The sequence below is a fragment of the Tympanuchus pallidicinctus genome, unplaced genomic scaffold (assembly GCF_026119805.1).
Source record: "Tympanuchus pallidicinctus isolate F22 unplaced genomic scaffold, pur_lepc_1.0 scaffold9, whole genome shotgun sequence".
Classification (NCBI taxonomy): Eukaryota; Metazoa; Chordata; class Aves; order Galliformes; family Phasianidae; genus Tympanuchus; species Tympanuchus pallidicinctus.
The window spans coordinates 22,271,387-22,557,769 of record NW_026294813.1 but is presented as its reverse complement, the minus strand read 5'-3'; the positions used below and the strand labels follow the sequence as shown (position 1 = coordinate 22,557,769).

General features: G+C 48.3%; 3 protein-coding genes and 2 long non-coding RNA genes across 7 annotated transcripts; 3 read left to right on the top strand and 2 right to left on the bottom strand.

Annotated features, from left to right (window-relative positions):
• Positions 1-12,944: 12,944 nt before the first annotated feature.
• On the bottom strand, positions 12,945-19,641 carry LOC128074344 (uncharacterized). Its single transcript, XR_008203165.1, has 3 exons — positions 19,400-19,641; positions 15,845-15,886; positions 12,945-13,025 (listed from the first exon to the last, which is right to left on the bottom strand). It is a non-coding gene; the product is annotated as an uncharacterized LOC128074344 (long non-coding RNA).
• LOC128074349 (uncharacterized) lies at positions 17,867-19,584 on the top strand. The gene is made up of 4 exons (XR_008203172.1): positions 17,867-17,910; positions 19,041-19,124; positions 19,407-19,490; positions 19,533-19,584. It is a non-coding gene; the product is annotated as an uncharacterized LOC128074349 (long non-coding RNA).
• A 3,557-nt stretch (positions 19,642-23,198) lies between the features above and the next one.
• Positions 23,199-56,905, bottom strand: LOC128074333 (CBP80/20-dependent translation initiation factor-like). Its single transcript, XM_052670096.1, has 8 exons — positions 56,800-56,905; positions 38,967-39,179; positions 36,379-36,462; positions 30,068-30,181; positions 26,957-27,030; positions 25,866-25,970; positions 25,415-25,490; positions 23,199-24,458 (listed from the first exon to the last, which is right to left on the bottom strand). The coding sequence occupies exons 2-8, from the start codon at positions 39,144-39,146 to the stop codon at positions 24,246-24,248; spliced, it is 846 nt and encodes a 281-aa protein (XP_052526056.1). The 5' UTR covers positions 39,147-39,179; positions 56,800-56,905; the 3' UTR covers positions 23,199-24,245.
• An 18,861-nt stretch (positions 56,906-75,766) lies between these two features.
• Positions 75,767-182,028, top strand: ZBTB7C (zinc finger and BTB domain containing 7C). Of its 2 annotated transcripts, XM_052670072.1 has the most exons (5): positions 75,767-75,893; positions 111,741-111,838; positions 164,582-164,698; positions 172,613-173,815; positions 177,704-182,028. In XM_052670072.1, exons 4-5 carry the CDS (start codon positions 172,629-172,631, stop codon positions 178,314-178,316), a joined length of 1,800 nt encoding a protein of 599 aa, XP_052526032.1. In that variant the 5' UTR covers positions 75,767-75,893; positions 111,741-111,838; positions 164,582-164,698; positions 172,613-172,628; the 3' UTR covers positions 178,317-182,028. The 2 variants fall into 2 exon arrangements, with proteins under 2 accessions (XP_052526032.1, XP_052526033.1); XM_052670073.1 differs by lacking the exons at positions 75,767-75,893; positions 111,741-111,838 and adding an exon at positions 145,660-145,750.
• Positions 182,029-200,454: 18,426 nt separating this feature from the next.
• Positions 200,455-240,944, top strand: SMAD2 (SMAD family member 2). 2 transcript variants are annotated; one of them, XM_052670084.1, is made up of 11 exons: positions 200,455-200,551; positions 208,687-208,972; positions 227,038-227,127; positions 228,253-228,446; positions 229,053-229,187; positions 232,853-232,927; positions 233,408-233,461; positions 234,034-234,246; positions 235,374-235,511; positions 235,684-235,828; positions 239,035-240,944. In XM_052670084.1, the coding sequence occupies exons 2-11, from the start codon at positions 208,740-208,742 to the stop codon at positions 239,156-239,158; spliced, it is 1,401 nt and encodes a 466-aa protein (XP_052526044.1). In that variant the 5' UTR covers positions 200,455-200,551; positions 208,687-208,739; the 3' UTR covers positions 239,159-240,944. The 2 variants fall into 2 exon arrangements, with proteins under 2 accessions (XP_052526044.1, XP_052526046.1); XM_052670086.1 differs by lacking the exons at positions 200,455-200,551; positions 227,038-227,127 and having other exon boundaries at positions 208,212-208,972.
• Positions 240,945-286,383: the final 45,439 nt, after the last annotated feature.

Below are 286,383 nucleotides of genomic sequence, written 5' to 3'. Positions count from 1 at the left end.
GTGGGCATGGTGGGTGGGTTGGTGATCTCTGAAGGCTTTTCCAACCTTAATGATTCTCTGATTCTAGAAAAACAAAAGCCAAAGAGAACAGCCGAACAGCTCAGGGTGCCCATGTGGGACGAAGGCTGCAAATGCAATTAAAGATTAGAATGATTCATTAGAGTAATTAATGAGCTGCCCAAGGAAGAGGTTGAGCCGCCCTCTCTGGAGGTGTTAAGAAACATTTTGGTTTTGTACTAAATGACACAGCTTAGGGGGACGTATTGGTGGGACGTGGATGGTTGACTGGATCATCTTGGAGATCTTTTCCAACGTTGGCAATTCTGCGATTCCATGATACTGCAAGTGAAATGCACCTTGAGCCTTCCTCAACACCTTCTGCCAGGGGCTGACAGTGAGCTTTCTGGGGTCTGTTCTTAATGCTCAGCCCCGTGGCTCCTGAGTTAAACGCAGTTCAGAGCTGATGAAACTTGAAAATCAGGGTGGAGATGCAGAACGCGCACAGAGCCAACAGTGCAAGGTGACACTGGAAGCATTGGAGCCAGGCACTCCAGATGCAGAGACACAGATATGTGGTGCCATAGGAAGAATATAAATAACAGACAAAAGAAATCCCCTTTGTTACCAGAATCCACAAACCCACCATCACTCACAATCTGACTTAGGAAACAGAGCTTTTTCCCAAGCAAAACGGGAACAATACTTTGTGACTGGAAGTAACTCTGATTGTTTTCACTGGTGTTATTTTAGTGTTGTTTAGGTTTATTGTTTATTTGTATGCATTTCCTCTAGCCCGGTCATGTTGAAAACAAGCCTTACTGTCAGCAGTAAGTCCCATCCAGAAATAAATACACGTATTCAGTAAATGCAGATACAAGTGCAGCACTGCTTGCGCCCTTGCATGCTGCAGCATCACCTTCAGCACTCAGTGACAGTCCCAGAGCAGATGGATTTAACTCACTGGACCCCTGTTCTTGCTCCCTTCAAATCTGGGGTTCAGCCATGGGACTCTCTCCAGCCCACTGCTGCCACCAACTGCGTTGCTGACTACCATCACACTGGGTGACGGTGACAAAGCTGCTGGAGGTTGGAAAGCTTGGGGCTACTCACAGGTAGCCCAGGCTGACTATAAGAAAGGACTGCACTGCTCCAAAAAGCCTTTCCTGCATTCTGTTTGGCTGCTGCTAATCTGGGGGTGAGGGAGGAATGGCTTTGGCCTGAACATACAGTGTTGTGACGTTGCCATGGGAATATTTGTAATTTCAGCTATTTTGGTCCCTTTGGGACCGTGCATTTCTTTTAAGTCTATTCTTCCTCTGAATGTTCCACATTCCCAAACCTAGCTTTCCCCATCTCTTGTCTCCTTCAAAGCCTATAGATCCCACTTTGCACACCCAGATATGATGACCTGCCTTCCTGGTGCACCAGTCAGCCTGTACCCTGCTGGCGTGTGGCACGAGCAAGGTCCCTCATAGGACCACAGGCAGAACATGGACTTCCCTGCTGAATTTTTGGTGGTCTCTCAATGGATTTCATTGGACTCCAGAGGGTTTTGGAGCAGAGGTTTCTGCCTAAGAGAGCTGGCTTATCTTGCTGTCATCCACACCCTGTGCTACTGAAGCCATGGGGACCCCAACTACAACAGGGTCACATTGATGGCTGTCCCTTCTAACAGACTTCTCACAGGCTCAGCAATGGCACCTTCCTGGCTGAAGCAAGCTGTGCAGAACAGCAATGTCCTTTCCTCCTTCAAGCCCCTCACATTGTGCTTGAAACATTCTCACACAATAAAGCAGGGCGGTTGGGGTTCGATGATCCTTGAAGTCCCTTCCAACCCAAGCCATTCTATGATTCTATGATATTCCTGTTTCCAGGCTCCCAAGACGCAGCCAACACATTTTCCCAGGGACCACACCACACAGAAATGTTTTTTTCTCCTTTCCTAAGTCTCTGCTTTGGCCAGCTCAGACCAGAGAGAACAAGAAAGGATCCCATGGCACTACCATAGCTCAGAACATACCAATATGTGCATACACATTGGTTTAATTCTGAAAAAAACCTCACTGTGCCCTTGGAAAAGTCTCACTCCATGCCCTGACTATCTCTTAGTAAAGTCACTTTGGATCTGTGTAGCAAGAAAAGCAAAACTGCTATCTGCTTCACAGCAGTCTCCAAATGTGACGTTTGTAAATGCATTTCCACACACACACACACACACACAGAATCCCCAAAAAACTGCTTTTTATCCAAAATCTACTACAGGACAGGTAGCAAGAGGGTAGAACCTGCTCTCCCACATCTTGTAATGGATGAACCTCAACCAAAGACACAACAGCTCCTACTCTCCAGGCACCAGTCACACAACAGCCTTTCTGCCAACCAAAACATGTGCTACGACAGCTTTCACGAGATGGCCAATGCTTGTCCAATTCATTTTGCATCTGATGAAGTGCCTTCAGGCTGACTTGTTAGAACCAAGAGGGGACAAAGAAGAATAGTAATAAAGTAATAAAGTAATAAAATACAACAAACGAAGCGCACCACAACTCCTAGCTAGGGCTTTTTTAGTTCTGTTGGGGGTAGGAGTCTTTCTTACAGGGATTTTTTTTAGCTCTGTTGGGGTTATGAGCCCTTCTTGTAGGGCTTTTTTAGCTCTGTTGGGGTTATGAGCCCTTCTTGTAGGGCTTTTTTAGCTCTGATGGGGTAGGAATCCTTGGTAGCAGGACTGGATATGTGGTGGTTGATATGGGAGCTCAGCTCTAAAGGTTGGGAGAGGTCTGAGCCATTGGTCTCAGAGAACTACAAAGAACTTAAATGAGGCTGCTGAGTGCTGCACCCAAAGTGGTTTTGAGCACCTTTGCTTCCATCCGGTTCCTTGCCCACCTGTTTCCAAAGGTGCAGGGAGGGCAGACAAGGCCACAAGCCCTTCCAAAATCAATTTATCAGGCGTCTTTGTGCTCGGCAGCCTCAGCCCTTATCAAGGCCAAAAAAATACGTGTAAGAGGTAAGATCCATGGCTCTTGGCCAGGAAGAACATGAAGAGAGGAGCACCACCGTCTCCAGCAAACCCAAGCAACAAAAGCGATCAGAAAGGAAACAAATAAACAAATGAATAAATAAGCAAAACAAACAAACCAAAAAAAAAAAATTCCCACCAGCTAAGAAAAGCTGGAGGTTAATATAAATTCCATGGGTTGGAGAGAGGGTGGGAGGGACTGGGGGGGGATATTGAGCTGCATTCAAAGACTCAGTGGCCGACCACGCTTCTTTCGTCTGGCAACTGTGCGCTCCCTGAGCAGAGTTATTGAGGAAGTGAGACGAGCGCTATATTTGTTCCAGCTGCAGACTTCCCTTAACCCCTGGTTGTGGTGCCTTCAAAAAACAAAACAAAACAAAAAAAAAACCAACTCTGCTTGTTTTCTGACTCTGTTCGTTTCCATGCACGCCGTGGTGGCAGCTGTTAGCTTTAGGGGTTGTGGTGCGTAGGTTAAAAACAACGGCAGGACCCTTGTGATAGCAAGGAGTGCAGGCTGGATGAGCAAAAGGGGGATGAAAGCAAGGAACGAGCTTGGGGTAGGAAAGAAAAAGATGGAGATGCCATAAAAGCTCGTGGTAACGCAGGAATCCTTTTGGTTGTGTTAGTGCAGCCATGCAAATGCCTGCAAAGATTGATTAGTTAGGACCTGTATCTTCCCGGCTTCCTCTACTGGTGATAAAACGAGGCTCTTCCATCCCACTACAGCTCTTCTTTCTCGTAATCAAGAGGAAAAAAAGCAATCTTGGAAATGATGCAAAAGGATTTCGCTGTGAGAGCAGCAAAACGCAGAGACACTGGAACTGAAATACCTGCTCAGGGATGAAATCGTTACCATTCTCCCCAAAAGGCGAGTGCACTGCTCCTGCAGGACCCAACGTGGAATCACCCATCAGCGCTGTGACATGCTGGAGGGTGCCAATGCCATCCCCCTCCATCACAGAGCAGCCCACCCCGGCGGGACATCGGCAGACCGCTTGCTTTGCCCAAATCTGCTCTTCAAGCCCGCTGTTTGCCTTGGCCGACAGCCAGCAGAGCACTTAGGTACATGCTTAAAGTTAAGCACAAGAGTAAACAGATTGAAGTCGGTGGGACTTAAAATTAAGCACACATTTGAAGGATTTGCTGGCTAAGGGCCTTAGCCCTGGTGTCTCGTGTCTAACTCGGATGATTCTAGGCTCATTGGCTCCTCCTGTCCTCACCTCCCCCCTGTCGGACCAGGCAACAAGCAGTTTTTGTTTTACCACTATGGGAGAGGTTGGCTTTTAAAGAAACCTCATCCACGGGCAAAGTATGCCTTTCATTAATTATACCTGCCTGTGAAATACCTTCCAGAAATCCCCACCCAAACAAAGCCTCAGGAAAGGAAATAACGGAAATTCTTGATGGTTTCCATGGGGAAAAACGATCCCAACTGGTGAGACGAGGAGCACGTAAGATGAGGCTGATGACTGCTCCTACTGTACACGGCTCCAGACCAGGGACAGTCCTTAAAGGACCAGGAAACAGTGCATTACCGTCCTGATTTCCCAAGCCTCCTTGAGGATGAGCCCTGGATGTTGGCTCTCTGTGCACGTTCAGATCGTGCCTCACCACTCCACAAAGCCTCTGGTGCATGACGGGTTGGAGCTGGGTGATCTCTGAGGTCCCTTCCAACCCAACCACACTGTGAAGCACTCCATGACCAATCTTCTGAGAGGCCACTGGGCTTCTAATGGTCTCCCCAGACTCCTGCTTGACTCTCTGTCTTCCATGTCCTTCCACAAGAGCTTTTTTCCAATTCCATCTACCCTTGCGAGAAGCTGCACAGGCAGGACACAAATATATAGGCAGAAAAGATGAGCAGAAGGCTGGAAACTTGGACACAGGAGACAGCAAAAGTTTGCTTTCGATTTCTCCAGAAAGAGGACTGATCCTGATCTCATCAAGAAGCAGTAACTTGCCTAGACCTGACAGAAGACTCGTGGAACACCACCAAGTCCTGACCGCCCAACCCACCCCCATCCAATCCGTTTTCAACTATCCTCTGCTCCGTTCCAATCTGCTCCTCAACAGTCAGTTCTTCCCAACACGACCACCTGATTTGACTGTGCTACTGCTACTGATGGCAGTAAACATCCAAGGAACTTTGGAAAAGCTCATGTGAAAGAAGCCTAGGTTACCCTACCCAAGTTCCAAGCTGCTCCAGATCTTCAATATCCTCCCACCTGGCCAAAAAACTTTTCACCCAGCCTTGTAATGGGCTGGATGAAGACCCCCAAACAGGGGAGGAGTTGTTACATTTGCCTGTCCTGACTCCAGCAGCCCTCAGGAGTTGAGGATGGACAGAAAAAATACAAACTTATTCTTGCGTATGCTTCTAACACTCGCAATACACTTTCATAGCCTGGCCGGCGATGGTCGGTCGCGCACTGTTTCCTCTTCCAGACGAGGAAGAGCAGCGCAAGAATTCCATCACCAGGATCGTGGTTGGGCGTTTGCAGAGGAGGAGGAGGAGAGCACATGTTGACACCACGGGGAAAAGAGTCACGGCGCTTTTCGGATCATGTCGGGTCGCACGTACGTCCACGGCCGGCCCCCGGTTCTCAGCACGGAGGTGCAATCTTGGAACGGCGACTTCCTCCAGCGCTTCAGGAAAGCTCTGGAGCGTGAGGAAATCCTGAGCATCGCCACCAACACGTTATCGACACAGCGAGGAGATAATAACGGCAGGAACTGCCTTGATGCGAAATCACCGTCATGATTCATGCGACTGCTCGGTGCCAAGGCCTGGCGAGCTGTCACACGTGCTGTCCACCAGTCATTGCAGAAGAAATAAAAATAAACAGAGGTGGGTTTCTACCCTCTAGCAAATGAATTAGCGCACCGTGCGGCTCATTGTCCTGACCTCACCTTCTCACGAAAGTCAACAGATCCCACCGTCTCCTTCGGGAAGGTCTGGCAGATGTCAAATGCCACGTGGCTGCCCTGCTGACATGTGGAAGAAGCACGGCTGTTTGTGATGGCAGAACACGGTGTGCTCTGCGATGGTACTCGGGGCTGCTGGGTGAGCGCTTTGAGTTCAGGAAAAAACTATAGTAGAGAACTGTAAGGGCTGCAAACGACCACTAAGATCACCAAGGTCAATCATCAAACCCGTCCCCACCATGCCTACTGACCACATCCCTCTGCATGACTACAGAAAGCACAGCAGTCCTGCAGCTCCTAGGCACCGAGGGATGCAGGTGCCTTGGTAACCACCCCATCGTTCTGGTGAGGAAGGGGGAAGGTGCTGCTGTGGCACGATGGAGGAGTGCCTGTGTCAAGGCTGGGGCACGGCAAGGGGACAGGGCGCTCCCCACGGTGTGAAGATAACACAAAATGCCAAGGGAGACAGCAGAGTCACCATCCCTGGAGGTGTTCGACAACTACAGAGATGTGGCACAGGGGGACATGGCGTGAGCATGGTGTCGGGGTGCTGGGGTTGAGATCTTGGGGGTCTTTTCCAACCTTCATGACTCCTTGAGATACTCCTGAGAACCTTCTCCACGAACGCCTTCTCCAACGTGCTAATGCTACGCCAGAAATAGAGGCTCCTACCTCAGAGAATCCACTTTTGTTTTTTTCTTCCTCCCTTTATTATTATTATTATTTTTTGCAGTGCGGCATTGCTAAACTCGCAGGGCTGCTCCAGAGTCTCTCTTTAATGTCACATGCACAGCTCGAGTCCCCAAGGCCCCAGCAGAAGCAGCCCGGGATATTTGCACATACCCCTCACAATGGAAGGAAGAGGGTGTAGGAGGGAGGATCAGGCTGCTGACCCCTTTATTGTTCTTGGGCCAGAAGAAAGCTTCCTCCTGGCTTAAGAACCACGGCGCTGAAAAAGTTTTCCAGCCAGAGCAAGTCGTATGGAGTCACTGGGTTTTCTTTTTTTTGTCTCTCTCCTTCCCCTGCCTCCCCCCTTCGGCCGAGCGACGGGGAGTCACAGGGTTGCGCTCCATTCACAAAATACCTGCTGCACATCACGTAGTCCTTCCCCTCGGCGGCGCAGAAAGGCGCTGGAGCTCGGGCAAACGAAAATAAACCATTTTTCTCTACAGACTTGAAGAAAATAAAAAATAAAAGAGGAAGAAAGGACCCCGCTCCCAGACTGACGCCTCCAGCGTGCGTGCGCCGGGGAAGGGGTGGGCGGGGGGAAGCGAGGCGACGATATGAAGGAAAACAAAACCAGCAAATTCTGCTCAGAAAGGATTAAATGGAGGTTTTCCAAAAAAACAGCCCGCCATTATATAATGAGGCTTAACTCAGAGTCACAGGGGTCACACGATGCAGCAGACTGGAAAAACCGAAGCGCGGCGCAGCCTTCTGGTTGTTAAGCCGGGCACGAAAAATTGGAAGAAAAAAAAAAAAAAAAATAATAAAAAAAAAAAGTGTACAAGGTGTGTGCTCACGTACTAAAGGATGTATTTCCCCTTCACACTTGGCTTTTTCTGCCTCAAGTGCATTTTGGCCCTTCTGATGGCCAGGCATGGAGCTGCTTGGCCTTACCCACATAGAGATAAGGCATAGCCTGGGACGACACTGTGCTGCTGGGATGGCAGCAGATCCCCAAAGCACACCTAGCAGTGCAAAGCCCGAGCTTTACAACCAACCAACTGACTTCCTAGATAAAAATGTGCACGCAAGGAGTTGACTTTTTGAAAACACGTTGGGTGCACTCCTGGTCGAACCCAACCTTGCCAATGGTGACGCTGTTGGTTGCATCCAACCTCGCCAAGGATGGCCAAGCACCAACGCTGCACGCAAACCCTCTTTGGTTCTCCATGACCTTTCTTGTTGTGCAACCACAGCCAACATCTTGACTCAAGCTCCGGCACAAAGGCACCACCTGGGCCTGATTCCGTCTCCCCAGAACCTTGCAGTGAGAGTGATTCGCCTCACCCAGCACCTTGCTTGGTGGAAATCTGCATGGCATCCCAGATCCTTGCTTTCTTCTGAACTGTAACAAATGCAAATTTATGAATCATTGGAGAACTGGCTTTGGTGAAAGTTATCATTGCAAGATGACCATTAAAGGCCAGCACAGGGCATTTCTATTATTCTCATCTACTTGGTAAAATCACATCCAGGCAATTGCTGACCCGAAACCTCAATATTCTTACTTAACAATATGCAGCAAGCCAAAGTTAAGGAAGTTGGATTTTTATATTTTATTTATCCATGGCAAAGCTGAAGCACAGGCAGCCCACCAGCTTTAACAACTACTGCCACTCAGATGCGGGTGCTGGGGTGTCAGGGATCCCTACCCAGGACCTCCAAGCTGAACTACTCAGTATCTGCTGCAATATCTGCTTCTTTTGCTAAGCCAAACGGAAACAAACTGCTCCTGCAAGCATACATATTTGCTTTCCGTTTGGAGGGGAACCTCAAAAGAATATACAATGAGAAATGAAATAATCAAGAGGGCCACAAAAGCAGGAAGAAATGAAGCTTTATCATTCTCCAGTGGTTCTGCTGTTCAAACACTACAGGAATTAAGAAAAAGAAGAGAGGGGAAGGGAGATGAGGAAGAGAAGGAGAAAGAAAAGAGAAACACAACAATGAGGAGTTCTCCATGGCAGTACCAGCAGGTGAAAGCAGGGCAGAGTAATCCTGCCTGCCCACAGGACCAAGAGCCACCAGGACAGCACTCTATGGCCAAGGGATGGCATTTCTGCAGATCTCTTAGCAGACCACAACTTCACCTTGCTTCTCCACACACGTGCTGCCAATGCACAGCACTGAAATCATACATACATTTGTATCACATTCATTCCACTATTTTTATTACACTAGACTAGAACCTTCAGCCCAGCAAATCAATAACAGGAATCTGAAGATGGTACACCTTTCTTTCCATTGGCTGTCCTAAATCCCAGTTGGTGACACTGCCACAGAACTGTGAGTGTCCACTACCAGATTGGGAGGCTTGGGAGGTGCCTATGAACATGCAACGGGCGTTGGGTTGACTGACCTGAAAATACACACGGCCCAAAGCCAGGGGGGGAGCTGGGGAGACCTTATGGTTACTTCCAAAACAAATATTCAGTGGCTCCGTGACCTTCAAGATCCCTTCCAACCCTAAATTTCATGCTTCTGTGACCTTCAAGGTCCCTTAAACCCTACATTCCATGCTTCTGTGAACTTCAAGGTCCCATCCAACCCTACATTCCATGCTTCTGTGACCAACAGGGTCGCTGCCAACCCTACATTTCATGCTACCCTGACCTTACAGGTCCCTGCCAACCCTACATTCCATGCTTCTGTGACCTTCAAGGTCCCTTAAAACCCTCCATTCCAATGTTCTGAGACCAACAAGGTCCCTTCCAACCCAACATTCCATGGTTCTCTGACCATCAAGGTCGCTTCCAACCATACATTCCATGCTTCTGTGACCTACAAGGTCCCTGAAAACCCTACATTCCACGTTCTGTGACAGGCAAGGTCCCTTCAAACCCTGAATTCCATGCATCTATGACCTTCAAGGTCCCATCTAACCCCAAATTCCATGCTTCTGTGACCTTCAAGCTCACTCCTTTCCCTACATTCCATGCTTTTGTGACCTTTAAGGTCCCTTCCTACCCCACATTCCATGGTTCTATGACCTAAAAGCTCCATTCCAACAATACATTCCATGCTACTGTGACCTTCAAGGTAGCTTCCAAACGTACATTCCATTGGTTCTGTGACCCAAAACGTAGCTTCCAACCCTACATTCCATTCTTCTGTGACCTTCAAGGTCCCTTCTAACCCTACATTCCATGCTTCTGCGACATTCAAGGTCCCTGCCAACCCTACATTCCATGGTTCTCTGACCTGCAAGGTCCCTTCCTACCCTACATTCCATGCCTCTGTGACCTTCCAAACCCTTCCAAACCTACATTCCATGCTTCTGTGACATGCAAGGTCCCTGACAATCCTACATTCCATGCATCTATAACCTTAAAGGTCCCATCCAACCCCAAATTCCATGCATCTGTGACCTTTAAGGTCCCTTCCTACCCCACATTCCATGGTTCTATGAACTAAAAGCTCCATTCCAACCCTACATTCCATGCTTCTGTGACCTTCAAGGTCCCCTCCAAATCTACATTCCATGCTTCTGAGACCTGCAAGGTCCCTGCCAACCATACATTCCATGGTTCTCTGACATTCAAAATCCCTGCCAACCCTACATTCCATGCTTCTGTGACCTTCAAAGTCCCATCCAAAACTACATTCCATGCATCTATGACCGTCAAGGTCCCATCCAACCCCAAATTCCAAGCTTCTGTGACCTTCAAGGTCCCTGCTAATCCTACATTCCATGCTTCAGTGACTTTTAAGGTCCCTTCCTACCCCACATTCCATGGTTCTATGACCTAAAAGCTTCATTCCAACCCTACATTCCATGCTACTGTGACCTTCAAGGTCCCTTCCAACCATACATTCCATCCTTCTGTGACCTACAAGGTGTCTTCCAATACTATATTCCATTCTGCTGTGACCTTCAAGGTCCCTTCCTATCCCACATTCCATGGTTCCATGACCTAAAAGCTCCATTCCAACCCTACATTCCATGCTACTGTGACCTTCAAGGTTGCTTCCAACCGCACATTCCATTGGTTCTGTGACCCAAAACGTCCCTTCCAACCCTACATTCCATGCTAATGTAACCTACAAGAGCCCTGTCAACCCTATATTCCATGCTTCTGTGACCTACATGGTCCATTTCAACCCTACATTCCATGCTTCTGAGACCTCACAGGTACCTTACAAACCTGCATTCCATGGTTCTGTGACCTTCAAGGTTCTTCCCTTCCATACATTCCATGCTTCGGAGACCTTCAAGGTTCCCTCCAACCCTACATTCCAATGTTCCGTGACTTTCAAGGTTCCATCCAATCCTACATTCCATGCTAATGTGACCTATAACATCCCTGCCAACCCTACATTTCATGCTTCGGTGACCGACAAGGTCCATTTCAACGCTACATGTCCAGGCTTCTGTTACCTACAAGGTCCCTTCCAACCCTACATTCCATGCTTCTGTGACCTTCAAGGTCAATTCCAACCTACATTCCATGCTTCTGTGACCTTCAAGGTCCCTTCCAACCCTACATTACATTGCTCGTGTGACCTTAAAGGTCTCTTCCAACAATACCTTCCATGCTTCTGCGAGAAACAAGGTCCCCTCCAACCCTACACTCCATGCTTCTGTGACTTAGAAAGTCCTTTCCAACTCAACCATTCCATGCTTCAGTGAACTACAAGGTCCCCTCCAACCCTACATTCCATGCTAATGTGACCTACAAGGTCCCTTCCAATCCCACATTCCACGCTTCTGTGACTTACAAGGTCAATTCCAACCCTACATTCCATGCTTCTGTGACCTACAACGTCCCCTCCAACCCTACATTCCATTGTTCTGTGACATAAATGATCCCTTCCAAACCTATACTCTATGCTTCTGTGACCTTGAAGGTCACTTCCAACCCTACATTCCATGCTTCTGCGACCTAGAAAGTCCTTTCCAACTCTACATTCCATGCTTCTGTGGCCTACAAGGTCAATTCCAACCCTACATTCCTTGCTTTGGTGACCTTCAAGGACCCTTCAAACCCCACACTCCATGCTTCCGTGACGTTCAAGGTCCCTTACAACCCTACATTCCATGCTTCTGTGACCTACATCGACCATTCCAACCCTACATTCCATGCTTCTGTGACCTACAAAGTCCATGACAACCCTACATTCCATGCGTCTGTGACCTACAAGGTCCCTTCCAACGATACACTGCATGCTTCTGTGACCTTTAAGGTCCCTTCCAACCCTACATTCCATGCTAATGTGACCTACAAGAGCCCTGCCAACCATACATTACAGTGCATTTGTGACCTTAAAGGTCTCTTACAACCATACTTCCATGGTTCTGTGACCAACACGGTCCCTTCCAATACTACATTCCATGCTTCTGTGACCTTCAAGGTCAACAGCCAACCCTGCATTCCATGCGTCTGTGACCTTCAAGCTCCCTTCCATCCCTACATTCCATGGTTCTCAGACCTTCAAGGACCCTTCCAATACTACATTCCATGCTTCTGTGACCTGCAAGCTCCATTCCAACCCTACATTCCATGCTTCTGTGACGTTCAAGGTCACTTCCAACCCCACATTCCGTACTTCTGTGACCTGCAAGGTAAACTGCCAAGCCTACGTTCCATGCTTCTGTGACCTACATGGCCCATTCCAAACCAACCATTCCACGCTTCTGTGACCTTCAAGGTCCCCAGGAAGCCTAAGTTCCAAGCCTCCGTGGCCCTCAAGGTCGCTTCTAATCCTACATTCCATGCTTCTGTGACCTTCAAGGTCCCTTCCAACACAACCATTCCATGCTAATGTGACCTACAGGGTCCCTTCTAATCCTACAGTCCATGCTTCTGTGACCTTCAAGGTCCCTTCCAACCCAACCATTCCATGATCCTGTGAGCTAGAAAGTCCTTTCCAACTCTACATTCCATGCTTCTGTGACCTACAAGGTCAATTCCAAGCCTACATTCCATGCTAATGGGACCTTCAGGGTCCCTTCCAATCCTACATTCCATGCTTCTGTGACCTTCAAGGTCCCTTCTAACCCTACATTCCATGCTTCTGTGACCTACATGGTCCATTCCAATCCTACATTCAATGCTTCTGAGACCTTCAAGGTGCCTTCCAACCCAACATTACATTGCTATTTTGACCTTGAAGGTCTCTTCCAACCATACTTCCATGGTTCTGTGACCAACAAGGTCACTTCCAACCCTACACTCCTTGCTTCTGTGACCAACAAGGTCACTTCCAACCCTACATTCCATGCTCCTGTGACCTAGAAAATCCTTTCCAACTCTACATTCCATTCTTCTGTGAACTGCAAAGTCCCTTTCAACTCTACATTCCATGCTTCTGTGACCTACAAGGTCAATTCCAACCCTACATTCCATGCTTCTGTGACCTACAAGGTCCATTCCAACACTACATTACATTGCTTGTGTGAATTTAAAGGTCCCTTCCAACCATACTTCCATGGTTCCGTGACCAACAAGGTCCCCTCCAACCCAACACTACATGCTTCTGTGACCTTCAAGGTCACTTCCATCTTTACATTGCATGCTTCTGCGACCAAGAAAGTTGTTTCCAATTCTACATTCCATGCTTCTGTGAACTGCAAAGTCCCTTTAACTCTACATTCCATGCTTCTGCGGCCTACAAGGTCAATTCCAACCCTACATTCCATGCTAATGTGACCTTCAAGGTTCCTTACAAACCTACATTGCATGCTTCTGTGACCTACAAGGTATCTTACAACCCTATATTCCATGCTTATGTGACCTTTAAGGTCCCCTCCAACCCTACATTCCATGCTAATGTGACCTACAAGACCCCTGCCAACCCTACATTCCATGCTTCTGAGACCTTCAAGGTCCATCCCAACCCTGCCTTCCATGCTTCTGTCACCTACAAGGTCCATCCCAACCCCACATTCCATGCTTCTGTGACCTTCAACGTCAACTGCCAACCCTACATTACATTCTTCTGTGACCTTCAAGGTCCCTTCCAACCCTGTATTCCATGCTTCTGGGACCTACAAGGTCCATTTCAACCTTACATTCCATGCTTCTGTGACCTACAAGGTCACTGCCTAGTATACAATCCATCCTCCTGTGACCTTCATGGTCCCTGCCAACCCTACACTCCATGCTTCTGTGACCTACAACGTCACTCCCTTCCCTACATTCCATGCTTCTGTGACCTACATGGTCCATTCCAACCCTAAATTCCATGCTTCTGTGACCTTCAAGGTCCCTTCCAACCCTATATTCCATGCTTCTGAGAACTTACAGGTACTTACAACAGTGCATTCCATGCTTCTGTGACCTACAACAGCCCTGCCAACCCTTTATTCCATGCCTCTGTGACATACAAGGTCCATTCCAACCACACATTCCATGCTTCTGTGACCTTCAAGGTCAACAGCCAACCCTACATTCCATGCCTCTATGACCTTCAAGGTCCCTTCCAACCCTACATTCCATGGTTCTCAGGCCTTCAAGGAACCTTCCAATACTACATTCCATGCTTCTGTGACCTAAAAGATCCATTCCAACCCCACATTCCATGGTTCTCAGACCTTCAAGGACCCATCCAACACTACATTCCATGCTTCCGTGACCTTCAAGGCCCATTTCAACCCTACATTCCATGCTTCTGTGACGTTCAAGGTCACTTCCAACTCCACGTTCCGTGCTTCTGTGACCTGCAAGGTCCCTTCCAACCCAATCATTCCATGCTTCTGTGACCTTCAAGGTCACTCCTTTCCCTACATTCCATGCATCTGTGACCTTCAAGGTAAACTGCCAAACCTACGTTCCATGCTTCTGTGATCTACACGGTCACTTCCAACCCAACCATTCCACGCTTCTGTGACCCTCAAGGTCCCCAGGAAGCCTAAGTTCCAAGCCTCCGTGGCCCTCAAGGTCCCTTCTAATCCTACAGTCCATGCTTCTGTTACCTTCAAGGTCCCTTCCAACACAACCATTCCATGCTAATGTGACCTACAGGGTCCCTTCCAAACCTACATTCCATGCTTCTGTGACCTTCAAGGTCCCTTCTAATCCTACAGTCCATGCTTCTGTGACCTTCAAGGTCCCTTCTAACCCTACATTCCATGCTTCTGTGACCTTCAAGGTCACACCCTTCCCTACATTCCATGCTTCTGTGACCTACAAGGTCCCTTCCAAGCCTACATTCCATGCTTCTGAGAACTTACAGGTACTTACAACAGTGCATTCCATGCTTCTGTGACCTACAACAGCCCTGCCAACCCTTTATTCCATGCCTCTGTGACCTACAAGGTCCATTCCAACCCCACATTCCATGCCTCTGTGACCTTCAAGGTCCCTTCCAAGCCTACATACCATGGTTCTCAGACCTTCAAGGTGCCTTCCAATACTACATTCCATGCTTCTGTGACGTTCAAGGTCACTTCCAACCTCACGTTCCGTGCTTCTGTGACCTGCAAGGTCCCTTCCAACCCATCGTTACATGATTTTGTGACCTTCATGGTCCATTCCAACCCCACATTCCATGCTTCTGTGACCGTCAAGATCCCTTCCACCCCCACATTGCATGCCTCTGTGACCTTCAAGGTAAACTGCCAAACCTACATTCCATGCTTCTGTGACCTACCTGGTCCATTCCAACTCAACCATTCCACGCTTCTGTGACCCTCAAGGTCCCCAGGAAGCCTAAGTTCCAAGCCTCCGTGGCCTTCAAGGTCTCTTCCAATCCTACAGTCCATGGTTCTGTGACCTACACGGTCACTTCCATCCCTACATTCCATGCTTCTGCGACCAAGAAAGTCGTTTCCAATTCTACATTCCATGCTTCTGTGAACTGCAAAGTCCCTTTAACTTTACATTCCATGCTTCTGCGGCCCACAAGGTCAATTCCAACCCTACATTCCATGCTAATATGACCTTCAAGGTCCCTTACAAACCTACACTGCATGCTTCTGTGACCTACAAGGTATCTTACAACCCTATATTCCATGCTTATGTGACCTTTAAGGTCCCCTCCAACCCTACATTCCATGCTAATGTGACCTACAAGACCCCTGCCAACCCTACATTCCATGCTTCTGAGACCTTCAAGGTCCATCCCAACCCTGCCTTCCATGCTTCTGTCACCTACAAGGTCCATCCCAACCCCACATTCCATGCTTCTGTGACCTTCAACGTCAACTGCCAACCCTACATTACATTCTTCTGTGACCTTCAAGGTCCCTGCCAACCCGACATTCCATGCTAATGTGACCTTACAGGTCCCTTCCAACCCGATATTCCATGCTTCTGTGACCTACAAGAGCCCTGCCAACCCGACATTCCATGCTTCTGGGACCTACAAGGTCCATTTCAACGCTACATTCCATGCTTTGGTGACCTACAAGGTCACCCCCTAGTATACATTCCATCCTTCTGGGACCTTCATGGTCCCTGCCAACCTTACACTCCATGCTTCTGTGACCTACAAGGTCCATTCCAACCCTACATTTCATGCCTCTGTGACCTTCAAGGTCCATTTCAACCCTACATTCCATGGTTGTCAGACCTTCAAGGTCCATTCCAACCCTACATTCCGGGCTTCTGTGACCTTCAAGGTCACTCCCTTCTCTACATTCCATGCATCTGTGACCTTCAAGGTCAACAGCCAAACCTACATTCCATGCTTCTGTGACCTACATGGTCCATTCCAACCCAACCATTCCACGCTTCTGTGACCTTCAAGGTCCCCAGGAAGCTTAAGTTCCAAACCTCTGTGGCCTTCAAGGTCCCTTCCAATCCTACAGTCCTTGCTTCTGTGACTTTCAAGGTCCCTTCTAACCCAATCATTCCATACTTCTGTGACCTACAAGGTCAATTCCAACCCTACATTCCATGCTACTGGGACCTTCAAGGTCCCTTCTAACCCTACATTCCATGCTTCTGTGACCTTCAAGGTCACACCCTTCCCTACATTCCATGCTTCTTTGACCTACATGGTCCATTCCAATCCTACATTCCATGCTTCTGTGGCCTTCAAGGTCCCTTCCAACCATACATTCCATTGCATTTGTGACCTTAAAGGTCTCTTCCAACCATACTTCCATGGTTCTGTGACCAACAAGGTCCCTTCAAACCCAACACTCCATGCTTCTGTGACCTTGAAGGTCACTTCCATCCCTACATTCCATTCTTCTGTGACCTAGGGAGTCCTTTCCAACTCTACATTCCATGCTTCTGTGACCTCAAAGTGCCCTGCCAACAAAACATTCCATGTTTCTGCGAACTTCAAGGTCCCTTCCAACCCTACATTCCATATTTCTGAGACTTTCAATGTCCTTTCTAAACCTAAACTCCATAGTTCTGTGACCTTCAAGGTCCCATCCTACCCTAAATTACATGTCTCTGTGACCTTCAAGATCTCTTCAAACCCAATATTCCATGTTTCTGCGACCTACAAGGTCCCTTCCAATCCTACATTCCATGCTTCTGTTACCTTTAAGGTCCCTTCCATTCCTACGTTCCATGCTTCTGTGACCTACAATGTTCCGGCCAACTTTACTTTCCATGCTTCTGTGACCTACAAGGTCACTTCCATCCCTACATTCCATGCTTCTGCGACCAAGAAAGTCGTTTCCAACTCTACATTCCATGCTTCTGTGAACTGCAAAGTCCCTTTCAACTCTTCATTCCATGCTTCTGTGACCTACATGGTCCATTCCAACCCTACATTCCATGCTTCTGTGACCTACAAGGTCCCCAGCAAGCCTAAGTTCCATGCTTCTGTGACCTTCAAGGTCCTTCCAATCCGACATTCCATGCTTCTGTGACCTTCAAGGTCTCTTACAACCCTGCATTCCATGCTTCTGTGACCTACAAGGACTCTTCCTACCCTAAATTCTAATGTTCTATGACCTTCAAGGTCAATTCCAACCCTACATTCCATGCATCTCAGACCTTCATGGTCCCTTCCAACTCTACATTCCATGCTTCTGTGACCTACAACGTCCCTTCCAATCCTATATTCCATGCTTCTGGGACCTACAAAGTCCATTCCAACCCTACATTCCATGCTTCTGTGACCTTTAAGGTCCTTGCCAACCCTATAATACTCACATCTGTGTCCTTCAAGGACCTTTCAGATCTACATTCCATGGTTCTGTGACGTCCAAGGTCCCTCCCAACACTGCATTCCATGCTTCTCTGACCTCAAAGAGCTCTGCTAATCCGACATTCCATGCTTCTATGACTTGCAAGGTCCCTTCCAACCCAGCATTCCATGCTTCTGTGAACTTCAAGGTCCCTTCCAACCCTACATTCCATACTTCTGAGACCTTCAAAGTCCCTTCAAAACCTATACTCTATAGCTCTGTGACCTTCAAGGACCCTGTCAACCCTATACTCCTCGTATTTGATACCTTAACGTCCCTTTCAGATCTACATTCCACGGTTCTGTGACGGACAAGGTCCCTCCCAACACTGCATTCCATGCTTCTGTGACCTTCAAGATCACTTCCAATCCTACATTCCATGCTTCTGTGACCTTAAAGTTCCCTTCAACCCCACATTCCATGCTTCTATGAGTTTATAGGTACCTGCCAACCCTACATTCCATGCTTCTGAGACCTTCAAGGACCCTTCCTACGCTAAATTCCAATGTTCTGTGACCTTCAAGGTCCCTTCGAACCCTACATTCCATGATTCTCTGACCTTCACGGTCAACTTCAAACCTACATTCCATAATTCTGTGACCTTAAAGTTCCCTTCAACCCCACATTCCATGCTTCTGTGACCTTACAGGTACCTTCCAACCCTACATTCCATGCTTCTGGGACCTACAAGGTCCCTTACAAGCCTACATTCCATGCTTCTGAAACATTCGATGTCCCTTCAAAACCTAAACTCCATAGTTCTGTGACCTTCAAGGTCCCATCGTACCCTACATTCCATGTCTCTGTGACCTTCAAGATCTCTTCCAACCCTACATTTCATGCTTCTGTGACCTTCAAGGTCCCTCCCAACACTACATTCCTTGCTTCTGGGACCTACAAGAGCCCTGCCAATCCGACATTCCATCCTTCTGTGAACTTCAAGGTCTCTTCCAACCCTACATTCCATACTTCTGAGACCTTAAAGGTCCCTTCTTACCCCACATTCCATGCTTCTGCGACCAGAAGGTCCATGCCAACCCTACATTCAATGGTTCTGTGACCTACAAGGTCCCTTACAACCCTACATTCCATTCTTCTGTGTCCTAAAAGACCCCTTCCTACCCTACTTTCCATGCTTATATCACCTACAAGGTCCCTTCCAACCCTACATTGCATTGGTTCTGTGACCTTAAAGGTCTCTTCCAATCATACTTCCATGGTTCTGTGACCAACAAGGTCCCCTCCAAGCCTACACTTCATGCTTCTGTGACCTTCAAGGTCACTTCCAACCCTATATTCCATGCTTCTGTGACCTTCAAGGTCACTCCCTTACCTACATTCCATGCTTCTGTGACCTACAAGGTCCTGCCAACCCTATATTCCATGCTAATGGGACCTACAAGGACTCTTCCTACCCTAAATTCCAATGTTCTATGACCTTTCAGATCTACATTCCATGGTTCTGTGACCTTCAAGGTCCCTCCCAACACTGCATTCCATGCTTCTGTGACCTCAAAGTTCCCTGCCAACAAAACATTCCATGTTTCTGTGACCTTCAACGTCCATTCCAACCCTACATTCCATACTTCTGAGACCTTCAACGTCCCTTCAAAACCTAAACTCCATAGTTCTGTGACCTTCAAGGTCCCATCCAACCCTACATTCCAGGCTTCTGTGACCTACAAGGTCCCTGCCAACCCTACATTCCATGCTTCTGTGACCTTCAAGGTCAATTCCAACCCTACTTTCCATGCTTCTGTGACATTCAAGGTCACCTCCAACCCTACATTCCATGGTTCTCTGACCTTCAAGGTCCCTTCCATTCCTACATTCCATGCTTCTGTGACCTACAAGGTTCCGGCCAACTTTACTTTCTATGCTTCTGTGACCTACAAGGTCAATTCCAACCCTACATTCCATGCTTCTGTGACCTTCAAGGTTCCTGCCAACCCTACATTCCATGCTTCTGTGACCTTCAAGGTCCCTTCCAACCCTGCATTCCATGCTAATGTGACCTTCAAGGACGCTTCGTACCCTGAATTCCAATGTTCTATGACCTTCAAGGTCCCTTCCAATCCTACATCACATTCTTCTGTGACCTACAAGGTCCCTTCAACCCTACATTCCAAGGTTCTGTGACCTTCAAGGTCCCTTCCAACCCTACATTCCATGCTTCTGTGACCTTCAAGGTCCCTGCCAATGCATCCATTCTATCATTCTATAGCACTATAGTTCTAGCACACAACCAACTATGCAGTTGCCATTTCTAGAGCTGGTAGACAAGTGCAAGGAGTGTCTTAGAAGAGAATACATCGCAGAATTCATTTTAAAAATCTTCATCTATGGATGAATTAGGCAGGAACAGTGCATGGGTTGCTGCTTACTGAGCTACGTCTGCTCCCAGCAGGAGCACAACGCGTAGTTCCCTGCAGAAACAATCTTTATTTTCCCATGAATGAGACACCGGGGCGTTGCATCCAGCGCTGAACTCCCTAGTTAAGGGACAGTCTTTGACCGAGTCACCTTGCATTTCAGCAAGCCCTCATCCTGCCACCAAATAGCCTATATTTACACCCCGGCTATATATACACACCTCCCCAGGCAGCACGTCCATGGCGCAGAAGGGGATGTGCTAACCTGCTGCCTGCAGACAGGAAGCCCCTTGCAGGAGCTTCTGGTCTCCTTCATTGTGCTGCCGCTATTTCCATCACAGCAGAGGAAAGGCAGCACATGGGGGAAGCATCTTCTGGACAAGGATAAACCTTCAATGTGGCAGGAAATATTTTGCTAGACATGGGCTGACGACAACCTCCATCGGTTGCTCTGATCAAGCTCCTCTGCCAGCAGGAATGCGTGCCCGTCCTTCTGCTTCTTGGACAGAAATCCTTCTTTTTCCCTGTATTTTATCAAAAATTATTTCACAGAGAATGGGGAAGGGGATTAAGATGTGGAAGTGTCCAAGAAATCTGCTTGGCCAAAGCTTTTGTTTGGGATCTTTATAAACTTGGATTTTTTTTTGTTGTTGTTGTTCTCCTTCTTTCAACAGCTTTTTAAACTTCATGCTGCTTCGCAAATGACTTTGGGAAAATACTCAGCAGAATTCAAGGCAGTGCTAGAAAAGACCTCTCGGGTTTCTAATGAATCCTCTGGGAAAACAGAGGAGATGTAACACCATTTAGAAGTTAAAGTTTGGGCAGGATTCTGGGGGCAGGGAGTAGTGTTATGGTATGTAGAAAGGACTGGGAAAGAACAAAACCTTTCAGGCTTTCCTTAGCTGCTACAGAGCTGCATGGAAACAAACCTTTTTGAAAGGAAAGTCAGCTAGAAGCCTGAGCAAAGCCTGGGCTGCTCTCTGCTGGGATTGAGCCAGAGTTCAATATGGCCATGTCTGAGAGCCTCAGATGTCCACAGCATTGCTCTTTACAATCCAGTCCCCATACAAAAACCAGCAAATTCCCTGGAAGACCAATTCTCAGGTCTAGAATTACCGGTGAGCTCTGAAAAATATAATAAATATCAGGAATTCTGTCCCTGTCCTGCAAGCACCACTGTCTCATCCTCTCTGTTCATGCCCAGGCAGCTGGCTGCAGTGTCCACAGCCCCTGCTCAGGAGATGCTGCATATTTTCCCTGTTTTTCTCTACATGTTTTTCCTTTCCACTCCTTCCTCTCACCAGAGCTTTAGTTGCCACTTGCTTACTGCCAGGCTCTTTTCTGCATCCCACCACAGCTCCTCCAAACCCCACCGATTCCCACTGGTAAGCCCAGCCTAGAGCTGCAGCTCCATCCTGTCCCAAATATAAGCTGTAAAACATCCAGAATTCCATCACTTTTCTTGTTCTTAGGGCAAAACAGCACCTGGACAACTGGGGTCTGTGAAGCAGCAGTGGTTCAGCAGTGGATGTCACTGAAGTCCCCACTGCCTCCTGCTGAGGTCGGCACAACCTTCTGCACGGGGCGGATAAAAGACAGAAGGTGGACAGGATGAGCCCCTGTAACCAACGGGCAGCAGCATCTTCCAAACAAGTGAGGACCTCCCAGCACAGGCATCACCGCTCTTCGGTGTGAGGAAAGCTGTACGGCACCAACTCTTGCACAACACTGCAAGTCCACACCTGCAGGAGCCCTGCAAAAGGGCCAAAAGGCACAAGAGGAGATGCCGGATTTCCAAGAAGAGTTGGTGTCGCTGTGGCTGCAGAGCACCTCCCACCCCTGGGCGCAGGATGGGCGCGAGACGCTGCATTTTGACGCTTGGAAAAAGCCCTTGGAATGAAGCCCCCGCTTCCTCTGCACGGAGGAGCCGTGCAGCGGTGCTGCGGTGCCCTCTAGTGCCGCACGGCGCACTGTGCCGGCGGTCACCGAGCAGCAATCCCGAGGCCAAGCTCCCTGCGCCGTTTGTTGGCTGCTCTGGTTCCCCATCGCACCGCAGCCGAGGCGTCACAGTGACTTCACCTTCCAGCTGCCAAAACGTGCAACCTTCAGGGCTGTGAGACCAGTCATCCTCAGCCCTTCCACCCCCTGAACAGGAATCCAGCCTGCCCACCCAGGGAACGGACGCACCCCACTTTCTCTCCTCCTGCCAGCATCTCGCTGTAGGTCTGAGACACAAAAGACCCTCAGAAAGCAAAAAACCCACTGGAAGATCTTCCCTTTTCAGCAGGTCTGACAGAAAGCATTGTTTTCATAACTGCTTTAGGGCTTCACAGCAGTATTGGCGCTACTGCCAGAACTGCGGTTTGTGCCCTTGCAAGGAGCCTTGAGCTGATGCACTGCACGCAGATGGCAACCTGCCTTCTGTGGTCAACCCTTGCTCTACCACCCACTGAAGGGCTACAGGCCACCATGTCTCCCCCAGCCCACTCCTTTTCCCAAGGAAACGGTCCTTGCCAGTTGGGTTCAACGCCACAGCAGAACGGATTGCAGGAAGATGAGATCTTACTGGAAATCACAGCAACGAAGGCTTTTTGCTCAGCAAGCAGGGGTGTGAGTCTCAGTGCGTTGTGACCTAAGATCAGCCATGGCTCTCTGCCAGGGGCTTTCCGCAGCGGCTGTAGCAGTTGCAGTATTGGAAAGACCCTTGGGAGATGGGAAGCTGGCTGGTGAGACTGAAACCTTCTCTGAAGGCGGTGCTGTGCCCACACGCTCAGCAGGAGCTGGGGAGGGAGGCAGGAGGAGAGAGATGCCTCCCCAGCTTGGAGCTCCCACTGAGACTCTTGTTTTTTACCCTCAGGGCAGCTCAGACATCTCTATAGACTACAGAAGAGAAACTAGCACTTGTATTCTGATTCCAAGCACACGATGGAAAGGTTCAAAAGATCAGAAAGAAAACTGAATTACATTAACATCACAGAATCGTTAAGGTTGGAAAAGACCTCCAAGATCCCCCACGTCCAACCCAACCCACCCACTGACCACGTCCCCAAATGTCACATCTCCATGGTTCTGGAACACCCCTGGGGACACAGACTCCACCACTCCCTGGGCAGCTGCGCCACTGCATCACTGCTCCCAAAGTCCAACCTGAACCCCCCTGGTGCAACACGAGGTCACCACCACTTGTCCTACTGCTGTGATTTAGGAGCAGAGGCTGACCCCCACTTCGCTCCTTGCTTTCAGGAGCTGCAGGAAGCGACGAGGTCACTCCCCTGAGCTCCTCTTCTCCAGACAGAACCATCCCAGTTCCCTCAGCTGCTTCCCATAAGACCTGTCCACCAGATCCTCCACAGCTCCACTGCCCCTCTCTGGGCACGCTTCAGGGCCCTGATGTCTTTCTTGTGATGAGAGGCCCAGCAGCGAACACAGCGCTCGGTGTGCAGGGCAGTGAGCCGCAAGGCAATAAAGATGTCAAACCAAAGGATGCCAACACTGTCTTCCACATTAATTCCCCTTGCCCTGCCACTACCTGCCCACGTGGCCAAGGGCTGCAGGCTGTACGTGCCCCCAGCACACACAGCCATGTCTGAAAGCCCTTCTGACTGCAGAACACTCATCTTCACATCTTCTTCCACTTTTTGGCAGCGCTTAGGCAAACGAGCGTCCAAATCCAACTGCAGATCCTACGAGCCAGGGGAGACAAAGAGGAGCGAGCAGGAGGGCTCTGCCTGCAGCTCCCACCAGATGGCAGAGCAGCTCCGAGCAGCGGAACACCTTCTGCAGCGCCGAAACAAAAGGCTGACGAGCATTTCTCGCTCGGTGGCGGAAAGAGCATTTGGAGGACGGTTAGTTTTTCCTATTGCTTTCTATTTTTTTTTTTTCTTTCCCTGATTCTTTTTGTTCCATATTTCTTTTCTCACCAAAAAGACACGGGTGTGCCTTGCAGCTTGCTGTTGAAATACTGCTGATAGGTTCTACCACCAAAACTCAGCTCTATGGATCAATGCCCCCATATCCAGAGTATTCTGCCCCACCCATCAAGCGGGTCAGTGAAAATAGGAGTAAAGATAGAGATATGAGGTTGAGTGTGTTCTGGAAATTAGCCCTAATTTCATGCTGTGCATGACACAGAATTTCCAAAGCAGCCTGTAAGACTCCCTGCCTCTCTGCAGTCTGGTGCTCTCATTGCTGGAGCTGCTGCAGAACACCCAGCAGAGCAGAACCTTTGTAGCAGAGTCGCACTGGAGGATGCTCGTTCTCCATCCACGAAGGGCATGGTGCTAAGGTGTGCCCAAAGAGCTGGGCCAGGAGCAACCCACGAGACCTTAAAGCACACACAGAACAAGGATTTGTGCACCTCCGTTGGAAAGAGACTGTTCTGGGGATAGGACACAGCGAGGCAAAGCCCCCCAAAGGGCAAACGATTTCCTTTCATATGCTCACACTGCATTTTCCCCAACACTCCCACACTGCATCCCAAATTGCTATCTAAAGCACCGAAAAGCAGCACGACCACCTCTCCACAATCACCTTCACATCCAGCACATGACACATCAGGATTAGAGCAGCTGCCAGAGAACATTTCACTCGTCAGTGCTGAACATGACAAATCCCCACCACTAACTGTATGGTTCCCATAGGCACACAGTGCACACCAGGGTGGCTGCATCTCCAAACCACGCCGTGTTTTACTAAAATACTGGATCAAAATAAAATACAAAGCACCAAACCAAGCATTTCACTGGGTCTTCCAGCTCGGAGCACATGGTACTGGGCACAGCTGGTGGCCCCACCAATGCAGTCCCAGTACATTGGGAAACTCCTTTTGATTCTTCCATTTTTCCAATGGTTCCCTGGGCAGAGCAGCCTCATTCTCCAGAGTCACTGGGTCATTATCAGCAGGCCCCAGTGCTTTTTCCCCTGTGACCTAAAGCCTAGAAAGATTAAGCATGTACGAGAAAACAGCTGCTTTCAGGACTGGGGCACTGGGAAATACTGAGACACAAACTGACCTCTTCGACAGCACTGCTTCCCCAGCGCTCACTGTGGTCATTTAACCACAAAAAGCAGCTGCAGGGACAGATCCAGAGAAGAATCAGGCCGAGAAAAGGAGCAAGTGCAGTGGTGCTACACACAAGGCACGTGCATGGCAGAGGAACACCTGGACCAGCACATGGTTGCTCCTGGGCAGCTCTTGGAGCCTGGTGCTTTCAGAAGCTCCTTTTTTGAGACCTGAGCCCTGTGTAGACATGGGTGACTTCTGCCCACATCAGCACCCACCTGCCACGCTGGGAGGACCTTCTCGATGTCGTTCAGATTGATGCTGTCACCATCCTCATATTTCCCTTTTCCAAGCCTATGGCAGAGAGAGAGCAAACAAAAACATGAGCAGTGAAGCCTCAGTGGAACCAACGTTAATTCTCTGTGACGGCACACAGGGATGAGCTTTCCCTGCAAAAGGCTCTCATAAAAAGGTCTCTGAAGTCATTGTGTTCGTTTCCAAAACATGGTGGGCACAAGGCCACTGACACCAAATGAAACGCTGCCTCGGCCCTGTCACCCTGCACCCCATCCACAGCACTACAGCACCCTTGGAAACAGTAGCAGGCTCTTCATATGCACCGTGCCATCATGTCAGCATTCCCACTGCAAAGAAGTTCCCTCCTTGCTGGAGGGCATCACCTCACTCATAGCTCTGGGGCTGGGAAAGCTGCACACACGTGGCACTCACCCTTCCCTGTCGATGTGGGGCAGTGGGTGTTTGGAGGTGTTCCGGAGCTTCCTGTGGAATTGGCTGAAATCTAGTTTTTCAGGCTGCAGGTCCCACGTCGCACCACTGGGGGAGGAAAACAAAGAGGGACAAAGAGAGTGAACGGTCTGCTAAGTCAATAAAACCATGCTAAGAGCACAGGAGCAAACTTGAGCCTGCAGACGAGGACAGCTGGTGCTTTGGATGCACCACCTGTGCACTGTGATGCCACAGGCCTCCAACTTCACACTGCAGTGCTGTGCTTTTTTTGTGCTGCTTGCACTGAGTCGCAGTTTTGATGCAGATGCATCATGAAGACCACATACCTCGTTACCTGTATTTGCTCTCTGTACCAGGAAGATACTGCAGCAGGGGCTGCCCCAGCCTGTGCAATGCAGATGCTCTCCCCACTCCAGCAACCTGGAGCAAGTATCAGTGAGAGCTTGACCCCTGCACAGCAGTGTGTATCACCGGACAGAAGGCACATTTCACTGCTTGACTTGTTGCTGCTTGAGCAGGGAAGCACCCTTGTTTTTTCTCATGCTGAAGCAGCAGCTCTGCTCAGCAGCTGCAGAGCAAACACACGAGCACAGCAGCAGTGAGTGAAAGAGAGAAGGCCAGGAGCAGAGCTCAGAGCTCAGCCTCGCCTGTGCAGCTCTCAGATGATTGCCAACAATCCTATCAGTGCCTTTCTGAGACGTTTGGTGGCAGGCCTCTCCTAAGCACACACCATGCTTTAAGTACATTCACAGAATCATTACGGTTGGATAAGACCCCTGAGATCCCCAAGCCCAATCCCAACCCACCATACCAATGACCACATCCCCCAGTGCCACATCTCCATGGCTCTTGGACACCTCCGGGGATGGGGAGTCCACCACCCCCCTGGGCAGCCTGTGCCACTGCATCAGGGCTCTTTCGAGAAGAAGTTTCTCCTAATATCCAACTAGAAAGTTGTTTGTCAGTGCTTCGTGCCATGGGCTATGTGAGGAGCAGCGATGGAGGCCACGTGGCAGCACACACCTGAGCACTAACAAGACGGCCCCATGCACAAATCTCTAACATCAGCTTACCTGAAGGAATCAAAGGTGTTGGCAGCCCAGATGTCAGTGCCCAGCATGTCAAGGGAGCCCTCCTTGTTGCCATTCTAGGAAGGATGGAGAGGTGGTTACACGGCGCAAGGCTCTGCTTTGCACCCAGCATTCCCCACTTCCACATCGAGAGGCCTTGCTATGACACACAGATCCCTTGCTAGCTACAAAAGTGCACTTCGAGGCAGGAAGAGGAGGTTTCAGCCTTTGGGACACAGAGCTATGGACAACACAGCGCAGACATGTGGGTTGATGTTGGCCCCATCCTCCTACCCAACATCCAATGTGGGACTGTGGACCCAAAGAAACGCAGACCCAGAGGGCAGGCTGGCATTCTGACCACAAAACTCCAGCTGGTTGATGTGGAGAGGCACTTCCAAGGTGACCTGTCCACCCAAGGTCAAGAAGGGCCACCAAGAGCCAGACGTCCAGGGCCACAGCCAGATGGCTCCTAACACCACCAATGGCTGTCACCAACAAGCACACGGACTCATTTAGTGAAGCACAAGGTGAAAAACCTCTGCATTTCATCACTGTGGTGACTGCTTCTTCAAAGAGCCATGGTGACACAGCTCCTCCTTGCTCTCCTAATGCCTCACAGTAGGACACAACCCCACACTGAAGCTCCAATTTTTTCCCAATGGAAAAGCATCCAAGCCAAAACATTGCTTCTCATCCTTCACAGCCCTTCTACAATCACCAGGCCCCACGTGTCCTCCCCACAAGCAGAGGGCTGCCCTCATCACCCTCCACAAGCAGATAACAGCAAAGAGTACAGCATGTTGGGTTTTGTCAGGGCCAGTCACGGAATCAGACTCGACTCAGACTCACGTGGGATGGATATGCTATTTCCTATTCACAACACACTTACTTATTACCAATACTTCCCAGCAAACAGGTTTGTCTCCTCGTAGACACAACACTCTTGCAACACAGGCACAACCACTTCTGTACTTACACCACCACACGAAGCTTTCCTGAGGAACTGCCGTTTTCCAGTAACACAGAAAATAATGAAAAAATAATTTAAGAAAAGACAATTTCTACATGAAGTTCCAGACTTCAAGGTCTTTCTCAAGACCAAAGATCTTTGGTCTTTATTCCTTCTTTGGTTAAAGGCATCTTTAAGCAATTCTTCTTGCAGACATACCTATCTCTCTTTCCACTTCCGATTAGCACAGGATGCTTAAACACCTGTCAATGAACCAATTGCAATGGGATGTCCCAAGAGCTAAGCGTTTGGGCTCAGGGGATAAGGATGGGAGCATGTAAGCAATTGCCATGAAAAAGAGGCCAATCAACAACCAAGATACTAAACAGCTACAATTTCTGACAAGGTGGGAATGGGTTCCTAACAGCACACTGCAGCCAGTTTGGACCCAGCTCCCAGCAATGAGTGGAAACTGCAGGTCTGCTTCACATGCAGGTACAGGAGGTCAGAGGGGGGTGAGTGCTCAAGCAGTATCTGGGCTGCAGCTCCTGGTCCTCCCAGCCCACGTCCCCACCTCCTCTCAGGGATGCTCCAGGTACCAACCCAACTCCGTGACAATGGTGACTGGGGCCCAGGGACAACGAAATCTGTCACTGACCTCATCACTGTGGTCATTCCAAGTCCCTGCTGATGACCTGACTTGGTAACCGGGATGTGCCTCAGGTCACCAGCAGCTCCCAGCATGCTGCTGAGACTGCCATAGGTCTGAAAAAGCCAATCCTCAATTCCAGGAGAAAAAATAAATTGTGTGTATTGAAAAGAAGCAGCTCCTTGCTCCCAGTTCCCCCAGGAACGCAATTACAGAGGCGAGCAGTTTTAATATGGAGCTCCCCGCGACACAACCCTCAGCCTTAGATACTAATTTTCACAGTGAAGGGGAACTGCTGCAAATTAATTGAGCCAACAGCAATGATGACTGAGTGACGCAGTGGTGAGAGTGTCATTAATGCTCAGAGACAGCAGAGATCCAGTAAAATGAGCCCTACCCCCCAGAATGGTTCAAATGCATTTTCATAGCATCTGTCCTCCAGATCTCATAAGCACACACTCAGGTGACCAAAGCCTACACCCAGAATACACAGTGATGGGGACAGAGCATGCCACCCGCCACGTGGACTCTGCCTGTTTACTTACACATGCAACCTCAGCAAATTCCCCACAAAGTCAGCATTTAGATGCAGGCTGCCCTTTCTTTTTTTTTCCAGCGTCACACCCGTTTCTCCTGCCACTCCTCATTACCATTCCCCAGCAAATCTCTGCAAGTGCCAAATCACGCTCCTCGTGGCACGATTGCAACAACATGTCTCATCGCCATGCTTTGCACTGATAGAGAGCAGCACCAAGTGATCTCAGTGCACTGATAGAGAGCAGCACCAAGTGATCTCAGTGCTGTGCGTGGTATAAACAGAGGGATTATCCTCTGGCACGTGCTACTGGAGCACAAGTCTCCTCCTCATTCAATCCTCAGCCCCAAACCACCGCCGCACCACTGATGTTTCTTCACGCTTTCCAGGATGCTTGAGATGCAAGGATGGACCAGGACTTTGAATGCTAGCCACGGCCTTTGGGACAACCAACACTCATGCATGCAGATGGAGGTCCCTGGACTGAGTTCAGGCAGAGAAAGGCCCTAAAACCACGTCAGCAGCCAACTACCAATGTTTTTTGCAAGGCAGGAAAGCTGCCCACCTAACCCTGGAAAGCTGCTGGACTCAGGGTCATAACGTTCAATCTTATGTCAACCTCTGACAGAGACTCACCAAAAAAATAATTACAGGCATCTCTTAACTTCCCAGATCAGAAGTACTCCGGGATTTCAAGGGGAAAAAAAAGCAAATCTCCTTTGCACTCAACCACCCGGCTACAAGCTTCTTGCCCAACATCGAGGCACACCTTAGCAGAACCCGAGGCCGAAGGACAGCTGCATTCCTCAGCAGTCAGGCGACGGGTTGGGCACAAGCAGGGCAGAAATTTGCACACCAGCACGCGCCACAGCCCACAGGGAGGCACACACACAGCGCGCACCACTGGAGGCCTCCGAAAGACAGCAAGCACAGCACACGATGCCAGTGCCCAGCTCTCCCCACGGCTACCAGGTGTACCTTGGTGGTGCGCCTCAACTGGCTGCTCCTCCCAGACCTCGATCCAGAGCCACACCTGGAGCCTGACCCCGGCCGCGATCCTGCGCTCCCGCCGCTGCTGTGATCCCCATCTTCCTGGAACAACAAACAGCTGGCTTGAGTCAATGTGCCACCCCGCACCCAGCAGAACCGCTCAGCCGGCCCAGGAGGAGCTCTGCTGCTCCTGAGCCACGCACGCCTGCGCCTCGAGAGCCGTGCCCACGCACCACGGCCCTGTCTGCCTTTTCTTGGAGCCCTTTTATGCGCCTGGATGGAACCTTCTCCCATTGCAAAGCGACAAAAAATGACCGTAAAGATTTCACTATAGTAAACCAGTTCGTGCACAGAGAAAAACAATGCCTCCTACGGCTCCACGACAATTCGCTACATACACCCTGCATCCTCTGAAACTGCAGATATATCCTTAATTCCTGCCAACCCAAACCCCATGCCCCAAATCAACCCTTCGTTTGCTTCTTGCCCTTGCTTAGCCTGCTCCCCTTACACCTGACCATACTTGGGCTTCAGCAGCCCAACGCTCCACCCCAGTCACTCCTGTCCCTTCAGGGCTTGTCCCTGATGTCCTCCTTTCTCCTCACACTTGTTCTGCAGTCAAACACCCCACAGCTTTCTTGTTCAGTCAGCGCCCCGTGGGACAAGATGAATAAGCCGAAACCAGAACAACCAACCCAACCACCTCTATTTACCCAAACAGCATAAGGTGCTTGGGGAGAAAAGGGTTTTTTGTCAGGGTAATTGCTCCTGAAGGTTTCCCAGAGGCTCCCAAAGGGCTTCATGAGTGACCTGAGATGATTAAAAATTCCCAAATCAAAGAGTGCAGAATATTCAACTCTTATTACGCCAAAAATTTGAAAGGTGAATAATTCCAGGCAAAGCCCATGTCCTGGCTGGGTCTCCTGTGCTCCTCCACCTGCTGCTGCTTTACTCAACACAAGGGACTGGAGGGAAGGTGCTGGATTTACCAAATACGAGGTAAAACACATCTGTGCCCATTTCTGCACGGCCCCACTGCATGCTGCCCATCCTCAAAGCCAGAAAGCACAAACACCTTGTGGCTGCCCTATCCCCAAGTCAACACTGACTCCAAAAGAGGGGAAGCCAACCAGTTTTTGAGCTGTGCACAGAGCAACCATAAGAAGCTGTGGTTGTTCCCACCAGCTGTAACACCGGCGGCAGGAAGCACCTTCTTTCCTCCTCAGCACGATGCAACCCGAGCGCGCCGGTGCTTTAAATGCTCCCATCCTTTTTCCCTTGGGACCCATGTCCCCAGAACACAAGGACTCTCCCAGCCTCCTCCAACACCCTGAAGATCTGCGAGCTCTCATCCCTGGCTCTCAGCAGGCTCCAGCTACCACTCCAGGTCTACATTCACCACCAGGACAGGGAATCTCCATCCCAAATTTTGGGGTTGGAGACCAACACCTCCTTGGGAGAGAGACTGCCAGCAGCTGCTTTTATCCATGCAAATCCTCCCGGCCAAACTCTGCATCCCCTTAGGAACAGCGAGGCTATATGCGTGTCAACCCTGCCAGCCACCCTCTGAGCTGTCACATCCAACACTTACATTTTAATTAGCAATAATCATATGTTTCACTCACACTGCAATTTTCACCTTCGCGGAGCTTTGCAGTGTGAACTAATTAATCCTGCTTCCTTTGCCAGCTCGAGAGTTATTTCTTCCTGGTGCTTCGGTGCACATTGGAAAATCTCATTCGCAGAAGGGGAAAACTTTCCCTGATGAGCATGCAGTAAATGGAAATTCTGCAGTCCCCAAGCAGTTGTCCTCACTGGAAAGGTGAAGTTTGGTCTGTTGGTGAAGCCACCAATGAAGACAGCAGTGGATCCCAAAGGGGATTCATGTTACAGAACATCTCCCACGCTCAAAGCACAGCCTAAGGCAGGGCAGAAAAAGGGTCTTTTTGGGACATGGGCCTCAAGCTGCAGATCTGAGATCTGCCACCAGCATCAACCTACAACCAACGCAGCACCTACAACCAAGCTGGACGGTGTCCTACAAGTCATCCAGGATTTCAGGCCCTTCTAGACAAATTCACAAGCGTGCATTCCAATTTTTTTTTTTCCCATGGAAAAAAAAAATTTACAATAGAAATAGTTATTTTAACGTTTTAAAACATGGGGAAAATGCTTCAGCTGGGACTAATTTCCAGCTTCTTTATACTCAATGCGTAAAGCTACAACAAAAGCAGAAAATCACCCCTGTGAAAAAACACCATGAAGGAAAAAACAAAAACAACCACGCACAGAAAGAGCAAGCAGTTACAACAAGAGAGATGAAGAAACAATTCCCTCTACAAATAACTTGTGTCTTGAGGGGGAGTGTTTCTTGACTGCTCGATGCCTGAGATAAGGGCACACTTACCATAGCTCCTGCCCTTAGCTTTGCAAGTCCTCTGTAAAACAGCTGCTCAACAGCTGGTTAAAGCAGGTCATAGAGTCACAGAAACACTAAGGTTGGAGAAGACCTCCAAGACCCCCAAGTTCAACCTCAACCCATCCTCCCCATGCCCAGCAGCCACGTCCCCAGCTGCCACATCTCCAGCACCTCGCTGGGCAGCCTGTACCAAGGCATCACTGCTCTTCAGAGAAGAAATTGCTCCTAATATCCAACTGAAATTTTCCCTGGTGCAAATTGAGGCCATTATCTCTCAGACTATTGCTGCTTTCCTGGAAGCATTTCTAGTCAGCTGGAAGCACCTCCAATATAACCAGGGATATGAAAGTCACATCATGCCCTCAATCTCAAATGTCTATTTTTTATAAAACGTGTTAAGCCAGCGCATAATCAAAAACCCAGAACAGTCCTGGAGCCAAACAGACTCCAACAGGGAAGGTGACAATGTCACTTGTGCCAGGACAGGCACAGACACGGATGTTCTGGACAGCAAAGATCACCCTCGAGGAGTTCTGGCTGTAGAGTGGCACCAATCTTCAAGTTACCATGGTAAACTTCCTAAATAGAGGAATGGCCACGAGAGACAAAAGGTCCATCTGCTTTCCCTCTGCAGCAGAAGCAGAATGCACAGAATTGAGGACCAAAGGCACCGGTGACATCCAACGCACCTCCTTTTAGCACACGCACGTCCCAGACAAACACTGATGTGCCAAAACCTGGAGGGAATGGAAAGTTATGGAGAGTGTAAGGAGTATGGAGGGGATAAATCAACCCACCCTTATAAAGGGTGCTGCCAGAAGCCCCAGAGCAAGCTGAACCTACACATGAGCTGAATGGTTTAATTCCTTCCTGGGCAGCTACATGGAGATCTGCATTCACTGCACAGAGGGAGCAGCAGCAGCAGCTCCAGAAGGAATGCCACTTAGTGACCGGTTCTGCCAGAGCTGCTCCTTCATCCCCTTTGAGGGCTGGTCACCTCACCGAGAGCCTTAATTGCTTCTTCCCGAGGCAGGGCTGCACCAACCTGTATTCCCTGGCAGAGCCTCAAAGTGACTCCCTGACTTTCGCCTTCTCTTTCTCTGTTGTGAGTGAGACAAAGCAAACAGCTGTGTCTGGCTGCACCCATTTGCCCCAACAGCCCTTCAACGTGACAGTCAAGCACAACCCAAAAAACGCCATAGAAACAGAGTCAATCATCTTCACATGTTAACACCACTTCCTACGGCTGGAAGCTTATCAGACAGGGGTTTTCATGTTCAAAAGTCATTGGGAAGCATCCCAAGGGATGACATGGGTCTGCTCCAACCCCAACGCACCCCCAGCACTCGCACACCCCCATGGCTGCATGTCCCCAGATGCCCCCTGCCTGCACAACGCAGGGACACGTCGTGCAGCACTTCCCATGAGCAGCATTTTGACACCAGCACAGCACTGAGCACCTCTTGAGTCGCTGAGGATTCACGTGGACGAGCTTTGGTTTTGTGGAGGCTTGGGAGCTCCTCCTACCTTTGGCATCATCAAGGCTTGGGTTCACGGACAGCACGACCCTCACTTGGAGAAGCCCCCAAGGCACCTGGTCATGCTACGAGTCCCCATGGCATGTGGAAGGACATGGAGACGGCCATGCAGCTGCTGCCAGGCTTCTCACATCCAAGAGCTCCATGGATCTCTCCAAACACAACACACCACAAAGCCTTTTGCTCAACGAACTGCCCTCAGGAGCAGATCAGAGCTTCGGCCCCACGAGGGGAACGCAAATAGTGTACGACATAAAATCTTCCCAGCGGGTGTTTTTAGATAAAACATAAAATCTAAGCATGAGAAGATTTGAAATGCTGCCACGATCCAACCTTCCCTCGTGCATCCTGGCACAAGAAGTACCTCGTATGTACCAACAGGGTATGTCTTCACCCCACAGACCATTGGTTTCCACCCCAAAGGACCCTCTGGGGGCACTGCCCAGCGCACTGCAGGATCACCACAGGGCTCAGTGCCATGCTGTGCAGCAAACCAAAGCGTTCTCAGGACAACTACAGCTGAGCAGAATGGAACTGTGAGACTGGGCTCCCCTCAGCACACCAGGACTTCATGCAGCCCATGTCAGGAGATGCCCCATGAGCACCAAGGCCTGGGCTTTCCTCCTCCCCGCAGCCTCACTGCACAATGTGGAACGCCCAGCTGGAAAGAAAATACAGAAATCAAAGAGTTCCCCTTTCCAATAAGAAAATCTCAAACCCCTCACAAATCGCAGTGAAAAACAAAAGGTAACATCATCCCTCGGGAAACGATTAGCTGGCTTCTAGTTCCCGAGCAGGTTTGAAGAGGGAGTGATAATTCGCATGCAAGACAAAAACCTCATTAATGTTTCTTTTCTTTCCACGCTACCAATGAGAAAAATAAGCATCCAGGAAGAGTAATGCACTGAGCCCCACTCTCACCAGCAGCGATTCGGCTGTATATCCATAGCAGAAAGAAGAAGGCTGCCTGGGCAGCAGAACAATAGCGTGTAGCTCCTCTCTGGTGCCAAGGAAAATTTGTTCCTCGCTGTTAAAGGAAGCCCAACACGGAGAGAGATAATTACGAGCTCTGCTGCAGGCTGGGAGAGAGCCCAGACGTGGGGAAAGCAGAGCACAGAGCGCAGCCAGGGCATACATGGATGTTAGCTGTGCTCTAGCTTCCCCTAGGGCAGCCATTGCCAACAGTTTGTGTGTATATATATATATATATATGGCCACGGTATGAAGGGATTGTGCAGATATCTTGCTGGCCACCAGTATCTGCTGGGGGTAATCCCAGGGCAGACAGTGGTCAGCCACCCCTAGTAACCACCTAGCTGCTAAACTGATGAACTGGAGCTCACCTTCGCATACGTTCTTTGGGATTGGTAAACCTTACGTAGAAGTACGGTGCTTTTGCATAACATATCTGGCAAGATGCTCATCTCCTTTTGGTGGCTTTTGGTGGCAGAGCAGAGGGAAAAGGTGTCTCAGAATGATGGGATGGTTGGGTTGGGAGGGTCCTTAAAGACCACAGAACTGGTCTGATCCCAGAATAGCTGGGTTTGAAGGGAACCCTAAGCATCCCCAACCTTGGGGATGGGCCTTGGACAGCTGTGGAGATGGGGCACCCACACTCCTCTGGGCAGCAGTGTCAGGGCCTCACTGCCATCTAACCTAAATTTCCCCTCTTTTTAAACCATTCTTCCTTGACCCATCACTATCTGCTGATGTGAAAAGGCAGTCCCTCTCCCTCAATGTACTGGAAGGTCTCCCCAGGACTCCCTCTTCTGCAGACCCCCAGCTTCCTCAGCCTGCCCTCAGGAGACTTGCTCCAGCCCTCCAAGTATCTTGGTGCTTCCTCTGGGGCCCGCTCTGGCAGCATTCCTGTGCTGGGGGTCATGATGCAGTGCTGCACTCACTGTAGCTCCTGAAGCACACTGCTGCTCCCCCAGGCTCACTGCTCCAGACAGCGCCGCTGGATTCGAGGTGAGTCTGAAGCCCAACAGGCGCCCCTCCAGTTCCCAGCACTAAACCTGGAGGTGTTTCATCCCAGAGTTTGAGGAGACACTGATAAACTGAGGTGTGCAACCACAAAAAAAAAAAAAAAAATGTAGCCATGAAAGAGAAAAGGATGAAGATGCAACCATGTCTGAGCCACAGCATCCCAAAACACTGCTCTTGAAGAATGCAAACGTAGAACCTGCATGCTTGGTTTCCACCAAGCCCAGTGCCTTCGCTGGGTCCTCCTGAAGGAGGAACCATCCCAACGCTGAGCTTGCAGTACGGGTTCAGCATTCCCAGCTTGTAGAATAAGGGCAAAAAGCAAAGCTCTGGAGAGGAAAAACTAAATGCTCCCCTACCTGCTTGTGCTGGTGGGACGACGAGCCCTTCCCTCTGGATGGGGAGCAGCTGCCATCGAGCTGCTCACTGCAATCCGCCGTCCACTGCAAAAGGGATAGAAAGGCATTGTGTAAAATAATAGCTAGGCTGGGGAAACTGCTGCATCAGCCCGCAGCAAGCATCACCCAGCAAACAGCACCGTGACTGTGCTGGGATGTGAAGCATCCACAGCTTTCTCTCTGCAGCACCAGCTCTGTTCCAGAACAACAGGGCTCCCTCTGACCAGCAGGGATGATCCCGAAGGCACTGGCTGGGAAATGCTCTGCCCGGCAATGGTCACAAGAGGAACAACAGCAGGAAGCTGGAGATGCTGCTGCAGCCATCACCGGGCTGCATCGTTACAGAGGGTTTTAAAGATGGGGGTGGGAAAAAAAAGCTGTGCCTTTCTGTTCTTTTTGTCGTTCTCTGCTTTCAAACGACAGAGAAGGCAGAGCTGCTGACTCAGCCAATGCATTAGAGAGGTGTCTGTACCAAAACAACTCAATTTGGGGTCACTGGTCACCGCTCCACAACGAGAAGAGGAGCCACAGCATAACGCTGGAAGTAATAATAACGATAAAGTAACTTTCCCTCTGTAAAGATGAAAGGTTCTGCTTCATCCTTAAGCCATTTCGATTCCCTGCCACAAGGAAGCAGACTGCGGAGCCTCAGCAGCTCGCCCAAAGTCAGCGATTAAGTGGCAGCAGAACCCTGCAGCTAACACAGCTCTCTTGGTCTCAGTCCAGTGCTTAGCCACAAACCCATCCTTCCTCCTGCAGCCCTCGTTAAAGGGAGCCTGCTGCCTTCAGCCTGGCTGACCAAACAGCTCGCCCGTGCATGCATGCCTACTGCTTTGATAGGAGCGCTCAGGAAGGAAAACAAACGATCCCTGGTTATTTCTTACAGAAGTCTGAGGTATGATGAAGGCAGGAAAGCGAGTATCTTTTGGACACAACAGATAATTCCTTCTTAGTGTACGCACAGCTTGATAGCAGCAGATGACACATGTAAATCAGCCTCGTTTCTTGTCCTACGGACAGCCAGCAGCTGCTTTCAGGTCATGCAGAAAAGCCACAGTCCCATTGCCACACACAGCAGGACACATTTGGCTGGAACAGCAGAGGTGTGGGCACACCACCCCCTTCCCAACAGCACTCGCACCTCTTGCTCAGGTGTAATGATGCCTTTTCACTGAGCACCACATCTCACAGACCCTGTTCTTTGTTGGAAAGGGCAAACTGTTCTACCAGTCCGTGCTGTGCCTCTTCTGAACCGCGAAGCAAAACTCTGCCTGTTCATTTATTTCTAATTCAATAGTATTTCTCAACTTGACACGCTGACAACAGCCTGTTTGGCCTGAAGCCCCTCCAAAGCATCACTTCAAACACAGCCATTTCCTGGCCTCGGGTTAAACAAATGCACTGCTAAAGTGCTTGGGATCATCTGAATTTTCTAATTCACCTCTAACGACTTTGATCCTCAATTTGCAGAAGTCCTCTACTGAGCAAAACCTACTTTCAAAGGTTCATCTGATAAGCAATATCTTTATGCCAGGGTTGGGCATGGCACAGGCTACCTAGGGCAGTGGGATGTCCCCGAGATGCCAGAGCTCACAGAGTGGTTTCCCACTACTCTCAGCCATAGGGTTTGGGTGGTGCTCCGTGAGGCCAGGGTTTGGATTCAGTGATTGTCACAGATCCCTTTAAATACAGGAGTTTCTAGGATTCTATCACAGAATCACACAATCGTGGAGGTTGGAAAAGACCTCCAAGCTCCCCAAGCCCACCATGCCCATTGACCATGTCCCCAAGTGCCACATCTCCATGGTTCTTCCCCATCCCTCCAGGGTCAGGGACCCCATCACCTCCCTGGGCAGCCTATGCCAGTGCCTGACAGCTCTTTGGAGAAGTTATTCCTAATACCCAACCTGATATGCTCATCCTACACTCATCTTATGACGAGATTGCTCACGTATCTCTGCAGAACAAGCACTGCCTTGCCATGGCACTTCTCTGCCACTGGGACAGAGGGATCCTGCTGCAGAACCGTGCACCCCGTCCACTATTACACATCTACCAGCACACCAAGACACCAGGACATTCCTTCAAACGCCACCACCAGCTCAAGAGTTAAATTTCTCCTTGGGTAGGACTTAAAAAGTCAATTTTTAAAGGGACACAACCGTTGTTATCTTTGCTCCTAATGAAACCACCGAATCACACCTGCTGTAAGCCATCCCTCTGTTTCCTGGATGTAGTCTGTGGGGGAAGAGGCATTCACCCAGTCCCAAGGGACACCCAAAGGGCACCCATCGCTTCCAGGCACACATGTCCGTGCTGTACACTGCATACAGCACACTGCACTCGAAGCAGAAAGCACAGAGTGGTCAAAAACCCTCAGGGCACATCCCAAGGCCACTTGGCGATAAGCACAAAACGCAGTCAGCAGACCTTTACCAACCGTTGGCACCCTCACACGCGGCTGCCCCGAATCCAACGTTTCCTTGCATTTCTAGGCTTGAAAAGACCCTTTCGCGTGGCTCAGCCGCACGGCTCACGTCCCCACCAACCTGAGAGATGTTGGACTGCGTCTTCTCGCTCTCGCCGTCGCCCTCAGTCTTGTCGCTGAGCAGCCCCTGCACCTGGTACTCCAGCACGTAGCTGTCGATGAAGCGCTCCAGCTCCTCGATCTCCTGCGAGCGGCTGCTGCCCGCCTCCGAGGAGGCCGAGGCCACTGACGAGTTCTCCATCCTTTCAGCTGTGAGCCTGCAGAGCGAGGGGACCTGGGGGAGGAAAAGGACGGAATGTGAGAGCTGCTCCTTGGCTGCTCCCTTCTCTCTTCTCCTCCAGGCACAGCCAACAGGCGTGTCTTCCGCTTTCCCTACACCTGCTAATTAGAGAAAGCAGCCAGCTTGGGCCTTGGCTGCTATTCTCCTATGGTTTACTGCAGGTTGGACGTGTTCTGCTGTATTTCTGCATTTCCAATTCATAGTAACCGGCCTGAAGATTCACTTCTCTCCAGACATCTCCAAGAGTTCCCCCTTGCAATGATGTTTAGTAAAAAACAGGACAGGGTTGGGTAAGATGCTCCATCCCGCCAAGTGCAGCAGGACACCACAGATACCAGCACACAGGTGTTCCAGCACCCAAAAGGTCCACCTCGATTACACTCTTATACCTAAGGACCACATCAGACATTCTGTCTGTCCTCCTCGCTACAGAAATATGACAAGTTTGCCCAGAGCAGCAGGGGTGCCTCATCCCCGGGCCATGGATGGACCCTGAGCAGCCTGAGCTGCCCATGGCAGGCGGTGGGGTTTGCAGGGCTGTGAGATCCCTTGTAATGCCACCATTCCTTCTGGTGGTTCTGTGATCTCTAATGCCCCTTCCAATCCAACCCTTCTGAGTCTCTCTGATCTTTAATGCCCATTCCAACCCAACCGTTCTATGGTTCCGTGGTCTTCAAGGTCCCTTCCAACCCAATCATTCCATGGTTCCGTGATCTTTAAAATCCCTTCCAAGCCAATCGCTCTGTGATGCTATGGTGTAATGAAAAGCTTCTCCAGCAGCAAGCCAGCATGACTGCAAGCAGTCCAGCGAGGAGGTTTGGGTGTGGAGGTGAAACAGCAATCACACCAGAATATATTTTTAACACTCGTTCAAAATGGATTAGGATAAAAAAGAGGGGAAAAATCCTGCAAAACAGCAAAGAATGCATCTGTGAGGAGACCTGCAGATAGCCTGGCCAAACCTCCAGAGAGCGACAGCAGCCAAGGTCACGGAGTGCAATGCATGCAGATTTTAGAAACGCTCATACTGATGCTCAATGAAAACAAAGAACAAAGGAGGACGAGGCTGAGCAAATACAACTGGATGCACGTACCAAAATCCAAACGCCTTTCTGCTCCCAGGAGAGGACCACCACCGCCCAGCCCACGTTCAGGACGCAGATTTCATCCCCTGCCCTCCCTTGCTCTGCACATGTAGGCTGGTTGGAGATGGGTATAAAATTACCCAGCAAAATCTGAGTGAGTCACGTGCCATCCGGATGGGAAGGAGAGAAATCTGTTCCCAGCTTGTGCAATTTGCAGCTCCCGAACTATTTCTCATCTGTCACTGCTGAACAATTGCAGCTTCATTTGGAAACCGCTGAGAACGAGCAGTTCTGGCCTAAGGATTTCGTCTGCTCAAGGAATTATTCCCAAATGTGCCCAGACTGTCAAAAAGGCTCATTATGGAGATCAACATCGCACATTAGCTCCTGAGCAAAATCATGTGGCATGTTAAGAAGGAGAAAAATATAGAAGAGGAGCCCCAGAGAGAGCATGGAGCCCCAGCGGAGGGCATGCCTCTCACCCCATAGCTAATTAGTGCCAATTAGCAAATGAAAAGCGCCAGTTATTAAATGGAAAGTGCTACAGAAGAAGAGGACATCCGGGACCAGTGCTCTGGTCCCCAAGGGCCACACGAGCATGGAGAGGTCCCCACGGCCCATCAGCGTTCTGCTCGTTAGCAACAGGAGAGGCGGTGGAATGAAAGGGACTGGATTTATCTGAAGCCAGCAAACAAGCACAAGGCTTTATATCCCAACCTAGCACAGCCCCTGCTTTGGGTGGTTGGCTGTTCTTGAGGTCTCCAGGCTCTCCACAAGCTGCCAGCAGCTCCAGCCTTCTGCTTTGGGGTGTCACGGGTAAGGAAACCTCTGTGGCTGGAGCAGGTTTCCCAGTCTCTCTTGGAAGAGAAGATCTCGGAGGTCCTTCCCAACCTCACTGACTCTATGATCTCACCTCGCCCTTGTACAAACCAGAGGCTTGGAAACAAAACCCCAAACTCACACAAGAGCAACAAAAGCATTGCAAACTGAGAAGATGACTGAGAGCTTTTTGGAGAGCAGCAAACCCTTGGACTTACGCCGGTGTAGCGCTTTCACCGGGGATTCCCAACCCAGATACACTCCTGTATGATAATTAATAGGAATCAACCTCAAATCTGGATTTTTTTTCCCCCACGTTTCTCCCTTCTGCCCCCCGTTCTGCCAAAGAACAAAGCCTGCAAGCTTTTGGGGTCTAAAAACTGCCCTCCAAACCTTTTCTACAAAGCCCGTGCACTGTTCCTTATTGCTATAAAATATGAAAGTCTACAGATGCGCAAAGCGATTATTACAAGTTAGCAGTGATTAATAATAATTACACATTACAACGACGTTAATAGCTATTATTGTAAAGAGTGATCTAAACGGGGCTCTTCCCCTAGCCCTCCACTTACGCAGTTTCACCCTTAATCAGCAAACAAGCATAATAAGAACGAGGATTTTTTTGACATCCATACGTGCATCCAACAGACAGCATTCACACAACAGCACCCAAAGGTGCTCCAGGCTGAGCTCCAGGAACCAAGAGGCGAACAGAACGAATGAACCCACACGAAGCAACGGTTGGAAAACCTGCATCTCTTGGTTACGTACTCTCCATTAAACCACTCCTGTGCTCATCCTCCAGTACTAAAACGTAGCTCGATGCAGCAGCGAGCTGCTCCTAGGCAGGCTGACAGCCTCCAGACCACGACAAACCTGTCTGCCATATGGGATCCGTCAGCCCATGCCTCGCTTGGAACGGGAGCTGCTTCCCATAAAAGGAAACTGCAGTGCAAATGCTTCACGTACCGCCGCAGCCACCTCTGTGCTGCTGGGAGCTGCTTCCACAGCCCCTTTCCACCCTCCTGGGTGGCTTTTCCCTGTTTCAGTAGCACTGGATAACCACATTTCAGCACTCTGCAGAAGACCCTCCTGTCTGCCATGCAGGGTTATCTCACACCCTGAAGATGCTGTGACTGAATCCTCAAAGTAAGCAATACAGCCCCAAAATCAATGTCTCCTTCCTTCCCATCAGCTTCCTCACCTGCCCACACTTCTTTCTGGCAAGGCAGGGCACTTGGTCAAAGCCTCCACCACCTCCCTCACCCTGGGTGTCCTGCCCAAGCCATATTTCTGTTTTCATGGCTCTCTTTGGCCTTCAATTTTCGGTTTGACATCTGGCTGCATTTCGGTCAGGCAGTAAAACCTGACCTTACCTCACCTGAAGAAACCCCTTCCTTTCTGCTGTCTTTTCACAATCGTGAAGTAAACGAGCCACAGTTCAGAGAGCGGTCCCAGACAGAGATCTGCTCCACCAGGCTCCAATCCACTGGATCCCAGTAAGGCTCTCCTCCATCAGATCCCAGCATGTCTCTCCACTACTGGATCCCAGAAGGGTTTCAGTCCACTAGGTCCCAAACAGGGCTCTGGATCCCTAACAGGTCTCCACTCCATCAGACTCCAGTTGGGCTCTCCTGCATCAGGTCCCATTAGAGCTCCCCTCCAGCAGACCCCAGTAGGGCTCCACTCCATCGGACTCCAATCAGGGCTCCACTCAGACCCCAACAGGGCTTCACTCCATCACTTCACAACTGGGCTCCCCTCTGTCAGATCTGAAATAAGGCTCCCCTCTATGGGATCCAAAGAGGACTCCACACCACTGGACCCAAGCAGGGCTCCCCTCCAGTGGAGGCTCCTCTCCATCATATCCCAAAGAGAGCTTTGCTTCACTGAAACCCAACAGCTCTCCTACATCAAATCCCAGCACAGCTCCGCTCCACTGGACCCCAACAGGGCTTTCCTCCACCAGATCTGAAACAGGGCTCTGCTCCATCAGATCCCAAACACAGCTCTGCTCCATCAAAACCCAACTGGGCTCCCCTCTGTTGCATCCCAGCGTAGCTGCCCTCCATCGAACCTCACCATGGCTCCACTCATCAAACCCCAAATAGGGCTCTCCTCCATTGGGCCCAAATTGCATGGTGTGTGCAGAAGGATCCCGTTTGGGATTGGAGCTCCTGTTCATTGCCACAGCCCTGGCTCGCTTCTCACCCCCTCCTTTCAATGAGCTCCTGCAGCAGCAATATTTTCTCTTTTAACGTGGCAGAATTCCATCAACAAGTAATTAGTGATATGCCTTCCTCCAACAGTGACAGCATAGTGATGAGTAAAGAGAGCAGCTCCGATGTGCGGAGTGGCAGCAGCGGTTACCATGGAGAAGTAGGAACACTGCACCCAGGTATCACCACATCTCAGACAACCATCACGTGCAGGCTTTGGATTTGCTGCTCCAATATCCTTCAGGATGACAGCACGTAAAGCACAGCACTGCCAACGGTTCCATCTCGGAGCTGATTCTTTTCTAATTAAGCCCCGAACACCTTGCAGCGAGCGGCTGCTGCTGGATCCGGCCTTGGGCTTTTCAGAATGGCTGCAGCCACGGCTGGCTGAGCATTTGCTATATTTCATCATCTCCCTTGGTTTTTGCTACCTGGCGATGCAGAAAAGCCCCACTGACAGCTGAGACGCCCAGCAGCTGCCACGTCTCGGTGCCATCGACGTGCCCGGCATGTCACCGAGCAGCCGGGTGCCACCGTGAATCAGGATGGAGCCATTCCCATTAAAATAAACACAAACAACGAGGAAGGAGGAGGGGGAGCTCCCTGCCCTGTGGGGCTCCAAAGCGCCAGCTCTGCTCCCAGGATACGAGGCAAGAATCCCCTTCTGCTGTGCCATAGGGTCCAGGTGCCACCGTGCAACCTCTGCGGTCTGAGAACGTCCCCACACGGCTGCAGACAGGAGGGGCTCACCTCACCTGACCTCCTCGCCACCCCCACCCCAATGCCACCGACCTTGGTAGCAGCAAGACAAAGCCAGGAGAGTGCCAAGTACAAAAGGGCACAGGATCTGACCCAAACCAGCTGCCGATGCAGCAACCCAGTGCAGAAGGGAGCACGGAGAGGCAGACAGCTGCTTGCTTCACTGCCGCAAGACATCTCCTGCAGCTGGGGGGTGGAGTGGATGTTTTCCCTTTGTTACACAAAACCAAACCCCTCTTCACCCTCACAAACAAAAAGCCTCGTGTTACGTCACATCTGCGTGCTCCACTATGTCAAATCCGTGCGCCTTCCTGCCTGCAGGGAGGATGGTACCTTTGGTGTGTGCTGGGTGCTGCGAGAAAAAGAAAGGGAAAACCCAACAAGGAATCAAAGCAGAGCAGACGTGGGATCACGGGCACATCAGGGAAGGTGCTCTTGCATGCATGGAGAGGGCATCTGCACCTCACAGTGCAAAATTCCTTGGCTGTCAGAGAGTGTGCCTCACATCCCAGTGCCACGCTGCTCCCAAAGTGTGTGTTAAACACCCCCGGCAGACTTATCCCATACATTCAACCACACATTCCTACCCCACGCTCATTCACCCTTGCACATAAGGTCTTTTGCAAATAACCCAAGGGGGACCATTATCAGAAAGCAAATCTTTTCTTTCTGGGCACTGAGGCAATATAATGGGCACTTGTGCAGTGAAAAGCCCCGTAATCCTAAAAGACACACATCCATCCCCCGTGGGGATGTCAGCACGGCATGGCGGGCCCTGCAGCAGCTCAGTGACCTCATGGAGGGCACCCATCCCATTACGACACACACAGTTTATGGCAGTGAGCATTCCTGTGCATCTCAGGGATGCAACTCACTCCAGAGCAGAGGAGAGCATCCCCTGCTCTGCCCCCCGAAGCTTTCCTGAGTCTTTTAAGTGCCTTCAGTGCTAAGAGATGACTGCAAGAAAGCGGCAGCCAGGACGCGTGTGTCCACAAGACCTTGCCAACATTTCAGTAGGAAAGAACAAGGATTGGGAAAACGGGCAGTTCTGTACAGACAGAATGAGGAAAGTCTCCTACGGACTTATTTCACCTGTCCCTGGGGTAGGACACGTGGCACAGTGTCTGACCCTTGCACACTGGAGCGCATCTGACCTGAGCTGGCTGCCAAATCCTTCCCTTCCCTGGGGCTGACGGTGTCCTCCATCGCTCCGTTCCCAATCTGTGCCATGGTCTGGATGTGCTCCAGACAGCAGGCTTCCACCCACAGAAGTGATAGCATTTCACAGAAGCGACTTTTATTCCAACCTGATGAATAATCCCAGCAAACCTGGCTCCCTGAGAATGAACCAGCCTGAAAGGCACAGCTTTGCCACAGCCCAGATTACTGGCGTCAATCCTCTGGGCCATTCTGTAGGAGACCGAGGGTTCGATTCACTGGTTCATTATTTTCTCCATCCCTACAGGGATCGGTCACACCTGCTCTGTTTCCCATAGATAACAAGCCGCCACCTGGCATTAACGACCTTCCACCATTAATGACCCTGTATCCATTTTTCAACCTGTGAGGAAGCCTGTGAAATGTCCTCCCAATGGATCTTCTGACAGCAATTCCAAGAGCGAACGTGAAGCTCAGCTGGGCCACCACACTGCTCCAATGATATCCTGGGAAGAGGCCACAGCTCACAGTGAGCAGCAGGTGCTGAGAACAGCAGGATGTCGTGGCCACACATCGCCAATCCCACAGCTCAGAACCTGCCCTACTGCACCCCACTGCGACATGTCCTCCTATGAACCAACCCAGTCCCTCAGCAACCCAGTGCCATCCTTCAATGAACCAGCCCCATCTTTCCACGAACCAGTCTTTAAGGAACCAACTCCATCCTTCAACGACCCGACCTCGTCCTTCAGCAACCCAACGCCATCTTTCAATGATCTGACACCATCCTTCAATGTCCCAACCCCATCCCTCAGTGAACTAACCCAGCCCTCAACAAACCGACCACATCCTCCAATCCCACAAATATCAAGCGGAGGAACTCCCTGGACAGGAATTTTAATGCAACACTGGCCAGCCACCAGCCTTTGTTTTGGGGCTGAAAGTGCATCTGCTTGTGCAGTCACTTCCAGATTGGCATAGCAGTCACCACGCGTGTCCCCAAAGCCCTGCTGGTCCCTGCAGTGCCACCTCCTGCTCATCCCAGCAGTGATGATGCTGCAAGCGTCAGTGCAGCCATGTGTATATCACCCCGGGGATCGCTGGGTTTGATTAACACAAGGTAAATGAAGCTCAGCTCAGAGAAGTCCCAGCAGATGGGTAAGGACAGGAAGGTTTTCATTAATGTGAAGCAAATGTAGGTGACAAACAGGATGAGTGCACTTTGCTTATCTGTGTCATTATTGCAAATAGCTGGTTAGAGGACACGTGTGTCTCTACAGCCACCTGTAAAACATACATCTGGGGCTCTTGGTCCACCTGCTGCAGTCCCTGCTCCTGGAAGGTGGTACCCCCAGGGAAGCAGCCATGTCACTGCTGTCCCAGCTACCCTGTCCCCAAGTGTTCTCTTCCTACAAAGCCTTACATCTCACCTTTCTCTCCAAGCCCCATTACTTTGGCATACGTGGGATGGGCTGAAACCCCAGCACCAGAACCAGAGAGCAACGCTGGGGCTGGGGATTGTTGTCACCTCTCCTAGCTGGGCTAACTCAAAGGGAAGTGTCACAGAAGATGTGAACCCACAGCTTTTTTGTCTTCAAACTCACAGGGATGTGGCTGATGGGAAGGAACAGGCACAACCAGCACTCTGACCTGGCACCCACGCCTTGTTTGCTTGCTTCTCATCCAAGGTCAAGCTTATTGAAGCAGCTCAGATAATCTCAAAGCAAACTTTAACTCTTGAGTGGAAAAGGGAGCGTTTGGGGAAACACGGAGCTGCCTGCAGGGAGAGCCCGACCAACCCATCCCAATACCAGGGGACTGTGCAAAGGACTGACCTGGGGGTCACCTACACGAACCCCAAACAGGGTGCGATGACTGCAAACACAGACTGGCCAGAGATACTTACTTGGTAAGTTTGTCTTGTAACTCGACCAGCTCACAGAAAGGACCATGAAAGCCGAAGTAGGCTTCCAAGATCCCCAAGCCCAACCTCAACCCGTACCCACCGTGCCCACTGGCCACAAGTGCCTCATCTCCATGATTTTGGAACACCTCCATGAATGGTGACTCCACCACACCCCGGACAGCCTGTGCCAACGCCTGGCAGCTCTTTGGAGAAGGAATTGTTCCTGTTTTCCTATTTACAGAGACAGCTGAGGATAGGGCCCACCTTTGAGGAACACTGCGCCCTGAGGAACCCAGACAAGGGCCCACCTTCAGGAAAAAAATATAAAAAAAAGGTAAAAGGGAATTTGCTTATTCAAGCAACTGTTAACAGCATACACACAGAGCCACAAATGAAGCAGTTAAGCTTACGAAGAGACTGAGAAAGGCACTTCTGGAATAAACCATACAGTACACTTGGCCAAGAAAACAAACCCTGCGTCCAACCTCGGCTTACTGTGAGCACTTTATAGGAAAGTGGGAGGAATGCAAACAAACAGCATTACTGACCCAGCACCTGGGTGCTGAGTGGCACAGGGAATGCTGGGGCTTGTTGCTGGGCTCTCCCAGTCCCACTGGAGTTTTATTCTGAGCAATTAATGGCAAAAGAGGGGAAAAAAAACCACACACACAAAAAGTCACATCACTTGTATTCCTGCAGCCAATTCGGCTCGGTGAGTTCTAAATAGCTTTGCTCAAGTCAAAGCGTTGGAAAGAGTTCTATTTGCAGGGTTTGGTCCTCTTAAATAAAGGATTTTTGCTTCTGTTTCTCCGCTGCTCTCCATTCAGCAGTGCAAAAATACCCGTCACATTCTGCTTTGGATTGGACGAGGCACCTCAACCTGATGCTACCTGCCACCGACCTTCCAATGAAATCAAACAGCTCCATCCTGAGTGAGCGCAGCTAAGGTCCCTCAAACCCTCCTTGGTCCTCACAGCTGCCTCTGTCAGAGCAATTCTTCCAAGGACCAATTAACAGAAAAAATACAGTGAAATTAAAAAAAAACAAAACCCACACTCACCACCAATTCCTTATTCTCATCCCCGATTCTCCTGTGTAGGAGAGCTCGGAGAATCACCCAGCACTGAGCATCAGCACAGTGCAGATCATTCCATGCACTGCTGTAACCCGTGCGTGTCAGCAGCTAGAAACACTCAGGAACTTCAGGCAAGTAACAAATGTGTCACTTTTTTTTTTTTTTTTTAAACTTAAATAAGAGGGAGATGGGAAGACCCCCATCCCACCCCTGCAGGGAGTGTGGGCTGCTGCAGCCCCAATTGCTTTTTCAGGCTCTCTGCTCAGCACGAGGAGCTCCTCCTGGGGCTGCACTGAAAATATTTACTCTGTCACAGATAGCAGCAAGGCCACAGAAACCCTGCTGCAGATACGGCCCAGCTAATGCCTGCACACTGCTCCCCTGTCCTGTTCCAGGTCAAACTGAGGATACTGAACAGAACAGAGAGGAAAAAAAAAAAGTCAGGTTTTGGGTGTGGTGCTGACTTGCTCTTTGCAGGCAGTGCTGTCAAGGAGCTGCTAACCTCGCTGATCCCATCAGGTGCTTTAGCACAGGGCTTATCACTAAGCTCTGCCCGGCATGGGGCACAGGGCTATAAACGGCTGCTGTCTGCCCAGCTGCCCTGCTGGGCCTCCCCAGATGTTGGGGACAAACAGCTGCTTGGGACTGAACTCACCCAAGATGCAAGGCTTTGCTGTTCTGCTCTCCATCTCCCAGGCTGGGCTCCATTTATCCGCGCTGATGGTGCTGTTAAATCCTGCCGACACACTGCAAATCCCTGTCCTGATGGAGGAGAACATGGCACCTTTTGGAGGTAACCAGCCCTGGTCAGTGCCCAAACCAACCCTTCTGTAAATGGGGTGCGCAGAGAGGGCAGGGCAGCGGGAGGACCACAGATGGTGCACAAAAACCCAACCCTGCAACCGTGAGCAGGGCAGGGAGCTCCAACACACCACTGCCACCCGTCACTGAGGCAGAGGGAGGACTTCATCCAGCACACGTGTGCTTGGGGAACAGAATGGGGCTCTGATGAAGGGTGGGACGATGTGGGGTCGGCGCCTTGGGGCTGCAGGGTCATGCAGTGAGGTGCCTAAAGGCCCAGAGAGACACAGTGGGGTGTCCAACCAGGCCAGGAGAGGTGATTCACAGCTGTGTCACAGACCAGGAGAGAAGTCCTGCACTTTGGCTTGCCTTGCTTGAGTGAATAGACAATATTTTCAAAGGAATGACAGGAGACCAAGCAGCAGCTTGGAGGAAGACTCGTGAGAACCCTGCACTAACAGGGGAAGAGCAAGATTATCATAATTAGGTCAGCTGGTGATAAGCTTTCTCAGAGGCACACATGCCCACGAACACTGCTGCACTACCATAAAGTGGCAACGTCCCCATGGAGCCAATAAAGCCAGACACAAGGCTTAACCCAGGGACAGCTGCCCCAGCCCAGCCTTCCACAACAAGGCACAAGGTCTCTCCTCCCCCTTCATCAAAGCCAGAAGGAACTTATTCCCAGAGGCAAGCAGCCAGGAGGTGTAGGCTGAGCTCTGGGAGAAGGGCTCGGGTCAGAAGCACAACAAGTGAAGGCTCAAGCTCTAGGAGGCAAGGAGCAAAGAGGATGACCTCACTATAGGTACGAACAAGCTTTTCCCTGTGCAAAGGGAGCTGGAGGTTTCATATCATCCATCTCTTCCTCCAGGCTGGATCGCACCAGCTCTGCCATCCCAGCAGCTTTAAGGCATGGCACAAGGAGATGAAAAGGCCCCGGCTACAGCCCTGGAGCAGGAATTTGGCTGAGCTCACCTCCAGATGTCTGACACTGGCCCAAGCAAACAGGAAAGGGAGACCAAAGGGGAGGATGTGCACGCTGTCCTGCCCCTCCTCTTGCTTCCTCACCATCTGTACCATGGCAGAGTCATCAGCTGTTCCCAACTTGGCTGTGCAACCCTGCAGCCCAACCTCCAGCCCCATGTGATGCTGTAGGAAGTGAACACTGTTGCTGCAAGAGCTCTCAACCCAGCACACAGCCTCCACCCTACACACCTACCTGCCCCAAGGATGCTTCATGCAACCATTACTTCCCCATGCAACCACTACAGTCACTACAGATCCCTGCCCAAAGAGCAAGAGAGCTCCTCAAAAACACACAGATGTTTCCCATACTACCCCTGGATTGTGCAGAAGACCCTCGTGCTCAAGGCTGATGTTCAGCCTGCCAATCCCTCCCTCACCTTCCCAAGCGATGCTCTGATGCTGTCCTGCGCCCCAACCTCTCTCCAGCAAACCACAATGCAACAGCTACCATTCCTCACACATTTGGAATCAAAGAGTTCGCTGCTTTTTTGTTAAAATAATTGCCTAATCAAATGCATCACTTCCAAGCTGACGCTCCCCCTAATGTTTTAATCAATAGATACAGATGCTCAGGAGAGAGCTGATGTGGCCTGAGTTACTGCAAGCACTGCAAGGACACGACCACGTCTTGTTGCTGGCATCACTGGGTGATGTGGAACCCAGGGGGAGCAGAGCAGAGTCAACAATGCCAAAACAGCTAAGCTGCTGAACAACACCACGCCAGGTAATGAACGGCCTCGGACATCTACGTGATTTGGTTGGAATTCTAAGGAGAACAAAAAAAACCAAACCCCAGCTGGCTTCCTGAAACACAGCCTGGTGATGGCCAGCCTCAGCTCCACAGCACAGCCTGCCACCTCCGTACAAATAGGTGCAAATTTCCAGTCCCACAGCCACCACCGGGGATCAACTTATCACCAAGCAGGCTGGAATCACAAAGCCACTGAACCATTAAGGTTGGATAAGATGTCAGAGATCCCCAGGCCCAACCCAGCCCCCCATGCCCACTGACCATATTCACAAGCACCACATCTCCATGGTTCTTGAACACCTCTAGGGATGGGGACCCCTCCACCCCCCTGGGCGGCCTGTGTCAACACCTGACAGCTCTTCAGAGAAGGATTTTCTTTTAGTATCCAACCTGAACCATTACCTCGTCTCCTATTGCTAGTTTCCTGGGAAACCAGATATTTATAAGCATCTCCCATTCGACTTGTGCATTACAGCCAGCACTGCCATCAGAAAGCCCCCCCTGTGTAACCTCCCTGGTACACGGGCTCATGAGAGGAAAACCACACAAGGAACAGGGGAAACGTGCCTCCTGCATGGCTACCACACCGTACCCAGAAACATCTGACAGAACCGGATGGGTCTGCTTCAACAGAGACCTCAGTGAAGGTGATGTGTAACTCATGTCCTCAGCTCTTTGCTCCTTACTGCGAGATCCTGGGGTCACCAAGGACCTCTTATGGGAAATCCAAAGAGATGCCTTTGCCACCTACAGGAGCTGCTCAGTATCAGAACTCTTATCAAAAACCTGCGAAAGCCTAAAATTCACCACTCCCCAGAATCCGGAGCTGTCAAAGCGGGGTCAAGTCCCCACAGTGTGCATCACAGACCAAAGGTGAGGACAAGCGAGGCAGCACCAGCCGCCCTCCTGCTAAAACCATCGAGAAACACAGGCACGCAAGCCACAGACAACCCAGGAGCTGAAAGTCACGAACAAAGGGGTGCCAGAATTTCCTAAGCAGGTCAAAAACGCCTCCTGGGTTTGAGTGTTTTGGTTTGGTGGGGAGAGGAAGGGCTCTGGGGAGGCTGGGTTTGTAGGTTCCCCTCAGAGCAAAGCGATGCTGCAGCCAGCTGTGCTAGCTTCCAGAAGACAGCAATTAACCTGAAACAAACGCACTCTTTTTCTTGAAATGCAGCACATGGCTTGCCATCAGTTCTCTCCAAACCACCCCAGATGAGCCCATTCCCATCTCTGCTGCTGTCGGGGCTCGCAGGTCCCCAGGCTGGCAGCTTGTTCTCCTCAAGCAGCGTGCTGTGAGGATACGCCTGGCACATCGTCCGCCCCCAAAAAGTGCCTTTTCTCACCCAAACATGGGGTGAGGAATCAGACAGGCTGCTATTGCATGGAGCGCTCATACGGAGCGGTGTGCGGGGAGCAGAGCCGAGCCGGCAGGGATGACTGTGCAGAGACAAGAGAGGAATGGCTGAGTCACTTCCTCCCCCACAGCCCTAAATAGAGTAAGGAAAATCGTTCTGCGAGCTGACAAGAAAGGAACAGAATCCCCAGAAAAAAAAAAAAAAAGAAAAAGTGCAAGCAGTGATGGCGGAAAGGGAAGGGCAGAGCAGGTGGCCCCAGGCTGCAGCTGTAGTAACAGCCATCACCAAGAAGGCAGCACAGGGCACGGCTTCCAACTCAGCTCTCATGAATCTGGCGTCCACCAAGAAGCTCCAAGCCCTGCACCCAGTGAAGATGACCACCAAGGGTCCGTGGTTGTGCAGGTCCCTTCCAACCCAACCATTCCACAGCTCTGCAGTTCCACAATCCCGTGTTGAAAAGCCACCTCCGTGAGAAGCCCCTACACCAAGATGCTCCCATTCCCCGTTAGCAGCCCACAGACAGCGAGGCAGTGCAGCCAGGCGCTGTCCTGTTCCGTAAATCCCGTCAAGGGCTTAAAACTTCTGCTCTGTGCAGCGCCAATCACGGCACATCCTCACCGCCTACTCAGATGGCAGGTGATGCAAAGGGGGTTAGACAAGGAAAATCCTATTGAATTCAGAGATTTGGGGCCATACCCTGGACTATCAGCTCTTTGGAGTGGACATTTTCAGTATCCGTTGGTTCAGTGCCCCAAAGTGCTGCCATAACAAGAGAGGCAATAACGAGGTGTCCCACAAGGCACGGAAAATCCCTGCTGCCAGCTGATGGAGGGGACCAGGTTCAGATCTCCAGCAGTCTCTCTACAGATGACTCCTTCTTTGGGCTCTGCCTGGATTTTTTGCTTAAAAAACATTTTGTGAGGCTTAGACCTGGCCCCACCATAAGCCTCAAATCCCACTGGGTGTCACCGAGGTAACCCACCTGCACCCAGCCAACATCACGGCTGCAGTCCCCCCCTGTGGCCAGGAAGAAATTGGGATTTCCTTCTTCCACCCATTTCCTTAAAGCACCTGATCTGCATTCCTCTGTTCAATCTGGCTGAAATCAATCCTGGGGTTGAAACATTTCTGGGGGAACAAGAAGCGAAATCCCATCTGATTGCATAAACCTCATCTCTGTAAACAAAATAATAACAGTGAAAAAAGCACAGAAATGGGAAAGAAGCCTCAGTTTGAAGTGGCTGCTGCCCCTCAATAAATAAATCTCTCACCTCACGTAACGCATACTAAGAAAAAAAGCCACTCAATGTTCTCCTTTGGGCTGATTCCTGGAAAGATGCTGCGTGCCCACCAATATTCAAAGCCTGGGAAGGACAGCCAGCACCTCAGGGTTTTAACAAAGCCCTGCATTGCTGGTGTGCTGCAGGATTTAGGGCTCAGTTAGGGGGTTTTCTTTGGCCAGGCCGCCACACCACTGCTGTGATGGTGCAAGCTTCCACCCTTCCCAAAGCTCCTATGGGTGAATGATGTCCCCCAAAGCGACATCCCCCAAAAGTGACATCCCCCATACAGACAACCCCCAAAACACTAACCCCATGTTCCCAACATTGCCATCCTCTAAAGCAACGCCCTCCAAACTGTCAGCCCTCAAACTGACGTCCCCCAGAGCGTCAGTCCTCAGTCTGACAGCCCAGACCTCTTGGCAGGGTGACCTCCATCCCCATGAGTGGAGGTGGCTGGACAGAAGCAGCTCCACGCTGCAGCCCTGACCCGACGTCACAACACCATGTGCGCAGGGCGAAAGACAAAAAATGCCATTCAGTGAAACAGGTACGAGCGCAAAGCCTCCAGCTGCCACCAAATCCATCAGCTGTAGCTAAGGACAAAGCACGGCGTACCTGGCTTGCTCCTGGTTGCAGGAAGCCGGGGGCAGCTGTGTGTCTGCTGTGCACGCCTGTCCCTGTGACAGCTCCAGAAGGAGAGGGAAGGCTCGTTTGCAATCAGGCCAATTAAAAGAGTTGGTGACGCCCTCCACAAATTGCTGCACGCTATGAGGCGCCCAGCAGCAGGCTCCTTGCGGAGCGGTGAGGCGGGATGTGGTCCTACAGAGACCTGAGCAAGAAGCTGAGATGGGACACCATGGGTCATCAACACAGCTCCTCCTGCCGTGGGGAAACCAGTTTGTTGGGTTCTGCCCTTTTGCTGTCTCTGCCCCCTGGGGGAAAGAGGCTGTGGGATGGAGGAGCAGAGAGAATGGAAGCGAAGCCTTTCCTAAAGCACAAAGAACGCTCCTGGTCACTGTGCGGTCCTTGGAGACTTGAATGGCTACCGATGACCCCAAGGAAGAACTGAAACCTGATGGAGCAGTGTGTGTCCCTGTTCACTGCAGGGAGTTGGACCTGACAGCCTTTAAAGCTCCCTTCCAACTCAAACCACCCTACAATTCTACTCTACAGTAACTGCTTTGTTTCAGCAGGAAAGTTGGTGGTTGGATGCAAAAATAGCTTAAAAATACCCAAGTGGCATCTCCGTCTCAGCCTGAAGTGAATTTCAATTCGGGTCAGCAGCAAGGCATCTATATTGTAAATGCCTGTCTGTACACACTCAAGCGACATTATTCTAATTTGTATAAAAATATAAATACAACGGCCAGTCTCCCCAGAGAACAGCAATTCCTGGCCAGCAGTGCTGGCCCTTCACTCCTGATGACTCGGTAATGACACTCGTGGAGCAGAACTTCTCCGAGGAGTTTCGCAAGGACAACCAGAAGTATTTATGGACGTCAGCTGCCCGTAAGCCCTAACAACAACACCACACATCTTTCAGACACAAAGCCCCAGCCTGAGCTGCCCCAAACGCACCAGCGGACGGCTAACTCTGAAACCTACTGATATCAGATGCAACGCCAATGTTTGGTTCTGCTAAACCAATGCCACAAGTCAGCCAAAGGCTCAGTCCAGCAGCAGGAACACAAACATACAGAGGTTTCAGAAGGGTCTGCCTGCAAGACTATGCAGAATACGGGCAGAAATGCAACTGGTGCTAACTGCTGCTAATCTCACCTTGCTCCTGTTAGTAAAAGAGAAGGGGAAAGGATAAGTGCTGTGAGGAACGGGGGACAAACCCCAAAACTGGGAACAGAGAAGAGGGTCACAGTGGCATAGCTATTGCCAGCAAAATTCAGAAAGCACGAGCAAGCGCAGAACGGCATCTCCCCATCTCCCTCCCACAGCCTGCGAGGGACAACAACCACAGAGAGTGTTTCCATGCTTTGCACATCACCGTGCAAAGGAGGAACCATCTGTGGACCATTCCCATCCCAGCAGCGTGCAGGGCTGACTCAGCTCCAGCAGCAAGTGTGAGAGCAAGGAGCCACTCCAGGCAGCTCCCTGCTCCCGCTGCCAGCACAGCACCGGGCTCAGCTCATCTATCTCAGGAAGGACTTCAGGAGCCCCGGGCGCTGGGCTTCCTCCTGCAGCTCCACTGAGATGTGCTGTTTTGCTGCACGTGGATGTGACGTGGCATCATTCTGCTTCTTAAAAGCAACGTTGGGTTTGAGAAAGGACAACAAATGGTACCGGGCAATGTTAAAACACCTTAAGTGTGGCACGGGGCATCTGCAGAGCCTTTGGGCGCAGGTGCTGCAGAAGGGCCTGTGCTCCAAACAGCCAGAGGGATGTGATTTAAATGCAAACACTGCCTGAGCTGCCCAGAACAAGGCAGAAGGAGCGTAGATCTGCACCAGACTGCGGTTTTCCCAACTCGGTCGAGCTCTGATAGGTTGCCGCGACAGCAGAAACCCACGCTAGGGCTGTGACTACGGCTGAGGGACACGGCCAGTGGGCACAGCGGGGTCGGACTGTGGATGCCGGAGCTTTTCTGCCTCATTCACAGTCACGCGGTTCTGCGACCACCCGGCCACGCCGCGACGCGTCTGTGCGGGGACAGGGCAGAGCCCGGCAGCTCGGCGCCCGCGCCACCACCGCACGTTTCTGTGCCGGCAGTGACCTCCAGCCGCGGCCCGGTGCCCACCCGAGCGGTGCTGGAAGGACGGCACGCGAGAAGGGAGGCAGCGCGGGCAAGACAAAGGGAAGCGAGCTCAGTCGGGGTGCAGCGGGGCGCGCCGGGCGCTCACGGCCTCCTCCCCGCACGTGCAGGGGCAGCCCGGCCCCGGCTGCGCAGCACCGCGGGGGGCTGCCGCTCCTGCAGCGGGAGCAGAACCGCACGGCCGCTGCCCTCGCGCACCCGCAGATGGGAAATAACGTCCCCGATGGAGCGATCCGTGCGGCACCGGGACCGCCCGGCCGCCGCGCACACCTCCCCCCAACGCCCTCCGTCCCCCTCCCCCGCTCCGGGCTCGGAGACGGCGACCTCGGACGGAGCCCGCGGCTGTCAGCCATCGTCGCGTCCTTACAGACGCGGCGGCACGGGGCCGGAGGGCGGCACGCCGCTCCGCGCACGTCACGGGAAGGGGAATCCGGGGCAGCGACGCCCCGAGCCGGGCGGGCGGCCCGCTGCACCCCGCCGCAGGGCACGGAGCCCGCGGCCACGCGCACAAAGCCCCGCCGGCCGCCGCCCCCCGCGACCCTCGGCCGCGCCGCCCCCAGCCCTCCGCGCGGCGCCCGATCCCCCCCGCGCGGCCGCGCCCGCCCCCCGTTACCGGATGGCAGCTCTCCAGGCCGGCGGGAGGGGCGCCGCCCGGCCGCCAGCAGCAGCTCCGCCGGAGGAGCCGGGCAGTGCCGGGCCCTGACGTACCGCCCGCCCCCCGCCCCGCCCCGCGCGGGCCCTGCCGGGAGCTGTAGGCAGCGGGGCCGCTCTGAGCGCCCGGATCTGAGCTGAGCGCCCGGCTCTGCCCTGCGGCCGCGCCCCGCATTCAGCAGCCGCCGTGCCTTGCCGTGCTGTGCCTTGCCGTGCTGTGCCTTGCCGTGCTGTGCCTTGCCGTGCTGTGCCGTGCCTTGCCGTGCCGTGCTGTGCCTTGCCGTGCTGTGCCGTGCCGTGCCTTGCCGTGCCTTGCCGTGCCTTGCCTTGCCGCGCCGTGCCTTGCCGCGCCGTGCTTCCCGCACAGCCGTCACGAGGAACTGACCGAATCAGATTCCAGTGTTGCTCTCTGCCTTATTTTTGGCTGGACGGGTTGCCGTGGCGACCTGACAATGATGGGAAGGGGGTGCCTGGGATTGTGAGAGCTCATCGCTGGTTTAGAGTTTTGGCTTTGTGTCGTATTCCTGTGTTGCATCCTGTGTGCTGTGCCCTGCCCTGCACAGGGTAAAAGAGGTTCCGAGAATGGACCTTATCCCTATGGAGACCTGAGAGGCAGGTATGAGAACCTGGACCTCATACCTGGCAGGTATGAGAACCAGGTATGAAGACCTGGAGGGCGGTATGAGAAAGAAAGGGACACTCTTTTAACAGGGTCTGCTGCGATAGGACAAGGGGAAGTAGTTTCAAACTGAAAGAGGGGAGATGTAGACTGGATACAAGGAAGAAGTTCTTTATAATAAGGGCAGTGAGGCCCTGGCACAGGCTGCACAGAAAGGCTGGTGTTGCCCCATCCCTGCAGACAGCTGAGGTCGGGCTGGATGGGCTCTGAGCACTGCTGCAGCTGCGGGTGTCCCTGTGCACTGCAGGGAGTGCGACCTGATGGCCTTTAGGGGTCCCTTCCCAACCAAACCGTTCTGTGGTTCTATGAAGAAGTGACTTGGGAGAAGCTGGAGGAGGAGAAGGAACATCCCTCTGAGGGAAAAGATGTGGCTGCTGTGCTGGGTGCCGTGTGCCAGGTAATAACAGAGGATGACTCAGTGTTTGGGAAACGGAATTGGCTCTTGATTAAAGCGTGTGTAGGGAGGTGTTGGGTGTCAGGAGTTTCTTAAGTGTTGTAAGAGAGAGCTGAAGTGGGCTGGCTGGCAGTGCAGCCGAGCATTACCAGCACTGTCCTTGTATATGGAGTACCAGCATTGGTGCACAAAGGGAGGGCAGCTGGTGTTGTCCACTTGAACTTCTGCAAGGCCTTTGCCATGGTCCTGCGCCACATCCCCATCTCTAGATCGGAGGGAGAAGGGTACGGAATGTTTACAGAGCTCCCCTGTGGAAGCTGGGATGTGCTGCTCACCTGCTCCTCCCTCAGCAGCTTCAAGCCTGCATCAGCTTCACAGCTCATTGCTGGAGGCAGCATTCAGCATCCTGTGTTCTGCTCACTCACAGCTCCCTGTGCAGGATGTTCGCTATACAAACTGGCACTGCTGACATAGGGGGGCTGCTTTGGCCTTCCCACAGTGCAGCCCAGCAAATGCCAAGTGCTCAGACTCCTACAGGAAGGGAAGCCCAACGACACTTGGGTCCACAGCCCCACTGCTGCCATCAGAGAGAGCATTATTCCATCTGGGTGCAGCCAGCTGCGAGCAAATAGACCGCCTTCAGCATGCAAATAATGGGCCCACTGTAGCAGCAAGGAGACAGATGAGGTCTTTATTCCTGCTCCCAGGCATTTCTGTTGCTGAGACCTCTGTCTGTCTGTCTGTCTACCTGCCCATCCCCCAGGAACGCTGCAGCATTTCTTTCTCTGACCCCCAGTGCAAATCCTGTGGAGTGAGAGGGGGAAACTGAGGCAGGGAGGCAATGGGAAGTGCAGGTGGGACAGATGGCCCCCTGTACCAAAGTCAAACTTTAGGGCAGGTGCAGAAATGTGATCCGAGGGTGCTGAGGGCAGGGACGGGCTCCCCACAGTCCTTTTCTTTTTCTACAAAAAAGACAGTGCCGTGGCTGTTTTCAATTCAAGGCTGAATTCCTTAAGGGCAGTGCCAAAGTGCAAGCATCTTGATTCTCTCATTGACTTTCTGTGCCTCCTGATAGGTAGCTAGTTCTAATACTGGGGCTTGGAACCAGGTGTTCTGTAAGGTCCCTTACAACCCAGCTATTCTGTAATTCCACAATTCTACGATTTCCTGAAACTCGACACAACTCAGCTGCATGATGAAGTACCCAGGCATAATTTATGCCTTTCCCATCCTGATGAAATCCGTGACAACATCTTTGTATTAAAGAGGCCGTAGAAATGCGAAGTCTGATGAGAACAAGTCACTGCTTTACAGGACTGCCACTATTACAGCCCCGTGAGCATCCACAAAGGTCAGGCTGCAAGGCGCAGTGCTGGTTGATGGCAGATCCCATCCACACCACCTCCCGCCTTCAGAGTGACAGTGATGGTCCTTGGTGGTGACATCTCTGATGCAGAGTGGATTGAGCCATCAGAGCAGCTCGGCTCTCTGCAGCGTGGTTGTGCCATGTCACTGGGCACAACCAATCCAATGCTCCGTGCCACTGATCGCTGGCAAAGCCTCACTGCTGCATCTCTCTTCCTCTGCTTGCACACAGGGATGTTTTTCCACAGTCCCTTATTGTGGCTGTTAATTGCATCAGAGGATTGCAATGCTGCTGGAAAGGGAGGAGGTGCAAAGGCTGACAGCGGGGAGGGGACTGCAAACTCATGGGCAGAAGGAGCTCTGGGTGCAGGGTGCAGCCATACAGCGTGTGAGAAACATCCACACAGAATGCAGTTGTGCAGGATGCAGCCTTGCAGGATGCATGCAGCCATGCAGGCTGCAGGATTCATAAGTGCAGGATGCAATCATTTGGGATGCAGCCTTGCAGGGTGCAGGATACAACTGTGCAGGATACATCTACGCAGGATGCAGCTGTACAGGATTCATCAAGGGATGGTGCTAGATACTTCCAGGCAGAACACAGCCATGCAGGGTGCAGGATACAGCTGTGTATGGTGCAGCCATGAAGAATGCAGCTGTGCGAGGTGCAGAATGTCACTCTGCAGGATGCAGCCATGCAGGATGTGGGATTCAGCCATGCAGGGTGCAAGACACATCTGTGCAGGATGTAGCCATGCAGGTTGCTGTACAGCTAAGCAGGGTGCAACTGTGAAGAAATGAGGCACAAGGGATGCAGCTGTGCAGGATGCAGCCATGCAGGGTGCGAAGTGCAGCCGTGCGGGGTGCAGGTTACAGCCCTGCAGGGCACAGCACTGCACAAGGCTGCTGGAAGACAGCCGTCAGGGTGGATGACACAGCACTGCTCTCCTGTCGGTGTGCAAAGGGCAGACACTTGGCTGGGCAGCGCTGGGCCTTCCATCGCTCTGTGTCGCATTACACACAGGCAGCCGTATCGACACTGCTGCCTTTTAAGAGCACTGTAAGCCCCGAAAGACCATCAGGAACGAAGTAACAGTGAGAGGGAGAATGAAGCCGTGAAGCTTTGAAGGGAATGCATGCTGCTGCAGAGCAGTTTGGAATAGCCCTGGTGCTGGGAATGCTGTGGGCTGGCTGAGCTGGGCAGTGCCCTGTGTGATGGCAGCATCAAACCATGCCCCAGTACAGACCCTACTGCCCCCCCAGTAAGGTCAGCGGGGAGGAAAGGGAAATGCCACTGCTGCTCGCTTGCTGCAAAACCTTTTCGAAGGAAAGGGCCGACACGTTCCTGCTTTCGATAGGGGACAAGGAGATAACAGTATCAAGTCACAAGTGTGCCGTGGGTGTTGTGTTTTATGAATCAGAGTGCTGCAGCTTTGTATTTACCGTGCCTGGGTATGATTGCTGTATCACTGAGCCTGCAGAAATCAGTACGTGCATATATACACTATGGATAACCTCTGTGTACACAGAGGATGGCATACGTACACCAAATGTAAACATACGGCCAAATAACCTTATGAAAGGATGTTTCCTGGTAGGAAGAGCCAGAAGAATCTTATTCTATTAAATTTCTGCAGGAGATGGCAATTGGGATTGACAAGAAATGGTCAAAAAGCGCTGAGGTTCATGGCAGGACACGGAAGATGGACTTCACTGCATTCAGTAGCAAAGATTTAACAACAACGGTAATGAAGGGTGTGGGACCTGGGGCTGCGGTGGATTCCTCATCATCCCAGGCCTTTAATCAGAGTTGTTTCTTTTTTTTTTTTTTTTCCTTCCTTAAGTATTTAATAGTGGGTTCTGCACTAGTGGTCTGGAGCCATCCTACAGGGGCTATAAGGTGTGGCTCCGTGGTTGCCGTTGCGGGACATGGGATGAGACATGAGCAGGTCTGTTCCTGCTCTGCCCTGAGAAAATCACCTGCAGAGCCCTTCTCTGCCCACCATCCCGATGTGTTTAGGGGACAGCCCTGCTTTTCTCTGCCCCCAGCAGCACCGTACCCACCGACAGCCCTGCGCTGTGCTGCGCTTCAGGGAAGGTGAAACTCAGTGTTTTGTCAGAGGGCTGTCAGAAAGAGGCAGGAGCTGAGCAGCTGGGATGTTCTCGGCTTTGTATGGTTTGTGCAATAGTCAGCCACGTGGAGAGCCAGCTCCATGAGAGCCGGGTCCCACCGCTGTGATCCTGACGTACCAGCAACCTCCCACCCCTTTTCTCAAACCTGCATCTCATACAGCAGCCGTATGAACCCCAAACAGATGTCTGGGCACACCAGAAACCAAGGAAACGTTGGCACATCAAATCTAATCCACATTACTGTGGGCGCATCCAGCAATCAAATGCATGGGATGCTGTGAGACTGTCACAGCGCTGCCCCTGCAAGGTCAGCAAGCTTTGGGATTTGGGATGCACAAAGTCAGCTCAATCCTTTGATGTCCAGGGCGCAGACCTTCGGTGGTGCTAATAACAGCACCATTGCATGGCTCACAAAGATGCAGTGAAAGCCCAAAGTCAAGGGGTTAGAAATGACTTTACCTTCAGGTATGAGGACAGAAAATCAGGAAAGGAGAAATAGAGAAAAAGTGTCAGTATTCAGGTCCTTAAGTTTTACACAAGGGCTCACAGGAGCTTCCTTTCTGCAGAGGTATCTTGGAAGTGAGTGGTATTTCTAGGGGAGACATCACACACTGCAGAGTCTTCAGATTTGAAATACAAAGTTTTCTCCTACGTCTGGCTATTTCACACGCTTAGCTTGAAAGTTTTTTGGGGGGGAAAGTTTTGTTACTCAGTGGGCACCAGGTGAGCACACAGTGTTTGCTTTGACTGCTACAGTCACAGCAGTGCCCCACCACAACATCCCACTGCAGCATCAGTAAGAGAAGGGTCGGCCACTCCCATAGCCCATCCCGTGTTCTTGCATCAGCCACCCAAAACCCCCTCCCTCCTGCACTCTGATTCTGCACCCCAGTGCCCTTGCACCTTGCCTCTCCCATGCCTCACCCCATTCCTGCTGCTCCCACATCCTGGTGATGAAGCTGTGCTGGGATGTCCCCTGCTGGTTACAGGGCTCCCTTCTGCACCTTGTCTTCTTGCTGCTCCCTGTCTGCACGCTGCCTATTACCTCTGCTGTGTGTTGCAACCCGCATCCATCCTGCTGTTCCCTGCAGCTCCCTGTCTGGGCCCTGCCTGCTACCTGCCTCCACCACGCTGCTCCCTGCAGGCGCCTTACAGCTCCCTGTCTGCCCCTGCCTGCCCCCTGCTGTTCTCTGCTGCTCCCTGCATCCACTTTTCCTGCTCCTTTCTGTTGCCTGCTCCATTCTTGCTGCACCGCACTTGCTCTCTGCATGCTCCTTTTTGCTTTTGCCCCGTTGCACCCTGATGCTGCCTGCCTGCTCCTTCCTGCTCCTTGCCTGCACCCTGCTAATCCCAGCCTTCTCCACCACTCCCTGCTGCATCCTGCTGTTCCTTGCCTACAACCTTCTGCTCCCTGCTGCACCTTGTACGTACCCAGCTGCACCCTGCCTGCAGCCTTTTGCTTGCTGCTGCTGTCTGCTTCGCCCTGCTGCGTCCTGCTGCTCTGTGCTGCTCCCTCCTGAGCTGCTCTGTGTTCACCCAGCTGCTCCCTGCTGGTCCCTGCTGCTCCATGCCTGTCCTCTGCTTCCACCCTGCTTCCACCCTGTTGCTCCAGGCCTGTCCTCTGCTTCCACTTTGCTGCTCCCTTCTGCCTGCTGCGCTGTGCTGCACCCCCACTGCACCTTTCCAGCACCCCCCTGTGTCTGTGGCACAGCCTGGCCCACACCCCCTGCACATCTGCTGTTCCTGTGTGCTTCACCACTTCTTGCACCGCCACTCTCTGCCCTCTGCAGCCATCCCTGTGCACACCCACCTGCCTGCAGCCAGGGGTGCATCCTCACCCCACACCCTGCCCTGTTCTCGTGCACATTGCACATTTTCCCTTGCACCGTGGAGCCTGCAGACAGACAGAATGGGGTGGTGCGTCCCCAGGATATGACCAGGGCCAAGCTGTGACAAAGGAGGTGTCCTTGCTCATAACGTGGGATCGAAACTGGGGGATCTCTGTGTCTTTTCAATCCAGAGTGTTCTCTTTATCCCAGACAGCCTGTGCTGGCGCTGGCAGCCACAAAGGGGTGCCAGAGACCGCTGCCTGCAAGCTGCCACCAAGACCATAAATAAAAGAGTAAACTTGTCCCTGAGGTGAAACTGGCTTGAAAGCGTTGTGTATAAGTTCATCGTATGTCGGCCAGAGGTGCCCTAGCTGCCGGTGTGGGGAGTTCTGTGCTCTGGAGAAAGCTGCTTGTCCTTCTCCCTGCTTCATTAAAGCTGAAATAAAGGAAAAACAGTGTTTTCGTAGGCAAAGTGTAGGCCCACACATCACAGAGCTGCTGCCAGCACCTTGACCTCCCGTGCTGGTGACAAGGCCAGATCTGCAGGCAATAAAATGAGGAGCTGAGAGCTGCCAAATCTGTGAAGTCTGTGGAAAGCCCTGCTCTGTGGATAGAGGGCATCGCCTCTCCTATTCCTTTCAGAAATGTCCCCCTCGACTGAGCAGCAGCACCGTTTCAGCCTTGCTACCAGGAGACGGGGGGATATGTAGGGAAAAACGTGGAAAATATGAGCCTGGCTTCAGCTCCCAGCACACCCAGAAAGGAAAGGAGCCCTGCAGGAGTCGGACAGGGGCTGACTCATGGTGTGTGAATGCTCGGGGCTGGCAGCGCTGCCTGTGGCATTTCTGCTCCAGTCCAGACCGTGAAATCCTGGAAGTTTTGCAAGACGCTGTTTGATGATTTCTAGACCAACACTCAGAGAGCCCTCCCAGCCCTGCCTCGTGACACTGGTCCTCAGTCTCTGCCTAGGGACCGAGTCAAAGGGATTTCTGGAGGCTATTCCTCTCTCTTTTGCTCCTCCATACCCGGTCTCTGCTCCATTTATAGTCCATTTATTCTCTGTTTCCCATGGAGAGAATCGCAGTGCCAGAGGGGCATTTCAATCCGTGCCCTGGGACGTGCCTTACCTCTAGTCCCTGGCCTTGCCTGAACATTCCCAGACCTTTCTTGTGGTGGAGGAGAGCTGTTCTTAGGATGCATCATCAAGAAATGTGGGTAAATCCGGATTGCAGTGGCTGTTTCCAGCACTGCAGGCTTCCCTGGAGCACTTGGCTGCATCCTAATGGGAAAACTGCCTGCTAGAGCCCAAAGCTCCGAGCACTTTGTCAAACATTGCCTCAGTCTACCTTCTGAGGCAGATAAATAGCCTTTACTTTTTGTTGTAGGAAAATAAGCCTTGCTGCAACACAGCATACCCACAGCGAAAGGTCAGATCTCCAGGCTTCTTGTTCTGTCCTCCTTCCCCATTTATTTCCATTGTGCTGCAAAAGCTCTGTGTGCAGCTGGGATACAGCTGGCAAGGAGGAGGCCATGTATAACATCCTCAGCACACCAGCTGTGTGTTTGGTTACAACCGAAAGCCATCCCAGACCTTTCTCCTTCCTTCATATAGGTAGAAGGCCGCACTGAGCCCAGCAGAGCAGCCACGTCCTGGGCAGCATTCCCAGGGCATTTTTAATATGGAAGAAAGAGCTCAGAGAGCTAAGCAGAGAAGCTTAATAATGTCCTATCCTACCCCAGACAAGCAGCAAAAAATCCAGGTCCCTATACATGCTCTGGGCCCACAACAGCTGTCAGGTGTTGCCCCATAAGAACCAGTGTCCACAATGGCTGCAGAGCTGATACAAATGGTGCTTCACTTCGTGTGTCTCAACATTCAGTCCTTCTTGACTATCAGAGAGATGTGCAAGCTTAGAATTATTCTCAGTGCCGTCTTCTTGGAGAGCCTCACCGATTCCTGCAAAGACTGTGCCTGTAGGCACTGGTGATAAATCGACTTGGAGGGCTCTCCACGGATGACTGGGACAAATGGGACAAGTGCGTTTCGTACAGTCATAAAATCATGGAGTTAGTAAGGCCAGAAAATACCTCCAAATCCCCAAGCCCAACCCCTATCCATCCCATGCCCACTGACCACATCCCCATGTGCCACGTCTGCACAGATCTTCAACACCTCCAGGGCTGGGGTCTCCACCATCTCCCTATGCAGAGGAGAATAACTTTTTTTCCTGAGAAGAACCATTTCAAAGTTCAAGGTGTTCATTTTCCCCACCAGCTTTGTTCCTTGGCTCTTTTTGCACAGAGACAAGCAAACATTAATCCCCAAACCCAAAGCACTCAGCATGTTCTCAGCCTGCTGCTGGCTCTGGCAAAGCAAAAACCCGGCCATGGTACAATCATTCTTTTAACTATCAGAGCTTGTCCAGATGCTGTTGTCTACTGGCTGGTTTTATGTGCTATCCTAGAGAACTCTACAGAATCATTAAAGTTGGAAAAGGCCGCTAAGAGCATCAAGTCAAACCCCCACCCACACTATGATCCATGTCACAGCATGCAACAGCATCCCTAGCTGGGATCTGGTTGTGCCGTGGCAATGCTACGTGCAGCTGCAGAGAAGCAGCAGTGAGAATGTGACACCAGTGCTAATGTGCTTTGCAATGAGTCATTAATAAAAAGAAAAGTGCTCCGAGGTGACAAGAGCTCCTATTAATCTTAACAGCATTAGGCTGTTTTGTTAAGTTTAAGAGATAATTGCTATAGTGACATGTTCACATTTCTGAAGTGCAAAAACAATAGTTCCATTCTGCAAATGTTAAGACATTTCTTTTGAAAAAAAAAAGAAGGAAGGCAAGAATGAATATCAGCTGGAGGAAATGAAGGCATATGCATCACTGAAGAACAAACACTGGAGGATTTTATCTTGAAGCACATTTAGAAATAGAAATAGGGAAAAAAAAGATCTTTGTATGAGGCAGTGCTGCTGCTGGAAGGCATTGCCTGGGAGTGCTTTGGCACCTGTTCTGCAGCGTTCTGTCACCTGGTGCAGGAGAAACACAAAATCACAGATGCCCCTTGCTAATGGCAGCAAAGATGTCATCTGTCGAGTCCCCCAGAGCATCATACGGACCCCTAGTGTCAATCCACCCTGCCAGCCACCTGCCAGAGCACTTAGGGCTGCCCTAGCCGACCACTCACCTCTGCCCACCTTCTGTCCCACTCTGTCCCTTGTAGGGCATCTCCTGGCACTGGGTGACCCCAATACTTCTGTGGCCTGAAGAAGGGTTTATGTGCCCGAGCGTTGGTCCCGTTTTTCTACCTCTACCAGTTGGCCTCACATAAGATAGAATCTCTGCACACACATGCCACTGACTTCAAGGGATGTTGCCTGAGATAAGCTGTCGCTCCCCAGGCTTTGTGCTTATCGGTGGGAACGGGGTGTGTATCCCTCCCTCTTCTGCACCTGAATGCTCTCATTGTTATTGCGCCTTTGTCTGTCAGAGGGAAAGAAGTTGGCCCGCAATGAATTGGGTTAAACAAGTTTTTCAGCTGTGCGCAGGTTAGGATAGGCCACAAGAAAAGAACCACAGCCCTTTGAAGTCAAGCTGCTCCTTTTCTTTTCATGGGCGGGTTTGTAACTCTGACAGTGAGTGATCCTTGCTCAGATGAAGATCAATTCACCAAACAGAAGAACAAAGGCTGGCGAAGCGCACCATGATCTGAGGGCTGGCGTTGTGATGGTGATGGTGTACTGTTGACAGAGGGCCAGGAGGCAGCTCTGCTAAGTCGCAGTGGTCATGAGGCAAGCCTACCTCCAGGGGTTCTCACCGAAAACACAAGAAATAGGCAAAAATGAGGCTATCCCTTCATTCCTAAGAAAGAAATCTGCCATCATAATAATAAGTAGGAAGAAAATGAGTTATCTCCTCGAACCCAATTGGGCTGGTGGCATGCCTTGCACTCAGACTCTTAGGGTTTGAGTCTGTATGTGAGAGATGTTGTGTCCTCTGATCCCTGGGCAATGCCATTTAGGAGGCCACTGTTGGGAACTCTCCCCTCCTCTCTCCTCTTGCTGTAACTTCTGCTTTCCTTTGGCTATAAAGAAGGTTCCTGGGCAGAGTCTGCAGTTACGCTGAGTTTTGTTTAACATAATCTGAAGAGCGGGGACTGGATCTTCCCCTTCTGGATGAATGCCTAAGCAATGAGCTGTAAACTCACAAGGCCTCTGTCTCTCTCTCTCCACCAGTTAATTATTTTATACAAAACAGAGAAAGAAGCCGAACGAGCCCCGCTACAGAGGAACTTGCCCAGTGGCTAATCTCCTCCAAGCTGGGAAGGGGTCTGCAAAGTCTCCTCCAGCACTTCCAGATGAGTGACCTGAGCCATGGGCACAATATATTGCAAGAAAAGGATTAACTCTATATTAATTATCAGGAGACTGTCCAGCCCTCACATCCCCAGAAGGAAGACTCAGTCACTCAACCCTGTGTGCTCAGCTGAGCACAATCCAAACTTGCTCTCAGGATGAACTTTGCCCACTGTCTTTGCTGCAAACGCTGAAGCTCAGACTGAGTGGCATCAGGCTGATCCCTGATACTCTTCTTGTGTACCTTGCTCAGAACTGAGGGTCACCTACAAATGTGGAGCAGCAATGCCAAGCTCTACCCATAACACATCTTCACGTTTACAAACGAGGCTCTGCTGTTGTACCTTGAGACAGGCTGAAATCATCAAAAAATGAGGATTTCTTCCAGCCTGCTACCAGGCCTCCCTGTGGACATTTTGGAAATGCCAGACCTCTTCCTTGGGGTTTTTAGAGCCTTTCTAGGATGAATGGCAGGATCTGCAGAAAGGTTAGCATCAAACAGCTGCAGAGCATGATCATCTGTAGGGGATGCATAGCCAGAGGTTTGGTGTCACAGCTCCTGTGCAGCTGTCCTATGGCTAATGGGAAAGGCTGTATTCTGAAAAGGTCAAAAAGGCAATTAATGAGGCGAAGCAGCAGCTCTTCCCAATGCCAGAGCAGGGGCTCAGCCAAAACATTTGACTGTATTTCCTTCAGGTTTATTAACCATTAAGTGTTATTAGGGATGGGAACATAAACATAATGAACTCAACTATGGGTATAGTCAGGAGCCCTTTTTTTCCCATCAAGAGCACATATTTTTCCCATTGGGCCGGGCAAGAGTGTAAAAAGCAACAGCAGGAGACCCCCAGCCTGCCCCTGGCAGCTCAACTCCACTTCATCTTGCTTTAAGCTGGGGAACTCGCTGTGATTCCACTTCGCTGTGAGCAAAGCCCATGCATGGCACCAGCAGCAGGATGCTCTGGAGGGATAGTCTGCAAAGGGTTTCTCCTCTGCAGCAAAGCCAACTTAAAAGAATTACTGATTCCTCCAGCACTGCCTGCTCACTACATCACCACGTGCTCCTCAGTTGTCCTGGCATTAAACCAGTGCAGTAATTCATCCAGGTTAAAAATAACCAGTGGGGGGTTTCGGGGTGGGGTAGAGGGAGAAACAGTTTTTTTTATCTTGGATCTGTTCACTGATCAGCAGTACAGCACAGCATGCAAGCAGTGGTTCCAGTACGAGGAGATGGAGCAGTGTGGGAAGTGGGAACAGACCTGGAAGCCCTTAGGTGGGAAGTGAGGCTGAGAAAATGGGATGTGGCACTGCATCAAGTCTGGCAACAAGTACAGTGTAAACTGTTTAAATGTTTGAAAACAGTTTGTAATCTAATTTTGCAATAGGAGTTTTGTTTGTTTGTTTGTTTTCATAACTAGGAGCTTAAAATACACTGATTTTCCAGCAATATATTAAATTTTGCTGCACTTTTGTTAGCAGGTGGGTATATGATCAAAGTAGAAACTGTGGCATACCTGTCCTTGGAGATCAGTAGTAACAGCAGGAAGTCACAGCCGACCTCTTCCTGGGTGCAGGGAGAGCTCAACATCCATCCCAACTCTAGTTTGCCATGATTCTAGGACAGAAACACATATTTAGATCACCATTTCTTTCACATACCCATTTTCCAATGTTTTAACTTAGATTTCTAAATGACAGAATAACGGATGTTGTGCATTTATTTACTCACTGCTTGTACCAAGTCGCAGAATTTGATGAAATGCAGTAGAAAAAAAACGAGTTATTATTGAGATAATTAAAACGACTTGAGGAGTTTCTGTATGTTAGGAAGCAGTCCAGGGAAAAGAGCAACCTGACTCACAGAAAATGACACAGCCAACCAGCCCTGCATTGAGCATCTGATGGGCCTGGGGCTGGCACGGAACTGAGAGCGATGTCCAGCAAGAGGTTTGTAGGGCTGCTCTGTTTTTAAAGCAGTGTAATGTATGGACATGGCCTGCACGAGCCAGAGCTCTCAGAGGTACAGCCTGCATGTCCTCTTCAGTGGTGATGGGATCCACACGTGCCATGGGATCCCGCTGCTGTTCCCAAGGGAAGAGACATGTCCTGGGCACAGAGTGGGCAGGGTGTAGGGTTGAGGGTCTTTGTGCTCAGATCCTTTGTGATCCATTTGAATGCTTGGCACCTGGAGGGGGATGAGGGCAGTACAGGCAAGCTTGGCATGTGGAGCACGGAGAGAGCAGTGCTAGTGTCTGCCTTCCCTTCCTCCCTGTTGGGATCATCTCATTCCATCATCTCTGGCAGCTTCACATGAGCAAATTCAGTCTGGGGGTCCCCACTTGTGTCCCCATATCTGTATCTCCCATTTGCACCTGCTAAGAGCAGCTCCTGCTGCATCTAGGGAAGGCAGCACCAGGCCCACCTGAGGAGCTGGCAGCTATCCCTCTGCGTGGATGAACTAGAGGGACTCTCAGCAAAGCTGTTCTAAACCCTTTTTCTCCTGGAGGCAAACTCCTCATTCCCAAAGTACACTGTAGCCAATTTACCCTGGCCCAGAGCCTGGGAACAAGAGACTGTTGCTACACTCAGACAGCCTCTTCAACTAGGGATGCTGCTCTGTGCCATTTCCCCCACAGGCACTTTGTGTCAACGCCTCCAATCCTAACAGCCTTGCCTCCCCTGGATGGCAAAACCGTGTTCTTGGCATCTGATTTGCAGCATTATAGAGCAAGGCAATCTTCTGGCCAGAACAAGAGAGAGTCAGATGCTATCTGCCCCCGAGCCCACCGGGCACGCCGTAGGGCACTGTACAGACATTCAGCACAACCTTCAGTGGTGGAGGTAGGGAGCTCAGCTTGCACAGCACCTCTGCCAACGGGTGGCACATGTGTCCAAGGGCCTCGGATCCCTCACCATCGTCTCCACTCCTGCATGGGAATAATGAGGGCAGGAGGTGACCTTAATGGCAGTGCAAAGGCCAGAGTTCCCTGCAGGAGCAGGGACATCTGGTTCCGTACCTCTCATTGGAGCTTCTCCCTTCCTATTCTTTCAATACAGCTTGTGGCATCCCATCCACAGCAAGAAACCCAGCACCTCCTCATTGCTGACCCCAACTCAGCACCTCCCAAGCTCACTCTTGAGCCCTTCTGCTCCCTCCAGCCCTCTCTACTTCCCCAGCTCCTATAGTGGGGCAACACCCAAACCTTTGCAGCCTGGTCTGGAGTATGTCTGCTGGAGACAGACTTTGGAGAGTAGAACTGAAACTCTGACCGGGTGTGCTGAGCCCATGCAAGCCACGATTTGCAGAGAGTTGTAACTAATTCAAAATTAAACAAACTTTCCTGGAAGTGGCAAATGGCACTTTTTGACAGCAAGGCCAAATTTCATGCTCTTTCTCCAAAACATGGAGACTTCTCTCTCTCAACAGCAGTTTCGTGGAATTATTTATTTCCAAAAGCTGGGCAAAACACTTGCTTTCCCCTCGTTCTTGGAAATGGTCAAAATAGTGTGGCTGAAACTTTCCAGAGAACTTCAGCCTTAGGCAGACATCTGGCATGGAAAAATGTGAGCCCAAGCAATTACAGCTTGGCAAAGCTATAAGCAGAATGACCAGGCCGCTGAGCATTCCTTTGCCTTGATAACTCTGGGTGCACAGGGGACTCACACCAGCGAAAGGCATCCTTGTAAATATGATGGGAGCTTTAGATCTTCTGCTCTAGGGAAAGCAGAGGAGAGCACAGCCACAGAGGGAGTCCATGCGCTCCTTCTCCTCGTGCACACCCCAATGCTGCCAAACACAGCAGCAGCCTCTGGCTAAGTACTGGTCTCCATCTGCGAATGGGTTCTGGTGCAGGCTCTGTGTGGGGAGAATTATGAAGAAAACCAATTAGGCACCATGGTATGTTGCTGTCACACCCAGCAAATGGCCTCCCCACATGCCAGGCTGTTTCAACATCGATCAGTTTGTCTCTAAAACCAAAAGCAGTAGGTGAAAAGTTCCACAGAGATTCAAAGAGGTCCCACAGCTGGATTGCAAGAGCCTGGATCTGAGCACATAAATGGGTTCTATGAGGACATGTCCCAGGTCCAAGGAAAAGGGCTCTTATCTCAAATGGCCACGTCAAGCAGCGTGGAATTCAGGCTGCAGTTGGCATCTCCGCAGACACTAGAGAACCAAGGGCTAGCCCAGGACACTCAGGTCCCCAGCCATGGCTCCCACACCTGCGTGGGCACTGAGCTCAGGCTCATTTTTGAATCATCCATCTTCATGAAATGAGAGCTGCAAGGCACTCTTTCCTGCATGAGAGACAGATAGGGCACCATGCAGGGGGGATCGCAGACTATCCTGAATTGGAAGAGACCCATAGGATCACTAAGTCCAGCTCTGAGCTCCGCGCATGCTGACCCTGTTCCTTCACAGCACCCAGCCACAACAGCTCAGCTGAGGAGTAGCTAACCCATGAAGCTACCGTATTCCACTGCTCCTGAAAACACACAGGCGAGCCTCAGCAGCTAGAGGCAGGAGATTTGCAGAACAAGCCACAAGAGGGGGATCGTAGTGAATGCAAGAGTTGCTGAAAGTCACCTGGAAAAGTATCAGAGGCCCAGACTTGGACGCACAGGTCTCCCTGCTCTGGCTGCTGGAAATCCCATTCACCAACGAGTGACACTAGCAACACTTCTCTTAAAGCTGTGGGTGCAGGAGGTCTGCACTTGGACTGCTGGGAACAGGAATCTGCTAAATTTATCCCCTCTGCTCCAGATGAACTGCACAGGCCGCGAAGGGTATTTTTAATAGTAGGTAAACCTCACCCACAAGCAGTCTCTCATTTCAGGCCTACAGATGAGATATTTTCCAGCCCAGTCTCACTCCGGTCCTGCCCCTTCCTTCCACAAGCCTCAAATGACTGTTTTCTCCTGATTTTTTGGTTATGGTGTAAGTGTGATATCCTCTGGAAGAGCCTAGGAAGGAGTGTGGGAGGAAGATGGCTCCTGCCTATTTGGCTCCTTGTAGGGTTAAAGCCAGGATGGCTTTTGTGCCTAAAGCAACATCCTTCACGCAAATGTCAGTGTAACATAAATTGTGCTGGGCTTTGAGGAGAAGCAAATGTCAAAAATTAAGTTATTCTTCTGCTCGAGACACAAATCCAAGTAGCATGCAAATAAAGAGGAGCCATCTGTTTGCTCCCAGGGCCATTTCAAGTCAAGCACCCAGCATCAGCTTCCAGAGACACCAGGTCACCCTGCTGGCTGGCCTCCACCCTGTGCTCAGAGTGCCCAGGACTGCACAAGTGCCTGTAACCCTTCATGCTCCTGCTGAGCAGCTTGGCCCTGACGCTGCTGACACACGTGGATGCAGATGTCTCTACTTCCAGGGAGCTTCACAAGCAGGATTTCAGGGCTTCTCTGTTTAGTGCCCTTCCCTGCACGCATCAGGATGGGCCCTTTTCTGGCCTTTGCTGAGAATCAGCACTTAAGCACTGGAGCGGTCAGCATGCAATGCTCCTACAGCCTTCTCACTGCAAACTCAAATTCACCAGTTCTGTGAATGTGGCACTCGGGGTCACGGTCAGCAGGCTTGGTGGGGATGGCTTGGGGTTGGACTTGGGGATCTCAGAGGTCTTCTCCAACCCTAATGATTCTGTGACTCTATGATCCTATGATTTCATGACATCTCAAGAGCCCCAGGCTGGTTGCTGTCCCTCTTCCGTGCTGCCCCTCCCCCTGTTGCTTCCCATCTATTTCCCAAGGCCTCACTTTGGGTCCCCAAACTGTCAGACAATCTAGGAGAAGAAGAGGAGCCAGATTGCTGTCAGACCAGCACAAAGGGAGAGCGGGAGTTACTAGTAAAGGAACTTTCCCTGCATCCTCAATGTGTAAATAAAGGAGAAAAAAAGACCATATCCAGCCCTGTCACTTGCTGAACAGGCAGCTCCAGACTAAAATAAATTACCTCTAATATCTGAGACATTGGAGAAAAGCAAATAATGTGACAAAGATACGAGAAGGACCTTTGGATTTCTTGGCAGAATCTCTCTTGCAAGCAGGAGCTTAGAATTTAAGTAGACACTTCAGAGGTGCTGATGGTCATCTGCGATGGATGTGGTAGCGCAAATACACAGAAGATGCTCTTCTTCAGCTAGGAATGGTGAGATGCCCTGTAAACATGGTGCAAGCAAGGAGCTGGGTTCGTTTCTTGGCCAAGATGCAGTGGGTAGCTGCAACAGGAACTTCCTGAGATGTGGGCTTAGTGCCCATGCTGCAGGCTATTAGCTTGGGGCTTCAGCATCCCAACGGGATCCCTGCAGGTGGAGAGAGCTGTGCCACCCTCTGCCTCATCCACCCTGGACCCAATCCAGCGCTGAGCGTCTAGACCCCAGCAAGAGCCCGACGCATGATTTCGTGCCATCCCTCCGAGGTCTGCACTCAGGGATTTTCCTACCAGGGCCTTGGGGGCTTACAGAGCTGGAGACCGGATTCAGACATGTTGAAGCAACCATGACACACTTGCCAAGAGGGAGCACCAGGAGCTACAGGAGAGCTTTTACAATGTGACTCACTTGCTGAGCTCTGTCTCACGGCACATTAAATCCTCCGAATCAAAGACTGAAATGCAGGGCATGTCTTGCCCTACAAAAACACCATCAGCCGCTTTACTTTTTAAGTACTGATTTGCTATTGATTATGTGTATGAAGATGAGGTAGCTCCCTGCCTCTCCTGCCAGTTCCCACACTCTCAATCACTTCATTAGCAAATGTCAGAGTGGAACAATCTCACAGAGCCAAGTTTTTGCTCTTAGAAGGGGATAAACTTGGCAAGTCAGAACCCTCTGCCTCAGCATGCTGGCGTTGACCAAATGGCTGCAGGAGTACAAGTGATAGGATGAGAGGCAGCGGCCTCAAAGTTGCACCAGGGGAGGTTGAGGGTGGATATTAGGGAAAAAAAATTTCTCCGAAGAGCAGTGAAGCAGTGGCACAGGCTGCATGGGGTGGGGGGGAGGGGGGAAGTCCCCAACCCTGGAGGCGTTCAGTAACCTTGGAGATGTGGCACTTGGGGATGTGGTCAGTGGGCATGGTGGGGTGATCTTGGAGGTCTTTTCCAACATTAACGATTCTGCAGTAAGTGGAAGAAGATGTAACAGTCAGACAGGGCTGCATGTACCTCCCCGACCCTGCAAATTGCGTAAGAAGCCTTCAGGAGTCCGGCGTGCCTCGGGGAGCTGAAGTGGGCTAAAAGTGGTCAGCAGACCCAGGGCGCTGCTGTGGCAGGGCGCTCCGGCGCTGTGATGCCACAAAGATCAGCACCCTTTCCTGGCAAGGAAGCCACTCTAGGGCTGACGACATGTGGATGAGGAATTCAAGGAAAGCCTGGGTTTTGTGCAGAGGGACATGGTTTAGCGAGAGCTCCTGGCGATAGGCGGGTGGTTGGACTGGATGATCTTGTGGGTCTTTTCCAACCTTGGTGTTTCTGCGATTCTGTGAGCGGGACGCGTGTCCATGGGGTCTGTGGGCGGCTGGCCAGTCGGTCAGGGCAATGAGGGCCAACGAGAAACGACCTGCAGGTGCCGAGGCTGTGCTGGATGGGATCGTGGGCAGCCTGATCCGATGGGGAGCAACCAGCCCGCGGCAGGGGTGGGTCTGAGGGAGCTTTAAGGTGCCTTCCAACCCAACCATTCCACGCTGCTGTGACCTTGACATTTACTCATTCTCCCCATTTTAATTGTGGGGAGTCAGCAGGACGACAGGAGAGGCCACGGCCTCACGTTGGATACGAGGAACAAATTCAGCCCTCAACGCAGCTCTCAACGCTCTCCTCACAGCGCTCTCTTCACAGCACCTCCTCTCCCGCTCCTCCGCCCCGCCGCGCCCCGATTGGCCGCCTCTCCCCCTCGCCCCGCCCCGCGATCCTTCCCCGCTCTCCCATTGGCCGCTCCCCCCGCCCGTTCCCCCGCTCTCCGGGCGCGTGGAGCTGTCACCCCGCCGAGGGAGGGGGGGGGGGGGCGGGGGGTGGAATCGGGGCGGCTCCCACGTGGCGCCCACGGGCGGCAGTGCTCTTCCCCCCCCCCCCCCCCCCCCCCCAACACACACAGAGCTCAGCGCGGGGCGGCACCGCCCCGGGCAGCGGCGGAGGGAGGGAGGGAGAGAACGGGCACACATCCGGGCCTCCGCCGCGCTCCGCACCGCCACAGCGCCCGCGGACGGACGGGGGGACCCGGAGCGCAGGTGGTGTGCCGTCCCGTCCCGTCCCGTTGGCGGAGAGGCGGAACTTCGGCCGAAGTTGCGCGGCGCGGAGGTACGGGGGAGCGGGGCGGGCTGCGATCGGCGCGGGGCTGCGGCTGAGCGGGCTCCGTCTGTCTGTCCCGGCTCTGTCTGTCCCGGCTCTGTGCCCGCTGAGCTGTCCCGCTTCCCCGCCCCACCTTTCCTCCGCTCCGTTACCCCTATCTATCCCGCTTACATCGCCTGCTCCCCCCGTTTCTTTTTCCCGTGTTCGCCCCGCTGCTCCATCCCAACTCCGTACCCCTGACCCGCCCCGTCTCTTTTCTGCACTTTTAGCCTGTATTCACCCTATTCCTTCATCCCATTTCTTCATTTATCCCATTTAACACCGCCCCCCCGTCTCGTTTCTTTGCCCTTACTCATCCCTCTCCTTCATCCTATTTCCTTATCCCTTATCTTTTCCATTTCTTCATCCCCGTTTATCCCTTCTTCACCCCATATTCTCCCATTCCTTTGCCCCGTTCCTTCATCCCCTTTGCTTGTCCCGTATCCATCCCTTTTCTTCATCCCGTATATTTATCCCATATTCATTCTGCTCGCTCGCCTCATAGCTTTATCCCATACCCATCTCGTTTCTTTTTCCCGTATTATCCCATATTCATTCCATTCCTTCTCCCCATTCCTCCATTCCATTTCTTTACCCCTGCTAATCCCCTGTTTATCATAGAATCTTAGAATTTTCTGCGTTGGAATGGAGCCACGAGGATCACCCAGTTCGTTCATCCCATTTCTTTACCCCGTATCCATTCCATTTCTTCATCCCTGTTAATCCCATATTCATCTTATTTCTTCACCCTGCTTCTTCATCCCATTTCTTTATCCCTGTTTATTCCTTCATCCCATTTCTACAGCCCATTCCCATCCCGTTTCTTTTTCCTGTATTTATCCCCAATTCATCCCATTTCTTCATTAGCCCATCCCTTTATCTGGGCACACCCCTCCCCAGGAACCTATGCCCCCTGTGTCACAGGGTCCCCCGTGTTTCCTCTGTTCCCCCAGGACGCAGTGCTGCCCTGCATATGCTGCTGCCTGTCTCTGTGCCTCCCCCTGTGTTTCCATGTCCCCCCATGTCGCCCCACATTACCCCATCACCCCCTGTCACCGTGTCCCTTCATGTCACCACATCCCCCCATGTCACAGCATCCCTCAGCAGAGTCCCCCTGTCCCAACATGTCCCTGCTGTCCCCGGCTGTCGGGAGGGGGAGGTATCAGGGCAGGACAAAGAAGCACCCAGGACCCCCCCCCCCCTCTCTCCTCCCTCCCCCCCGAGAAGCACGGGGTTTATTTAGGGTCGTGCAGCTCCATCTCCTCCCCCTGCTGTCTGCATTGTGCTATCCATTGCTCAGCCAAACCTCCCACCCCCCCCCCCCCCATCCCGCACGGGTAAAGCTCCCGAATGGATGGCCCTACAGAGCCTGTTGTGAGCCACATCACTTTTCTGCCTTTCTGTCCTCCTTTCTCCTATGTTCTCCAAAGCAGCATTGAAGGGCCGAGTGCGAGCTTGTGCTGTCTGCCAGCCCCATGCCATCCTGCACCCTATTATTTGTAGGGACATGGCATCCTGCTGGGGCAGGAGCTGGACAGGGGACCTTTGGGGACTCTGTGACCCCCTCAGGTCAGTGCATTTCAATAAAGGGGTGGATGGGGAAAGGAGAGAGAATAGTTCAAAGCTTTTGGGACATCCCTAGTGATTCATGGGTGATGTTGGGATGGTGCATCTGTACTCTTCCCATGCTGTGGCATTGCTTGATGCTGCCAGGGGATGGGGTATTGTGATGGACGAGCTCCAAGCAATGGGGTTTGTGCCATTTGGGGATGTTTTTTCCTTCTGTCATTGTCTGTGCCTTACAGGTGTAGCAGGAGCAGCCCTGCTGATCCTTTCATCTCATCAGTTTAATTAGATCCCGTTGTCAGAAGCAGAGGGATAACAACAGTGGGTCAGAAGCTGGAAGTGTAGGTGGAGTCATTAATCAGAAATAGTGCCCCAGCGTTCCACACACCTCTGTGGGCACACAGTGCTGCTCACAGTGCTGCAGTGGGGCTCTGCTCAGGCTCTGGGGCAGCAGGATGTTCTTTGGTAACAGAACTAAGTGATATTTCGGGGCCAGAATGCAGAATCACTGCCTCCATCTGGGGCTGTGGAGTGGTTCGGTCTGACAAATACGATGGACCCCACGGGAATCCATCCACGATGACTGTATGGAAATCCAGCCTCTGTGAGCATGGTGTGGGGATTTTGTGTGTGGCTGCCAGTGGCCAAGAGGAGAGGTTGCATGGCTGACATGAAAGTTCTGTGGCTTATCTGGAGCAATTCATGGGCAAGAGGAGTGGTTGTATGGATGACGTGAAAGTTCTATGGCTTATCTGGAGCAATTAATGGGCAAGAGGAGTGGTTGCATGGCTGACATGAAAGTTCTATGGCTTATCTGGAGCAATTAATGGTGTGGTGCAGGAACTGATGCACACCAATCTGCATTCATTTTCACTCACTCATGGTGGTTTTGCTCGCCTGTGCAGCCTGTTGCTGTCAGAGCAGCCCTTCTGCATGGCTGGGGTTATCCTAAACCTGTTGTCTCTACTCGGGCTGGAGCTGAAAAGCAAAGCACCTTCACAGCCCTGCTGCCCAGCGTACAACCCAGGGGTGTGGGGAGGCTTTGAAAAGAAGCAAATATCAGCCAATAAAATAAAGTGAAATAAATCAGCGGAGAAAATGAAAGCAACCTTCCAGTCCTGAGTGAGTTTCCTCTGGTGCATCTTTTTTTGACAAGAGCTGTCATGGTATTGGAAACCTGCGGGAACTTTCTGTGGTCACTGCCTGGGATGCAGGGGGGGATGGTGGGACCGGGGTGTTGGGAGCAATGATTTGGGGATGTAACGCTCTCCTTAGCCACAGTGTCTTTCCCCACACAGGGGAAAAGCAGTCCTTCACCCCTCCCCACATTTTGGCCTCGGTCCCTATTGTCTCTCGGTATGTCCTGGTTGCTTGGCAACCCCGATGCTGTGAAGGGGACTTCATCATCCCCGTGTCACCCTCCTCCCCGTGGCTGTCTGCAGAGAGAGGGAAATGGCCCTCTCGGGCTCCTGTCCCCTCCCCACATGGCTCTGCCTTCGGATCATCTCCCAGCTGCACCTTGAGCAGCGTGAGGGCTGTCCTCGTGGGTCAGAAGAACGTTTCCTCATCGCCGGCTGCGCCTGTGTCTTCCCTGTCCTCTGTGTATTTGTGAGTGCTTTGCACACGGGCACACAGACCTTCATTTGGGAACCTGTGCAGCTCAGCAGAGCGTCCACAGGACTCAAGGGGAGCTGTTCACTTGCTCTGAAATAAGCTGAAAATGAGGAAGGTGCTGTATGGCCTGCAGCTGTGGCTGGGAGGGTTGCAGAGCCTGGGAACAATAATGTGGAAGAAACCCAAGTTGGAACAGTCTGTGCTTTAAGGCACCATGCGTGCAAAGCCTCTCCTACTTGTTAGGCTTTAGTTGTGCTAGAGATAATTCCTTCTGTGGGAGGCACAGGGGTCTGGCTTGGGAGTTTTGTGTTTTCCTTAACAAAGTTGATAATGTTTGGGAAGCGATGAATGTTTTGGGGAACTCTGCAGGGAAACGGGTCCGCCTGCAAACTGTTGGTGAAAGCAGAGCTGCTCTCTTCCCACTGCCCTGTCCCGTGTGGGCCCATCGGTGCTGGGAATAGGGACATTGTTGTGCTCTCTGAGTTTTGGCAACCCCTAGGGTGGGTTGGCAGCTGGTTTTGCTCTTTTGCTGTGCTGGAGGGGCTTGGGATGAATCTTCAGCAGCAGGAAGAATAGAAAGGAGCTGTCTTTTGTCCATGCTGAGCAATGCAAAGCTGAAGCATACTCACAGTTCACTTGGAAACAAAATTTAAGCAGGAGATTTTGAATGTCGATGTGAGCAGAGGGCCAGGGAGTCCTCTTTGCTCTGCCAAATTTTTCTCACTCTATTTATTCTAATCACCTTCTCTATCCTTCCACCTCCTCTGTTGCTGCCGAGGGACACGGGTTGGGGTTGCTCTCCTGTTACTATGGGTGCAATCCCCAGCCCACCTTCTTGCTTAATCCAGTGGAGATTTTGATTCCTGTTCTCGGTTTGTTGGAAAGTGACCTTTGTGTCTTGCTTTTCTCGTTAGGTACTTTTGTTAGAGCTCAAGAGAGAAGAAGGAGAGGTGGCTGAGATGTGGAGATGGCTCTGCCTGGGGAGTAGTGAGAGTGCTCTTGTTCTGGTAGAGGGGAGGGCATGGTGGGCAAAATACCAAAGCAGTAGGTGTCCATCAACCCAGCGGGGCAATGGGACATGTTATGTTTCCAAGCTCTTCTTTGGAATCAGGGGAGTGATAAATTTATTTTTTTTTCAGTTGAGAGCAGCTGTGGATCTGCTGAGTGTAATAAAGTGTTCCTGCTTGGAGCTGGCTCCCTGTCTGCGTTTTCCCCCCACAACACTGGACAGCACAGGTCCTGCAGTGGTGCTAAAAGGACCTGATTCTGCTTGGTTCATGGTGCCTGTGGCTGGAAGGATGATGCAGGTGGGGAAGTGAGCCAGAATTGTTCATTTGTGTTTTTCTGCCCCGTTTTGGTCTCGAGCAAAGCAGGGCAGTGGTGTGTCATTTCCTCCCAGCAGTGCCACCACAGGCTCTGCGCACAGCTGCTCTGTGTCCCAGTGTTCCATACCACTCTGTGCTTCCTGTCCAAGGACACCCTATTGTCAGAGCCGTGCAGAGGGAGCCTTAATGCCAAAGGCTTGGGGTGCAGGAGGCAGGAAGGGATCTGCAATGGAGCTGTGCCATGGGGATGGGACTGGGATTCCCGGTGGTGCTCCATGTGGAGGTGGGACTCAGGGATGGAATCAGAAAGCTTGTCCTTTAGATAAGCTCTGCTTTCGTAGCTCAGAGGGCAGCTGACCATGCATGCATGTGCATCAGTGAGGCTTTAAACCAGCGAGCAGTTCCATTTCTCTTTTGGCTAATAGAATAAAGGAATTATTGAGGTTGGAAAAGACCTCCAAGATCCCCAGGTCCAAACCCAACCCATCCCCACCATGCCCACTCATAGAATCATGGAATCACTAGGATTGGAGAAGACTTCCAAGATCAGCAATCCAACCCCATCCCATCCCCCTGTGCTCACTGATCGTGTCCCCAGGTGCCACATACCATGCTGTGTGCAGCCCAGAATTACACTGGTTGCACTCCTTACGCCAACCAGGAGCTCATTTCAGGCTCCTTTGCTGGAATCTTACGGCCTGGCCACTGGATTGCTTCTGGAATGGTGGGGAGCACTCTTGTTAAACAGTCATTAGGCACTGAATTATTGAGCGGTGCAGTCCCTGCAGCAGCAAACAGCAAACACTCAACTTACAGTTGTCTCACCTGGGTAGCACGTGTGGGGCACTGCCGACCCAGTGGAGCCCAGAGGCAGGATAAATCTTCTGTCGGTGCCCTAAGAAAGAGTTATGGTTATTTGGTCATTGATGTCCTTGTGCAGTGAAGAGTGTATGCTGATTGCTCAGCTGCCCAAGAACAATGGGGTTTGGGCCACCTGTGCTCGGTGCACTTCCCACCTGCCCTTTTCATGCTCTGTGCCCGGCAGCAGGACCCAGCCTTGCCACTCAACTCTTTGCAGCTGCATCCATCTCTCTGGTGGGAGCCTGTGCTCTGCAACTTTCGGACCCCGCACTGCTTATGCATCAGAGGGTGCTGGGCATTGGATCTCTCCAATTTGTTCTGTGGTCTCTGTGGGGACAGCCTTGCTTCTCATGGCTCCTTTGTTGCTGGCTGGGAGGAGAGCTCTGAAACTCATCAGCCACGCAGACCAGACAGAGAGGCAGAGGAGTCATTTGGTTAAGTCATGGGATTCTCTTTTGTTGTTTTGAGACAGCCATGGGGCAGAGGAGCCCCTAGGGCTTAGAGCTCTGAGTGCAACAATTATAAGTTGGGGCTATTGAGCAAACTCTGCATAGCTGTTTTTCTTCTTTCGTAGTTTCAGCTATACCTTTTAATTAATTCCCTTTAATTGGTTTTAATTTCCTTGCCTGCCCCTTTCTCCCTCGGTATAAGCAGTGCTGTCATCCTCTCCGATTGCCTTTCATGTTGGAGGCTCCGCGTTTGATTTCACATCACCCACGTTGTGTCTCTCAGCTATTCAATTCCTGGAAAGCTCCAGCTCCAGAGATGCAATCTAAGTGGATTCACAGAACCTAAAGGGATCGCCTGCTTCATGGCTTATGTTGATATAGGAGATAAACCAAACATAACGAAAGATCCACCCTCCTTGGACAAGGTCTGTTTTCCATCACCTGTGCTTTTCCATCTTTGTGCTGGGGGCTGCTCCATTGGGATGAGCTCCTGGGCATCCTGTACCGCCCTGCAGGAAGGCAGCACATCTCATTCCCTTCTGGCTGCTGGCATTCCCTGCCAGCCAATGGGCTTAGAAAGGACTGCAGGACAAGATGTGCAGGTATGTGGCTGGGTGAGAGAGGCATCTTTCTACCAGCCCGTCGTTAGTCGTTAACACGTTGACATTTGTCTCTGATAACTCTTGGTTTTAATGTGCACGAAAGGGCACGGTGCCTTCTGGTGGAGGTACTTTCCAGCCCAGTCAAAAACAAAACCAGATGAAAATGCTGACAGACGTCTTGGGTCCAGCCGTCAGCAGTGGATGTCGGCGTCGTCGCTCCGTGGAGCCTGGCCAGCATGCTCCATCTGATGATGCCTCAGGGCTGGGAATTGGATATATAGGTTTTCTATACCATTGTTTTTCTTTAGAGTAGTCACTGTGCTGTCTAATCTACCCTCAATTCCTGCTGCTCCTCTCTTTAGAGTGGTGTTTAAGCACAGCACGCCCCTTTGCTTTCCATGCTTCAAAACTTCCTTGGCATCTTTCCTGAAGGACTGATGTTTCCAGAGCTATTGTTTAGTTGCCTCCAGGTGCTGCAGCGAGGAGCTACATTCCTACAGGGCTCCATGGTGGCTGATGTTGGGATCAGTGGGGAAGCTGATGGATTGGGGTTGGCCTAGATGATCTTCCAACCTTAATGATTCTTCAGAAGCTCTTGGCTGGGCTCCATCCGCTTGTGCTTGTGCTGGTAAAACCTGGGGGAGTTAAAGCTAGGAATGAATCTTGGTGGTGACATGCATCCCACCTGTGATAGGGCAGCGTATAGAGGCTGCTGGAGGAATTCATTTGGGCTAAACTAGATGCTAGAGTGGAAAGAAATGGCTGAGTTTGAGTGGAAACTGAGACAGTGGGATGATGGGTGTGAGAAGCATGGTCTTGGGGCCTCGGGGTGCCAAAATGAGCAGCCAAAATGAAAGCAAGCGTCTCCCACTGAGTGGACTGATTGCTGCTCAGAATGGGTTATTGCTGCCCCATTAACAGCCTAATTGACTAAAGGCGGTAGTAACACAGCCTTGACACATGCCCCCCCCCCCCCCCCCCCCCGCAGGAGCCTGTTCTGATGGGCAAGGCATGGTGGGACACAAGGAGGTGGGACACAGGGACGTGGTGGGACAGGAGGTGGTGGGAAATGGGGAGATGGGACAGAAGGTGATAGGACAGGAGGTGATGGGACACAGGTGAGACATGAGGCGATGGAACACAAGAGAGGTGGGACAGGAGGCGATGGGACACAGGTGAGACAGGAGGTGATGGGACACAAGAGAGGTGGGACAGGAGGTGATGGCAGATACTGGGTGCTGCTCTGGAAGGCACAGGCTCTGCACAACACGCAGCAGCTTAAGTCGTTTATGAGCTGGCTCATTTGGCTGCTGAGCATTCCCTTTTGTAGGGCAGGATTGGTGGCAGCTGGGCTACCTGGGGCTCTCCTGTCCCCCGTTTTGTATCCCCGTGCTGGAGCAGCTGTGGAGCAGATAGTCACCGATGCACAATTCCTGCTCCCATCTCAACAACTAAAATAAAGCCAGGACCGTGGGTTGCCAAGGTCTCCCTGTTGCTATAGCAAGAGGGGATGGGGCTGAGCGCTGCCTGAGCTCCGCTGCCGCACATTTCCCCGACCAACAGCTCCTAATTGCACCTGGAACGCGCTGCGTAGATCACCTAATTAATATTTCATGGCCTTAAAAAAAAAAAAAAAAATAATTATCCAGGCATTTTCCCCTCGAATCAACCGGAGGATCTCTCCGGCTGGAACGAGTTTGCAGCACGAGTGGCGAAGTTACAATATTTATCTCCATAAACGTGTCACCTGAGCCACACTCTTCCTCGTGGGTAATTAGCAAGAGGCCAATCAGCGCCGTGCCGGGCAGACACCGGTTTGCCTCTGGGCGTGCCGAGGAGGTGATTTATGAGAGGGATGGAAGAGCTGTGGGTCTGGCCAGAGCTCTGAGCGAAACCGCGGCGGAAAAAGGGTGGGAAAAAACAAACAAACAAACAACAACAACAACAAAAAAACCCAAAACACTCAAGAAAAATAGCCGAAACGTTTGCAGGGCTGTTGGCAGAAGTGCTGCCTGCCCCAGGAGCACCCACGGCAGGAGGCAGTGCTGGTAATTCCATCGCTGCGCCCGGGGACTTGGATGGGGTTGATGAGAATACAGGTGAGATGCAAACGTGTGGAGGGGTGATGGGAGGCAGGTAGGAGGGGGGGTGGTGGTGGTACATGCTGTCCCCTCCCCTTTTTTTTGTTTTAAGTGTTATTTTTGAAGTTTAACCCTGTGCTGAACGCACCCTGGAGAGGAGCCTGTGTGATGAGTGGGGTGGAGGGGAGCTTTGGGCAGGGCTGTGGCTTGAGCTCGGGGCTGCATTTTGCATGTCAGATGCTGGCCAATGCACAGATGCATTTTGTTGTTTGTTTGTTTTCCTTCTCCCCATCACAGAACCTCAGTTTTTAGGGAAAATCTTGAAAGCGGGTCTGCTGAGCAGCACTGCAAGTTCTGTGAGCAGGCAGGGCTGTCGTCTTCTGTAGGATAATGGTCCTTGGGGAGGTTTTCTCTCCATCCTTGTGCTCCCCTTGCCCCAGCACTGCTCACAGTTGGGATGGTGCTTTCCTTGAGCCGTCCTCACAGTGTCTGAGCTCTGCTATGCCTTCATCTGATCATCACTCAGCGGTGATGGCAGAACGGTGCGGAGCAGTCCGAAAGGTTACATCCTGCTGTAAATGTCACGTCCTCTGCTGTTCATTCAGGGCTGATACTGATGTGGTTGTTCTCCCCGTGCCCCTGGGAAGCAGGAGGAGGCAGCTCTTGTTCTGCAGCGTTGGTTCTGGCACTGTCCTTCCCCCTGCTCCTTCCTTCCCTTCCAAGAGGAATTCTATTTATTTCAGTCTAGTTCGTCTTCAAACCTCAGAGCTTCCTGCTGCAGGAAGGACCACTTTCTCATTTATTTATTTTTTATTTTTAAGACATGGGAGAGAAACATCAGGTCTGCAGTGAAATGCAGTTGCGCTCTCAGAACCTCTTTGATTGCAGCCTCTAGAACTGGCACAAAATGCATGCAAAGTTCAAAGCAGCAGATGGCTGAGGTTCTTCTTGAATGTAAGGGATACTGAAGTCTGTTGTTATGACCTTCACAAACTCTGTAGGAAGGGGTGATGGGTTTGCATGGGTGGCATGGAAGGAAATCAATGTCAGTGGATTTTGGAAGTGGAAAAGGGATGGGGAGGGGAGTGTAGGGCTCACCCCCATCTGCCAGGAGGGTTGAGCGAAGTGTTGTGCTCATGTTAATTCCTGTTAATGAGGAAGAGCGAGGAGATCCAGCTGCTTGGTGTTCGGCTGCAGAGCAGGTTTGGGTTATTGCAGAGCTGGAGCCCACAAGTTCTCTCATGCAGTGCAGTGTGTGAAGAACATCAGTCTGCTCACCGGATTCCCCTTCCCAGCTGGAGGAGCCGACAATGCTTTTCTCCCATGCTTTGGAAGAGTGGAGCTTCATGGCTTGAAGCTGCCAGGCAAAAATACAGGGGAATTTGCTACCTGCCCCTTGTGGATGGTTGTCTGTGCTCCTTATTTTGGATGGTGTGTGTCCTCCCCTCCTGGCAGCATCCCTCATTCGCACGGGTGCAGCTGGGCTCAGCGCTGCTGGGAGTGTCCCCTGTAAAGCAGCAGGCGGTGCTTTTCATCACTTCTTCCAAATGCAACTCCCAGCCCATCCTGAGTCATGTGCAGAAGTGCAAAACAGGGATCCTCCTGTTTTCTTCCAACTGGCAGAGCTGAGGGAGTGGGTGATGCAGTGATCTGTGCCCAGTTCTGCACACACTGCAGGAGAAACCCGGTGCACAGAGTGGGGCAAAGAGGTGTGAGGGGAAACGGGAGCAGTGTCAGCAGCTTGCTGAGCCAAGGGCCAGCTGGCAGCAACGGGGGTGAGTATGGCTTTTACAAATGTGCCTCAGGTGGGAGTGAGTTGCTGTGTGATGGAAAATAGGTGCAAACCCAGCAGTGTGGTGGGAGATTGCCTGGAGGCTGTGCCATCCCCTGTGCATTGGTGCAGAGTGAGTGCTCAGCTCCTGAGGGTGCTGTGCAGCTTAGCCTTGGTGCAGCAGTTGCTTAAAGCTTTTGCAAATGGGAAACTGCTGTGAGGATCACCTCCGTGCAAGAGGTGCTGGGAGCAAAGTCCCGGCAAAGAGAGGTGTCGATGGTGCAATGTATGGGTATGGTTGCTGGCCTCCAGGTTTGGGCTGGGAGAGATCATTGCCAGGTGTGACCATGCTCAAGAGAAGCTGCTTTTTTTCCATTCTGAAACTGCAAGTGGCAATCTCTGACACTGCCACCTCCAAAGGGTGCCCCGAAGTGGCACCCTTTAACTCACCCCAGGCTCGTGTCTGCAGACATCTGTCCAATTCAGCTGGTGGAAGCTGAGCTTGGCAGGGTGCCTCTGTCATTTCTGGAAAAATCCCCTCTTCCTACCGCCCTGGGAGTGCTGGGTTAACATCTCCCTGCTGCTGACCCACCAGGGAGACAAGGCTGTTCTTGTGTTTTATTTTATGTTGATATTAGAGACATCCTTTAAAGCAGTGTCAGCTCACAGGCCGTCACTTTTGTGATTGACAAAATGCTCACCATTTACCTGGGGTGTATTTGAGAGCAGCAAGGAAGAGGCTATTTTAAAGTAATAAGTGAGGGCTTAATTAATTTTCATTATTTGCCTAACAGCATCCCCTAATTAATTGGTTTTGGGCAGCCTTGGAGCTAGCACTGGAGTGGGGTCTCCGGTGATGCCCTGGGAGAGGGGTTTTATTGTTGGGAATGGCAGCTTTGCTCCATGTTTTGGTAAATCTAGCAGGCAGAGGATGTGTGAGGCAGTGCTATGGGGCAGAATGCACCTTTCCTGAATCAAGGATCTTCCTTGGGTTCCATCTCTGTTTCTCTCTCCTGTTCTATGCTGCAGTTACGCAGCATTTGCTATAACAGCAGCATCGGGTTGCATCAGGTGGCATGGGATACAGGGCTTGGTTCAAAGCAGAGGAGAATAGCTGCTACCTTTTGGAGTGGGAAGGAGATAGAAGGCTTCACTGCGCTCCCTGAGCTTCCCACAGCAATAACCTGCAGAGCTCTTGCAATGTGGCCTTGGGTCTGCGTTGGAATTCACACCCACTCATCCCAGCAGGGACCCTGGGGCTTTGCTTTCCTTCTGGTTAATCCAATCCTTCTCCACAAAGGAAAACTTCTGATGTCCGTCCTTGTATTCATTCGTTTTTCCACCAAACTCTTGTGAGGTTCAGTGTGCTTTGAGCTGCTGTAGGTATTTCTGGGAACTGAGAGGGTTTGGGGCTGTGCACTCAGGATAGCTCATGGGTGCCTGGGAGCCCACAGCTTGCAAACTTCCTTCAGGTGAGATAAACCTGATGAGCTGAGCGAGGCATCGCTGACAGACAGCAGCTGTTTTGGAAATAAATGACAAAGAAGCATGGGTTTCATAAGTTAAAATGTGTATTTTTGTTCCACGTGCCACAGTATCGCATTGCCAGTAGCAGCCTTCAGAGGAGGAAACGTGATTTGGCTAAAATTTCTGGGGTGAGGCAGTAAAATTAACCTCCTATGCAAGGAACTGGTATTCATGAAGCTCATTTGTTTGGATGCAAATCACTGCAGACCTTTCCCTGATACGGTGGGGAAAGGGGAGCTTTCATGAGCCTCGCATCCGCTCCACAATGGAGCTGCTGAGTGGATTAATTGTGATGCAAGAGCAAAATGCCCTATTAGAGACCATTTGTATTCCATTATATCTGCGGACTGCTGCTCTTTGGATGGAATCTTGACACAGCTCTTCAGATGCTGCTTACCAGAAAGTCCATTTCTGTAATACCTTCAAGAATGGCTCATGGCACACATACCCAGGAGCACTTTCCCAAAGCCCTGAACTTTTCTTTTCTTTCTTGCAGAAACAAGCCAAAGAAGCCTTTAATTAGCGCCTTTAATTAGAGGGTGGGACTCCCATTTTGTATCTTACCTAAGGGACTGCATGGGCACTTAGTCTTGCAGATGTCACCTTAGGGCATTGCTTCAGTGCTCACCAGTAGTGTCTTCTTCATTGTGTTGTTTTTTGGGTGGGGATTTTTTTGTTGTTGTTTTTTGGGTTTTTTTGGCTTTGGTTTGACGATTCTTACTGAATAAAAGCCTAGATCTGGTTTTTGTACCAACAGGTTCCCAGTTTAAGTTCCAAGAGAAAAAGAGCGGCTTCCTAAGGACTGTTGGAGGCTGGGATGTTGACTGAGCTTCCGGAACTGGGAGTCAAAACCCCACAGAAGGGCATGGTTAAAATGCAGAGCTGTATGTAGAGCGAAGAAAGAGCTGAACGCAAAGAGGCTTGTTGCTCTCCTATCCCTAACCTCAGAAAGTGAAGAGGTAAAGAGGTCCAGAGAAAGGACAATGAGAGAGAAAAGCAGAATAGAGATCGATGTTTTTCTATTGCAATCATTCTTTTCTGCAGCTGTCTCATAAAAGCAGTGGCGTTTTGTCATGTTTTGTGCTTTATGCCTTCAGTGACTGTGCTGGGATACCTGCCTTTATATAGTGGACAATGGCAGTGCTGTTGGCATTGAGCTGCATCCTGAGCCGTGCTGCACCTCATGTGGATTCACATTAAATAAATAGAAGGAGCATCCAGCCTACAAGAGCCATGCTGTGCAAGCAGGCGTATAAACATGTCAGTTATTCTTTGGTGTTCAGTTCAGTGCACGCTTCTCACTGGAGAGGAGTTGGTATTTCAGACCTCCTGTAGCCCTGTTTGGAGTCTTGGTGTAGGTGGCAAGGATACTTTGGGTTTGGGTTAGACCCTTTGGAAATCTGGGAGGGTAGAAAATAGTGTTAGATGCATTTTGCTTTGCTTTGTCACTGGTGCCAAGTGCTTTCAGTATGAGGAAGTCTCAGTGCTAAAAAGTGAGACAGAAAAACAAATCTCAGGTAGGATAATGAGGATGTGAGGGTGTTAAGTTGCAGTGCAATGGACCATGTAGTTGGGTTTGTGCCGTTGGACAGAATGGGTACGTTGCTGCTGATGCTCTGGGACAGATCCTTCTGCCCCTGGCTGGCTTACTGAGCAGCTCTTCACTCCATCTGTCACCCCTGAGAGGTCATGCTAGAATAGTGACAGTTAGGGACATGGCAGTGGGTTAGTGGGCATGGCAGGGGTGTGTTGGGGTTGGACTTGGTGAGCTTGGGAGTCTTCTCCAACTGCAGTGATTGTATGATTCTGTGAGCCAGGCTGGAAGCAGGTTGGAACAAAGTTGATAAGACAAGAGCTGATGGTCTGGTTGCACCAGAAAAGGTTCAGGTTGGTTATTGGGAACAATTTCTTCTCCAAAGAGCAGCGATGCATTGGCAAAGGCTGCCCAGGGAAGTGGTGGGGTGCTCATCCCTTCCAGAACCATGGAGATGTGGCATGTTGGGGACATGGTCAGTGGGCATGGTGCGATGGGTTGGTCTTGGGAATCTTGGAGGTCTTCTTCAACCTTCATGATTTGATGATTCTAAAGCTTGATGCTGCATTTTTTTCCTGTAGATTCTGTCTATCCCCATTGGCTTGAAGCCTGCGAGCACGGTGTCTTCTAGAAGCACGGCTGCAGGAGCTCCAGCCCTTTGGTGAGCACTGCAGCTCTCGCGCTGCGTCCCCCCGCCAGCTGATGGAAGCCGGCTGGAGCGCGGCTACAGCCGTGTCCCCAGATCCTTCACCAGGGCCTTGGGCTGACACGTGCACCCATCAGCACGGGTATTACTCATCTGAAGAGCAGTTCTAGACAATACCCTTGGCTGTCATTGCGGGCTGTTCTTCTCGTGCCCCCGAAGCCTTGCAAATCACTCACGGCTAGACATGGCCGTCTGCGGGTATGTGAGGAGAAACCTACTGAGAAGTTGTTTTAATTAGATGTTAGTGCTAGCAAATAAATAATGTTCCCTCTGCATTGTGCGTGGGGAGACGGTTTTCTCCCGTGCCTTCAAATCTGGTGATTAATTATTACCATTAATCCCCATGAATGACAGCAGCATATTAGGAGCAGAGCAAATGTTAAAGTAATTTGAGAGGCTGTTGTCAGGTCATCGGCTAACCTCTTCTTATATAGTATTTTCATAAGGTGTATGTATTTCTAGACTTGAGACGTTGGCTGGAGACAAAATTTGAAGATTGTACAGAGATGGATCATGTACAAGGGCAGTGTTGGGGTCTGAGTATCACAGCCCGGACCGAAAGCAAGTGGTAAAATCAGTGTAAAATCACTCAGAAGTTGGATTTAGGAAAAACCAAACTATTCATGAGCTGAAGCTGAATTTGGCAACTCGATATGTTTGAAATCCCCCGGGAGAGTTAATTTACTTTTAATGTCCAGACATTTCGTTTGAAATGCCAAAATGAAATGTGTCATCTTGGAAATGCCAGAGCGTTTCTTTCTGACATCTTCTCAATGGAGCTTTTCAACTCCTTTGTTTTGAAACGACGGTTTTCAGTTAGAAGGAAGAAAGGTTAAACAAGACGGTTAAATGACTTGACAGTGAATGAAGACATTTTATTTTGATTTACACAGAACGTGGAGGGGTGGCGCGCTCGTTTTTTCGTGTAGCTGATCCCCTTTCCCTTTCCTGAAATCTGTTTCCAATTGACCTCAGCCATTTTGATCCCTACTTTTAGCACAAATAGGAAATGTCAACGGATTAGAAAATAAAATCATTATTCCTCCTCTTCCAGTTCCTGGAAGGGCTTAGTTGGGAAATGATGAAAACCACTGATTGAAGACCCAAGAGGGAATACAGAACAGCCTTTCAGCATCTCATGCTCCTACATACAGGATTTCTTGGCTGGCTGAAGGAGGAAAATTGAAGCCAGTTCCTCACCTACTGGTAGGAGCAGCATCCCTGGCACGCTTCTCATAGCAGGGACACGGGCTGGGATCTCATCCGACTCATCCCTGGTGAGCTGAGGAGGACCTGTGGGAAGCTGTGCTTAATTTGATGCCAGTTGTCTTTGGTCCTTTTATCAGTGATGTGGACAAAGGAGTTGAGTGCAGGCTAACGAAGTTAACAAAGTATCATCTAATACTAAAACAGGAAGAGCCACTGATTCCCTCGAGTGTAGAGAGCCCTACGGAGAAATCTTGATAGCTTAGGGCACTGGGCAGTCACCAACCATACGAAATCCAACAGGGGCAAGAGGCAGATTAGGCACGTGGGTTGGTGTAACCCGGGAGGGATGTCTGTGCTGGGGGACAGGGAGCCGGAGTGCGGCCCTACAGAGAGGGGGTCTGTGGGGTTTGGCTGATGACAGGCTCAGTGTGCATCGACAGCATGCCAGCTGTGCCCTGGAATAAGGCATGTGAGGGGCTGCATGGAGCTCTGAGCTTCAGCCCTGGCTGGTTCCCTGGCTCTGCTCTCTGGAATCCCTTTACACGTCTCAGCTCTGCCATGGGCTGTGCCTGCCTTCTCTTGGCTTGCCTTTTTCCTCTGCGCTGTGTGGCCTGATGTGGGTTCCTTCCCATGGTAGTTGTGAGCCCCTGATAATTTCATTTAAGGTTCCGTAGGAAACTCTGCTGCCCTGGGGAGTGAGTAATGCTGAGCAGGAAGGAAACTGCTGAAATCCAAATAGAAATCCTAACAGGGTTGTGCAAAAATGACTCGGAAAGCACTGCTGGATTTCAAACCCAGAGCATGAAATCCTTTGCACCTTTTCTTTCCCCTGTCTAAGCCATTCTCTGGAAATCTGTGTTGAGGAGGCAGCGTTCTGTCCTGTTACCAGTCGCTGCAGAGGGGAGGTATAGCTTGCAGAAATACTGAGGGCATCTTGGAGGCTGCAGCAGCCTGTGCATTGACGGATGGAGATCATAGAACCACAGAATCATTCAGGTCAGAGAGAACCTCCAAGATCCCCAAGCCCAATCCCCAACCCGTCCCACTGTGTCCATCACCATGTCCCCAGGTGCCACATCTCCACGGTTCTTAAGCACCTCCAGTGTCAGCTTTGTGTCACCTCTAGGGGAGCAGACAGAAGTTTGCTGGGTGATCCTGAGCATCATTCCGTCTCGTGGGAGCTATGGGATGCCAACCTGCTGCTCACCACAGCTTTGGACAAGTTTTGGGGAGCCTCTGAGTGGTCCCAGATGTGGTGAGATGCCTTCAACAAGGTTGAGCCCAAAGCTGAACATGGAGCTGGAGTGTTGGGGTTTGTCTTTGCGCATGACTCCTGCCTGGCTTCCTTCACCCTTTGCAGCATGCTCGACTTTGAGCTTTTGGGCTTTAAACTAGTGCAAACACAAGGTTTTTCAAAGCTTATTTAGCAGGGAGGCTGACAGAAGGAAAGGCTGTAGGGCCCAATGCACAATTGATTCTCATTGCAGTGGCATCAACCAGTGTGGGATGTGGTTGATCCAGGTAGGTCACAATAAGGCTGGAACAAGAATAGATTGCCCAAGGAGGCTGTGGATGCCCCATCCCTGGAGGTATTCAAGACCAGGCTGGATGTGGCTCTGGGCAGCCTGGTCTGCTGGTTGGTGACCTGCACACAGCAGGGGGTTGGAACTGGATGAGCATCGTGGTCCTTTGCAACCTAGGCCATTCTATGATTTTATGATTCCAAGGCAGATCTTCACTACTATTCTTCTTTTGCTTTGTCTGCTGTGGCCCTAATTCTGCAGACGAGATGGATTGTCTCTTTGGGGTCAGTAGGGATGCTCTGGGCATCATGGCATGACTGGGCATGTGCACAGCCCCATGGTTTTAGGATGGTACATGGACTCCAGGAGGCTCTGTGCATCTGCAGGTCCTGCATCCTGCCCCTCAGTTCCATTCTCCAACCACAGCAGCCCAGCACTGGTGCTGAAGTAGTGCCAGCTTGTCCAGCTGCACAACACCCCCATATTTTGGGTGCCTCTGATTTTCCTTTATGCAGTGCCTGCATGGCTGTGCAAAGCAGGGGACGTGCTACGGAGCGTTGGCTGTTTTCATGTGGGCACAGCGGGGTTTTGGAGTGGCGAGCTGTCTGTTATGGCAGACATCTGCAGAGCAGAAGATCTGAATTTCTCTGTGCTCTGATATAGGCAGGTATGAGCACGGGGAGATCTGGTGGCGAGGCTCTGGCTCACACCCGTTATTTGTGGGATGCTTTTGTTATCTTTTGGAGATGAAAGGTGCCCCAGAAATGTAAACCACAGATGAGCCATGCTACTTCTAATGTAAAACAGTACTAATAAATGTTATCTTGCAGTCCCATTCATCCCTCGAGGTCACAGAGCACTCCATAAATTGCACTTCAGCCTGTCGCATTCCAGCTGCTGAGTGCACCGAGATGCAGCAGTGTGTGGGAACAGATGAAACGCTATCTTTGAGGCCACTGATTATGTTACCCACGGGTTAATGGGAGCGTTTCAGATTTCCCTCACTCCCCCTTGTCCCAGTCTGCATCGGTCTGGAGGCTGGGCTGTGCCTATCTGGCCTCCCCTCCTTCCCATCCTGAGCAGGCCAAGGACAAGACGAGCCTTTTGGAAGCGGGGCTGAGCGTGCCTGAGCTGAGCTATGTCTCTTTGGGGACATCCTTACTGCTCACACCACGCACCCTTTGCCCTCAGCCTCGTGCACGGGGCTTTTGGCAAGGAGGAAATGGGGAAGGTCGAACTGTTCTGGCCCACGCACAGCAGCCTAATTGATTTAGCAGTTTCTTCAACAATCCATCACACAGTCGAACAGGACCCTTCCTTAGCTCTGAGCCATCTGTACTTTTTTTCTGGTACTCCTCCAAGCTTCTATCCAAAAGCGGGGGAAAATAGTGCTCTGAAGGTGAGGTGATGAAGACGTGTCATAAATTATAGAATCATGGGATCACAGATTCATGGAATTATGAAAACCATAGCACCGTAGAATGGTTGGGTTAGAAGAGACATTGGAACAGCACAGAACTAAAAATGGTTGAGTTGGAAGGGTCCTTGAAGATCTTATAAACACAGAAGGATAGAATGGTTGGGATGGAAGGGACCTTGAAGAGCACAGAGCTGCAGAACAGTTGGATTGTCAGAGACCTTGATGGTCACACAGTCATAGAATGATTGGGTCAGAAGGTACTTTGAAGATCACAGAACCATGGAATGGTTGGGTTGAAGGGACTTTGAAGATCACAGAACCATGTAATGATTGGGTTGGAAGGGACCTTACAGCTCTCCACTCCTACAGGCTGTGGTCTGGCTGCTCTCCCACCAGCTCAGGCTGCCCGGAGCCCCATCCATGACATGGGACATGCCATTGATGGAGGAGCACCCACGCTTCTCTGCTCATGAGTCCCAGCATCTCACTCTCTCCATCTGGGAGACCCATGCTGACAGCTGAGGTTATTTTCAAGCAGCAGAAGAGCCCATGGAGAGAAGTGCTCAGGTTGTTGTGCTAACCCAAGCTGTGAGCCACCTTCTGCCACCGGAGCCATTTGGAAAACAATTTGCTGTCTGGCAGGGAGTGCGTGGCTCTGCTGCAGCCCGCTGACATGCCGGGTCCCCTTGGCACTCATTAGCATTCAGGTGGCAGCACGCTGCGTAAAGACAGAGACTGGTGCAGTTTTTCTGGGAAAGCCATTAGAAGAAATAAATTAAGGAGGAAAAAAAAAAAAAAAAAGAAAAAAAAAAAGCTAAAATCAGCATTAACGATAATTTCCTCTCATTAAATGGTAACAATAGTGCAGAACGCAGCCACAGCACTAGACTGGAGTGTAGCTGGCTCCTGGTTGGGCTCCCAAGGCGAGAAGCAGAGTATGCACTGCAGAGGTGGGGTGATGCTCAAACAGAACTGCAAATAGGGCTCTGCCTTGGTTTGTACTGCAATGGGAACAGTGCTGCTGAGGCGGGAGGTCAGAAGCCCTGCTGTGGTGGAAGGAGAGGAGCAGATGATATGAGGGGGCTGCAGGAGCTTCTCCATGTGCTCCATGTGCTTCTCCAGTGGTGGAAAACGATCCTGTTGGAGGCAGTCTCCTGTGTCTGCAGGTTCAGAGCTTGAAGGAGCAAGTCCTTGAGGATCTGCCCCCACGTACATGGGGTTGGCTGGGTGTGTGGCGCTCTGTGTGGAGTGTCAGGCTCACGTTGCAGCTTCTCTTTCAGCCGTGTCACTTGCTGGCTCTCTCTGGATACGCTTGCCTGTTTTCATGAAGACTTTATGAGCTTCCTAACCTCCTGCCATCATTCCCTTGAAACTGGAGTGAAAGTGATGATGTGAGAAGGTGATGTACTGAAAGATGTGGAGACACAGACCTACGTATGTGCAGTGAACCTTGCTTCTCTGAGGAGCCCAAAATGCATTGCTCAGCACTGCTGTGAGGCTGTCATTGTGCATCTGAGCAGCATCATCCTGAGCCTGCAGGCAGCCTGAGACAGTTGCAAGAAGTGTGAGCCTTTTGCTGCTTTGGAGCTCTGAGTTCTGCCATTTTCCCTTGCTTATCTAAACTCACTTTTTCCTGATTATTTTTTTTTTTTTTCTGTAATTGGACTGACTATGGGAAGTAAGGTCCAAAAGTACCATGCTTACTCATGTTTGCATTGGGTCTGCACCACTTGGCTTCTAAAGGACAAAATCTGAGACCTCCTCTGTTCCCTTGCCCACAGAAGTCTGTGGCTGAGGGTCAGAATTGATGCAGGGGTGTGCAGCATGTGAAACTCCTTGGTGTCTTGAAAACAGACCTCTTAGTGGACAGACCCTGTTAATGACCCCAGTGAGGAACCACCAGTGCTTTAGGCTCCTGCACGTGTGCCCCAGCACTTGGGAGGAGCCATCAACCAGAGTGTGAGCATTATGGAGAGCCTGTCCAGCAGCCAGAGCAGCTCTGAGGTGCAGCCCTGTGAGTCCCGGTGCTCCCAGTTCATCTGTCTTTACTACCTGGGGTTTGTGAGCTGCATGCATTCAGAGCACTGCAGATGCTCGTATACGGGTGGATGGTGCTTTTAGCAAATGAGTTCTAGAGGTGCCTGCAGTGTCTGTGCAGCCTAGGATAAATCTTGGACCTCGTTCAGAGCTGTCTGGCATCTCAGGGAGTCATCCCTGTCTGCAGAGCAGCCAGACTGATGTGTCCCTGCGAGGCACCTGGGGGACAGAACCTTTTGCATCTATCTGATGCATGCAGACGTACTGAATCAGATTGAAAACAAAACCTGCTAGTTCATGAGACATGACTCAGGGCTGTTTGGGTTAATGGAAAAGTTGAGCAAAGTGTAATTGTTGCTGCATAAAGAGCACACGGAGGAGTGATGGAGGTGGTGTGGGAAAGGTGTTACGGTGTGCTGCATCCTTACCCATGTGGGGAAGGGAAGGAGAGGAGGGACACCTTGAATATACTCAGAAGGGACAGAAATAGGCGGATTTGCAGCGTGGGTGCTCTGCTCATCAAGGTGGGAGGAGAGGGTGGGGAATTTCTGAGCTGCAGTTCGGGTGGTTCCATCCGTATTCCAAGCAAGGACTTCAGGAGAGTTCAGGAAGCGATGTGTTGGCACAGAAAGATGTCCTTGATGCAGCGCTGAGACGGAGTGCAAATCTGTGCATCCTCTCTTATCCCCTCCCACACGTCAAGCAGGCAGTGCTGCTGCCTGGTGGGGGCTGAGCCTGGTGCCCGGGGTCACCCTACAGCTGTTCCCACTGCTTTCAGGAAGCGCAGTGATGGAGACGCGGCTCCGTAGAGCTGGGCTTTAGATAACATCCTGCTGTGCTCCCCCGCATGCCTCTGCAGAACCATCCCGTAACCTCCAAGGAAGAAAAATATTTCCTTTCCATCTCGGCAGTGAAGCTGGAATTTGTGAAGGGTGCTGGTGTGCAGCGCTTGAATTCCACCTGGAGCCATCAGAACCAGGTGCTGTGTGCAGAGCTCCCAGCGCGTGCTGCTGCGGGGCTCCTGTTGGGTCGCGCGATGCACGGAGTGGGAGAATAAAATAGGAATAAAAGATGGTTTTGTCCCCCAGCATGGCAGTGCTAATGAAATTCTGCGGAGGGCAGAGTGAGGGCAAGGCAGCACCATCAGCAAAATGGATCCCGACGGCAGTAACATAAATATGGGGGGATGGATAGAGCTGGAGGCACTGCCCTGCGCCGTGCCGAGCACCACAGCATCAGACTGCAGTGCCCTACTTAGGAGAGCACACGCGCCCTCGTTTTGGCCAAACCTGGGGCTGGCAGTGGGGAAAGGGCAGAAGTGGCCTGACACTGCTGTGGGGTGACAGCTGGCTTTGTCCTGGGGAAACCCCAACCCCTCTGCGATGCCATTTTTGTGTGTCCCTCCCTGATTTTCCTCCTGCCCAACTCAGAGCTGCTCTATCTGGGCTGTGCTGCAGATGTTGTGGTCCTGTGGCTTTCCTGAGCTGTGGGTTTGGAGCAGAGTGGCTGTGAGTTCATCTGCTGCATGGAGATCATGGGCATCACCTGCACAGTTCAGAGCCAGCTGTGCACAGCCCCACAGCTGTTTGAATCAAAGATGTTTGATGGAAGGGAATGAATAATCCTGGGGTTTCTCATCAGAGAGGCTCCAAATGAGACGTGTGCAGTGTTGGGGAGTGTGCACTGTCCCAGGCCCTCTGGGTGTTGATAGGTGGTGAGTCCAAACTGGGAACAATGCCATCCCGGTCTGCTCTGTGTTAGGAGCTCCTTGTCAATGCAGAGCTCGGATGCAGCTCCAGCAGAATAAAATGTTCTGTCTGCAGCCTGGCCCTGAGTTTCTGGGTACCATAAGATTTCCATAGCAGCCTTCAGAGTCCAACCAATTCCCCAGGTTAGGTCCCCTCTCTGGTCCCTGGCTTTCAGAGTCTCTTTGTCGCAGGAGAGCTTTGGGCACAGCATTTCCCTGTCCATATTTATTCACCAGCACTCTCAGTGTTGTTATTCCTGGAATATCCAGAGAAGCCCAATCTCAGATCTCTCATCTGCTCTCTGTTGGTGCTCCTGGCAGTGATGGAGGCACAGCCCAGCTGAACACACAGAAACATTCTAGCTCCTGGCTGCTAGTAGGTCCAGGTGGGTGACTCAGCCTGGATTTTCTATGGCTGGAATGTGGGGGCTTTGCTTCTGCAGACGGCTGGCACTCAGTGCTTGGTTATGGGGTGTACACATGCAGAATTCCTCAAGGAGTGCACTTTACCAAAGCCTACTACCAAGGTGTTCAAGAGCCGTGGAGATGTGGCACTTTGGGGACATGGTCAGTGGTTATGGTGGGCTGGGTTGGAGATGGACTTGGGGATCTTGGAGGTCTTCTCTGACTCTAATGGTCCTATGGTTCCACTTAGGGTCATCATCAGTGTGCATGGCGGGGATGAGCTGGGGCTGAGCTTTGGGATCTTGAGGGTCTTTTCCAGCCCTCATGATTCTGTTATTCTATGATTCTTTGACAGTGTTGGGTGTCTGTAAGGCTGTTTCTATAAAACAAGGGAAGTTGCTTGTTGCAGAAGTGGAAGAAGCAGCTCAGAAGGTAAAACACAGGTGAAGTGGAAGCTGTTGAGTGATACGCTGTTAAAAACTCCAAAAATATATCCTAACTCTGAAATCCCATTTACTGCCCAAGAACCCAAGTATAATTAAACAGTAAATCAAAGGAAATAATTAGGAGGAATTGAATTGCCATCCAGTTGAGGAATAGCAGGAAAAAAAACCAAAAACACTTGAAAATATAAGAAATAGGAACCTATTTGTAAAACTGTCACAATGCCAAAAGTGCTGAGGGACAGCTTGGCAAAAATGTAGAGAGCACCAACAGAATATTTCCAAATGTAAGAGCAGCAGGAAGCCAGGTGAGAGGTCTGTAGATGGCAGGAAGAAAGGGAGCGGTGAATAACAACAAGGCTGTGGCTGAAATGTTATATTAATTATTTGCATCACTTTGTAGCTTGGGAGGAGCCCTTTTTTTTTGCTGCCAGCAAGAATAGTGAAGTATCTTTCAGAACAGTTTTAGTGGGGGAGATTCTAGAACAAATCAGTGCAATGAAGAGTAACTGCAAACAAAAGCTCTTTTAATTTACTCAAGAGCTTTAAGAAAATTCAGGCTTGAATTTTCCAGCTGCCACTCGGCTGCATAAATAGAGGTGGGAAGAGGAGGACACAGAGGTGAGGCAGTGCTGGATGCAGGCAGGACCGGCGGTGGTCGTTGTTTTTATTTCCACACCAGACAGCTTTGTTGAATCTCTGGAGCTGCATTCATGGGCAGATGAATAAATGTGATATACAGAGGAAGAGTCAGCCTGAGTTTTATGGAGTGAAGTCATTCCTCATCAATCTGTTTGAGTTCTGAGGAGGAGACAGGAATGGGGAGGAAAATGGCCCACTCAGGAGAGTGTCCTTGAGTTTCCCCAACACTTTGGCACTGTCCTTTGCCAAAGACTCCTGAAGAACTTAAGCTGTCACGGGATGAGATTTTCTGGTGGATTAATAACAGTGCAAAAGACAGAAAACAGAGGAAAGGAGGAAATGTTCTTTTTTGGTACCACGGGTATCCTACAGGTGCCTGAGCGGTGCCATCAATTCATGAATGATGTGGAAGTGGGGAGAAGGCAATGTTCACTGATGTACTGAATTATTTCAGCCACTTAAAACTGGAGGGAGGCGTGGGAAGGTCTGCTGATGGCTTGACTGCGTTAGGAAACAGCAAATGAAATACAAATATGCTGATGAAAGCCAAGGGGTGCCATCAAAGAGATGATCCCCTTCTGCTCCTGCGCAGCAGTGGGCTCTCAGTGTGCCTGTACTATCCATTCTCAGAGTGGATGCTTCTTTGAGATGTCGGAGTCCCAGCTGATAAGGACTGGGAATCACTTAGAATCACAAAATATCCCAAGTTGGAAGGGACCCATAAGCAGCATCAAGTCCAACTCCTGGCTCCAGGCAGCGCCACCCAAAAGTCAGACCACACTGAGGGCACAGAGAGGCCAGCATGATGTTTCACCTTAGCAAAGAATTTCTGAGGGCATTCACCATTGTTCCAGTGCTTTCATTCTTGTGTTGTTGTGTGTTTTTTCTTTAAAAAAACAAAACAAAAAACCAACAGTGGGTAGCATTTTGCCAGTGTGCATTTTCTGTTCCATTCATTGGAAGCAGAATTAGCTCAACGCTGGCTGTGGTTGAAGCCCCCGCCAACCTCAAAGGACTTCATTCAGTACCCACTTTGTTTCAACAATTAGCAATACGAGAGAGCATCTGGCATGCAAATTGTGCGTTAGGACAAATGCCCAAAGTGAGGTTCTGCACTGGCAAGCAACAGTGCAAAACAAACAAACAAAATCTGTCCTGCAGTCTAAGATCTGCTGCTGGGATGGCTCCAGATGCCTGCACATTGACACAATGCATTTATTTTTTTTTTTCCCCATGATGCCCCTCCAGGGTTGGCCTGTGCAGCAAGAAGGGTGGCTCTGCCAGGCATCATTCACTGATTGCTGACTTCTCGTGAGATTCGTTATAGGTGCTTAACACATCACATCTTTGCTCCCATTTTGGTGTGTTACCAAAGCCAAAGCTGATATCCATTGCCGCGGAGGAAGAGGGCAATCAGAGAATCATTTAATTGGTAAAGTTGGAAAAGATCTCCAAGAACACCAAGTGCAACCCCAACCCATCCGTTCTCACCATATCCACTGGCCATGTCCCTCAATAGAACCATTTAGAACCATTAAGGTTGAAAGGACCTTCAAGATCACAAAGGCCAACCCCAACCCACCCCCACCATGCTCACTAACCATGCCAACTGCTGGCATCTTCCTGGCTGTCTGTGAGGCCTTTGACGTGATCCTGCACCACATCCTTATCTCTAAATTGGAGAGAGATGGACTGGAAGGCTGGACTGTTCAGTGGATGAGGAATTGGTTGGATGGTTGCAGCCAAAAGAACGTGGTCAGTGGCTCTGTGTCCAGGTAGGGGCAGTGACGAGTGGTGTCCCACAGGGGTCTGTTTTAGTACTGTTGGTCTTCAGCATCTTAATCAGTGACACAGATGATGGCATCGAGTGCACCCTCATCAATTTGCAGATAGCACTGCTGAGCAGTGCATTGACACAGCAGAAGGAAGAGATGTCATCCAGAGGGACCTGAACAGGCTGAAGATGTGGGAACATGAGAACCAAACGTGACCAAAGGGCTGGAGCACCTCTCATGTGGCAGGGGGGTTGGAACTGGTCTTCTCCAGACCAAGCCATTCTATGATTCTGTGATTCTTTGTCACTAAATCAGTACCAGGGGAGAGAGGAAGAAGAAATATTTACATGAAAAAAAGTAATTTGGGGGGTTAATGTTCATGGAAACATCCTTTCCAGCCCGGCTCTTGATGCTCTTTACTGCAATGAAGTGGATAAATAACAAAACCATGAGGATCTGAAAGCTAGCAGCACAGACAACAGATTGATTCCTCCACATGTTTGCAGACATTCTCTCCAAGTTTTAAGGGGAAAAGATGCAAAGGATGAAATTCCCCATCCACTCCTATAGGTTTTTCCCACCAGCCCTCTCTTGCACAACCAGGATCTCTGACAGCTGACACCAAGGACTCATTTCCCATTCCCTCAGCAGTCCTGATGGACGCTGGCACCGGCCTGGCTGTCACGGTGCAGCTGTGCGAGTGGCAAAGTGCAGATGCTAATTTTTAGGGATGGCAGAAGGCATTTTGGAAAAGCACAGAGCGTTTTGCCTGCTCTCTCTGCGGGGCTGGTTGGGATGGAAGGTCCCAGCGGGTTGAATGCTGTGCAGATGGGCTCTGACCTCGCTGCATCCCAGGGCAGGTGCAGATGGGAGGAGGTCAGAGCTCTCATATCTGAAGCATTTTCTAAATTTAAGCATGATGACGACTTTTTTTTTCCGGTTTCCAAACAAATCCTTCAAATGAGTGACTCAGGGGTGTGGGAAATGCATGCATTGTGATTTGAGGTGGCCTGGGCTTGCTGGCATCTCCGATCGGTTGCAGACCTCCTGAGCTCAGAGAACAAAAATAAAATAACAATGACAACAATCCCCATGTTCCCAGTGAGAGTTTGGGGTTTGGCCGTGTAGCTTTGACGTGATTCATTGGAAATAAACGTGCTACAGCAGTTAGGATTTGCCTGCAGTGAAACAGAAGGGTGTGCTGGCTCTGCCCTGCTGCTGTGCTTGGGATACAGCACTGCTTTCCTCCAATGGGTTTAGTTGTTATTGGTTTTTTTTCCTCCTCTATTCGTTGTGGGTTTTTTTGGTAGATCTCCATTATGCCATAGGCAAAGGCTATTACAAGATGCTCCAGGAGAGATTCAGGTTGGATAATAGGAACAATTTCTTCTCCAAAAGGCTGGTCAGGCACTGGAATGGGCTGCCCATGGAGGTGGTGGGTGATCATCCCTGGAGGTATTTAAGAAACTTTTACATGTTGTACTAAGGGACGTGGTTTAATGGGGAACATTGGTGGTATGTTGGACAGTTGGACTGGATGATCCTGAGGTCTTTTCCAGCCTTGGTGATCCTATGATTCCACGATTCTGGTTTTGAATCAACTCCTCGTTTGGTTTCCGTTTCTGTAATCCTCTGTTGATCCTATTAGCTGCTTCTAAAAAGCTCTATTTCCCCATGCATGTCCACCTGTTTTGTAGGAGCTGAGGAAGGTCTGAGCTCTTGCTCAGTTTGTGCAGAGCACATTTCTTTCAACAAGCCAAAAGAAACGATCAGGCTGTATACTAAAAAGGGCAAAAAAACCACATGCTGTGCTATTTTGGTAGGAGCAAATTATGTGTTCTCCAAATTACCATTGGTTATGAACACAGCATGTCTGTCTGTGTAACAATGTCCTGCTTTCACATCACCACTAATACATTTAAAGTTATGATAATGCCCATTGAAATCCCAGCGTCTCTTCTCTGAGATCTGATTTATTCCTACCAGCAAATGTCAGATGGAAGTATCGGTTTTATGGCTGTATAATTCACACATTGTTAGGCATCTTATTAGGAAGGACTCAGACTTATTTAAAAGTGGCATGAAGTTGTTCCTTAAATATATAGAAAATATCAATTCCCTAGATTTTCTTTCTTTTCTCTTTTTTCTCTCCTTTCTTTCTTCCTCTATCTTCCTGTTTGTTCTGATTCTGTCCTGCATCTCCCCTTCCCCTTCCCCTTCCCCTTCCCCTTCCCCTTCCCCTTCCCCTTCCCCTTCCCCTTCCCCTTCCCCTTCCCCTTCCCCTTCCCCTTCCCCTTCCCCTTCCCCTTCCCCTTCCCCTTCCCCTTCCCCTTCCCCTTCCCCTTCCCTTCCCTTCCCTTCCCCTTCCCCTTCCCCTTCCCTTCCCCTTCCCCTTCCCCTTCCCCTTCCCCTTCCCCTTCCCCTTCCCCTTCCCCTTCCCCTTCCCCTTCCCCTTCCCCTTCCCCTTCCCCTTCCCCTTCCCCTTCCCCTTCCCTTCCCTTCCCTTCCCTTCCCTTCCCTTCCCTTCCCTTCCCTTCCTTCCCTTCCCTTCCCTTCCCTTCCCTTCCCTTCCCTTCCCTTCCCTTCCCTTCCCTTCCCTTCCCTTCCCTTCCCTTCCCTTCCCTTCCCTTCCCCTCCCCTCCCCTCCCCTCCCCTCCCCTCCCCTCCCCTCCCATCCCCTCCCCTCCCCTCCTTTCCCCTGTTGTCTACTTTCTATTTGTTCATTCTTTTTTTTTCTTTTTCTTTTTCTTTTTCTTTTTCTTTTTCTTTTTCTTTTTCTTTTTCTTTTTCTTTTTCTTTTTCTTTTTCTTTTTCTTTTTCTTTTTCTTTTCCTTTTCCTTTTCCTTTTCCTTTTCCTTTTCCTTTTCCTTTTCCTTTTCCTTTTTCTTTTTTCATTGTTCTTTCTTCTTTCTCCTTCCTTCTTTCCCTCTTTTTTTTCTTTTTTATAGTGAGGAGCACATTGAACTGAGGACCCATTTACCTTGTAATATCATCTTCATGAGCCTCAGCTCTTAAATACCACTCTGAAACCATGGTGAGGAATGCGGTACTGTAAATACATCAAGAAGTAGATTAGATTAGATTCCATGTAAGAATTTCCCCATCAGTCATATCATAGCCACATTCAGCACTATTTTTACAAACTTTTTGCCAGCTATAATAAACAGTGTTCCTTTGGGAAGATTATGATAAAGTCCTAAATACCCCCACGCATATCCCTTCCCATCTCACATCTGTTGCAGCACAGACTGATGGCACTGGCACTGTGTATATCCCTGTATAAGCAGTTTGAACAACGCTTGTGGCTTGCTTTGAGCACCAATACAACATCTGTACACCAACATCTGTAGCGATGACCCAGCTGGGCTCTTCCCCATTGCCAGATGATAGAGCAGGTGCTTGGAGCATGCCAGGCTGGGGGCTGCCTTGTCCCACTTTCATGCCATACAGGGTTCCTTACACTTTTCCCCTGAGTCACTTTTTTCCCAGGCAGAGCTGAGAGAAATAAGAGGAGGGGGATCTGCAGAGCTCCTGGCTCTTTATGCCCTTCTCCCATCACCCCTGGGAGCCCCAAGATGGATGATAAAAATGGATGAAAAGATGATAAAAACAGATAAAAAGGAGTAAAAATGGCCAGTGCATCCCTGCAACCTCATGTGCAAGCAGAGCATGAATACTTCCTGGGGCAGGAGAGGAGCACCGTGTGGGGATGGTTTTTGGAACACGTCTCTCTAATCCTGAACCTGGGCATCCCTCCACTTTTGCTGTCGGATACAAATTAAAGGATACTTCTGTTTAAGAACGGGTGAGCTGCAGATGATTTTGCTCTCTTTTGCCTTTTCCATCTCCTCACGGAAGGGACGTAAAGTTTGCTGGAGAATGAACAAACGCCCCATAGAGCTCTAGCAGGGGCGTGTATGTGTGGGATGCATGCAGACGTGGATGCTGGCAGTTCTAAGAAATGGTGATTTCCTGAAGCCTGAGTGAACACCACGTTCCTGGGGTTGCATAATTTAAATCAGCTTTGTTCTGTTTCACCCCGTCTGTTATTGTGAGCTGTCACACAAAGAGCCACGGAGACTCTTCTAGAGGCATCTTTTTATTTTTCCTTCTCATAATCCCAGAAACACGCATCCGCGCTCGGGTCCCATTGTAGGAAGCTCTCCCAGCCTTCAGTGTGCTGGAGACACTCCGTGGGACAATAGGCCAATCAGCACTTGTGTGCTCCCACCCTACCCTTGAAGAGGAAGTCCAGATGGAATGGTGTTGCAGCCATCACCGTTAATGAGTTCTAGGAAAGCTTTGGTGGTGGCTCAGCGTGAAATCGCAACAACAATGAGCCCAGCTTGCAAAAATAGATGCTTGCTGTTTGTCTGCTCGAAGGTTTGTTGGGGTTTAGTGGGGCAGTCGGCTCCGGCGTTCAGGGAGTTTGAAGTCTTCAGCCCAACATCCAGGGTGATGGACAGCAGAGACAAACGTTGGCTTGACTTTTCTGGCCTGTTGAGTTTTAACAGGGTCCACGATGGGACTTCCCACTAAGAGTGGATCCTTGGGACAGTAAAATCCTACAACCGTAGAACCACAGAACGGTTGGGTTGGAAGGGAGCTCAAACCCCAAGCCCCACACCCTGCTCTGGGTCGCATCCCCCCCAACCAGCTCAGGCTTACCAGGGTCCCTTCCATTGCCTCAGGCATCTCCAAGGCTGGGGTACCCACAGGTCTGGCAACCAGTGCCAGGGCCTCACCACCCTCATGGTGAAGATCTCCCCTTGGGGAATTCCTCTCTGAAGAACCTCTGAAGAAGCCTGGTGGGCTGTGCATCTGTCCCTGGCAGTCCTGAACTAAGGCATCTCCTCCTGTGCGCTCCCGGGGTCTCTGCTGTGGGCCAAGGCTGAGCCAGAAGACTTTGTGAGGACTCTGTCAGGGCTCTGATGAAATGATTTGCATTTTTCTTCAGGGCTGAATCCTGTGCCTAACTCTGGGCAGACGTGGGGAAGCTGTACCTTGTCTTCTCAGTGTGGAAAAATATGATTTCTTGCTGGAGGAAACAATCAAGTGCCCCTATTGCCCCAGATATCCGGATCTCAGTGTGTAGCATCACCCCGTCACTCAGTCTCTACTAAGGAATTGGACATTTTGTGTTGAGCTTCCCTGGTTTATTTGGCTCAGAGAAGAAGTGAGGAGAGGTTTCATGGTGGCCTGCAGCCCCCTGTGGCCCTACAGCCCCCCATGGCCCTACAACTCTCCATGGCTCTGCAGCTCCTCATGGCCTTACAGCTCTTTATGTCCCTACAGTTCGCTCACAGATTAACTTTCTCCACAGCTCCTGTTGTTCCTTCCAGAAAACCCATTCTCTTAGTTGGTGTGAGGTGACTTTTACTCAGTTCCACATAGCCAGGGGTGTCCTAGGCTCATAAAACTCTATTAGAAATACTCTATTTCTAGGGAAATCCCTGTGCAAAATGCCCCTTTGGATGCTGATGTGGCTTGTGCATTCACCAGGTGCATTCCAGGTCCTCACATTGGGTGGAGAGCTGAAAATCTCAGGAAAACTGCCACAAAATACCGTGGGACTGTTTGGCTCTTGTGGTCGTGGAAATAAAAGTTGCAAATGGAGCCTTTGAGTTTTCCCAAGCAAATAGAAAAGAACCCGATGTGCTTCGGAGCAATGCACCTTCTGGCAGCTCTGAGCTCAGGGCTGAAAGCATTGCTAGCAGAGCGCTCAGCCTTTGGCTTTCCGCAGAGGGAAGGAAGGTGGATTGTTTTTTTCCAGCAATGAAATTTCCTATTGAAAAATGGAATGCTTCCTCGTCGTGCTTGTGAATGGGACGCCCGTGAAGCTGAGCACATTGCTTCCAATTACAGGCACGGCGAGGCCAAGCGCTGCAGCCAGGCAGGAATGTGTACCTTTTCATATGCTCTGAAAAGATAAAACCTTTTTTTTTTTTAATTTTTTTTTTTTTTTTTTTAATGTATGTAATGTATTACATACAGCAGCCAGCTGGGCTCCTTTTGATTTGTTCTCATGTTAGCATCGAAGGGAAATGTGCCTAATGTCACAAATTAGTCCAACTTGCCAGCAAAAAACGAGCGCCGAGGAATGGTGCTCGTTCCTCCCCTTCACATCACCTCCAGGGGTGTCTTGAATTGCCAGAGAACTGCACTTGTGTTTCCCTGTCTGGATGGGCACTTTGGAACTGCACACATCTCCTTGGGAATTCTGTTCTTGGATTGTTCTGGATTTTTCCATTTGTGTCCAAAATTTTCATTTCCTGGGCATGGTTTCCATATGGGAGGAGATAGGATAGAGTCATAGAATGTCTTGGGTTGGGAGGAACCTCGAGCATCACCTAGTCAAGATACATCACCTAGTTCCAAGATATGGTGTATGAGCTACTGGGCAGGCAGGACCTGTGTCTGACTGTGATGAAATGACAGTGGCATCATCAAAAACCAGAAGGGTCTTGGGGGCCATGAGCCACCTGCATACCACGTGCTCAGGGACAGTAGCAAGAAACCTGTGTCCTTCCTTTGGTCTGAGGGATCACATGGTGTCCTGTGTCCAGCAATGGGGATTCCCTGTAGTGCTGTGTCTGTTTTTTTATCCTAGTGGGTCTTCCAGTGCCCCCATAAATCCTTCAGCAAGAAGCAGGGGAAACCATCCCTGTTTGCTCATCAAAAGCAAGGACGCTCTGCTAGCTTGTTTGGTGACCTTGTTTGTCTGAAGGGAGCCTGGTGGTGGCCATACAAGAGAAGGATTGGACATTGCAAGGCCGTGAAGAAGCAGGCTTCTCCAAGCATCCCAGCAGGAGGGAACTGGGAGAGATGGAATCTGCATTGCCAGCATTGCTTCTTCATGGCTCTGCACCCTGCCTAGGCAGTGCAATCTCCCCACGGTGCAGGGCAGCAGGAATGGCTTTTAGGGCACTGTGATGGTGCAGCCCCGGGCTCCAGCTGCCATCTGGAGATAGCCAATAACCATAAGGACCTGGTTCAGCAGCTGCTTCGCATGCACACGTGTTCCTCTGTGTGCATTGGGCTGGTGGGTGCTATGGGATCAGGCTGCTGCTTCCCCGCCTTCTTGCTGTGTGCGATCAGAGCTTGTATCACCATCATTATGTGCACTCCTTTGTCACCTCCAGGTCCTGTGCCCAAGCAGGAGCCCTGCTCCTCTGCGTGCTGCACTGAGACACAAAGCCTGCCCTAAAGCAAGGCAAGGAGCTGCAAGCATGCAACTAGCAGAGGAGAATGAGAATGTAATGATACCAGACCTGCTGCAGGAGAAGATCCAGTGCACGCAGTGTAAATGCAAATATTACATTTGTGTCTGTGCAATTGCAAAAGACAGACATTTGAGTATGTTCTTGAGATGCAGGAGGTGACTGTTGGGAGGATGTGAGAAGGGAACACCTGGAGGGACTGAGTTAAGGGCAATGACCCATCCCAGCCCTGGCGTTCCTTCATTTTGAAGAGCTACCCTGCATAATTTCCTCATATTATATATGAGGAATATATATATATATATATATCTTACACAGTTAATTGGCAAGTGGTTTGATATGCAAATAAACAGAAACATTACCGGAGCAAGATGTAAGCTGTGCTTTCTGCTGCCGTGCTCCAGCCCTTGCTTTTCTGGGCAGCCTGATTTGCTTGATGACTCCTTTCCTCTGGTGCCTGAAGATGTGATACCTCTGTCTTTGTGTGTTTGTTAGTTGTTTTCTCTACCTGGGATAAAAAAAGCAAGGGTAGGGAACCTCCAGGTCGAGGGATCAGTGTGGTGCATGCTCAGGGGATTATTTTGGGATGGCATGGAGATGTGTGCCTTGCCGTGGCTCTGCAATGCCTCTCTGCTCTCAGCAGGGAGGGGTTTCCTACCAGACAGGCAGTTATTTGTGAAACATTGACATTTTCATTCTGTGGGCAATGGAGCATCTGTAGCAGACTACACTGCCATGTCACTTTCAGAGCAACGGTGCTACAGGCAGTGGTGCTGAAGGATGTTTTTAATTCAGAAGATTAAGCGTAAGTAGATTAAGGATGGGAGAAAGTGTGGATAGAGTCAATAATGTTCTGTCCAAGGACAATTTGAAGTGTAGACTTCCTTGCTGGTGAGGTCAGAGATCACAGCTGGCTGCGCACGCTGAGGACCGTGGGGTTGTGGACTTGTGGGGCTGGGATCTTGGATGGGCACCACGGCCCAATGATCACAAAACTGCCTTGAGAAGCAATATGGTCAGCTGGGGGCCTGGTGGAACATCACATAGGTATCATGATGTGTATGGTGAGACAGGCTGGAAAGTCAACAGTGCTACAGCCTGAACTTTTCCATGGGTTTAGGGTTTCCTTGCCTTGCTTAATGACACAAAAGCTGCCCGAGCGTGGGTGCTGAGCTCACATCTGCTCTCTCCTCCAGCTTCGAGCTGCTCTGTTTGAATTATTCATGGCAATGTGTGCTCTGCCTGCAGCCCCTGCCATCGCAGCTCACCCTGCAGAGCTGGGCACTTCCCCCTCTGAGCAGGGAAGCCGGGCTCTTGGGATGAACTGGGCACTATTTGTTATTTATGCACTATGTTTCGGTGGGCTGGCTGAGGTGCAGAGTGCTATCACAGCTCAGGATGAAGAGAGAAAGCTGCACGCCAACATCTGTAGCTCTGCTTGACAAGCCCTGCTGTATAAATAATACCGAGGAGCAGCTCTGCAGGGCTGCAGAAGGGCAGATGCCCTTATAAGTCGAGGCAGGAGGAAGGGAGAGGCTGTGCCAAGGCGCTGGCTCGGTGCGGTGCTGATGCCACGCACTGCAGGAAGGGCTGGGTGATGCTGTGTGAGCTCCTGGACGTGGTTTTCCTGGGATATTGTGTGTTTGACGTGCGTTTGCTTGCTTCTCAGCTCATGTTACTGCAGCTCAGTGTTTGTTTAACCTCTTGTGTGTTACAGCGGGGAGCAAGGAGCAGGCTCTGCCTCGTCACCAGCACCTGCATGTTTTTTCATGATGATCTGATTCTGCCATGCAAAGAGCTCTGCAGACTGTCCAGAAAGGCACCTGGCAGTCAGGCTGTCAGTTGGTGTCCTGCTTGCTTAATTCAGATTATTAGCAAAGGAAACCCTACGCCTGCTGCTCCCAGAGGGGTCTGGGTGCAGATCTGCCCCTCCAGCATCACTAATTTCATCCCAGTGCATCGAAACAACCCAGCCTGCACTTTGGGGTGAGGGCTGTGGTGCTGGCAGGGTCCTGTCCCCACATGGAGCTCTGACTGGTTCTCAGCAGGGAGCATTCTTCTTTTGCATTTGCAAAAGGCAGAAAACTGGCACGTGGGGCCCTCGGCTCCCCACCCCAGCACACGCGATCTGCTTTGGGTGAAGAGAGATCAGTTTAGGGCACCTCTTTTGTGCAGCACCCCAAGGAGGACTGGTGCCTTGCTCTCACCTCCAGCACTGCGGGAACGCAGTGTAAGTCTGCCCGAACTTACCATAATGCCTCTCTGCATGATGGAAAGAAGGTTTTCTATTAAACCTCAGGGAAATAACCGTCCTTGTTAATGAGCGCGGAAGTAATGAGCCGCAGCAGGGTGACTGGAGAGATTTGGGCCATCGCTCTGGAAGATTGCATTGTTTCTTTAAATTAGAGAAATAATTTAAGCAAACAAACGAACAAAGAATTTCTGGAAATGAAAGCAGGGTACAGCCAGGATGATTTGCTCTCTTCTGTTTAATGGGAGCAGTGCCGTGAACAATTGCACTGCTGACCTCAGAAATCTATCCATGGTAACTGGTCACGGGAGAGAAACATAGACAGCCTGCCACCAACTTGGGATTCAAGTTAGATTTTCTGTTTTTCCATGGTCTTGGGCCAGTCAGGGACTTTCCATGAGCAGCACTCGGGACAGAAATCCCCTTCTGCTGTGTTGCAGCCAACACCACTGAACAATGACGGGTCTGAGCCTGCTTTGGGGCTGGCTGTGGCGTCAGTGGGTTTAATCCCAGCTCTGCTGGGATGTGGAGCAGGCTGGAAACAGATGGGACTGCAAATGGGCGCTATGGCCAACGTAGGAGGTGCTATAAGGATGGCTCTATCTGCACATGCCTGCCCAGGGGTGCCTGCATGGCCACGTGTTCAGTCCTGGGTTAATTTGGGATCCATTTGAGACCTGCATGGGGATGTCCCATGATCTGTGTGGCTCTGAGTCCTACAAGGGGACATCAAGGCACTGCCAGGCTGGAGCTCGTCCAGATGTAAATAACCAGAAATACTGAGGCCTTGCTCATGTGTTCCTCAAAAGACATTTTTGGAAGGGATCACTGTGCTTTTGTTCTTCCATTAGGCAAGTGAAGAGAGAGCATTGTTTTCTTCCCCTCATCCGTTCCCCTTATAGGGAAAGAAGGAGGACTTGGCCACCCCAAGCCATGCGTCCCAGGGGACCTCAAAAAACAAAGGGCTGTGTGGACAGAAGTGCCATCATCCTGTTTTGTGCAGGATTGTGAGACTAGCACATGGGGTTGGGGTGGGTTTTTAAAACTGTGGTACAGCTTGTTTTACAAGAGAGGACTGTCCTGAGCCCAACTGGTCTTGTTTTATCTAGGCTCCACGGCTGATCCTGCTGAGAGCCCCTGAGTTACAGAGCCGTATGGGAACTGAGACCACTTGACTGCATTCAGCACCTTTCAGGAGCAGCCCTAGGTAACTATTCTCATTCTCTGCATGGACTGTGAGTGAAATTCGTTCTGAGTTCTGCAGACAAGCTGCAGAGATATTTCTTGTTGTCCATTCCATGCATCTGTTAACCCGTTCTGCTCAGGTCACGGAACCCGCTGTGCTCTGACAGATCAATGCCTTCCTTACCCCCACATCGAGCTGCTTTGCACCTCCTGACTGCAGCCCAACAGTGCTTCATTTTTCCAAGTCTCCACGGGGGTGGTGGTGCCACGTGGGCACCAACAGGCCCAGGTGTCTGGATGGAAGCAGCAGGACCGGGAGCAGGCTGGGGTTGGACTCGATGGTCTTAGAGGTCATTTCCGACCTTAACAATTCTGTGATTCTATGGCTTATTCTAATCCCAGTGGGATTGTTGTGCTGCACCACAGACATGAACTCTTCTCTGTTGCCCAGAGGCTGGATGAAGCAGAGTTGCTGGAAGCCAGGTGCCAAACTTTCCTGTCGATGTAGATTTTCATTCCCCTAAACGTCGTCACGCTGTAGATCAGTGACTTGACACCACAGTAATCACCAGTGCTCCAAAGAAATCACGACTGCATCACCTCCCTCCCAAAAAACAAAGAAATCTCCTGTACCTCCAGGAAGGGAATTTCTCGATCACCATTCTGGCAGTGAGAGATAGCTGTTCTGCTGAGGAGGTTTGAATTCAACTTGCAGAAAGCTGGAAAAATAATTACAGGATTTTTTGTGTTTTTTTTTTGTTGTGGGTTTCTTGTGTTTCTTTTTTTTTGTTTGGTTGGTTTTTGTTTTTTTCACTCCCATCACAAGTAAACAAAGACTGAAAATTGTGGAATCATAGAAATCCTAGTGTTGACTTGGGTTGGAAGAGACCTTAAGGATCATAGAATGATAGAATCACAGAATGGTTGAGTTGGAAGGGACACTAAAGCTACCCAGCCCTACCCATCAAATCCAGTTGTCCAGTGCTCCATCCTTCTCAGCTTGCTCCAAGGTAGACAAATGGAAACCAAAGGGCTAAACTGTGCCCTGTTCTACATCCTGGTGTGGTTTCACTGATGCCATGAGGCCATGCATGAAGCCATGGGCAGGGTTTGCTTCGAGCTTCCTTCTTCCCAAAGCTCAGGATGTGAGCTTGAAAAGCACAGTTCTGACAGCTGAGTTTGAAGAGAACTGAGTGAGAGTGAAGCCGGCAGGATGCTGTGGATGTTACTCTGAAACACTGAGGATGAATGATTTCCTGTAGGGCTGGCTTCCTGAGCATGCTTATATCCCTTATTAAATTCTGCGTGCCAATAAAAGTATCAGCTGGTAGAGGGTTATAATTTTTAACCCTGTCTGTAGGGTTCCTCCACAAAAAGCTGGTTAATAAAAGCTAGCAAGCTGAAACCCAGATCTCACCATCAGCTTTTATTCCCAGCATGGCAGTGGGGTGAGGGCAGTCCCCATTCCATGGGCTCTGGGCACCCCATGGCACAGAGCCCCCCTCTCCATGCTGCCTTGTGGTGACATTTTAGGATTCAAGCCTGAGGACTTTGACTGGGCTATTTCCTGTTTGGACAATCTCCATCTCAAATACTCTATGCATGGCATTGTAAGGAGAATAAAGAACTAATAACCCTTAACTCTTGGAAAGTGTGGGGAGCGCAGCTTAAGTTTCCAGTGTGGAGGGGGATGATGTGCATTGAAAAAAGGCTCAGGAAGTGAAAGGGAAGAAAAAGAAGGAGAAATGTGCTCACCCTAAGACTGCAGAAGGGTATTTTGGGGTATTTTTCCCACCCTCTCTGAGTCTGTGGGGATGAGGTGCTTTCCCAGTGCTTCAACTCGGTGTTTAAACTGCTGCTGTCAAAGCTTTGAGAGTAACTAAAACAAAATGTCACAGGTCGAATGGATCCTGTCCAGTTACTCAGTTTATTAGGAGTGCAGTGTAAATCCTAGGAAAGGAAATAAATGGGCAAACATCCACCTCCCCTGCTCTGCATCCCAAACGAGCATCTCAAAGCATGTCCCAAGTGGGCATCCCAAATGGGCATCCCAAGGGAACATCCCAAAGGGCATCTGAAAGGGCATCCCAGGTGGCTAAAGCATGCCCCAGGTGATGGCAAATGGGAATCCCAAAGGGCATCATCCCAGATGGGCATCTCAAAGGGGAATCCCAAAGGGCATCATCCCAGATGGGCATCTCAAAGGGGAATCCCAAAGGGCATCATCCCAAATGGGCATCTCAAAGGGGAATCCCAAAGGGCATCATCCCAGATGGGCATCTCAAATGGAAATCCCAAAGGGCATCATCCCAGATGGGCATCTCAAATGGGAATCCCAAAGGGCATCATCCCAGATGGGCATCTCAAAGGGGAATCCCAAAGGGCATCATCCCAGATGGGCATCTCAAAGGGGAATCCCAAAGGGCATCATCCCAGATGGGCATCTCAAATGGAAATCCCAAAGGGCATCATCCCAGATGGGCATCTCAAATGGGAATCCCAAAGGGCATCATCCCAAATGGGCATCTCAAAGGGGAATCCCAAAGGGCATCATCCCAGATGGGCATCTCAAAGGGGAATCCCAAAGGGCATCATCCCAGATGGGCATCTCAAATGGGAATCCCAAAGGGCATCATCCCAAATGGGCATCTCAAAGGGGAATCCCAAAGGGCATCATCCCAGATGGGCATCTCAAAGGGGAATCCCAAAGGGCATCATCCCAAATGGGCATCTCAAATGGGAATCCCAAAGGGCATCATCCCAGATGGGCATCTCAAAGGGGAATCCCAAAGGGCATCATCCCAAATGGGCATCTCAAAGGGGAATCCCAAAGGGCATCATCCCAGATGGGCATCTCAAATGGGAATCCCAAAGGGCATCCTGAAGGGATATCCCAAGTGGGTATCTCAGTGCATGTCCACAGCACTCCTCTCCCATCAGGTGTCAGCGCCGACGCCGTGCTCCTCACCACAGGTTATTCTTCAATTTGTTGTAATCTGGAAATAAAGGAAGAGAAAAAAAAAAAAAAAAGTGTTCTGGGAGTGAAGTGCCAAGACAAAAGCACTGAATTATTAAGAGATCCGTATCTGGATAATGGATTTATGCTCTTAAACAACTTGTAAGACAAAATAAAGATGTTTGCGGGATCAGCCTGGGATCACCCTTGAGAAACAGAGCTCCTTGTGTAAGCTGGTATCGCTTTTATTATTATTATTATTTTAATAACAATAATATTTCCCCTGTGAAGCCGTACATGAGGATATTATTTGTGTAGGAACTGGGAATGAACACGGAATGATCGGTGTATTTTTTAAAAGCACTTTACAAGTCGCTCGGCATTGGAAAAGGTACAACGATCCATCAGAGCGAGGCTTGGGGATGAAATAATTAGAAATCACACAGCCGTGGCAAAAGAAGATTAGTGCTAAAATTAGAAGCCATAAAGTTGTTTTTGGATGGTGCTGGAATCCAGGCAGTTTGATTGCAGTGTTCCTTAGTAAGATGTGAGGTGAGAGGTGTGGATGGTTTGCATTTGGCTGCACTGAGGTGGAGGTGGAGCAGCTGATGCTCGGTGGGATGTGCTGGCAAATGGTTTCCAGGGTGATCCTTAGGGAATGGAAGAGAATCAACATGTGAGTAGGAGCAGCAGCAGCCTTTAGAGGAGGTGGATCTGCTGCTGGGCTCTTCCTTATGCTCCCCATGGATGGGGGTGCCATGTTGGTGCTCCTCCTTTGGCTCCAGGACCTCAGCGCCCAAACGTTGCCCCTGGGTGGGATGGGTGTGCATAGTGGGTGCCATGGTGCAATGTCAGAAGGGTCTCCCTGTGCGCCAGGGATGTCCTCTACCCGTCCTGTAGGATGGATTGCATCTCGGAAGCAGTACCTGTGCGTACTCCCAGCTGCACAGCTGCAGGTGGAAGTGCAGTTTCTCTGTGCTGCACTGATTAACACCTGTGGCAACTGGGCCCATTGCCCAGGTGTGCAGGCAGGTGGGATGGAGCTTGCCAAGGCCACCTGCTAACCCTGGCCCAAGACAAAGAAATTCTTAATACAACGGGGGCATTAATCTCTTAAAATAAAAAGAGACCTGTTGGGAAGTTGAGTTTTAAATGGATCTGCTCTGCCAAGCATGCCAGCAAAAGGCAAATAACGTGGGGCCGTGGGGCAGGAAGCATCTCTGGTCTTTGCAGAACACCACTCCTTTCCAGAGAGAGGAACCACAACTTGTTGTGTCTTGTAACACAAGAGCTAGAAAAAATCCTGAAATTGTTGGGCAGAGGCCCTAAATAGCAGGAAGTGCTTTTTCACCAAAGGTGTAATTAAAGCAAGGGACTCTCTGCCTACAGGATGTTGCGGATGCCAAAAGTAAAAGTGGCTCCAAGAAGTTAATGGGAGAAACTTGAGGGGTAAGCATCCCTTGAGGGCTCTTAGCATGGTGCTGCAGATGGGCTTCCCCCTAAATCCGAGCAAGAATCCCTGTAGAGATCCAGGAGGATACGAGGTGGCATCACCCGGATAAAAGCCAACAGTTGGGTTCTTGTGCTGTGTCATGGAGAGAGAGGAGTTTCTGGGTGAGAAACCTGAGCTCTGTGGGATGTGCTGCCTAAATACAGAGCAACCTGGTGAAGCTGAAGGCATTTAGAGGTTTCCTTCTGGCCCTGATGTGCCACCCCAAGCAACAGCAGCAGCAGTGCAGGAATGCAGGGCATTCCAGCCAAGGCTGTGGAGCCCAGCATCAGGACTTTATTAATTCCAACTAGTGACTCTGAAATACTGAACAGTGGGAACGATTGGGTACCACCAAAAGACAAAGGGTGGTATTGTGATATAAAACAGAGCTGTAAGTGGTCTGGGGGAGCACCTTTCATGTTCAGTGCATTTCAAAGCACTTTGCAGAGTAAGAAGCAGAATGGAGCCTATGGAACAGTCAGTGTGTGCCTGACAGTAGCTAGAGATGTTGGCTAGGATGCTGGGGTGATCTGCGCTCTCCTTTTTTCACTCTCCAGTGAGTGTTTGTACAGGAGGTGGTTGGATAAGAGCTGGCTGCAATCATCCCTTATTCCAGTGTTTCATGGCTGGGACCTGTGACCCCATATTTGGGGAAATTGGAGTTAAATGGGAATTTTTTTGGCTCTCCAGAACACAAGCCATTGGGATATCTCAGCCTCCCTAAAGCTCAGCAGTATCAGCAGCTGGTCTTGCTTTGGATTTCCCTGGTCCTGGGGATCTAGAAAGGTCCTTTCCATGGCGATGTGCTCTCTTGACTGGCTCAGTTTCCCTGCACTTCTTTTATGTTTGGGGAAACGGAGCTGGGGAAACATCTTGTGACCCACATGAAAATCCCTCAGTGCAGCTGGGCATGGACCTCTCAGCTCATGGTCTGCTCCACTCCTCCTGTGGTCACAGCTTCTCGAAGGCCTACATGTGACTTCAGCTCTGTAATTTTAGTGAAGCCAGAATAGCATTGCCACAGCTGCAGGAGCAGATCTCATCTTCTAAAACCATTTCTGTGGCTGGGAAATGTTTCTTGTGCCTTGCAAAGGGAGTAAGAGGTTAATGGCTTTTTTTTTTTTTTTTTTTTTTTTCTTTTTTGGAAAAGAGGAAACAAATGTACCCACCCCACCCTAGCACAAATCTGTCAGCCCAGGGCTGGGAGAAGGAAGCAGTCGGGGGAGGGATGGACTGGGGGCATGGGTGGGGGCTTGGCTGTCTGCCCATGGGCTGCTGCACTATGCTATATTTGGAGCCCGGGCTGCAATGTTGGCTGCATATCCCTGGACAGTTGTGATGAGTTATCCCTTCAAGGGGATAAAGTGAAAAAGAACAATAGACATAAGATCTGCAGCAAAGCCTGCTTTAGGGTTGGAGATTGAGATCTTGTGAGGATGGAGATCTCCTACCTTGACCCTTGTCGTCTGGATCCTTTATCACGCCAGCTCCCTCCTGACCAAGAGAGCCAAATGGCTGCAGCCTAGGTTGGCATCGTGTTGGTGTTGCAGTGGCATTCAGCTGATATTGAGTTGGCATTGGATTGGCATTCGGTTGGCATTGGCTTGATGTTGAGCTGGCATTGAGCAGGTATTGAGTTGGCATTGGGTTGGCATTGCATTGACATTGGATTGGCATTGGGTTGGCATTGGGTTGGCATTGCGTTGGCATTGAGTTGGCATTGTGTTGGCATTGAGTTGGCATTGCATTAGCATTGAGTTGGCATTGCATTGGCATTGAGTTGGCATTGGATTGGCATTGTGTTGGCACTGAGTTGGCATTGGGTTGGCATTGAGTTGGCATTGTGTTGGCATTGAGTTGGCATTGCATTGGCATTGGGTTGGCATTGCATTGGCATTGAGTTGGCATTGCATTGGCATTGAGTTGGCATTGGGTTGGCATTGCATTGGCATTGAGTTGGCATTGGATTGGCATTGCGTTGGCATTGAGTTGGCATTGTGTTGGCATTGTGTTGGCATTGGGATGACATTGAGTTGGCATTGTGTTGGCATTGAGTTGGCATTGCGTTGGCATTGAGTTGGCATTGAGTTGGCATTGAGTTGGCAATGGGTTGGCATTGGGTTGACATTGAGTTGGCATTGTGTTGGCATTGAGTTGGCATTGGGTTGGCATTGAGCAGGTATTGGGTTGACATTGAGTTGGCATTGGGTTGACATTGGGTTGACATTGAGTTGGCATTGTGTTGGCATTGAGTTGGCATTGGGTTGGCATTGAGTTGGCATTGGGTTGGCATTGTGTTGACATTGAGTTGGCATTGTGTTGGCATTGAGTTGGCATTGGGTTGGCATTGCATTGGCATTGAGTTGGCATTGGGTTGGCATTGGGTTGACATTGAGTTGGCACTGGGTTGGCATTGGGTTTACATTGGGTTGGCATTGAGTTGGCATTGGGTTGGCATTGTGTTGGCACTGAGTTGGCATTGGGTTGTCACTGTGTTGGCTGCATCTCCTCATCCCTATGAAGAAAGGAAAATAGGCTGCAGGCAGGGATGCCCTTGAAATCTGGGCTCCTTTTGCTGTTTCCTTTCTGCTGAGCTTGGACTGATGTAGATGCAGGCTGATGTCATCACAGGACTTCCTGATGCAGGAAACCTGGTGACCGCACTCTGAAGGTGGTCAGGACTGAAGGTGATGGTGATGTCCTTGCAGTGTTTGTGTGAGATGGATTTGCACCCTTCACCAGGAGATGCTGGTGTGGCAGGCATAGGAGAGAATATGCTAGGGATGGAAGACATGGATGTACAGTCCCAAAGCTTTCTCTTGGAGAACATCTCATGGGGCTCTGCTGATGTTCTCCAGCTGAGGATCTGAGCCACTGTGCCTCTCCCCACCTTGACCACTGTGGGAATGAGCTTCACCATCACATCATTCCCTCCCCCTGCACTCCCTGCTGCCATTGCAGACATATTTGTTTAAGTGGCTTTCACTAACTCGCATTTCCCATGTGAAGGTTTGGTCTCTGTCCTTCTGCAGTTGTACCTGCCGTGTAGCACTTTCCCTGCAGACCTCCCTTTGCTCATAACACATTTTCACCCGCTCTATGGAATTGTTTAACAGGCTGTAAGGAAATGGTTTCCATGTGAGCCTCATTCCGTTCACTCCATTGATTATTAGGTGTGATTTCCCTGATCCCTGCCTGTATCTGTGAGTGAGCCAGAGGGATGTAGTGATGGCTTGGATTTATCTCCCCCAGTGACAAGACAGATAACTCCGGAGTGGCGTGGCTACAGGTGTTATCATTTGGGTGTCTCCTCAAGAGTGAAGGTTAATGCCTTGCCACTACTGATCCATCACTGCATTATCCGGAGGATTTATATCTCTTCTTGTGCCTTTCCAGCAGCAGTGCTTTCTCTTTGCTGGGGCTGAGATCTACGTATCTGCTCACCGGTGCCAGCGAGACCTTGCTCTCTGGGTTCCATGTGTTGTGTTGTATTGGGAATCATTTCTGCTTGCTGCTCCACGGCTTCACCCTTACCCAGCAGAGGAGTGTGGGATGGATAGAGATGAGACAGCAGACAGACCCCTGCCCGAGGAGGGGTTGTGCATTTACAAAGCTCCCATGTCCACGACTGTTGCATCCAGTCGGAGGCAGAAATCTCCTGCTCGTTTTTTGGGCTTCTTTTGTCTCTAAGGTTGCCAAGTTCTGTTCAGTCAGAGTTTTCTGGGCTGGCTTGAGAGCTGGGACCATCCAAATCCATCCATTACTGCTTGACTCACCAGAAGTGCGCATGCATTGGGCAGAGGGAGGCAAGGTAAGATAAACCCTGATCCCATCTGCCAAAAAATCCACCCAAAAATGAGAGTAGCAGTGGCAGGGAGCAAGGAGGAGCTCTCATCTGGAAATTAAACCTTTTCCCCCCCTCCCCCCCCAAAAAAAAGCAATAAATCCATCAAATTAAAATAAAAAGGCAAGTAACACGAGTGACAGTTGTATAGTATCAGATAACACCACATCCTGAATTCCAGCGGGATGGGAAATACGGAGCAGAAATCACTCAGGTGCTCTTAGATAGAGATAAGGAAGGCAATTCCCATTTACAGGCAGAAATAAAATAAGAAGCCCTGATAAACCCTTCGCAACTCGATGGATTAGGGCTCTGCCTGTGCAAATTCATTACGGGCATGCAAAAGGAAGGAGATCTCAGAGCTAAACTGACTGCAAACATTTATCCAGAGAAGAGCTGATTCACCCAGAAGAGATTTCTTTCCAGGGGGAAAGGGGGATCTGCTGGCAAGCTGTGTCCCTGCTTGTCACTTGTTATGCAAAGAAGCCTCTCCCTTTTGTAAATCAGGAAGGATGGGTTAATGCTGAATCCTGCTGCAGCAGCTCCGGAGTCCTTTGCACGTGGTGTAGGGAGTGCTGATGACTTCAGGAGGGCTTCTGGCAGGACCAGTGCCGGTCCTCGTTATCGAGAGGATTGACATTTACTCTGATGTTTTCAGAGCCCTTTTCATTTATTTTCGTTCATTTTCGTATTTTCCTTATTTCACATTACTCATTATGTTCTGCTTTATTTGCTCTGTCTCTGTAGGAGTGACTTTGTGCTCGGGTCCCATGGCATGTTGTGCTCTGTCCTTATCTCCAGCTCAGGTCCTTTGGCCCATTGGGAGCCACCAGCATGGTTCAGTGATACAGCACAACCTGAGTTCCAGCCTGTAGTTGTCTGGAATGGTTGCAGGTGGCTGGAGAAATGCTTCCAATGGTGTGCAGGGACTGGAACGCCATCTAACACCTTTTGTTCTGGCAATTAAATCAGTCTGCTTGCTAATTTTGGACATAAAGCTGGTAGGAACCTTGAAGAGTGAAGGAAACCTTGATATTTCCTTTCCTGGTGTTGAGATAATGTTAAATGAAAAAAAAAAACCACCAAGAATCCACGCTTAAAACCTCAGCTGAAATGCTGTCTATTAGTTTTGTCCCTGAAAAGGAGGTTTTGGTTTTCCAGTCCTGTGTTTTGAAAAGACTCCTTAGGAAACAAGGCTCTGGAGGTGAAAACCCGACCCTACAGCCCCAAAAACCTCCCATCACTGAGGCAGGCTGTGAGCACTTCAGGTTGGATTCCCCCACTGAAGGATGCAGAAGGGATGTTGTACATCTGCGTAAGTGGGTTGTAGGACACAGAAACTGCTCTGGGCTGTAGGAAAGCACGTTCACAGCACTTTCCTTACTGCTCCATGCTGGACTTTCTCAGTGCCTTCCCCACAACAGCCAGTGGAGGTGCTGGCACTGATCCTGGTTCTGGGGGTCTTAGCATTGCCTTGCTGTCTCTTGCCTTTAGGAGTCCATCCAGGATGATAACCTCTGTATGGGACCACTCAGCATCTGCTGATGCCCAGAGGGAAGGAGAGCCACATTCCCACTGGCCATTACAGTCGTCTCCCACCTTTTTCAGGGCATTTTGTGTCCGTGTTTTTCCCTCTGCACTTCTGCAGTGCTGGGCTCTTGTAGCGCTCCGGAGTGATTCTGCTAATGGGATCTGACCTGATGGCTTTGCATATTTTAAGTAAATTAAACACAGCTGCTCGGAAAATCCAGTAACCTTAACAGCACCACGGCTCCGTTGTCTGCATTGTAATTATGGCGGCAACTGCCTGGAAGTTCTACTTTCTGGTTTATTTTTAAATAACTTCTGAGCTACCCTTTGATCAGCTGCTCCATCCCGGAGACCTTCCTGTCCACTGACTGCCTTGTGCTGGGGTTAACCCTTCCACCTCAGGCTCCTTTTTTGGGCAATCTGATGTGCAATTGCAGAAATGATGCACTGCAGATGTTTGCAGCTCCTGTCTCAATATGTGCTGCCTTTTTGAGCTGGAGGAGGGCCTGGGGGAGAATTTTAAGGCAGAGCTTATGGGCTGTGTGTACGATGCAGACATCCAAAGAGTGTGCATCTTGAAACGGGCCACTTTCTCTATGGCTTAAACCAAAATCTTCAGTGCTTCCTCACAAGGGTGGGATTTATGTCACAGCAACAGCAGGAGTCGGTTTTATGGTTTTATGTAGGAGCAAAACTGGGAGCATCATTACTTGTCCCTCATCCACCCAGGAGTGGAAACCATGCCTGCAGGAGCAGATGATCAGCACACTCCCTTCCTTCATTAAAAACTCACACCATCTTCTCTACAGGCTCTGCATGGGATGGAGCGAGCCCAGACTCATGGAAACAATTCAGGCTTTTTCACCAGAGCTTGCAAAGAGCTCAAAGAGCTGAATTTTAAATGTGCCCCCCCATACATCTCACAGCTCAAGGTCTCCAGCTGCACTCGAAGCCACATCATGTTTGCTTCTGACTACCCCACGTTGTGCCAGAAGTGAGACCTGGTGCATGGCAGCTCTGAGGGCACTCCTAACAAAGCTGCCTGCCAGCTTGCTTTGCAGCCTGGTTCCTTGTCCATCCAGCTGGCTGGGGCTGGCAGCAAGCTGCTCTGCTCCCCATCTGCTGTCTGCAGCAAGACGGCGGTGGCTGAGCCGCCCATTGGATCTGAGCAAAAGCTCTGAGTGCATGTGATTGGGGCTGTAAAGTTTATGAGATTCTGTGCTTTATGGTAAATTTTAAATGGGCTTTGCAATCCAGGGTACATTAGAGTTTTTAAGGGAAAGTCAGTCTGATGTGTTGCAGAGCACAAGGTGGTAATTTCCCCTCTTATATTGATGCTATCAACAGTAAAAATGAAGCAGCTGCTTCTCAGAGGATTGGATTTTTAATGCATTCGATTTATATTATCTGTAGACTGTTATTTATTACATGGGGCTTTTCCCCCTTCTGTTTCTCCTGCTGGCTTCTGCTTTCCTTCTATTATTACAGCAATGCAGCGTGATCCTATCTCACACTTTCCATCTGCGGATCCCACAGCCCTTTCCTAACATGGCCAACTCCATTATTTCCATTTTTTCACCCATGAAAGGGAGAAGAGCCATCATTCCATCACCGTCAGGAACCTCTGGCGTTTAGGCTGGGCTGGGAGGGCAGCACTCATGTTTGTAACAGATGATCTTCTGTAGCAGTCAGTGGATGTTTGGTCAGTGCAGAGCCTGTAGGGTGTTTGACCCTGAAGGAGGTGCTGATATAGCTCTGCAGACATCAAGAATCGTGCTGACTCCATGTCCCCATCAACTGCAGTAAGAGCTGAGGCAGCCAGCACTCATGTAGGTCATGATTCAGCTGCTAGACATGTGTCTAGCTTTACCCTCAGGCACACTGCGTGGCTGCCAGCTGTCAATGAGCAGGCATGCAGGTCCAGGGCCATACCTGTCAAAACTACACACAGGTCTTGGATAGCTGAGGAAGTCTAACGTGGCGATGGGAGCCTGTGTTTCATCAGCAAAATCCAGCACTTCCACGTGGGCACCCCAGCTCAAAGATCATCTTAATCTGGGGGTGAATCCCACCCAGCAGGTCAGGGACTGGTGCAGGTTTCTTAGGGTGGAAAAGACCGCTGAGATCAAGTCCAACACTAACCCAACCCCACCATGCCTGCTCATAGAATCACTGAGGTTGGAAAAGACCACCAAGACCATCAAGTCCAACCCCAATTCATCCTCACCATGCCCACTCATTAAGGGAAAAGACCTCCAGGATCAAGTCCAAGAGTTAAAGTCATCCCCTAGGATGACCGCATGACATGCTCCCCATACGACCATCTTGACTGTAGGCTGTGCCCATGGCTCGTGCTGCTGGCCGTTGCCCCACAGGTGGGATAAACTCAAATTGCTGGCTTGTCAGGGCTGAAGCATGATTCCACTCACCAACCTCAAGGGCAGAGCTCAGGGTTGTGTTTCCTCCAGGCACGCCCCCATCCCCACACTGCTCAGAAATGGTTCTTCCCAGCTCCGTAATTCACCCCAGCATGGAGAGATCATTGTGCTAGGACTCCCCTACCAGCATGCATGGTGAGGAGCAGACTCACCAGTGAGCTGATGTGGCGTTTTGGTGATGTGTTCCAGGAAGGTTATTAGAAACATGGTGTCATGCCCAGGAGATGGTGTATTTGGTTCCTCTAGAAACCACCCCAAGGAGCCAGAATGGAACTTGTGACTGCAAGGAAAGCTGCAGGAAGCCTGTTTGCTGGGCTGCTTTTCATCTCACATGCATTTGGCAATGAGGGAAACCTGGGCTGCTCCCAGCAGTGCTCTGTCCAATTTGGTAAATGCCATACGGGCGTCCATCAGCCTCCACAGAGCTGGGCCGTCCCTGATGCTCTCAGGCAGGAAGCCAGGGCACTGCAGGTATTTGCAGCCTTCCTTGGGAACGCTGCCCCAAATAAATACGGCGGCACTCATCCACGGCGACGGTGACCTGCGCTGGGCTCTTTGCCCCCTTGCTGATCACTTTGGGCTGTTCGGCAGCAAACGAGCCATTAGTCATCAGTGGTGGTGGTTACTCATCAGCTAATGATCTAACCTGGGGCCGGGGGTAAGGAAGGAGGTCATGTTGAAGGTGGGAGCAGCTGGGTGCTTTCAAAGCAGATGGACTCGTTAGCTGCTGATAAGGCCTTTTCTGGGGCTGGTCATGGCCCTACATCCCACATTGCTGTGGTCACCGGGCCGTCTGTGGCAGGTTATGAGAGTCGCTTGTGTTTCTCTGCTTTGTTTGCTGCCTAAATATCCTCGTATTGACAGCCTGAGCTGCATGACGAGGAGAAGTGCTGCCTGTTGCAAAGATTATCGCTTGTGGCTTTTCTCTGCTCCTTGAACGCGTGCACCCTGCAATTATCTTCTCCGTTATTAAATTGGTTGGAGTGGTCAGAGCTCCTGGATCCCATGTCCTGGCACAAGCCTCCAAATACTGAGCTGATTTGGAAAACGTTGTTAGTTCCCATGAGTGAGAAACCCATACAGGCTCAGGTGGATACAACTTCAGTCTTAAGGAAGAGGATCACAGAATCATTAAGGTTGGAGAAGACCAATAAAATCCCCGGGTCTAAGCCCACCTGCACCATGCCCACCAACCGTGTCCCCAAGTGCCAAGTCTCCGTGCTTCTTGAATGCCTCCAAGGATGGGGACTCCACCACTCCCTGGGCAGCCTGTGCCACTGCGTCACCACTCTTTCAGAGAATCGGTTTTTCCCAGCATCCAGCTTGAACCTCCCCTGGCACAACCCGAGGCTGTAGGGATTCCCATTCTCTTGCCTATGTCATGAGACCCTGCCCCAGTAAACTTGTGCTGGGGCCGCCTGGAGAAGATGAAGTGCTCGAGGGATGGAGCCAGCTTGGAGCTACTCGGGGACCTGGGGAAGCTGAGCCCAGCTGACCCGTGATAACACATGTCTCTGAGCATTTGTGTCACTCTTCTCATGTAAAATTTACCAAGTGGGAATGCACAGTATTTGCTCTGCCCTTGTCAAACACGGCAAATCCAGAGATTGCACAAAAGCAGTGGCTGTGTTTTGTCGCTTGGAGTGAATCGCGGATGACTGCGTGCTGCTAAGGCTTGATGGAGAAATCCTCTTGTCATTGCAGCCTTCGGGGCATGGTGGGAAGCCCTTCACCCCCGTGTCCCTAAATAGAGCCACAGAATCATGAAGGTTGGACAAGCCCTCCAAGATCCCAACCCACGGCACCCTGCCCACTGACCATATCCCCACATGCCACATCTCCATGCTTCTGGAACACCTCTAGGGATGGGGACTCCCCATTTCCCTGAGCCAGTGCATCACCTCCCTTTGGACAAATGTTTCCTAGTATCCAACCTGACCTCCTCAGCCACCCCAGCCTGCTCACTGCAGCTTGGAGCCTCTTTGTCCCCTATGAGCCACCCACTGCCCATTGGTGGCCACGTGGGGTTCATTCTCCAAGCCAGCACCCATTGGCAGTAGCCCAACACCCACATGGAGCTATCAGCTCCCTGTTTGGCAACACAGACTGCTGTCTCCAGCCCTTGTCAGTGCCAACTGATGGCAAGGTGCTGTTTTCAACTTGGCCTTGGTCATCCAAACAGTGTGTCTTTGGGACGATACAGGTGGGTGATCACCCACGAGGCCATAACACTGGGCTGTCAGTGGGTGAACAGGATCCATTTCCCTCTCTGTCTCCCATCTGTCCTCGGAGATGCATTGCAGCGTTGGGTGGGTTGACCCCCCCTCCAGGCATGGTGTTGCTAGGTGACTTTGTGACTCAGCCCTGTCCTGGAGCACAAGGGGAAGAGGAAGGGGAAGGGGAAGGGGAGACCTTATTGCTCTCTACAACTCCCTGAAAGGAGGCTGTGGTGAGGTAGGGGTCTTCTCCCAGGTAACAGTGACAGGATGGGATATGGTGGACGTAAGCTGCTCCAGGGGAGGGTCAGGTTGGATGTTAGAACCATATCTCCTCCAAAGAGTGGTGATGCAATGGCACAGGCTGCTCAGGGTCGTGATGGGGTCCCCATCCCTAGAGGTGTTCAAGACATGTGGAGATGTGGCACTTGGAGACATGGTCAGTGGGCATGGAAGGTTGGGGATGAGGTTGGCGATCTTGGAAGGCTTGTCCAAACTTATTGATTCTGTGAGGGAAGGGGACACAGCTGAGCTGGCCATGGGTTGCAGGCAGTAGGACAGTGGGCCTGGCAGGAGCTGCTGTAAGGCAGGACTTCTTAACCAGATCTGCAGTTTGGGATCTGATGAAAGTTTTTTGTAGTGGTTTTCTTTTTTTCTTTTTTCTTTTTGTTCCCCTCTGCTATTTCTCAGGGAACGGTCAAAGGGAAACAGGGCACAAAGTGATGCTCCTGTTTCCTTTGTGACATCTGCGGGTCTGGCCCTGCCCTCCCCTCACCAGGGGATCTAAGGCTGTGCTTTCTGTGGCCCTGATGGATCAGCACAAATCAGGTCCAGCAAGGACACGATCCCCTCCCATTATAAATGACAGAAGTGCTAATTGCTGCTTTGTAAATCCACGGAATACGTGCTGCTGGAAGGAGCAGGCAGCAGGGTCACTGCAGCCACACACAAGTGATATGAGCAATGTTTGGTAATGCTTTGAGTGCTTTTGGCTGTCGTCGTGCTTGGCCCTGCTGCAGCCTGGGCTCTGAGTGACATCTCAAGGTCCTCCCCAGAGCTGTTCTTTGCAGCTGTCATGCAGGGGCTGGGTTCTTGCCTACTGGTCTCCAGCAGCAAGAAAGGAACTTAACTTTTTTTTTTATGATCTGAGCTGATTCTGATGTGTCAGAGTTGGATCCCGGTGCTGCTTACCTGAGCTGTCTTGCACTGCACCAGGCGGGATGCTCTGCTGTGGGACTGCCTGCTGCGTGCTGGCTGAGCTCACGGTGGGGCTGAGCCCAGGCCTCCTGCTCCTCTGTTATGGAGCAAACTTTAGTGTTCACTAGTACTGCCTTACAGGTGTTTCGGACGCTTGGTGCAGGGTTATCCATATATCGGTGCTGCTCCTGCACCACAAGGATGTGTGCAGTGTTGGGAGTGGTGGATGGGCCCTGGGGAGGTGCATGCTTTAAGCTGAGTGTGAGCTTTGTGGAGCAAGGCGGCATAGACAGACGAGAACGGGCTTTGGGAAGGGCTCTTCTTTAGACAGGTAACAACGCAGAGGACCCTTATGTAGGCATTCTGAGCTTCGTTACATCTGTCTTCGCTCCAACATCCACCCTAGAGCCCTCTGCTCCTCACTCCTTCCCAGCAGAGCTGCCTCGGAGCCACGCTTCATTCCCCACAGCCTTTAATCAGGGTCTGAACAGAGACCCAGCTCTCCTGCAGCTCCCACACCTCCCACTCCCTCCTCTGTAATCAGCAGGAAAATACCTCAGCTGCTTTCCCCGGGGGAGTGACCTGCTTGGCTGTAAACAAGGAGCTGGGAAGGCTGCTGGCTGGGCACGAGCTGTGCTCCAGGGCTGCATGCAGGACTGGGGTCAACACGGCTATGGGGCACGGGTGCGTGATTATGGTGTATGTGATAGTGGGGTTCTCTTCATTTGCAGTAGCTGGGCTTTGGTTCTTGTAGCTGGAACAGCTCTAACAGTCCTGGAGTGATTCAGTGTATGAAACATCCACTTGCAGCATGCTTAGCAGTAAACAATTGGCTGCTCAGTATGTAGGACTTTGATGGTGCCTGGTAATGCTGGTGACACTCTGCATTCCTGCACAGTCTTCCTTGGGTTGGGCTCTGCCTGGATCTTACAAACTGGTGATGTTTCTTCTGCAGTTCTGCTCCCTTTTTATTTTCTCCCTCCCTCGAAGGAGCAGTTTCAGTCCCCATTTGTGCAGATGCTCCACTTGGCCATGACAGCATCTTTCTGTGACTCAGGAGCGATCATTCCCATCCCTGTGCTGCCAGGGTCCCCAGGAGAAGCAGAAACTCCAATTTGTCACCGAACCGTTGTATCAATGGAAGATAATTTCCTCTCCCAACCTGCAAGCTGATGAACAGTCAGATTGTTCTAGCTTCCTTATCTGTTGCTGGGATTTGTGGGACACAAACTAATGAGCTGCCAGGTTGCTGCCAGCAGGACAGCTAGGTGAAGTTGCACCATGACACACCGGACACAACCTGATGGGATTATGTTAGGGGTACTAAGAGGGCTCTTGAAAAGCCTCCCTGCATCCTTTCTGAACTGTCTAGAGCATGAAACCAGCAAAGTAACACTGAACAGCCTGGTGCTTTGATTGAAATGTGCCAGTGCAATTGTCTACAGGACAAGCATTTAATTTGGTACTGAAATGTATTTGCTTTGGTATGAGTGGATTGCACTTAGCGTCCTTGTCCTGGGTCCTCTGGACTATTGGATAGGGGCAGTCACTCATCTGGGATTTTGCAGGAAAAAGGAGAGTTGTTGTGGACCAAAAGCCATCACTTTCTGCCTCACTGTGGAGTAGACAGCTGTGGCCACCGAAGCCCATGTGCCTATCACTGCCCCAGAGACAGCGAGTGATGCTCTGAGATGCCAGCACTGCTCCTAACCGTGCCCCAAGAGGTGGTGAGTGATGCTCTGAGATGCCAGCACTGCCCTCTGCTCTGCCAGTTTCACTTCTGCTCCTTGACATGTGCCAGCACAGTAAGACAAAACCCGCTGGTTTCGGTGCCCGTGCCGTACCGCTGTTACTTTTGCAGACGTGCACAATGGCACTCGTGGTCACACACACTAGATACTTTCCTAAGGAAAATGCATCTGGCTACGAGTGGCTCTGCACTGCTTTCCTCCAGACCCTGAGGTGAAACGGAAGGGGAACGAATGCAGCAGAGTTGCTGCCCACTGTTGCATTGCTCAGCCGTTACGGCGCCCATTCCTGCCGCTCTCAGCGCCGTGCTGGACCCCTGGGTACTGTTTGCCTGAATGGGGCTATGAGTGTTTAAGCAGTATGGCTGGGAACGGCCGTTTTATCCCATGCATCCGAGATCTCAGCCCATCAGACGTGAAGCGGGTCAGGACTCTCGTGCCATTGTGTGCATTATAGCGAGCAGAACAGAACATGCTTGATAAAAAGCGAGGACTTGAAAGAAACGCTTCTGTAGCCCTCCACCTTTCAAGTCACACAATGCATCAAAGACCCCTCGTGCAGACTTTGAAAGGGGCAGAAGGCATTACCTAATGTTTGGAAAAAATGAATAATATAGCATCCCAAGTGCCTGGAAACTAATTTAGGAGTGCACATTGCGCTCTGCTGGATTCGCTCTCCAGAAGAGTTGCAAACAAAAAAGAGTTTTTAGAAAAATTGTGTTGGGAGACCAATTTTTCCGCCTGGAAATGCCCCCTTTTTGTACTGTTTCCTGGTAAGAGTTCCTTATGAAAAGATGAGATGCAGAGTGTACTGCAAACACTGGGTCTGAAGCAGAGCGTGGGAGCCTGGAGAGTTCCCCACCATTCCTCTCTGCAGTGCATCCTTTTGTTCCTCAGTGCTGGACTGGCTTGCTGGTGGGATGCTGAGGCATGCACCCACACAAGGGGCTGAGGCGTTACGTGCTGGTGTAGTTTTCTGAGGCCTTAGGGGAAAAAAAGACCACCTCTCTGAATGGCTTCTGCTTTTGTTGCAACAAAACTGGTGTTGTTTCCTTTGCACAAAGCATGGACTGTTCTGCTGATAACCTCATGGTGGGAGAACCACAGAATGGTTTGGGTGGGAAGGGACCTCTGAAGGCCATCAGGTCGCACTCCCTGCAGTGCACAGGGACACCTGCAGTTCCAGCAGTGCTCAGAGCCCATCCAGCCCGACCTCGGCTGTCTGCAGGGATGGGGCAACACCAACCTCTCCGTGCAGCCTGTGCCAGGGCCTCACCGCCCTTATTGTAAAGAACTTCTTCCTTGTATCCAGTCCACATCTCTCCTCTTTCAGTTTGAAACCACTTCCCCTTGTCCTATCGCAGCAGCCCCTCCTAAAGAGTCTGTCTCCTTCTTTCTGAAGCCCCACTTTAAGTAGTCACATCTCTTGCTTTAGGTCCACATCTCTCCTGCACTGAGGACTCCACATCTGGACACAGTACTCCAGGTAACATCTCACAGCAGAGCAGAAGTTCTTTACCCAGAGGGTGGTGAGGCCCAGTGCTGTGAGTGCCCACCCCTGGTGTTGCCTGAGGCCTTGGATGGGTCCTGGACAGCCTGAGCTGAGGGAACAGCCAGCCCACCAGGGATGAAGGTGGCTTCAAAGTCTCTTTCAACACAACCATTCTATGATTCTACGGTCTTCAAAGCCCCTTCCAACCCAATCTGTAAGGTCCCTTGCAATCCAACCGTTCTATGATCCTATGGTCTTCAAGTCAAGTCATAGACTGGTTGACTTCTATGATTCTGTGACGCAGGGCAAGGACAGGGGGTGGCAGGGGGGACATCCATCCCATTGAGACTTGCAGGATTGGGACCTGGGGTGTCTCTGAGACATCTCGGGGGCTGTGCAAGATGGAAGCTCATCTCCATAGCCTGCTCTGCCGCAGGGTTTTCCCTGAAGAACTGGGGGAATTGTCTGTGAAAGGTGTCAGAGAGAGAGAAGCTGAGATGCAGTCAGGGCTCAGGAGATCATTATCTCCCCATCAGCACAGCTGCCTGCAGCCCCTGTCCATGGCCGGAGCAGGGAGGGCTGCTGTCCCCCCATACCCACATCACCCCCACCATCTTCCCTTGTCACATCACAGTTTGTTTTTACCATCTGTGGAGACGTAGTTAAATTTTAGTGCTCTCTTATCTGCTTTTCCCCCAGGCCACAATTAACGGAGGCCGGGAGGCAGGCAGAGCAGTATTTACACAAAGAAGGGATGATAATGGGACAGGGGGACAGTGGGACATGCAGGTGGGCAGTGACATCTTGGAGGGGGTTCTGTCCTGAGGCAACTCAGCTCTGTGCCCATATGAACCACCCCAAACTCTCCCACGCCTCCATCCCATTAAAATCTTATGGCCAGGGTGAGACAGGGGTTTTGGGGTGGTTGTATTGGGAGGTGTAAGCTCATCAGATCGGGCTGAGGGAGCAAGAGCCCTTCAGAAAATGGTGCTTGCCCTCTCCAGAGCCCAGCAGTCTGATTATTTAGCATTTCTCCACTGCATCCCTAATGAGCAAGGGATGCTCTGTCGCTGGCTCGCAGCGCCGATGCTCCCAGGCACAAAGCCCAGCTGGGAGCTTAGGCAGGAGCAGGGGACTGCTTGCTGCTTCCCAGCCCTTCCTCTGCCATCTTCCCAGCCCTGCAGCACTGAGGGCTCCAGGTGAGGTGGGCCGAGACCTCCGGGCCCCTCTTCGGCACTGCTGAACAGCAGCAGCCCAACCCCAGGGTCATTGCCTGAGGAACAGCACTGCACGGGGAGGTCCATTGCTACCCATTGTGGAGAGCATTCAGATCTGTAATGTCTCACTGTTGTACAGTAGTAGAGTAGTATATACAGGCAGTACTGCATACATAGTATATACAGGCAGTAAAATAGGGAAAACTGTGAAGTTCCTCTTGGAAACTGCAACATCTCAAATGCATTGAGGGGTGTCATCCGTCCTTTACAGAGCTGCAGCCCCCACCCGTTTGCTGGTTCCTCTGATGTCAGAATAGCTCTAGACAAGGTGTGCTGTAGGTAGAAGCAAAGAAGCAAAGAAGATGACTTGGTTAGGCAGTGTGCCTGGGAAACTGGCACTCTGGGAGCTTTCTGGTCTTCGGGTGTCTTCTGCTTAATGAGACATTTGGACTGGGCTGCTTCGCATGTTGTCTATTGGGGCATGTGTTGTGCCCCACAAAACAGTGGGGCTTGCTGCCACTTGCTTAGGGATGGCAACAGACCCCACCAGAGTCAGGGGAGTTTTTCCACTGACTGAAGCTGGCTCCATCCCTGAGGAAGAAGATGTGACACAGCGTCTTTGTAACAGTTTATTCTTGGTGACAAGTTCACCTTCCCTGGTGACGTCTCACACCATGGAATAGAGTGAATGGATGCCATTTCCCTCTGAGGCAGGCCAGCAGCAGGGCTGTCAGAGCCAGGAAGCTGGCATGTCATCCTCCCTACAGTTGTGTACTAGTTCAGAAGGTTTCAGAACCCTGTCAGTTCCCGTTTGGGGCTGCCACTGTGAAGGGACATCCTGCTGAGAAGGTCAGCCTCTACACTGACTTTACTGTGGTGTGTGCTGAAATCCCTCTGATGGTAGCAGAATAGTGAGGATCTACCCATCCATCCAACCATCCATCCATCCATCCATCCATCCATCCATCCACCCACCCATCCACCCATTTATCCATCCGTCCATCCGTCCGTCCATCCTCTCATCTGGCTGTTTAGCTATCAATAATCTATCTACCTAAATATTTCTACTCAGATGGTTTCCAGACCATGGCTAAGAGGTCTTCTTCCATGAGTGTGGGCACATCTCTCTCCTCCATTCTCAACAGATGTGACATTTGCCATGTCAGTGGTAGAGCCTCCATTGGCTTCCACAGTGCAAGGCAAAGCTTGACTTGCTTGTCTCCTGTCAGGACTTCATTTAAAACATAATCAACTCCTGAGTTCTGCTGAGAATTTTTCTTACTATGGAAAAAAGAAAACAACCAAACCAGCCAACATCTCAATTTATCCCGGTGAAGCAGAGATAAAACGACAGCCTCCATTTTGTTTCACTGATGTTGTTATTCACACCTGGTGCCTCTTTACTGAAAATCTGGCCTAACTATTCTCACTTTGGTGACGGTGTTCAGGGAAGGTGGTTTGAAGGAGGCCGCATCCTTTCTGATGCTATTTTTTCTGACTCAGTTTCTCTGAGTGCTGCTGATTACTGCCAAAAAACAGATGGGGTAAGCAGTGGTCTGCACAATTGCCATTGTGTTGCCTACCAGGATCCCATCCATTGGTGCAAGCTGGATAGTTATCTGCTAGCAAAATTATTTCTTTTGACCTGTCATTAAGGATGTTCGTGCAGTGGGTTGAGAGGTGGCAGTGATGTGTGCTTTGTGAGCTGAACAGCCCATTTTGTGTTTGTCTCGGTGGTGCAGGAACAGTGAAGAGCCCCGTGCTAGTGTCTGTTATGATAAGTGAGATTTGGAAGAGGTTTTCTGTCTGATAGTCCGTCTAAAGCTGTGGGGAAATGCTATTCTAAAGGCTGTTAAAACACAATTGCTCACTGATTTACACAGTCAAGGAGTGCCTCTTTAGTATGAGATGTACGCCGAATAAAAGCAGCTCAAGTGGTGCTTTTAATAAATAGATAATGGAATGGCATTTCATCTCCTGCTTTCATCCATTATGTTGGTGGAAGGTAGCGTTATCTTCTGACAGATTCCACGATAGCAGAACCCAAAGTCAGAGCGCTCTCTTTGTATCCCTCTGAAGCAAACTGTGTGGCCAAAAGGACTGAGGGCTCTGCCAAGCTGTGGTGATGGTGACCACGCGAGGCAGCCTGGGGAGAGCCACCTGGGATGGCACCGAGATCCCCTCCAGCCCTGGTTGGGTTTGGTTGGGAGGGAGCATTGGTGGCTCTGCCAGCAGCTCTCTCCATGCCCTTGGGCTCGCCAGGAAGCTCCATGTGGCCACAGCTGGCCGCCAGCATAGGAAAGAAACGGGCCATGTTGGGAGGCAGGAAACAGGCCATTTATCCTGCCATGCTCATCCTTGCTTGCTCATTGTTTCCGTCAAAAAGCCAGCACTTCGCAGCTCCGTGAATGAACGCAGTGTTATGCCTCCAAAAACAACTCGGCTGGTGAAAAATAAGAGCTGCTGTCGTCTCCGGTCTGCTCTGCTCTGCTGTTTTTCCCCATTTTTTAGGGGAGGAGCGTTTTAGCTCCTCTCCTGATGCAGTTCAGCAGCTGGGAACAAGGTGAGCTGGCACTGCATCCATAGCCAGCTCTCGAAGTGCTGGCTGTGAGGGAAGGGCAATGAGAACAATTACCAACCGGAGGGAAAAATCACTGGGAGAGGCTGGGAAAAGGTAGGCGAGGGAATGGAGCCAAGCAGGGGCAGAGAAAGGGGACAGTGACCCAATGGGCAGCCAGAAGCACCCTTGGGTCCTTCTCATCTCCCCACCTCGTAGCGCAGTGATGAAGGAAGCCATGCCCATGAGAAAATGCTCTTACATCCGCTTGCTTCTGTGAAACTTGGATGCCTCCAAAGCCTGGAATAAGGGTCGGATGTTGTATGGGAGTGGCAAAGAGCTATGAATTAGCAGGCAGACGTGAGATTTGGAAGGGAAATGAAACCTCCTTCTTTGGGGTTTGTAACAGTGCTGAGCTATCGGGGCTGAGAACACCTTCCTGGAAGCCCAATGGGGGCCAGGGCTGGTGGAGGCTGCTATGGCCCCTGGATCTGAGCTCACACCGCGATGCCAGGCTGCCTGGGCTCTTCCCATCCCTGCTGGCCTCATCCGCAATGCTTTGCTCCAGGGAGTGCTGCCAGCACAGAGAGGGTCTTTGAAGCTCTGCCCAGGGTAGGGCAGAAACCAAGAAAAGAGCGGAGATTTTGTAGATCCAGCTGGCTGGGCCACTTGGTGCTCCAACAAAGGCTGGGGAGGTGGCATGCTGCAGAGGAGGGCTGCAGAAGAGGGAGGAGAAACGGTGAGGCAGTGGGTGCTGCAGGCATGAAATAGCAGAGGAGAAGAGAACCCACTGGGCCATGGCAGTCTAGAGTTCTAGAGTCCATGAACATGCCCCACCCTGACCTGATTGTGGCTGCATACCCTCCAGAATCCATCACCCCCCTGGGACTCCTCTTTTGGGGGCCAAGCATCAGCGAACCGTGGAATCACAGAAGCATTAAGGTTGGCCAAGACCTCCAAGGTCACCAAGTCCAATCCCCAGCCCAACTCCACCATGCCCACGCATAGAATTGTTGAGGTTGTCCAAGACCTTCAAAGTCATTGAATCCGACCCCAACCCATCCCCATTGTGCTTACTCACCATCCAGGAAGAGATCAGACAGCAATCATGTTGCTGCCCTGCTTCTGTAAAGCTCTCAGTTGCCTTTCTGTTTATCTGCTGACTTTGTCCATTCCTGTTATCTGGTGGTGGGGGAGTTTTTCAATAAGCAGGCCTGGAGAACAGCAAGGCCATGAGATAAGCACCATCTCTGCAGGCGGATTCATTACCTGCTCCAATCTGAACCAGGAGAGCAGTGAGCCTGCTTTGCTTCACCTTTTTGTTAAGAAAAATGCAACACTGGGATTTGGAAGAATCAAATTAAGGCACTTTGTAGGGGCTACAAACCAGTGCTGAAGTAAAATGGACTCATTAAAATACAAATTATTTAAGAGAAAGAACGGGAATGCCATTATGCAAAGTGTCACTGACTCATTTTCATTTCACAGAATGCAGGCTGCACTTTGACTGCATGTGATAAATGGGTCCTTTCTCCTCCTCCTCCTTCCCTGTTTTTTTTTTTAATACAAGGGGAAAAAGATGCAATTACTGCCTCACTGCTCTTCAACCTGTTGAAAAATCAGGCCTTGCTGGAGCAATCAGAGAGAAACCTTCAGGAAACCCTTTAGGATCACCTTTAAGGTCAACCACTGCTCCACACAGCCTTGGGCATGGGATGCTTTTGTGGCGTCGCCGCTCATCCGTTCATTCCAATGGGAAAGCTCCCATGTGGGGCAGAGTGCCTTGGGGAGCACTGAGGGTCTGCACTGCTGCATGCAGAGGGCTCTGGCAATGCTCCCATGAGCATTTCCACCCCTGAGTGCTTACACTGCAGCACCTGACCAGAACCCAACACCGTGGACCATTTTTCCTGAGTAAGGACTTAAGACAAGAAGCCTTTGTCTGCTGTGGTTGGTGTTATTTTTTCTTTTTCCCTCTTCTAAATAATTTGCTCTGGCTGCGCTGTCTGGAGCGTGGAGATGTTCTGCCTCGACAAGCATTAATCGCAGCCGAGGGGAGCTGCTGGCGGAGCCTGGCAGTGCGGGGGCTGAGGCTTTCTGTGGAGGTGCTTGGGAAATGCTAAGGAAAACATGCTGGGTGAGGATGAGGGCAAAGTGAGGTCGAGTCGGCATCTTTCTGAGGAGGGGGCTGCATTGGCTCATCCTGGCTTTGCTAGGGGAGAGAGAGAAGCATGTGGGCCGTTTGCTGAAACCCATGAGCCCGTAAACCATTGACAGTTGTTCACCAGAGGTGGTGGGCATGGAATAGGATGCCCAGGGCACTGGGCATGGGCAGTGCTTGGGCAGTGCTCTCAGCTGCAGGGTTTGGGTTTGGATGGTGCTACCTGGGGCTGGAGGTTGGACTCGGTGATTCTTAGGGGTCCCTTCCAGCTTGGGATATTCTGTGGTCCTATGGTTCTATGATCTCCAGCACATGGAGACCAGGTACCCCAAGCTGAGACCCTGTTGTCTTTCTTTTGGAGGAGATCTCTTCCAACCCAAGCCATTCTATGATTCTATGACCCGACCTAGGCAGCCAAGTAAAACAGCTGCTCAAGGAGTTTTTTTGAAGAAGTCTCCACAGTCAGCATGGCTTGATTTCACCAAAACTGTTCATGATGGGTTTCTCTTCTCCAAACAGTGGTGATGCAGTGCCATAGCTGCAGGGAGGTGAGGAAGTCCCTGCCCCTGGAGATGTTCTACAACTGCGGAGATGTGGCACTTGGGGACATGGTCCATGGGTGTGATGGAGCGTGTGTTGGGCTTGAGGGTCTTGAGGTCTTTTCCAACCTTCGTGGTTCTGTGATTCTATTTGGGGTCATGGTGGGGGTGGTTTGGGATTGGTCTTAGGGATCTTGGAGGTCTTTTCCAACCTTTGTGATTCCATGATTCAGGAATTGTTAGCCAAAGTGTATTTTTGCATCCAAGTTTGCAACATTTTGTAATGTCTGGCATTAGGTAAGACTTTGATTTAATGCCTTATCTCTTGAATTCACCTTCAGCAATAACAATGTATTCTAATCCCCAGCTCCCCCATGATGGATGGGGCCTGCTTGGGTTAAACATCTGCGTTTAGAATCATTTGTCCATTCTATTCCTGAAGCAGGAAAAGCCAGCACCCACCCACAGCTCGGGGCAGTGCTGGTGCTCACTGCCTCACAAGGCTGAGTAACATCTGCTTTTCTAAAGCAGAATAGTTAAAAAAAAAAAAAAAACAGCCTGAATACATGGCAACACACTGCTGGCTTGAGGGGGAGCTGATTAATGCCTGGGAAAAAGGAGAAAAGAAGTGGTGATGCTAACAGGATGCTCAATAGAGTGCAAGTGGAGTGCAGAGAGCTGATTCACGCAGGGCTGCTGGAGCCTTTCCATTTTCTCTTGTTTGCAAAAGACCTTTTCTTTTGCATGGTTTCTGGATTTGGAGCCATGGACAAGAACTGGATTTCAAAGGCTTTGTGCTGCCTGTGGGAATGCTGGCTGTGTCCATGTGCTTGTCCCCTGGGCGCCGTTTAGCTTCATACCTAGCAAAAGTGTTTTCTCTAGGGACGTGAAAGGCCAAATGGAAATGTTCCTGGTATGAGAGGCTGGATTGAGCTTCGATTGACCTCCTTGGGGACACAGAGGTCAGCATCAGAATTCAGAGAGTTGTAGAATCACAGAATCATCCAAGATCCCCAAAGCCCAACCCAACCCACCGTGCCCACTGACTGTGACCCCATGTGCCACATCTCCACGGGTCCTGAACACCTCCAGGCACAGGGACTCCTCAGCTCCCTGTGCCACTGTATCACCACTCTCTGAAGAAGTTGATCCTAATACCTATCCTGAATTCAGCTCTGCTTGAAGCCCGGAGTGAGCTGGGTCCTACGCACTCACCTATGCTTGCTGACATACCTCTGGGATTTATCTCCTCTCCCAAGCAAATGCCAAAATTATTTTTCATTTCTCTTCAAATCTGCCTTTTAAAGTCTCACTTGGGCAGCATATGTGCAATGGAGCAATGGGACCGGAGCAGAATGTCACTTCCACTCCTTCCACCCAGGCACACTGCAGCGAGCTCAGTGACATATGTGACCCCAAACTCATTTTCCAGCAAGGCAGCGTGTCCCCAGAGGTACAAGCTCCTCATTTCTCACATTTTCATGCCCACAGCTCTCCAGGTGATAACCCTGGCCAGCTGCTTTCCTGCCGTGGTCCATTCTGCTTGGATAGATGCTGGGCTCTTGCTGTTTGTGCAGCACGGGGCTGGTTGATCAGCAACAACGCTGTATTTGCTTCCAGATAAGAAAAAGCTGAATATTGGGGCAGGTATTGAGCCTCCTGAAATCCCCCTGGAAACAACCTGAGTCCGTATGACCGCTGTTTGCAGAGATCAATCGGAGCACGTGTGCTTTGTTGTGATGGCACAGCCCTCCCTTTTTAATCAGGGTGCCGTGCCGCTGTGAATCAAATGCCTCACAAAACCTGTCCATTATCTCTAGGCAATTATCCTTATTAACTGAACTTGTAATCAGCTCCCAGAACAGAATCGGGATTGTTTGGCGTGATGTGCTTTCCTCAGATCCTGGCACCAACTGTATCCCTGTCCTTTAATTCCTCTATTGGTGACTCTCAGGGGTGTTCCCATTGTTTTACCCATCGTCGGTGCCAGCCGTGACAACCTGCTCATCATGCCATCCCATTTCGCATCCTTCCTGGTATTCCAGGATGCACTGAAATGCACAGCAGCAGGGCAGAGCTCTCAGCCAGCTGGTGGAGGGCTCTGGGGAGCAAACCATCCAAGCCGGCCGATTTAACGTTGTTTATCACCAGTGGATGCTGTTTAACAAGCTCCGTGGTTGCTAATGGACTGGAAAGCACTCCATCCTCCTCGTGCGATACGAGAACATCATCCTGCTCCTTTCCAAACATGGAGCAGAAGTATTGATTGGACGCTTCTGCCTTTTCTGCATCATTACTTTTCTCCCGGTCTGAGGCTGTGCTGCTGATTCACACAGTGGTGGGTAATCCTGCTGGGACTGCGTGCCATCCCAGCCCGTACACATCCAGCACCTCCTTGCTGAGGGTCTGCAGCTACGTGTGAAGCACAGCTCTCCCCCATGCCATCCCAGCTCTGACACCATCAGGTCTAGACATCGTCAGGTGCCCAAGGAGCAGGAATTCATCTCCCCCACCCTGTTGTGCATCTCTTTGCATTCATTAAGGACTTAGCTGTTGTGCTGCTGCCCATTTGCTTGGCTTGCTCCCTCCTAGAGCTCCAGACAATCACCCCCCCCCCCTGTCCTTCTGTTTGTAGAAGCCTCATCCCTCGGGATGAGCTTTGCTCCCCAGTACTTCTTGTCATTGCATTCCACATCTTTCTCATCCTCCCCCTCTCCCTTTCTTCCCTTTTGCGCAGATTCCTTCTGCTGAGGGCTTCTGAAATAATAAATCAGGGGCCCTGGGCCGCTGGAGATCACCTGTCCTTGTTAGCAGCGTGGCTGCTGCTGGCTTCAGCTCCCGTGGGACTTCTGCCCTTTAAATACCAATTTATTCCAGCACCAGCTCCGCTGTCAGCCCACTCCCATCAGGGCACAAGGCAGCATGGCTCTCACTGCAGACCTCCCTCCCCGTCTCCAGGCAAGGAAATTGCAATTTTCCTCCACCGCACTCTTATCCCTTAATTGCTGCTGATTCAGCGAGGTGGGAGGCAGTGAGGGGCTCCACCTGCAATTATTGTCGACACGGCTGGGGAGGTTACAGCCCAGCCATGTCACTTTGGGCTTGTTACTGGGTTTGGCTGAGAATTCCCTATATCAATATTTGTAGCTCTCCCCGTGGGTGCAAGACCACCCATAGCTGGTGACTGAAGAGGTTATCATATAAATTTGTGCAGGCAGATAGTGATAGGAAAAGGGGGAATGGCTTTCAACAAAATGAGGGGAAATGTAGGTCAGACGTTAGAAGGAAATTCTTTACCCAGAAGGCGGTGAGACCTTGGCACTGCTGCCTAGATCTGTGGGTCCCCCATCCTTGGAGGTGCCCAAGGCCACAGATGAGCCCTGTGCAGCCTGAGCTGGCATGGGGCACATCCAACCCACGTGAGGGTTGGGGCTGGGGGCCCTTGGCTTCCCTTCCAATCCAACTATTCCATTGTCCTATGGTTCTATGATCCTCAAGATCCCTTTTAACCCAACCATTCTATGGTCCTGTGATCCTCAAGGTCCCTTCCAACCCAACCATTCTATGGTCCTATGATCCTCAAGGTCCCTTCCAACTCAATCATTCTATGGTCCTATGATCTTCAAGGTCCCTTCCGACCCAACCATTCAATGGTTCTATGATTCTATGACTATGAAATTCCTTTTCTCCCCTGATGAGTCAAATGCCATGCTCCTGAAAGGCCAGTCTAGTTCCAGATGGTAGGTTAGGTCTCGGGTCATGGCTTGGTTAGTTAGATTTACACCCATGAGAGAGTTGAAAGCAACCCTTTGTGTTTATAATATATATAAATAGCAAACCCATATGTAATAATAATATACATAAATGACACACCTCTGTGCAGTGAGCTCTCAGGATGCACCCGTGCACTACTCCCACACTTGCATCCATGTTGAGCTCTGCAGGGAGGAGCACTGGGATTCACAGCTCCCAGCACTGTCTGTGATGTGTTGCAGTGAAGAGTTGAGCAAATGGGGAGTCCGTGAAACATTATTTTGTCTATAAGGAGACCTGGAGCTGACTTTTTTGGCCTTCAGGTCCATTCTTTGGGCAGTGATTTCTGTGCACTAAATTATTAGTGTGAAATAAAACCTATTTTGAAGCTTGGATTTCCTACGGATCGTGATATGAAACCCTTGCAGAGATTTAGGGATCCTTAATAGCCGTGAGTGACGATTAAGAGGAGTTGGCAAAGGAGGAGAACGTTCTGTAAAGTTTGGAGGAGCAGGAAGTGGGGAGGATGGGGAGCAGGCCCTGAAGGAGGCTGCTGCCCCCTGAATGCAGACTGAACTATCTGTGCAGCACTCAGGAGAGGAGACACAGACCTGGCTGTTTCTAAGGAAAATGCCGTTTTTCTGCTGAAAATTCCGTGTTTGCCTTCCTTGCTCTCCATCTTGGAGCACTTGGCTGGGCCAGGCAGGGAGCAGATAATGAATCTGCCGAAATGCAGTTATTGATATTGCTGAGGTCATTATAGGGAGGGCTGTGCTGAGCTCCCCCTTAGAAAAGGGCATCTTTCAGCAGGCTGTGCTCGTGACACCAACAGTTTCATTCTGTATGAAATCTCGGATGGCAAAGCCCTCGGCCCGGGAGCACTTTGTAAATGCGTTATCAGGAAGGTAAATCGGGTCAGCTGCATATTTTTTTCAGCCAGGAGAAGCAAAATGGCTCATTTGCCTCTCACTATTAATGCAGTGTTCTGCAAGGACCTATGGCCTGATCCACGGTTTCTGAAAGCAGACGAAATTGTTTCCACCTACACTGGGGGAGCTTCTGCTGAGGTGCTCATTCCGGGGTAAGGAAAATTTGGGGGATTGTGGAAATGAAAGCAGAGGGTGAATAAACCACAATAGGAGCCCCTAAGCACTTTCTTCAGCCCCAGGGTGGGATAGTGTGGACAGAACCGGTGAGGAGTCGTGATTTCTTGGGAGAGTGAAGCAAAAATAAGTGCTGGAGAAATTACAGCATGGGGAACGCATTTCCAAAGCTGCATGTAGCAATTGCACCAGGGTGGCAAATTGTGCAAGGCACTCTGAGCTGATTGCAATGGAAATGTGCGGTGTGTGGCCGTCGATGGGATCTGGGTCTGTGCAGATGTCCTCAACCTCCTCCTTTTGTTCCCTGGCTGATGATATTTGCGTCACTTGGGTTTTTATCGCCACTCACATGTTTGCTTCGTGATGCTGGGAGTGTTCTGTGGCACTGGATGCAGCGCTGCAGGTAACGGAGATGTTCACAAGTCCTTTGGGCATCTGTGAAGGGCTACACCTCACCCAGCTTCAGCTGTTCCTGGGGTCCCTCCATCAGGCCCTGTAAAGCACCTCCGTGTTCTGTCTTTTATTATAATGGTCGGGGTATTCTGAATAATACTAAAATAACATCTGCTCGTGTTTAGGATTCATTCCATGATCATTATTTCTAGTAACCCTCACCCAGTCCTCTACTGAAGTGGACTAGAAATTCCTTCTTGATAAAGAGGAGGTAGGGACTGAAATGTTAATAAGAACAGACCTTGCTCCTGCCTTCAGGTGTGTATCATGGAATTGCAGAATGGTTGGGTTGGAGGGACCTCAAAGGCCATAGAACTGCAGAGTGTTTGGATTGGAAGGGTCCTTGAAGATCATACAGCTATAGAATGGTTGAGTTGGAAGGGGCCTTGAAGATCGTACAACTCTAGAATGGTTGGTTCGGAATGGACCTTGAGGATCATAACAACCATAGAATGGTTGTGCTGGAAGAGACCTTGAAGATCGTCCAGTTCCAACTCCCAGGTATCATAGAATCATAGAATCACCAATTTTGGAAAAGACCTAAAAGATCATCCAATCCAACCGTTCACCTATTACCAACAGCTCCCACTAAACCATGTCCCTCAACACAACATCCAGCCTTTCCTTGAACACCCCCAGGCTCGGTGACTCCACACCTCCCTGGGCATCCATTGCAGTGCCTGACCACCCTTTCTGAAAAGTAATACTTCCTCATGTCCAGCCTGAATCTCCCCTGCTGTAGCTTGAAACCATTCCCTCTGGTCCTAATCTAACCAAGTCCTACACTTCAAGTATTTAAATGGGGCCCCCAAGTCTTTTCCATCCCAGTTAGTCTTAGGAGCTCATTTTGGAGCAGTTTCTGTGAGATACAGGGGGAAAATCTCATGATGGTTTTTGTTTCTTGCCAAAACTGATCTTTTTAAAAATTTTAAATGACATGCTTTGGCAATAAAATAAGGATGGTCTAACAATGATAAACTTAATTTTACCCATGAAAACTTTAAATCTGATGACTCCTGATTTCTCCAGTGAGGCAGAGGTCCTTTAAGCTCTCTCCACGGCATCTTTCCATCCCGTGCCCTCACAATGAGAGCTTTCACTCATCACTTTAGGATTGCCCTGGGCTTTGCAGCCTCTTTTCAGTTCTTTTTTACTGTTTTCCACTCTGCTTGCAATCTGCCCAACAGAGGTGGGGTCTGCCACCACCCTTCCTCTTCTCCTTCCTTCTGCTAGCCCAGTGTCACACCCTGCTAGAAGCAGTTTATTCCCTCTTCCTTTACAGCCTTGGGGACCCATTCATATCTGCACCAGCCACCAATCTCACGTGGGAAACGTTATGTCCGGCGTTCAGTGGGGACCCCATTTCCCACCAAACGCTCCGCGGTGTTTTTGTGCTCAGACCCATAGCTGAGGCATTTGTCACCATCCCCCCCCCCCCCTCCTCTGAGCGTTTTGCTCCAGAATGTTGCTTCTGGTTTGGAGGAATTTGGGGGCTGGGAACATTTCCACGCTCACGGGACGAGAAACCACCCTGGGAAATGGCAGGGCAAACAATGCGCTCCCGTAGCGTGGCACGGAGGAGGCCATTGTTCCTCCAACAGATTGACGGCGCAAGCCGCTCCGATGGGAAGAACCCGACTGCTTTTGTGGGTAGAACCCGTTGGGTCTCATGGAGGACATCCCTGCCCCACGTTGTCCACGCCGGCTCCTCCTCAGCATCCCTTCCTCGCAGCCAACTCTCGGCTCCACGTCTTGGGCCGTGCAGGAAGGCGGTGGGTGGCTGCTGGCACTCCTCCCCGTGCTGTGTTGGCAGCCGCTGGATGCTGCCCAAGTTCTTTTGCTTCGCCCTTATCTGGGGCCAAACGTATTGTTCGCAGCGACGTCTTGTGCTGATTTACCCAGACACTCCTTAGAAACCCGGCGGCCGGAGGAGCTGCAGATAGTGGTTTGGGTGTGGGGATGGAAGCTGCTTATTTTTGTTCCTGCAGACTCAGAGAGGGTGGGATAAGTTTCTGACTCTCGGTTCTGCCTCCTGCTTCAGGAAGGCAGACTCCTCTTGTGGTGACAATGCTGATTCGCCTCTGGTTGTGATTTGGGGTTTTTCATTAAAGCTCTTGACATGTAACTCGGTGTCCAGATCAGATTCATTGCATTAACTAGAATCTGTATTTCCTTGTTGTAGTGATACCTTTGCCAGAAAGTAGATAGTGCCTTATTAACCGTGGTTTTTAACTTAATGCTGAATTTGAGGCTAGAAGAGCCCATTTTCTTGGGGTCCCTCTCAAAGATGGAGGTGCGTATCTCGCTCCCATGACCCACACATGGGGATCCCAGTGTGGCTGCCCCAGGACGCATCCCTGCCTTTGCCAGCCATCCCCACCCAATGTCCCGCTCTGAACAAGGGGAGGGACCTGCACCAAATCCTGTTATTTGTCTTTCAACGCCATGGCTGAGCCCATTGGATTGTATGCATGCCAGGAAACTGGGTAGGGTCAGGCTGCATCCCCAGCAGAATGAGGCGGCACGCTCCAGTGAGCTGAGCTCCAATGGTGGCAGTGCCTGCCAAGAGGGTTTTTTTGGAAGGGGGCAGGATGGGTCAGCGGCTGCTTTGGGGCCAGCTCCAATGGTCAGGAGGTGGCATCTCAACAGCTTGCGGAGTCAAACCCAACTCTGAACACCTTCTTGGCATCTTTACTCGGGTCCGTGGTGCGGAAAAGCAATGTAACTTTTAGTTTAATGACAGACAGCTCTGTCTCCAAGAGCTTTCATCTTGTTTTGCCCCATTCTGGGTCTCTAGGAACATGGTTTACGGGGGCATGGAGCAGGGTGCTGTGAGCCCGTGCCCTGCGGTCAAAGCAGAGAGGATACGACAGGTCAGCTTGGAAAAAGAAAAAGAAAAAAAAAAAGATTTTTTTGCTTTAGAAAGAAAAAAAAAAAAATCATCGCAAAGGACTCTGCGTGCTTGTTTAGAAAGGGAACACAAAAAGATCCTGGTAAAATTGGTCCACATCCCGCGTGCCGCTCAGACCTTTGTAGTACAGGTGGACGGGGAGGGCGGCGTGCCAAATTCTTTTGGTTTAGAGGGAGTGGTGGGAGTGAATTCTCATAACCGCTCCTAGAAAGGCTTAGCCTTCCCCACACAAATCAATGACACTCTCCGCTCGGCTGCAGGCACTGGGGCAGCTCCGACACAGCCCGGCTCACGCTGGGGACGGCAGCATCGGCACGCGGAGCAGAGGTGAGCGGCCGCTCTGCTTCCCCGCTTGGCTCTTCGTTCCCCAACAGATCTCACGTAGGTTGTTTTATCCTTCCCGTGGCTTGTGGGGGTGAGGGGAAGCAGCCCATGTTTTGTGCTCGGAGGGTAGTGGTGTTCTGTTCCCATATTATCCCGCTGCGTTTGATCCCCTGTAATAATCCAGTACCGTTTCCGCGCAGTTTTAATTGTTGTTCCAACCCGACCCTGTGGTTCTCTCTCTGATTTACTCGTTTGGTATTGGGAATCCTTACCAAGCCCGGGGATTTTGGCTCTGTACCAACCTCTAACCGCAGCTCACTTTATGGGGTTTCATCGCAGGTCCGGCTCGGTGTTATCTGTTGCTGTGTTTCAGATGGGAAATATCGGTGTGAAACACTTCTGCACACCCCTGGGGTGGGCAGCGGGGTGCAGAAGGGGCAGGTGGATCGGGTCGGAGCTGGGTCCGCTTGGTCTTGGTTTGAGGAGTTACTTTTGTTGGGGATCTTTGCAAAAAAACTTGGCAGGAAAAAAAAAATAGTTTAAAAAAAAAAAAAAGAATTATTGTCATATTTAATAGGAATAATTTTCAGGCTGAAATTCCAGCCTCTCCCTGGAACTTTTTGCTGCTTTTTTAGCAAAGGCAACGCCCCGGGATGGTGCTGGGCTCTAATATTTCTAACAAACCCTTCCTACAAGGCACTATCTCAGGGTCCCTCCCCAACTCCGGACCCTGCCCGGGTGATTCTTGGGGACAGCACCAACACAGCGAGCTGCAGCTTTGTGCAAGGTTTGTTTGAATGGAGAGCAGCTGGGAGCAGTGCGCTGGGGAAGGGAGGATTGAAGGTGGGAGCTCTCAGTGCTGCTTTCCAACCGTGTGGAAGTACTGCAGGGACCTGGAGCTCGCGCTGCCCTACAAAGGTTGGGGCGCCACCGCTGTGCCTGGGTGTCCTGTCTGGAGGGGATAAGGCTGCACATGGTGCCTCCCCCCCTTCCTGCTGATGGGTGAAGACTGGAGGTGGGTTGGGGTGATGGAGAGGCTGTGCCAAATGGGGATACAGAGAGCCAAAGGGTTCCCGAAATGGGACCCTGAGTCCTGGGCTGTGCATGCTGCAACGCTCGCCTGCATCTCCTGCTCCTCTGGGGGCTCCTTGGCATTGCTATGGGGATCTGCTCCAGGATGGTGGAGGAAATACCTCTTCCACGCATGGGGCAGTGGGGTAGCCTGGGGGCTGTGTGGGGCTGGAGCATGCTCAGGGCTCAATCCTGCACAGGTTTCCATCTCTGAGTCACCTGCAGATACACAGCTGCTTCCAAGGAGAGGGGCTTCCTCCTGTAGGGAAGAAGCTGGCCGCCAGGCTCCATTCATCTCTTCCCTCATGTTCCCTGCCCCATTTCCATGACCTCCTTACTGCACTCAATCGCTGCACCCAGCAGAGGCCCTGGGCAGCCTGGCAGCGTTTGCACCATGTCCTGCTGCTGCCGGTGCTGTTTACTCAGGTGTGGGCAATGAGCGGCCCCCCCTGGTGTACTGCAGCACCCAGCAAGTACCAACCCTGCCAGCGGGGTTTTCCAGCCAGCCTGAGGCCGAACTCCCTTTGAAATTCCTCCTCTAATTAATAAATGAGTGGCAAGTTTCACTGACATAATTCCACAGCGATTGCTCTTAATTAAAGAGCAGCTATTAAAATACTTGCAGAGTGCTGAAGCCTCTCTCTCCGCTCTGTACTCCTCATCGGTTTTCCATTCCGTGCCACCAATGGCATGGATGTTCTGAGGGACCGCTGGGAGGTGACCCGGCAGACTTTTAGAGCTCTTTGGAGGAGGATGGGATGGAGGAGCGTGGAGGTGGTGCTTTGCTGATTGTTTTCCTTCGGGGATGAATAGAGGGAGGGGATGTGGGGCTGAGATCTTCTGCCAAGAAAGAGTTGGAGGCATCAAGGTATTAGTCAGAGCCCTTTGATTCCTTCCTGGAAGCGTGTGCCCGATGGTAATGCTGCTCACATGCCCACGTCATTTTCAAGTGTCACTCAATGAACTTGCCCTCATTATGCAGCCATTTCTCACAGCTCTTGGGTTATGTTCTTCCTCATCCCTCCAAGAGGTGTCCCTGCCCCGAGGAGCAGGCATGTGCTAGCCGTGAGGAGCCTTTTGGGGAAGGCTCTTTTGTCCAGCCCTTGGCATGATCCGTGTCCACCTTCAGCGTCATCACTACTGCCAACCCCATTGGTGTCCCCAAATGTCGCTCCTGCTCCCCACGGAACAGTCCTTGGTGTGACCCACGTCCATGTGTCCAGCTGCATCACCGCTGCCAAGCCCCCCGATGCCCTTACAGCTCTGTGATGCTGTCAGCAGCATCAGACTCCAAACCCCATGGGATATCCTTGACCTTGCATGTCGGCCACCGCAGCAGAGTAGGAGGGGACTTCTCACTCCGTTTCCATGCACGGGGTTGTCAAGGCCATCAAATCGCATCCGCGTCCCGGACTGTGGGGAGAGGCAGCATTCCCCCACCCTACCCTGCCCAGTGCCGAACCAGTTTGGGAAGTGGCTCCATGGTGCTGCTGCTGGATGAGGCAGCCCAGGAGACCACGTTGGAGCGAGCTGCTGGCACTGCTGGGAGGAGCAGGGCGGAGGGATGGAGAGCAGCCAGCTCCCTTGCTGTGCAAACAGCCCACACCCATGTGCCGTGTTTATACCGCCGAGCCCGTCACCATGGCACTGGGGCACCTCTTGCCAAGGTGAGCTGAAGCTGATGGAGCAGATCCTCTGGGAGGTCCTCTGGGAGGTCTTTGGGATCAGCTGGATCTGCGGTGGTGATAAGCCTGGTGCCACCACGCGGGTTCTGCTGCCTCCATCCAAAATGTGAATCCTGCCACCCAAGTGGGGTGCCATCAGTGGAGCACCTCACCCCGGGATCAACTCCGTAAGGGTATGAACTCGATAATCTTCCCAATCCAGGAATTCTGTGGCTCTATAAAATGCCACCTTCACCAAGCCAGTTGTCCTGGGTAGGAGAAAATTGGAGAAAGAGGAGAGGGGAGGAGAGGAGACGCTGAAAACAGACAGTGGCAAAGAGAAAAACACAAGCAGGGCTGGGCTGCCTGCTGCCTTTAGAGACTGGTTCCCATCACTGCCAAAACACGGAGCATCCTTGGGTTCAATTCTGGCAGCTTCTGCCCCTTTAATCCTGTTTGGAGATAAGTTGAGGAGATCAGCTCCTCCACGTTGGTTTTCCTACATGTAAAATAGCTCGGTAGTCACCTTCATGGATCTTGGTCTGGTTTCAAAAGGGGTTGGAGACCCTCTGGATGGAAGTGGGCATGGTGGGCATGGTAGGGATGGGTTGGGGTTGGAATGGATGATAGCAGTAGTCTTTTCCAGTCTTAACAATTCTATGGATCCATGGGTGGACATGGTGGGGTTGGGTCAACGGTTGGACACGGTGATCTTGGACAATGTTTTCCAACCTTCATGGTTCTATGGTTCTGTGGCTCCATGCAGGTGGTGTAGTGAAGGCCAAGAGCTCTATCAACCCAGGATCATAAATTCCTTGTTTAGTGCTCATGGTTGCAGGTGAGCCGGTTGCAATATTGGAATCTTTCTGCTGTGCACACACACACTTTCCAAACAGTTTTGTTGCAATTAATTGCAGCATAATTAAAGCAGAACGACAGTGCTAACTAAGGGCAAAATCTTGAGAAACAAATCGCATTTGGGCTGGTTTTGTAATTGCTCCAGGTTCCCCAGATACAAATTACACTGTCAGGCTCCTGATTGATGGGAGGGCTGCACACAGCAATACCTTGGGGCTGGCTGCTGCGTGGGCTGGGGCTTGGGTGGCCGTGTACCACGGCTGTCCTTGCGGGCAACCCCATTGGGTGCAGAGCTTTGATGATCTTAGTGGTTTTTTTCCAACCTAAATGATTCTGTGATTCTCCTCCCTTGATGCCATGAGGCACCCCAAGGTGAGCAGTGCATGGGTGTCATTGCTTCCCTGCTCCACGTCAGTCCCCCTACTCCATGGGGGGGATACAAAGAGGTTGTGTCCTCATCTGATTCCAGGTAGAGGTGAGCAGTGTATTTTAAAGATTTCTTCCTTCCACTCTGCTTTCTGGCCATGCTGGGAATATCGAGCATTGTTGTCACTCTTCATGTGGGAAAACTCTTTCAAGATTAGAGGAATGGAGTGGGTGTTTTCTCTCTGTTAATTAAGAGGAGTGAAGTCGTGACTTTTGAGCTAAGCAGCCCAACCTTACAGCTGCTCAGAGGTCATCTGAGTTAATGCATCTCAACAAACGCCAACAAAACCCCAGAGTATTCCAACACCACTGCCTGGCTGGAGATTAAAAATAGGGAGGTATGCTTCTAAAAAAGTCTGGAGTTACAAACAATGAGAGAGTTACTTGTGACAGCAAAACTACTGCAGCACTGGGGTCTGGGATGTGGGTCAGCAGCTCCTGACGTACCCATGGTGTTACACCAAGGGATCCCCAGTGCACGTAGCCAGGTGGAGAACACGAAGCCATCCACTGCTCCTGAGCATCCACGGCTGTAGGTAGAACTGGAAAGCCGCGGTGAAACAGGAAAGCTGTGGGTTTGGGCACCTCCCCCATTGACTTTGGGCTCTGGAATCCCCCATTACCTGTGGCACGTGGGGATATGGCCACTGGGCATGGTGGGGATGGTTGGGGTTGGGCTTGGTGATCCTGGAGGTCTTCCCCGAGCTGAAAGGTTCCATGATTCCATGGTCTCCCTATGGGCTGGCAGCCGGGCTCCTGCCCTGCCAAATGAGAGGCTGCAAGAAGGAGGAGAGTCTCACTGATTAATTTGAGCCCATGCTGCTCTTATCCTGGTTTCAAAGTAATTGTCTCTCGTGTCCACAATTTTCTCTCCCTACTTTTTGCTGCATATTTATGAGGTTTCGGGAGGCTATCTGCAGCCACATTAAACCAATTTGCTCCTTGAAATGTCTGACCTTTGATCTGCCAGCCACTGCCTTTCAGAGCCAGAAAAGAGCCTTTAATAACGTGTCACATGAAAGGCTCTCACTGCGGAGCTGTTGCTGGCAAACCTGACTCTGGTTAATAAAGTATCGGATGAATCAATTATTGCTTAATAATTGTTACCTGTATTTTTGTGCTAAACAAGGAGAGCATTTCTGTGCTCCTTCCCCACTGCCATTATCATCTTCTGTTAGATGAAACCAGTAAGACAAATGCATGCACGCAGCTAGAGCTGACAGTTCTCACGCAGCAGCTGCAACCTCTGTAAGCAGCTCAGCTCCATGCTGGGCTCCTGCAGAGCTGCAGAGGCGTGGGGCTTTCTGGGGCCAGGAGTTAACCAGCCATGCTGGGGACCATTCATTTTACATGCTCCTCACATATTGGAAATGACCATGCAGCACCTCTTAACAACTACAGAGTCATTTTGCTGGGAAAAATAGAAGCCGTTCTGGCTGACCTGTTGTGAATACAAACATGTGGCTGCAGTGGGTGGGATGCAGGGCAGCTCCTGGGGGGTTGCACCAGCTCATTGCAGTGCCTAGGTACAAAGAAGCACTGCCCTGAGAGCCCAACCTTTATCCATAGCCTCACCCACAGGCTCTAAGAATCCTTTTGCTGGGCTGCAGGCTCTGCACCTGGTGTGATGTGCTTGTTGGAGTGATGGTGGACATTGCTAAGGCTCTCTCCAAACCCAGAGCATCCATACTTGGTGGCATCGTACCCTGGTGGCACTGCTTTCCCAGAAGGTGAAGTGCTTTCTCCTCCAAATTTGGATTGTTTTACAGAGACCATAGAATCACAGAATCACAGAATGGTTGGGTCGGGCATTAAAGGTCATAGGAGCATAGAATGGTTGGGTTGGAAGGGGCCTCAAAGCTCATAGAACCATAGAACCATGGGATGGTAGGGTTGGAAGGGTTGTCACAGCCCATCTAGCTGTACCTTTGCTGTGGTTTGGGTGCTGCTCACCAGCTCAGTCCACCCAAGGCCCCATCCATGGCCTTGGGCACCTCCAGGGATGGAGCACCCACACTTCTCTGGGCAACCTGAAGTGCTCCAAAGGCAGTTGCAAGCCAGCTGATGAGATGTCTTTAGGCTGGGATGGCTCTGCTCCTTGACTTCTGCAGAGTGTCGGGGTCACATCCCACATCACTATGACTTAAACGTGGAGAGAACAGTGATAACGATTTGTTTCCTGTACCTGTATCAAGCCCACTTCAGCCAAAATCAGCAGCGAGGCCAGTGCAAATTTCACAGGAGTGAATCACAGCAGCAACAGCTTCTGACACCTGCAGGGTTCCCTGATGCATCACTCTGAACCAATGCAGTGTCCAGGAGCAAAGCCTTGCTCCGAGTGGCATCAGAGTGGCATCGATACCCATCCATCCTGGAGGTGGCCTTGGCAACACTCTTTGGCATTTATGTATTATTTATTTCCCATCTCTTCCCTTGCTGCTTAACAACACCAGGCTTTCAGAGAGGAGTAGTGAGGAGCTGGGAAATGTAGGAGGCACTCAGGTCTCCTCAGGCTGCTCTCATCTTCCCAGAGAGACATATGCCATATGGAAGGGATGTGCTCTTGACATCTGCAACCTGGAAAGTTTTGAGTTGTGGGAGATGAAGAACCATCTGCATCTCTCCTAGCACATCTGTGCTGCCTTGATTGCATGAGGAATTGGTTGCAAGGCTGTAGGCTTGTGGAAATGCAGGTCAAAATTATCATTGAAATAGAAACCATTAGAATCTGGGGGAAGAAGAAGTAAAGAAAAATGGGGAAGCTTGGAAACAGCATGGGGTGATCGCTCTCTGTCGCTCGCATGTGCTCCAAGAGCATTAACAACACTGCTGGTTAAATTCATTACTGTAGGAGGCCATAGAGTCATAGAATCGTTAAGGTTGGAGATGACCTCCATGATCTCCAAGCCCAACCTCAATCCATCCCCACCATGCCCAGTGACCATGATCTTAAATAGAACTATAGGATCATTAGGGTTGGAGAAGATCTCCAGGATCCCTAAGCCCAGCCCCAGCCCCAACCACCCTTACCATGCCCACTGACCACGTCCCCAAGTGCCACGTATCCACAGCTGTGGAACACCTCCAGGAACCGGGACTTCCCCACATCCCTGGGCAGCTGTGCCACTGCATCACCACTCCTGGGAGAAGAAATTGTTCCTAATATCCAGCCTGGCCCTCCCCTGTGTCCATTGTGACGGAAGTGTCAGGCCCAGTATGGTGTCATCCGCACAGCTTGGGGCCCCGTGGGGACACAGGGAGGGCTCAGGTCCCCTCCTCATCTCCTCTGACCTGAGCTTTTGGAGCAGTGATAAGGTCAGTGGAGAATTTCCCATCTAAACCTTGTCAGTGTTTTTGAAATTCCAACTTTGATATTCGGTGATCCCGAAGACTTTAATAAACCTGACCTGCTCACATGCATTAAGGAACAAACACAGCAAAACAGATCCCATTCTCTGCATTACCCACTGCGTTTTGGGGGGCACACAAGCAGTCTCACAGACCCACACCTCATGCCAAGGTGCTCCCCCTCATTCCCAGCCTCAAATCCCATGTGCTCAGCTCCTGCTCCCCTGACCATATCAACGAGGAGAAGCTCAGGACGAATAAGTTAACGGAGCAACCTCACCTCCCTGCTCCAGTGTGGGGAACGGCTGAGCCTAAATCCCATTTACCCAGGGCTGAAAGCACTGTGAGGTTTGCTGCCCCTAGGGTAAGAGCACTGGGACCCTGCCCCCGGGTGTCAGTGAGCCCAGGGTTTTGCAGATGCTCTGCAGACATCTTCCTGCAGCACATCCCTGCCTCCTTGGCCAAGGGGAGCCTCGGGGAGAGCGCATAATTTCAGGGCTGGCAGTGCTGTCTGCACAAAGCTACAGTTGGTTTCTATGATTACAGGGATAATAGCATGGGAAACCTTGCTGCAGAATGGCACGAGAGCAATTACAGCTGCAGTTCCCTGCAATTATCCCCATGCCCTGCAACGCAGCCCCCGGGGTTATTCCTCCAGCAGCACTTGGGGCCAGGCTGGGGGCAGGAGGACCCCAAAGAGGTCCAGACCCAAAGAGAGTCAAGGTTTGAGTGAGGCCACAACGGTCCCCACTGCTCCCAGTACAAAACCAGTTCAGTAGTGCCCAGTGGGAATCAGTTTGTTGGGTGTTGCACAATGGGGGGAGGAGGAATGTGGATGGGCTTGAAATGGGGATTTGGGGAAGCCAGGGGTTTTGCTTCTCCGTGCAACCACAGGAAAGCACTTTGCTTCCTTATCCCTCAGCTGGGGATCTGCAAACATATAGCGTGACAGAGGGATGCAATGGGAAAAAATCCATTAGAGCAAGGAAGATGCTCAAAGGCACCTACCCACAGCACTGCAAAGCTTTCCTGGAGCTGGGCTGACCCGAGGGTGAAACATCACACCCTGTTTCACAACACTGCTTGTGGGCTTCTCTCTGTCTTCATGCCTAGCGGTAGAAAAAGTCCTGTTTTTATGGGACCTGGGGTTGATGGGGGGATGCACATGGGGTCTGAGTTCAGGGGGATGCATATGGAGTCTGGGGTTAATGAGAATTGTGCACGTGGTCTGAGGCTCATGGGGGGTGCATATGCAGTCTGGGGGCCATGGGGAATGCGTGTGGGGTTGATGGGGGGCGCTTGTGGGGTCTGGCTCCCCATGGTGCTGGCTGTGGGCCGGGTGCATACAGCACCGTGCCTTGGGGCACTGCTCACCTGAGCACCGCGTGCCCTCGGCTCCTCACGACTCTCACTGTGATGGATGGATGGTGTCGTGGAGAAGCGCTGGATGGAAAATATATGTCAAGAATAAAAAGTGATGCTTGAAGGGCAGGATTAGAGCCTTTCCTGCGCGAAGAGCCGCGCTCCAGCCTGTGCTGTTTCAAATTAAGTTTTCAGTTTCCTAAAGGCAGCAGACAGTGCTTCACTGCATTCTGTCCCTGCTGTCATTAAAACTCGAGTGTGTTGTCTGGATACAGTATTTTGCCCTACCGTAAGAGCTCTAATCTTTTTTAGGACCGTTTCTCGCCTCCATCTGCAGCCTCCCCGACCGCGGGGTGAAATACAATCGCTGTCTTCGGGAGCTGCACCTCCCCTTTGTCTTCTGCAAAGGCAGAGGAAAATAACCACAGAGCAAACCGCCTGAATTTCCCCGTCCCCCTCCGCCGACGCCGTTTGTTGGGCTGCTTCCCCCGCTGCCACCCGCCTGTTGCAGGGCATGCGAGGAGCCTTCATTGTCTGCTGAACAATTCCCTGCAATTTGCTTTTCGCTCTTCCTTTCGGGCTCCTCGAATCCTTTTTACTCGGCGCTGCGTATTTTTAGCCGGCGCTCCGTCTCTCTGCTTCCCCGAACTGTTTGTGTTTGGAAAAGCCCCGGTTTTGCTGCTGGCGGTACCTTTGTGGAGCATTCCTCATTGACCACAAACCCTTCCCTTCCCCTCTCGCTGCTGGAAGCATCGAGCTGCTGGCTTCTCCCATTTTCCAGTTCCTGCTGGGATCCCACAAACCCTGGGATCCCACTTTCCTCGGGGCCAGAATCCTCCTGCTTTCGCTCCTGCTGCCAGCTGAGCCCTGCCGGTCCCGATCTTTTGGGGGATTTGCTGCGTCACGGTGCAGAGGGAGGAGGGGTTCAGGTTGGATATTAGGATCAATTTATTTTCCAGAGGGCGGTGATGCAGTGGCACTGGCTGCCCCAGGAGGTGGGGGAGTTCCCATCCCTGGAGCTGTTCGGTGGTGGAGATGGTGGCACTTGGGGACGTGGTCAGTGGGCATGGTGGGGTGGGTTGGGCTTGGGGATCTCAGAGAGCTTTTTCAACCTTCATGATCCTATGATTATATGATTCTGGCTTTGGTGCTGATGCTAGCATCGCCGTGGAGCAGTCAGGGACCAGCACGTGGTGGCCACCATCTCTGTCTCCCAGCAGGGCTCCCAGCACACAGCCGAGCCCCAGGCAGAGAGCCTGCTCCCACTTATCCTCCAGGCAAGGTGGCACTGGGATTTGGAAGAGCTGACTCCAAATGTTGGCTCTGCCGTGGGCTTCCTACATGGCCCAAGGCGAGGCGCACAGTATCTCTGTTCCTCATCTGTGCAAACCAGATAATCTTTGTTTTCTCCTACTGTTTATTTTGAGCGTGTGTTTGGAGACAGGCTGCTCCTTCTCTTCTCTCTTGTTTGCACAGTGCTTGTGAAGCAATGAGCATCCTGCTCGTAGCTGCTGGGCAAAGAGTAAATGGTCACTGCAATTAGTGGTAGTCATCATCATAAAAATAATAATAAATCTTGTGCCTCGCTCTGTAAAAAACCCCAGTATCATCTGAAGATGCTCCCAGCTACCATCAGCAAACAGTGGGCATTTATTTCCTCACCTTTACAGAATCACGGGATCACTGAGGTTGGAAAAGACCTCCAAGATCCCCAACCCCAACCCATTCTCACCATGCCCACTGACCACGTCCCCGTGTGCCACATCTGCACGGTTCTTGAGCACCTGCAGGGATGGGAGGTTCTTGAGCACCTCCCTGGGCAGCCTGCGCCAATGGTTCTTTTCATCCTTCTCCTCATCTGTGCTGGTGCCTGGAGGTGCAGCCCGGCACTGTGTCTTTAATTCCCATTTTGATGAGCATCGCTGCATTGTGGCTGAGGAGAAAAATGGCATCTCTGTTAATCTTGCTGCCAGTATCTCAGAGTTGTTTCTGCTATTTCTTAATAACAAACTGCTTTTCTCTGTTGTCTTTCAACATCAGATGAGTTCTTGTTCCCATTTCCCTTTAATAAGTGTTATTTTGCTTCCATTATTACTCAATAGTAAAATCTCTTCCCGTCGACTTGGGCAGAAGTGGATTTACAGCTATGAAAATAAACTTGGGCGTGATGAGATCTTGTCATTTTATTATCTATAAAGTACTCCGCATGACTTTGTAGTTATCAGAATGTAATTATACATTTAGTCTTTTGCACTGTCTCTGTCTCGTATTCTTCTTAAATGATGAAAACTCAGAAACCCACTCCTAACTGGAATTTACAACACAACCACCATTGGCTTTACCTTGGCTCCTTCCAGGGGGCCAAAAAAACCCCCGACCAACCAAAAAACAAACAACAGCAACAAAAAGCTCCGTGTGTCAGGATGGTGCAGATCTGCCCGAAGTGGTGTTCATGCTGGGACACATCATTGGGATCTTTTTTTTTTTTTGGTGTGCGTTTCCTGGTTGGAGATGCAGGATTTACTGCCGGGTGCTAATTGTCATCGGAGGTGCTGGGTGTGGGCAAATCATTGTATAATGCCCACACCCTTCGGGCGGCTCAGGGTGCGGTGCTGCCTTGGCCTCACCGTGCAGTTTAAGATGTATTATTACCCAAAAGCAACACGCCCTTCCGTGCTTCTTTGTTTTTATTGGGATAGATCTGCTCTCTGAGCACCCAGCATGGTTGCAGCTTGATGTTGGATGTCCAGCCAGCCCTGCTGCCCCTGTGGAGCTTTGCATGGGGAGCACATCAATCATCGCAGGACCGCAGGATCGATCATCGCGACGTAGAATGATTACAGCTGGACTCAGTGATTTCAGAGGTCTTTTCCGACCTTCATGGTTCTCTTGATGGTTCTGTCACTTGGGTTGGAGAGGCTTTAAAGCCCACCCAGTTCCAAACCCCTGCCATAAGCATTGGGTTGCCCAAAGTCCCATCCAGCCTGGCCTTGGGCACCTCCAGGAATGGGACATCCCATCAATCCTGGCACCTTCTCCATCCTGCAGTGAGAGGCCTTTGGCACCAAGGCAAGGGCAGGTGGCGTGGTTGGAGACAACTGGGACAGGTGCTGGTTTGACCCAAGAGGAGCTCAGATCTTTCCACAATGGATGTGAAGCGCAAAGATGGGGACACATGGATGGGAACGTGCCGTCGTTGCTTCCCAAAGTCAGTGCGGTCGCTTTGCACCCGGACTTGAAGGGGGATGGAAGAGGATGACTAAGAGCATGAATTCTTTCTTAGGGACTTTGGGATGGTTTGCTCCCCGTAAGGACTTTCACGGGGCTCTCTGAATTTTGCACTTGGTGTCTGTGCCGTTCCACCCGTCTGCCTTGGCTTCTCATTTCACCAGCCCTTATACCCATCCACGTTGGAACCCATCGTTTCTCTAATGGAGACTTTTCTTGCAAACTTCTTGGGTCAGAACTGTCCCACTGCTTTCTGTAAGCACATCACGGTCGCACCTTCTCTACCTGAGCAGGACTATGGTGGCTTATCCATCACCTCCACCTGGCATGGAGCACCCACCATGTCCGTGTCCTTTGCACACCTCTGGGTCTCCTCTCCTCTCCCACCACTCTGTTCTCATTCCAAGAAGGGTGTTACTACTTTTTCTTGCCTGAAGTAGAGGCTGTGTTTAAATGACACATCCAAGGCCAACTCAGAGAGAAGTCTCACCTTCCCCACGCCACATGATTGACTAGGGGGGCAATGACGCAGCCCCCTTATTAGGGTAATATGATTTTCCATCTCAAATAGGAACCGGGGATGTTTTAATGATTGGGCTCATTAGGTGGACTTTCCACTTAAAGTGTCTGTCTGGCAATTAAGACTGGGAGAAGCATGACTGATGACCACACCTTCTGTGACTTAATGGGGAATCTGAAGGCTGATCTTATTATCACACCGATACACTCTGTGATAAAAAAGAATTTAAGATACTCTCCAGAGATTTATGTGCCCATTAGGAAGCTGCCAGGAGAAGGTTAAGGGAACTTGTAAGGTTAAAGCTGAACGGAGGAAAGTACTAAATGCTTGGGATCGGGGACAGAGGACACAGTTTCTGCTCTTTGCTCCGCTCCTGACCCTTTACACAGTCCTTAATGTGTCACTTGGGTTCTAGTTTCCCTCCTGTGGTGCTCAGCTGCGTGTTTCCAGGTGGACTGGAAAGGTGACTTGTCTCCTTTTTCCCTTTTTCAATAACAATTTCCCCATCCTGAGGGCTTTCGTGTGCTTCTGCTCTTACCCACGTAGTCAGAGGAGCAAAGACCTGCTCCCATGGGAGGCTAGGGATAAAAGGTGCATGGAGTGAAAGGAAGTGGTGTTCGGGGCGGGGAGGAGGCAGCTGAAATCTAAAGCAAAGAGAAAGGTGAGAGCCGAATTTCTGTTCTCCTCCAAGAAATGTCCTCTTGGGTCCTCAGTGATTCCCCAACCCATTCTGCCTGTGTTGAGATGTGACCCACCATAGTACTTTACTGAAGCCTGGTGTTTAATGGGCTGGAACTCATTGTAGAGCTCACAGTGCAGCTCCAAGCCTCCTGTTGGGGAGCATTTTCCCAACATCAGCTTGCCGTGGCTTATCACCTGTGTTGGCCTTGCTGATAGGTTGGACACCTTGGATACGAGAGCTGGCTCCTTCAGCTCTGTGCTTAGCTTTCACTTCCTTAAGTACAGCTGAGGAAATAATTCAGCAAAATATGTTTTAGTCCAACACGGAGTTTTGATGACATTAAACTCGCTGGCATTTGGGTCCATTTGGTCGGTTTCTTAGACAAATTGTCTATTGTCTCACGGGTGGAAGAGTTTCATTCCAGCATGAGTCTGACTTGCACATGGAACCCAATTGGTTTGCATCAACCCTCCCTTTGTTTTTAATTAAACATGCTCTATGACAGATGCCCAACACTGAGGCAGTGGAAAAAAGAAAACAACCCATATATTACTTAGATTTGTGTGAAAACTAAATGACTGAATATGAAGACGCTGGCTTTATGTCTGCAAGGAATCCTTTCAAAGTTGATTTCTTTGACCTTGGTGGCCCTACGTAATTTCCCCTCCCTTCTCCCCTCCTTGCTGCACTCCCATAATCTCCCTCCTGCTTCCTTCTCTTCCCATCCTGCTCCGCATCACTATTCATGTGTTTGAAGCTCTTGGGGGCGATCTGGCCTCTCCCACCCATTTCCACCAGCTATCCTCTTACCCAGGCTTTCCATCCTCAAGTTGCTCTTTCCTCCCTCCCCTTGGGAAATGGGAAAGGAGGGAACCTTCGCCCTCTGCCTGGCCAAGTGTAACAGCACACTCGCTGCGTTCAGCAGGGGATGAGCTCCCTCCCTCTGCTTGGACAGCACAAGGACTCCACCCATAGCACTAATCCTATAATCACTGAGTGACCTTCCTGGGCTGAACCACATCATGGGAAGGCTTGCAAACTGTTTGTAACTGCTTCTCCCTTCCTACAAACTCCACTGTCTTCTCTATCAGCCCCATGCTGTTCACATAGTTGGTGGTTGGGGAGGTACATCCAGTAGGAGGGAGTGTGCTAGCATCCCACCAGCATCTAAAGTCCTATTTTTTAATAGACATGTTTCGGTCAATGAAAAAACGTCCTTCAAGTGGGATCTGGAGCCAAACTGAGTTGTCGGCAACCAGCCTGCATCAGGGGTTAGAACTGAATGAGCTTTGAAGGCTCTTCCAGTACCACCATTCTATTGCTCTACGATCTTTGGGTTCCCTTCCAGCCCCACCATTTTATTGCTCTACGATCTTTGGGTTCCCTTCCAGCCTCACCATTCTATTGCTCTACGATCTTTGGGTTCCCTTCCAGCCCCACCATTCTATTGCTCTACGATCTTTGGGTTCCCTTCCAGACCCACCATTCTATTGCTCTACGATCTTTGGGTTCCCTTCCAGCCCCATCATTCTATGGTTCTGTGACCTTTGAGGTCCCTTCCAACCCCAACACTGTGCTATGGTTCTATGAACTTTGTGATATAAAAATTGCTGCAGAGCTACAGTTTTGTGAGATCAGAAAATGGGTTTCCATACCATTGTGGGTGGATGGGAACACATCGGTGGGACGAGCAGTCTTAAGACCATAGAGTCACAGAATCATTAAGATTGGAAAAGACCACTGAGATCCCCAAATCCGACCCCAACCCATTCTCACCATGCCCAGTGACCATGTCCTCAGGTGCCACATCTGCTCCAGTCTTCTTTCCAGAGAGCAGATCCAGCTCTGAGTAAAGGTGTGTACACGTGCACAACCTCACACGGGAATAAGTGGGCAAGAGAGTGGCAGGAACTGGAGGTTAAACACAACTCTCACCCAGCATTTATCCAAGCAAGAAAATTTCTGATTGCCTGTTCCCTCGGAGGGCAGAATATGGGTATAACCCCCAGTGCAGGTAAGTAGTCACAGTGATTTCACAGGGACTCAGATTCCTCCCATAGTGTGAATATGAGCTAAAAAAGCGCAAGAGCGCTTGGTTTGATGTTGAACTGCTCCCCTTTGGCTGATCTTGCCAGGCTGCAGAGTTCATTTTTCCACTGACACATCCCTGATAAAGAGCATGTGGCACGGGGAGCCAAGTGATTGTGTTGTCATGGCAAAGCTGAGCGAAAGAAGAGCAAGATTTAACATCAGGATGCTCGGAGGCTGGGAGGAAAATGGCCCACAGCCATAAGTCATGCAGCATAGCTGAGATGGGCTTGCATTTTTTGCCAAGTGCGGGCTGGTTGGTGACTGACATGAAATGGGCACTGAGTTTGGTCCAAGTCTTGGTGGGCACAATTCCACGTCGCAGGAACCAGCGGTACCAGTGACACTACTGCTGACAGCCTCTGCAGAGAGATGAGTTTGTCAGATTGGCCCTGAGGTGACAAAAAATAACAGTCTGGAGAATTTCACGTCAAGAGACCTTCCTTCTATTGAGGCAGAAAGAAGAGCGGGTGACCCTGAAAAGCACATGATTGTGACAAGGTGTTTAATGTGCCTCGGGGCGGTCAGTTCCATAGCAATGCCTGCAGGGGATGGGGGGCTGAGATGGCTGCAAAGCAAGGGAGCACCGCAGGGAGCACGAGGATGCACTGCACACCTCTTTCTGTGCAGCCACTGCGGGCTATGATGCAGCACTGCCCTGTGAGCACAAAAGGAGTTCTGCCTCCACCCACCACTGCCCATCCATCACCTTCTCACAAGCCTGGAAGCAAAAAGAAGAAGAAGAAAGAAAAGGAATCACTGGAAAATAAAGGAGCACTGCAGCCAGCAAGCTGTCCTCTGTATTCCACAATTCTATAAATTCCGTTCTTGCCTTCCTCTTTAATCACCAGGCATATAAAACACACTTGCAGCAGAATCATGTTCTCCCCATTAAAGTTTCAGGGGAGAAATACCGGTCCCGTCTGCCTGTGTAGCAAAGCAGGGCAGAGCACGGCCGTTTTCCTTTTCTCCTCCCATTCTGCTTTATGGCAGGAGTTGTCTCTTTTAGGGCTGGCCATTCACAGCATTGCAGGCTCCTCATAATTATACGTGTCCAGGGGATCCGCACCATCCGTGCGCCTTTTGGATGGGCAGGAGAGCAAAGCATCCTTCCCATCTCCTAAGTGACCCCCGGGGTCTCCTCTGTGCTCTCCTAAGGCTGTCACAGGCAAATGGCTCGGATGGTTACTGATAGCTGCGCCCTCGGAACTCCCTCCTTGTGCAGAAGGACACGGCCGTATTTTTGCCACGGAGCCTCATTCTTATGCTGCGGCACTCAAAATACTGAGGACTGAAGCTGGCTGCAGATTTATGCTCCTGCTCTGCTGCTGTTAAGGTTGCCCAGCTCTGTGCGTAAATCTGAGCGTGCCGTGCTTGGGGCAGTGTGCGTTTCCGAGAAGCAGCAGAAGGGATGGGCTGCCCATCACTGCACATCACTGCAAGGCACTGCCAATCCCTGCACATCTCTGCCAATCCCTGCACATCTCTGCAAGTCACTGCCAATAACTGCCAGCCAATGCCAAACTCAGGCTGTTTTGTTTTTTCGCTGGGTGAGCGCGGCCACAGAGGGACGTGTGTTCTCCTTCCTGACAGCTTAGCCATAAAAGCAGCTCTTTTTTGTTTATTTTTGGGGCAAGAAGATGTTTGGTTTGACATCGGTTCAGGTTTTATTTTTAAAGCGTCATATGAGAAATGCAGCAGGAGGAAACCACACTCTGTTCCTTAAAATAAATGGAAGGAAAGACAGTGCTGTGAAAATATTCTCTGATGCACGCAATTGGTGTGCATGCCACAGAAGATGTTGCACTGGATCGTATGTTTTCCTATGCAGCATGCTTCCATAAGGCTTGGTGGGGTGCTGGGGCTTTCAAGTGCTGTAGTTTGCAACATGCAGCAGCTCCATGGTGATGCCCTCTGCAAGGGGGAGATCACCCCTCTGCTCCCCAGGAATGCCAGCAATGCTCCCAACGCCTGGCACTGGCCTCAGGGCGGGCTTTGCAAACAGAGGCAGTGGTCAGGACTTGCTGTGAGTGCAACTGCAAACACTGCTGAAGTGCCAGCTTGGGTGAGGAAAGCCCCGGCTCCTGTTTGATGCCGGTGTGCTGCTTTGAAGTGCAGTGCTGGTGAGGTGCTGGGTCCCTCCCTGCCCATGAGACTAATGGAGATAGGTGCATACACATAGAAATGCAAGGTTAAAAAAAACAAAACCAATAAAACACAACATGAAATGTAAGGTATTTGGGAACATTTTGATGAGTTTTGTGGGGCAAATGGGGAGAATAAATAGATGTGCTAATGGGGGGCATTCATGGAACAACATAATGTGTATTAGGCAGAGATGAGAGGATGGATGAGTGGATGAAGAGGTAGACTTCCAGGTGTCTTGTTTTACTGTGGCCTTTTAACTCTCTTATAGAGAACAATACATTTAAGTGGAGACTGACATATCTGAGCAGTGAAATGCAAAACACGGGTGGAGAAATGATAGGGAAACACAGAACCATAGAATGGTTGGATTGGAAGGGACCTTGAAGATCACAGGGCCATAGAATGGTTGGGTTGGAAAGGACCTTGAAAATCACAGGGCCATAGAATGGTTGGGTTGAAAGGGGCCCCAAAGCCCCCCTCCAGCCCCATCCCTGTTACAGGCTGGGTGCTCCCCACCTGCTCAGGCTGCCCAGGCCCCATCCATGGCCTTGGACACCTCCCAGGATGGTGTTGTGTCCCCAGCTCTTGTGCTCTCCCTGTAAGCCAGGAATTGTCAGTAAATCCCATGCCATCTTCATGCTGCAGCTTGCACACCTGGACCTGCTCACTTGTGATCTGGCTGCAAAACTATCCTGCTTTTTTATGCAGGAAACTATCCTGGAATTCGTCTTTACAGTGCTGCAGAACCAGAGTAGCATCACTGAAAATCCCTGGATTCAGTGCATGGTTAAACCAGTTGAAGTAAGAACATGTTTACCCCAGTAAAGCCCAACCAAAGCATAAAATTCATCTGTTGAGGCCCAGCAGCCAAGTGCTGGCTGCAGGCAGTGCCCTTTAATCCAAAGTCTCCTCTGGACTTCTCCTTTGAGTGCAGGCACGTGAGCATCTGCAGTGTCCCTGGGAAATGTTTCCTTGTAAAGCCTTTGTGAACTCGTGCATGCGTTGATGCCACAGTTACCACGCGTGTAATTTAGGCTGACATCGTAATGACAGCATGGCGAGTTCAAAATGGAGCAGTAAATATAGTTGTTAGGGGGAAAAAAACAAAAAGATCCCTGCCCATCGTCCCGAATGCCTCCTCACGTCATGGGAGGGTGCAGATGGAGTCCAAACACCATCAGCAATTCTGGGTCCCAGCTGGAAGCTGCCCGGAGTCCAGGGCAGCCAAAGCAAATAGGCAAGAGCAGCTCTCTTTGTGGGGCAGAGCTCTCTTTGCAGATCAGAGCTTTTTCTCCTGATCTCCCTTCTTTTTAGGGGAGAGCATCCTGTACCCCCCCATCTCCTGGAACCAACTGAACAATTAACCCTATTGACTGCCTGCTGTTTCTCCATGTGCTCAAGCTGTCTAACAGATCTTTTCTTCTGCTTTTTTTTTCCAGGTAAAACCCTGTGTTTCCCACTGGCTGTGGCTGCATTCACCATTCTGGGCCTTGTTGACACGCACACATCTGCAGGACCAGGACAATTAATTCAGCTGCTTTTCAGCTTTCCAGCAGGTTGGTACCAGGAAACCTGGGGCTCTGCTTGCAGGAGGAGCTGAGACACAAATAAGGTCTGAATGTGACCCCTAATCTGTAGTTAAATTGCTCCATACCTTGAGAGATGGATCATATTGTCCCCTGCAGACAGGAAGCTGTCTTTGGATATGCAGTGCCTGGCCACACGGTGAGGTTATGCTCGTCTGTTACCTCTGGTCTTCAGAGAGCTCATTAGCTGCTGGGTTCACATAGCAGAAGACTGGATGAAAGCACTGTCTCCTTCCCCATCTGTCCTTGCGGCAGATTCATGTTTGCTTTGCAAACGTTCAGCTCTGGGGTTGGGGATCTGTGTGCCTCAGAGATTCACGTGGGCAGGAAGAGTGATGCAGAGAAGTGTGGCTCTGCAGGAAAATGGTCATAGAATCACAAAATGGTTGGGTTGGAAGGGACCTTGAAGATCACGGAGCCATAGAATGGTTTGGTTAGAAGCCACCTTGAAGATCACAAAGCCATAGCATGGTTTGGCTACAAGCGACCCTGAAGATCACAGGATCATAGAATGGTTGGGTTGGAAAGGACCTTGAAGATCACAGAACCATGGAATGGTTGGGTTGGAAGGGATTGAGCGTGACTGGAAGGACACTCATTGGGTACAAACGGGGTGGATTTCATCACGAAGATGTTCTCTCCTTTTTGCTTTGGGGTTTGCCATCAGCTTTGTAGGCATTCTCTTTTGGGAAGGTGACAGTATGACAGGGTAGGCTGAGAAATAGCCACAAGGGTAGGACCATATCAACAAGACCATCATGCTTAAGAGTTAAGTTAGAGGTGGTGCTGTAGCTGTCAAACTGGCCCAAATTATACCTGGTTAAATTACTGTGGGAAGGCACTGGCATCTTTTAGGGGGTCTGCTGTGTGGGGCTGGGTGCTTCACCACACAATGCTATGAAATTTTTGCCTCACGGCGGGGTTGGCCATGGGAGGATAGGCTGAAGCCAGGACCCTATGTGAGGTTATGACTTTAAATTGTACCAGGGGAGGTTCAAGTTGGATATTAGGAGCCATTTCTTCTCCAGAGTGATCAGGCGCTGGCACAGTCTGCACAGGGAGATAGATGGTGGATTCCCCATCCCTGGAGGTGTTCCAGAACTGTGGAGATGTGGCACTGAAGGATGTGGAGTTGGGCTTTGGGAACCCTGGGGTCCTTCTCCAACCTCCACGATTCTGTGATTCCGTGATTCTGTGATTCTGCTCCTGATGCAGAGAACCGAGCAGAGTTCCTGCAGGCTGCATTGCTGCTCTGCAGAGGCACCTTGCAGGAACAAATCTGTGCAAAGCCACTTCTGCTCTCCGCTGCGTGTCCCTGTGGGAGCTGCTCTGCACTGGCCGTAGGGAACATCCGTACGCTTAGACCTAAGGGCTTCAACAGCAATTAGAAGTGAAGCAGGAAAAATCATGTTTTCGGAGGAAAATCTCCCCCCCCTTCCCCCGCGTGAGGTGAAGCCGTCAATCTCCATGCTGGAGCCTGCCCATACCTGCTGCCAGCCGGCCCCATCCCGCTCCAGCGCCGCTGCGGCTCCGCTCCTCGCTGCGTTCCTGCGCCCCACACCCAGCACCAAAATAGCGATTCCCCCCGCCCCATCATCCCCACCCCCCCGTGACTCAGGCGGGCAGCAGCACCACGCACATCTGCTTCTCATTCCGTGTGCTCCGACCCTTTTATTTATACTCCCCGAGCCCTTCCTTTGGCATTTCTCTCTCGGGATGGGGAAGAAAACAGGGAGCGGCTCCCAAGGCTTCCCTCTCCTTTCCCCAGCTTGTTTGGGACCCCCGGCTGGACCCTCCCAGCTCGATGGGTGTATTTATTGCAGTAAGGCTGTGCCCGGCGCCTTGCCCAGTCCATTGCAATCTGTCCACCCGGAAGGCCAGCAGCCAAACCAGTTTTCCATGGTTGAGTCGGGCACATTTTCCATCGTGTTTTTTGTCAGGAAGCAAACCCACCCAATGCGTGCGCCGCTCAATGGGAGCCTTTTTTTTGTGTGTGTGTGTGTGTGGAGTACTTTTTTTTTCCTCGTTGTTGTTGTAATTCCTTTTCCTCTTTCTGGCTGTGGCGAGGAATGGAGGGGCTGCCCCAGGGTGAGCCCAGGAGATCTCAGAATGGGAGGAAATGTGGGGGTTTTTTTGCTTTTTTTGAGGCCATACACACTGGAGGTGGCATCAAGGTGGGGATGGAGGAGAGCAGCCAAAAGCACATGGGCTAAAATGCCACCGTCACCATCACTCACTCCATGAGACCCCAACCAGGCACTGTAGAGGTGCTGAAGAACCTGGTTGAATGACTCAAGGTTCATCCTGGTGGGACACGTGAGGATTTTCCTCCTGTTCTCTCTTTTATTTTCTCTCCTTTGGGATTATTATTATTATTATTTTTGCATGGGATGAGTGAGTTCCCATTTGAGTGGAGTGGTTGCACGGGATGAATGGAAAGTCAGCTGCATTATGCTTGATGTGCTTTGCTCCCCTCAGAGGATTTATGTGCACGCAGACCTGTAGGTGCGCGTGTGTACATGTAGATCTACACCCCGCTGGCAGAGGAAGTGGAGATGTGCAGACACCTGGATCGTGTGCTGTTTTGGTGACGCCACGCTCAGAAGTGTTCTGAACACCCAGGTGTGTCCAGGAGAGCACTAGGGCTCGAGTAGAGCCCTGCAGAAAGGATCCTTGCTGGGCTTGAGCACCTCCAGCAATGCAGCATGTCCCAAAAACCAGCAGAGGGGAGCAAAAGGGATGCAGGGCACTCTAGCCTCCAACCAGCCCCAGCCTCATTACCTAGGAAGCTGTTTCATTAAAAAGAAGAAATGTTTGACAACAAAGGCAGCAAGGACTGGAATCAGTTGCCCAAAGGAGTTGTGGATGCCCCATCCTTGGAAGTTCAAAGTTGGTTGGATGGGTTTTTGGGCAACCTGATCTGGTGAGAGGAGTTCCTGCCTGTGGTAGGGTTTGGAATTAGATGGGCTTTAAGGTCCCTTCCAACCCAAACTATGCTGTGATCCTATGATGGGGGTCATGAGTTGGATCAGAATGACTGTAAGGTCTCTTCCAACAGAAACCATGCATCCATGTTGGATGCAGCCACCCCACGCTCGCTCTCATAGCTTTTCCCACACCGTGGTTAATTTGTTCACCCCAGCCCTGTGAGTTGGTGCAGCCCTCAAAGCACCAACCAGAGCAGGGCTGTGCCTTCCGTACAGCTCCAGTAATTATGTTAATTTGCCTGCTCAGGCTCGTTTATCACTAGGATCCCCGTTTGCCAAAACCTGCTTAGCACAAGAGATGGCCCCGTAATATGGCATTCGGTTTTAATCCAGCTGCTGCCCACAGCGACCCACAGCTCCTGATTTTGGAGATTTATATGAACTCTAAAACTGGAAAGCGTGCTGGGTAATTTCAAGAAGCCAGAAAGAAAAAACACAGTCCTTCAATTATAGGAAGCAGTGAGCTGAGCTCTGTTCTTGCCAGAGCTCCTGCTTGCTTTTATCTGGGACCCCAAAAATGTTTTCAGCATCCACGTTGCATTGGTCCCACCGTGTGTGGGGCCGCTGGGTGCAACCTGAGATCCACTGAGTATTCAAACCCCAAGCTTTGTCCTGGAGTCCAGGAGCTGGATGTGAAGTGGTGCTCAGGTCGGGGTGGGACCTTGGTGCCAGTGTGGGGGTGCTGGGGCTTTCAGGCTGGTTTGAGGATGGTGCTAGAGGAAATAACAAGAAATCTCACAGTCTGACTTATGTCCCCAAGTGTTTGGGGCTGTTGCAGCTGATGGCAACCAGATCCTACAGAAGGTCATCAAGTCTGACTCTTATTTTCTGTATGGGTTCTGGAAATGGGAAAGAATGGCTGTTACTAGAACAGAGAAGTGCTAAAGTACGACGCTGCCAGGACTGATGGGCTGGAAGGGGTTCTCCAACCCCTTTTACTTTGGATTCCCTGATGGGACTTCACGTGAATTTTGCTTCTGAATGAATCATGAAATCACTGAGGTTGGAGAAGATCCCAAGATACTAAGTAGTGTGTGTAAGGTCCCTGCAGGCTCAGCGTGCCAAGGAGATGGCAGCTGTTAATAAGGGTAAATCCTGGTGTGCCCAAGGATTTCATTCCAAGTGTTGATACTTGGAAAATCCGATTAGTATTGGAGAGCTACCATGCTAGAGTCCACCCATGTGATCTCAATCCCTGAAGCGTTATTTCTGCCTCCAAACCCCGTCCCCAGCAGCAGCCCACAGTGCCCCCTCCCCTCCTCGCTCTGAGCATCCTCCTCGTCAGCATGACCCTGTTTGCATCCTTCCTCACACAAAAGCATCACCTTGGAAACCTCTGCCCTTGTCTACCTTGCCTAGATCTAAGCAAAAGCACCTTTCTTTTTTTTTTTTTTTTTTTTTTGGAGAGGGGGAAGGGAGTGCTTAGTTTGGGGTGGAGAATCCTATTATGAGCCATTTTCCTGGCTCAGCCTCGCTGTCCCAGGGCAGGATTTGTCCCAGAGGCAACGCCGCTCCCCGTCAGCTGGCAATATTTCCGTTCAGCTGCTCCCCTCCCACCGCACCCCTGGGCCAGCCGTCCATCATCCCCATGAGAAATCCAATGATTCCCCTGCAGGGAGGCAGCAGTGGGTGCTCAGCACCGCGGCACAGCGATGGAGGTGAAGCCCCACCTTCCAGCCGCAGGGAGAAGCGCTGGGTACGAAGGCGGGTGGTTAATCTCACCTTGTGCCAGAGACGAGATGTTCAGCGGGGAGGCGTGCTTAGGGAAATACCTGCCTTCTTGGTTTTTACATCCTCCAGCCCTTCAACGTGATCCCAGCACTCACTCTGAGCCTCTGAGGATGGGGCGAGTGCGTCTGTGCTGGGAGAGTTGTCCACCGCCGTCCCCCCATTCCCTGCTGGTGGATAAGTGATGGGAAGGGGGGAAAGAACCTTTCCAAGGCAGCAGTAGCGTGGGAGCATCCCTGTTGATGCAGAACATCCCCAGTCTGGAGCTGTGCAAATCAGCCGTACCTGACAGAAAGGAGCTGTTCTGTTTTGACAGATGAGGGTAATCTCACATGCACATCTTAATTGCTTCATTAGGAAGGTGCAAATAAACCCCGGGGCAAAAAGGGCTGTACGTGTGGGGCTGGTGGATGGAGGAGGGAGAGCAGCCAGCCCACCCTGGCTGCAGGGATTGGGAAAGAGCAGCGGGAAGGAAAAGAAGCAGCAGAGCCAAAGTGTCAGTCCCTTGAGTGCTGAGCACCACAGACACGGGAGTTGGCATGGAAAAGGAATGGGGATAAGCAGAGCAGCTTGGATCCTGCTGGCTGCCTTGGATCCTGCAGCTGGATGGGGTGGCTGGCACACTCAGCACACTAAGTGTGGTCCATATCCTTTTGGGATGCTTTGCTGGATGGTTCTGAGGTGACCAGGATGCTCAGTGCCCTGAATGTGGGTCCAGGACCCACTGGGATGTTTTGCTGGATGGTTAGATTATTCAGATACAGAGCTTCTGCCTGCAGGGACTGAGCATTGAGGATGCTGTGCTCCATGAGGAAGGTGATGGTTACGTTTCGGAGGAGTTTGAGCAGTCCTGTTGCTGTCCATCACAGGTGGCTGTTCTTTTAGATTGGGGCATTTCTTTCAAATGTGGGCATTATTTTCCAAGTAGCTCCATGTGCCTGCTCCTACACGACGGAAGCGTGACCAATATAGAATCACAAGGTTGGAAAAGACCTCTGAGATCCCCAAGCTCAACCCCAGCCCACCTCCACCATGCCCACTGACCAAGTGCCACATCTGCAAGGTTCTGCAACACTTCCAGGGACAGGAACTCTAACACCTCCCTGTTTATCTTGTGCCAGTGCCTGACCACTCTTTGGAGAAAAACTCCAACCTGAAAGTAGCATCTTGCAGGACCCTTACATGAGAAAATGGGCTTTTTTTCTTTTTTCATGTGGAAGAAGTGAAGAGAAGCATTCCCATAAATGCAGCGTTCAAGATGTCATCCTCAGAACATGACTACGTTAGGTGCCCTTCACCTTTTCTCCTTCCTAAGTTTATCTTATGAGTGGGATTTTCTTTGTAACTCCATGAGGTTGGTTCAGGATTTGTATCGGGGAGTCACATGTGTCCTCAGACACTGGGGCTGTGGATGCTGGTTTTGTGCCTGGGATTTCTAAGGACCCCACCCTGTGCTTGGGAGAGGCAGAGGAGGAAGCTGGATGAAGGCTCTGCTCCCACCCAGCCCAGTTGTCCTTCCCCAGGTGTGGGAACCACAAGGACACTTCTCAGCCTGAGTGCCCAAGGGGAAAATTGCCCTCTCTGCAAATGTATGTAAACAAATTGCCAGGGTTGCTTGTCTTGCTTCCTACCCACCCCCAAACTATCCAGATGAGATAAAATCACCTTCAATTTTCTGGCATCCTGTGAAGTTATTGGCTTTCCTGAGTGCTTCGCTTAACAGAACCACATCAGAGAGGACCAGGAGGGGAAAACAAAGGAAAATGAGCCCATTTACACCAGCGCCAGCTGTGCGTTTTTTCAGAAGCACAGCATTGCAGAATCATGAAGGTTGGAAATAACCTCTAAGATCACTAAGTTGAACCTCAGCCCATCCCCACTGACCGTGTGTAGGCACAACGGCTGCCCTTTCCAATTCCTGTTAACACAGGGAGTCATAGCAGTGTTCCCCCATCTTCCAGTTCCAGTTTGCTTGCTCTCTTGCTGATGATGCCTGAATTGGAGAGGATGGACCCAAACGTCTGGGGAGAAGCAAGGATACCTCTGCAAACAATTGTCAGGGTGGTCTGATGTCTTGTTTTTGGTATCTTCTGCACTCAGAGCATGATCTGGCGATTTACAATTAACATAGACTGACATGAAGATGCATTTCTTCGTGTGACAACCTTTTCGTGCTAATTCTTCTTCCAAACAAAAATGAAAATGACCAAGACTGCAGCAGACATTTAATTTCTCTTACTGTTTCCATCATGGAATCCTTAAGGTTGGCGAAGATCCCTAAGGTCCCCAAGCCCAGCCATAGCCCATCCCCACCGTGCTCGCTGACCGTGTCTCATTTTAGGATGTCCTAAGAAGGAAGGTGTCTCCTCCTTCCTGGCTCAGGGACTGTTTATGATCATGCACTCACCTTGGAGAACACATCAGATTTGCTTTCGTTTATGGGCAGTTAAAAAAGAGATTTTCTACGGAGCTGGCGTAGCTGGTTAACACGGTGAATCCCAGCATGCTGTAATGAATCAATTTGTTTCAGACAACAGCCATAATTAGCACGGAGCTGATGCTCAGGCTGGGGGATGCAAAGCTGCATCTTCAAGTCCTTGGCCTCAGCCTCCAGAACCTGTGGTACCTGGTCCTGTGCCAATGAGTCCAAGGACGGGACTGGAGCGATCACAGCTCCGGGGTGAAGTCAGTCCCCAAAGCATTGTGTGGATGGGAGGGCACTCCCTGCACAGTCCCGTTTTGGAGGTGTAGGTGCCAACACTCAGCAGTGTGAAGCAATGCAGCATCACCCTTTCCCCACACAGCAGATCCAGTGTGTGCCTGGAAAGATGTTGGCTGTGGGAGGATGTGGAGGAAGCACGATGGGGAGGGACTTGTTGCACAAAGTTCCTGGGGGAAAGGTGTGCAAGAGGAACATGCGGTGGTTATGAAAGGTGGAGAGGGTGGGGACCGAGGAGGAAGGAGACAGAGGAAGTAAGGGAGAGGGAAGCAGAATTAAATCCCAGAGGATGTGGAAGGGTTTAAAGGTGATGCAGAGACAAAAGTGGAAGCAGGAGGTGTGAGTGGGGCAGTGGGGAGGAAGACACTATGGGGAGGGAGTGTCGTTTGGGTGTTACCGATTGGAAAACCCTAGTTCACGTCCTGCTGTCTGTGTTCTGTCCCATCCTAGGGCACTAAATGAGAATATGGCCAATGGCATTGAAGATCTTATTGGGATCCCCTTCCCAAACCACAGCAGCGAGGTCCTATGTGGTCTAAATGAACAGCGACACGATGGTCTCCTCTGCGATGTCATCCTCATCGTCCAGGACCAGGAGTACCGGACCCATCGCTCTGTCCTTGCTGCCTGCAGCAAGTACTTCAAAAAACTCTTCACTACCGGCACTTTAACTGACCAGCCCTATGTTTACGAGATTGACTTTGTCAAGCCTGAAGCACTTTCTGCCATCCTCGAGTTTGCCTACACCTCAACCCTCACCATCACCACTTCCAACGTCAAGCACATCCTCAGCGCTGCCAAGATGCTGGAGATCCAGTGCATCATTAACGTCTGCCTGGAAATCATGGAGCCCAGCAGAGGGGAGGAGGAGGAAGACGACAAAGAGGACGAAGATGACGACGAAGACGAAGATGAAGATGAGGAGGAAGAAGAGGAGGAGGAGGAAGAAGAAGTGGAAGATTTTGTCAATCAGGAGAACCTGACTGATGGCCAAGAAGTAAGCTGTCACCAAAGTCCTTCCAAGTCTGATCTCACTGAGGAAGCGTTCACCGAAGCACCTAAAGACTTTCCGAATCACTACCCGGCCAACAACTCCTCCGGGCACTTGGGCGTGATAAGAGACTTTTCCATCGAGTCCTTGCTGAGGGAAAACTTGTACCCCAAGGCAAACATCCCAGAAAGGAGGCCAGCCCTCTCTCCTTTTGCCCCTCCCTTCTTCCCCCATCTGTGGAATGGTGATTTTAGCAGCTTTCCCCAACTCGAAGAGCCGCAGATAGACAATGGCCCCTTGGATCTGGTGATCAATAAGAGGAAGATCAAGGAAGAGGAGGAGAAGGAAGAGCTGCCTCCGCCTCCTTTCCCTAATGACTTCTTCAAGGACATGTTTACCAACACCCCAGCAGCTCCCTTAGGGCACATTAAGGCAGAGACCGACTACAGCGCTTATCTCAATTTCCTCAGCGCTACTCAGTTCGCAGGAGTTTTTCCTCCGTGGCCCCTGGAGGAAGAGAGGAAGATAAAGCCCAAGGCATCCCAGCAGTGTCCCATCTGCAACAAAGTCATCATGGGGGCTGGGAAGCTGCCCCGGCACATGAGGACCCACACAGGGGAGAAGCCGTATATGTGCAATATCTGTGAGGTCCGCTTTACCAGGTGTGCACCCGGCGTGCTGAGGGGAGAGGGGGGCTGGTTCCGGAGCTGTTTGTCCCTTTTGTCCCCAGAAACATAGCAGAGAGAGCAGGGCCTGGTCCCCGACCCTTTGAGAAAGAGGGAGGGAGAAGAGGGAGAGAAAGAAAATGAACTCACCCATTTCGGTGAGCTGTAGATCATAGCTGCTCACAGGACAAAACTTGAGGAACCAGTGGGATATTTTCAATCTCGTCGTCATTTAGCACAGTGGGAAAAGAGGGAGCTGGAAAAAAATGGCAGCCTGTGGCCAGAAAGCCAAGAGAGCTTCATCCCTACCACGCCGGGAGATGCGTTGAGTGGGAAGGACGCTGAGTGGAGGGAAGTCATTAGTTTGGGTTTGTGCATCATTTGGGTGTTGCTGTAGGCACCAATCAAATTGCACTTGTTTGATCAGTGTCTGTGCTTTCTGAGGCTGGATCAGTCCTAAGATTACATTTTGGTTTGCAAGGGTTGGATTCGTTGCCTCTGCCATCAGCACCTCTGCATCAACCTACATGAAATTGGGTAGCTCACATTGGGTGAGACCGGCCCTAAAGCCAGGCTGCTCACAGAGAGGCACCACTGCACTTCTCTGCACTCAGCAGAGCTTCAGAAGTGAAAAACTGGAGCAGGCTCCAGTAGAGCTATGCCCATGTCATGCTGCATCTTGCTCTGAAAGCCTGGGCACATTTAACTGTGGAGCAGAGACAAATAGATTCCTGGACCTGCTCTTGCTGGGTATAATTAATATCTAATGAGTACAATCTTTACCATAATAATAATAAAGCTTTCTGACAGGGGGATGGTGCTTCAGCTCCTGGCTGTGAGCCCCATTAGGCTGAGCCAGAGGACAATAATACTCACAGTGGGCAAAGCAGAGATGGTGACAATGGCTGGGTCCCTGGGGTGCTTCATGTTCAGCCTCTTTTCTTCTCTTGACTCTGTGATAACATTTGAGCAGAATTTATGTAGATGATGAGCAAAACTATGTTTCCATACTCCCAAAAATCACAGAATCACAGAATTGTAGGGGCTGGAAGGGACCTCCAGAGATCATCGAGTCCAACCCCCCTGTCAAAGCAGGTTCCCTGGGAAACCTATTTCCCAGGGAAATAATAAGTTTCCATGCTCCTTTCCATCAACATGGCAGCCTCTGCATTACGATGCATTGACACCATTCCCATAATGGGGATAATCTGGAGGCTATAGTGCACAGCTCCCCAAATCTGATAGGAATGACAGCTGTATCATTGGCTTTGGATCAGGAAACTGAGATGCAGAGTGATGTCAGCACTGTGAAAATGTCTAGGAAGGCTCAGAGGAGAGTTTGGGTATCCTGACCTGTGGTCCAAGCTGTGATAGAAGGGCTGGGTCAGTGACATGGAGGAGGAGTACTGTGGGTTGGTTTTCTGGATGAATCTCTCCTGTGCATCCTTTCTGCACTTGTGGAACTGTGCAGGAGCAGAATTATATAGACAGATACAGAAAATGAGGTTTTTGGCTGGGGCTCCCCCAAACTCCCCACTGGATGCAATCACCATCACTTTGTGGGTCTTCACATTCAGGGTCTGCCTCTTCCACTCCCCTCTAGCAGGGCCATCTGCCCTCAGGATTTCACTTAATAGCTCGTTAATTGTTTCAGCAAAGACTGCTCAGGTTCTGGTTTGCTGTGGTGCACTGCTCGAGCCCTATAGAGAACACTGCAAAAAGTTCAGCTTTCCCACCAGGACAGCCCCAGAGGGCTCAAGGAGAAACTATTGCAGACAGAAAGGTTAATGTTATTTGCTCACATTATTCGTGCTGTGACAGCTTGCAGAGCCTTCATCGCTCTCCTAATGCAATTGCACTGAGGATGTTCACACAGAGAGGATGTGTTTCTCCCTCTGCTTTATCCAGCATCCTCCACTGCACCCCACAGCTGCCCCAAATGCAGCACCCAGCTGAGAAGAGCACCCACCGTGGTCACCCTGTATGCAGGATTTACAGCCTTGGCATGCCGTGTGTTTATTAGGAACAGCGATTCTGTGAGGTTAAACATGGCATACATGGGTTTAAATTCTATTATAGGTGAAGCTGGGAGCTCTGCTTTTCATTACCGTTTTCCAACACTTCCCATTATGTGACCCGGTGTCCGTCTGCCTGCAGCTCCACTGAACGTTATCCATTTGGGCTGCAATTTTCTGTGCTGCTTTGTCTGCTTGTGAGAACTGATTTCAGCACTTTGGGAGACTGAGGGGAAATACGGCTTCACTAAGATCTCAGAATAATGGCATCTTAGACAGTTTCTCATCTGGCTCTTGGGTTCTGGCCCAAGGAGGCGCTTCCTTCTGCCTTCCAAAGTGCTGCACGAGCTGCAAACCTTGGGAAAGCATTGGGGCTGCTCCTTACAGGTGGTGACCAAGTGGCACTGTTGCCAGGGACACCTCTTTGCATCTTTCATGGAGTCTTGTATCTCTGCCTAGAGGCTTTCAGGCCCCTTTAGGTGAGACTTTGGTGCCTGCAGAACCCACGGAGCCCTGCCTAGGGTAGTCCCAGATGTGATGTATGGGGCCATGGACTCAGCTTGCGCTTCCATTGCCCTCCTCCATCCATCCCCACCACCCAGGTGACCTCAGCAGCACCACTGAGGCAAGCAGAAGCAGATGTGCATCCCAGGAGATGAGCAGAGCTCCAAGACCATGGGCTCTATGTCCCCTAGGCACAGCTGGGTGAAAGACACAAGCATGGCTACAAGTACTGGTTCAGCTCTGTCCTGTGCATGGAGCAGCATCAGCTTGCATGTAGACGCCAGGACTGAATCGTCTCGCCAAACATAGCAGAATGGCAGGAATCAGTATGTAGGCAGCAGAATGTGGGTTCTGAGAGCTCAGCCTGCCAGCATCAATATATTTGGGCTTGTTTTTTCCTCTGCTGTCATCCTTATATCCTTTATATACTGATGACATTACTCCCATCTACTCTCCCGATGTCTTGGAGGGATTGAACTGAAAGCATTCCCAAAATCAATGGAATTCTCCCACATTTACTTCCCATGTAGAAACCCCTCTCGTGTGTTGTGGCTCAGTTCACGTGCAGCCAGCTTCTCTTATTACAGCTGTGTCCCTCAGCTGTAAGTTTTGCAGTGTGCAGAAGGAAAAACCACAAAATAAAGAATAAGTAAATAAATAAATAGCTTCTGGGCTGCCAGCTTGGGAAAATATTCTCCGTTGTTGCTTGCCACCTTAAAAATCAGGTGAGCTGTATAGATGGATGCCATGGGGATGGGTGCTGCACCATCCCCTGCGTCTAAACCTTTTGTGAGCAGGTGCCATCGGTGCTGCCAGCCTCCAGCTGCAAACCCGGGCTGTGGAGACACCTAGCGGCCAGATGTGGTCATCTACGCGTGGAATTTATTCCGGATAGTTTCTGTGCGTGCGTTGAAGCATCTGCCAGGAAAAGTGTCGGATGCTTCATTCCCGGAGGCACCCAAGTTTGTTCCAGACGGGGCTGATGGAGCTGTGGGTGTTATGGTTCATTGCAGGGCAGTGGGATCGGGTGGCCTTTAAAGGTCCTTTCCAACGCCGTGACCCTACGGTTCTGTGACTTTAACGATCATTCATGGAAAGGTTGGCTTGGGAAGGCCATTAACGATTCCTTAGAAGCATAACATCAAAGAAATGCTTTGGGTTGAAGGGACCTTGTCGCTGTTCATTGCAAGGAGTCGGATGCGATGACCTTTAAGGGCCCCTTCCAACTCAAGCAATTCTATGCTTCTACAGTATTTTGCCGTTTGTTCAGGGTGGGTTTGTGGGATTTTTCCCAACCTGAGCCATTTCGGGTTGGTCCACAGAACGCCGCAGTGCAGGAATGAAGCTGAATTCTCTTCTTTTGCAGGCAGGACAAGCTCAAAATCCACATGCGGAAGCACACGGGAGAGCGGCCCTACCTGTGCATCCACTGCAACGCCAAATTCGTCCACAACTACGACCTGAAGAACCACATGCGCATCCACACGGGCGTCCGGCCCTACCAGTGTGAGTTCTGCTACAAGAGCTTCACCCGCTCCGATCACCTCCACCGCCACGTCAAGCGGCAGAGCTGCCGGATGGCGCGGCCGCGCCGGGGCCGCAAGCCAGCAGCATGGCGGGCGGCCGGTTTGCTCTTCGGTCCCAGCGGCCCACCGGTGGAGAAGGCCTTCATGGTGCCGCCGGCTATGGAGGAAGTAGGCGGCCTTCCCATGTGCCTTCCCGGCCCCAGCCCCGAGCACTTTCTGAGCGGGACGAAGGCGGCCTTCAGCCTACAGGAGCTGGAGGACACCCAGAGGAAGCTGCTGCGGCGAGCACAGCTGGACATGGAGCGGAACGCGGGCATCTTCGCCTTCGCCCTCGGCCACGGCGACAACCTGGCGGCCCAACCCTTCTTCCCGCTGGCCGACCCGTGGGGCACGGGGTTCAACGGCCTGGCGGGGCTGGGCCACGTGGCGCCCATCTCTGAGGCCACCAACTAGCCCGCGCTGGGGCCGCTGCCTTCCTCCCCGCCAGGCTCCGCCGTGCGCTCGGGGTTGGGTCACCCGACGTCGGTGGCCCCGTCCAAGGCTGCTGTTGTCCTCAATGCTCCCAAAATGTCACTTGCCTTAGCATGGGGCATGGCCATCCCAGGGACTCTCTGCCTGGGGGACACTGGGCACCCATGAGCTGTCCAGACTTGGGTTTGGTATGTTACATTCCTTGGCCGTTTGGGTCAAAAGGACTTTTGGGAGTTGGTTGGTTTTTTTGTTGTTGTTATTGTTCATGTTGTTTTGTTTGTTTGGTTTTTTTTTTAGTTAATTCCTAACTCTGGCAACAAAACTAGTTCTGAAGGGGATCCTGGTTGGTTAGTCCTAAACCATCCAAAAAAAAAAAAAAAAAAAAAAAGGCTCTGGTATCACCCAGGCGGAATCTGGGTGGAAAAGGGGATATTTTGCTTATTTCTTTTTTTTTTTTTTTTTTTTTTTCCCATTTCTCAATTTCACACAGAGAACCAAACCTCATTTTGAGCATTTTCACTTCATTTGCTTAAAAAGGTGAAGAAAGATTTGTGGGAGAATCAGAAATGTTTTGATCCGGAGCTTTGGGGAAAAACAAACCACAAAGGGAATTCTGAAATGAAAATCATTTCAAACCAAAGATTCGGAATTGCTCACTGAGAATTCACCACTGCTGACCATAGATGTTTGTCCTCAATTCACTCTTCCATCTAATTCCTACCCACATGTTGATGACAAAACTCAACGAAAACGCTTGAGTGTCCCTGAATCTGCAGTGCTGGTCGGAAAAAATTCCGATGCACAAATTTTCCTGCTGCTGGCATCAAGGGGGCTTTGTGGGGAAGGGGTCACTGAAGATTTCTTGCAGACAGCGTTGTCTACTTGCCAGCAAGTAGAAATAATCTGTGTTCACCGTTTGTTTGTTCAGATCTAAATGTTAAAAACTGTGGCTTTTCCTTTCCTTTGCTTCAACAAATGAAAGGGAACCAGGGGAGCGCCGTCCATCTCCATCCGGTCCTTGGTTTGCCCATGGATGGTTCTGCTCTGAAGCTGATGGGGGCGGTGGAGCAAAACATATGGAAAGAAGAAAGAAAACCTTTTAAAGCTGCATTAAACTTTTTTCCTTTTAACTCTGTGTCAACTTCCTACATGGCAATGTTTTGTAGAGGACTGGTTCCTTCGGGTGTTTATTTTGGAGTCATTGTAAAATATCCAAAGATGCTGAGTACTGTATGATCTACAAGAACTTGAAGCACGTTGGGTTGGTTTGTTTTTTTTTTTTGGTTTTTTTTTTTTTTTTTTTTGGTCCTGATTTGTGATTTTTTTTTTTTTTTTTTTTCCTATTTGTCTATGGGGGAAAACATTTGCAGTTTTTCTATTTATAACTATTTTTATGTGATTGCTTTATGTACAAAACAATGGGGAAAAATGATAAAAGAACAAAAAAAAAAAAAAAAAAAGGAGAGAGAAACACACACACCAATAAATTTGCCTTAGTTACTCACGGGACAATCACCCTTAACTTTCATCAAAGCTAGAAAGCGAATGAAAATTTTTAAAGGAGAAAGAATTTTACGTATTTATTAAACTCCATGAATCGATGCTGTTAAATTATTAGCAGGACTCGGTGCTCTTGCCTGTGGCCAAGCTGAGGAAGCTGAGCTGCCCCCCCAACCTCGGCTCCACCTTTACAGGTTTTTGGAACTCCAGAGCGATCACCTGTTCTGAAGCACCCCACCGGATGGGGCTGCTGGCACAGCAATGCTGATGGCCGCTAATGAGTTAAGGCTGATTCTCCCGCGCTGCGCTGGGTTGGGTTGTACAGAGGCAGGAGCGCTTTTGGGGCCGGGGGGTGGATGAGAGCAAACCCTGCGGTGGTGGCACACGGTGACTCCAGCCACAGGTGTTCTGGTGGGTGAGCGCGTTTTGGGGCTGACATCCTCATCTCATCCCAGCAGCAGAGCACTGTGGAAGCTGTGCCCAGAGAGCTGTGGGTGCCGCATTCGTGCAGGCGCTCGAGGCCACGTTGGATGGGCTTTAAGCATCTGTTAACCATCCCTTCTGAAGCAGCTGGGTCTACGGTTCTGTGATCTTCGAGGACCCTTCCAGCCCGAGCCATGCTGTGATTCTGTGACTCAGTGCCGTAGGGCTCTCTGCAGCTCATGGGCTGGTGGTCCTTGGTCATCTTACCCCATCTGTGGTCCAGCTGCGGCAGGTGCTGACAGTGAACACCGTTGTGAGCCCATTGTTCACAGTGCAGCTAAGAAGCTGCAGAATTTCCAAGTTATTTTAGTGCTATTTTTTAAAAGAGGTGCAGAAGCCTGGAGCATAGGTTGTTGGTATCAGCAGTGGGACCCACTCCATGTCATTCAAATTCCACACTAGAGAACAGGCACCCTGTGCCTATTGAGACAGCCCCGTGCTGACCGTCTTAGGTGTGCTTTAGGAACGTGGTCAGTGGGCATAGTGGGGATGGGTTGGACCGGATGATCTTGAAGGTCTTTTCCGAACTGAGCGGTTCCATGACTCTGCCTGCCAAGTGATTTCCATCCATTGGTCGCACAGAAGCAGGCAGGAGAGTGACTTCCCTGTTCAAGTTGGGGATGGACCACCTCCAGCATCATCATGGTGGTCTGTCTTCCATCTGCTCACGCGGTTTGGAAATCTAGCTTGGATTCACTGCACTACTTTTGCAGTGAGTTACGGTGAAGCTCCTCACCACCAGTGAGAATGCTGGTGTTCAGGCAGCCAGACGTTAGCCATCTATCTGGAGCAGGACAGACAAACCCCAGCACCTCCTCAAAGAGAGGTACAGCGCTGAGAGCTCTGGTCTCCCAAATCTGGCTTTGCAGCTCGCATGGTGCTGAGCGTCCTCTCAATGCCTTCATCTTGGGGAGTGAAGTTTTCATTTTATGTTTTAAATCTTGTGGCTTTCAATCCAATCTTATATTCTGGTTTACTTATAATGTCAAAAAAAAAAAAAAAAAAAAAGGGAAAAAAAAAAAGGACTCGCAAGGGGAGGGTGAAATGAAAATGTGAAAATTGCTTGGAGGAGCTGTGTGCTAATCAGGCACATGGGAATTGCAGGAAGAAAACTGGCTTTGGGAGATGCTTGTTAGCAGCAACATATGGCTACACTCTGCTCTCAAGCAGCTGCTGTTATCTGCTGGAGCATCCAGAGCAAAAAGGAAAAGAAAAAGAAAGGAAGGAAGCGTGCACTTCGGGAAGCAAGAGGCAAATATAGGAAGACCTTGTTTTTGGGAATGCCTTGTGGTCAGGCCTGGGGGGTCTGCTGTCACCTTTTGGCGCAGCCTGCATTTCCTTGAGTTGCGTGTGACTTCCTTCCCAAGTGGAAAAATGAAACGGAGAAAAGGGAAAAAGACAAAAGCCCTTCCTGCAGAAGATGCCCCATGGCCCTGCTGCTCTCTGCCCCTTTGGCCCCAGGAGCCGTGCCGCCCTGCTGGCTGGGGGGAACACAGCTGTGGCGTGGAAATGCCTTTTTGTTCATAGTTCTCTTGTGTTGTACTGATGTTTCACACGACTTGCACTATGGGCTGTAGGCAGAATGCTGTGAGATCTCTTGTTCCCCTTTCTTGTTTGGTCGCGACTCCCCTTGGCTAATGAAGCAGTGGTCCTATAGATGTCCCTGTTGCACATTTTACACCCATGGAGGAAAATAAAGTGTTACAAAGCAGTGGCTCTGTGTCTTTCCTTTGTGCTGCTGTGGGGCTTGGACATGGGGAATGATGGCGTGGGATGGTGGTATTGCACGAGTCGGTACAGTGCCCTCAGAGGAAGCCCGCAGGAAAAAAGGGAAAAAAAGGGGTGCCTAAGAGCAATTTGGGTTTTTTCCATCCTTCTGGGTTTGGCTGTCCGCGACCTGCCGACAGCTCAAACCCGCAGTGCCCTCGTGTGGTGGATTGGGGACATCTCTGCCACCAGACATCGGCTGTCACGGGTTCCCATAGGTTTGGGCTCGTGGTCGTATGGGGCAGGTGCAGTCCTCCAGCGTGTCCTACTGCATCTACCAACCAGGGGCTTTCTGCACACCAATTAACCACAACCAAATAACTATTCTTGCACAGGTGGAGACAACCCACTCATAGCCTTCTGTAGCCTTGTACAGGATCTGATTTGGGGAGGGTTGTTCCTGAATTAAAAGATTTGCCTGCTTTCATTCTGGTGAAAAGATGTCATTTTTAGCTTGGTTTCCAAAGTAAATAGGTCTGGGAATTCTCAGCAGGACCATCTTCTGCAATGTTTGCTGCAGTTTGGCATCTTTTGTGAAACAATTAAGGCTTATGGAAGGCTCTAAAGAATTGGAGTTCACAGAATCACAGAACGGCCCTGGTTGGAAGGGACCTCAAGAATCACGAATCTCCAACCCCCTGCCACACGCTGGGCCACCAACCTCCACATTTCATAACAGCCCAGGCTGCCCAGGGCCCCATCCAACCTGGCCTTGAACACCTCCAGGGATGGACGGGGCATCACAGCCTCTCTGGGCAGCTGTTCCAGCACCTCACCACTCTCATAGCAAAGAACTTCCCCTGACATCCAAACTCCATCTTCCCTCCCTCAACTTCAAGCCATTTCCCCTTGTCCTGCCATTATCTACCCTTTCAAATTGTTGACTCCCCTCCTGTTTGCAGGCTCCCTTTAGGCACTGAAAGGCTGCCCTGAGGTCACCCTGCAGCCTTCTTTTCTCCATGCTGAACGAGCCCAGCTCCCTCAGCCTGTCCTCGTAGGGGAGGTGCTCCAGTCCCCTGATCATCTCTGTGGCTCCTCTGGACCCTCTCCATCAGCTCCCTGTACTTCTTGTACTGGGGGCTCCAGACCTGGACACAGCACTGCAGATGGGGCCTCACAGGAGCAGAGCAGAGGGGGACAATCACCTCCCTGTCCCTGCTGGCCACCCCTCTGCTGATGGAGCCCAGGATGCCATTTGCTTTCCAAGCTGCAATGCACACTGCTGGCTCATGTTCAGCTTTTCATCTATCAGGACCCCCAGGTCCTTCTCTGCAGGGCTGCTCTCAAGGACCGCTCCTTCCAGTCTGCATGGATGCCTGGGATTCCTCCGGCCCAAGTGCAAAACCTTGCACTGTGCTGTGTTGAACCTCATCAGGTTCACCCGGGCCCACCTTTGCAGCCTGTTGAGGTCCCTTGAATGGCATTCCTTCCTTCCACCGTGTCAACCGCACCACTCAGCTTGGTGTCACCAAACACCTTAAATGTCAGAGAAGCATGGAATGTTTGGGTTGGAAGGGACATTTAAGATCAGCTTGGTGTTGTCATCATCAAACTTGCTGAGGGTGCACTCGATTCCATCATTGCTGTCACTGATAAAGGTGTCAAAGAGCACCAGTCCCAAGGCACAGCCCTGGGGAACGCCGCTTGTTACTCCACCTGGACACAGAGCCATTGATGATCACCCTCTGTCTGTGGCCTTTCAACCAGTTTCTTACCCATCGAGTGGTCCACCCATGAAATCCACATCCCTCCAATTTGGAGATAAGGATGTGGTGGGGGACCATGTCAAAGGCCTTGCTCAATCCAGGTAAATGACATCAGTCACCTTTCCCTTGTCCACCAATGCCGTCACTCCATCATAGAAGGCCACCAGGTTGGTCAAGCATGACCTTCCCCTGGTGAAGCTGTGCTGGCTGTCTCAGATCACCTGCTCATCCCTCGTGTGATCAAGCATGTCATCCAGGAGGATCTGTTCCATGATCTCCCCACGCACAGAGGTGAGACTCACCAGCCTGTAGTTCCCGGTGTCCTCCTTGCTCCCTTTCTTGTAAATGGGAGTGAGCTGACCCTTCCTCCAGTCACTCAGGACCTCACCTGACAGCCACCACTTTTCAAATATGATGGAGAGTGGCTCAGCAACCACCTGAGCCAGCTCCTTCAGAACCCTGGGATGCAGCCATCCAGTCCATAGACCTGTACACATTCAGTCTCATGAGGTGGTCTCAGACTTGCTCTGCCCTTACACTGGGGGGAGATTTACTGTTCCGTTCCCCACCTAGAGGTTTAGGGATGCAGGGCTCAGTGAGAAATACTGGAATCCTTGCTGCCACTGAAGACTGAGGCAAAGAACTCATTCAGTACCTCAGCCTTCTCTTCATCCGTTGAAGCCAGTTCTCCTTTTACATTTACCAAAGCAGGTACATTTGCTTTGGCCAGTATATCTTGCCAAGTTCAGTTCTGCCTGTGCCTTGGTTTACCTGATCCCACGTCTGCAACTCCGAGTCTGGAGTTCTTAGTCAAGACATCTGATGGGATGTTTCTGGCAAGAAAAGACTGTAATTCTTCTTACTTCCAGGGAGAAACTGAGGCTCCCTTGAAGCATGTGGGTACCTGAGGATGCATGCCAAGAACACTTGGTCCTGGCATGGTGTCTTCCAACCCAATCATTCTATGGATCTATGAACTTCAAGGCCCCTTCTAACTCAACCATTCTATGGTTCTACTATTCTCTGATCCTAGGAGAAGGCTCTTGCTCATCAAGGAGTGGAGATCCTGAGCCCAATCCACCTCTGGCTCAAGAGGAGGGAAGAAAAGCAAGAAAATGAGAGATCTAGCAGGGTGGAGAACTGAAACACCTTATGGTTTGTTTTATGACAGGTTCTGTGTCCTTGCCATCCATGGGGCCCAAGGTCCTGTCTGGCTGCAGATCCCCAGATGGGGAGGGATGCACACAGTGGGGATGTTGCATCCCGCACACCCATGGCTCTGCACCAGCTGCTGCTCTAACTCCCCATATGCCAACCCATATGCTCACTCCACATGAAACATCATGGCAGCGGTTATTTGGAGAGGAAAATGGGCAGCCAGGAGACCTCAGGCTTCTATTTCTAACTCCTGCTGTGGGCTGGTTGCCACCTATCAGATCAGGTTGTCCAGGGCTCCATCCAACATGGCCTCCAGTACATTTTGTGAAGAAGTCATACATGCAGTATTTTCTAGGAAAGCTCCAGGGGTTCAGACAAAGCTCTGAAAAGTGGCATGGGTCAGTGCTGCTCTGTCCCTGTGTCACCAGGAAAGGGCTGGAGGGCGTTGCACCCCCTGCAGCCATGTCATGGGGTGAGTGACATGGTGAAATGTGTTGGGAAAGATGTTGGGATAGCATAGTGCTGAGTCCAGGGCTCCTCCTGGGAAGCAGCTGAGCTTTCTGCCTTCACTCCTCTCTTTGTAAAACGGAAATGATGACTTGATCCATCTTTGCAGAGGGGATTATGGTTTAATCCGAGGCTCTGTGGCACAAGAGCATACATTAGCCATATCGATTGGGATGCTGCCTTCCTGCTCTTGCTGTGATCACCCCAGGATGTGTTGGGATTTGTGATGGGAGGAGGTGGGAGGGGTTTGGGAGCTAATTGCAGTGTTAGCGGCCGGCAGGGCAGTGGGCTTATCCCAGCGTGGGGCAGTGTGCTCGGGGGGACATGGGGAATGTTTGCTACTGAGGGGTTTGAGTCATGCCATGACCTCTCTTAATCTTTGTAAATGCATCATTGCTCTTGGGTGGATGTCTGCTGTCAGCTGGGATATGGTCAATGGCTCCAAGAGCTCAGATAGGTGCAAAAGTTGGAATAGAGAGAGACAAGCTCTGAGAACAAGAGATCAGGAAGAAATAGAACTCAGGTTCGAATGCATCATCCTATAAAAGCTGCATCTCACCTGACAAGGACAAGGTGCTGTGATTTAGTGAGATAACGGTAGGAATAATGCCTACAAGTGGAGCAGGTGGGCCAGTAGGAGCTATGGAGCCTGGAGAGCAGAAAATAATGGGATGCAGAGACAGGTTGACTTGACACAGTGTGAACTGTTAGCTGGTGGATGGACCAAGACCCATCCTCCAGATGGTCTCAGTCCCATCTTTTGAAAGCCCAAGTAAAGGCCTTTCAGAATTCAGAATAATCATCAGCTGTTCAGCATTCTTCCTCTTCCTCTTGTTGCTGTGGCATTCCAAGGGAGAGCTCAGGCTGCTTTAGGAGTGTTAACTGCTATGAGATGCCTGAAATCCCAATCATGCCCTTGTGTGAAACTGACCCCAGCTGTGGGTTTTTTGGCTTGCTTCACGCTCATAAAAATACTCAGAAAGGAGATGGTACTTTTCCAGCAATGCATGCACAGAATCAGCACAGTTGGGTTGGAAGGGACCTCACAGAACATAGAGTGACTGAGCTGAAAGGTACTTGATGATCGTACAACCACAGCATGCTTGAGTTGGAAGGAACCTTGGAGATCATAGCACCACAGAACAGTTGGGTTGGAAGGGACCTTGAAGATCATAGAAACATGGAATGTTTGGGTTGGGAGGGACCTGAAAGATCATAGAAACATGAAATGTTTGGGTTGGAAGGAGCCTTGAAGATCATAGAACCATAGAATGGCTGGGTCCCCAAACACTGCTGTGGGCTCTCTAAAAAACATTCCCCTTTGCCCTATCACTAAAAGAATTCCCCTTTGCCCTATCACTAACAGAACATGCATTAGTCCAAAAAGGGTGAAAACTCTGCCTGGTTCTCCATCTTGCCCAGATTGCCAATTGTGAGCAGTGCTGTGCTAACCTGGGTCCAACAAGGACTGCATCATCTGGCCATACAGAGACAGATTGGGTTGAGATCCTGACTGTTTTGTCATGAGATCCCCAGGTAGTCACACCCATGTGAGACAGAACTCAACCCAACCCTGATCTGCACTTGTCTCTGCTGTTGCAGAACCAAAGCTTGAGAAGATCTGCATGTGCATGTGGCCTTCCTGCATCTTCATAATTCATCGGTTTATTTCTGAAACAAGTTTCTAGGAGTATGCTTTTGTTACCGTCCTTAAAATTCAATGCAGAAGGGAAGGTTTATGGTAGTGGTGTTCCCTAGGGGTTGGTGCTGGGGCCTGTCCTCTTCAATATCTTTATTGGTGACCTGGATGAGGGCACAGAATGCACCCTCAGTAAGTGTGCAGATGACACCAAGCTGTCTGGAGGTGTCGATCTGCCTGGGGGTAGCGAGGCCCTACAGAGGGATCTGGACAGGCTGAATCGCTGGGCTGAAGCCAGTGAGGCTCAACAAGGCCAAATGCCAGGTCCTGCACTTTGGCCACAGCAACTCCAGGCAACACTGCAGGCTTGGGACAGAGCAGCTGGAAGACTGTGTAGAGGAAATGGACCTGATGGTATTGACTGATGCTAAGCTGAACATGAGCCAGCAGTGTGCCGGCTGGCCAAGAAGGCCAATGGCATCCTGGCCTGCATCAGGAACAGTTGCCAGCAGGAGCAGGGCAGTGATTGTCCCCTGTACTCAGCTCTCGTGAGGCCGCACCTCGAGTGCTGTGTCCCGTTTTGGGTCCCTCACTGCAAGAAAGACATTGAGGCCCTGGAGCGGGTTCAAAGGAGGGCAACAAAGCTGGTGAGGGGTCTGGAGCACAGGGCTGATGAGGAGCAGCTGAAGGAGCTGGGAGTGTTCAGTCCGGAGAAGAGGAGGCTCAGGGGAGACCTTACTGCTATATTCTGTAACTACCTGAAGGGAGGTTGTGGTGAGATGGAGGTCGGAATCTTCTCTCATGTAACTGGTGATAGGACTGGAGGGAATGGCTTCAAGCTGCACCAGCGGAGATTTAAGTTGGACATTAGGAAATTCTACTTCTCTGAAAGAGAGGTCAGGCAGTGGAATGGGCTGCCCAGGGATGTAGCGGAGTCACCGACCCTGGAGGTGTTCAAGGAACGTTTGGATGTCGTGTTGAGGGACATGGTTTAGTGAGAACTACTGGTGATAGGCGGGTGGTTGGACTGGATGATCTTGTAGGTCTTTTCCAACCTTGGTGTTTCTGTGATTCTGTGATAATTCATTTCATTGGTTTTTCTGCACCAGAAATAATTGCAGCCATATTTACTGCTGGGGAATGTAGAGATGCAACTGATAAGGGAACAGCTTTGTTTAGGATAATGAATAATTTAAGTTGTAAATTCACCAGAAATATGAAGACTGAAGGACTGATTTTTGCTTCCTTTTTTGTCCCAGGAATGAGATGGAGCCTTTACTCTTGTGTGTGGTTGATGTCCATAGTTTCTGTCACTGGGATCATCTGTTCAGCTCTTCTACATGGCAAAATGTAGAATTTCACTGTGGTCACTGGCCACAGTTTCACCATGTAGGGACGTGGGCTGCCTATGAGTTGGCAGTGAGGCTGCTTTTGCATTCAGTGGTGAGATGAGCATTCAAGGAATAATTCCTCTTTTCCTACAACAAATATCACAGGCAGAATAAAACATAATTTTGACTATAGGGAGAGCTTTGACGGCTCATTTTCCCATCTGCCAGGACAGAGGTTATGCACTGAGCCCTTAACTTCTCACTGAACTGAAGGAGATGCTTCTAGAAAGATACCCTAAAAAAAAAACAAAACAAACAACTTTATTAGAAAGTGGTAGTTCTTCCCCATAGTGCCCCTCTCCAGGTTGTAGGCTCAAAGTATGTTTGCGTCCACCTTGGATGATCTCTGCAAGGAGAGAAGGAGGGGAGAGATAATGAAAGCCATGAGGTGTAACTACAGAGGGGAGCTGGAATGGGAGCTGCTGGCTTCTGAGACAGAAAGCAGAGATGTTTTCCATTAGTGAGAAGATACAACATGGGGAGACTGAATAGCAACATCTTCCATAGCCCTCTTCTAAACAAAGAAAGGACATCTGCAGGGACATCGGCACCCAGTGGAAATTGTTATGTCTTGGAAGGAAAAAAAAGAAGAAAAAGACTCCCACTGTTTTCTAATTGATTAGTTCAGTACAGTCTTGGAGGTCTTGCTTTCTATCCTTGGAGGAGCAGGGAGGTCATGAGCCTGTTTCCTCACGTGCACTCCCTGCCTCCAGTTTGCAAGTCAGCCTTAATCCAGCAGTTTGAATTTTCAGCTGTCACAGACACAGAAAGGAGGAAAAAAAATCTGGTAATTAAGCAGGCACCTTGAGGATCATTCACAAAAAGACAGGCAGAGGCAATAACAATCACTGGCAGAGGTGGCTAAGCAGTAGGCAGCATTTCAACTTGCTTGGTGCTGAGAGCTATCAGACAGGTGGTGAGATCTCTGGTTGTGGTGGAAGCTTTTGGAAAGGAAAGTCAGTGCACCAGTTGTTGAGATCAGTCCTCAAGTTGACATGTGTAAAGCTTCCCTTGTCTTCCAGGACATGGCCCAAAAAACTCAGCTTCTGCAGATGGGAAGATACAAGAGTCTGTGCTAAGGTGAACTTCCTTCTGTCCTGGCAGAACAGACCTATAAGGCATGAGTTTAATGTGTATTGGGGCCTGAACACCAATCATAACAGGGCATTGCTTCTTCTAACCTCATGTATGCTATTCACCATTCCTTCTTCTCTGCTTCTGCTATTCCTCCAGTGTTTTCAACTCTGCTCTTCAAACCTAATATGTAATCCCTTCTTGGATACAAGAGCAGCTAAGACTGAGATATGTTGCTTAGAAAATGGTAGGTCACAGCTCCTCGAGGTGTGGAACCTGGAGGAAGGGATGGATGAAGAGGCATGGGTATCACAGGCAAAAGGATAGAAATCTGGGTTTTATTCATGGTGGTTTGTAGAAGGATGGTTCTGGTGTCAGGGAACATTCCCAGCAGGCATTGGCTGTAGAAGGCATCACGCCTCAGGCACACGCCTTGAGTTACTGTTCTTTGAGATCATGTTTTTTCTCTTTTTCCCAAAGCCTCAAAATTATTTTTAAGCCCCTTTATGGCAACCCCAGGGGAACAGGTACCAGATGGAACTAGCTGATCTTAAATGTCCCTTCCAACCCAAACATTCCATGCTTCTCTGACATTTAAGGTGTTTGGTGACACCAAGCTGAGTGGTGCGGTTGACACGGTGGAAGGAAGGGATGCCATTCAGAGGGACCTCAACAGGCTGGAAAGTTGGGCCCGGGTGAACCTGATGAGGTTCAACACAGCACAGTGCAAGGTTTTGCACTTGGGCCGGAGGAATCCCAGGCATCCATGCAGACTGGAAGGAGCGGTGCTTGAGAGCAGCCCTGCAGAGAAGGACCTGGGGGTCCTGATAGATGAAAAGCTGAACATGAGCCAGCAGTGTGCATTGCAGCTTGGAAAGCAAATGGCATCCTGGGCTCCATCAGCAGAGGGGTGGCCAGCAGGGACAGGGAGGTGATCGTCCCCCTCTGCTCTGCTCCTGTGAGGCCCCATCTGAAGTGCTGTGTCCAGGTCTGGAGCCCCCAGTACAAGAAGGACAGGGAGCTGTTGGAGAGGGTCCAGAGGAGCCACAGAGATGATCAGGGGACTGGAGCACCTCCCCTACGAGGACAGGCTGAGGGAGCTGGGCTTGTTCAGCATGGAGAAAAGAAGGCTGCGGGGTGACCTCATGGCAGCTTTCAGTACCTAAAGGGAGCCTACAAACAGGAGGGGAGTCAACAATTTGAAAGGGTAGATAACGGTAGGACAAGGGGAAATGGCTTGAAGTTGAGGGAGGGAAGATGGAGTTTGGATGTCAGGGGAAGTTCTTTGCTATGAGAGTGGTGAGGTGCTGGAACAGCTGCCCAGAGAGGCTGTGATGCCCCGTCCATCCCTGGAGGTGTTCAAGGCCAGGTTGGATGGGGCCCTGGGCAGCCTGGGCTGTTATGAAATGTGGAGGTTGGTGGCCCTGCGTGTGGCAGGGGGTTGGAGATTCGTGATCCTTGAGGTCCCTTCCAACCAGGGCCGTTCTATGATTCTGTGATTCTGTTATCTGTTTCTCTCTCTTCCCAATTCCCTCTGCTCACTCAGCTCTGAAAGCTGGAAAAAGACACGAATGTTGATCAAGCAAATATTTAAAATTCAGTATTTAATATCATTGTGATTTAACATAAAGCTCCAATGGAGGTTAATGAAAGATTCAAACTTGTTCTGAATGACAGAGAAAAAAAGGGAGTAATTACTTAACTGAAGTCTAATTTCATTCATTGTTATTAGGTGGATTTAGATTATTGCTTGCTCAAGATTAGAGATTTGAAGTGCATGGCTGAAATCCTCTTTCTAATTCAGAACTGCTAAATCCTTGGGTATTCCTCCATTATTGTGTTTTGATTTGCATCTATGCTCATCTTCAGGATATAGCTGAGCAAAACATTTTCTCTTTTCTTCTCTCTTCACTGTTCTCCTAACAGCAAGTGCCGTAGGCACACTAGCACTGACTCCTCTGGGTTGATAATTAATTCAAAGCAAATGATAATTAATTTTATTCAAGCAGAAGACACCAACAACATGAAACAAAGTAAAAAATGTCTTCTAAAGACTTTTTTTGCAAGAAGGACTCCAGGCCTTGGTTCTAAGTATGCTGACTGAGATATAAGCCCCCTTTTCATTGCAGGAGTCGGACAAGATGATCCTTGAAGAGACCTTCCAGCCGAAAAGATTCTGTGATTCTATTCCACTGGTGGTGGATGGCATTGTTAATTGATTACTTTAGTATCAGTATCATTTGCATGGTCAAGGGAAAAGCACTGTGACATCCAGTTTTTCTCACTGATGTTGAACCCACACACTACACTGGGGCAGTGGGATGTCACATTCACTGTCACATCCCAGCAACTGAATATCACATGGACACACGGAGCAAGCAGTTCGGGATGCCTTGGGTAGCAGAAGTGGGGACGGCGCTAGGGGTTGAACTGTTACCAGCTCTCAGCCAATGGGTTAGGGATAAGGGGAGGGATAGGGACAGAGATGGGGATGGGGTAGGGTTAGTGTTGGGACATCTTTTTTGTGTGTGTGAAATGGCCAGAGCTCACGCTGGGAGCCAAGGAGAACAGACAAGCACTCAGGGATTAGATGAGGTATAATCCTCCCTAATCCCATTTCTAAACCCAGTCACTAGAATTAGCGTTATTACCACGAGGACACTACGGCAGATCATTTATTTCACAATTACTGACTCTTCATGAAGAGGGCAATCCCCAGCCTACAATGCACACTATCTCCTCCATCTCACACGAAGAATACGAAGGGACAAAACCAGCAGATATGGCTTGCTACTGCCAGTGCAAATGGCAGCAAAACCATAAGCAGAAGCAAATGTGAAAGACCCTCTGCAGTCCTACAGGACCAGTAGATGCAGATAAGAAGGTACACAGCAAACCCATTCATACTCTTCTATTGCCACGACCCCAGGCCAAGGCTCAGCCCCGCTCCAGCTGCATGCTGCCAGCAAAGCCTTGGGTACAGTTTGGGTTGTAGGCCAGGCCAGGGACCATTAGCAAGAACCTTTCTGTGTTTCCACTTTGTTTTGAAAAAGAAAGTTTTGAGATTTTTGTCATTCCACAACAGCTGGTATCTCCACTATCCCTATCTGCCTGTAGGGATAAGAGGGTGGTGTTTGGCACCTCTCAAAAGACAAGGCACTTTTAGCTTGCAAATTCTGCACATTTATATCTCTTTTGAACATTACAGACCAAAAACATGCTCCAAATACCCTTTTCTGCATACAAAAGACTCTTCAGCTACTGCCTTTTTACCCAGTATCCCCACCACCATTTCCAGCTGAGACCATTAAGTTGTACTCCATGTAATGGAGTGGAGTCAAACAGTTGCTGTGCTCAAGGGAAGGCAAAAAGTCAGGAGATGGGAGGAAATGGTTGGATTCTTTCTTGGCAATGGTCTTGTCTGTCTGGAATTGTAAATTGTAAAGATGACGACTGAAAGAGGATTCGCGAGGAAAATATTCTCCCCTATCATTTTGTTAACTCTACAAGCTGACAGCACATCACTGCGTCTAGACACACCTCTGTGGGAAGCCTGACAGTTGGCTGTCAAGGACACATGGTGGTGAGATGCTATGTGCACCTCTCCTCCAGCTCCAGGGGAAATAATGGTGTCAGCAGCAAAAGCATGAGCAGAGAGCAGCCAGGGAGGGGAGATCAGACAGCAGCCAAGCCCACAGGGTATCATTTTTTAGGACACCACCAGAACAGGGCAATTCCTACATGGAGTCCATCAGCAGAGGCATAAGGATAAATGCAGGACATTGTCTTAGGCAGGATGACACCAGATTCAAGGCATGTCTGACTGTCTTTCTTAAGAGTGGAAAGAGTTCAGACTGATTTTCCCTCCCCAGACAGTGCAGTCAGCCGTAATGCTGAGTGTTCTGTATTGCAAAATCTAGCCTACCAGCCCCGAACTCTGCGTAGAGCACCTGGAACACCTGAGCTGTCAAGCTCAATCAGCTGGGTTCTGCTTCTGAATTACAGACATCCTTGCAGAGAGGCTGCCCAGAGAGCTGTGGGTGCCCAAGGCTGTGGCTGGGGCCTTGGGCATCCAGAGCTGGTGAGGGGCACAAAGCTCACAGCAGGGGAGACTTTGAGGTTCCTTCCAACCCAACCATTCCAGGGTTCTATGGTTCTGTAACCATCTTCACGGCCGCTTCCAACCCAAACATTCCTTGGTTCTTCTGCTTCATTTACCTTCAAAAGGGCTCTCTTTCCCCTCATTTTTGGCCCAAACACAAGCTGAGCTTCACAAAATTTAACACTAATTATTACACCCACTTTGTGGTCCTTTGAGGCTTTGCATTCTCAGGCTGCTCATCAGGATCTCCTGGGGGCTTCATGTGGTCAGAATGGTCAGTCTCTGCTCTGCAACAGCACTACCATCTGTCACTTGTATTACAGAAACGAGTTGTAGAATTGTTGTAGTCCGAAGGAAAACTGGCCTTAGACTTGCCAAAGCTTGTGTTTAATCTTTACTTTGTGCAAGATACTTGCATTAGTGATATCAAGGAAGGCACAAGGTCCTTGGAATGCTTCTGATACCATGTACTGTTGAGTCTGAGACCCAAACTACTTTTGTTGCTTTAACCTTCAAGCCAGAGGCTGGATAGCAAGGCATTGACTCTCAAGGATGACACTACTTGCCTCCAGGCACCGCTGATTACAAACTGCTGCAGATTACTGTTTCTGTAGGCTTGAAAACTGATTTATCTTAGAACACATATTGTACTAATACTGCTTTAGCAGGGGGGTTGGACTCAAGGATCTCTCGAGGTCCCTTCCAAATCCTGCAATTCTGAGATTCTGTGATTACTGAGCATTACTCTCTTTGACTTTTTTCATGCTCTTTGCAGCCCACTGCTTTGATTTCAGTTGGTGCTTCTATTGATTTCTATGTGGGGTGCATCCTTCTTGCTCTCTTGTAGCTCTTCCTTGCTTTGCTCCCTGCTGTGACACCTGACAACAGCCTGATCAAATTCTGAATCTGTCCTTTGCAGCCTACGTTCTCTGCCTTTCTTATCTCTGGTGATTAAAACTCTATGATCTGTAAGAGGTACACCTGTAGTTGTGTCTAACTTGCATGAAGAAGCTAACTCAGGTTGGCTGCAGTTGGGGATTTGGTTTGATCGCGTATTATCAGAAAACACAACACTACTTCCATCTTCATTGTCAGTATTACTCTAAAGTGTTTAAGATCTCATTACTACCTGTCCTTTCTTTAAAGTATTTAAGGTCTCATTATTATCTGTCCTTTCTTCACCTGTAAATGCCTAAGTCTGAAAAGCCAGAATATCTCCTTGCCTGCAGCTGTAAGCTGTGAGGCTTTCCTACTGCCACATTTCATAAGCGTTGACACATTTCCTTTATAGAGCAATCTGCAAAGTGCAATAAAGGCAGACACTCCAGTGGTTGGTATTAAGATGGCCATTGCAGGAAATCAAGGCTGCACATCTCAACTTTAAGATGTGGCACTGCGTTTTGGAAAGCAGTGACTTAAAAAAGGATTTATGGGTCGCTTTTGAAAATACTGCGAGCATACATATTCCTTTTTTTTTTGTAGTAGTAGTAGTAGCAGCAGCAGCAGTAGTAGTAGACAAGAGAGGAATGTATAACAAAGAGGCAAATGAATACAAGCAGAATCACAGAATCACAGAATCATGGAGGCTGGAAAGGCTTCCTTGATCCCCAAGCCCATTCCCATGGCCACTAAACCATCTTCCCAAGTGCCACATCTCCACTTGAACACCTCCAGGGACGGTGACTCCACCGCCTTCCTGGGCATCCTGTGCCACAGCACTGGCACTCCTGAGAGGAGAAATTGCTTCTAATATCCAACCTGAATCTCTCCTCGCACAGCTTAAAGCCATTACCACTTGTCCTAAAAAGGGAACTGTTATTATCCAGTGTAAGTATTTAAATACAAGTTTAAGATTCCATACTTTAAGAAAAGACATTGGAGAAGTAAAGAGGATTTGGAATAAATGTTGAAGTCTGGAAACTTTCCTTGTAGTGAGAGACCACAGAAACTCAGCCTGATTCATTTAAGAAAGCCACTCAGATGTAATTCACTTCCACTTGTCAAATCCTTACATGCAACTGAGATGTCTTCTTACGGACATGAGTCCAGCAAAATGAAACCCTCCTAAAGGTATAATGAGCATGATGTTGAAGCTGAACAGATTCCATGCAGATAAACAAGGAAATGCTCTCACTTTCATGCCAGGTTGGTGGATTTCTTCCACCTCAGGCTCATGGATGGGGCTGAGCTGCCTTCTCCACGACTGATGGGCAGTAGCACCGAGCTGCAGAGATTATGAGCTTGAAAAAAGGGATGCTATTGAGGAAATGATTTGGACTTTGAAATAAATAACACAGAGGAGATGATTGTAATGGTCTGTCTTCGTCATAAATTTGAAGATTCTGGTTAAATGTTGAATTTTAACCTCTTAGTGACTTAAATCCTGCAGCAAGAACAGCCTAGTTTTTTATTATGGCCATATTTTTATTTTGTGATATCTCCATCTGCCTAACAGTAATATACGCTTTATGTCTCTAAATAAAAATAAGCAAGGGAGATTTTTGCAGCTTCTCTGAATGCTTGCTTTATTTGTGCTACTCATCAAAATAACAGCAACTATTTAAATGCTGGATATTGCCCTAAATCACCAGTTTTTAAAAGCACAAATGCTCAAAATTTGCAACTAAAGCTTGGCAAGATCAATAATAACACAAAGAAAACTTTTATCTCGAAGGATTCTAGATATTTCATAAGCTAATAGAGAAAATATATGGAGAAATCACTTCCAACTCTGCTACCGATGTAGCACAGATGGTGTAGAAAAGTGGGGTAAATCTCATTGAGACTAATCTATACAAACATATGCTTAATTAGCATAGTGCATCTCATACAGGGTAAAACAGAAGCAGACTGTATTGCAATAACTGATCACAGCATAAATTGGTTTATTTTGATCCCTCCTTGGGAGGCACCAACTAATTTTTTTATCGCGCAGATTTCACTGTAATGATGAATTAATTTCAGTTTGCTGGAAAATGAAAACAGAAGAAGGGAATATGGATGGCAAAAAAAAAAAAAAAAAAAAATCAGAAGAATGATCTCATTTATGCTGAATTTTATTCTTTTGTCTGATTCCACTGCCTTCAACAGACCCATTCACTACGCAGATTTAAGTGCATACACAAATCCTTGCTGGACTGAGGCCTGCCATTAATTCAGAAACAAAGCCATTGTCCCCCAGGCCTCCTCTCAATTACTCTTGTTTATTTAAGTCAATAAAGATAAATGGGTGTAAATCTCTCTGTAAACAAGGCTATTTCAGTTTAACGATGGCTTACTTGGGGTTAGCATAAATGTGCTTCTAATCAACTTCAGCTAACCCAAACTGAAGGACATAGGCAGAGGAATGGCGCCTTATTTGGGAGAATAGGAAATGATGGACGAACAACCTGAGAAAAAAAACAGAACTGGTGAGGACACAAAGCATGTCAGATCTGCACAGATCAGAGAGGAAAAGGAAAGAAATGCTATTTGCAATTGCTATGGGCAGCTGAAAGCAGCCAGACCTTTGGTAGCAGGGTGAATCATAGAATCATGGAATCACTAAGGTTGGAAAGACCTACAAGATCCCCAAGCCCAACCCCAACCTATGCCCGCTGACTATGTCCCCAGATGCCACATCTCCATGGTTCTGGAACATCTTCAGGGACAGCGACCCCATCACTTCCCTGGGCAGCCTGTGCCAGTGTTGACTGCTCTTTCAGAGAAGAAACTGTTTGCAATATCCAACATGAACCTCCCCTGGTGCAATTTAAGGCCAATAATTAAAGTGTTCTGAGTTCAAGCCGTGCAAGAAGTTCCTTGGTACTGGCTGACCACACCTACAGTTAGGCATAAAGCTGGGGCTTTGAAGCCAGGAGACTGCCATGATGTTGAGATGACCAAGTTTAAGGTATGCGTAATGCCTGTGATTGCATCTGAGCTACCAAGCCTTCGTAATTTTCCTCTATCACGACCTTACTGCCTTGACTGCATGGAATTCCTGACCCATTTCAGGGCAGAGTGAAACAACTAGGCACTGGCTGTTAGGATACATGGATATGTTAAGATAGTTTCATCATTTACTCATGAGAATTATACCATGCAAATAAAAATAGTGGCCTTCCAGTACCTCAAGGGGGCCTACAGGAAAGCTGGGCAGGCACCTTTTATAAGGGCAGGTAGTGACAGGACAAGGGGAAATGGCTTTAAACTGGAAGAGGGTAGATTTAGACTAGATATCATGAAGAAATTCTTTACTGTGAGCGTGGTGAGATGCTGGCACAGGTTGACCAGAGGGATTGTGGATGTCCACTCTCTGGAAGCACTCAAGGCCAGGCTGGATGTGAGTGACCTGGCTTTGACCAGGCTGTGAGCAACCCAGTCTAGAGGGAGGTGAGCTTGCCTACAGCAGGGAGTTGGAACTACATGTTCTTAGAGGTCCTTTTTAACCCAAACCATTCTATGATTCTATGATAAATACATAAATCCTCTGATTATGTTACAAATTTCTCCCAGGAGATGTCCATTCTAAAAATCATTGTCTAGCTCTATTACATCTGACAGATGCACTTTGTAACAGGAACACCAACCAGTTTGTACTCTGATAGAGTCAGAAATGTGTCTCCACTTTTAGTGTGTTATTTTACACTGATTATTTCTTAAGTCCACTGTGACAAGCTTACATAAGAGGCTATCAAGTTCTTCGCACGGCGTGTTCTTTTCATTGTTATGCTTTTTGCCTCTTCTTTGCTTTGCTCTGAAAACTTCTAAGAGTCTGATCTGAAACTAGAGTGATTTATATAGTATAGGAAACATACTTCTGCATTTTGCAAGAGGCAGTGAACAGGTTAGAGTTTCAACATTACAGACACTTTTCATTAGTAAAAAAGATAAAAAGAAGAGCAGGAAAATGAGATGTCCTTTTATGTACTTTGCTGTTGCTCCCAGCTTTAAGTCTTGGAGTTTTTTAAAGGAGGGAAAAGAACACTGCTCCTTTGCACATATTTAGTCTCCTACATGCTGCTGTGACTGAGAAGTTTCTGGAGAAGCAGCATTGCAGCCACTGATGTAAGAATCAAAGCTCTTATTGAAGGATATGCTAGAGCTTCAATAGAGTGAGATGAAGAAATCTGGGAGCACTTCACAGTGCTTCTCCATGGACTCACAGTCATTTTCAGCATATGTTATTCCCTGTCTTGAGCATGCTGTCTGATCCTTTTGTACCCAAACTCTGTTTGGAGCTCTCTCTTTGTTATTTTCTGTAGAACAGATCATTTTGACACACTGCTAAGAATCCCTTTTGTTATTTTCTGTAGAACAGATCATTTTGACACACTGCTAAGAACAACCTCAACACGGAAACTATCTGCCCTGTCTCCAAAGCCCTGCCTGCTTGGCAATACACTTCATGCTTTTCTTCATCTTCACGGTGATATCTGATAGTGTCTGGTCATTTAGAAATCCCAAGTGTCTTTGAACTTATCTGGTATCGGTTTTCTTTCTTGTACCCTTCAAGGGATTTACTCACAGCCTTTAGGAAGTCAACACACAGCACGGTGCAGCCGATCACCATTTCATCATGTTGCCTTTAGATCACAGATTACTCCCTTTGTTCTTTCTCCGCAGCAGGTGAAACAGTGGCTGGGAAGTAACCACGAGAATGTAATTCTTGGGAGTGTTGATCCCTGAGAGAACCCTTAGAGCCCTTCCTAGAGATGCTGATGCTCTTCCACCACGGGTTCAAATCTAAGAGGGATCCGTATCTATCCACCTGCACCCCGCTGCTGATGTGCAAATCGTGCTGAGCAACACTGATTTACCAGCATCTAGCAACACCCAGCTTCAGCACGAGGGACTGGATATTGCCGTTTACTTTTACCAAAGGAGGCACTGCTCCTGCGGGTGCAGGTCTGTGTCTGGGAGTGCTTTCTGGGGCTGCTGAAGCGGCAGACACACACGTTGCCTGGCTTCTCCACAGCACCCACGCTCCTCAGGCAGCTTCTGGGCTCTGATGCTGTCTGCTTATTTTGCCTTTCCTGTCCTAAAGAAATGAGGCTCATGCAGCTCCTGTTTGTTTTTGCCAGGAGTCCCCCAGCATAGGCTTTTTTTTTTTTTTTTTTTTTTTTTTTTTTTTAACCTATTGCAACCCAACCGGACAGAGATGCAGAGGCTCTGAAGAGACAGCTGTCTGCAAAGTGGCTGCAGCAGAACAGGCGCGTTAGCGACCAACCGTGGGGAAAGGCAGAGAAGGCTCTGAGGAGACTCCGTGGGGCTGAGGGGCTCTGGGGGGGCTTTGGCTGGGATTTAAGGGGGTTCTAGAGGGGCCCTGGAGGAGTCTCGGCTGGGGTCCAAAGTGGGTTCTGGAGGGTCTCTGTGGAGGCTCTGAAGGGACGAGACCCCGCTTCTCCATCACCCACCCAAGGCCGCCGCAGCGGATCCCCGCGGTACCACAGCGCCCCTCAGAGCGCTTGCGCACTACGCGACACACAAACTCTGCCCCTTCAACCGCCCCCAGAGGGCGCGCCGGCGGGAGAGTGACAGCTGGAGCAGCCAATGACGAACGCTGTTTTGCAGCGCCGCCGTGAGCCCTCCCACCCGGTTCCAGCCCTCCTCTCCTTGTTCTTTTTTTTTTTTCCCCTTATCGCCGCTCCCATTGGCTGAACAGTCCGCCAATCGGCTTCGTGGAAGGGTGAAACCAATCCCGTCTCTCCTTTCTATCAGCCGCAGGTAGGTCTGCCAATAGGCCGTCTCCCCTCCCACCTCGGTGGGCGGAGCGTAGCAGTCACCAACAGGCACGGGAAGGGCGGGCGGGCAGCAGAGAGCGCTGAAGGGAGGTGGTGGACGAGCAGCAGCTCCTAGAGGAGAGGTCGGTGTGGGACGCTCCGGCCGAGAGGAGGACGGGACTGAGGGTCAGCGGGAGCGGCGGGGAGAGGCAGGAGAACCGCGGGGTACTCCGGGCGGCGGGGAGCAGCTGGTGCTGGCTGAACGGGCCTGGGCCCGGCGGGGGCCGCGCGGCGCCTTCTCCCCCTTTGTTGTGGTGGGGACGCGGCCGCGCTCGGGGCGGCGGGAGCGGGGAGGAGGGATGGGGGAGTCGGATCCGACGCGGGGAACAGCACGAACCCACAGCGCGTGTTTGAGAGCCCTGCCTCCTTGATCTCCGGCGGCCGTGCCCCTCTGGGGAAGGACCTTTCATCACGCCCCTCTGCTCGTGCACGGGCGCTGCGATGCTCCTGTGAGAGCGGCGTGGCAGCTCTGTCTGTGCTATCTTTTGTTTCTTTTTGTTGTTTTGGACGGGAAGGGGGAGTGCCTCGGTGCGGTCTTTCAGCCTTTGCATTGGGGAAATAAAAGAGCCCTTGTGGCACCCGACAGCCCTGGAGAGCCGTTGGGTTCAACGGGCTGCAGCTTGGTTTTGTGTGTTGGTTGGGTGTCATGATCTTTGATTAAAGAAGCCATGTATGTTGTGCTCCCTTTCAAATCCCTTTACATTAAGTAGGTAGTTTTAAGGAACAGTTCTGTTTTCTGGATCCGCTGCAGGAAAAATTTCTGAAAGTGCTGCGCCTGGTCACAGGTGAGTAACTTCCATCTGCACAGAGAAGTTAGTAATGACAACTTAAGAGGAGCCCACACCTAACAGCAGGTTTGTCTGTCCGTAAGTGTTCCACGCTTAGCCTGGAGAGCTGCACTTTCAGACTGATTCACAGCGTTACTTTTGTGGGGTTGGAGTGTGCAGTGAGGCTGATGAGTCTTTTCTCTGTTCTCCAGACTGGAAGAACCTCCTGTTGTTAAGTCGAAAGGCTTATCTAACGGAACGCAGTTGCTGTTTAGACTTTAAGAAGCGTTATCGCAGTGTTGGAGCCGTGGTTGCATGGTACATGAGTAGCTTTATTGTTTGATGGCTTTAAAACCTCAGTGTTCACAAACTCCAGTGAATTACGGGGGAATGAGAATATAAATAAAGAAAGGTTTGAAGTTTGCAGTTGCTTCTCCCTGCCTCCTTCCATTTGCTTAGCACTATCTTGGTGGAAGATAGCATTGATTATCAGTGCCTTTAAAAGAGGAGTGGGGGAGGATTGCACTAAGAGTGGCTCAAACTTCAGTGTGTTCTTAGCATCCATCACCTTTAACAGTAATTTGGGGTGTTTAATGACTTGTGAGAGAATTGGTCTGTAATCGCGTGGTTCAGGATTGGACTGCACTGACAGTCACCAAAATGAGCAGGAATGCAGGTTCAGGTTTCTTTATGGAAGAATCTGGCCACGCGTAATACAGTTTCGGAGAAAAGTTGTCAATGTTCCCAAGGTTTGTTTGATCATAGTAATAATAATTCCCTCCCTTTCCCCCCCAAAATAAAGCACATCTGGAAAAAAGTGAATTTAAAAAAATTGATCTCTTAACTGATCTTTTTTCCCCTCCTATAAACCAGGGGCACGAGCAAGATCAGATGAGTTTGGATCACGGCGTATCTCTAAATGCAAAGCCCTGCTTGGGTGCTCCTTCACCTTCCTGCTCCACTTGATCTTTCAGAAGTGTTGAGCACTGGTTGATGTAATTGAGTGTATTGGAGCTTAGAAATCTCTGCTGCTGAGTGCAGATTTAAAAACAAAACTTGTCTCCATCTGTCTAATCTCCTTCCCACAATCGTACTGGGAGAACAGGCTTGGTAGTACGTTCTGGCTAACAAAGAATATGAATTATGGTTGAGACTGAAGAAAACTCCCAAGTTTTCTTTCTGTAAAGAGCAGCACACAGAGTTTTAATTATTATAAAAGTATTCTAGATTTTTTCAAATGTACTCAACGCTGCCTTAATGACTGTGCATGTAAATGCCCTGTAATTGAAAGCAGCCATTTATGGGCCTGACTTGCTAAGTGAGCTGTAAATTCTGCTTTTCAGATTGGATTTAATGACTTTTATCATAAAGCCACAAACTGGTTGTGAGCTGTGCCGAGAGGCAAACAATACCTAAGCTTACTTTGCCAAAATATTTGTAATTGTGGATTTGTTAAACTGAATTGCTGCAGGTCATGCGATGGGATTAGTTTTTTGTAATAGAATGGGGAGTGCAGGCAGTGCTGTGCTCAATACTCTCTGGGCTAGAAGAAATTGGTGACCACAGAAAATCTTGCTAAACGTTGCTTTCAACTTCCTGCAGTGCTGTTGGATTACAGAGAGGAAGACTTTGTTCCAGATGACTTTTTATTGTGATTAAGTGTGTTTGACAGCAAGAGTGTGAAGGGAGACCAAAAGAGACTGTGAGAGAGCAGCTCCTGGGTCTGCTATCAGTGTAGTCCGGGGCTTGAGCTTGATTTAATTAAGCTGGAGCAAGATGAGCTTACTGAAGACACTCTTCAAGCTCTGCCCGTGGTGGAGGAAGGAGAGTTTGAAGAAGCTGGGAAACTGTTAAGTTATGCAGGTAGAAGCTGACACAGGCACCCAAGTACCTGCTAATCAGTTCTGGGACTGCTCCTTTCAGATTTACCCAGCAGCATTTCCTTTCTAACCTAATGGAACTGACTCTTGCCTGTTACACATGGAAAATTTTAATCAAAACAAATTAGGTGAGAAGAGCTTAAACTGCTGTGGTTTGGAATGCTCGTTTGGTGCTTTTGTGGCTCTGTTGAGGTCTTCCAGTATTAAGGAGCAATGCTGTGAGTTCATAAATACTAAGTATGTGGGAAAAGCATGCTGCTTTGCAGACAGGTGAATTGGCTGCCTGCAGGTGTGGTACACTTTCCAGGCTTCTAAGAGAATGGCTAAGATATATTACTCTTATAATTATCTCAATCAGAGGTCAGTAAAATTAACGTCTTCTTTCTTGTATTTCTGGTTGCATGCAATTTAGTGTCACTGTGTGAATGTGTTGCTTTCAGTCTGTTAGTTTTCTTCTAACAACTTTTTCATTACTTTTTGAGTACTACTTAGTAACTGGAGAAAAATTCAACTTCTGAAGCTTTCCTGTTGTCATGTTGGTGCTTATTTTGGTTCTGCACGTAAGAGATGTGAGTTTTCTCATTTGATTCGTAATCAAACGTTGTGAAATGCGTGAGAGGAAATATGTCTATGCTCAAAGTAGATGTCTAATTCTCCTCAATGAGCTACACAGAGGAAAAAGTTGTTACGCAAAGTTTCAAGATCCCCTTGAGCATAATAAACTTCAAAATCAGCGTGCAAATTGAATCTATATAACGGCATGTTGCAAAATCCTCCTTCTAAGGTTGTCTTGGAGAAGGAATTCTCTTTGCTGCTGGTCCCCTGAATCACAGGCCTGCCTTGAGCTCCAGCAGCTCATGCAGGAGCTGAGTTTGGAGCTTGGCTTTGCTAATGAAGCTGTGGCCAGATGGAGCCCCTGGGGACAGTGTTTCCAAGCCCCCCTCTCAGCTGGGTAATTGGCTGCGGGGCTCAGCTGGGGGTGAACCATGGCACAGGGCTGGATTTTTCTCCCAGCTCTCTGCCACCGTCGGCCCCACAGCAACAAACTCCAGCATCCTAAGCACAGGAAAGGAAAGAAACACTTGAAGCTGTCCTATCCCAGCCTGAATATAGGGAGAGAAGGAGGTGCATCACCTGAGTTCTGTGCGTGGTTGTTCTTCAGAAACCTGTGTGTGAACAGCAGGCTTGAGCTTCTCCAGATGATAAAAGAGGTATCTAACACACCTTTGTAGGGTAAGAAGTAGCCCCCATTGGGACTCAGGGCGTGATTTGGAAGGTGCAGGAGAAGTGAAATGTCCCCTCTTGTCCATTCCTCTAAGTTCTGTAAATACAACATATTCTTTCTGCAGGGAGAAAGAGCTTTTAGTTAGTGTACAGAATTCAGGTTTCCTGCAGGGTGTGATAGTTAGCACTGGGGAAATTCGTTTCAGATTCAGCTGTCTTGTTATTTGGAATAGCACAGCTTAAAGATTCCAGAAGCACGCCATAAATTCTGTTATGTTTCAGTTTAGTACAAGATGAAATGCTGCATCTTTTCTGAAAGTTTCACAGTCTTAATGACTTTGCATTGGTGTAGGTGACATGGAATACTACATATGCTATAGATCTTAAAGCTTTATCTCTCAGTGCTGTTTGGCATAATGTAAGATCTTGCTACTGCCTTAAACAGATGATGCTAGAATTAATATCTTTATTGTGAAGGAATTATCATAGGGAGGCATGTGGAGGAGAAAGGTGGATATTCCCTCTTCCTCTGAGATATGTGAAACATTGTGCGCTGGGTGAAATTGGTATAGAATCTTGTCCAAATTCCAGGATTAATTCCAGGAAAAAAAAAGAACCTTTTATATCACAAAATAGGTCTAAAACTGGGAAGAAATAAAGTTTTAGACTCTCTTAAATGCCACAAAAAGGTTTTCCTTGATTCTGCTTTAGCTTCTGTCCTCTTCATTGCAGAAGAGCACTTGAAAATGAAGTTATTCTCAGCCAGGTTGCATAGAATAAAACCAGGAGAGATCAGATTTCTTGATTTCAGATTTAAGATGAATGAACTGGTATGAAATACATTGCATAAGGTTTTACAGTAATTATCCAGAAGTCACTTGATATTTTTGCTTATAGTGTATACCAGACACTCAGGAAGGGGGAAACTTCCCTTGAAGATTTCAGTCTGCCTGCATGCTGCCCTGAAGTTTTCCTTCATATTTTACGCTTAGTTATTGCTGGGATCACAGGCTTAATATTTAATCCCTGTTCCAGAGAACCACAGCAGAATTGAATAATAGCAGACATGATTCAAACTGCAACTTTAGAAGTTGCCAGCGATCACACTGTTTGACCAACTATAGAAACGTGTGCATGAGGAAGCGGAATATACTGCGGGGGTAGAGATGGAGCATACCACCACCATTAGGCAATCTGCAAGTTTTCCAGCTATAATCTGTTGGATGTAACAGCACGTGTTCCCTGTGTGCCAGCAGTTCTGATACTGGTAGCCCTCTTTCAAACCCTTGAGTACTCGGAGCTGCAGTTTTAAGGCACAATCTGGCAAATGTGGTAGGGATTGAAGTAGTGACAGCTTTCTGCTCCGTGTCACAGTTCTGCTGCCTTCCTCTGGACATGCTCTATGGTGCCTTTCTTGTGATGAGAGGCTCAACACGGAACAGAGCGCTGAGGTATGGCCTCACCTGTGCTGAGTACAGAGGGATGGCCACCTCCATGCTTCTGCTGGCAGCGCTGTTTCTGATACAAGCCAGGATGCTATTGGTCTTCTGGGCCAGCTGAGCACACTGCTGGCCTGTGTTCAGCTGAGCATCGACCAACACCCCCAGGTCCTTCTCCTCCAGATGCGTGGGGTTGTTGTGGCCAAAGAGCAGGACCTGGCGCTTGGTCTTGGTGAAGCTCATTCTGTTGGCCCCATTGGCCAGCTATCCAACCTGTCCAGATCATTCTGTAGGGCCTTCCTAGCCCCAGGCAGATCAACGCTTCCTCCAACTTGGTGTAATCTGCACACTTCCTTAGGGTGCACTCAGTCCCCTCCTTTGGTTAATCAATGAAGTTGTTAAGCAGGATTGCCTCACTGCTGACCCCTGGGGAGCACTACTCATGGCTAGTTGCCAGCTGGATGTATCTCTGTTCATCACCATTCTCTGCATGGTAGTGGAAACAGTAAACAGGCAGGAAAAATGATTTTCTGCTTTTGGGACAGAGCACTAAGCTAGATGCACTGACTTCTGTCATGTTAGGGTTCTTCTTAATTACTTTATTGCTGCTTTTTCCTTGCATGATTGAGGTTTGTACTTTGCTGTGCCTCCTGTAGGCATGGAGAAGCGTGCAACTTCTGCATATGTTAAGCTGGCTGAAAGATTGTCCTGTGTGTATTCATCACAGTTGGCTGCAGCGTTAAGGTGAACAAAATCCTGTCCTACTTGTGTCACGTTCTCTTTGCTCACCCTTTGGAAGAAATGAGATTGCTGCTGGAGTAGCTTGTTGAAATGCCTACTGATACAACTGGCAAATCCATGACATGGCATAACCATGGCTAGAAGAGCAGTCAGAGCCTCCCAGAATCACACTTACTCTGCAGGCATGGCATATATATTGTTTTCTTAAATCATGTGCCCTCTATTTAAAAATAAATTGTTTTAATATGAATATGACCGTGGGACTAACAGATAAACTGTGCTTTATGAAAGCATCTATGAAAACTAGTAAATGTGTAAGGGAAGTGGTAGAAGTCAAGTAAAGAATTTGAAAATTCTGATTAGTTGGGGTTGAACTGTCAGTCTTACGGAAATGGGGAGAGGAGGATTTTTGCCTCAGACTATCTGGAAAATGTAAAGCAAGTCTGAGATGCACGGGCTTTCTGCATGTAGTCTATTTCAAGATTTAATCACCGTGCATTTGAGGCATAAACACAAATAGTGGTCTGTATTTAAAAAAAAAAAAGCATCAGAAATTGTATATAGATATCAGTGTTATCTCAAGGGAGAGAATACAGCAAGCTTGGACACATCCTCTCGGGGGTGTTGTAAAGCTGAAAATAGATAAAAGGACAGAGAATGTTTGGAAGGTCTGAAAGAATAGGCAATTTAACATCTTGGTAAGTGAGACTGCTGAAGTGCCTACTTTATAATGCTGATAATCAGCGCAGTTGAAAGGTAACAAATCAGAAGCTGAAGAGTTGGTGATGCCTGTATTATGTGTTAGTGAGCTCCATAAACTTGGGAAGAACGGGTGTGTGGATGAGCAGCGCTGGAGGTGTTTGGTTGGGGATGTCTGTCAGTATTGGCTCCCAGGGAAAACATAGCTTGAGTGTCCTGCTTGGCACTGGATTGAAGACGTTGGCTGTTGAGGTTATTTCAGTAGTTTGCTGTAGCTGGGGCTCCAGTACAACACTTCTGCAGTCTGCAAAATGTGACCTCCAGCCTGACTTATTGGCCACAATTCTGCAATAATTTAATACCACTGAAAGAACAGTTCTACTCATGCTGTGGTCTTATGTGAAGGTGAAACCTTTCATGTAGGATAGATGAGTTATTATTTAAAGCTGCCTGTGGAATATAACCCAGCTTTTGTTGACCTGTTGGTTCTCATTGAAATTGAGAAGGCGTGATGAAGCAAAAATCAGCCAGGAATACCATAACCTGAAGTGTCCCAAATGAACCATTCCTCTTTTGCAGATGAGAAACCTTACAAGGTGAGGTATATTTTGGATAGAAGGGAGGAGCGTGCCTGCACAGTATGCACATAAGCTGCCTAGAAAGCTCTGATTGTGTAGCTTGAAGGTAACATTTTGTACTTGGCTCAACAAGGTATTAACTATTACAACTTAGAGTGAAGTTTGACAGCACGGTAAGTTTGTGGAATTCAGATATCCAGTTACTGCCTGGAAATAAGACTAGTTCTGACTTCAATGCAGTGCTTCTGTCTGTAGATGATGCTGTCCTCAAACAAGCTCCAATAGCTGTCTGCTTAAAATGATACAGCTGATTTGGGGCTTGTATTTTAATTCCTGAAAGTAGCCTGATACAAACTGTAAAACTAGGAAGTGTGTGTGTGTGTGTGTGTGTGTGTGTGTGTGTGTGTGTGTATGTATGTATATATATATGTAAAATATGTATATGTGTGTATATATATATATAAAAAAAAACTGGCTGTCATTTCTTCCAATCCTTTTGAAGTACAAATAGAGACGAATGCCAGACAGAGCTCAAGATTCAGCATCCCTCCTGATGTTTTATGTGTCCCGACTGGGGTAGTTGATATCAAATGCAAGGGTGTCGGAATTCAAAACAAACACAACTACGCCACTCAGGTAGCTACAAAATGAGACTTTAAATATTCTTTAATGGATTTTTGAAAGAGTTGATGATTTAAATTAGTGACGTCTTGGAAGGTTGATTATCTATCGGCTGTCGAGTTGTAAGTTAGAGCCACGGAGTAAACTCATCATCAAAATTTAAAGTGAATTTCAGATCCGCCTTCTGAACTATTACCTGAATTGTTTGGAGGTGGCGTGTCCTACAGCATTTGATAATGGAAGATCCTAAGCAAGGAGCGTTCTCAAGTAAAACCTCGGTGCTAATGTGTCTGTTTCGGTTTGCGTTTTTAGGGATCAGACAGAAATCTCTAACTGTGTGCTGAGCGTTCTGTCTGGTGGGAATCATGTCATCCATACTGCCATTCACTCCACCGGTTGTGAAGAGACTTCTTGGGTGGAAAAAATCTGCTGGTGGTTCCGGAGGGGCCAGCGGTGAGCAGAATGGGCAGGAGGAGAAGTGGTGCGAAAAAGCGGTGAAAAGCTTGGTCAAGAAGCTAAAGAAAACAGGACAGCTGGATGAGCTTGAGAAGGCCATTACCACTCAGAACTGCAATACCAAGTGTGTGACCATACCAAGGTAAGTCCTGTTGCGTTCAACATTCCTTACAGACACTTAAGGAATGACTAAATGGATGTTAATTTGTGTGAACAAATCAATAACAGAATCAGTTGCATGCCTTTGATTCTTTAAAAGTTCTTTAAAACCTGTTTTGGTTTTGTGTACTGCTTGCTTCAGTTCTTAGAACTGAATCACATGCTTTGTACATTCACAATTTCTTATAAGTTTACAACTCAGTTTTTATTACTAACTGGATTCCAGTTTGTGAATGTTCTGGTGGTGGCTAGCGCAGCTCTTTGCTCGTAACACTGCCATATGCTTTTATTTTATAACTCTCTCTGTATTCAGAGGGGCTTATTTGAACTCACACTTCCACATTAACCAAAAAAAGACTAGTTTTTCCTTGGTCAACACTTCAGTCCTCTCAATTATTATTAATAATTTCAGTTGTGTATGGAAGTTTTGTTGAAGTTTTGCAAACTGCATCCATTTTCCCATTTGAAGGGAAACATCAGTGGAAGCAGTTTTTCTGAAGACTTATTACTATTTGTTATTGGTTTATGAAAATGCTTTTCATTCAATAGCTTAAGAGTACTTCTAGATCTTCTCTTCTGCTCCTTATATGCATGTATATTTAGGTAAACAGCTCGCATTCTACTCCTGTGACTTTCTCAATTCATTGCAATTGCTGTGCAAGGGGCAAGGGTCGTGTTTGTGAAGTGTATCTCCAGGTTCATGTTGTAGGGAATCGCACTGACGGTGCGTGTGTAAGCTCTTCAGGGCTGCGACATGAATCTCAAATCACTCTGTGGTGTGTTTCTATGAAAATGCAAGAAAGTCTGGTGACAGGAATTTTTTTGGGTGTTGAGCCCCATGATGCTTAGAATCAGTTTCTAAGAGAGAGAAACTGCGTATTTTACGACCTTCATTTCTGTATTATTAGCACACTGATCCCAGCTACTTTTAAGCTTTGTGTTAATCATAGTTCCATTTACATTCAACTGATGTCAGTCATGGTTGCCACTTAATCAAATGTGTTACGGCTGTTACCTGATCATGGTTTTAGCATTACCCTATATTTGACATAGCCTTTTCTGTAATCCATACACATAGCTGCTTTCATTCTGCCATCCATTTTCTGTTCATCTTTTGTTTCTAATGTTGCCTCCCGCCTGCATTTTCTTTCCAAGCTGTCCCCAGATTTTCTGGGTTTCTCATCTTCTTTGTATAGTCTCTTTATTGTGATGGGCATTTCTGGATGTTCTGTTCTCATCTATCTTTGGGTCAGCTGAAGGAGAGCTCACCTATATCTTACTTTTCTTGACTGTTGTATAGGTAAACTGGTAGCTGGAGCTCTCTGGGTAGTGTTGGCATAAGGTTTGGTTCTAAACTAATGGCTTTGGTGCTAACAGGCAAGATGATATCAGTACACAGACTTCATTTTCATAGCTGGCTTTTGGACTGTTGCTGTTATTTCACTTTACAGCAGTAGTCTGGGCTGCCAGGGAAGACCAAATGTCAGCTCAGTGCTGTAGTGACTTCTGGAGTTTTTTGTTTTTGGATTCAGTAAGCTAATAAAACTGCTGCTGAGACCCATTCCAACGAATTTCTTAAAGATCTGCAGATCAGCATGGGTGCACAACAGAGGGTTGACATAGAAACATCTCGCCCACAGCGAAGGAACAAAACATTTGGGGTGCTCACTTGCTGAGGCTCACATTTGTCATGAGTGCAGGTTTGTTTGTTGTGTTGTTGCTGGCTTTTGACCAGTTTTAGATTCAGTTTTGATAACTGCTTAACTCAGGAGATCAGCAAGTGCTGTGAGATGCCCCTTTGTGGAGCTGTTGCTTTACAACATCACTAGAAGTTTCACTTGTGGTTTCAAAAGCTGCTGGTCCCATTGCAAATTTCCATAGTTTGTTAAAAATGATTAATTGTAGTGTACTTTTTTTTTCATCTCAAAACTGAGAGTGGCTCGGATGGAACTGAATAAAGCTGCCCCTTTGGAAATCTGCATACACACAGCTTTTGATAATCCCGTTGTGTTGTTCTGTTTCTGTTTGTCAAGGTGACCACGCAAAGTGGGGCTGATGCTGTGTGAGCTACCCAAACTGCTCGTGTGAATTACCACAACTTCTTATGCAGACAAATTGAGGTTCTGAGAAAGCAGAAGCAAACAGATGGAGTGGGTGTCGGCATCACGCAGCAGGGATGCTGAGCTCCTCAGAAGTGGGTCAGTAATCTAGAGCAGAGGCTAAATAAGTACAGAGGTCCATTTCACACCAGCCCTTGAAGTAATTTGGAGTTATCTTGCTGAATCCTCCCGGAAAGCCAGTGGGATTCTAATCTCATAATCCTTAGGTATCCTTAAACTAAATGTGGAGACTTGAGTTCACTTTTCTAGAATATGTAATGAATTCAGGTGCGTTTAAGATCATGACTTTATGCTCTCCCCTGCAGTTCTGATATAAATAGAGCACAAGAAACAAGTCAGTGAAGAAACATTTTATGTAAGACTTCTATTGGAGTAGCTACTACCTCACTAGCATGGATAGAAATGAGTAGTTTGTAAATAACATTAATTAAAACCTGCATCCTTAAACAAACCAAACTACACCATGCAGTGCAGAGCTAGCTAGCAGGTTCACAGCCTGTGTCCGTGGTTTAAGAAGTTGTTGCAGTGGTGACAGAATGTTTGTGCTCAAGATAGGGAAAAATAAATCTCTGGTTTCAGTATTTTTGACTGTATCAGGCTGTGTGGCTCTCCTGTCTTGAAATACAGCAGTGGTTCTGCAAACTAATTCCATCCTGTGTTGTGCACAGTCTGCATGAGGCAGCGTTGGACTGAGGTACATGGTGTCATAGAGTGTAGGCACTCTTTTTGTTCCAGTATGTGTGGGAGGATAAGGAAGGGCTGGGTGCCTTCCATCAGTCTCAGCATCTGCAGCCTTCATTCATTTCAGTTTGCATAATGAATAGGGCTTCCATGCATGCCCTGACAAGGTGACTGCTAACTGGGAGGAAGGAGCAGCTAAAAGGTGTCTGTAGCAGTATACTTCTGTTTCTATTCCAGATGCTGTGTCCTCGTGTCAGTACTCTAGGAAGGTTTCATATTTCATATAGTTGAAGACTTTCTCCTTGAACAGACACAATTTTTGTTGGTCTTAATGCTAGTGGTTATATTAGAACTACTACATACATTTGCTGTTGTTACTGTGCTTGGAACTTAGCATTGAGTTTTCTTTGTGATGGGGAGGTTGAGTCTCTACAGAGGAGGTAAATCTAATCACTGCTTTTTAGTAATCTGTGGCTCAAAAGAAAAATATTGGATGTGTTGAGACGTGATCTGCTGGAGTACTGGCTGAAGGAAGGCTTTAAGACCAAGTTTCCTTAAGTCCCAGTTTAGGGATTTTTTTTTGCTGCGGTGCTTTAGAGTCCAGAGTGAAATGAGCAGCTGCTCTCTGTGCAGAGAGGAGTCTGACCCTCTTGCAAGCCCTTGTTTTCCTGCCTCCTGCGCCATTAGAGTTTGGGAAGGTGCTGTCTGGGAAATGGTTGCTTTTACTTCAGTTCAGTATGAATATGGAAAATGTCTTATCTCTGCCCTCTGCCCTTCTTGCTTCACATGAGGGATAGCATCTCTGTGCTGTTTCCTGATTTTCAGACACTTATTGTTACTTGTTTTTCAGCAGCCTCTCAAATGAAAAAATCAGAGAGGCTCAAATCCTGCTGTTGTTTGGGTTTGGTTAGTTTGTTTTTTTTTGTTTGTGGTTTTTTTTTTGTTTGTTTGTTTGTTTTTGAAAGGCTATAGCTGAATTGTGGAATTTGTAGTCAGTAGTGAATTCCATGCTTTTACCATTCAGAGGCAGAGGAGAAATCCAACAAAAGACTCCATCGTTTTGGAAATATAGAAGATTTCGAGGAGGCGTTGGGTAAAATACAAAGCAGATAACTGCTGGTGAATTGTTTGCTTTGAGTTGAGATTACAAGCTGCCTACTGACCAGTTCCTTAACTTTGTTGTATTTCCAATGTATTCTGAAAGGACTGAGACACTTAAAGCTGTATAATCTGGTGAAAGTTCACCAATCACCTAGAGGCAAGATCACGTGCCATGGTCCGAATTCTCCAAAGCAACAAGGAATTTCTCAAGCATGCCAGTGTTGTTCCCTTGTTTGCTTGCCCTGCAGCACTCTTCATCTTCTGCAGTGAGTTAGCAGTATGGCTAAGATAAGTAGCTTAGGCACAGCATATTGCGTGTGTTAAAATTGTGTTCTGAAAGTTGGCTCTTGTGTTACTTAACATAGCCTCTGTGCGTGTAGCTAAATAATGCTAATGAAGTGTTTACAAAAGAGTTAGCAGCAGAAGTAAACTAGGCAAATAAAGGCATTTGTAATGATGGGACCGAGTCGAATGCTCGTGAGCAAGCATATTTTAAAATGCTGAGATTTGGTTGTCTTTTTCTTCATACATAAAAAGTAAATGGTAGTTTAGGTATAAAGCTCTCTGTTTTTATTTAACATAACCTGTGCTACCAGTTACTTTTTTGTTTTTTTTTTTAATTCCATGGGAATGTTTGTTGGGAAAGAGCTCAGACAGCTGCATGCAGTCACTTAGTTTTCAGGATGCCTTTGATTACCAGTAGATCAGGGCTGCTAACTTACCTGTCTTCTAGAACAGATTGCTTCTGAGCTTTTAATATTTTTCCCCAAAATACAGTACTACAGAGAAATAAATTTCTATGTTCCTTCTCAGATTAAAGCTACAGAATATGAGTGATTTCAACAGTCCCTCTGGGAGGGGGCAAAAGGTCCCTCTGGAAATGCTTTTAGAATTCCAGCATCTGCTGTGAAGCTGTGAGGACAGCAGCAGGCAGTTGGATTGGCACAGCAGCTCCTAAAATAACATTGCTATCCAGACAGAGGTGAAGTGTGTTTTCCCAGAAACACAACTTGGCAGCATCTGTTGGATTGTAGCTGTGATAATTCACTACTGGAGTTGGGGACGGAAATTAATTTTTAATCATAGCTCACAAACTGAGAACTGCTCTGGATAAAGAATGTCCTCAAACCATATCCTGTATTTCGGTCCATGTGCATTCGTTTAGACATAAATCAGTTTCCATAAATGTTTGAAGACTGCAGTCGAACATCTTAAGTTTCTGAAAACCTGTATAGACGTTTAAGAGAGTACATCAAAATACACGAAAGCAGCACTTTATTGCTGAGATTACAAAGAGAGCATGCTTGTAAATTGTTTGCTGTTAAACCAACTCTTCTCATTTTATGGTGACAGCTTTTGGCTGATTTTCTTCTATAGTGCTGTGCAGTGTAGTCTGGATTTGGGCACCAAGAGAAAACAGCGCTGCTCTGATGCTGAGCTGCCTTCCTTGGAGCCCTTTTGGAGTTGAGTGATAATAGCCTGAAGCCTGGTTTTCCAAGGCCATTTCACACCCAGAGGTAAATGTCTAGAGACCCAGGATGGCACATCTGCATCTGTAGGCAGAAGGAAACTCACCTTAGTTACATATAGATGAAATGATGTGGATGCAAGTATGAGATTGCAGAACCCTTATATGCTACATATAATGAGAAATAATTGATGTCAAATATGACTTCCTGTCTCAATGAAATTTAATTTCTAAACCCAAAGTGAACAAATAGTAAGGCAGTATTGGTGATACTACTTGCATCTGCTGTGTGAAAACTATTGTTACGTGTTTCCTTGACAGTTTAACCGGTGTCTTTCCCTGAAGCTAAACTTAAAGGGAAAGGCAATTGAAGACCTGCTGGTCACTCCTAAATTTCTCGATTTTTCTTTCAGCTGATGAAGGAAAAATAACTTTGGATCAAGTGAAGTTACCAGTTCAGATCAACTTCAGATCACCTGTGAAAGCATTCAGCTGCATGGAAGTGCCAATTTGTCTGGCTTTGATATTAATAACCATATATTTATAAATGCATACTCAAGGGAGTGAAGTAACTACACAACATGTGTTCTTGTTTTCAGAAACCAGCTTTATGCAAATGCCTCTTCGAAGCCTCTTTGCAATGAGCTTGGCACTTGCAGCATTTCTTAGTGAAAATCTTCTCTGAACCGGTCACTGCTGTTTTGTAGTCCTCTTTTTTTGAGTGGAGCCATTGTGGGTTGGGATGGATGGAGTGTAGCAGAGGGCAGTGAATGCTCAAAGCAGTGGAAGGCAAGGAGTTGAGTGGTGTCACTGCCATTTCCCATTTCCTTTCTACATGGTGTATGTTCTAGCGTAGGAAAGCCAGTCTTTAAAAGATGAATTTGAGGATTTATGTTTACTGTGCTTCAAGGGCACTGTTAATTGAAATTAGGAGTGATGACTGTGTTCATGTGTAGTTGAGAAAGGATTTATTAAATATACTCAGATATTACTTTTGAATTTTTCACAGCTGTGGCAACGTTGAGGACTGAATTGCTGTTGACTAGGATTAAATTATGCTTTAGCCATTGCTCAAATTGCAGTGTCTCATAATGTTTGTGTCATCCTGAAAAAAAAGAAAAAGAAAGTCTTAGAGCATTTAACAAAGAAACTCAGGGCTGCCAGTTTCAAGCTCGTGCAGCTCAGGAAGTCACATGGCTTGCCCACATAATTTGTTAATGGGTTGGTGTGCCAAGCAGAAAGTATTGGCGTGTCATTGGAGTCAGGTCAGCTTGTGAGAATTCAGATGTGTGAGATACTCCGCCAGTAGCAGAATGCTCTGTAGCTAAAGGAGCTTGCCCCTCGAGCCAGGAGGGAAAGCTGCTGAATTTTAAGGACCTTGTTAGTGTTAGCTGATGTTGTATAAAGGCTCGAGGTGTGTGTTCTAATCTTAGCACTGCTGCTTTTCCCAACGTAACCTTGTCAACTTCTAATTTGCTGTCACTTTTCAGTCTAAGTAAAAGTGAGTTTTTGTTATGCTTGTGTTAGCCACCTCCTCACTGACATAAAACGAATTGTGTTTGGTTAAAGAGTCTAAGTTTAAGACATTTCCTAATGCAGCATTACTGATGTGGAAAGCAAATTTGGAAGTGAGAAGCTGCATCTCTGGAAGCCCCTTTGCTTCATGTTTCCGTTGATCCTCATGAAGATAGCTTTGATGGTAAAAAACAGGAAGAAATAGTAAAGAGGCAAAATCAGAAATTACGTGTTAAAATGGAGTATATATTCCCATAAATGTTTGTGCCAGGTTAAAAGCTGATGCTGGGGTTCAAGAATCCATGAAGTTCAGAGGGCACTTCATTGAAAATAGCTATCTGTGATTGCTTCCACTGTTGTATTGCTTGCTGGATCCCAGCATGAAGCTGCAACCAGAAAGAATAATACCTGTGTCTGGCACCTCGTCTTACTGTTTACAAGATGTGTTGGTGACTTCAGAACTGGTTGACTGTGCTTCATTGTTGGTATTGAGCTCTAAATTACCTCATAAATACTATTTATTTTTTCTCTAGTAAGGAATTGGGGCTGTTATCAGCCCAAGTCAGTGCTAAACTATTCACTGCAATAGTGGAAAACTTGTGAGAGGAACTGTATGCAGTGCTGTGTTCTCATCACAACCAGCTCTTGTTGGCTTCTGTCATGCTGCATTGTTTGCAGCAGACCAGCAGGATACCGGAGAACAATCAGAAGCCAGAGCAGGTTCACATTTCATTGCATGGGCTTCAGAGTTGGCAGAGGAACAATGAGCTTGGGGAAATCCCCTTGGATGGGTGCTGCACAGTGATCTGACTTCAGCATTTGTTTAGAAAAAGATTCCCCAAATGGTGCTTTTTATTCTGAGATGTGTAAGTGCATTTCAGTAGGTCAGAATTGAAGGTCTTTGCTTGAAGCCTTTGCCTCTAATCTGTAGGAAACTGACCAGTTCTTCTTGTACTTGGGTTGTCTTTTCTTGCCTTCTGGGTAGGAAAAGCCCGATGCAAAAGCTGTTGCTCACTGTTCCTTAAATTTAAATTTACTGCTTGGTTAAATTGATGAGTTCTATCCTAGAACTGGTCTTCACTTCCTCTTAGTTTCGTGGGAGGCTTCAAGTCAAGTTCCTCTGTAGATATTTGAAGTAATTTTAACATATGCTGTAGTTCTGAAGTCTTGAATGTGAAGAGAGCATATTATCAACTGATGGGGAGACTTTCAGTTTTATTATGGAAAGTTGTGTCAAAACAGCTCTTGACTCTGGTGCTTGGTTGAAGAAGTCCTTTCTCTTAAATATGTCACTCAAATGTTATTTTCAAGGACTCCAGGTACATTTTCCATGAGCACCTTCTGCTCATTCGTTTGTTTGTGAGTCTGCAGCAGCACAGCATATGCTTGCCAAAGCTTATTCTTTACTGTCCTTCTACAGTATGGATGTCCCCTTCTGTGACAATGAGGGCACTTGAGTATTGTGTAAGGGCCTTATAAAGGAAAGAATTCAGCTGTGTCCCTTCTAATTAATTCCACTAAGCTGAGAATGAAAATACCTTTTTCTCTTTTGTCTAAACATGAAGTGTCTGATGTTTTTTTTTTATGTCCTGTGTATCTGTCTTGCAGACTGCCTTGTCAAAGCACCATTTGTATCAAGAGAACCATGTCCTGCTGTCTCCTACATCTTTCAACTGAATGAATGTAGTTGGAAGAGATAATACCTGCCAGTAGGGTTGTCCCTGTGGCAAATTGCATTGATGGCAGCTCTTTAAAAATGCTGTAATATCCTACTTGATATTTTACTTACTGTGTGGCAACTGATTCGTATTTTGTGCAGCAACCTCCCACACTTTCAAGGAATGATTTAACCAGCTCTCCTTGCACCAGGAAGCCACTGTTTTTACTTGCATGTTTACTTGCATAACTGTTTTTACTTGCACGCTGATATTCTCAAGCCTTTTAAACTCTGATCTTTGGCTGCATTAGTACAGGAGGGAGAGTGCCACCTTGACACAGGGTGGGTGTTGGTAGATAAGGGTTGTCTCCCGACAAGTGGAAGGAGGAAGAGCAAATTGTTGGACACCCTGGGAAAGTACTTCAACTGTTAAGCAATTGCATGTGAGGCAAGAGTGCTTGTATGCATCAGCTTCAGTTGCATGTTCTGGGTGTGGATCATGAACTAGATGCTAAGGACTTCAGGACTTGTCTGTAATCATAACACTTCCTTTTTGTCTGTCTTTAGGCAATGAAGCTCAATAAATGGGCTTTGATATCCATTTTACAATATTTGTCCCATGCATTCCTGCATTTTAGGGCTGTAATTCAGTGGGCATGGTGGCAATGGTCCAATGATTGGACTTGAGGACCTTAGAGGCTTTTTCCAGCAATAATGGTTCTGTGGTTTCTGGTATGAATATCTAACGTAAATTCCCATATTCTGGCCCCTGGAGTAGTTAGGCATCTTGGCTGTCAAGTTACATTCTTGATTTTGCCTTTACTCATCTTTCAGGCAACATAGTGTCTCAGCAAACAAAATCTATTTAAAAGAAGCAAAACATGCTGTCCTGTACCTGAACGTTGATACTTCATCAAGCCTTTTCATGGGTTTTCCTTAATAGTTATTTTCTTTATTATCAACATGCATTGCTGGAAGTGAAGGCAGTGCCATTGTCTGACTTCAGTTAATTTTTATATTTGCTTATATATCAAAATTTGCTCTAGCAGTCGTGACTTAGGTACCATTTGGTTCTTTTTCCCAGTATGTTGCTTGGGGAAACCTGCTTTATGGCTCAAGTCTTGTCTTCATTTGAGTTCTGTTGCTTAGGAATTCTGCATGTCCTGTGGACTTTATATCTAATACCTGTCTTTATTTGAATTTTTATACTCCTCATTCTTAAAGATACTCATGCTTGGATTAAGATTAGTATATTCTCACACTGCTTTTCTTGTAGATGTACCCACACAAGTGGTGTAGATGCAATGGGAGTCATTCTGGCATGGTGTCTGGGCACTCCATAGTGTTAGCACCATCCCACATACCCACTGGTTTGAGGTAGTTCATCAGAATGTCAGATCTTCAGGTTTTCCAGTGTCCACCAGTTGCCGTCCAGCAGCCTCACACCTGCAGCACTCTGAGCTGCTCACCCATTTGGAGGGTGTCAGGCTGTTGGAAGTCAATGACTAGGCTTTGCCTTTGGTAGCTGTACCTCTAAGCTAGTGACAGAAGCTTCCACTGCACCTGCAGTGACTAACAGTGGTTAGAGAACTTCAGATGAATATCATTCTTAAGTACTTGTTTGAGGCCAGTCCTGAAACATGCTTTCTGAGCTCTGTGTATGTCTTCTGAAAACCTGAGCTATGAGAATGCTGTCAGCTGGTAACTGACAATTTGTTCTGGACAGATTAGCCAGTGTTATGATGGGTATGGCTTCCTGTAAAGATGGGTTGTCCTTTGCCACTCTTTGATTCTGTTTAGGTCTGTTTCCATGTTAATCCCTATTTGGATTGATACAGGGAATTATCTGTGAATTTGCAGTGGGTGTCACCTTAACCCACTGTGTGATATTGCTCTTAATATTATCCAGAGAAATGGAAAGGTGGGGACACGTGGTGTGAAATGAAATTGAGATAAATCTGCTACATTGTCCATTCCTTACATAGCATGTGAAGGAAAGATGTATTTACTAGTTTGGCATAGCTCCTGTCCTGTGCTAGCCATCTGTAGTTGGAGCAATTCAGTGACAGTTTAAGTATTAGAAAGGAATTGCTCGATTACCTCTTTCAGTAGGCATGGTATAACGAGACAGATGGGCATTTCTCAGCTGAACTGAGTTGCTGAGCATACTTGCTTTGTAGCTAAATGCTTGATCTGGGGCAGCACCTCACTACCTGCATGGAGCTTCGAGAGGTTCTTTTCCTAAGACAGAACATGTGTGCTTGGATAGCCTTTCTTTACTCCAGTGATAGTTTCGATCCTTTCTTGCTTCTAGGATGTGATGTCTTAAATGTCTCTGGACTTTCTGACAAAATCTTTTCAGTGTGTTGTTTTCGGATGAATTACAGTTTTGTTAATACCAGTTCACTCAGACACATAATGAACACAGTGCTTCCAGCAGTGGGAATTTCAGAATTACATAATTCTCTCTCAGTTGAGTGCTGTGTTTTCAGTTCTGAGGATAGTATGATAAACAGCAAAATAATATAGCAATCAGAAAGTTTTTATTGGATATAACAGCATTACAAATGAAAGCATGGCAGGACTTTCAAGGTTGCATTTCAGGAGTGCCATGTGAGCACACAGAGCTGCATCTCTACAGCTTATGGAGCTGTATATTGGTCTGTTTGGTAGTGCCTGGTTAGTCTTTGGGTCTTGTGGCCACTTCTTGGTGGCTTTTGAAATATTTCATTGAAGGGAGAAATCAGCATTGTGTTTCATCTTATCACCAATAAGCCAGCTGCAGAGATAATCGGATATAAATTGCAGCTGCTCAGTGCAGTCATATTATCTTGGAGAGGGAGCTGCAGGGCAAGTTTCCCAACAAAGCTGTTAGCTCATGGTTTCTGCAGGCTTCTTGTTCCTGCTTTGTTTTCAAGCTCACCAGCATAAAACCCATGGCCAGCTCCCCGTTGGCTCTAAGTGAGGCTGCGCTGTAGCTCATGCCCTTTATTCCTCAGTCCTGAGCACTGGCACTTTGCAGAACTGAAGAAGCAACCTTCTGCCCCTGAGCAGAGTGATGTGCAGCTCCATGCTGAGCTATAACAGAGGGTCTTGAGTACTTCCCCCTTCACTTCGCATCTGCTGTGGATGTCTTCAGAGTTCAAGCTAGAGTAAATGATGTTCAGTGGCTTTTTTTTTTCCCCGTAGTGTTAGAGGAGTGAATTGTATCCTTCATCTCCTGCTTTTCTGATTATTTTGATGTGTTAATGTTTTAACATGGATCCATAAATAAGGAAGGTAACTGCAATTGTTTTCCACAGTTCAAATGCTGTGTTTTGTATTTGATGGAATTATTTTTGCATCAAATTTTATATGACTGTTTTCTTGAATGAGAGAAGAGTTGTGTAAGGAGTTTGGAGGCATAGGGCAGACAGTCACAGTTGTGGAAATAAAGCAGCCAGCTGCCAGTCTTACTACTGGTTGAGTTTGTTCTGGGAGAAATTTGAGCTTTCTCTTTTGGAGCCTGGGTCTTCTTAGACATTACTTAATATCCTTTTCCTACAGCACGGGCATATCTGTTCGGTGGCTGTCTACCTGCACTTCTGCTCACATATCTCCTTGCTGTGGTTGTTAATGCTGTCTTGCAACACAGCTTACCATCTTTTTTCTTCCTTTACTTCTCTATTCTACTCTCTGTCACACAATGGATCTCTGTGAAAGTGCCTTATCCAACTTCTCTTAATGATGAGTGGCACTGCAGATTTGTGTAAGTGATTTTATAAGAAGAATTCAGAGTTATTGCTTTTTATTCAGCCAGGGGATTAGCTCATCTGTCTTACAGACAGAAGAAAAATCATTATTTCGTACTAGATTCCCAAATCTTTACACTTTCTGTAGCGAGAAAGAGAGATCAGAACTTCTGTGCTAGCTGCCAGCATGTAGAAAGGACTGTCAGGTCAGAACACAGAAGCAGCCCTGCAGACTTTCAATTGAAAGGTGAGTATGAGGAAACTGCAGTCAGGCAGATTTCATAGAAACTGTCTTCTATGCTGAATTGTACAGGAGCCGTGGAACTTGTTAATTGGTGATTTCGATCCATCTCTATCACATCTCAGCCTTTCAGGTCCGTCTTCTGGCTTCTGTTATTTTCAAGGCCCTCATTCCAAAGGTTTGCTATACGCTTTGTATACCTCCCCCTGAGCTCTATGGGTTCATGAACCCAGTGTCCCCAGGAAGAAAATACTGAAATAAAAGGGAAGGTTCACTTTCATTCGTCAGTGGATCCTTTTTGTGCTATTGGTGAAGTACTGAATGGTGTCTTTGCAGGAGTACAACTTCAGTCCAGCTGTGCCAGTGCTGAGCAGACGCCTCAGGCAGTAGAGCTGTCCTTGTTTTCCAGCTGTGCGTTGTGTATCCTAGATCTGAGATCTTACGTAGCAAAACTCAAGGCTTGTGAGTATAAGGTGCAGGAGGAAGATGGTCAGGTGGTCTTGAACATAACTCCCAAAACTTTTACTGGGTGCAGACTCTGAATGATGTCATATATTTAAGGAAATCATGAAGGATTCAATGTTAGTACTTCACAAATACAGAAGATCATTCTGTAATGACTTCTGTGCAGCTTTGGCTTTAACTAGTTTGATGAAATCTGCTTTTCAGATTTTTTTTTTCCCCTTTTTCTGAAGCTGCTACTTTAGTTCCCTGAGTCTCCATTCCTGAACAGACGCCCTGTTGCTTTGCAAGGCTGCAGAGAAGAAAGTGGAATTGAGTTATGTTTGAGCTATGACAATATTTAACAACTTCTCTATATAGTGTTCCTGCTACTTGATAATGTAAACGCCTTTGAAGTGGTTCTGCCTTGCTTGCATCTGATGTGCTTGCTGCAGGAACTGCACTGTGTACAAAGAAAGCAGCTGGAGGTTGCCAGTGCTGTGAACAGTTTTAGTGGTAAGATGGTTACTTTGTTCATTGTTTCTGTCCAATTATTGAGAAGACCTATGTGACCTACCACCTTTATGCTGGCTTGTTTTAGCTGTTCTGCAAATGTGCTCGGGGCAAGTGCAAATCTATCATGGAGGGATGGATCCGCGTCCTTTGCCACACAGGATCTATCTTCAGCCAGTGTGTTCCAGCTCAGAGATGGTCTGTCTGTAATTGTACCCTTAGATGCGTGTTGCTTTAGACTGTTGGATCTTTTATGGCTTATTATGTGGATTATTATGAATTCTGATACAAATTTTGATTCCTCTGATTAGAGCACGATGCGTTAAATAAGCAATGATTACTTTCTTTTTTAAACAACTCAAACCACTTCTGTCCCATGTTTATTCTTTATGTGCAGGTTTAAAATTCATTTCTATTTGGAGTAATGTCCAGTTTTTAGTAGGCTTGTAGGCGTTCCAATTAGATGGTTTGTGCTGATTGGAAACATTATCTGTAATATGCACACAGAAGCAGCACAAACACATTTTTGCCTATCTTTGATATTTAGGTTCTTCCTGCCCCCACATTTTTTCCTATGTGTCAGTACTTTGTGTCTTATAAAGAGAAGCTGTTTTGGCACTGGGTCTCAAAATTGTGAAGTATTGCTGCAGCTTTCTGCTGTTTAGGTCATTTCTTGCCCAGAGTAGGGTTTTTTGGAGCTTGGATTTTCCTGTTAGAGGAAATGATGAAATGGAAGAACTGAAGGCATGCTCTATGCTGCTGCATAGTGATAGCCACATTAAAGATTCTTCTTGCCAGAAATGTTGAATATCATCTGAGATGCTGCTCCTTATAAGCAGATAAAAAGGATTGAAACACCAACTCCTTTCCTTTTAGGGAAAGTGTCAGGCAAAAGTAGGACTGGTTCCACCCAGAGCAATGAGTCTGACCCTTTCTTTTGTGATCAATCCCAAAACTGGGATTGCAGGGCTGAATTGTCCCAGTTTTAGTGTGTATTAGTTGAACCTGGATATATGCTAGAATGTTGACTTTCCCCTGAAAATCTCAAGAGTTAGCAGTCAGCAATTGTGAGTATGCTTTGATGGTTTCCTCATTTTCTGGAAAATAATCTTCCTGCTCCTAGAACTTCAGAAGGCCTGCAGAATGAGGCCAATTGATTCTTTGAACTCCTCAAAAATAAATGTGGTAATACTGCAGGGTCTGCAAAGCAACAGTCCTGACATGCCGTGAGTGCTGGAGGCCACAAAATATTGTGGTTTGCTAATCTAAATCAGTGCTGAAAACACTGATTAAATAATAATAATAATAAACTCCCTAGCATTTGAATAATTGATGTTGTTTATGTCAACAGTTAAATTGTTTTGAGCAGTTGTGAAAACATTTCTTTTAATGAAAGTGTCCACTCTTGTGGGACAAAATACATTAACTTTGAGGTTTTTTTTTTTTTTTTTTTTTTTTTTTAAGTATAGTGAAATCTTTCCTGCGTAGACAGGGCTTCAGTCTTGCTTGGCTACGGGAAGCAGATTATATTTTGGAAATAGTGATGGTTTACCATGCTGAGATATACAGCATGTTCTAAACCAAAAACCCAGTTTTGCAAAGTGTGAAGCCTCAAGTGTGCTTAGGGCTGCAGTGTGAGGGCAGCCTGCTTCCTAAACATGAAATGGTGGTATGTGCTGGCTCCTTCCCTCCTCATAAATTCAGCGTGCCTTGGAATGTCCCCAGCACTGTGGCCAGCTGTCTTCAGGGCTGTCTGCATCCAGTACATCTGTGCTCTTGGACTCTTCCTTGCAGGACAGGGTGGCTGCAGCAGAGTTCCCAGTGCATGTAGTCCCAGTGGCTGGCAGCTCACCAACCTGGTAGTGGTGTAGGAAGGCATAACTGGCATCATGCTGGGGAACATCCTAGCTGCTTCCTAGGATACTTGTATCCTAGGAATCTTGATCCGTGGCTTGGGAATGTTTCCAAGCAAGACTTACCTTAGAAGTACATATGTTAGTCCTTTATTCTTCCAGAATCTTTATGGGCTAAAGCAAACCTACATCTCATAAGGGATTTAACACACTGTAGAAAGGCAAGTTTTTAGGAGAGAACACCACCTATTTTGAAAGGGGGCACAAATCCTTCTTGAGTCTGTGCCTCCATTTATGTGGCATTAATCACTGCTTAAATATTGTTCAAAATGCAGTTTCCTTTGCAGCCACCAGCTCTCTACAAGTCCATTGCTTGTGTTTGAGTGAACCCACTGTGTAGGTGTAGTAAACGCAACCTTTAATGGAAGCCCTGTGGATGGAGATTGGATTTGGGATGTGTGTTTGACTTACAAGAGCTCTAGTTTACTTGGATGGGTGACATGGAGCAGGGAGGTCTGGCAGCATGCAGGCAGTGGATCTTCTGTGTGAGCAGAACAGAGAGGCCATTAAATGAAGCACAGATCTGTGTTGAGATAACTGTCTTTGAACTACAGGACAATTTCCTGCAGGCTGTGCAGTGTATTTGGATTTTTGGACCTGGAAAATAGTCCTACTGTAGATGAGCCAGTAAGCCATCAGTATTAATCCCAGCCCGGGCAGGCATATGTCCCAAAAGACAGCACTGTAAAATGCAATGGATGGGTAATGGAGCAGTTTTGCTCTCTTGCTAATCGTTTTTTCTGTACTTTCTTTTCCAGTACCCCCATGTGCTTCCTCACCACCTTCCTTCTCTGTGGTGTCCTGGGTCCTAAGTTACACCTCCATCATACAGTCACTTCAGAGTACTGTTTGTCTTTTTATAGGTTTTGGACTATGAAATCAACCTTGATGGTTCGAATACTTACAGAGAAGAGGTTGATAACGTAAAATACTGTTCCTGTTTGGCATACTGTAAGGCTATAGCACTTGTGTGTGTTGTGAAGTAAATATGTGGCACATGGTGCTTACACCCCACAATTTTGAGAAGGTGGAATCTGTGTGACAGCATCAGCTTTCAAGCACAGAATCCATTGCTCCAGGGAGTAAGCTGCTAGAGATACCTGTGTCAGTTAAATGCAGCACTGTGTCTACTTACTGTTCTTCTAATTGAGCGTATGTGATGATTGTCTGACAAGCAGTAGTGGTGCAGATTTAAGGACACAGGGATGTTCCCTGATGTCCCACAGGCAGCCTGTGTGTCTTCAGGGCAACAGTTCCAGTCTATGCATGGCTGCTGGCAGCCCACCATGCAGGTAGAGGCACCTTTGGAGTAGCAGTGATGGTCACTATCCCCCTTCTGCCCCCTGGGATTCTGGAGAGCTGTAGATTGCCTTAGAGCATCTCCCCCTCCCTGGGATGGTATTTAATTGAGGTATGTGAGACAGGCAGGAAGGGGAGCAGACCCACTCCCTCCCTTTCCCTGTGGCCTGCACTAAAGTTTTTAAAAAGTGTCCGTGGAATTGTGGTGGCTATCTGTGCTAGAAGTGCTGCTAAGAACTGTGTCAGCTGGGGTTGGTAACTTAAATGTAAATCTCAAACTCTCTTTTTAAAATCAGAGGTGGGGCGAACTTCTTGTCCTTTTCTTTCTGGTACAGCTTTTCAGAGGTTGTTAACTTCAAAGGTGAAGAAGCAGCCACATCTCTGGTTTTAAGATGTTTGTTGCCCGAGTTCTCTCCATTTCTGAGTCTTGTTCTGTGTTATGTAAAATAAATAATCATTTCTCAGTGGTCACAGAGCACGTCTGTGGTGGACTTGAGGTGGGCCCATGCCTCTGAGAACATGCCCATTTATATACTCATGCTATTCTTTGCTTTGCCTCCATCTGCTGCTCCTTTCAACTTGTGCTTGTGTCACTGGAAGTTCCTTCTTTTGAACTGTTGTGCTTGTCACTGAGCTGTTTTCCAAAAGTTGTCTCTCATTTCCTCCTGCTTGATTTCACAACTAAAGTTTTGTTGTTCGGTAGCTGGGACTTAAGGTTACAGCACTGTAAATCTGTGTAAAACATACATCTTGTATGGACTGAAAAATAACAAAAATAACACCCATTACTTAACCAAGGAGAACGCAGAAATTAGTGAGAAGCATCACTGCAATATGCTTCTCTTTGGAGCCCAAGTTTTCCTGTACTGAGAAAAGCAGTAAATAAGAGTATATGTGGAGAATGGCTGAATGGTGGCACCTTGGAGCTAGACTGTGATAGTTCAGTTCCAGATGCACATGGCCTGTGATGGTAATTGTAGGGCAGTTTGCATTGAAGAACAAACAAAAACAAAAAAGAAACCAACCCAGAAATGACTCCTGAAAAGATAATTTTGGTACGAGCTAGGCTGAGGAAGTTTTGCCTGTTTTAAGGAGCATTGCAGCTGTATCAAGTACCTAAAGTCAGAATTTGTTCACCCTTTAAAAACATGATCATTTACTTTGAATCACGCGTTCCATTTTGATAGCCTCCTTCATATAGAAAATATAGCATGCGACGTCCATCCAAGTGCAAGCCTCCCAGTGCTCTATCTTCTATGTGGAAGGAAGTACTCTGTACATTTCTCCATGTTTGACATCATGGTGTTTTGAATAACCACGTTCCATATTCATACCGATTTTTTGTTTTTGTTTTCAATTTATGCACAGCACTTGCTCTGAAATTTGGGGACTGAGTACACCAAACACGATAGATCAGTGGGACACAACAGGCCTTTACAGCTTCTCTGAACAAACCAGGTGAATATTCTGCCCTCTCTCCGTCATAGGACCTTGTGGGAGGGATTGGCTTTGGAGGGTCTGTCTTGGGATGCTTTAGCTGTAAAATAGACTGAATGCTTCTTAGGCCTCTCACGGTACAGCATTTAAAGACATTTGCTTGCCAGTGTAGCAATCCGAGTATTCTCAGCTGATGTTTTGACCAATGAAATCCTAATTGTGGAATATTCATTTTTCACACCAGTTGAAAGAATGGGAAGACTTGTTAATGCAAGCTCTGATGGGATTTGGTATTTCTATTAACAACGTTGGACTACTTAATTCTTTAGACCTAATCTTACAAAGTGTTTAAACTGCTTTGTATGCCATGAGCTTTCAGTTAAATCTCACTAATTGGCTCTGATACGAGCTGCTAAAGAACTGCTTGTCAATTCTTCAGTAGTTAACAGCGGGCAAATTCTGAACAGAGTCTTTATTTTTTCATATCACATTGCTTGATTTGTGTACTGAGGTTTGTCTCCCATCCCATAACGATCATAAACATCTGCATTTGTGTAAGCATATGCAGTCTGTCTTAAAACTAGCAAAACGTTTTCAGCTGGTAGCAAGGCAGAGGAAGGCAAGAAGATAAAGCGTGTAGCCCCTGTGAGATGTGTGTTCTCACTTGTTGCATCGCAGTCACACCACCATGTGGATCCCTTGGGCAGCTGGCTGCTTAGAGACTGACCTGCAGTACCCAGGGAATTGTTAAGCTTAAAACCGTCAAGCATCCATGCCACGCAAAGCCTTTAGAAACTGAAGGGACTGTTAAGTGTGTGATTTTTCTCTCAACAAGTGTCTTCTGCATTTAAAAAATGTGTATGAAGCGATCATCCCAAATACTTGGCTGGAGGTAAAGTGGCTTTTAATGACCCCTAAATTCACTGGCAATAATTTGAGCAGCTCAGAGATGAGTTAACGCTGGTTGATGCCATCGTTTTTCTCCCATCTGAAGCATTTTAACAAGAGCACACATGTCACTAGCAGCGTCAGTCGGCTGAATTCTGAAAGTGAGCAAACTGCCCTTCCTGTGTGTTACGCTGTTGACTGAGCGATTTTGAGACAGCGTGCAGCCTGTGAATTCCTCTCCACATCTTTCCCATGTAGATCTCTCGATGGCCGGCTACAGGTGTCGCATCGTAAAGGACTTCCGCACGTCATCTACTGTCGTCTGTGGCGCTGGCCGGACCTTCACAGCCACCATGAACTTAAAGCAATTGAAAACTGTGAATACGCTTTTAATCTTAAGAAGGACGAAGTGTGTGTAAACCCATACCACTACCAGAGAGTGGAGACACCAGGTAGGAAGACAGGACTACTGCTGGCTTTATGGTCTGTGTGTATGTGAGGGACGTGGGTTAGTGTAGGGGTGAGTTGGGGCTGGACTTTGTGATCCTGTGAGCGGGCATTTTGGTGATGGGTTGATGGTTGAACTGGATGATTTTAGTGGTCTTTTTCAACCTTAATGATTCTGTGATTCTGCGTACTTGTTCAGCATGATGTGTCAAATGAAAAATAGAGAAGGATGGTGTGTTCTTGTGCCAGGACTGCAAGTTGATTAAGGATGAATATTTGGAGAATACCATCTGCTTAAAGTTTTTAATAGGAAAGGTACTGGAAAGTCTTTATCAATGTGTTGAATACCCTGTTAAGTGTTTCCAGTAGTGCTAGCGATTTCCAGCTGGCTGAGGATGGTCCAGCATGAAAACGAGAACAGAAAATGAGAACAGTTCACTAAGTCATGTTCAAGAGCAATCTGCTTGTTCTAGTAATTGGCAGTGCAATTGTAGTATTAGAAGTACTGAGACGCACCTAAAGAAACTTATATGGCTTAGATTTGTTTTTTGTTTCACTTCATAGAATTGTGAGTTTGAAGGGTCCTATTAATATTTTGACTTCTTTTCCAGTCTTGCCTCCTGTCCTGGTGCCACGGCACACTGAGATCCTGACAGAGCTTCCACCTCTTGATGACTACACCCATTCCATTCCTGAGAACACTAATTTCCCAGCTGGAATTGAACCACAGAGCAACTACATACCAGGTATTTTCTTACCTCCCAATGTGAAACAGTATGCTTAACATTGCACCATCTTCCTAAGTGATCAAATGAGTTGAAGGATGTACCAATAAATCAAATCGTGCTGGTTTCCTTTATTAATTCAAGTGGAACTCCTAAAAATGAAACAGTGACTTAAAATTGTTTGATCTGTAGGCTCATAATCTATAGAAGTCTGTCTTGTGTATTTGTTACTACAGTGTATGTACAGTTTTGCTGTTAATATGCAGTATAAGAGTATTGAATTCAGCCTGGAGAAGAGAAGGCTGCGGGGCGACCTCATTGCAGCCTATCAATACCTGAAGGGAACCTACACCCAGGAGGGGAGTAAACTCTTCAGAAGGGCTGACAACAGCAGGACTAGGGGAAATGGATCCAAGTTGAAGGAGGAAAGATTTAGGTTGGATGTTAGGGGGAAGTTCTTCACAAGGAGAGTAGTTAGGCCCTGGAACGGGCTGCCCAGGGAGGTTGTGGATGCCCCGTCCTTGGACGTGTTCAAGGCCAGGTTGGACGGGGTCCTGGGCAACCTGATCTGAATGTGTGTGTTTGGTGGCCCTGCTAGGCAGGGGGGTTGGAACTACATGATCCTTGAGGTCCCTTCCAACCCAGGTGATTCTGTGATTCTGTGATTCTGTGAATTAATAAAGAATTCTTCCTCCTGTTTGCTTCTTCCTACCTCAAGACCAAAAAAAAAAAAAAAAAAAAAAATCAAAGTGAACTGCTGCAGTGCACATATAAGCCTCTATTCTTATTGAAATATGAAAAGAGTGTTTCATGGAATCGTAGAATGGCTTGGGTTGGAATGGACCTCAAAAATCATCTAGTTCCAACCCCTGCGTCGTGGGCAGGGTTGCCCATTGTTAGATCAAGCACTGGGTCAGTCTGTCCAGGGCCCATCCACTCTGGCCTTCCAAGAACGGGGCAGCAAAAGCCTCTTTGGGCAGTCTGTGCCAATGCCACAGCACCTCAACATGTCCAGGTAGATAACATCAGTTTTCTTCTGTTTGCCCACTAATGCCATTGCTCCATCACAGAAGGCCACCAAATGGGTCAGGCATGATTTGCTGTTGGTGAAGCTGTGCTGGCTATCTAGGATCACCTGTTCATCCCTCATGTCCCTTAACGTGTCTTCCAGGAGGATCTGCTCCATGATCTTCCCAGGCACAGAAGTGAGGCTCACTGGCCTGTAGTTCCCCCAGTTTCCTGCTGCTTCAGGAAGTTTCTGGGAAGATTAAACTGAGCCAAGCAGCCATTTTTTCATAAGTGTTTAAGGCAATTATATTCCAGCATCCCAGTACTGAAATAAGCTGGTAATTCAGATCCTGACATGAGAGGAATGACTGCCTTTAAACTCAAACGCATGATGTACATATCTTATCTGCATGTCTAATACCAGGATGTTACATGTTTCCTATAAATCTATCTGAAAGCTGAAGTAGAGCCAAGAAAATGTCAATGAATTTGATCTCCTTTGTTAAATCAATGCCAAATTTGTTGCCCCCATAAAGAGGTTGGAATTGGGTGATCCTGAGATCTCTTCTAACCTAAGCCATCCTAAGATTGTGACAAGATTTTTAAAGGGCTGTTCAAGATGCAGGAACTTGATGTTGCTTTCTTCATTTTTGTATGCTTTTTTGACTCGGTCTGAGGGCTTTTTGATGGTGTTTGTGGACTTTGCTTACTGCAAAGAGACACCATTTGGAAATCCAGGAAATGAGCTCAGGGAACTCTGGGTAGCTGTTGGCAAGAAGCCTGCTCAAGGTGATTGCAGGTACTCACGTGATATTCACTTCTTTATGCAGCTCACCACACCTCGCCTCCTTCTCTTTGTCACAGACACTGCTCTTGTATTCAAGAATCATATCTGAATCTCAGTTTGTTTGATGTTGATAGCTAATCTTTGCTGCTTAGCTGGGTTCTGATAAGCCTTCTTTAGTCTGACAGCCTGCTTTGGAGAACCGTTCTCTGTAGCAGAAGGCCAGGCTACAGCTGTTGGTCTACAAAGAGATCATCACTTGTGTGTACTTCATGTGCTTTTTCTGGGCAGGTGGTGACTGTAGAGATGTAGGATAACCTTCATGGCCCTTCCAGTTTGAGCTACAGTGTCCAGACTTCTGGCTGGGATTTGTTAATTAATTTCCAGCTGTGCTGTTTCTCACCTCTGACCCTAAAATTGTATTAATAGGTGGAGGGAGGCTGTGTTCAGACTGAGTGGATATAGAACATAATCTGTGCCAAAAAACTCGAATTAGGAACTGGAAGCTGGAAGTGTGGGTTGGATTGGAAATTATTATTAACTTTAACCACATCTGTGGGCTCCACTGTAAACAAAAAATGAAAAGATAGGTGCAGTCCTGTTTATCACAGTGAGTTCTATAAAATTGTTCAAAACAAGTGTGATTTTTATCATCAGTGTTCTTGGTAGTAAAGATTTCCCTCTATTTTTCTTTTAAATTCTCACTTGAATTTTGTCACATCTATATTTATAGTGAACTGAAAATGTTCTTTTGGTTCAGTTTTATTTAATCTGGTGATTTAATCAAGTTTCCTCTTGCTTTCTTCTGTTATTACTCTTCTCCTATAAATCTTTGACGTGATAGCAGATACAGTTTTATTTTAATTCCGAAGCAGAACACTTTATCTTTGTTCTTGTGTTTGGCAATACGTAATTAAATGTTTAAACTCTTAGATGTTTCTGAGACAATTCTGAGGTGATTATAGAGATCAGTTAGCAGTTACCACTTCCAATAAAGAAATCGACATTTTATTTTCAGTAAGTAGGAAAAGACTCATGTCCAGTTCAAAGAAAATTATTTCCTGAAAGGCAGTTGGTTAGCACATTATCTGAATTACAAATTAATTTTGAATGGAGGGAAGGAACAACCACAGTCTTCCTGGGTTTTAAAGATATTTCTGTGAAATTTGACATTTTCTAGTGTCAGAATGCTTTGTGCTTGTTACTGAGTTTACTTTGGTCAGTGATACTCCCATTTTTAATAAAAGCTAGTGATGAGAATAGATGGTTTTTGGTTTTTTTTTCAATACAACTTGGGATTTGTCATAATAAAGAGAGCTTGTGCATCATAACTGATTAGATAATACCTTATTGTTAATGTGTGAAAGCAACTTTTAGGTGCTGAAGAAAAATGAATGTAGGGACCGAGCTGGAAAAATGACCTTTAAATCTAAAAACTTGTAAGGCGTAGGAGGGTGTCTGATCTGATGGTTGTACTGCATGAAGACAGCTCCTATTTTTTTTGTAGAAGTCACCAGATGGTTTTTTCATTTGTAATTCGACTAAATGTGAAAGCTGCTAATCACAATTGCAAAATTATTACTCATTGTAGTGGAAGTATGTCATATTGCCTGGGAAAAACAGGGATATCCATTAATTGTGTAACATGTTGGAGCAACCGACGGGCGCAGGGCGATGCATTTTACATGGACAGTGGGGCAGGTAGCAGGTCTGAGTTCTTACTGGAAGGGAGGAAATCCAGCAGAATGAAATTCCAGTTTAGTGTTCAGGTATCACACAAAGCATGCAGGGAGTTGAAGACTAATCCCCAAGTAGTACATCGTGCAAGTTTCTCATTCGTTTAAACTATAAATTAATTTTGATTTTTTTTTTTTTTTTTTTCTTTTTTTAACAGAAACACCACCTCCAGGATATATCAGTGAAGATGGAGAAACAAGTGACCAGCAGTTGAACCAAAGCATGGATACAGGTAACGTTTCTTTTTTCACCACTTTGAAGACTTGGAATTGCTTGTTGTGGTCCATTCACATGTAATAGCGTGTCTTCAGCCCAAGTCATGACAGCAGCAGCCTTCTGTATAACCTGTTGTGTTTCAAATTAATTCTTGTTAGGGAGGCTACACTGAGAGATCTTCCTAGTGGAGAAGTGCATAAATAAATAAATGTTCACAGACTGTGCGTGAAGAGAGCTCTGCCAAATGCCCCGCTGAGATGTTAATAGGCTCTTTATGAGGAGGGCTAGGTTCCCAGGAGTCTGGAAAATTAAATGTAATCTGAATTCTGAATAAAGATGGGACCTGCTGGAAATCTGGTTACAGGTTTTCTGAGGCCTTTAAGTCCTAAGAACTCTTAAAAGAAAGCTAGTTCCTAAATAACAGTCGTACCTGTTTGCCTAAAATAAGAAGAATATATTGTATATTGCTCTGAACCAATCTGTGTTGTTCCAACAGGATCTCCAGCAGAGCTGTCTCCCAGTACTCTCTCTCCAGTCAACCATAGCCTGGGTAAGCTGGAAACACTTATATGTTTGAGTGTGTGTGATGACTCTATTTTTAGTGTACTTGTGTACAGAAAGTGAAGATATAATTTAGGAAAGAGAGTTTTGGTAGGAGACTGTTGGGTTGACCCATGTAGCTGGGTTAATGGCTAATTAATGACTACCCTATTTCTGCAGCTCAGTCTCTAGCAAAGAGAGTAAAATGTGTGAGTGGTTCAGTTTAATTTCTTCTTTAACTTTACCAAAGTGTTTTTAAGTTACAGAAAGGCAATAGAAATGTCTCTCAGTGTCTGAATTCACAGTAACAGTGGCCTAATCATTGTGCTAAGCAAAGTGCAAGTGCTGGAATACATAAACTGTGCTCATTTTACATCATCCCTTCTCCTCTTCCCACTCACCTTTGTGTAAATACTGAATTCCATTCTTTTTATTGGGGTAGCTAAAAATGACAGCAAGCAGAATTGTAACTTGTGTAGCTTGAGGAGACTGTCATTTCTGGAAGAGAAGAACAGCAGGGCAGGTAGGCTCCTTTTCAGGCTCAAATTCTGTGCTAGCTTTCTTTCTTTCTTAATTTTTTAGACTTGCAGCCAGTCACTTACTCGGAGCCCGCATTCTGGTGTTCAATAGCATATTATGAGTTGAATCAAAGAGTGGGAGAAACCTTCCATGCATCACAGCCTTCTCTGACTGTAGATGGCTTCACAGATCCATCCAATTCCGAACGGTTTTGTCTAGGTCTGCTTTCCAACGTCAACAGAAACGCGACAGTGGAAATGACAAGGCGGCACATAGGTAAAGATCTGATCTTTTTCCTCTTCTGGTGCTCCAGGCTCCTCTCTCTCAAGGCTCAATTACAACACGATCAGTATTTTCTCTTCAGTAATTAAGGAATACTGTTTTCCACATTGCAACATTTTCTTCCAGAAATCGTATTTTATTTTTTCAGATTATTTTATTTAGCAGTAGCCACTGTTTTTAACATGCTTCTTGCTGCTACATCTTGAGTAGAACCTGATTTCCTCCACCTTAAATGGTGATGCTTGGGTAATAAAATTGTAGGTTTGAGGAAGCTCAGGATGTGTCTGTAACGAATGATGAAAATGGTCAATTGTGAGGAAAAGCAAACATGTCAGGGGTTCTCCCTTTTTGTAGAGAGTAGCCGATGTTTTGCTGGAAAAATGGTTATAAAGAAAAAAGGGGAGTAGACATTATGGCCTCTAAAAGACCTGTTAATTATAAATAGCTTTGGAGGGAAAATCAATTGTACATTCCTTCTTACACGTGACAGAAATAACCCATGCAGATTTTTTTCACTCTGAGGCAGAACAAGATCACAATTCAAAAATGAACAATAGGATTTCATATTGGTTTCTTCTCAGCAATAGGTCTAAACGAAGCCCCATTGTTTTTTGTCAAAGCAGTAAAGCAAAAGGGATATGCAGTGGGTTGGGAAATGGTGTGGGTGCATCAAGAGGAAAGTCTGTGCGAGTGGTAGACTTGCTCTGTTAGTTTTTCCCGTCTCTTAACAGCACAAGACACTTCACATACAACACTTCCATGTTGGCACACTTTTGTTTACACTGAATCTGATCTGTTTATTTCAATTGTGATATTTCTCAAGTTCTCTCTAAGTGAAAAAGCTCTTGTGTTTGGTTGTAGACCATTACCTGGCTAGAAAATTCAGTTCATGCCATACTAAAAATTATTCTGCTTCTTACTTCCAATACTGTGTGATCTATAAAAGCAAGTTAATGCTGTTTGGCTAACAGCTGTCAGCCCAGCAGTATGCTTAACCAGATAACTGATTTCTGTTTTTGTTGTAAGGAAAAAACTTGGCCTTCTCTGAAACAAATTATTCCCTTGTTTGTTAATGTGCCTGGCTCATATCACAACGAGGGTTGCTTTGAATTCTGTTCCAGGGAGGGGAGTGCGTCTCTATTACATCGGCGGCGAAGTCTTTGCTGAGTGTCTCAGTGATAGCGCAATTTTTGTTCAGAGCCCCAACTGTAATCAAAGATATGGCTGGCATCCTGCAACTGTCTGCAAAATCCCACCAGGTCAGTTGCCTACTGAAGGCTTCCTACAAAAAAAAAAAGTCTGGTGAACGGATTCACAGGATGTCGTTTGCTTTGCTTTTGGTACTTAGAAAGGGTTTCTTCCTGGTTTTGGTCTTTGGTGTAGCTAACACAAGTATTTGTTAAGTGTACCTTTTTGATCTTTTCCTTGTAGGATGCAATCTAAAAATCTTTAATAACCAAGAATTTGCTGCTCTTCTGGCTCAGTCTGTGAATCAGGGTTTTGAAGCAGTTTATCAGCTTACCAGAATGTGTACCATCAGGATGAGTTTTGTTAAAGGATGGGGAGCTGAGTACAGGTAAGAAAAAAACTTTTCAATTTAGAGTTAACAATTTTTTCTTTCTCTAATACATTTTTTCCGTCTGTATTGAAATCTGTCCATATGCTACTGCAGCTGTGCTGTCTGTAAGTTGAACCCATATTTTTTTTCTCTGTGTCAACTATAGAACTCCTCAGTCAAAAAGACCAGTAAACTGATTTTCGTATATCACTCAAGTTCACTGAGCAAGGAATGCCATCAAAGTTCCCTTCATCCTGCTTGCTGGCTTACTGTGGTGAAACCATTGACAACATCTTCAAGTTTCAGAACTTGTTTTACAGTTGCTGTTAGATCTACCATATCTGTGCTGTTTGGTGGGGAGTAAAATGAGTTTATTAGGTTGTAGTGTGGGATGCAGTTGAGGAGATCCAAAAGAAGGTGTTGGAGTGACTCAGAGTGCAGCAAATGGAGAACATGCTTTTAGGTGATGGCAAATGCACTGGGACTTACAGTGGAAAAAACTTTGAAAGAGTAAGCTGTGCATTTTTGTAGTAAAATTGCTGAAAATGGTTGAGTGGGGAAAAAAAAAGTCCTTTATCTGTTCTTGAATACAGTCCAATTATATTATTGCTTAGGACAAACTAAAAACCATTTAGGATGGTGCCTCTTTATGACATAGGATGGCAGTTTGGAAAGAGGAGAAAGCAACTTCTAACTGAGCAGCTTGAAATATTTCATTATTTCAGTATTTCATTATTATAGGTGTGGTTTCAAACAACAACAAAAAAATCCCTTAAACATCCTTAAAAATTGTTTACTGAAAGCAGTCTGACATATTGATACCCTACTGCAATACAGACCATAACAAAAAAAGCCCTCATGATTTCTGAAGCTAAACAATGCCAGGTTGCACTGTAGATCCTGGGGTTTTTATTCTTTTTTTGCAGTATATCCACGTAAATGTGAGCTGTCAGCATGTGGGGGAGGATTTGCAGCTAAATGAAGCCAATTTTGTAAAAGCCTAATTAGATGGAATGAAAAATTTGAGTAATGGAATAAATTGGTACCTCTTTGTTAGCAAGAGGTACGCAAGGAAAAATCTGGCTCCAGTTTAAAGAACAGTTGGATTTAGCTCTGAAGGAGAATGCATACATTCACACATAATTAAATACAACATTCAAATCAGAGTAGAAGAAAGGCTCAGGCAGTCAGATTGCATGAGGACAGCTTGAAGTGAATGGAGTTATGTCTTGGGCTAAAGCAGTGAGGAGGCTTTGGGTGAAGCTTTTACAAAGGAGAGAGTGTTGATTGTAGTCTACCAACTCTTCAGAGGTCATAGGGTTAAAAAAGCTTCAGAGGAAACTGCTCAAACAGCACAGAATCTGCTGAAGGAATGCTGAATGAGTTTCTGTGCATCTCTGCTGAAGTTGGTACTGTTCTTCAGAAGAACATCAGTTAGAGGTAATTACAGCGAAGATTTAGTGATGCTCAGGTGGGAAATCTATGGGTAGAAGAAACCAAGCTTCAGCTTTGAGATGGCTGCGAAGGGACTGTCACTATTTGATCTTCTGCCAGGGCTGTTGAACAGACCCAGTTATAACATATTAAGGAAGTGTATTGTGGAACACATTGTAGGGGAGTTGACAGCCGTGGAATAATGAACTTCCTTCTTTGGGAGAGGATTCAAGACAAAATGGAATTACATTTCCTGTGGTTTAGATTGTTCTTTTATTGGATCACTTTGTTTTGGCACAGTCGCTCAGGGCTGAGATAACAATGTTTTTTAGAGTGTTGAGAGAGCACAGACCCCAGCTGCTTTCTTCTAGAAAATGTAAAACTACAGGCAGCTTTCGAAATCCATCTTCTCACCAGCTTTATTTCTCTGCCTTTTCAGTTCCTCTGCTTCTATAAACACATTTCCTTCAAGCGAAGGGTTCCAGTGCCGACTGTAAAAATGAAGGGGCTGGAATTCTGTCTGCTGATTTGCTGTCTTTGAATCTTAATGCTTCCTCACTTTGATTTGGGAATAACTAGAATTACTGGGAAAAACTGGCTTAGCAACAGTAGTCTTGCCATTCTTGTTTGAGAAAACTTCTATGCCTCGAGTGGGTGCAGGGAAATAACAGGAGTTCTCAGGCAGAGTAGGTCCAATACTGATTTCTTTACTTTGGAGATGAGAGGGAAGGTGTTTGAATAACAGGTCTCAGAAACAAGGAGGATGGGAAAGCGAATGGAACTTTTATGGCTGTCAAGCTTTCAACTTCACTGAGGTGTTTGAAATGGTGTTTAATTAACAGCTTCTGTTGTGGGAAAATAAGGCAAGTTGATGTAAGAGACAAGAGAAACATTTTTTTTTCTGAGCTGTTTGCGTGAGGGTGTGCAAAACGCATGTGGAGCTAGAAATAAGACGACAGGAAATCAGAGATAAAGTTGAGTGTTCCTTTTGAGATAACATCAGTGCAGTGTAACCACACGCTGTGTTACAGTGTAGTGTTTCTGACAACATCTACCATGGTTGCCTTGTACGTCTCCCTTGACAATTGCTCTAAAAATGCAGATCTTACGATTACCGCAGCTGCTGGACCATCCCACCTGTGCAGAGCTGAGTGTTTCAGCTCCTTATTTCTTCTAGCAGTCAGTTAAATTCAAACATAGTCATTATAATAATATAAACAGCTATATTATTATTATATAATAATGAGTTATAATTATGCATGCAGGCTCTTTGAAGGTGGAGATGTTAGCTGTGTACAGCTGTCTGTGACATCAACACCGTAGTTGGTGCACAGTTTTCAGTTTGACTTTCTTTTGAAGAATGAGGCATTTGGCATGGTGCTCATAGCACTTGCTTCAGCTCTTATTTTACTCTTCAGAGCAGCATGCCACAGAATCATTTCAGTTGGAAAAGACCACTAAAATCACCAGCTGGCCACCCATCACCACCCCATGCCCACTAATGATGTCCCAAAGTGCCACATCTCCATGGTTCTTGAGCACTTCCAGGGGTGGTGACTCCACCGTCTCCCTGTTGGAATACTTCTTGATGGTGTTATTGCTGTTAGATGCGAGGTGGCTGTTCCTTCTAAAGACTGATGAGCTGTTGGTACACTTGTCACAATGGTTGCAAATTTTAACCTTTGCATGGCAGGGATAGATGAACCACTCCGTGTGAGGGATTGTGTGATGGAGAACCTCACGGTTTGAAAAACTGCCTTCTGACTTTCCTCTTCCACCTGATTTTTCAGGCGGCAGACCGTGACAAGCACTCCTTGCTGGATTGAGCTCCATCTGAACGGACCTCTACAATGGCTGGACAAAGTATTGACTCAGATGGGCTCCCCTTCAGTACGCTGCTCCAGCATGTCGTAAAACTCCTTCCTCTGCTACCAGTGGGCTAAATACTAAGACCTGTCAACAGACTTCATAGAAAAGCTCGTCTATCGTAGTATTTGTGTGTGGTCCTCATGAACTCTCTACTATCCAAAAAAAGCTTTTTTTTTTTTTTTATTAATGAAAAACAGCACTTGAGGTCTCATCAATTAAAGCACCTTGTGGATTCTGTTTCCTATACTCTGATACTAGATGAAAACTTAGTATATAGAAATGCCTTCTTCAGAGAGAAGAAGGAACAGCTCTAAAGATTCTTAATGGTGTTTTTATTGGGTATATAATTGAGTGTCCTAATGGTTTATCAATAACATGAATAGCTAAGTATACGTAAAGGTAATGTATCATGATCTCAGATATCACAGTATTGTGCTGTTCTACATTTTAGTTCCCATAGTTAGATGTTTGGTTTGTTTTTAGATTGAGGCAAATCTCTCATAAAATTTCAAGACTTGACTCCTATCTTCTTTTATATTTTTTTTATATAAGCAGGTTTTCAAGTTGTCCTAAACATAAAAAGCAGACTTTAGTTGTATACAAGCTTAACTTTTTTGCTGCCTTCTTAAAGAAAAATCCCTCCCTTGGAAGGGAAATAAATGTCTGAGATTTATCTGAAATCTCAAGACAATTTGTATATTCTTAATGGGGCCTAAAATGAATCTCTGTACTCTAAATTCTGAGTATCCATCACACTAGGAGTCTACGTTTCCCTGCCCATATGAGCTGATGCATCTGTTGCCAGCAGTATTGCTGGCACTGTTTTTTTAGGATTTTTTTGTACCTTGGATCACTGAAGTCAGTGCTTTTCTTTTTCTCATAGAGTTGATGATAGCGTTGGATACTGGATTAAATACAAAAGTGACTTACCCCTAACGTCTGTGTGCTTTCAATAAGCAGACGCTACTGAAAATCTAGGGTTTTTTTTGTTTGTTTTGGAGCCAAACACTTTGAAAAATCCTTTCCCAGGGTAAACTAGACTCTTTCTAATAGGTTTTAAATAGATGCAGCTTCTTAACATGTTTCAGTAACAGAACGTAAATCTCTGATCTGATTAGCTTTGTACAGCTTACTGACATACCAGGTCATACTCATTCATTATGTCATAACGGGCCTTGTTATTAAAAGTAGTTGCTTCTGCAAAACCTTTAGGATAGTGGTTGCTGAGGTATGACCAGCGAAGGAGGGTTTCTAGGTTCTTCACAACTGTGCATGTTATTGTGAACCCTTGGACACTACAACTGCACCATGTTAAAAATACTCTGAAATATATTCTGCAGATAAGTCTGGGTTGGGGAAGGGTTGGGAAACTGTATAGAAGGGTTATTCTGACTTGACAAGTATACATCTTACTAACAATCTTGTGATCTAGCTGTCTGTCATTCTTATGTCACTGTGGCAGTAGCAGGATTGCTTTTGTCCTTTCCCATGGTTTCACGCGTTGCACCAGCACTGTACGTTGTCAGTACGGCTAGTGATAACTTGGAGAACAAAAACGTGGCCAGTGTTACAGCTTTCAGTACTGACTGAGCTGAGGGTAGTCGTGGATATTCTTATGCCATAATGACTAGGACATAGAAGCAATACCAAAAAATCGAGCTTTGAAGAAGAGGGCCAACCACCTTTTGAAAATTGACAAAGCAGTTACCAGTTTGTGCTAGTTTTACCAGTAGACTAATGTATTGGTAGAACTTGTGAACCTAAGAAATAAGCTTCATGAGTGTTGCATTTGCCTAATACGTGAATACACTAATAAAAGTTTTAATTCTCACGTTGACTCCTTTGTCATTATTTACTGTATGTTTTCTTGTGAAACTGGGGGCGATTCTAACCAACCCAAAGAAATGCCACGAATTTCCCACGTGTTGTGGCTGGAAGGGTGCAGTTTGGATTGTAAAACCACCTCTCGGGCAGCTATTGCAAGGATTCTCAGTGTGTGCTTTCGGCTGCAGACTTCTACTTCAGACCGAGTTCATTAAAGCGGTTGCTTTTTTTCCTACCACGGGTGTATTTCATCCTGCTGGCACACGTGTTTACTTTCACCTGTGAAACAGATAAGGCTGACTTGTCTAGTGAAAGACATTACTCTGTGTATGAGCAGGTTGAGACTTGAACCAACTGGATGGGCTAATCTTTAGTCTTCTTCCTGTGGATTCCTGTGTGTGTTCTCTCAAAGAGCTGTGGCAATATTCCTTGTTTTGCTGTGGGCATAGCAGTAGCTTTGGCTACAGGCTTCTCTGGTACGCCTTTCCAGCTGCGTACAAGGATGCTTGGTGCTGCTTGCAGACAAGGCCATCTCACTATGTAGAAATCAATTCATTTTTCTGCCATCAGCATCACTAAAGTACTCCTGCTGTGTTTCTGCCACAGCTTGGTGGAATGAGGGAACTAATCTTCATCTGGAATGTTGTTTCGTTTTGTTTGAATCACGGAATGGCCCAGGTTGGAACCACCCTGCCGCACGCAGGGCCACCAACCTCCACATTTAATACAAGCCCTGGGGCCGCCCAGCACCCCATCCAACCTGCCCTTGAACACCACCAGGGGTGGATGGGCATCCACAGCCTCTCTGGGCAGCTGTTCCAGCACCTCACCACTCTCTGTAAAGAACTTATTTTGCCTGTAGTTTGTTTAAATGCCTTTGGCAGCCCTGGGGTAACTTGAACATACTCTCGTTTCTCAACCCCGTGCCTTTCTGGCTTAATCCCACCACTGTTCTGCTCAAGCATCTCGCTGCAGAACGCATACGGTGTGTAAGGAACGTGGTTGCAGCTCTCTTCTGCTGGGCAAAGTCATCACTTCAAAAGTACAAATGTAAAGAGCTGTATTTTGTTTTGTTTTGTTTATTTTTCCCACTGAGACTTTTGTTAAATAAAATACCAAGTGGAGAGTAAGGCAGCTTCATTGCCAAATCCTTCCAGGATTTGAGAACAATGCCAAACACCTGACGGCTTGCACCTTTAAACTGAGAGCTTATGAGTGAAAGTCAGCTGTGTGTTTTCCTGTTGCTTTTGTGCACGGTGCCTAAGGAGGTGGTGAGCTCTCTGCGTCACGATTCCTCTGCTGTTATTTTAGCATCTTGTGCAGAGCACTCCCACCTCCTTTTGCCTTCCAGGTGCTATTGTACAAGCCTACAACATGGTGGGAGCTGTGGCATCTTGTTCTTACTCAGGGCACTGTACTCTAACCGGGGCTTACCCACTTTGGGACTGACTGCAGGCAAACTGCCGATAGTTCAGCTTGCATCTCTGCAATGACAGGGGTTCTGAAATGCTCAACAGTCATAAATCACTCTTTCATGATTTCTGGGGGTCCCTTCCAAACCCTGCAATTCTGTGATCACAGCTACCGTACTTCACTAATTTTCCTGTGCCCAACTTCTTGTGTTGCAGTGGGAGGTGTGATGTCTGGGGCTTTGATAGTCATCTGCCTCCAAATTGTTGGCACGCTGAACTGAAAGTGTTTTGTTTGAACCTTCCAGCTCGTCGTGCTACATTGTGGTTACGGCTTTTTTTTTTTTAGCACTGCAAACTGAAATTTTCCTGCAGCTGGGTTTTGAGTTAAAATATTGTGAAATACAGGATTTCACTCTGCTCCACCCACACAAGTGTCTTACTTGTGTGTGATGCAGTGTTCCTCTTACCAAAACAAGGCTGGTTGTAACCTCATTCTGAGGCTGAGTTAAGCTTCAGCACCAGCTCTGAGCAAAGTGCAGTCTCTGATAGAAGGATTACACATATCCCAAGCAATGTGCCGTGCTAGGAAGTGCTTCTGGTGGGCCGTAAGGAATTACCTTGCTGCAAGCCTGGAAGTTTATTAAGAGTAGGAAAATACTGTTGAAACGTGTGCTTTCCTGTCTGGGAAATATGTGTTTTCCCAGCCTGGCTTGGAAGCAACCATTACAGACTCTGTATGTTCCTAGATACACAGGTGATAGAATTGTTCGAGTTGGAAAGGACGCTTAAAGGCCATCTTACCCAACTCCCTGCAATGCACAGGGGCACCTACCTGCTCCATGAGGTGCTCAAAGCCCTGTGCAGGCTGACCTTGAGCGTTTCCAAGGATGGGGCATCTCATTAAAGAAGGTCATTTTAAAATAGCCTTTGGTAATGCTAGTCCTCCTTTCCATGTCTCTTTTGCATTTATTAAAAAAGAAGAAAATCTTTAAATGATGTTTCTTCTCTTGGGAAAGCACTGCTTGAAGAGTGAGTTTCTAGCGGCGCATTGTCGTGGCTGCAGAAACTGGAATCAAGGCTTCAAAGCTGGGAGCGATCTTTGATGTAACGTTAGCTGTTTTAACTGCAGTCAGGATTAAATCTAGGCTGTTGGCAGAGGAAAAGTGGATGGCAAATGATGGATATGTAAAGATCTCAGCCCTCAGAGCTCTTGATCCTCTTCCCTCATGCAGAAGATGTATGAAGGATGGCTTACAGGAAAGCCCAGTTACTTGTGGGACCCAGAGTGGCAATGGACACACATGTTCCTGCACTTCTGTTTGTTTTTCCTTTCAACTTGCAGCTCTGAAAAGCTGCCAGTGTTTTCTCTGCACTGAAAGCATCTAGCTATTTGCTTCTGCGTAGCTGTAGTGAACTGCTGTAAAAATGCATGTGTTACGAATGCCTCATGAGTTAATTGAGCTGATGGGCAGTACATACCTGAGGCTGCAAATTCCATTGTCTTTTAAAACTGATCTTTGCTCTAAAGTCTTGCTTGTTTGCATCTTCATTTTGAAGTAAAATTCCAAGAGCAACCACCACAGCTCCAAGCATAGAAGATTATTAAATGTAGGTTTAGCAGCTATGGTTTATCTTTGGATAAAAAGGAGGATGCTGTCCATCGGGCACGTAATCAAGCCCTAATTTGGAGCAGAAAATTCGAGACTTCGTGGGGTTGTATTTCAGCTGCTCCAAAGTCCCCAAAGATACAAAGCAGTTTGACAAGGAGTAGAATGTAGGTAAACTCGAGGTGCCCAGATTGATTAATTATTTGAAATAAAACTGATGCATAATGAATTTGGAACCACTTCAGAAGTTCTGTCTCGTCTCTTGTGTTCTTGAAGAGTTGATCTGTAGGTACAAGTCCTAGTAAAAATTCATATGGACCCAAGCCAAGATGTGCACCAGCTGATTTAATTGTTCTTTGGGCTGCGCTTCCTTACATGCCTGATTCGAGTGTTAGCAAAGACTGGTGAAGCACAGGCTGCCATAGATGGAAAGGGGCCCAACAGAGCCCATCCGAGGGTTGAATGCTTACTATCCAGAAGGGAGTTTGGAATTAAATGTGCATCCATATGCACATGCAGATGACACTGGTTTCCTTTTGTTACCATACTGGAAGAATGGTTGGAGCACAGGAGCATGTTTTAAGGGAAATTAGGCTAACGGGAGAACAAATCTCATCTTGCACCTCTGCTGCCATCCGTATGAAGAGTCAGTGGAATCCTCTATGAAGGAACTTTAGGTCAAGGCTGAAGAAGTGTCACAGCTTGTCCTGTAGCATGACACTGAAGGCAAGAGACTTTAACTCAGCACAGGGAGAAGAACGAATTAATAGTAAGAGATCTACAAATGTTCCTGTGCCGACAGTTGTCTTAAGTAAATTGTCTTAGGGAGGGAGGAAAGAACACCTTCCATCTTTGCTGCTTATTAAAAAGGGGATAGGAGTATTTGGGAAGGAATTAGTATGCACGTAACAGCCTGAGGTTTTTAGTTGTTGGGATTCAGAATACTGAGCTGGAACTTGCCTAGTTGATGGACCAAAGCTTGATCTCAGGTGTAGAACACTTGATCACAAATATGCACAACATGTCTGTGTTGACTGCCACAAGTCCGTGGGACCAGACGGGGATACACCGAGGGTACTGGTGGAGTTGGCAGAGCTGATTGCCTCCTGGTGAACCAGAGAGGTCCCAGGGGATTGGAGGTTTGCCGGCGTGACTCCCATCTACAGGAAGGGTCGTAAGCAGGATCTGGGAAACTGCAGACCTGTCAGCTTGGCCTTGGTACCAGGGCAGGTTATGTAACAGATCATCTTGAGTGAGGTCACACAGAGTGTGCAGGACAACCAGAGGATCAGGCCCGGGCAGCACGGGTTCACAAAAGGCATGACCTGCCTGACCAACCTGATCTTCTGTGATCCCACCTGGTGGATGAGGAAAAGGCCGTTGAAATTGACCAGTGCCTCACCACCCTCGCTGTAAAATCTTTTTTCCTTATATCCAACCTGAGTGATCTTGAAGCTGTTTCCCCTTGTTCTGCCACCACAGACCCCGCCGAAGAGTCTTATTCCTCCTTTCTTGCAGCTCCCCTTCAGATACTGGCAGGCATTCTCGGGTCTCCTCACAGCTTCCCCTTCTCCATGCTGCACAGCCCCAGCTCTCAGCCTGTCCTCGCAAGAGAGGTGCTCCATCCCTTGGGAATGTTCTCAAGCTGCATCAGGGGACGCCTATTTTGAAAAACTTCTCCCAGGGGGTGAGCAGGCACTGGAATGGGCTGCCCAGGGAGATGGTGGAGGGAGATGGTGGAGGCACCGTCCCTGGAGGTGTTCAAAAAGCAGTAGATGTTGTGCTAAGAAGCGTGGTTTGTGGGGAAATACTAGTGGTAAGTTAATGTTTGGACCAGGTGATCTTGGAGGTCTTTTCCAACCATCGTCATTCTATGATTCTACGATGTGTTGGCAGACACCATTGTGTTGGTGGTTCCATGGAGCTAAACCATCTCCACTGAAGATGCTTTAAGGCAGCTCAGTCTTCAGTTTAATGACAGGATTTGTATGCTGTAAGGAATGAACTGGGCACACCTGGGAAGATTGTTCTGATTTTGGTACCATCCCAAAGGCACAAAGTGACTCCTACTGTCCCCTTTCTTGTGCGCTCATATACCCACTTGAGACCTTAATTCATACAGTAGAAACCAAAAGAGGCTAACAAGAGACTTTTGGCTTCTGTAGTAATTGCACAATTACATGATAATGACCATAATTTGTGTTGTCTCAGAGCTCTACCTGCTGCCAGCTTACATGGAACACCCTACATGGAGTTAAAGCCCTCTGCTATGAAAGCAAAGAGCAGATGTAAAGTTACAGGAACGTGCTTGCACCCAGTGATTCACGGTTGTACTCAGGAAGATGAGATGAGCAGGAGGGATGGTGTGATATTGGTAAGGTGAGCAGGAATTTAATAACGCGGCTTTCTGACGTAGGGTAAGTGAAGGTTCTTCCCTCAGACCCTGCCCTACTTGTCTGGTGCTGTTGAAAGGTCTGTGGCTACACCAAACAGTTAGTGCTCTGCTAATTAGCTCTGCAGGAGGTCGTCCTGGCCACACTGATTGCTAATGTTGGGACTGTTAGCTCCAGCTCTGTGGCTAACCAGAGATAAATGCAGATGGCAGTGGATTTACTGATAGCTTGATTGTGGTTCACATACTGACTTGAAGAGTACCATAAGCTGCTGGTAGGGTGAATTTTTCCAGGATCTTGACAAAGGTCACTGTAGTGAATTATCTAGGAACTGAAATGCTGCTTTTGTGTTTCTTTATTAGTGATCTCTATCACTGCAAAATGTGTTTGAGAGGGCAGGGCTGGATTAAAACACCTGGGCAGCAGGGAGGAACAGATGGATTTCCCTCCATGATGCTTAAGTGGCAGTTTCACTTCAAACCACAGCTCTTGAATCGGGTGTTGACACGGTTGCAGCCACGGGGGTCTGGCTGCCTGACTTCTTGCCAGCAGTTACCGTGCTAATTCCTACACTTTTCAGCTGTACCTTTTGAGGTACAGGAGCTCTCTGTCCTCCTTTGATACCCTGAGATGCCATGTGCTCTGACTGTTGTTGATGGTATCTAGCTTCTTCCTGAGCAGCCCGAGGTCATCTCTGTGTTCTTATTATCTGTATGGTCAAGGCAACACCTCTATCGTAAGCCGAGTCACATTGAGGCTGTTTTCCACAGAATAAAGGAGTGTGTAGATTTAAAAGGGATGAAATTCAGATGCTTATTATGACTGTAGTAACATGACCGTCATTTCTGAAATGAAAAATAGAAGAATAGTAAGAAATAGGAGAACTCTTTTCTCATCTTTTCTCACCCTAACTTGCTTGCATGGATGGCTCTTCCCAGAGAGGCATGTGTGTGGGAGTCAAACCTCCACAGCTATGGAGGAGTGAGGGGACATTCATCTGCTATCTGTACGTGACCAGGTTGTAACTCGAGATGGACTTGGCTTTCTGACCAGCTGCGAGCAGAAGGTATCTTCTCCAAAGGTGCAAAGTAATGAGAAACAGGTGTTGATATTTATGACAGTAGCAGTAGATCAGCTGACAGACTATTTCTGCTATTAACTGGCTGTGGAATTTGCAGATGTGACATTAGGATGAGCTCATCCTTGTCTTTGAGGTGCAGCCAGTTTGTGCAAGGGCAGAGGACCCTCACTGTTGCATTGCCTCCTACACCTCACCCACCTTGACCCCATTCGTAAGACAAGTTCATCTGACCTTAGGCACCAAGCCCAGGGCACGTCTCTAAATGAAATATTACATGGAAAATGAATGATTCCATGGGACAATTAAATAAAAGCAAAGAAAATGACTCAGCCCTTTGGTCTTCTCTCAATTTCCATGAGCTTATGTCACTCCGTGTGTCTCCAGTTATCTCAAAAGGAAATTTTTCTGAGAAGTCTTCTGCTGGATATTTCTCACCTTGAATTTCCTTTTCCCACAAAGCATGGAAATGGATTGAATCCCACCACATAGAGTAGATGTTGTGTTCTCATGTTCCTCCTGCTGTTGCCATAGACATCACAATAAGTTGTTTGGATGTGTTTTGTTTTCCTGAAGTCCTTTCTCTACCACCCAGCAACAGGACTGCCAAAAATTGTCTGTGTTATGCCACCACTTAACTCCAGCCTCATTATCTTGCAATGTGGGGAGACAATCTCTTGATCTGGGGCACTGAGAAGGGTCACCTCCCCCTGTACCACACTCCCCAGATATTATGAACCCTACATCTAACAGGTTTAATGCCTTACAGGACAACTAGAAACTGGAAAAAGCCTTCAAGAACAAATCTCAAAGACATCTGGCACTTGGACCTTGTGGTCCAAGATAAGTTTCAAGCTTGATTTGAATTATGTACTGTTGTGAGCATGGAGTTCGTTGGATCATCTTGTGACTGCCAGCCACTTGACTTCCTATGGGCAAAATTTTCCACTATGCTGAACTTGATTCTGCAGCTGATGTCCCAGACAACACCATGGTCAAATGGTGTCTATCCCTCTTGGGCGCACAGTCTTTGTTCTTCACAGAAGCTTTATATGAAAGCTTTGCTTCAGGTGTTCCCACATGGAACTGCGCTCTTTACTCTCTTGCCAGACTTTCCCACAGCAGCTTGGTCACTATCTGTGCTGTGGCAAGACTTGTTCAGTGGTTGGGAAGGAGAAAACACCGTCTCTTCAGGTTGGAGCAGCTCGTAGGCAACGTCACTAGTCTTGGTGTAGTCTTGGTAGATGAAGAAATCTCACATTCATGCCCTAAAGCTCAGGGCTGCTTTTTAAAGGCATTCATGCAAAACTTTCTGGCCTGTCAAGCACTGTTACTATATCAAAGCAATCACCTTTTGCTCTGTCAGGCAGCCCTGATCTCCCCATGGGTTCGGTGTGAAGGCAGCAGGGCTTGCTTGCCTCAGCATCTCTCCTTCTGCTCATCCTTGGACGCTCTAGGAGATGTATTGAGCACAGTTTTGCTTTTTTTCCTCTAGGTAGGAGAGAGACTTTTTGAAATTATTTCAAGGACACGTGATGTGGGAATTAATCAAGTTTGTCTATTTCTATTTCCATGATCAAGAATCATGGAATCATAGAACCATTAAGGTTGGAAAAGACCTCTAAGATCATGAAGTCCAACCCTGAGCCATCAAAAGAAACACTGATTCTTCAGCTTGTTAGTAGGTGTGTATACAAGGCCCTCCTCAGGTTTTTCAGTCTGCATGGTTCAACTCTTGGAGTTGCCATCTGGGGTGCTATTTTTCTGCAAAGCTCTGAAGAAGACTCTGGTGAGACTCTGATGATTCCAGCTGAAGCAAGGAGAAGGTGTTATCCAAATCTCCCTTGAGCTTCAGCAGCTGGGGCCATGCTTACTATCCTGGGTAGGCTGCACCATGCCCACCACCCTCTGTTGCAGGACCCTTTTCTAACACTCACTTGAGTCTCCCTTGATGAGGTCCATGCCGAGAAGAAACAGTAGGCTGTCATGAGAGAACTGTAGGGCCATGAGGGGCTGTAGGGTTATGAGGAGCTGTAGGGCCATGAGGGGCTGTAGGGTTATAAGGGGCTGTAGGGTCATGAGGTCTCCCTTCAGTCTCCTTTCCTGTGGGCTGAATAAACTGCAGGATTTCAGCTGCTCCTCATACACCTTGCCCCCTGTCCCTTCTCCATCCCCATCCACTGGACATTCTGATAGCTTTATGACTTTTTCATACTGTGGTGCCCAAACCTGCACCTAGTGTGGAAGTCAGGCGCTGGATTCACATTTCTGTACAGGAGAGGAAAATGGAAGCTTTGGGAGCAGCCTTCATCCATCCACGCTCTGAGCTGTAGCTATGTGGGCAGCCCTGGTGCTGGCCCAGCTCCTGCAGAAGTCTCCATTTGTTACATTTGCATTGTGCCTTTCTTACATCTCCTCTTGCAAGGGAGACACAGAGCTCACAACACAATCCTGTGCCATGCAGGAAATTCTCCAGCAGAGCACAGTGTGCTGATCTATAACATGTTGCAAAGCACATCTACTCACTTAGCAACGCAAGGCAATTCCACCCAATGGTATCAAGGGAAAGGGAAAACAGGAAATAGTTCATGAAAACACATTCAAAATGTGCAAGTACTGAAGGCCATGGTGCACACAAGGAATTTATGGAAATGATGCACAGCAAAAAGAGCCTTCTATGAAAGGGATCTGGGTCATGGCTGGTTGTTTTATGATGATCCTGGCTAACAGTTCTTTGTATTTAAATCACGTTTACTGGGGAGAAAGTTTCATGATAGCCCCAAGCCACGAAAATTTAGAATTATTATTATTATTATTATTTTGAAAGAGAATGCATGTGGCAAAACTTGAAATGAGAAAGCTCGGGAAAGCCATATTCTGCAGAACATTTGCACTGAAACTTCATAAACAGGGAAGGAAATATTCTGAAGTAAGCTAATATTCGTCGAAGGGGGAAGACTTTCCATCACACTTTGGTATAATTTGAACTGTGTGCATTTCAAGCTGTCAGGAAAGTAATGAGATTTTTATGTCAAATGGTATTTTTCAGATGTATTACTTAAAGCCATTCCTTCCAGATACCTCAAGGCCAGCTTCGTCGCGTTGGTTTTGCACGAGCTGTGAGGATTCAGTCTCCAAAAATTCTGCATTTTGGAGTTGGGTAGTTCTGAGTGTTTGGTTTTTTGAGGGGTGTTTTTTGCACAAAGAAAATGTTAACCCGGCAAGGTGGAAGGGTGAGTAGGTGAAAGCTGCTGCACTGCGAACAGATGAAACCTTGAAATACGCAGTCATTACTGGCACAGCGTTAGAGGGGGGAGAACCATCCGACGAGGCTCGGTGCTCGTTAGGAGAAGTGATATTTGCAATTCTTGTCACCGGGGACAAAGTTATGCCTGAGTACCCTGTGGCCTGGAGAAGCCTGAAGCAGCCCGCAGAGGTGTGCGTGTGGCACGACACATAAAAGCACACCAGCTCCAATGAGGGTAAATGAAAGGAACAGGTTTGGGTCGTAAAACTCCCGGAGAATGCGAGGATGTCAAAGCAGGCTGGGTAATTAGCATAATTACATCACGGCGAATGCAAAGGAGATCGCATCGAGGACGCTGTATTGTGGGAGCTTGGCTTTGACTGGGAGTGCGCGTTGAGTGACAGAGTAATGGAGCGCTCCGGGGAACGGCGCAGTAACATCTTGTTATGAATTTGTTTATCCAGCATAAGGAGAGAGGGAGGAACAGGGCTGGCAGTTAGCTGGCTGAGTTATTGCTTTTTTAACCTTGCTTTCTGACGGTAGCTCTTTGTCGACACCCGAGCACCCAATTCACTCTCGATGCAGAGGAGGAGGAGCAAAGAGACTCTGTTTGGGCAGTGGGCACCTCGTCTGCTGCCTTCTGGGTACGAAATTTTTGCAGCAGCCCCTTTTTGCAAGTGCACAAGTGTGCCCACACCATTCTGTGCCTCTTCCCTCTTGCAGCCCCTTGGATGTCCTCACCTACTTGGGTTGCAGTTAACAGAGGATGCTCAGATTTGTGGCATCTTCCAGGGCCACACAGAAGAAAGACCCATACCGGTCTGCTGCTGTTTCTCTTCTATTTGATCTGTTGGCTGTAACTGTTGTAGAAAAGCTTTGCACTGCCTAAGCATGTAGAATAACAGAGTCACTGAGATTGGAGAAGACCTCCAAGATCTCCAAGCCCAAGCCCAACCCATCCCACCGTGCCCACTGACCATGTCCCCAGGTGCCACGTCTCCGTGGTTCTGGAACACATCCAGGACTCCACGCATTGCCTGTGCCAATGCATTACCACTCTTCAGGAGAACAATTTTTTTCTAATATTGAACTGTAAGGTGCATTGCATCATACTGCCTCAGCATCAAACCTATTAGCAGTGCCCAGGGTCTGTCCAACTGTCAGGTTGGTTGACTCTCCCAGTGAACTCTCTAAGCTTTCTTTTGCAACTATGGTATTCAGACTGGATATTGGAAAAAACTTCTTCTCACAGAGTGGTGATACACTGGCACTGCTGCACAGGGAGATGGTGGAATTCCCATCTCTGAAGGTGGTCAAGAACTGTGCAGATGTGGCATTTGGGGACGTGGTCAGTGGGCATGGTGGGTTGGGGTTGGGCTTGGGGGTTTTGGAGGTCTACTCCAACACTAATGATCGTATAGTTCTATTTAAGGTCATGGTCAGTGGGCATAGTGGTTGTTGGATGTGGTTGAGTTTGGGATCTTGGAAGTCTTTTCCAACCTCACTGATTCCATGATCCTGTGATCTATCTGAATTTCAGTCCTGAACAGATATTCCCATCTTGTGCTGCTGCAGCACAGAAAGTAGTAACTTACGTTGCTCAAATTAGCTGCTGCTTTTCATCATCAGTGCAAAACAATTTCAAGAGAACTTTAAGCAGAACACAGTTGGGAGCAGTTCTCAAAAGTTCCTCAGAAGAACACACCACTAAAAAGATGTATCTGTAGAATTGGACAGGAGCAGTTCTTGTCTGGTGCAGCTTTTGGCTGCTGGAGGGAAACGATGGAACGCTTTCAGTCTTGGTCAGCATCATCACTGCTGTATCATTCAGATGGCCAAAGCTCTGCGGTGCTCTGCTGAACATGGACCTGCTCTGTGTTCTCCTGGGCATCCCTGATGGAGATTGCTGGCTTCTGCCAAGGTGGGTGCTGGTGGTGATCCTGCTTTAAACCATGGCCCTCCTGGGGTGAGGTTTGCAAGGGAGATTCTTAGGTGAGGTTGAATGCAGATCATTGAGTAGAAGCATTTCGCAGCCCTGCTGGTGCTCCCAGGCCTCTTTCCACCACTCTGGATTGTGGTGGGCTTTCCCTGCGTGGCCAAAGGCGTTGGGATTCACTTCCCCGCAGGGAGACGCTGCGGGTTTGCAGCAGTAAGATGTAGGAAAGCAAACTTCCACTTGATGGCAGCAAAGGATGGGGAATGAGGAAACCCTGGTATGGATGGAGGCATGCTTTGTGTCCTTCCCACGACCAAAGCCCGTGACCTCTGTCCCCAAGGATAGCAGCTGGATGTCCTTCTGGAGAGAAAAGGCTATGTAGGGTTTGGGGCTGTTGGTGAGACACGAGCAGCACGAAGTGCCCAGCACGTGTGAAAAGTGGTTTCCAAGTTGCAGCATCACCCAGAAGCAGGTGATGAGGGGCACAGGAGCAGGGTGGGTGGCTGCAGCTGTCTCCATGAGCGGCGCTGCATGCAGCTGCGGTCTCTCCAGCCATGGGCAGCAATGCTGGAGGTGCTGGGAAGAGCGTGAGAATGGGCTGAGAATGGGTGGAATGGGGGATTTGAATGGATATTCCCATACACCATGGGGATGTGAGGGTTTTCTCCAGTTCTCACTTTGCTGGTAGTGGGGCCATGGTTATATCTGGCTTTACAGGACTCCACCAATAACCCCAAAGCCACGTAGTCTTCTGGCACAGCTGGAACCAAACACCTGCAGAGTGATGGATCTCCTGGCCATGGGTCTGCACTCACTGCTTTGGGGTGAAGTTTTGGATAAAAAGGAACAAGAGTGGTGGGGAGAGCACAGAGGAGGCCCAGCATCCTGCCAGAGGGGCACGACAGGACAAGTCCAGATGTGGTTTGGTGTAGAAACCTGTGGAGATCTCAAAGGTGATGCAGGGGGTGAGACCAAGGTGCTGATCTTTAAGAAGAGCTTAGGAGAATACTGGAAAAAAAAACTAAGTACTGTTAAATTCTCCAACTGAAGAAAGCTTGACCAGCAATTTGACGTTTAAAGTTGGCACTTTTTGCAGTTGTATCCCTCAGATGAGTCTAGAGTTGTGATTCCTTCAGATCTGAGGCTCCTTGAGGTCCAGGTAAAGAATCCTCAACTGACAGCATGCAGGTAAGAATAAACCAGGTGTTACACGAAGTGGGAAAACTGAATTTGGATGCTCATCACTGTTGTTCGCTTTAATAGCTGGCTGGTCTTTGTGTGACTACCAGATCATTTGTCAAGAATAATTGGAAAACAGTACGTATATCCATGTGACCTTCTGGTGACCAAGTAATCAGAACAAGAGCGCATCAGTGACATGGTTTCAGATGGAAAGCTGTTGCCACAAATAGGTCTGCACTCAGGGAACGCAGCACGGTCCAGAGGGCAGCGTTTTCTGAAGAACCAAGGGAAGGAGAACGAGCGTACTTCAAAGATAACCTCATCCTGCATTCAAAGCAAACATTTAGCTAATAATACTAAATGCCAACCAAAGAAACTGGTCAGTTACAGGTCATAAACTATTAATTAGAGCTTTGCCATAAATGACTCTCGATCTCTGAGCCAAGACAATAAGCAGTTGAGGTTCCTTTGTTTCCATGCTCTTGACTCCAGCAGTGTCAAGTGTTGGATACAGGTGAGTTGTGTCCTTCTCCTCGTTCAGGAAAGGTGATGCCTGGTAATTTGAGGATATTCAGCAACTTAGAAACTAATTAGCAGAAAATTAAATTTTCCGCTCCGCCAGAGCAAGCACACAATGAGACAGGTCTTAAGACACAAGAGGCCACGTTGGAAAGGAGTGAAGGGTGAATGGGCATGTGGAAGACCCAGCACATGCTTCAGATGGATCCAGATGAGCTTATGAGGTGGAGCACAAAGCCATGCTGACCCTGTGATCCCCCTGGTGTCCTCATCCCCCTGAGTCCTCCCCATCCACCTCCTTGCCATGGGCTCCCTTGTGTGGGAGCTCACCGAATGCGTGCAGGAAAACTGGAAGAATGGAAGTTCAGCTGAGCAACTGAGAACTGTTTGAAGTTATTTTTTAGAATTAAAAATGAGTTAAATCGGGCTGAAGTGATGGGCTTGAAAGATACCACCATGTGCATTCCATCCCGTTGTTGATTAACTGAAATCCTCCATGGGAGGGTAGAAAACAAAATCCCACCTCTTCCGTGTTGTTGGGATTTCTGTCCTTGATCTCCTTGCCTGCAAAGAACCTCTCTGGGGAGGCCTCTTGTTCCCTATTGTGTGAACCTCTTGGTTCCCACCGGGGAGGCTTCTTGTTCCCCATTCCCAATGTCCTGTTGTAGCCCTGTTTTGCTGGGAGACCATTTTGGGATCCTTCCCACCTTGGGACACCGAAGGACAGAGGAGAATGGGGCTGTTTGCCATTCATGCAGGGCCATCTCTCACTTTCTTGGCCAATCTCGCTGTCATTGTGAGATGCATCCCAACAAGCCTGTCTGGATGCACAGTGTTTGTGATGAGGAAAGGTGGGATTGGCTCACGGGGTACTTCAGAGCACCTATTTACAAGAATGGGCTCTACTTCAGCAAATTCTACCAGGAAGCCCCTTTCAAGGATAATCAGTTAATTTGCATTCCCATGGGAAACAAACAAACAAAATGAAAACCACAAGAAAAAATCCCCACAACCTTTCTGAATGCTCTCAAAATACTTTCTTTAACTGCAAAAAAAAAAACAAACAAACAAACAAACAAACAAAAAAACACCAGAAAAAATTTCCTCAGGTTAAATTGTTCATAGCTAAAATCTGCCCCTGCACTCCCAAAGCCCCCAAGCTCTGCTCTGATCCAGCTGTGCACCGCAGTCCTGTTGCTTGTGGTTAGCACTGCTGAATGCCAGGGAAACTGTAATCATTCCTAAGCAAAGCAGCACTTCCCAAAGTACAGTATTTGTTTAATGGATCATTAAACCAATATAAATAATGCTGAAGCACACATGGAAGCAACAAGGATGTCAACATAATTACGCAGGGAAACATGCAGCATGGCTGTCTGCTTCCTGTGGCTGTGCTGTGTGATGGGATAAAACGAAGCTCAGAAGAGGTTTGACTTTCCCAGGCTGCTTGGCATTTTGTTTTTTTCCTCCTGAAATTGTTTCGTAGTTCCATCAAGATGAGTGGAATCAAATTTGAAAGAATTGTGTTTTTCTGACGGCTGGTGGGAGATGCTGGGAGCGAGTTGGGGGATCACAACACTTGGAGCCAGGTTTGTCAAATGCTTTTGGGGTTGGTTGCCTTTGTGAGTCTCCAGTAGGGGAGCAGTGAGAATTCAGCATGGGTTGGGCAAACTCTACGCAGAAGCTGCACCGCTGCTCCCTAGGTAAGATGTTCCTGAGCTTACAGCCACAACCTGGCACTGGGAATGGCAAAGCCACCAGGAGATTTGGTAGCAAATTGCAGGGCTTCTCTGCCTGTAAGTAGTTTTGTTTAATTTGGAGAAGGAAGAACTCATTACATCTGGGAGAAACCAGTGCTGTTGTGAGTAAGTGTGGCTGCGTGCTGGCCTTCTCCCATCACTCTGAACTCATGCTTTAATCCCCTTTACTGAACAGAGAGGTGAAACCATGTTGACTGCTCCTGAGACCTTCTTTTCTTCCAATTGCTGGAAGATGATATCCAGAACAAAACACCTTTCCAGAAGTGGAGAAACGTACTGCTCCAAAAATGCAACCTCAGTGGCCAGTCAGTGAAAGCTTTTGCTTTGTTTGTTGCTGGTTTGTTGCTGGTCAACACAACTGCTATGCAAAGCTGCAGGTCCCCTTGCTGCCCAGGTCTTGCTCTGAGCCCAGGGCCGTATTTCAACATAGAATCATTAAGACTGGCAAGGAAAAGACCAATCAGACCCCATTCATCACCACCATCATTCCCATTCGTGAACCGTGAAGGTTGGGAAAGACCTCCAAAACCACAAAGTCCAACCCATCCCCATCGCCCCCGTGAAAGCACGTCCCTCAAGGCACGGATGGCCACAACACTTCAACCAGCACCAAAGCTGCTCCGTCCCCTCGTGTCGGGTGAGCCCTGGAGGGCAGCTCTTCCCCTCGCAGGACCTGGAGAGGGCAGCAGAGAAAAGCGCAGCAGCTCCGGCTGCGAGCGGATGGAGCAGGAGCAGCTGCGTTGCAGCATCCAAACACACTTCTCGGTGAGGAGGGTAATTTAGAGCAATTACACCGATTATTATTGCTTTTCTAATTAGTGCTTTTCCTACAGAATTAGCGGAGTGTTTATCAGGAGCCGCTTGTTGCCAATAGCTTAACTGCTTCACTACCAGTTTTTATCAAACATTAGAGGGGCTTAATTTTGTTTTTCTTTTTTTCTTGTGCGTAACTGGTTTTGTTATCTGGTTTCACATAAAAGCCCGAATTAAATATTCATTTTGCTTTGTTACATATGGCATGAAATTTTCATGAGCTGTACATTCTCCTTGAAATTTGGGGGGAGGAGAGGGGCGAAGTAAGCCCTTACACGCAGGCAGGGGAGTGTTGGTGAAGGTGCTCCTTCAGGAGGGGAAAAATATGTATAAAATAGAGAAAAACACATTTCTTCTCCAAAAGAGCAGTGATGCAGCGTCCAGTGAAGTGGTGGAGTCCCCAGCCCTGAAGGTGTTCAAGAGATGTGGCAGCTGGGGATGTGGTCAGCGGGCACGGTGGGGATTGTCTGTGGATCTTGGAGGTCTTTTCCAACCTTAGTGATCCTGTGATTCATTGATGTCCCTCAGTGGTGTCCCTTGTGGCCCCCCTGCTCCCCAGCTTCTCTCTGAGAACAGCCAGGATTCATGGAGCAATGGTAGAGAAAGTCTATACTGAAGGTATGAGTTTCTAAAAACTGTACTATATGATGAGACAAAACGTGAAATCCATATATATGTACACACTATTCATACATGTGTTCATATAAACATGCACATACAAGTATTATTTTCAGTATCAAAGCCAGGAGATATAGCTTCCAACAGTAAGCAGAAAAGGTGCTCCAAAATGTTGTAATCTAAGGAAGAATTTCCATGAAAATATAGTTTCTTCATACACCTTAGAGTGTTTTTATAGTCGTTGTTTTGCCACGGTAGAAGTATATTTTTGGTTGACTTTTTAAATTAATTAATTCTCTTTGGCTAATTCTCGACGAACAGCCTTTCATAGAAATAAAGCACGCTCCTCATTTTCCCTACAAAAATCCTTTTTACTTGTATCTGCAATTAGAAAGGCAAAGAAATTTTGGAAAAGGAGGGGAAGTGTTGTTTTCAGCATGTCTTCCCCTTCCCTTGCTCTCAGATGGATGGTGGGACATGGTGAAGACCATCTCCGCCTTCCTCCTCTTTACCCCAAAGCTGGAGAAAATGACTTTCCGGTTTCCTGAAAGCTGATAGTAAAAGCAGTTCTGAGGACTCTTTAATGTCCCTCAACATTTTGTTGTGGTGTTTCGTTTATTTATTTATTTATTTTGCCCCAGGACATGAAGGAATTCCTGTGCTCCGTCTCCCCAGCAATGGAATACAAATTATTATCCCTCGTGAAAAAACTACGGCTCTAATTTGTCGCGTTTCGTTTTTAGTGCGTCTTCCTCCACAATAGCAGAGCTTGCACAATAACTACATCACAAAACATTGACCAGAACACCAAATCCTCTGAATTATGTCATACTTATGGGTTTCCAAAAGCAAGCTTTAGAATAAATTCCTGGGGATAAGTAGGATGGGAAATACACCGGCGAATATGTGCGCGCACACCGCGAGCGACGCTGCTGCAACTGCTCAGACCGAGGAAGGTGGGAAGATAAATGAAATTCATAGTCAATAGATCAGTCCTTATCCCCCTCTTGGGGCAAGGGGTTCAGGTTTTCTTCGGTTTGGATTTTTATTTCTTGTTTTGTTGCCTATAAGCGGCAATGACTTCTCTGAGGCCATCCCTGGGTGTAGGAGGAAGAGTTGGGGACCCTGTGGGGCCATCCAGACCTTTCCAGGGTCTCCAAGCACATCCCAGGCACCCAAATTCCCTATCTTTGGATAACATCATCGATGCCCACACTTTTGTTTCTCTCTTTTGCTAAGGTTTATTAATTACTCCTCTCTGTTTCCATCAGTGAAACAAGCGTAACTGAAAATAACTGAAACTATGGTGTGAGTGGAAGCGGGAGGAGAGAGACAAATGGTTCCTTGTCCAAAGATAGACAGTGGGGTGAACAAAATCAGTAAAAAACAGCATCCAGTATTTTGTCTGATTAAAAATAATGCCCCAGAAATGAGGAGGTGGGGCACGGTTGTTAGTTAATCCAAATCAGATGGCTTCACTTCAGTGCAGTGTCTTGGGTCTGTCCAGAATTATGTTGAAAGTGCTCAAGGCCTGCCCCCATTGCTGTCTTGAACAAGAATCAGAGAATCATGGAACTGTAGAATCAGAGAATCACTAAGGTTGGAAAAAAACACTCAGACCACTCAGTCCAACCCCAACCACCCCCACATACCCACGGTGTCCCTCAAAGCCATGAATTTGAATGAGTCCTGCATAATGAATTTATGTAGAAGGTTACGAGTCAAATTAAACACTCTTTTAATCTAAATTAGATGTTTTCATTTTTAAGGGAAAGAAGAAATCACACGTGGGTTAGATAAACTATTTTTTTTCTCCAAAATTCCACAGGGAAGAGAAAATAAGGGAGAAGGGAGAGGCCTTTTCTGGCTGCAGCATTCTCTGGGGGGATTCATGCAATGGGTTTTCCTTAAGATCATAAAACAACTGGGGACCTGAGCAAAACGGATGGGCATAGGAGCTGCTCAGGGTTTCCTGAAAGAAAGAATTTGCATTGAAAAATATAATTTTTGAGTGTGGAAAACCTAGCTGCTCATTTTCTTCCTTGTCTGAGCGTTATTTGAGTGATGGTTTCCCCTGTCTACAACAATACCTTTTTTTGGAGTTTTGCTTTAGGTAGGTGACAAACTTGGGAGGGAAATGGAAAATAAAAATCATGTATGGGTGAGTTCCCTGCTGTGTAAAGCTGGTCATACATTGGGCCATGTAGTCATATTAAAAAGAAATTAAATAATATAAATGTCTTGCACTGAAAGAGCAAACTTATTTTCAATCAAACTGGAGTAATACAATTTTTCTTCCTTTTCCTCTCCCTCGCGCTTCTGAAGAATTTGGCGGCACAGCAGCCGGGCATTCAGTGCTCTCCAAACAAAACTTTCCTTAATTACAAGTTCAAGGAAGGGCTTGTGCTTTAGACCAAAGCCTGAAAAGCCATCAGCTGGCACAGGTCACTGCTCCAAACTCCTGGCAGTTCATCCTTTTTCTAAGCACTGCTGTCCAACACTGCTCTGCGCAAAACCGTGCAGTCCAAAGCTGCCTTGCACAGAGGGGTCTCCAGAAGGCAGCTTTAGAGCAAATTCCTTGGAATAAATGGGATTGCAAATATACAGCCAATATGTATGTACACACGTGGTGAGCAAAGCTCTTCTAACAGTGTAAATAGTGCAGAGTGGCTGGGGATGAATTTTGATGGTTTCATTTCATCTGTGGGGCTGAGCAGGAGGTATGTGGGGTGAGATGGGGCAGTGCTGCCAACCAGAGCTGGGCCATGTTTGGGAAATGCACAGGGGGGGGAAATGGCTTTATGGAGAAAGTGGCCTCTAGTGAGTGGGGATGGCTGATTTTCCATTTGCATTTCCATTTCCATTCTGCATTTGCTTTCCTTCAAATAGCTTTCCTCATACAAAAATGTCAGTCATCCCACCAGGGATGCTGGATGCGAGGAGCACCTTGTCCCCAGCAAAATCCCACTTTCGGAGGCTGGAAAGCAGCCAGGGCTGGGGCTGGATCCCTAAAAACCAGCGTGGTTTTGGCACCCCTTAGGCACTGCTCCCCACCAAGCCAGCCAGGCAAGGGAATTGGAGTCCCATCCAACAACGTGGAAATCAGACTGGTCCCAGCTGGGTTTGGGTTGGAGGTCGGAAATGGAGCCAAGTTTCCCAGCCCGTGGCTCGATGGCATGGAAACCGAAACGCCCCAGCAGGTTCATAGCAGGCTCTTCCACCTAAAGGATGAAAAGAAGGGGGAAAAAAATAGAGAGAAAGAGCTGCTGTCATTGAATAATTGATGAGTTTCAGACCAATCAATGCGACAGCAGAGCAGGGCTAATTAAAGGTTTCTAAGGAATCCCTGTAGTAATTTACTTGAATGTAAGAAGTTTATTCTCTCTTTCTCCTTTTTTCCTTCCCTGTTCTCAGGAATTCCAGTTTTAGGCTTCGGCGGTCTCTAACCACCGCTCACTTTTCCCCTCCAGGGGAGGGTTTGCTATGGAAATATGCAATTAATATTGCAGCGATCATAATTGCTAATTATTAAAACAATGCTACCCCCTTTTTCATGGCCTACTTTCTTGCTCAAAATCATTTAAATAACAGGGAGCAGGAAAAAAAAAAAAAAAAAGCCAACAGAAAAGAAACAGAGACGAGGGCTGAGCAGATCCAGGAATGCACACAGAAGGTGGTTGGGTTTGGCTGTAACATGGCACGTTCCTGTTGGCACCATTAGGAACCCTGGGCTGTAACCTTGTGCCATGCCAAAAAGAGTCTCCTGCCATGCTGTGTAGACTCCAATAAACTTTGTTGTGGTTTGTCAAGCGAATATAGATTGTGCAGGGGAGTGATGATCACTGTCCAAGCAGGATTTGCCATTCCATCATTGGAATATGGATTGCTTGGCACTGCAGGTGCTGGGATGCTGGGGTTATGGAGAGGAGCACAGCCAACTCATGGTGCTTCCATGAGCCCCAAAGCCACAGAGCAATGGATAAGAGCTGCAATGCCTTGGGGCTGAGCAGAGAGAGGAGCACTGGGATTGGCTCTGGTTGCTTCACAGGTTTGTGTGCCAGCCCTTCACTGGTCCACTGGTTGCCTGAGCTCACAGGGGAGCTGACTGAGCCTGGTGTGTTTAATGGGAAGACGCATGCGGCACCGTGCAAGGGCAGGTGGATTTGGACATGAGCAAGAGGCTGCTGCTGCAAGAGGTCTCAGGGGGCATCTTGGAGGACCTCCCTTATGGCTTGGAGTCATAGAATCGTGAAGATTGGAAAAGAACCTCTGAGATCCCTAAATCCAATCCCAGTACATCACCACTGACCATGCCCCAAGTGCCATGTCTTCATGGTTCTTCAACAGAGCCGATGCAGTCACTGGAGCTGAAGACTTCAATAACAATCCATATGTAAAAACAGCACAACCAAGATGGGACACCAGTGTGGTTTTGTCACCCATGTAACTGTGGTGCAGGAAAGGACGAAATGCCCTCTGCCAGCATGCTGTGTATTGAGTTTTATACTGCAGCAATCCAGAGAGAATCTGCTGGAGGTTGCTGGGAGAAGTATATGCAGAAATAAAGTTGAAAGCACAAAAATGAAAGCAAAAAAAAATGGTGCAGTTATAATAAAACATGAAAGGCTTATGTGTAAGCTCAGAAGAAAGGCTTTGAATGGGTTCCTGATGGTCTCAGGTGGTTGGAGGGGTAGCTGTAATGCAGCAAGCAATTAGAAACAGGTTTTCTATTAACTGGCTTACTTTGCTAGCTGCTTTGTTAGTGCTGACCTTTCCCTGCTGTCCCATCCTGAAGCAGGTGATAGGTTGAAAGCCATCTGACTTGAACTATTGTCTTTTCCTGCAGCTTCTGCAGCTAGCAGAAACTCACCTGATCTTGTTTCAAACCCACCACTGCTCCTAGCGGGACTGGAACCAGCACTTGGAAGAGAAGCTCTCTGCTGACTTTGCTTTGAAGAAGCAAACTGCATTTGGACTAGTTTTGGATTGGTTTTGGACTGTGGCTTCAGACAAGTGTCTCTGTGTCATGCCTGCTTTTTCCACACATGGAGCTGCACTTCCTGGCCTGAATTAACGCCGCCTGTGGATGCAGAAGTGATCATCAAGACTGATGAGGAGCTGAGCGGAGAGGAGGCTCTGTTCTGAAGATTTGCTTTTAGCCTAGTGGTAGTCTAGCTTTGACCAAGACATCTTCACAATTTGCACTTCCTCAATCCACGCTTTGTTCATCTGCATTGCACTGATGCTCCTCTTGGGCACAAAATGATGCCCAGCTGCATCTGTCCCCTCTGGGGAAGGCTCCTGGTGAATTATTTAAAATCATTCCCACTCTTGGTGTTTGCAGACTCGAGCAGCACTCCGTAACACTTTCAAGGAGAACCGCGCTATGCTCCCTGTGATGTGTGTGCTTTGTATCTCTCCCAAGCCAAATTGTTGTGTCTTCACCTGGAGTTTGTTGGTGAGTTCAGACCAACCCCTGACTACTGAGGGCAGAAGAATTATTAGGAAGAACTGCAGTGTTTTAGGAGGAGGGATGAAGTCAAAGCATGGCTAAGGCTAACCCTGTGTCAGTGGCTGGCAGGACCACGCGCACCAGGAACCCCCTCTGCTCTTGGCAGTCAGATGGTCAAGAAAAGAAGACCATCAGTCCCATCAAATCACAGTAACAGATGCTGGAATATGCTCATGTTTACATCCAACCTGCTCGCCCTCTTGGAAGGAGAGCTGGATAGGATGAGGGCATTCATTAATTAAATCTGGGGAGGGAGAAGGAATGAAAACACAACAAAACCAAACGAAAAAGGTGCTGACATTGAAACGCTGAAAGGTTTTCACCACCTGCAGTTGAAAGGTTTTCCCATCTTTCCCACCACAAAAGCCAACCTCCTGGGATGGACGGAGCATCCCCGAAGGAGAGGAACTGGTTAACAGCACAGCTCCCGTGGAGCAGCGGGATCCAAGGCGAGCGGTGAAAGATTGGTGGGCTGTAATGATGCGCGGGCTCCATGGAAATGCCCAGCAGCCGACGGGGGACGCGGCACCGGGAGGCAGAGGGAGCGTTATTGATGCGCTCGCCTCGGGGAGGGAAGCGGATAATGGATGTGGGATGCTGGCCGCGCTTTGTCATCAAACGAGGGGCCTGAAAGATGGTGCGCTGGAATATTATCCGTCATTCCTTGATCAAGATGTAACGCTCTCGGGGTCCTTCTCTTTTTTCTCTTTCTCCCCCACTGCACCGGTGAACGCTTTTATTTCTCACTCTTTGACCTCTTTGCTCCGGCGTTCGGAATGCTCAGATCCGTTCTCTACCAACAGGGACCATGCTGCCCGCAAGCTCCAGGATGTTGTTGTGAACTCGAGGAAATCAGCTTTTATGATGCTCTAGCTTTTATCACTCGCCTGCCATGCTGCTAATAGACGGCACGTATGCCTACGCGTACTTAAATTTTATTTCTACAGTGCTTTTGGTATGAACAGTGCTTCCTAGGCAAATAAAAAGGTCACTCTCCACATTAAGATTGCCATAACGCAGCAAGGGATGGCAAACATGGGTTTTATTATATCTCACCTGTATTTAGGCAAATCAGGAGACTGTGTTTTTTACAGTGCTGTGTAATGGCCTGGCGTAACCAAATGAGCCCTCGCACCCAGGGTGTATAAGCAGCATATTATCTTTATCACTTGATGACCCATAAAATGGTTGTGCACCCCTTAGTGATTACCTGCCTTGCTCAGCACTGCTCTGTGGGGAGGATATTTAAACATTTTTTGCATTATCGATTTCATAATGGCATAGCTCCAATCCTCAGCCTCTTAAAGGCAATCTCTTTCCTTCTCACCTTTGTAGAAAACCAAGGAGGATGGGGAGATAAAACCGTTGGAGGTGGACCTGAAGTTTAAGGCAACTTTCAAAATACCAATGGCCAGAGATATCCTACATTCTATCTGGGACCATTTCTCCGTCTTTGGGAGTAATACACATAGAATATTCCAAAGTAAAATGGGCATGTGATGAGAACAACAGCATTTGTCTAAGGTTGAATTCTCCCAAATTACAGCCAGAAATGTAGAGGAAAGTGATGCAAAACAAACTGTTTCAGAGCAGGTTTGAATGAAGAACAATGAACCATGTTGTACAAGATCCAAAATCAGCACCTTGGGATGAGGGTTTCTCATGACATTTCTTTTGAGTGACTCCATTTTGGGGGTTATTTTGTGTCTAAAGCAGGTTGGAAAACAGGTTTGTTTTTTTTTTAATCCTACAAAAAAATGTAAAGGATTCAAGATTCATATGGTACAAATTCAGATAAAAATCAACTGCTTTGGTACCTGTTTGAAATTGAGTTTAAAGAAAAAATCTGTTCTGACAACTGTTTCTTTGGGGAAATATATATATATATATTTACTGTTGAAAATATGGGAATAAAAGGTGTCTTAAAGCAAAATAAAAAATGTTCAGAAAATACTTGGAATTAGGCATTCACTGTTCAAAAACTTCTTCTATTTCTTCAGTCTGTCATGCTTTTAGAGAATTTTTGGATAGTCCCAAGATATCTGGCACCTCTGTTTACGCAGCCCATTCCCAGCCCCTTTTCTAGGCTTTCCAAGAGAAATCACACCCAGCAGGATGCACTGTGTCCTACTGAGACTCCATCCAGCCAGACTGTGTCGTTGTAAGTTGGATGAGATGCCCAGCGTTTGGGCTGCTTACAGTTCCCATATCAGCTAAGTGCCACCAAACCTTCAGTTGGTTCCAAAATCATGCTGTGAAGAAGATTCATAGTGGGGGCTCTGCTGTTACCTCAGTAGGACATCTTCATCTGCCCATGATTGGAGAAGCAACGAACGCTCAGTACAAATGATGACCTTCCAATCTTGGTGGGGAAGTACTGGGAATAGGATCAGCTATCTTTTCTTAAATTCCAAGAACCGACTGGCCCATTTTTACTGGTTCTTTTTCATAAATCACTCTGAAATTTCTTCTGTCTTCGTGGGAATGCAATCAGTAGGTGTCATCAGTAGGTATCACAAGGGGCTTGCACGGCAGTGATGTATCACCTATTCTGAAGTGCGCACAGTGAGCGTATTCATGGTAAGATTCCCTCCTAAGAGCTGCCCCCGGAGATTGATCTCAGGCCTTAGTTAAAGACCACTGTCTCTATTCATTATCTTGTCACTGGGTCCCGTGTCAGTTTGATCTATAGACGGTTGTATGGGAAGCAGAGCATAATGACTGGAGAAGGAGAGCACTCTTGGGTTTTGCCACTGACTAGTTGGAGTCACCTTGGGTAAGTCCCTTGCTCCTAGACCTTGAAGAACTTCAGCTTTTCAAACTTGATGTGGGTGGGAGATTGTCTGGTTTTTGAAGGTGTGCCCCTCAGAGCCATTCCTTCTTGTACCACATCAGGGTCAATATGCACTTCGTTTTCAATGGAGAAGCTACACAGAAAGGATTTGTTGGGATTGACAAACATGTTCTGTGGATATCGTTTCACTTTGAGGTTTCCTGAAGGTGAGGAGTAGGGAAATCTTTGCCACAGTTCTCACTTTTAATGAACACATTTACAAAACCCTCTCTAATGTGCAAGATTTTTTCAATCCCAACTTGAATTAATCCTGTTGCTTTTGTATCTGCATATTTCATAGTAAACAAACAGCACATGCAGCCAGTCTAATTTTCACTTCCATGGAAACGTTTCAAAGGGCTGAAAGCTATAAATCACCAACTGGAAAATACGTGGGTGAGTGAAGGGTGAACTGGAGTTAAGTGTCGTTGACCTATTTTTACATGGCTCACAATGGGATGGAAGGAAAGCCCAAGCTTCCTTCAACATGCTGTGATATTTAATTTGCAATCCTGGCACAGTGTGGCTTCAGTTAAAGCGAAGTCATCTCACATCTGTATCTCCTGACCTGAGGTCCCGTACGAACACGACAAAGTTCAACAATGAGCAAGAAGAACACACAGTAAAACAAGCCCAAGATATCAAGTCTCCTTAAGGCACTGTTTCCTTTTGTTTTTTATTATTATTTTTTCCCCGTAGTGGCTTTACCCACCTGTAATTGCAATAGAAAGAAGGAGCCAGGAGATATTTCTTTGCAGACGAGACAGTGGTTGTGTTATTATGGTGTATTGTGTTACTTTCCATTAGACCAAAAACTTTTCATCTCTAACCCTAGGAGGTGACCTACAGTAAATACAGTGTCGTATTTAGCTTTTGTAAATAGCTTAGCTCTCATGAATGTTTTATGGTGGGGTAAATATCACGTTATCTCTACTTATTTACATCCGCACAGCATCACTGAAGACTTGTTGGGATTAAATATTAATGGTGAGCTTCAGTGAATGTATGCTTTTGTCAAGAGTGCACTGGGCCACACATCTTTTTTGCCCTCACACATTGAGAAACCACACAACCTTCCAAAGAAAGAACTGGAAGTACATTAGCAGAAAAAAAAGGAAGATGAGACCACTGAGCTGAAGGCAGTTTTTACTAAACTTCCATTTTTCTTGCTCAACTGGGTGGAGGGAGAGAAGACTCACGTGAAGATGTACATGCCTGACCCAGCACTTCGACCTTAGTCTATGTACCTTTTGCATCCCAGGGCAAGTCTCTGAGGAAGGATTTCAGAGATTTATGAAAGCTGGGATGGCCAAGCCTGGCTTGCTCTGTATCTTGGTCCTGTGACCTCCCTGTCCATGTTGAGAACTTCTGTCTGTCCCAAGTATTCTTCCAGGGGAGGATCCATGCTTTTGGCTGTAAGACATCAATCAACGGGGAATCCACTATCTCCCTTGGTACGTCGTTATTACTTGATGCATGGTTAATTAATTTTAGAATTACCAATTATTTCTAATGCCATGTTATCATTTCCCTGGTTTTCATTTCCAGCTCTGGTTTTCTGCTGTGCTTTTCATGGCAGATTGCAGATCTGCTCTTGAACCCCATGTATTCCATGTGGAAGGTGCTGCTTCTTGTTCTTCTGATGGAGAGAAATCATTTCCTCTCTTTCATTGGATCACTGGATATGCCAAATGCATGGAGTTCTTGCTCTCCACAAGTTTTCTCCAGCCAAAAATTGTTTATGGCACTTTTTGGAATCTCAATCCATTTTTGTACCTTGTCTGTTGATGGAAGACTCTCAGCGTTTCAGAATCAGTCAATCACTGGTCTGTGAAACATTCCTTGGAGGTGCTGAAGGTGGCTTTTTTGAGTACAAAAGAATAAGTCTTCTCACGCAGTCACCAGAAATGTATTGGTGATCTGTTGTTTATACCCAAATAAATTCCTACCCAGCTGTTACTTCAGCCATTTAATTTGGGACGCACAGAGCTGTGAGCATCAGCAGTGTGATGGAGGCTTCTCCCTGCTCGTTGATTTCGTGCTCACCTGCATTGGTGCATCTCTGTCAGTATCCCTCAGGTTTCTGCTGAATGAACGTGGGTGGCTAGAAAATACACAGTTTGGGCTGTGGAGGTTACAGACATTCTGCAAGAGGAGGACAAATAGACATTAAGTCTTCGAGGAGTTCTGCTTTAGATAATCCTCCAGAATGCTTCATCTGAAAGCCAACTTTTCTCATCTTCTATCTATTACTGGTGCAGGCTGGGGCAGTCCTTGGGCCCTGGCTGCTGCTGGAAAGCTGTCACTGAGACACAGAGATGAGTGGTTGTAATGGAGTTTAACAGCATTGATTTTACATGGAAGACTCATTCTGCACTAAATCCCTCCTTCCCTCACCAATACCTTATTTAACTGGTTAGTTTATAATTTCTTAATGAAACGTTTCTTAATCCATATGACCAAATCTGGGAAGGCTACAGCTGCGTAGGAGGGGTAACAAGCCACTGGTTTTTTAACTCTGATTTTTCTGATTCATTGACTTTGGTGCCTTTATTTGGCTAGAAATGTCTCTCCTGCCCCACTTGACCCCAACTCATTCAAATGATTGCAGAAATGAAAGCTGTTGCCAGTACACACTGGAGTTTGCCAAGGACTGAGCCCAGAGTAGCAATCTGGTTATTTTTAATCAATGCCAATCAACTTTTGAAGCATCCATTATGCCCCGGACCAGGAGCAAATATACAAGGCAACTCAACTACATTACCAAACACTTAAGCCCTGTGAAATTTCCTGACCTCTGAAATCTCGTACGACCTAGTTGCAGCCTCGAAATGTCTAGCACTAATCTCTCCATTAAAGCCTCTTCACCTATTTCCTACGCTGTGCACACTGGATGTATTTAGACAAAAGCAGCAGCTTTCAGAGCCATTAAAGGCTCAGGCCAAAATAAAAGATGATTTTCTTATGGCTGAGGGTGTCTGCCAGCCCAGGGGGTTGGACAATGCCATGTTCTTCAGCTGACCCTTATTTATGATAACTTGTGAATGTTAGGATTATGATGCTAAGATTACCGTGGTATTTAAATATTATGTTATTAGTCAAACACAGGCATGTATAAGCCCAAGATTTTTTATTTTTTTTTTTTGAGGAGGGATGGTTTACTGCAAAGTCTTTGATTTTAGCTGTTAAATTTAGTTCACAGCTGACTCTTTACAAATACACTCTTCCCCTCTTATAAACTGCTATTTATGGTTACTGTGCCAAATCAAAGATTTTGCCACTAGCTGGTGACCCCAACATCCTTTATTTTCATCTACTAATCAGCAAATGACCTTTCCAATTCAATCAAGTGTGTTCCATCTGTGCGAGGGTATGCTCTATTGTCCTCTGATGCAGGGGAGGCAGAGCCTGAAATGTGTATTATTTTACTCTTTTTTTTTAGTTCTTGGAACTCCCAGACCTGAGGTCGGAAGAGTGAGCCCTGTGAAGATGTTTTTCTCCACTGGTTGGTCCAACATCTCCATCACAGTTGTCTGAAGGTTGGTAGGATGCTTTCCATCTCAGCAAGCACGCAGATTTTTATTGCTTTGCAAAATACCTTTGTAGGAATACAAAATCCCAGTTGTCCTATGGGCTTACAAAACCACGAGCCCTTGGACACACAAGGTTTGTACCAGCTCCCCAGTGGAAAAGCAGGACCTGTCTGACTCCATTGCACTTCTGCTGACTTCAGTGCATTGATTCCAACACCAATGGAATTTGTGATTCCTTCTTTGTGACCCCACTCCATGTGGTGACCTTGGAACAGGTGCCACTTCTGTAGGATCCTCAGATTTCCCCTCTACAAGATGGAGATGGTTGCATGGCCTCTCAGCACCTGCTAGTTCAAAAGGAAAGAGCAATTGAGGGTGCGTTGGAGCAGCACCAGCTCCATCAGCACAGAGCAGGTTTCCCTTGGGAAGATGCTGAGGTTGTGCCATTTGGTGTCCCATCATCTCCCACTCTGTATCAGAGTATTTTGCTGCCATTCTTCACAGACACATCCTGGTCTCAGGATCCAGTTAAGCAAACCCTGTATTATCCCCACTACCTAACAGTGTGACATCTGTGAATGGCTTTCTAATTACTCAAATAAATCAGCGTGATTGGAAATTCTTGAGATTTTATTGGGAAGGAAATTTATAGTAATTAAACCCAATTAATTTTGGATTTCTGTTTATCCAAAGAAGTTTCGGAAGCTTTGGGTTAGTCTTGCACTGTCTCCAGGAAGTGATGTGGGTGAAAGAATGAGAAATTAATTGATTTTGGACAAGGTAATGATAATAATATGAAAATGTTCCAAATGAGTTTGTTATGCATCTCGCATCAATTGCAGAGTTTCTTTTCTGGCATCTAAAAATATCGTTCAGGGCTTTTACTGAAGATTCAGACAGACTGAAAGGAATCTTTTTTAATCAAAATAAAGAACCCTTTTTAATTACTCAGACTCCTTCACAGTTGGAGGTAATAATTGTCTTTCGTTCTTAAGTAGTGCTGTTATTAGCCTGCCCTGAGGCTCTTCTATTTTCCAGAAGTTCACATCGCTCTCTGCTGAGTGCCAGCATACAGTGTTCAGCGTCTTCAGTATGTCTGTGTCTTCGGTATGGGGAGCGATGTGGGTTGAACATGACCTCTCTGGATGCTGGTCCCAAAGTGATTGCCCACAGCAGTGGGAGCCAATGCTAAAACACCAAGGGATTGGTACATCTGCGCTTTGCAGAAGGTCTTCAGGTCTTCAGGTGCACCTTTTACGACTGTTTTGTTGTTGTTGTTGTTGTGGATAAAGCAAGTTACTGGAGCAGAATTCGGTGTTCTTGACAAAGACCTGCAAGATGCCCACTAGAATTCTGGTGATCAATAACTGATATGAAATTAAATGTTTCCATCTAAGGGGGAGCGTTGCAGACCTCAAGAAAGGCTTTGGAATGCTTATGGAGGTCTTTTACTCCTCACCGTGTTCTTGGCATTAGTAATCGCTCTTTCAGTCTCTCTCCTACAACCTGCCTTACAATTATGGAGTAGCTTTGTTTGGAAGGGACCTCTGGAAGTCTCTAGTGCAATTCCCTGCTCAGAGAAGGGCTGGGTTCAAAGGTTCAAAGTACTGTGGAGTTGCTCAGAGCCTTGTGCAGCCAAATTTTGAGTAATGCCTGGGCTGGAGAATTTTCTCTCCTGATGTCCATTTGCAACTTCCGTTCCTATGACCTCTACCTGTTGCCTCTGTGCACCTCTGAGAACAGCCTGGATCCCTCTGCTCCATGACACATTTCTGTTGTGCCCAGGTAGGAATGATCACCATGCCAAGTTTAATTCAGGTTAGGTCTCACTGGAGATGGTCTCACAGAGGACAGCTTTGAAGATGTACATGAACAAATAAATACAAAAGCACTATGGACATTCCTCCCTGCCCTCTCCATGTGTTTTTGCTCCTGGAGTTACTGTTTTGTAGCATGGATGAGAGACCATTTTTTTTTCCTGTTGATACTCCATGAGACCCTAAATGCTGGAGTATAACTGATGACATAGGCTGATTGCCTTTCTGCATCAAAACCAAAGTAGATGCTTGCATTATTGACTGCAGATACCACTAAATAATCTCTCTGGTCATTGAGGAAAGTCTGTGACAAACAGTGTGAATAGTCCATTAATTAGCCCAGAGCTCAAGAGATTGGTTCAAGCCTCCTTAAACCACTTTGATATCATCCCGTGGGACAAGCCTATCTCTGACAGTGACTCAGTTGTGTCACCCTTGCATGAAAAGTGAGAGCCCACAGCAGGAATAAGTAAGTTTGATAGACATGGCTTTTCATGGCAGGGAAATATATTTTGTATGTATTGTGGGTATTTTGGAAGTGGTTTCTCAAGTTTCTATGCACGATGTGATTCAGTGTGCTCACTTAACACTGTTTATCTTTGCTTTTAATTTCTCTTTGCATTGAAGAGCACAAATGACCTGGGAACCATTTTCATCTGCTAGGTGAAAGGTGAGAAAAGCACCTCAGTTGGTGGAGGAAGGACTCAGAGCCAATAGTAAGGACCTGTATCATTTGAGGTACACTTCTCCTGACATGGTTAGTGAGTATTACGCTGACGGGTTAAAAGGTTGCACTTGATGATCTGAGAGGTCTTTCCAACTTTAATGATTCCGCAGTTCTATGATTGATGACTATCATACACTTGCACAGGTGTTGATCCCACTGGCAGCATGGAAATGGGAGGACTGGCTTAACTGGTCACATCTGCCATATTAAATGGTTGGGCCTTGACTCAGAATGGGTTTGGAGGAGGGCAGATGGCTTTGAAACAGCATTTGCCAGCCCTCTTTAGTTGTTGTTGGGGTAGGCTGAAGTGGTGACGTTTCCCATCATGAACCAACAGAAGCCTTGTGCTAAGTTGCTGGAAAGAAGAAACTGCTTCAGAAAACAACCCAAATTTCACTTGCACCAGCAATCAGCATAGCCACTGTGTTGTAGTCCATTGGCATAGATCAGCAAAGCCCTTCCATGGAGGCGGCTACATTTTGCTGGAGATACTGCAACATTTAGGACCTTCAGCTGTAACCAAGGGGAGATCTGTGTGAAGACCCAGCAGAGAAAGAGTTAAACTGCTTTCACATCCAGGTACTCTGCCCAGGCAGCCCCATATCATAGGGCTGCATCTCCCTGAATGTGAGTTCAGACCGCTTTTGCGCTAATGCATTTATATTGTGATTGTAAAAAGCTTTTTTTAAAGAGGAAGATAAATCTTACCCAAATCTGATAATCATTTTAAAAAATCTCAGCTCTGAGATTTATGTTTGTTTTGTTTTGGTTGTTTTTTTTTTTGCCCTCCCCCTGAAAGAAAAAAAGAGAAGCAGTCACCCTACTGCATCAAAGACAGAAATAATGGCTTGTAAGTACTTAAAAGCTTATGGATAGGAAACTTAAAAAACTGGTCGGATTCAAAGCAAATCCTATCAGATTTTCTTGGTTCTCATAAACCTTTAATCAGCTCCCATGGGCATTTTTGCTACCCATAAAACATGTGATTAGAAGACACATGAACTACTGGAATTATGACAGCGAGATGGGCTCTGACTTTAGCCTGACTTACGGACAGAATTGAAGGAGATGTTGCAGTGACAGCAGTTGGTGTCTGGAGAAACCTGGCGTATTCCACCATGGAATCCCCTTGCACTCATCATGGGGAGAGCTTTGGGATGTGCTGGTGTCTGAAAACCTACAGATGTTAATGGGGTACAGGAAGGAGAAAGCCCAAAAATGCTTCCCCAGAGGATGTGTGATAGGTGGGAGTGTTTGTATCTTTGTTATTCTAGATGGTTCGTTTGGTTTTCCAAACTAAAGAAGTTGCTGGATAAAGATGAATGGGTCTTTGTGGGACACAACCTGTTCTTTGAGAGATGTCCACGAAAGGAGGAAGAACCCAAAAGTCTTCATTTTTTAACAACTGAATATGAAGTCTCCATGGTTGGTTGCAACTAGAGCAGAAGCATTTTAGGATTATAGCAGCCTAAACTCTCATGGGTTTATTGTAGAATCACAGAATGGTTTCAGTTGGAAGGGACCCCTGAAGGCCATCAGGTCGCACTCCCTGCAGTGCACAGGGACACCCGCAGCTCCAGCAGTGCTCAGAGCCCATCCAGCCCGACCTCGGCTGCCTCCAGGAATGGTGCGTCGCGCTCTCTGAGCAGCCTGTTCCAAAGCAGCTGCTGACAAGTTTTCCATGAAGGATGTTTTATTTCATAACTCACTTTGTTGGTTCTGAAATTACCTAATTTCTCTTAATGTTTAGGAAATGCTACATCTTCCATCTTCTTAGTGAATTGAATACCCAAGCCTGGTGTTTTAAAGAACAAATCAGTGTAGTATGCGCAGACCTGAATGTCCCACTGGGTAATTTCAGATTAGGGAAAACTGCTGATCTTTTAACTGTTAATATTGCAATTTAAAAATTACCTCCCAAAGCACATTGGCTCTTTGTATGTGGATGTGACAAAATTCCCACTTAAATAAAAAGACCAACGATGTATCTCTGCTAGAATCCAAGTCCATTACCAAATCATAACTTTAACATAATCATTTTGGGAACCACGCTAAAACAATTTTAGAAAATCCTGTATATGTATGACACAGTTTTACTCAGCCAGCAGACACTGCACAAATAACTGAGCTTTTCCACACTGCTTTTTCCAAATTTTGCTGGAACTTTCCCGAGTGTATCTGGAGGACTGTATAGATCTACATTACACAAGCTACCAGGACACGCTTTACTATAAGATAAACTTGTAATTCTTGATGCTGTAATGTCTGCAGTAGGATTACTGCATGTTAACGTGGCTGCACTGTATACTGGCTGGGGAAATACAGAAACATGGGACACAAATACAGAAACATTTAGTGGGCATGCGGGGATGGATTGGGGTTGGACTTGGTGATTTTAGAGGTTTTGTTCAACCTTAATCATTCTATGGTTCTATGAATGAACACGGTGGTGATGGGTCCACGGTTGGACCCAATGACTTTGGAGGTCTTACCCAAACTTACTGTTTACTAGGATTCTATGATATCAGATTTGATTAGATCTGATCTGTCTAATCTCTGAAATGATTCTCTGAAATGATCGAAGAGCTGTGAATTCCAAAACACGGAATTACCAGTACCAGCAAACTCTTGAAGAAGTCCCAATCTCTACAGTTGTAATTTTGATAAAAAAGTAAAACTGGAAGCACAAGGTCCATATCTGGAACAGTGTCCAGCTCAAATTCTTCCCTGAGCTGTGTGCTTGCCCTCGGTAGTTGATTCTGGCTGGGAGCTGTGGCCTTGATCTGAGATATTCCCTTCCCATGCTGGGATTCTTGGAAGTATTAGGATGCAGACATAGAATCATAGAATTATTCAGGCTGGAAAGGACCTCCAAGATCCCCAAACCCAATCTCATCCCACCCCATCGTGCCCACTGACCACTTCCCCATGTGCCGCATCGCCACAGTTTCTTGAACACCTCCAGGGATGGGGATTCCACCACCTCCCCGGGCAGCCTGTGCCAATGCCTGACCACTCTCCGGAGAACAAGAGCTTCCTAACATCCAACTTCAGTTGCCTTCCTGAGCCCAAACCAGGATTGCAGCATAAGGAACCAGACCTCTGCTGTATGCCACACTGTTTGCATGAGAAGAGACATCGGGAAAGAGCAGGGCACAACCCTTGTAAGCCATCACCAGGATGCAGGGCCCAGGATGGAGAATCACCACCAACTCACCCCATAGGGTGTTATTGCCAATGCAGGGATAATTTGGTTGAGAAAATCCTGTCTGCACACTTTCTTCTTGTGCCTGCACGTAGCTGCACAGCAATGGCTCACGTGGAAATGTTGAGGTCACACGGACCAAAGTCTTCAACACGCAAAGACTTCTAACAGGCAACATCTGATGGTACCAAAGCCCTTTGCAGCCCTGGGTGAAATTATGATAACAAGAGAAAAAAGCTATTACTGCCACCATGCTTTCATTATGCAAATGATATTAAGATAGGCTGCACAGATCGCCCGTGGCTATGCTATAATCTCCATGCAGTGATTATAATGTGTCAAACTTAGTCATTTTGATTATGACATGTTAATTACATGCCATCCTCATGCAGACATGAATATTACTCTCAGTCAAACAAAACACAAATTGGGGGCATTGATTTTTTTGTTTTGTTTGACTTTTTTTTTTATTATTTGAAAATTTGTTGATTAAATGGATTAAAAGATAAAGAGATATGTAAGGGTGTAAACTCTTTAAGCACTGGCCAAGTCCTCCTGGCTGCATGGGTGGAAAGGCTGTTTGTTTTTTTTCACAATCCAGTCTACAATGGTCATGTTTTAATTTTTGTCCAATGAAAACATGCTGTAAAATATTTCCATCCTAATGTAGCTCATTTTACAATACATGATTTCAAGGGAGATGGTTCAATAAAGTATTCCCTTATGGTGAAATATGCCATTAAATATAGAAGCAGATCAGATAACAGCTCTTCCCACAGAGATTCCTGGGTGTGGTATCTAGGTAAGAGGCTGAATTACAGAGGCACCTCTGTAAGTATGGGATGGGAAAAAAATGACACCTTGCAAGGGAGCTGCACTTAACAAGACTTATAAATAGCTGGGATCACAACTTGTCTGATTAATTTGGGGAAATCAGCCTTGCTGAAAGTGTTCTGCAGATTTTCATCAAATTTCTGTATTTCTCCAGCTCTCTTCAATGCTTAAAAATGAAATACAGGCATCCAAGCCAGATCTTGGGTAATTAAGTGTTTAGAGTTGGTGGTTCATCAACAGGGATATCTCTTAGCATAATTTCCTCTGACATAAAGAAGAAAGGAAGAGAGGAAGGAAGGAAGGAAGGAAGGAAGGAAGGAAGGAAGGAAGGAAGGAAGGAAGGAAGGAAGGAAGGAAGGAAGGAAGGAAGGAAGGAAGGAAGGAAGGAAGGAAGGAAGGAAGGAAGGAAGGAAGGAAGGAAGGAAGGAAGGACAGAGATGGAGGGAGGGAGGGAGGGAGGGAGGGAGGGAGGGAGGGAGGGAGGAAGATGACCAAATGGTCACGAAAAAACATGCAATGAGATTGTTCTCAGCTACATTGTGCGTGGTGCCCACAAAGCACACTCTGCCTAACTTCCCTGAAGGAAAGTTGCATGCTGTCTGTCCCTTCTCTGCCCCTTCCAGGCTTGGATGTGGATCCGTCACTGTGCAGTGAGCAGTGCAGGGCTTGGCTGCCTGTTAGGGTGAGTTTGGGGCACGTGGGGTGTGGAATGCCCTTTCCCACTTCCTCCAGCTCCATGCTACAGTCACCCCTTGTGGCAGCAGCTCCGAGGTGAGCTGATTGTTTGTTTTTAATGCACAAAATAAATTTTAAATAAAACCAAAGACATCCCCCTAAACATTGTGTTTTTACAGAGGGACATTTCAAGGCAAGTTTTACACAGGTTTAGCCCAGAGGGAAATTAAACTCTACATGTAAATGGAGATTACACACAAAGGAATCCATTACTTTCAATATTTCTCAGCAGGAGGGTTCAGAGTTATTTAAATAAGTTTAGATATTAAACCTAAAGTAGCCATTAAAGGAATGTGGATTTGTTTGCCTAGTTTTTATAGAAATCTTCTCTTTTTTTTCCAGCTGACTGAAAAATCCATTGCTTGCATGATGGTGAATATTTTTAATGCATAGAAAATCAAAGAACTTTCAATGTAGTACTTCCTTTGAATATTTAAGCACCAAATTACAGAATACTTATTACAGCAAAATGTCTTCTTTAGGAGAGATTAAACTGCAAACATATTCCTCACTTTTTTTTTTTTCCCCTTTTCCATCTATTCTTTAGAAGAAAGCTAATATAAACACTGACATTAAACCATATTGGCTATGTAAGGCACTTTGATTGTCATTGAGATTATTTTAAAAGTTATTTAGGTCCCCACGTTACATCTTTGCAACTGCATGGAAAACGTTTCGCCATGTTTCTCTTTGCAACATTTCTTTGGGGATTCATAAATATTGATTGTACCGTAAAAAATTGATGGAATCTCGAAACAGACTGCAGTCTTGGTAGCTGGGGAATTTACTCAATTTTTCTCAATAGCTGCAGTCTATAAAAAGAGGAGATTTTGCAAATTGTTTCTCACCTTGTCTTTTTAGTATTTAATAGCTCTCAATTCTGCAGCCTTCTGAACCATGCACCGGGTGCGTTTTCCATCAAAGCTGTATCAGGCCTATTCAAAGGGAATTAAAAGGCAGGGAGTCACCAAGGGGTTAAGCTGCTGCTGTGCTGGCAAGCACCAATTCCATTCCTGGTGGCAGTGTGGAGCCATCACAGTGCTGTGTGAAAACTTTAGTCAAAAAACGTCTTCAGTGGGCATGTTCAATGGGGGGAAAGGAGCAGAGGTTTGTCTGTCTTGATGTAAAAAGAAAAGCAAAAAAAAAACAAACCACAGAATTTTGGAAAGGGGTACAAAAAGGAATGCTGAGCAGGCGGGGCACAAAAAGCAGCAGCAGCTTTGCTTTCCTTCTACTTCAGTTGAGGAGCATCTTGTGTTAAATAGGAGTAAAAGAAGCTCGAAGGCACTGGCAGAAACCCAAAGTGATGCCATCAACTCATTCCTGGCTTTCCATGCTTTCTCAATGCCAGTCCTGAGCTCTGCAAGTTTTAAGCAAAAATCAGGTGTACTTCTGGGAGAAAACGTTCTCATTTTCCAAGAAGCCCATAGAAGTCTTTATAAGAAGGCCTCACAGCTTCCAGAAGAGCACTTCACCAGATGGAGGTCCATCAGATCCACCCAGGTGTCCACAGGGAAATATCTGCTCGAGGACTGATGGATTTTCTCGTGGAGTTTCCTCTTTTTATAGAACAGCAGAATCATTAAGGTTGGAAAACTCCGAGCTTCCCAACCCCAACCCACCTCCACCATGCCCACTGACCATGTCCCCAGGTGACACACATCCATGGTTTTTGAAAACCTCTGGGGATGGTGACTCCTCCACCTCCTTGGGCAGCCTGTGCCAGCGCCTGACCCCTTGCTATGGAATAAATGTTTCCAAACATCTGATCTGAACTTCCCCTGGCACAACTTGAGGCGATCATTGCTCCTCCTATTGCTGTTACTTGGGAACAGAATTGTAATTCTGGGTTTAAGCTGGGCTGGTGGTGGAGCACAAAAGCATGTGATCAGGATGTCCATCTGTGTGATGGGACCCACGGGGACACAACAGGTCCACTTATTACTAGTGCTTGTTCATGGCTTCCCCACCATGTCCTGCTGTGCCAGGACACAATGCGTGCATTTTCTTTTCAAAGCCAAGCATGGGAGCACTTTCAGAAGTGATGGCTGCAAAGGCTGTGGATAATAATGCCTAAGGACAGTTCCCCAAGGATTTCTTACAGTCATATCTGTAAGCCCCTGGCACCCGCAGCCCCACTCCTTTCATATCCACTCCATCTGGACATTGCTCTCTATAACTACCTGAAGGGAGGTTGTAGTGAGCTGGGGGTCGGCCTCTTCTCTTGTGTAACTGGTGATAGGACTAGAGGGAATGGCTTCAAGCTGAGCCAGGGGAGATTTATGCTGGACGTTAGGAAATGCTGCTTTTCTGAAAGAGTGGTCAGGCGCTGGAATGGGCTGCCCAGGGAGGTGGTGGAGTCTGGATTTTGTGTCTGGAACGTCTGGATTTTGTGTTGAGGGACGTGGTTTAGTGAGTGCTATTGGTGATAGGCGGGTGGTTGGACTGGATGATCTTGTAGGTCTTTTCCAACCTTGGTGTTTCTGTGATTCTGTGATTCTGGATAGCCTTATGGCATCATTTATGGAAAAATCCTCAGGTTGGATTTGTGTGATTCTAGATTTCTCAATCAGTTATTCCAGTGCAGAATGTTTTTTCATTCCCTTAAAGCTGCAAATCTCTGTCAAGGGACTGAAACACATCCTGATTGAAGTTTTCTCCTAGAGACAGCAGAAATGTGTTCCTCTAAAGGTGTGTCCTTTCTTTGCCCAGTCTGCCAATCACAGTATTTTGCTGCCTTCTACTAGGCTGCTCTACCCAAGCAATGCAATTCCTATTTTTGCATATTTTCTGCTTAGCTCCAGACTGAGTTTCCCATCCCTTAGATTCCTGTCACACTTCCTTAAAATAAAAATGGGAAACATTGGAGAAATCTTGCCTCCCAGTGAGAACGGATTGTGCCAGTCTGGGACCACAGAGGCACAGATTAGGGCTACAGAAATGAACTTTTGGCAGAACTTCACATAGAATGCCTTGCACAGTGGTAAAGTTTCACAGATTGTCTAAGAAACTGTACGTAGGGTGATATGGAAAAGCATGGAGATAAGAAATATTTGGCTGCTACGTAGCCTGAATTTCTGTGGTATTAAGATTGGGTTGGAACTGGATGATTTTTAAACTCTCTTCAATCTCAAACCATGCTGTGATTCAATGAAATGCAAATTCTGTGGGAATACTCTCAGCAAAATTCATTAAATTATTTTATCCTGGGAGATGAGACCCTTCTGCTAGCTCTGGGGAAACCAACCACAACATCAAGGCAGGTGTGATGACCCCCAGTGCAGAACCCACACTCCTTGCTCCCATCTTCCCATCTGAACTGGTCTTCTCCATGCTCTGGTCTTTGCTTCCCTCCATCACCTTTTTAATCTGCTGGGATTGGAGCAGAGATGTTTATATTTTTCTGCACAGTGCATAGCACTGAGCAGTGATTACTTGGTATATGGTGATGGGCACGATGATGATCTCTCCCATGTCCAAATTCCCCCTCCCAAGCTCAGCACTGAGGACAGTCATCAACATTTAACATTATGTTAATCCCTTCCTTACTTGGAGCCTGGCCAGTTCATTTTCATGCTACACTGCTCGGTTCCAGCTTCTAACATAGTTTTAAAGTTGCATTAAATAAAGAGTGGATGTAAAAATCAAATTAATTACTGGCCACTCCATGCTACTTAATTTTAAGACTCCCATTCCGCCAGTATTTCTTGTAAGCACAACAAGCTTCAGAGTGCCAGGATGGCTGTACTGCTCTTAAATACGTTGATTAGAGACAAATGTAAAATGGGGATAAGTGTTGGAATATTGATTTGCAATATTATTTGGAACAGTTATCTGCATTTTTACAGAAAGCATCTGCAACCTTAGGTAGAACCTCAGGTATACCTTAGGAGGCAAAGAAGAAAGAACTGAGGGATTTGCCTCTTGAATTAGAATTAGCTATCAGCTATACTTAGAATCAGAGAAAGGGATCGTAGAATGACTGTGTTGGAGGGGACTTTAAGAGTAATCCAGTTCCAACCCCCTACCACAACACTTCAGCAGCTAAATAAAAATAATAATCACCAAAACATTCAAGCTCCATTAGACAGAGAAATATTACGATCTGCTATTTTTGTCCCAAGGATTTGTTGGACTTTAAAACTGTTATTTCATTTGTAGTTTACATGTTCACTCACCACAAAATTCCAGGGCCTGTGAACAACAGGAATTCCCCTTCCCTTCCCTTCCCTTCCCTTCCCTTCCCTTCCCTTCCCTTCCCTTCCCTTCCCTTCCCTTCCCTTCCCTTCCCTTCCCTTCCCTTCCCTTCCCTTCCCTTCCCTTCCCTTCCCTTCCCTTCCCTTCCCTTCCCTTCCCTTCCCTTCCCTTCCCTTCCCTTCCCTTCCCTTCCCTTCCCTTCCCTTCCCTTTCCCTTCCCTTCCCTTCCCTTCCCTTCCCTTCCCTTCCCTTCCCTTCCCTTCCCTTCCCTTCCCTTCCCTTCCCTTCCCTTCCCTTCCCTTCCCTTCCCTTCCCTTATTAATTATTGCAATTCTGTATTTGATTTATTTTTATATTTAATATTACTGCATTTATTTGATATTACTTTGGTTGTGTGTTGAGGGCCTTCCAATCAATCTGGCAACCATCCGTTACCTTTCAAACGAATGCAATTTTATTTATGTACGTTCTTATCTCAAGGAGAAGGACAGCAGCTTTAAATTGCTTTGGTAAAGGCAGACTCCGCAGTGGTGCAGAAGGGGTTACACCTGCCCAGCCATTCTTCATGACACAACTTCTTCCAGGACTCACACAAAAACTTATTAAGCGGCCGCCTGTCACCTCTCCTTAATAAATAAGAATCTCTTTTCAGCCTCTTTGTCTCCTTCACCTCTGGGGCCGGCGTCCTGTAAACACACTGCCAATTAAACCTCGCGTCTAGCAAGGCCACCGCTAATGAAAAGCAATAGAGAATTCACTGCCTTTTAATGAGGAAAACATGGCTTTTTACAGGGAGCAATTTATTGGGCCAATTCCCCCCGTCCATCACCCTGGGGAGCCGCTGCCTTTTTTACCCCCTGTTTGTTACTTTGTCAAGCGCGTGTAAAATTGCGCGCTGAACACAGAGGTGAAGGCTCTGACTCAATTTACGGTGTGACATCTCTGATCTCGCTCCCCGGATCAGTAAGCGATCCTGGCAATGATATGCATGGAAATTAATTACTGTGCCCGCCAGCGATGCAGCAGGGCCCGCCGTTGATAATAGCTCAGTTTGCAGGAGTTTGTTAGAGGGGCGGCGTGTCTGCTTCTGTTTGCTCACACGCAGACAATGTCAGCCACGTGCGAGCCGAACTCGCGCCGCGTCCGCGAGAGCTGCCAGGTACCCTTGGAAAAGGCACCGGGAAATGGGAGGCGTGCGGTGATGCTGTGGGTTTTGGAGAGTGGAAAGGCACTCTATTTCAGCAACAGAGATTCTTACCGAGCTTAGACGATTAATGTGATGTATATCCAAATGAAATTGAGTGGTCAAATTGTGCATAAAACAATTTGGTGAATAAACTCCATCTAAATACCTCCGGGACCATATAGTCCATGGGTTAGCTCCTTTAGCTTTACAGCTCTTTTTTTCCTAAGCTTTGCATTCCAGAGCTCTTGGCTGTGGTGTTCTGTCTGCTCCTGCCAAGTAGCATGCCTTTGCTGGTGGCTGCAGCAAGTTTACTTGGCATTATTCTCAGTGGTTCAGGATACAAAGTGGTACAGGATTCATGGCTCATCCAAAGGACATCTGTGACAGCAGTTGTTTTTAGGGAAATAGCAGAACTCCCCCACAGCCGTGTGCGACTGTCCTTGCACCAGGCTATCAGGCAGTATGGTCTGTGTTGCCCCTCCCAAGGGCATGAAATCCAAATGGGGAGTGGTGAAATCAGTCCTTTCCTGTGGGACAGATGGGGGGATGGCAGGATGGATGGAGGGATGCATGAGTAGGTGGATGAATGAGTGAAAGGATGGAAGGATGGAGAGAGCGATGGAAGGATGAAGGGAGGTACAGAGGTACAGAGGGATGGAGGGACAGAGGTGTTCAGGAATGGTGAGATGGAGGGATGGAGAGATGGAGGGATGGAGGGATGGAGGGATGGAGAGATGGAGGGATGGTGGGATGGAGATCAGGGTCACAGCTCCCTGTCTCTGTCCATTCCCTATCTCACCTTTGCTGCTCCTGGCACTGTCAAATTTTGCACTTTGTTTTTCTGGCCTTTCTGGCTTTCTGGCTTTTCTGGAATAAAAGAGAACACAGACACTCAGCATGTTAGCAGAGACACCAGGCAAGCCAACTCATCCAAGCGTGGTCATTGCATGCCTTCAAGGTAGTTTCATTCAATATTTGATGTATTTTTTACTATAAAATTTCTTATCCCTTTAATGATGCCCTTTCCAGTTTGATCCTCAGAACATTTTCGTCCTGGTGGACTTAATCATACACAGCTCTGTTTCCACTCTGCCAAGCTCCTGATGGTCTCTCTGTTTGGCCAATGCTTTACCAATATATTTCAATCTCTTTTTTGTGTTTCTGTTTAACAAGCCCTTCAAAATTATAGTTGGACTGGATGATCTTGGAAGTTCTTTTATAACCTTAATGATTCGATGGTTCTACAAATATTAATGTTTTTCTTTGTTTCTCAGCCATTTTGTAGAATCATAGAATCCTCTATGTTGGAAAAGATTCTTAAGATAATGAAGTTTTGTATATCTTTAGAGGCTTTGTTTCTTTTATGACCTTAAAGGGGACTGTAATATCTTTTGGGGATTGAACAAATACAGTGTGTTACCCAGGGTTCCCCTTCACTCCAAACTGAGCTTTGGGGCACCAATGCAAACAGGGGTGATACTGTACTTAGTCCAGACATGATGGGATTCCTCCCAGAAGAAAGTGTTCTCAAAAGAATGGGGAACACAGCCCCAGGGTCAGCTTTTGAAGTCCCTACATGCAACTCAAGATATTTCCTAGTTGGTTCTTTCCTATTTACCCCCTGCTAATGAAATCTAGAAAATGCCTCATCTATAGAAAAAGCCCAAGATTATTCCAAATGTTTGGGAAAAAAAAAAAAGTGGCAGAGGGATTGCTCTGAAAGATCATTTCTTTCTTAATGCGTCTGTTATATTCGGCTGCTTTAGCAATTAAACTTTTCCTTTATTTGTTACCCCTACAGACCCCTGGTTAGAATAGGATCCTGAAGTTGAGTCCGCCAGAGCATTGGGCTTACATGATTCAATTAACCTTTAAGGTAGCTCTGGAAGTTGGTACTCTAGGAGATCCTTTTGTTAATTGGCAGCCTGACACAGACAATTAAGTTTGATCAGATGAAGAGGGCATCGGGGACGTCATTAGCATACTGTACTGAAGACTACGTGGTGTGTAAAAGTTGTTTAATTTCTGCCAAGGAAGAGAGCGGGGGGTTGGGGGGGACCCTCCTTGCACATCCAGCATTTTGCTTATTAAATATTTCATTTCCCTTGCCATAAGCATTGAATGTTCCCATTTTTTACCCCTCCTTTTTTGGTTTCTTCCCACTGCAGTGAAATGCACTGAATGCTCGTTCCTCTCTTATTAAAACTTCTGCACCCATTGGAGATATTGCATTAAAACCAAACAAAACAGCCACAAAATCATAACAGAAAAGAGAGACCAGCAGAAAGATTTATTTCAGGAGAGACTGTAGGGTCCAAGCCCAGCACTGGGTATGAGTACTCATGGTCTTCAGAGAGCCAACGAAGTTATTCCCTCTCCTATGTCCCCAGAGATGTTCCAGTTGGTTGCAGAGTCCAGTGCATCTCTGTTCCCTGAGTGCACAATGCACAGCTACAGGGCAGTGCATGAAACCAAACCACATTTCCTGAAAAACAGAGCAATTCCCCCACCTTTCAACCTGTGAACCAGTGAAAAGGCACCTGAAAAGGGAACAAGCGACATAAAGCCCCATGGACACATGGCATAGGAAGCTTCCATCTATACGTCACGTGGACAAGCTCTCTCATTAGACCCACACTGTCTCTCCAGCAATTATTATATATTGCATAATTCTTATAGCATTAGCCTTGCTACATGAGTCATCGATAAGACAGTGATAGCAGCAAATGGAGATCCTTGTGTTAACAATATCGATGAGATTTTAGCCCTAATTCAGAAAGACACTTTTAGTCCTCTTCTGTCACAACATCATGTAATGGAAAACTAATGGGAAACTGCAGTGCAGAATGAGCATGTTGTGCTGTCTCACTGGAGAGCTGTGCTGCATTAAGTGCATAGAGGAAGAACAGCAGGCTGAAGGTTAATCCAGACCTCTGTCCAACAGTGACCAACAGTCAAAGCCTTGAAGGGGAGATAGAAACAGGATCAGCTCACAACATCTCCTTTCCAATCTCTGCTCAGAACTGGAAATCCAAGATTTTCATTTCACAGAATCAAGGAATCTCAGAATGTCTCAAGTTGGAAAGAATCCACAAGGATCACCATGTCTGACACCTGAACTCTAAGCAGGGAAGCAAGAAAAGTAATCCTCATTTATCAAATACAGTCCTTGTGTGAAGGCCAACAAGTCAGTGGTAGAGCTTTGAGCCTTGTCAGTCCAATGGGTATCTGCTACTAAGATCCCACGGAACTTGGTTCAGCTTGGTTAACACTGGTCTCCAAGTGATGGCAGCATCCATGTAATCTCAGGGAGTACAGCTTGCTCTGCCTTCTCTGAAGTAGCTAATTCTGTTCAAATCCTTCTATTAGAACTTATGGTTAAAAATAATGCAGCACAGTAAGCCTTATTTTGCATTTGTGTGCTCTTTGTAGTATTGAAGTACTATAGGGAGAGCAGAGTTGTAGGGACCCAGGTGGAGTCAGAGGCCATATCCTTTTCAATGCTGGATGGTTCCTTGAGGCCATCCCATGCTCCATGCACCCAAATTGGTCTTCATGGCTGAGATCAAACTTTCAGGAGGTGATGCAGTGGTTTGGGCTGCCCGTGTTGTGTTCTATGCTGTCAAAGAGCATAAACAGAGCTCTAGAAATGGAGCCAAATGAAACCATGTCTTATCTTGGAAGATGACAGGTAAAACTATGGGAAAACACTTCCTTTAATTTGACTGAAGATTTGCAAAGCTTTAAGGAACCACTTCATAGAATGATAGAATCACTGAGATTTAAAAAGTCCACTAAGATAACAAAGTCAGCTGTCAGCCCATCACCAACATGCCCACTGCTGTTGTCACACAGCTAAAAGCAAATTGTTCTTTCCCCTCCAGGTAACCTTTGTCTCACTCCTGCAAAAGTCTGCTTAGCTTTTCCCTGAAATGGTAGAAATCTGGGGTAGCAGCCTTCACCTGGAAAACAGCACAAAGGTTCACTCAGAATCTATGAAGTTCTCTTTGCTTCTGTGGAAAAAAATGGAAAAGATGGAAAACTCATAATATTAGTCAGTATCCGTTTGTGTGTCATACAAAACGGCACGGAAAGGGATAGGGGAGGTTGAGAATCATGGTTTTTTAAGGTGGGCACTCACTGGTATTGTAGAATCATACGATCACAGATGTTGGAGTTGGAAGGGACCTCTATAGGCCATCAGGTCCAGCAGCCTGCAATGCACAGGGACGTCTTTTTTCCTTCCTTTAAAGCATGAAGAAATAACTCTCGAGATGTATAGGCTGTACAGTTCCATTAAGA

Excerpts from the sequence above, each read along its gene's own strand:
- LOC128074333 (XM_052670096.1), bottom strand. The coding sequence starts at position 39,146 with ATGGAGAACTCGTCAGTGGCCTCGGCCTCCTCGGAGGCGGGCAGCAGC. Across the intron at positions 27,031-30,067 it reads AGTTGAGGCGCACCACCAAG|AATGGCAACAAGGAGGGCTC; the intron begins GTACACCTGGTA and ends CATCCTTCCTAG. Across the intron at positions 24,459-25,414 it reads AGGTCCTCCCAGCGTGGCAG|GTCTCGTGGGTTGCTCCTGG; the intron begins GTGGGTGCTGAT and ends GTGTGCTTTAAG.
- SMAD2 (XM_052670084.1), top strand. The coding sequence starts at position 208,740 with ATGTCATCCATACTGCCATTCACTCCACCGGTTGTGAAGAGACTTCTT. Across the intron at positions 233,462-234,033 it reads TCCAGTCAACCATAGCCTGG|ACTTGCAGCCAGTCACTTAC; the intron begins GTAAGCTGGAAA and ends TTAATTTTTTAG. Across the intron at positions 235,829-239,034 it reads GGATGGGGAGCTGAGTACAG|GCGGCAGACCGTGACAAGCA; the intron begins GTAAGAAAAAAA and ends CTGATTTTTCAG.
- ZBTB7C (XM_052670072.1), top strand. The coding sequence starts at position 172,629 with ATGGCCAATGGCATTGAAGATCTTATTGGGATCCCCTTCCCAAACCAC. Across the intron at positions 173,816-177,703 it reads TGTGAGGTCCGCTTTACCAG|GCAGGACAAGCTCAAAATCC; the intron begins GTGTGCACCCGG and ends CTTCTTTTGCAG.